Here is a 288358-nt window from a genome sequence, read left to right on the forward strand (position 1 = left end):
ATGAATCACAGACATCCTGAAACCTCCTTTTGGACATTGTGCGCACCTGCTGAAAAGCCAGCTGTCCAAGTTACTGTATGAGTAATGTCTTGTTTGAGAGACAGCGATCTGAAAACGTTTTAGGTTTCTCACAGTGAAGTTAACAACAAGAGACAAGCCTAAATGAATGCGTTCAACGGAGAATCAACAGGGGGAAACTGATTTATCTTCAGCAGTGAACTTCACACAAACATTTTTTGCATGATACGCAGGATGGTATCGCCAATTGGTTAATTGACTGTGCATATTTATGAGCTGTTGGCTTGTGTGTGACCTGCTTCTGTTAGGCACACTGTCTTCTATCGCTTTTGATGTGTCTCTGTGAAGAAAACTGAGAAGAAACGAACACTACTGCGACTACTAAACCTCACTGCTACTACGCTACTATATCAATCATTTTAGTATTTTAGGGCCGAGTGCAAATTGCAAAGTTTGTATGCAGGAACGTTTGGACCTGGACAGAACTGAGTGGAGTAGGATATGTTGATCAACCTTGAGCAGTGGAGATGATATAAGATGTGATAAGGATGGATATCTGGTCTGTGGCACAGCAGGGTTCTCACCTTCCTCCAGGCTGCGTGTTCAGAAGAGAAACCTAAACTATCAGCAGCTGGTGAGCAGGGTCAAGGCCTGCCTTGCATCAGCAGTCACATTGGAGAAACTGTGGTGGTCTGAGGAGCTGCAGCACACCAGCATAATCAAACCACTGCAATGTGTTGGTGTTAGATACAACATGAGTTCCTTAACGGAAAGTGCACTATGTTCATAATTAGGAGTTCTTATAAGCACTTATTCCACTCAGAGTAGAATATGAATAGCATCACATGTGAATTGAATGTATTGGGAGTCAACAAAAACTATATTTTCCATCACATCCCGAACAGAAAAAAAAAAACTTTTCTGAAATTCTGAGTACCAGTACATGCACATGAGCCTTGTGTTTGTAGTACTGTAAATAATATACTGTATGAGCCAGTGGATCAACAGTATCAATGAATGAATCCAGGTGCAATTTGTAATGTTCACTTCATTTAATTTAACATTGCATCTCCAATAAAGCGTACATTAACTACACCATCATCTGGGTCACATGCAAGGCATGTTTTTTTACATACTCCAGAAACTGAGATGTATGATGAAGAAGGACACTTTAAAGGCACTTGTACTGTTCTCGGCATGCATGTGTGGGTGGCTGCATTATAGGAATCACAGCAGCCACTATCTACGTGACATGCAAAAATACAGTGTTTTCAGTGTTTCAGGCATTTCCTAGTGTGGAGTGACTGTTTTCAAAATGTTGCTGTCTGAATGCAAACTTTGCTGAAGCAAAGACACAAAAAACAATATAAACAGATCTAAATTGTACTGATCATAAGAAAAAGTTGGTGGAGCATTTTGCAAGCAGTGAGATTTATTGGCAGCATATCAGAACACAACTGGGCCTGAAAAGAACATTTTAGAATATGTCAAATGTAAGGATGAGCATGAACGTACCAATATGGAAAAACCCACTGCCTGCAATATATAAAAATCTAAACTATTCAGAGATTCTGTAGAAATCTTTGCACAAGGCCAAAGATCAGGACAGGATGTTTGTGATTTGTGAGTCTTCAGGCGATGCTGCAATGAGAAAACATGATTTTGTTATGGAGGCCACACTGTGGGCTCAAGAATACTGACAGAGATCCTTGAAGTTTAATATGTATAATGAATTAAGAAGCACTGTGAACAAATAAAAAAAAAAATACTCCTTTATTTTTTGAGCCAATGCATACGTAAAAGAATATAAAATAAAGTTGTGTGATAACATGAAGAAAGTATTCCTTTTTGAAACCCACAGATGCTGCATACTTGAAGTGTGAAGTGACCATACAGGCTGATACCTGCCCATCATTTAGCTGCATTACTGGAGCTGCATTCATGCTCAAATGGAAAAGAAACTGCCAACACTGGAAAGCATAGCGATTTTTAAAACAACATATAATCCACATCCAGACAATGTCTGCTTCAGGAAAACCTTGAACCTTCAAAACATTTTTTTGCTCTTGGATTGTATCCATCAATTCAGGTTGGCCTCACATTAGTCCTGATTACAGTCCAAATATATCCAGATATATTGTATCATCAAAATTCAAATTAATCTAATATTTTTTCATAAAATAAAATGTTTTCTATGTCGATTGTGAATAAAAATGTATGTTTTATTAGATTGAGAAACTATTTCTTTCTGTTTTTATCTTTATCTTACATATGAAACAAGACTGTTCAGTACGTTCAGATGTACTGATAGAAGACTCACGGCACACAGAGCGATATATTTACAACGTCAATCCAATCCTGAGCACTTAAAAATACACTGAATATTAATAAAGAAAATACTCGTCTCGCCAGTTAAGTATAGCAACGTTGCAAGTACAGGAAGTTATTAAATGAACGTGCCCTTGAAACTGACAAATTAATATTTGCATCATAAAAATATTTAAAATACACGTCATGTCATTAAATAAATCGGCAGGATGGAAATAGTATGTGACAATTTTGCTATTTCAACTGAAAATGTGATTCATTTTGTATCTCTCTTGTGCTGCTTACTATAATTTGAGTGATGAAACCTGGTGAACTGGTTGTGTAACTGTCATGTTGAAACACACTCCTGGTGGCAGCAGTGTCTTTGACATGGGGTGTTTTACAGGATGACTCACAGTCTGATGGACAGCCAGATCGATATTTTGACTTTGGCCACTGGATTTTCTCTTGCAGGAGCGGCGATGGTAATGGAAGACGACTGTAAATAAGTGGAAGGTTCTTGACAAATGAATCCATTAACATTTGCCTGTGTCGCCTGGCGAGCAGATTTGCTGTTTTATGGAGCAGGAAAAAAGAGCTAGTAAATCTGAGGGCGCTGTAAGGGTAGAAGCTGAGAGCAAGCTGGGGAACACATCTCCCATGATGCAGCACTTTATCTCCTTCCCAAATGGCATCTTTATCTGCCTAAATTAAGTTTTGATTCCTTGCCACATACGGAGTCGCAAATCACTTTTAATACTGATATCAAGAGCAGCAGTAAAGTGTGCCCAAAGCGATGGAAAGCAGCTTTATTGTGTGGCACATAACTGCCGTCACCACCATTCACTGGCTCACAGTTGTAAAAAAAAAAAAGAAAGAAAGAAAAAAAGGAAAAAAAGAAGAAGAATCAGCCCCAAACCAATGCATTGTGTGCAAATCATATTATATTTGTCATAATTCAAATTTCCCTCTGTCCTCCAGCTCAGAACAGAGTAACTTTAGCAATCTACCTGTAACTCCGTCTATGAGGAAGGATACCCCCCAAGGTGAGTTAATTTATAGCTGTGATTAATTTCCAATTCCGTTTCCATTCAGTGATGTTTATCTTTAAAATTAGAAAGAAGCAGGGGCTTATTTGTGTGGGGGTCTGGTTTTTAGTTCGAAGAGTGAGTCCCCACATAAAAATTGCATTGCCTCTGCATTAACATCATCCGCCTGCCTGCATATCTCTGTTTGTTTGCCTGCCTGTCTATCAATCTGTCTGTCACTCTCTCTAATTGATCCGTACCCTGCTGGGAGAGACAGAGGTCCTGTGAGCGCTCAGCAGGAGGAAGGGATGTCTGACATACACAGTGCTGAGAATCATGTTCCTCAACAGAGCACGTGTGCCGAAGCTGTGAGTCGTCATGCAATCCCAATCCAACAAATACTGTTTTGTACTGGGAAATGGGAAACTCTGACCCCTTGGTTGCACAACATAGTAGTAAAAGGCTGATCCATAATCCATCCAGCCATCTTCTATATGCCATGTTATCCACGTAAAAGTCAGAAATTAACCTTGAACATTTGAGTTTTTTTTTGTTTTTTTTTAAGTTTTGGAGAGAACAGGTCTACCTGGAGAAAACCCCAAACACAGGGAGAACAAACAAAACACACACAGAAAGGCCCCAAGGCTGGACTCAAACTGGAGACATATTTTCACTGTGAGTCAAGAGTGTTAACCACCACAGCAACCAGGAACACCGAAGGCCAAAAAATAGATCTTGTTCCAAATATGACCTGTTGAAATTTCAGAAGTTGCTATCCAGAGACTGCTGAAATTTTCCAGTCCAGACAAATACACCATCATCATCATTAAGTAGATAAAATAAAGAAGTGGAGGAAGCAAAAAGCATCATCCTTCGAAGAAAAAAATCAATGTGTGTAAGTGATCTTAAATCTTTATGGGGAAAATATTGAATTATTTGTAAACACTCAGGTTTTGTTAAAGAGTGTCACAATGCACTTTTCCCACATTTGTGAATTTATGGGAGTCATTCTAAATAAACTAAATGGTATTTATATGGAACATAGTTGGAAATGGTAAAACTCACAAAATCCACTCTGTATGTCAAAAATTATAGGTAGGATTAGGTTAACATTAACCAGATGGTTTTTAAAGCCTTTATTTGTGTTGCTTCATCTTAATCACCAAATGGTACAAGCATCCTGCAATAAATGTATTTATATGAATAAAGTGCTGGATTCTGTAATTGCTTATAACTTTAAACACATTAAAGTCTGATGACTCCGGGTGAAGGTCTGCTGGATTTTAATGCATTCTGTCCTCTCTTGAAGGTGATACACATCAAAACAAAGAGAAAAAAAACACATTCTACCAATAAACAGCCACATGACCTCTGAACAAGATCTGATGTGCAATGACATCTCCAATCTCTTAAATTTGAAAATCAGATTTGCGCCAGATATTCTTCTCCTGTAGTTGAGCATGTGTCTATTATGTCTCCATACCACCAATACAATGTTTGCATGTACTTTTATCATAAGTTCTCACTTTGCATAAAAACAGCTTTGCATTTCATTTGTCTATGAAACATAAATTTTTGCTGAACTCATAATAAACCTAAAAAAAAAAAGAAGCTTACCGAGTGAAGCGATCAGTGTCTCTATGTTACTAAATGGGCAGTGTTGAAGCATGCGTTTGTGCCAGAAATCTTGGATTCACTTCATTAAAAAGATATTGAAATTGCAAAAAAATCCAATTTACGACTTTTCATGTTGTCTATGTTTCTTTTAAACCAGTTTCCCCTCATATAACAACAAATATTAAAAAAAAACACAGAATGGTGGAGGATTAAGGATACACTGAACATTTCTTCTTGACATATAACAAATCTTAAATGCAAGATTATCACAAATGGGACATTATGGTTGGACACAGTAGAATTACTTAGTAAAGAGGCTTCTACAATTTCATGAGAAACATTGGAGCTGACTACAACCCATCATACACTTGGTGCATGAAGGGGTGGGCTCAAAAATATCCGATCAAGATTGAGTTCCCTCACATCACAGAGTCGTGAATGAAACAGGTGCAGATGAAACACCATGTGGTTAAACGCAGAGGTGAAAATCGCTGAAAATCTTTGCACATTGTTGAAACACATTAATATTTTGCCTGACAGTAATATATTGGGAGAAGATTATAAAAAGATAAAAACGGTTTTGCACTATTGTATATCATGTTGAAAAAATGGTAGAGGAACTCCACTTTGAAAAGGCAAATTCATACCTGAAAGGAAGGACCCGCTATAAACAAGCATCATTGAGGCGATGCGCGAGAAGCTAGTAGCCACTTTTGTTGTCACGTTGTGCGGTTTAAAAACTTTAAACTTTAAATTAAACTAAAGAGATTATTTCTCGTTGTGTGCAGTTAACCTGTCATCATAATAATTACTTCCATTCATTGATTTTAGAAAACAGCTTCAAATTAATGTCCTCAATGTCTGAGAAACTACTGATTTTTGTGAAAATGGCCGCCACAATAACTTACTGTAAAATACCATTATAATGCTGGATCGCACTCTTGCTTGAACAGTTTGGGGAACATCAATGAGCTGAAGAAAATTACATGACAACAGTCACAAAGGTTTAATATTCAATGTTTGAAACCACATGGAGTCCCCTTAATGGGGCACCATCGACTAATTGTGTTTACATGAGAACCACTAAAAACCCCAAAACACATTTTTCACCTCTTCTTGACAAGGTCTTTCATATATGCATCACCATGGAGCAATAATTTATAGCGTGTCACTCTGGGGTTTTTTTTTTTTTTTTTTTGGCTCCCTTTTTTGGAACAATAACAACAGAATAAACACAAGCTGTCTGACAATTTAAGCAAACAGCTGAGTAACTCAAACAGTGAGTCACAAGTAAATAAAGCGTGGTTATAAAACACGCAGGAAGTTCAAGGGTTTGGTGGCTCCGAGACTTGAAACTTAAAGGAGAGAGACGTTTGATTTAGGTCACTTTTAGCTTGCTGTAAATGTTTGCTCCAGACACTCCATTTCTAAAATCTCAGACACGACTATCCTCTTGGGGTTTGTTATGTACCGCAGGGTCAAATTTCCTGCGAGACTGAAACATCCGTCAAGCAGCAGGTCTTGTGGGCAAAAATGGCTCTTTCCAGACAAAGGTGTTTATGTGAGAGGAGATGTTTGCTGAAAGGATCATGTTAACAATCTGGGGGGCATAAACACATAGGTTTCTCTCTGATACCCAAGCTTTTCACTTCTGGCACCTGGAACATATCCTTTCAGCTGTAAAACTCAAGATATTGATCACGTTTGATCACGAACTTTTGCTCACACACACAAAAATGATTGATGAATTGATTAAGCTGATCTTTATTATTTATTCTAATGCAATGTAACAACTTTCTTCCGTCTTGTATAAAATGTGATGACCAAACTATCAAAATATACCTCAGAACCTCATGAGAAAAGTCTGAAGTGAATGTCAAAACTTATTCAAGCTAACGGGCCACAAATAAATGACAGCTCAGTACAACAGCGGTGTGGAGAAGGACATTTCAGAAAGCACACATCATTTAACCTTGAATTGGATGGGCTGCAGCAGCAGAGAGCAGCGGCACTTTCCACTCCAGTCAGCAAAGAAAGGGAAAATAAGGCAATGTGAGCCATCACCAGAACTGGATGAGTGAGAAGTAGAAAAAATAAAGTGCAATCTAAAACTAAAAAAAAAAAAAAAAAAAATCCCAGTTTGTGCTGCGACACAATGGCAGTTGGGAGATTCCCCCCAAGACACACACACACACACACACACACACACACACACACACACACACACACACACACACACACACACACACACACACACACACACACACACACACACACACACACACACACACACACACACACACACACACACACACACACACACACACACACACACACACACACACCCATCCCAAAAAGCCTGACAACATTCCTTTCGCATGCACACATTGCATCAAGATCAGTAAAGAAACACAGCCTTGACCTCAGCTGCCCTGCTATTGTTCATGCATTCTTCATATCTTAACCAGACAGACCACCTATGGGATGATGTGGAATGTGTCGATAGCTGCATGAATATATTACCACGAAGTCAGGATTGACCAACCTTCTCCTGTGGAATATTTACTGCACTTTGCTAAAACCGTGCTTTCATGTGGAAGCATAAACGCTTCCTCCATTCATGCTTTTACGGCTACTTATCCAGAGAAATGGGTTTCTCGTCACATACACATCCCTCCACAAACATTTTCTAACTCCTTCTGGGGGCTCAAAAGGTGTTCCCAAACCCAATTAAATGAAGATTCCCTCCTGGTCTTCCTCCAGGTCACCTACCAGTTGGATGTACCCCAGGATACTTCAACCACAATTGGGACGGTAACCCTGAGGGAACAATTAACCATTGTTCAGCTGAAAGCATTCGCCTCAGACTTAGAGGTGCTGACTCTAATACTAGCCACTTCACACTTGACTGCAAACTGGCCCAGTGTGTGCTGAAGGTCATGGTCTGAAGCCAACAGAAAACACACCGTCTGCAAAAAGCCACGGGCCAGTTCGGAGATCCTCAATATAGACAGTGTGCCCCCTCGACACACACGCTCACACACCACCGCCATCCTGATTGTACCTTGAAATGTTGGCCATGTAAATAACCAGCAAAACTGATGATAAAGAATAACTTTCACATCTGGTAATTTCCTGATTTCCTGGTACCCCCCCCCCCCCCCCATTCAGGCAATTTTAGCACACCCTTTGCGTCCCCTTTCTCAAAGTGCTAGCTATCACCCCAGTCTGCTGGTCCACAGGCACTGTACCCAACCTCTATGCAACAATGAACAAATATGTCAACCGAGACAGCCTGACAATGGTGAAAGCTCTCACAGGGCAAATCTCACCCACACCAGCTGCCTTCTTGCGAGGTGGGAGTCGTGGTTGGGGGCCTCAGCCAGACATCCCCTTTCCACAATCATTGCCGGTTTTAGTTTACCATTTCTCTTCAACAATGCCTTACACTAATCCATCTCACCGCCAGGTGTAGATCAGCTGACAGCTCTATTCCTCTCCACTACTGGTTAATCCCTCTTTTCTCCTCAATCAGTTCCAGGTGATGCAGCTCTGAACACTCTGCTTAGTTAGTACCTTTCAGATGGCCTTGTCTTGGTATTGATATAGTTTTAAAAATGTAATAAGGCCTAGCTGTTCAGTACACCACAGAAACCTCCATCGTAAAATCACCAAGCCCTCTCCACTACATTAAGACTCATCGAGACGCATGATGGATCCTTACCTCATAAAACGCATAGTATGTCCCATATGTATGCAATGACACATATATTACATCCAAAATGCAAGAATCCTTTTCATGTTAGTAGAGTTTGAGTCAAGAATAAAAGCAATTTCCTGCACATACTACCTGAAATTGAAATGCCAGCAAGATGACAGCTGCAGCCTGAAATCACCATGCATTAAAATTAGTGACGGAGGGGAGGAGGATACAAGCTTCTTATATTACATTCATATTTTAAAAGTTTCATTTTGATGCAGCGATACTGTCAAGTTCATTTTTCACATTAATCACAAAGTGTCGGGGGGATTGCGTAGACATCTGTCAAGCATATGTAATTACTCATCAGCCTTCGATCAGAATCAGTGGGAAAGAAATTCTCCCCGCTATGCAAAAGTCGTTTGTACAGTCTGTCTTTGTCCGTGTGTGTGTGTCTTTTCTGTTACAATGAAAGCATCATTGACTATGGTTTCTGACAAGCTATCACTACTTCTAAATAATTAGAGTAACTAGAACAAGGACAAGTGCAGGGTCCGGACAGATGAATTACGTCGTCCTTTGAAAGTGTGCCCAGTGTAAAATCCTGTTTGGAATACAATGAGATAGAATAAAAGACAGATATTATATATTACTTAGTGAAAATTTACTTCTACTTATTTAATAAGATTTATTTCTACTGCTCTCAATCTAAAAGGAAAACTTTGGGCAGAAGAAAAGTTGAATCTATTTTGGGCAGTAGTCATGGTGCAGCGGTCCTTGAGGTGTTTCCATAGAATGGAAGTAGTGCATATCAATTTTGAGGAAGTTGCACAGAAAAATGGCAAAGAAAACAAGCAGCTACAAAACAGCAAATAGGAACAAGCTGCTATTAACAGCAGATGTGACAAATAAAGGTAAGATGTTGCATTAATTTAATGTTATTAATACATGATCAATATAATGGGTATAGCCTGATGTTAATGTTACTGGTTATTGGAGTGGTTCAACAATAAACAAGAGTTACATGAAATTGTAACAGAGCTGTCCTTCAGTAGTGAGAACAGCTCCAGATATTGCTCATTCTAAAGTCAAGTGAACACAACACCAAGATAGAGAGCAGCTCTCTGAAGCAACCAGCCAAATGAGACTGTCAGAAATAATATTCATTCCATTATTGCAAACATTCATTTCCAAATGTAGTGATATTACTTTTTAATGCATTGCTCACAACACTGTTCTTGAGTAAAGACTTTTTTGGGGGAAAAATAACTCTCTTCAGATTAAAAGTTTTATATTATATGGTTGTACTTAAAAACTAACTCTGCATCTTTAATATATTTGTATGTGATCTAATACTTTACCAACTATAGAGAGTTTTTTTTTAAAACATCTACTTTAAACTCAGCTTGGGACTTAAACAGATTTATTTCCATTATTTAGTAACACAAGAAATAATACATTAAAAAAATTATGCAATTAATGAGCTTTTTTTTGTTACACTTCAACACTGAAACATTTTTTCAAAGCAGTTGGAAAAACTTGATTTCAGTTCCCAGCATACAAAACACTACTACAGTGACCCTGTAATGTGCAATCACTCAGTCCTGGTATTCGCTGAAATGTAATGTTGAATGTTATTCATATTATCTGTGCTGGGCCAAGCTCTTGATTTTGTTGAGGAGCTCCAGGGTGATCCGAGCAGAGGTGTTTGAGGGAGCTGGAGTGTAGCGAGAGGTGACTGGAGTGAGAGAATGAGAGCTGGAGAACAAGCTGGGAGTTCGTGGCCAGGCAGTCTGGTCATGTTGTAGCAGCTGATAGGAACCATTTGTTTGCTTTAACGAAGTGGCAGTTTGCAAGCCAATTCCTCGTCCTTCTGTCTGGCATACGTATCCTGGTGGACGCTACAATACGACGCAGCAGACGCACCAGGCAACAAACTCCCAAGTGGTAAGCAGCTAAGAACAGTAGCAGGCTCACAGATGTGATGCACAAAGCAGATGAGAAGGTGTTAATTTGCAAAGTGGAAAGTTTCATTTAAAATAAAAGTGAAGAAAGGATGAGAGCATGGCTGTGTGCAAATATTATTTCATACATCATTGGAGCAATCCAAATCTTTGATATCACTTCCATGATAGAAATAATGTCCAAGCTGAAGTTGACATTGTCAATAGAGGAGTTAAAAAAAAAAAAAAAAAAAAATCCAGAATAAATTAAAAAGAAGTTGTTTTAACAAATCTAAATGTTGCTGGCAGACAAACCACATTCATGTACTGACAATTAATTTGGATTTTTGGGGATCACAGGCCACATATTTCAGTTGAAGTTGAGTTGAACATTTGTCAAACCTACTAAGGTTAAAAAAAAACATTTTGTAGTTCGTTGACCAAATAATTTGTATCAGCAGGCAATGGAAAACACGACCAGAAGTGTGCCAATCGAAAACGTTTACTCCAGAGGTCAGGTACTATGGGTAATTTCTTTTTTGTAGACAATTTCGACCACCATGCTGCACAGAACCAGTCAGAGAAAAGAAAAAAAAAATCTTATTTGAAACTATAATATATCATATTTTAAAATAAGAGTTCAGTGCCAATAATATTATTTTGCAAAACTTGCCACATCTGCCTCCACCACTCACTCCCACAATTAACTCAGTCATTAATTTTTACCCATGCATTTAATTAACCAACAAATTAACCTTGGTAGAAGTGTTACAAAAAACAAATGTAACTGGAAAGATTTAGTTTTTTGTTTATTGATATATTAATTTTAGTAAAAGCAGAGGAAGCTAGCAATGAAACACCAGACGGGTTGCAGCGCTCCAGCAAAGACAAATCTGCATTCAAAAGAAAATATCAAGAAGCCTACAAAAATAGCAGGTTCATTATTGCAACCGATGAGTCACATGCCCCCATTATGTGTAATCCACAATAACTACGGGCTAATGGGGCCATGAAACCCTCAAAACGAATTCACTGGTTAGCAATAGTCCAATGTTTCAAAAGAAGAAGAAAAAAACCGCATTATTGAAGGACAGAAACAAAACGTGTTAAGGTTATATATAAACAACATTTTTTTCTTCAAAACATTACACTTGTACCACTTCCTAGTAATCTATGGAAAATAAAACTGCTCCATGCAGGGAAATGGTTGGTGAAAGCTGTAAAGGCCTGCATCTGCCGCATCTGCCACATCTGACATACTTTAATATGATATCTTTTTAATGAAATAAATATAAACAATGCGAGGGAATGATTTATACCCATACTTTACAAATAGTACCGCACTCAGTTGTTTGTTTTTTATTATTATTATTGTTATTATTATTATTATTATTATTATTTTGGCCACACAGGACTTTTTAGGCTGCTTTTATAGTCATTATTGGCGTCAATGGCTGTCAAGTGGGCTCAGACCCCCACATCACCACCATGATTAACGCATCCGTTCCTCGCAGCTGTCCGGACCGGGTTTTGACGCAGCGCCGCCGCGCGCCGGAGCGGCGGAGCGCCTGGATTGGCTGCGGGAGTGAGGTGGCCCGTGCGGAGGAGACTGCTCCTTCACTGCGCTCGAGGTCCGTCAGTGGAGCGCGAGGCGCGGTGCACGCACACAACGGCTCACACGCTCTCTCTCCCCCCACACCAACCCACCCGCACGCGTGAGGACTTTTGATTTTGCGTGGGAGCATGAATTCACCATTAAGACATCGATCCACACCACCACAGAAACCAAGTCAACCTTTGAGGGAAAAAGCAAACTGGGCGCGATTTTGATGCCACAAGCCTTCTCATTCACTGAAAGCGACGCTCCGAAATCTTTATTCTAAGAACAACTCATCACATGTTTGCAGAAATCACCGCGCTGGATATATATTTCTCCAAAGCCGCTTTTTGGTTTTTGTGCGCGAGGTACTATTTGGACAGCGGAGGACGAGAGTGCGCGTTTGATAAATTAGTCAGTGACTCGGACTTGCCTCAGCGTAGTTTTGACTCCTCGTGATGGGGTGCGACGCACAAACTGACAGAGACGGAGGAAGAGTGTGGAGACTCTGTCCGGAGATGCAGACCTTATCCTGGCTTTTGCTTTTTCTCCTGTTGGATATCGGAGTGGCTCAAGGTAAACCCCACAGTCTATTCTTGACCTGTTCACTTGGCTTCGCTCTCCCTAAAAGTTTTTTAGAAACTCTTGAAAGGTTGTTCCCAGATCTCACAAGAGCTCTCCCACCTTTTGACCAGTGCTGTGTATTAGAAGTTGATGCGTAAACCCACCCGACAGCCTGTATCGTAGCATCACAGTGAGGTCTGACTGGAGCGCCACGAAATAAGATTGAATATTGGGTTGAAAACTCTTCACTTTGCTTGTTTACGCAGAAATATTTTAAAACGTAAACAGTCCTATAATAATTTCTTCCCCTGAATAGTGGCTGCTGGTTTACCTGTCGAACACTTACAAAAAAAATGTGTAAATACAATTTCTGTTTTTGTGATCTGATAAGATACTGAGGTTAAAATACACGCAGACCAACAAAGGCAGCGATAATAAAAACTACACGGAGTTAAATATTCCCAAATTCAAGCACCCATTCATTATTTTTAGAAAGCTGATTCCGTAAAGAAGATTAAATGTTCTTCAGATTTTAGAAGTTAACTTACAAAATGTGATCCCTGCTATTTGAAAATAACATTATCTCACTCGGAGTGTCTCTCACACTCTCTGGATGGCAATAATTGGAATAAATTCCTGACTCCAAGCTCTCAAGATGGGTGTTTTCTCAGGACCAAACAATCTATTTTTCTGAAAATCACGAAGGAGTGAAGTTTGGGAGGCAATTTATATTTTCAAGAGAACATCTCTTCCCAATCAGTTTTAATTTCTCATGGTGCTTAACCTCAATCAGTGAGCACATTTTCAACTTCAGCCCTTCACTTCAGAGTTGAAAAGTGTTTTCAGTAAACTGTAGCTGCACCCAGTTATTGAAAACATTGAGGTACTGCCACACCACCTGAAGCTATTTACTTAATCTTGCTTTTTCTTTTTTTCTTTTTTCTTCCTGAGGGAAATTTACAGTCAAACAAAGACAATCAAGAGAAACCTGTGTGTGTGAGGGTTGACTGTTCAGCGTCTGTTTGTGCATGTATCAAGAATGCCAAGTCTGGTATTAAGGGTGGTCTGGCTCCTCTTTTTGGAATGAAGTATGACTGAATGGCATCATGAAAATTAGAAAATGAACATATTTTTTTTCTTTTTCTTTTGGGTAGCAGAAGACAATTTTCCACCCACTGTAGCCTCCATGAACCGTAAATCCCTGCATACAGTATATATATTTTCTAATATGAGGCTTCAGTGCTCATGCAAGAGCAACACAAGCTTTAAATTGGAGGTCTAAGCACATATCTTGGACAGAGATGAGGGTCTGTGAGCAACCTTATCTAGCTGCTCCAGACCTTCATCTCACTCCTACATAGTTAATGAGCAAAAAGAGGGAGAGGAAGACTGGGAAGAAAAAAAAAAAAACCAGCACAGGTCCTGTTTCTGAAGGGCAGGGTGAGATGACATAATACTCATTCCTAAACCCCAGAGAGCCTCTGTGTCATTGACTAGATGGGAATACGAACACGGTTCCTCTCTGTCCATTAAGAAGTCGATACACCAGGAGAACATTGTTTGAGCCTAATTAATGGCCCTGACTATTTTGGGGGCACTGATGAGCTCTACACATTTCCAAATCGCTGGAGAGCCACTTCTTCAGTGTAAAACTACTAGTGATTAAAGTGGCTCACTTACCCAGCCACTCTTTTTACACCATCTCGCTCCTCGTTTTGAAGTTACTCCAAAATGCTTCCTATAGTGGCACACTGAGAAATGCTTCATAGGGCTGAAGATGTTTTTTTTTTAATTTTTTTAATATATATATATATATATATATATATATTGCTGCTTTCGAGAGGACTTTTAGTTGGAAGCCTGTGAACTCTGGGAAATGAGTGCGCTCATTAACCTGCTGAACTCTTGACAAAAGGAGACGGGTCGAGACAGATTTATGTGAGGAGCTGCCAGAAAGGTAGCTCAGAGCCTTGTGCGAGGAGCCTGATTGGAAACCCATGGTGCCAAAGTACATGTACTTGTGGTATTTCCACAGCAAGCGACAGAGCTGCACAGTGACTATTCGCATCTGTGTGCATGTTTTTTTAAAAGTCGACGGAGGACGTCAAGTTGTTTTGGGAACATGTGAAATACTCTCTCTCATGTGTGCACGTTGTTGCGTCTAATAGTGGGATCTGAAATATTAGCTCTTGCCATTTGGAAACCTCAGTCTGAGAATCATGGGGAAAGCAATGTTTTTTTTTTTTTTCTCCACACATTTCACATCCTAATAAATATGCTCTTTCATGGAAAATGGTCAAAATGAATGATGGTGGATTTAAACAGGATTTTTATACTTAGAGGGATTGAACCACGGATTGATTCTCATAATGATAGTTTTCTGACTTTCATAAATCATAGTAGTACATAAAATATCATTGGAAAATTGCACTGAAATTCATATAATGTATGCCTCAGCTTGGCAGTGGATAGATGGGTGCTTGTTTTCCTGTATGTGATTAGCTCAGTTTTTCCACTGTTGCTCTCATGTCTCACCCTTCCTCTTGCACTGTGAGACTGTTTGCTTTCTCCCTACTTTTTGATGATCTGTCCTTGTAAGATTGTTTATAGTTGGAAAAGCTGCTCTTTGATTTGTATTAATTAAAAAAAATATATAAATAAATAAATATGTATATATATATATATATACTAGTAAAATACAGGTAAATGTATGAATGTTATTTTTCTCATTATTATTCTTAACAAGCTTCCCTTGGGTCTGACAAACTGGCTCCTCGGGGCTGGTAACATTATGACCATTGCGGTCATTGTATAAACAGACCGTACACGCACAATGAGGACATTGTGCGCAAGGAGCCGTACTTATAAATTACGTCCTATGATAGCCCCTTGCCAGGGTCCACAGGCCTGCGAGATGGCATTTTAAAAGTCAGGCAATTTTTACGTAATTGAAAGATTTTTTTTATTATAGCGGAAGGAAATTGAGATTGAGTCACCATACGGTGAAGGAAGAGGGCAAAGCAGAAAGTGTGTACACAGTATGGCTGAGTGGGGTCAGAGTTGCACGCTGGTTCCTCGCTGATCCACAGACGGAGCGTGGTAGCGAGTGATAATTACTGTGTAGAGAGAGGCTGCTGAGTTTGCTTCCCTGCACCACTTGATGTCATATACTATTGTTATAAAAGCAAAAAATATACACTCGGTTGCTATTTTTGGGGATGGGCACAGTTCTGCGCTCATCTGGTGGATGAGGATAACTTATGCTGTGCTGGTGCAAGCAGATATGGTAACTGTCATTGTAAGTCGGCCTGGAGTGAGCATTTTTCATATACGTGGGACCGGAGTCCAAAATGTTCTTTTAGCACAGGCAAGCCAGCCAGCCTCCGAAAGTTTTCACTTTCAAATAAGCCTGTGAGAGGCATTTGAGTATTTTTTTAATTTATGCCTACTGGAAGTAAGACCTTTGAAATAACAACTCTGAACTAATTTTCTTCTTTTAGTTTGCCATTTCAGAGCCATCGACTGTGTCAGTATGAACATTTAACGGAGAACCACTGTTAGATTTAGACTCGAATATAGAGATCAGTACTTAAGTTTCAGCCTGTTAAAATATCACATTATTAAAACCAGCCATTCACACAAACATGATGTCTCATTGTGATAGTCGGGATCCTTACTGTGTTGGTTTCCTTTAAGCTATTTTCTAGTTTATTCACTCCGATGAGCCTGTTGGAAGGATTAATCCTCTCTCTGTAAAGTAAACCTAAACCCATTTTCTCTTCCTAATGAGATTTTTGTCGGACTTGTTCGTTTTCCACTTTTGTTTTGCAGCTCTTTGACCACACAAACCATCTCCAACTGAGGTTTGGCTTTGCTCGTAAACTTGATGAAATGATGATTTCGGTGCGTTAAATGTGTGTTCCTGGAAAGGTGGGCAAGGAAACACAAGACGATAGGTAGAGAAATGAAGGGGATTGCAAGGATGCGAGAGGGGAATAGAGAGGTGAGGAATGGAGAAGAGCGAGAGAGAGAGAGAGAGAGAGAGACGGAGTGAGGACAGGGACGGACAGAGGGGAAAAAGAGAGTGTGTCATTAATCACCCCATGTGACACACTCAACTACAGGGGAGCTCCACAGTGCAACATTCACTTCTATTAGCAGTCCATTAACAGAGCTCGGCTCAAGTAGCAGCCCTTGACAGGTAGGCCTGTGCCAGAATGGCTGACCTGTGTCTCTCAACAATACACATCAAGCCACCTGGATCGTGTGTGTGTGTGTGTGTCTGTGAAGTGTTTTTGTGAGGATGGGGTGAGTCAAAGTGCACCGTGGGGCAAAACTCACTGCGACATATTGTGACAAGTTTAGGTTTTTAGGCTGGTGGAGAGCAAATAATTGTATAAAAGGTCCCACTTCCAATTACACTGCTGGATGAGAAAGGAGATAATGACTATAACGATGATGATGGTGGTGACCTGATTTCCTACCTGTGATGTCCCACATGCCAGAAAATGGCCCTTCAAAGTTGAGATGGCTGATGCATTAGAGCTCCAGTCATTTCTCATTCAAAAGCTTGTTGGCCTCTTAGTGGCCAAGAGCCCTGTGATTACAGGATCCTGGCCAAGGGGGGGACGGGGGTGTGGATCACTGTCCCTGCTCTTGATCTACAGTTCATTTATGATTAGAGATCAGAGTCGACAGTCAGAAAATCAGCGGATGAGGGGGTTAGAGAGGAGGACAGAGCCAAAGGGGAAGAGAGAAGTGATTACGAGTTAAGTGGCCCTTCTCATGCCATTATAAGCAGCAGGGCTGACGGAGCACATCATGAGTGAGTATAAGTACACACTCCACACTTGCCCTCTAATTTGGCATCGTGGTCGCCCCCCTGGTGTTCAACCACTAATGTCCTTGTGCGTTTTTGTGTTCCTAACAGGTAATCAGTGAAGGACATGTTATTACAATAGCAGCTAAATCCGAGTTTGAGTGACTAGCAGGTGGAACAAATATTAATATTTTAATTTGTGTTTTTTTATATTAAATGATCTGTTTATTATGTCTACACAATATTTTGCTTTTCAAATATTTGCTCATCGTAGCCATTTGCATTGTCTAATTATGTGGTGATCGTGCACATTTTTACTTTGATTTAGTATTTAGTGCTGCTGCTCTATGCTGCTTTACGCAAGCAAATTTGATTATGGTGCAAAATAATGTGGGCTACATGGGATTTGAAACGCTACAAGGATGCTCCTGGTACTATTTTGCATTCACATAGACGCTATAAAAAACTCAATGCGCTGACAAGCATTAAAAGGCCAAGAGAATGCTGTTATTTCCCTCATGTCCTTTAACAACGTTCCTTGTGTTCTTGGTTCCCTGGTCCAGGATGGAGCATGGCGCTACCGTGGTAAAACGAATGCACGACAAGCACAGGCCTTACATGGCGCAGGAAGGGGAGAGGGCGCTCCAACATTTGGCCAAAACTTGAGGCTAAATATTCCCAGCTTGAGTATGTAAAATAATTCCAGCTTAACACAGTGGTTGGTTTGGAATCTGCAGAAGGACTGGTCAAGATAAGAGAATTTACCTTTGAATTCCTCCCACAAAAATCTAATAGAAAAAAAAATTCTGATTGCTTATCATGGTTTAGCACAAAGGTGTTTTCAATTGGAGCTGATGCAGATACCAAAATTGAGCCTAAGGAAACTACATATACAGCTTGTAAGTTAAAAGGTAAAATTGCTCAAATGAATACATGAAATAATTAGATAACAACAATACCAATATATAATAAAAACTACTTCTTATTTCCATGTCTGATAGGGTGGCTAACCATGCCCAAGGGCCATTCTGGGGGAATTTTTGTAACTCTTGCAATGGCCAGGGGGTAGGAAGTGTGTTTTTTGTTTCATCCTGCTCTGTGCACTTTCTTGTAATTCTTTATTCATGATTTGAATTGTAATTCTGTGATTGTGATGGTTATTGGAGAAATTGAGATGGATGCTGTGCCCGCTCTATTATAGATCTCTGTTACTTTGTCCATTCGTACATCCTCTGTATCACTTTTGCCAACTCAGGGTTTTGGGTTGGCTGGAGTCGATGGAAGCTTCCAGAACATTGGTCATGTTCCACCTTGAACAAGTTGCCAGTCCATCATAGGGTAAACACAAGACACACATAATCACATTCACTCTCTTTCACACCCATGGTCAATTTAGAGACACTAATTCACCTAATATGCATATATTTCAACTGCGTATCCAGAGTCACACTGTGAGGTGACAGCAGTAACCTTTTCACCACATTACTTGTTTACATGAGCAGAAAAATCTGATAACTGGGGGTAATCAGAAAATTGTAATAATTGGATCTGACACATTTACATGGATGTCAGAAATGTGATAGTGAAAAAAACCTGGATCACATGCGTCCTGTGTGTGTTATCAGTTTTCTTTTGACAAACAAAGAGACATAAAACTCAAACCTTTCATTATTTTGAAAACATATTTTTTTGCATTGTTGAATATGGCGACGCCTGAGGGCTTAACGTTTCTAGTGTTTTTGGTTTTCTTTTCATTTAATGTAAAATTTGTCTCCTCTTCACTTTTGAACTGTAGAAGTAGCTCTTCGTTAATTTCCCACTACTGAACATAATGTTTGGTGTCTTCTGTCTTCTTTGTTACGACTGTTTTCTATGTTTTTCTTTTTAATGAATCATTAAATGCACATTCGCATTTTGAAGAGAATTCTAGGTGTGTTATCTTCCATTATCATAAAGAATATTGTAATATGCTGTTTATATGATCACTTGAATAACGTGATAACTCAAAAAGGTATGTCAGTTTTTTTTACTTGTGTTTTTTTCTTTATTTTCTTTATCATTTTATAATGGCTGTAATTCAGTCCACTGCCTCGTTCCAATCAGGGCAGTGGTGATGTAAAAACCAGGTTACGTATATGTTGCAAAAGGCCAATGTGCCCGTGAGGCAGTAATGAATGAGATGATATCAGCGGTGACTCATAACACCTGAGTCACTCACACGGCACAGAATTACCTGAACTTTTATGTTTTTACAGAAATCCAGCTCCCTCTTCAGAATAAAATTACAGCTGCTATCTCCTTCTCCACTCTGACTCTGAGTGACAAAGCTAAACCCTCTAATCCTGGCTTTGCCCTGTCTTGTGCTCAGAGCCAGAGCCCCTCGCTAGTGGAATGAGACTAAAGCAAATATATTAGAAAAACCCTCTTAAAGAATGCAAACTGTATTCATCTGTAATAAGTCATTTGAAAAGCTGGATGGTGTTTAGTTAAACCATCAAATGGATACAAACCTCAAATTTTATATACCTGCAGGCTTTGCCTCATTTTCCTGAGAGTGTCTCATCTCTGCATTGTGAAGGAGGGTGGTGGTTTCCAGTTGCTGCACTAATGTCTGGCTGAGGAGGGTTGTGGTCTTTATATGTCAGCAGCACAGAGAGGGGAGTAAGGGGAGAGGGGTGGCGGCGGGGGCGGAGGGGACATGGGACCCCTTGTCCCGGCTGAAACATGAGAGCCGGAGACCCACGCTCTCCATTTCCTGTCTCCACTTTATCAGCATCCTGCTCTCTGTTATTTCTGCTCTCTTAAAGCATCTGATGAAAGCCTCGCCACAGATAAATGTTTGTGCCTCCTTGTTTTTTATGGGACTCAAATGAGGTACTTTATTCACCCGTCCTCCCCCTCCTTCATTTGCCTTTTTTTTTCTTTTTCTTTCCTTCATTCCTGTGTCTGCCTTTGAGATGCCACAAGAAAAGTTATAGTCTCTGGTTTATATTATGGTTCCTTAAAGATGGGCTTGGGACGCTTAAAAGGACAATGCTTGTTCTTGTTCTTCTAAAGGAATATGTTTTACAAGACTTCAGGGAACGGGCTTGAAAAAAGAAGGTAGAATGTTTGTGTAAACCACTGGAGCTGACTTTGTAAAATAAATAATTATTCCCATATATAGATTAATTTGGTTCATTGTGTTGAATGAGATGTAATTCTGCTTTGAAGGGTGCTTCCTGCTTATGTCCTGAAAGTCTAGACTTTATCACCTCTTATCACTTCAGAAAATATTTTCATTCTGACTCATAACTCAGCTTGCTTTTTTTTCTGCTTTCTGTATGAATATATAGTTTTGTATGCATCTTGGTGTGCACATATTCTTGTTTGTCTGCATACGGTGCCACAGTGTGTGTGTGTCTTTGCGCCTTTGTGTTTATTCAATAATAACCGAGTCCGAGAAAGTCTGTTTCAGATAAATCTGTGTGAATACCAGACCATTCATCCCCAGGAAATCAATCTTTCTCATAATTCCCCTCATTTTTCTTCCATCTGTTATCTACAGAGCTGCCAAACAGACTTTTAAACAGCGCAGACCATTACCAGAGGGCAGAATTAAATGTGTGTCAGAATGCCAGCCTGGGAAGTTGTTGTTTTTACGGAGTTAAATGAGGTGCTAAATTAAAGCTTCACAATAGTTATGTACTGTTTTATGATTAATCCTCCCAACCCTTTTGTACTTCTTTTGACAAAAGCAAAGGAGTGACAAAAAACGTGAGCCAGAGATGCTTTTAAAACATTACGCTTTTGAAATCAAGCTTCACTGTTGTCTTTTTTTTTTTTTTTTTTGTCTGTAATTACTCCGTGCAAGTCCCAACAAACACTGTGGAATTCATTTCCTACATTGTAGAATATATTTGGTTTCCACCGTGAGGTCGGAACTCACAAAATGGGTTTAAGTAACCACCCATCCTTTCCATTATAATCACAACCACCAAACACCCTACTGCATGACCTCTTTTCTTCGTTTTGGGCTTTGTTACTCGGAGTCCAGTAATAGTTTGCAACTTGAGATTGCTGTTGGGTGTCAGCACTTTCCTGTGTGTGTGTGTGTGTGTGTGTGTGTGTGTGTGTGTGCGTGCGTGCGTGCGTGCGTGCGTGGGTGGGTGGGTGGGTGGGTGTGTGTGTGTGTGTGTGTGTGTGTGTGTGTGTGTGTGTGTGTGCCATATCTCTATGATCTGTCCCCGGTGACTTAAGTACTGGCAGACAGTGTTTAACTGGGGCAAGCTCAATGGGTCTCATTTAAATGGGGCCCAGACAGAAGCCCCACGGTGAAAGGTTATTTTATGACTCCTTACATGTAAAGAATACTGTCGAGGCTGTTACAATTTGTGTGCTTGCCAGTGAAGGCAAAATGTACAGTATTGTTCCTCTTCGGGAATCTGCTCGGGAACCAAACATTAAAAATCTGCCAAATTAGGCAGAGTACAAGTGGTGCTGCAGTCTGCAATTTGTATGCATTCTTCATTTAATGAATGCTACGGAGATGAGGTCGATGATAACAGAAAGCCGTTGCTCAGATCTGAAAGTTCACCGCTGTAAATGTCAGGATTACACGATCTTCGCACAAACCGATTGAAAAATACAAATTATAGCTGGCCTTGCACTGCCAGCAGTACACTATGTCTGTGTCACAGTACACATACAGTATGTATCCATTGGCTTGCAAATAGGTTTACTTTCATACAGAGATGTACAGTACAATGAACGTTGTGTAAGGGATTTAGCTTTTAGCGTCACATTTGCCCCTTTCAGTGAATTAACCAAGCATTCAGTGGAAGGTTAATAATGGATGTTGTTGTGGTGATTGCTTGGAAGTACAGAGAGAGGGAAGAAAAGGCAGTTCTTATCTAAACCAGGTCAAATGTCTGAGGTGGCCCTATTTTGTATACAGATGAGCTTTCTGCCTTGAAATCCGTCCGAGCAACACGGCTCGTGTTTGCTGTCTAACCATCAACTTCTCTCAGACATTTCAGGCTTGAACTCAAAATATTGGTGCAGATATTCTGTGTGTCATGTCTGCTATTATCAGATCGCACTAAGCTGCCTACAGATTAGAGCAGGCCCTCAGTGTTTTCACAACAGGAAAGATCTGTATTTGTGTTCGGAAAAATAGACATCGCAAAGGTGTTCATTTGTTGTTTGTCATGCTGGTTGGGAAAGCAGTTGGGGAGTATTCTAAAATACATCAACAGTCAGCGGATTGGGTTTCGTTCAAGCATCCATATTATTCAGGAGTCATAATGAATTCTGATTTTGCTGACTTCACTTCCAATGTACCCAATAAACCGTCAGGAGTTGTGCCATAAAAAAAAAAAAGCATCTGAGATATATTTGAGGTAGCACAACAGGAGGAGAAAACTTTTCTCAGCTTTCCTTTTTAAAAAAAAATTATACATAAAGGGATTTTTATTTTGTTGAAAATAACATAAATGACATCTCATCACCTGCTTTTTCTTAAAGAGTCATGGTCTGGTTCATAATCAGAACTAATTAGTTTTCAACAACACATTTTGACATCCAACGACTTCTCATTGTCACCTGGTATTTGTATGGATGGCATACATTGAGCATTGAGCTCCCAGAGCTGCTAATATAGTAAACTCTTCGTGTTGGCCAATTCAACATGATTATCTGCCGTGTTCATACAATCATTTTAAAGCATAACTAGATTATTTCATATATTTTTTTCTCACTGACAATAGGAGGGAGGTGTGACGAAGGTCTCAATCTGTCCTTGAACAGTGAATAGTGTCGTTTTTGGCCAACATCTTAACCACTTCACCACAAAAGCGCCTTGGTATCAGGAATTTGCCAACCCACCACCAGTTTAGAACTGCACTCAACACAGTGGAGGGCTTTGTAGGATTACCCCCCCCACCAAGTCAAATTGATGGAGAAATAAGAGCTTGGAAAAAAATCTGGAAAAAAACGATCGAGCTTAGTAGGATGACAGGCTTGTTTCTCTAATTCCAGACATCTATAAACTATGACTACGTACAGTGTACCAGCTGCACTGGAGTCAGCACACTAACTGTAAACTGATACACCGTAATGGCTTGCTGCAGATATGCTGGAGCATGTGCAACGGAAACCGATAATTCTGTGGTGACACAGTATGCATAGGGGTTCCCATGATTTTTAGGCTGACGTGAGGTAAGCTGATCTGTCAGGTAAGAGTGAAAGAGGGGGGGTTGCAACAAAATGGACTAAGAGGGCAATACAGGATAACCTTAGTTCTATAAAGGTGAAATCTTCTGCTAAATTCTCTATGTACAGATAAGTTTTTCTTGGTAGTTTGTTGTTTCTCCCTTATAAAGGTGCACTTTGCATCACATGGCAAGTTTTGCTTTTACAACCCAACATGGACTCACCAGCCACATTCCTTTTTGATTATCGGTGCTTTTCTGTGCAGAATATTTTATTTAGCAGCCCCTTGTCCCACCGTGCGATGCTGCCAACAAAAGCATTGATACAGCTCAAAGAGGAGTGCATGAGAAACAATGAGTACAATATGAGCCAGTGATAGTCGAGCCATTCTTTAGCTGCATGGCTCTTACCCACAGGAGGAATGGGATGCAGGCACATTAACCCACAACTATTCTGGGCTTCTTTGTGTGGGTTTTTTGGTTCATGCAAAGAGACAAAAAAAAACAAATAAAACCCCAACAAAACTGGTAAACAAACACAACAATGTTGCACAGTCCAATGTTTTGTGAGAATTGGGCAGCTTTGAGCATTGTGATCTCATAGGCATATTTTCATTTCCCAACAATTTCTTAGGAAATTTGGCGGCGTAATCTGAACCTAATTGTGTTTCTTCTCTGTGGAATACCAGATACCAACAGAACCTGGTTTTGGTTTTGGCCGCCATTTTTCTTGTTGGCAGTTGCTTCCACATTGATTGAATTTTGGGGCAAGGACATAAGCTTGAGGTTGTTTAAATAGGAATTTGACAGACTGTCTGATGAATTTTGATGAGGCGTGCAAAATCCAAGGAGTGTCAACGGTCACTTTTTAACCACGCTGTTCTGTCTGAAGTCATGGAGTCAAATGGATTGGTCAAAGCAATTCTGACACACAGGGGCTGGCCAAGTACGAGGACAAAAGTGATCAGCTGTTTGATGGATTTGTCACAATGAGGAGATGTAGCTGTCTAACGTCTATCAGTGGATAAAGGTTTTCTCTGCACAGCCTGTCACATCCAACTTTAGTCTTCATTTCTATTCTTCTTTCCCCTTTGGCTGTCTTCACACACTGTTAGAAGAAGCTGGACGTCAAAGGAAAAAAAAACTGCCATTGCTTACAAAGAGAGTTTTTTTGTAAAAGCTTACAGGATTATTTGTTACTGAGTGGCCCTTGTTATATGCAGACAATTGTATGTCCTTTGTGTCCGGGTGGTCTCTTGGGAGTGAAGCAGACATTTTAATTCCATCAGCAGCAGTACTCCCCCCTGCCAAAACTCACTCATCTCACTTCAGTGATACAATTACGAGCGGATCTGCAATGGCCATCTTGTTGCGATTATATATGTTTACATGGGAGGAAGGTGTTTACCATGGAAACTGCAGCCTCTGCCTGGTGCTTCACTTAGTGACCAGAGAAAAGGAGCTTCTGTGAGCTTTGATTTATTTATCATCTGTGAAAGAGAGTTATAATGATTCTCTAACTAGCATTGTGAATGTTCCCCTCTCAGTCTCAGTCCTTTTGAAATAAGGAGATACATCTATACTAAAAAAAAGCCTATACCAAGATTGGTTGTCTTAGTTGCATTGATAGACAGCTAAAGTCAGAGAAATGTAAATTGTTTCACTTACAGATGTCCAAAACAAGAAACTGCAACCAGTTTCAATGGTAAGAAATATTTGATTGAATATTCTAAATGCATACATTTTGCATTGTATGGATGAATAAAGCAGAAGTAGACATGGTAATAGAGAAAACTAGGAAACATACTGAGAAACTCATGTGAGCGGAAGCCAGAATACCTGGAAATAACGCATACATGCACAGGGAGTACATGCAAACCCTCCACACTGAAAGAGTGAGATGCACTACACTACTGTGAGGCTCAGTGTACGAATATCTACAATATTATGTTTCTATGCAGCACAGTGTAAACTTCCAGGGGTAAAATGAAGAATGTAGCTTCAATCAGTCTCTTACATTGCTTGTGACTCTTAAAAAGGGCAAATTGAATAATTTGTTTTCTCCTTCATATTTTTAAGTACTCATCCTCCACTGGCCCTTGTATTGTCCCATTACTGGAGCATTCTAGTGATAACATTGCCCCACTAATCTCACTGATGGTCACATTGCCTTTTCAGGCCCCAGCACTCTGTTTTATTGGTGTAGTATTACGGACAGTGTCTTGACCATTGTTTACTCCGCAGCACGTCACTTGTTATCCTTTGTAGCAAATGTTCATGTCTTTACCAATCTTGTCTGGCCTTTGTCTACTTTTTTTTTTTTCCATGGGATGAGCAGCCATTTAGTGCACGGGTCAGGGCTGTAATTGACAGCCACCACTAAACAAATCTGCCCGGCCTGGCGGTAGACCGACCCCACCTCCCGTCCCCTCCCGCTACTCTAATCTAACTAATGCACCCATGTGTGTGCTGGAAAGTGAATTAAGCATAGAAAACTCAATACCTGATCCATCTGACAAAGCTGCCTGCGTGCACATTAGCAGTTTCTCTGCAGCCTCTGTAATTGTATTACACAAGTTGGCCGCTCTAACGATCAGGCCTTACACACACTTACACACTCATACACACTCTTGCTGTTGTCGTTAATCGCTGCCTTTGCTGGGCCTGGAGGCGTGCAGCAGGCCAAGAACACAGCGATCGTGAGGGAGGATGATGAGGCGAGTAGTTCAGCCCTCCCTCAAGGCTGACATGAAATGAAATCATACTCCTATGTGTATGTGCTTTGAAAGTTGTACATTGTGCAGCATCTTTTTTTTTTGGTTTTGTTTTGTTTTTATGGCTCTTTTGTCAGACTCTTTGTATCTCATGCTTTGCCTTCTAATCAGTGTCTGTGGGCACTCCTGCTGTGTGGCCCTGTTTCTGCTTCTGCTTTTCCCATATCCCCACTGCCAACTATCTGTGTACTGTCAGCAGCCCTGCCCTTTGCTGGAGAACACAGCATGATAAGATGAGCTTACATTCCCCACCTGTCTTCTTCGCTAATCTGTCTTGACCTATGCAGACCTGTGCAAGGTTAGAAAGCTATATCATTATGATTGTGTCATGAAAGAGGTGAAGACTCGGGAGATGCAGGTGTAATATAGTGTATATCCGATCACATCATTGCCATAAATGCACACCTGTAATGACTTTCCTCCTCAAGACTTTACTGGACTTCACCAATGACAGCTCAAAGAGCTGAGGGGGGGGGGGGGGAGAACAAAAGGACGGAGCGGGTGATTAAAGGGGTTGTTGTGTTGATTTGCAATGTGTTGCCATGCAAGCAACCATTTGCTCCGGCCTCTCTAATGGAGACTTCAGTTTCAATCCAAGGAGAAGCTCTTTAAAATTTTATTCCTTCTAAGAGGGTGATTTACAATGATGAGCCCGACTCTTTCCACAGCAGCAGGACATCACAAAGAATCCTGGGAAGCAAGCGCACTATATATAGCACTGCCATGAAGGGACTTGCTGTGGGCAAGAGAAGAACAGATAGGCAATGAAAGATGAGCTGCATCGCCCAGCTTTGGGCTGACAATGTATAGATGGCCAGTGTTGTCCAAAAGACCCCCATGACCTCTGCAGCTCCCAGAGACCGCTGATACCCTACTCACCAGATGACACCCCATGATTTTACGCCTGGGAAGCGGTCTGGCTTGTGTGCATGTGAATGTGCCTGTGTAAAAATCCCTCAGGGAAGACTTTTCATCTACTCGGAGAGTAGGTCATCAGATATGCCCGTGTGTATTCACCTCCATGTCTGTGCGCACTCGCATGCCTTTGTATGTGTGTTTATGTGTGCGTGCACACCAGAGAGAAGTACCAGAGAGCGAGGATGGGCAGCTTTATCATGCTTATCTGAAAGGTCACTCCGTCTTTGTCGGACTGCACTTAAAGAACCTCTCCGTTGTCACCGCAAGGCAAAATGATCCTGGAGAGACAGAAGGAGGAGGAGGAGGGGCCCATAAGATATCACTGATGCCTTGAAGTGTTTCGCCAGTTTGAATGTGAATAAATGTGCATTCCTATTAACTGCGTAGTGGAAATCAACTCTGTTGTTTGTGGCATTTGAATGTTTTCAGATTTTGTCAGTATGCTGATTGAAATATACACTTGTACATTGATAATGCAGTGAATCAAACATCAAAAACAAGTGGATGTAGTTCCCAAACCATTGTCAGTTTTGAACCTTTCAGAAAAGAATAGCTCTTACACACGATTATAGGCGCTCGCCAGTGTAATTTATTTACTAACTGTTGGCATTAATAAAACATATAAAACTTTTATAGAAGGAAAATTTACACTTTGGAAAAACAGATGAAGTTCAGGATGACTGTTTGTATTTTCCTTGTTGCTTTGCATAATAATGTAACAATCGCACCTATGCAATATTCCATTTTTCTTTTCAGCCTCAAAACATGGTGACACCAACCTGTTGTGGAAAATTTGGACCGGGAGAGGAAAGAAGAATCAATAGCATAAATAAGTGAATATGAGACTATGAAGGGGTTAATTTGGCTTGCCAGCACAATTATCATTGGAGTGAAAAAAGGTGTGGAGGAAGAGACTCATCCTTCTGTGTCTCCTGTGCACAAGCCAAATCTCTGAGCAACACTAATCCTGCTGGTTATTCCCCCCCCCACCACCATCACCCCTCAGTAGGTATTTCTTGACTGCCAAAAGTCCTCCTGACATCCATCCCGTCTTTCCTATTCAGCTCACCTTCCACCCCTTCCAACCCAACGCCCCTTCAGCGCTCTGTTTGTTTTCACTCTTGTATCTCGGTGACATTAACCGCAGTAATCCAATTGGAAGCCTCTCAGACCCGGAGACGGGTTCTGTGGGGTTGAGGCGTTTCCATGGGGATCGCATGGATTCCTAATTAAGCTCATTAAAGCCTGTTATTAAAGCTCGTTAAATCTCATCCTGACATGGTAGCACAGCTACTGGTGTCTAACTTTACTAATTCATACGGTAACCTCCCCCAGTCTCCAGCGCTCACACACACACACACACACACACACACACACACGCACACACACATGTTCGTATATGCACACTCGCACATAGTAGTATAATGCGCTTTGTTGCGTGTAATTAAAGCTTTGACAAAACCCAGCGGCTTTCCCCTACGCCTCGGTTTCAACGGAACGGAGAGTGACACGTAAAGATTTTGTGAACAAATTCATTTACATATCCAACCATTACCATTTGTTCAAGGAGAGTTAAAGTATGATTGGTGAAAGAGTGTTTTTTTTTTTCATTTAAAGTTGCTCTTTAAAAAAAAAAAAAGTTTCAATGAATGATGTGTTCATGGCCATGAGAGATATTTTTGACAAATAGTCGGGTGGGGAATAAGGAATGCTTCCCTTCAGTTTTCTTTCACTCACACACGCTCAAATGTGTTACTGTGCGCCCCTTGACCTCACTCTAAATTTACACGTCAACTCCAAATATTGTTCTTTGGCTGCGAGGAAGGAACAGTAAGGCATGATGTCTTTGGGGTCTTTGGGGAACTAAGTGGAGAGCAAGAGAGCAAGAAAGCGAGAGAGAGAGAGAGAACTCCACTCACAACCTGAATCAAGCCTTTGATGCTGACTGGCCTTGACATCAACAATGTGGCCTTTCACAGCCATCACCCACCTCTGAGCAGCTCACCAAGAACACACACGGATACACTCCTTCTCTGTGTGTCACTCTCCCTTTGCTTTTCATTGTTTATTTTTTTTAGGGGGAAGCTTTTTGTGCCATTCACCAGGAAATGCCACTACAGCTGGAAAGAAAAGAGCATATGAAAGAAGAGGAACTTGTTACGGGGACTGAGTAAAAAACAAAGAGTGAGTGAGTGAGAGAGAAAGCATCAGATTCATTGAGGGTTGGCTTTTCTGTCTTTTCCCAACGGAGGTAATGAAGCTCAAAGATCTTGTTAAATCCTTTGCAGAAATTACTTTGTAAACACCAGAGGAATGAAAGGATATTGAGCTGAGCATAGTGAAGAGTGGAATTGGTCAGGACCAGCGGGACATACTGTATGACAGTGGATCTCTTAAGTGCCCCCTCACAGTCCCCCCCCCCCCCCCCCCCACCCATTCTTTAAATAGTTTCTCCTCATTCAGTTGACTTTAAAGGGGGTTTCAGCCCTGTGTCACAATGGCTGTGGTTAATGGTCTATCCTTCATAAATGTTGAAACAGTCCAAGTTTTGTGAAGGGTGGTTCTGAAGTTCAGTCTACTGAGGGACATCCATCATTGACATCACTGCTAATTTTGGTGACATAGTCGGCAAAACATGCCCAGCTGTGTGTGAACGAAATACATGAACTCACTGTTTCCATGTGACTTTTTTCCCCTCCATACTTTTCAACAGCTTACAGAAGTAGGCGGCTGCATCAAACATGTGGTTCTTTAATGTTCGGCGTGTGAATAGTATTGATTGTGAATGGCCTGACAGATGATGTTTTAAGATGTGTGTGCTAAGCCAGCGAAACATAAATTATCTGAATTTAATCTTTGTTTACTTTAGACAGGCTGATGGACTTGTTAGCATTAATTAGCATTAGTTCTCCAGTAATACAGCCTCTTTATGCTGCTTTGGGCAGGGAGACATTTACAGAGGCTGACACAGTTTGACAGAGGTGAAGATCTGTCCCTGAGGCTGTGGCCTTCTGCACGCTGTAATGAGGTAATATGAGTGCAATAATGACACTGATCGTGGAGTCTGTGCATCTCAATGATACACCAGCTCTCTGAACACATAATTGTTTAATTAAGAAGTAAGTATATGCAGCAAATCCTCAAAAAAAGGAGAGACAAGTGCAGTTCAGCTTTTTTTGTGTACTTGAACCACTACCCTGTTGTTGGTTTTGAAGTCATAAGCTCCATCTCCTTGAACACTCTCGACTTAAACACATCCCCCAGAGCATGCTATTTCCTTAGGATGAATACTACTCTGTGATGAGCAGAGCTAAATGCATCCAGTCGTTTCCCCTGGAGCGCGAGGCTGTGTTTAGGTGATGGGACAAGCTAAGGATGTGGGCAGTCAAACTGACTACTTTGGTGCCTTTCTGCCTGCATCTCTGCCACGTGGGCCAATTAAACTGTTGACTTTATTTTTTCAACAGTTCATGGATTGCTGATCGCACTTCAGCTTGAATGACTAACCTGAATGTGACTGGAACCAGATGAAAAGCTGCTTGCATTTACTTTTGGGGAAAAAAATTGCTTTTCTCTTGTTTTCACCCCCTTCATGACCTTGTGGTTTTTCAATTTGAGCTATTCATCCTTAGTCCATTTGTGTCACTGTACTTTCTACCTAATGCTTTTTTTTTTTTTTTTTTAAGAATGATTTTCTGTCCTTTTCATACACTGATTACAGATCAGCATGAGCTCATTAAATACTTCAAAACCTTTACTGAAGGTCATTAAATGTGTTTTTGGTACTTACGTAATTGGTGCTGCTTTGAGTGATTCCGATATTTATAAAAACTCCACGTTGTGCATTTCTTTGTTAGCAGGAACATGACCAGTGCACTTATAAAGGGTTGTTGGAATAGTGTTTATTTTATTTGAGTTTGTGGAGAAAAAAAGCACAACCGACTATTTGGATTTTCCAAAGAATGCATGTATCCAATTAGTGCCTGGGTGATGATTAGGTTAGTTAGAGCCGCTTCCGACTCAGACTGCAGTAATTACAGTCATGGCTACAGTAGACCTGCAATCCTGTTGCCCACCGATGATTTAGGGAATCTTGTTTCCTCAGCCTATAAGCACTAGGTTAAGCCAGCTGCTGTCAAGGAGGCTTTGAGCTTTGCCCCACTGCTGCGTGTCTGCCTGCCTGCATCCACAGCTTCAGTGGTCAGAGGCTCATATTCCAGTCTTTCTGACAGGGGTGGTTTGCTTTGATAGTCAGGCCTGTTTACCGCTCCATGTCCTGGGGGCTAACTGAGCTCAGATCACCCTCAAATGAACTGAGGAGTGTGAAGGAAATATTCAACACAGCTGTGCTTACTCTGAGGGCTGGGGCCATCAGAGACATGCTGCTATGCTTTCAGGTACGGGGGCAGGTCTCGCCTCTGAAGCTGCCTTTCCAGAGCCTGTTTGCATTTATAAAAATGTTTGCTTGGATGTGAAAATAAAGATTTCCCCTGTGGCAAAGGATGGGAACGTAAAGAGAGACAGTGAATTGGATAGAGATAAAAAAGATTTTTTTTTTAATATACAACAGGTAGCAATGCAACTAACCTAGAAGCTGCTTGGGAGAAGCAACTTCTCAGCAAATCAAAGGTAGTCGGAATTTTGAGATTCAAGTGGGCCAGCTATCCTTGAGTCGATCCAGCAAGTCTTTCCCTAGAAGCCGAGATAAAAAAAATGGTGCTGTGACGGTCATTTACTGTACTTTTCTTCTTCTTGGTGTTAGTTTTATGCGAGAGTGCTGTACATTCGCAGTTGAATAACAATCCCTCATCCAGGGCGTCTTCCTTTTTATTCACATTAAGATTCATGTGCATTGGGGAAGCATTTAGCCTCTGCTCTTTCCTCACACTGTCAACATTTTTTTTCTCAGCAGTTTTGTTGCTTTGACCAATTTACTGTTCCTGTTTCTGCGCAACATAACCATGGCTGGCAGCAGCTCTACGAGCGGCACAGAGAGACTGTAGTGTAATGAATAGAGGGCATGGTTAGCTATTTGGCAGGAGTGGATGGGAGGGGGTCACATATGCTGTTAAAGTGGGTTGAGTCACAAATATGGCAGGTAGTACGGAAACAGGGATGGCTCGACAATAATCAGCACTCCTTGTGTTTTCTGAACAGCTCTTGTTTAGGGATAAACGGCCAGCTGTGGAACAGTAATCATTAGTATTTTAAGGAGTGGTCTTAATGAACTGATGCATATTCACGTTTGCACGAGGTTTATCTCCCCTTTTTAGAACTTGAGCATTTTATAACCTTCCCTCATTTCCTGGTGCTGTCTTTCTCATATGCAAGCAGAATGAATATGTGACCATAAATGCAGAAATATAGCACACGCAATTTAATTTATGCACCTACAGATTACACAGAGGGGTTTATATTGAGAGTCAGTGTTTGATTCTCAGTATGGTCCTGATTTATCACTATAATGAATTAAAAGCTTTAATTTAAAGCTGACTAATTAATGCAAAACCCATGGAACACATGCAAATTTGTTTTCTCTGAGCTTTTCAAAAGTTGCCAAGCAAATGTACTGCAGAGTAGAATATGGAACAACTGTTGTCGAGAGAAATGGAAAGTCACAATCAAGCTGTGAGCGAAAACATGTTGTGAGTACATCCATAATGCCCACTGTGCCGCTGGCGTCCAGGCTGGCCTCATGTTTGCCTGTGCATCCTGTACCCCTCTGCTTCCCTGGCTGTCCCTATGTTTCTCCATATTTCCACTACCTCTTTCTGTCCAAGCTTTGCCTGGTGTGAGTTCTGGCATGCTGGTCCTGCCCTGCTCCTCCCCTCCTCTATCCTGCTGCACTTCCTCCCCCTGGCTCGGTGGCCTGGCGGCCCGGCAGGGGCAGCCTGCTCACCTCCGGGGCAGCTGGCATGCCTGATGGCCTCATTCATCAGACCTAAGGGTGAGGTTTGGGGACCCACGTAGAGAAGGAGTGGGGGTGGGACGGGTTTTTCGTTGACTTTATTGGAATAGTTATTAAATAAGCCATGATGACAGGGGAGTTGGAGGAATGCTTTCAACTACCACTGCAGGAGATGTCCTGCACAAACCCTGGAACAGAATGGCTGATGGAAGGAGGGAGGGACAAAAGCAAACAGTAATTTTGTGGGCTCCAAACAAAGAAGGGGGAAGAAAACCAGTCAGAAAGATATATTTGCCAAGACAACGACTTTTAGAAAATGGATTGCGGACTTGAGGAAAAATGGTGCATTAGGGGAAAAAAAAAAAGCTGAGTTTTAAGGGTGAAGGGAAACATTGCAGTTTGTTGTCTTTTTTAAGACAGATGACTTGCCCTGGGCGAGGAGCTGGCGGCCTGCAATGCTGGGGCTGGTAGCTGAATGGCTGATGACTGAATGACAGAACCCCTCCTGAGATTGGCCAGGAACACACACACCACACACATACACACAGTCTATTGAGTTCCCCAGCAGGGAAGAAGACATAGCCTCTGGGCCAGGGGCCAGGGGCCAGCAGAGGGATCCAGAGGGCGGAGAAGGTCTCCCCGCAGTTTCAAATACAGCCAGCAGTTAAGTATTGGCATGGGAAAATCCAGTCCTGCGCCTCCACACCCTCAGCTGCATTCAAGCCTAGCAGTAGCACATCCGTGTGTATATGTGTGTGTGTGTGTGTGTGTGTGTGTGTGTGTGTGAGAGAGAGAGTGAGTGTGAGATTCGCTTGACCCTAACCCTGCTCCACAGCTGTTGAACACGGGAGGAAGAAAGCTGTAGCACAAGAAAGAAAGAGAGGGGCACAGAGAGAATGGACGCCAGAGATGAGAAAGCTTGAATGTAGTCCCTGGGGGCAAAATGAATGACTCACTGACATCCTCTTGGCTAGACTCAGATGTCTAGTTGTTCGGAACAAAGCTTGAAAAACACTTTAGGTCCACAACATTTATTAAAGCGTTTATCATTCAGTTATTTGCGCTCGACTTTTATGCTAATATTGTGAAAATTTTCTTGTACGCATTACTGGAGCTTTACAATAATACCTAGCGGTTTGCTAGGGGCAGTGAGTATGTGGTTTAAAAAAAAAAAAAGAAACATTGCTTATCTTTGAAATACAGGGCACGGTCAAAAAATATAAGTTTGTAAAATCAGCCTAGGGAAGTAGGTATTTTTTTAGTGTGTTGCTATGGAAAATGAAAACATTAAGCACAATTCAGGCTCTTATTATTAATATTATTTTCTTCTTTGGTCAGAAGAGACCTGGCTCTTAACTGTCATTCATAAAAAAGCAGTGCACAGCAAATGAACTGTGACGTACTATAATGATAGGATGCTGGTTGTTAGGTCTCCACCATTAAAACAATAAGGCTCTAATTAACCATTATGCTCCTTTCCTGTCACTGCTGACAGGATTTGGCATGTTTTTTTTCCTCCTAACCGTAACTGCTAGACCGTGCATGAGATCTAAAGATTTGAAAAAAATATAATAACAGAAAATAGAGAAATTGGGGATTTGTAGTCATAGACAAGTCATTGCAAAGTCTAGTTTCACATTATTGTCACACATTGGGAACCCGAGTTTGTCAGTAACATGGTTGTACTGAGTAACTTCCAGATGTGGACTTTGAAAATGTGATGGGATTACTCACTCATTGTACTTTTCTACACCCATAAAATCTAAATAAATCCAGCATTTTGGTTAAATGTTGCACAATACCTTCTCAAGCATGTTCATTCTTTAAATCATTTGCATGCAAATAATGTGACATTTTACACTTTTGAGTTTAGTTTCAGGTGCGTTTTTTTGTCTGACTATGTTCTCTCTATATTTTTATTGAAACTATCCACCAGGCCCAGCTACTGTGTTGGAAACTACTTGGCATGTTTGTGAGGGAAAATGGGAGAAGCTCGGTGGGAGCCAAGTTTCCCGTGAAAAAAAAATTACCCATGTAGTCACTCATTGCAAATAAACAAATACAGCTGCCAGCATAATGAATTGCACTTCAAAACATGTGCACATGTTCAAGAACTCATCGAGCCTTCTGTCTTAAAAATCCACTTACAGGCATGTATGCGCCCCTGTCAGTTCGCATCCCCCGCCTCAATGTTGTAATTATCTTGTCAATTAACCTGGAGGTGGAAGGATAAATGACATGCTTGTCTCCTTCACCATTTCACCATGGCTCCAGTTTCCCTCCGGTTTTAAATTAATGCATGTTGAGCGGATGTATGTTTTGAAAATCAAGGGGTATTTAAATCTGACTTTGCCGATAATTTCAAGGTTGCTCTTTCCCACTGAGCTCTCTGCATTTTCTTTGATTCCTTCATGACGTAAAGATGCAATAAAAAGAAGCAATAAAGGTCTGCTTGTGCTCATCTTGCTTGATTCCAAAACCCCAAATTTTTCACTTTGTAGCGAGGAAATGAAAGCTGAGATTTTACTTTAGCTAAACTAATGGGGTTTTTTTCCCAGTCAAAACTGTTATTTTCAAAGTTTGGGCTTGTATATATGATAAACCAGCATTATACATCAAACGTTACATTTTTTTCCTTGTAATATCTTTCCCCTTTTTTACCTAACTTGTTGCATCTTATAAACCTTTTTGAGTGAACCAAGCTAATTAAAATATTTTTTAATCCTCATTTACAGTATGTTATGCAATGTACCGTGCGAGGTCTGCTCCTCCCAGCATCATAAACTCAACAATGAAGGCTCAGTAAAATGAATCTGCTGGTGCTTCATTGTACACAGTATAATAGGGACGGTCTGCAGTCACATCTGAGCAAACGAACCACGGTGATTGTTGATCCCACACTTGGTTTTCAACTCGGTGCAGTTTTGCTCTGCGGATTTCCAAACCCTAGCAACAATGACAACCGCCTTATTGAAAATCTAAAAATAGTGTGACAAGAGGTGAATATCTGAGCCGCGCTCTTCATTTTAACAACATGCACGTGAAACGAAATGGCATATGGTTTGAGGGCTGTGAAAAACTAAAAAAACAAAAACAAAGTGCGATTTTTTTTTGAATGATGAATGCCACATTTCATCCACCTGCGCTCAACGTGTCAAGAAAATCAGAACTTTGAAAATTTTACAGTCGCACCCCCAAAGACACCCTGAATGCACGATATGTACAAAATTGAAAACGAGGGTTTCATGTGTGTATGTGCGGAGGCATTTTTATGTTCTTTCATAGCTCACGTTTTTGTAGAGAATTCTGTAGAGATAATTTCATGTTTACTGCTTCTAAGATAAGTCTTTGAATAGAAAAGGACAGAAGTGCTAGAACAGTTAGTCAATAAGGGAATATGAGCTGCCTGCTTTTTTCTTCTTCCCCTAAATGACTAACTGACTCATTATTCTGTATTTCATCAAATCTCCGCTGTCAAAACATGTTTGTTTACAGACAAGCCGCTGCTGATAGACGTGAGAGGTATTTAATAACCAATCTAGCAGTCACGTTGACCCATCATGTATAAAGCAAGCAACACGGTAAAGTATTTTACGAGCATGTATGCATGGTGTGTGATACCTTTAATGTTACATCACCGGTTGTTCACATTGTTGAATGGCTTTAATGATGCAGGTATACTATCGAATTGATCACAGCTTTGCTCAAGTGTATAATAATAATAATAATAATAATAATAATAATAATAATAATAATAATAATAATTATTATTATTATTATTATTATTATTATTATTATTATTATTATTATTATTATTATTATTATTATTATTATTATTATTATTATTATTATTATTATTATTGTGATTGAAAAAGACTTGTGATCCCAAATGTTAATATGTACAAACGATAATCTCCATGAAGACAAAGAGTGGACTCTGCCCCTTTTGACACAAGAACAATGGACTGGAAAAGGCAAGGTTTTTTGGTGCTATTGTTTCAGAAATATTTCATGTTCAGACAGCAAGATAACGACTGCCATATACTTGGAAATGCCAGAAAAGCAAAAAAGAAAAAACATTTTAAAAAGGCTGTAATTTTCCCCCCTAGCCACGAGTTGGTGCAATGTTTTCGTAATGCAGCAATGGACATATGCACGCAGACAATGATGAAAATATTCATGCTTGTGTCTTTCTTTGCCGAATCCCCCTCTGCATCTGGTGTATTTAAGAAATTAATTCCTTCGCATAAGTCAATATATGGTACTATTAATATATAGCATTCATATAATCTTTGTTTTTATGACCTAAAGAAAATAGTCTTTTATTTATTAATTTTTTTACTCCAAACCTTTGGGATTCGCATCACAGTGATACACACTAAGAATCCGAGTAATTGGCATTCTTACACTTAGTAATTGGCGTTCTAACACTTCAGAGATGAAGCACCCACACCTTGCCCCCATGACCCTGCATGACTACGCTTACACCTCACACTTCACTAAGCACACATCCCACTTTGAAGCGTGTGTGTGCGTGTGTGTGTGCGCGTGTGTGTGCGTGTGCGTGTAAGAATATATCGAGAATAAAAAGAACCCAGAGAAGGAGATATTATCTGTCTATCAGAAACTGTCCTGTTGGTATGTATCTTCAGCGACTCACTCCACTGAGCAGTCAATCACTGGACATGGTTTGTCTGAATTTTTGTGTCTGACTCTGAGCAAGAGGGTTGAGTGTGTCAATACATGTGTTGCAGAGTTACCCATGTGGAAGCTGATCAACATGCCGAGTGCATTAACACTGGCAGTGTGAGTGTCTTTACGAGTTGTGTGTGTGTGTGTGTGTATGCCCTGTGCTCTTTCCACATCTTCTCCAGGTCATGCCACTTGTGCTTGGAGGGAGGCTTTCGTGCGCTCATGCTTTTAATTTTTCAGAAGCTTGTATGCCTGTTAACTTAACCCCCGCATGACCTCGTTGATGTGAGTCTCCTTGGGCCGCCATGCCCTGCCCCTCTCTTTTTGTTCTTCCTTATTCCCCACCAACCCGCAAAATGTCAGAATGATGAATTCAGCGATTGGAAAAGGACTTGATTACAGAACCAATAAAAAAGGCTTGGGTCGCTGCATAGCATGGGAGTCCAAGCAGGAGAGATTCGTATGATACAGATGATTTCGATAATGAATTATGTTGCATTATATGTTGCATCCTTGTTTGTAGGGACACCTTTCAAGATGTAACATGCTCATAAATATCGAATTTCTTTCATTCAAGCAATATTTCGTCCGCAGTCAATTGCCGTTATGTTATAATGACCACATTTGAAGACCTGCAGAGCCAGCATCATTAGTCAAATTATATTTATTGGATGAATTTTTGACAATTCTCCAAACAGGGAACACATGCTGGTGCAGTGGCCTCTGAATCACGTCTCTGTGGAGAGCTCTCTACAGTGTCCCCCTGAACTCTTCATGTCATACCGGATCAGAGTAAAAAGGGAGAAGGAAGCAGAGGGAACCAAGGAGGAAAGGAAGGGATTGCATTTGACATTCAGCCCCCCTCTTTCCCGCCAGTCATCCATTTAACCCTGCCACTGCGGCTGGTGCAATATTAATGCCCTTAAACGCAGATGAGGTGAAAATGTGTCTGAAGGAGCGGATCCCTGCAGGGAGGGCAGCTGTGTACATGCACAGGGTTATGAACACACACTAATGCCCCTGCACACATACAGACACACAGTGCACGAGCAGAGCTCTGGATATTCCAAAAAACACTGTCCATTTACATTCAGATGGTCTTTTTGGCCAGATGTAGTCTCTCCACTGTACATGATCTGATCTGTTTAGCAGTCTGCCTACACTAAGTGTTTCAGCACACTCCTTTCTTGCTTTTGGAAACTGAAACAGGCTTAGCAGAGATTTAGGGATCAAGGTGTGTTTATATGAAACCCTAAACTAGCCTCGATGGGGGGTTACTCTAATAGCCCTGCATTTTTCCCTGTGTGGCTGGGCCCTTTGCACTCTGTGTTGAATGTTGATCTGAGAGGAAGAGGAGGCAGGTGAGAGGTGAGCGTTGAGGGCAGGAAATCAATTTTGTCACATGTTACCCGAATAATGAATAAGGCACTGTGTCCAGAGGTTGGAGTGCTATATAGGGACATTGTAAGGAGAGACAGAAATATTGTCTTTTTGGGTCTGAAATACTTTTTGGTTGTTTTTAGGTGAAATGTGACCTATAGGTGACCTATGAGTTTTCCGATTTACCATCTTTTCTGCTTTCTTATACCTGTCCATTAAAAGATTAATATTAAGGATTTTTGTGTGAGTAATTATCTTAACATGCTCTTGATGACAATCCAATTATGCTCTGGGGCAGGTATATTTCATAATCAGAGGTCAATAAAATGAATGTTGTGGGAATGTGAAAGCAAAAGTGTGGCAGTGGTTTTACAGTGAATCTCTGTTCGATTCTGGGTTTAGATGTCATTTTGATGTAATTTTGTGGAGTGAATGTTCTTCTTATGCCCGTTTTTTTTTTCTGGGCACTGGGGTCTCTTCACACAGGCTAAAATAGGTATATTAGGTTAACTGGTGAGTTCAAAATTTTCAAAAGACACTCATTCTACCTTCCCATGAACCCACTTACCCCGGATAATGTAGGTATAAAAGATGGATGAATAGAACTGTAGCAATTTCCGTGGGTGCATTCATCCATTGCGTTTTATCGGATCTATCCATTTATATGTTAGAATAGGGTAGAATACAAATACTTTATTAATCCCTGGGGGGAATTCCGGAAATTCTTGTTCATTTCATACATATCCATGTAATGTGAAAATAACAGGACAATTGTGCATAACATTTCATCAAATAAATCTAATAATTTTCTTTAATTGACAGAACCCCCCTAATACAGTTCTTTAGTGAGCGGCAAAGAGCATCTCTTTAATAATGAACCTGACCTCGGAGCACAAGCCTCACTTTAACCTTTAGTTCATTCTTTCTTGGACGACATGAGTAAGAGTCCCACGCTGCACTCGAGCTTGACAAAGTGGCCAAAAACTGCCCTTTGGATGAGCTTTCTGTGTTTTCTAACTATAGTGCAGTTGCTCCACTAACAGTTAGTGCTTTCGCAAATTTTATATTCAGTTTCATTTTCTGAAAACGGGCCTTTGAGGAATCTCAGAGGATGATGGAAGCAGTTGCGCTGGCGAGGGAAGTGCCAAACAAGAGAACAGAGGTCTTTTGGGAAGAGAGCTTAAAACAATTTCATAATGCGCTGCATCCTGAACTGTTGCAGCAGAGAGAGAGTGAGAAGTTGTTCTAAACCTCAAATACCTACCATGAAGTCCTTATGAACCTCTGGGAATGGCATTGTGTCCCATTACCCTTGGCTGGGTTTTCTTGGTTGATCTGCTCTGATGTTTTATTGACAAGTGTGTTTCAAAAGAGCAGCACGTCCATTCGTACGTGTGAAATGTAACAGAATTGAACTTCTGACACTCCGGGGTGTGAACATGGAAAATGCAGGAAATTTCAGAGGGACGGGATCATTATTGTTGGTCACACTACTGGACTGGATAAAGTGAACCCACCGAGCCTTGGTTTCTGCCCACACCGTCATTCCTCCATCGAGCGCTGAAGTCACACAGTACAAGTACTGTCTTTAAAATCCCTCTCCACCCTGACTCTTATGCACAACCCCAAAATGAAGGAGAAGCTTTTGAAGCAATGCCCTGTGAGTGACCTCTCACTTCTCCCAGCTGCTGTACGTACACACACAAGCGCACCCTCACCCAGACCCGCACCCGCATGCGCTTCGCTCGCTATTACTTTTACTTCACAACACACCTCAAAACACATGTGTGACACACAGAAGCTCTCACGAGGATGATTCTTGCACCAGCATCCAGGATAGGGTGAGGAAGGCAGGGTTAATATTGGCTCTTAATATTTGATGTTCTGAAAGGAGCTTGGTGTGTGTTTTTCATCAGGATGATCCTCGCTGTCTCTCCTGCTCTGCCTCTCTTCCTCTGTATCAGGTCAGAGATTGTAAAGAGGCAATAGATTGCTTAAAGGAATAGATGGTGCCGTGTAATCTGCTTATATCATTGATTTATCATGTTATCCAATTGTATTTTCTTTTGTAACCCTACTCCGGGCTATATCTCTTCATAGAAAGATGCTGCACACACTTAAGTGTTTATCGACATTGTCTCGACATATTCAATTAATAGTCACTCGGAATTGTAGAACAGGTTTCCGCATATATTTTATTGCTCTCTGTGTTTGAATGTTCTACTGGGTCTCCCTCTTTTCATGGGAGGTTGTCAAAAAATACCCAAAGATTTGTTTGTTGGAAAGATCCCAGAAGACATAGTATTTTATGTCATTGTTTGTTGTGAGGACGGAGAGCAGTGTGTGCTGTAGCCCAAATAATTGGTGGAAGATTCTCAGCAGGGGAAGGTAAACTGAAAGTGACACCAGGGTGGAAAGCTCGGCATGATGCCGCCTTCTTTTCAGCACTTCAGCTAAATCTACAGACCCTCTACAGTTCCACGGTAACACAAGTGAGAGCTCTCTGACTTGAGGAGCCGAGAACCTTTGGCAGACCCAAACCTTGATTTCTCCCCCTTCGCCTCCTAACATTAATCTTTCATATCCAGGGCTAAATATGAGCCGAGTTGATGTGACGCTGCGTCTGTGTCGGGGGGCAGACTGAGAAGGGGGGAGGTCTGCCGAGGTTAAGTGCTCTGGTGTCTGCGACTCAGGGGACGTACGGAAAAGGAAGAGGGAGGGGGCATTCTGGGGTAAAACTGAGTTCAAGGGAAGAGGAGACGGAAGACGACTGTAAGATCATCACATGAAGAGAGACCTCAAAGCTGGGGTGAGGTTTCATGAGTTTGGCCTCGGTACGACACATGTGCACGCTCATACGAATGCGTGCGCGGACATGCCTACACACAGGTGGAGAACCTGAAACTAAAGCTGGCTTAATCCAGGATGTTCTCAAGTGTCTGAGTTGAATAAAAGATGGGCCTCTCTCAGAAGTAGGTGCCGGCATTATATTCTGGCTTTTGTAATCCAACTGAAGTTTGTAGCCTACATTTTTAAAATGCTCACAGCAGTGGTTTTGATTTCTGGGCTACTGCAGATCTTCATGGGGTGCCGCTACAGTGCTGCATCTTTTTCAAAGTGCTCTATGAATCTATTGTTACAGATATTTGAAAGCAGTGGTGCATACAGTAGCTCTTGCTGTCTCATATTTTGTCTCTTGGTGTGGATGTTTCTCTTACACACACACACACACACACACACACACACACACACACACACACACACACACACACACACACACACACACACACACACACACACACACACACACACACACACACACACACACACACAGGCACTGTTTACAGGCTGTTTGGGGTTCGTTGCATTGACTTGGATTCAAATCAATTTCCTGCAGACTTTTTCAAAACTAAGAACTAACTGTAACTTGTCTCACTCTTCTTGCATTAACTGTAACCAATTGTCAGCCTTTGCCTAACCTTCAATCTTGTATTCAACACACAAAAGAATTGCTAATGTAGAAGAGAGTTTTGTCCAAGTATTCGAGACAGGTGTCTGTAATGTGAATTTGTTAGCAGATTTAGATGGGAAAATGTGTACACACACCTCAGCAAAGCTCCCTGCTGTGACGCTGTATTGTACGCTTCCAGATGCCGACTGATCCTTATGTCTGTCTCCTTGTGTGTAAGAGTGTGCTTTCATGAAGCACAATAAAACAAACCAGAACACACCCCGATCATCATATCAAAACAATAATGAGAAGAAAAGTCAACATTGTTCTCTGCCACGCTCCATTAACAACAGCAGAATCCATAATCATATTCATTTCCAAGCAGCTTTATTTAATAAAGTGGGATAGGCCTGGTACCTCCATTACCATAATGCTACTTAACATTAATCTTGGTCATTAAAGAAGACTCGTACACAATCCCCAGGCATCCAAAGTCATAGGAATTGGGGATGAACTCCGGAAAGAGAAGTGCGTATAACTAATAATGTTGTTGCCCCGGTTTTTCCAAACAGGGGCTTACTAAAAAAAATAAAAATCCAAAGATTTTTTTATGTATCTGGAAGTATTGATGCTGCCAACCATGACTTGGAGGTGAGGTTTTGATCTTCTGCTGTGGATGTAAACAACTCATTAGGAAGAGAGCAGGAAGTCTGCTGACTGGCAGGGACAGCAGGGGTGCTTGGGATAGCTGGGAACATGTTAACTATCTCACTATTACCATCTCTCTTGGTTGCCCTCTCTACTCCACTTTCATCCGCTCATCAACCACCGAAGGCTTACTTTGGAGATGTGGGGGTATAATTGTGTCTTACTCACAATACCCACTTCTACTTTCTCTCTCCCCATTACCTGGTGATTGAGTGTGAACCCACTTTCAACTCCCAGTGTTACTCTTTCTCTTACTGTTTTAGATACCCTTTTATTCCATGCTCTCACCTCTACCTTTCTCAATTGTGGGCCTGTCTCCTCTCACACATTCTTGCTCTCTTAATCAATAACCCCCCCCAGCAGCTTCTCAACATTGTGCATTTCCTCCTGCACTCTGTGTCTCACTCCTCCTTTGAAGAGGAATTTGAACAGACTCTCATATGGAGCCATTTTCATTTGGCCCCATCACTCAAGAGATTTGACCTCTCTACATACTTTCACCCTCCCCTCTTCGCTTCTCCATGTGCATTATCTTTTCACACATTTCCCACCTGTGAATCTTTTTTTGAGTCAGTCCTTCTCCTTAAGATTTAATAGGAAAAGGAAACTGTGTGGCCATGCAGTTCCCTTGCCCACGGACTTATTGTTTAAGGACTTAATTGCTTTTAATAAGAGATGCTGTGAATTTTACATTGTGACGTAATGCTGCAATGAAATTAACCTCTTAACCTGAAAAACATGTTCTTGTCATTATTCTTCTCCTTTCAGTTCTCACAGCATAGGCTACTGGCAAAAAAAAAAAATCCCACAGGTTTGAGGAACACTGTGCAGAGAGGCAGACATACAAATCCATATTTACTGTTGCTGTGATCAATAATTAGTGCTCTCACCAAGCAAAAATAGTTGCCGTCGGTGATACATTGATTAGACATAATAGTTCATGCATGCTAATGAGGCTTCTGCTCCATAAAAAAAAGAGCTTCAAAGTCTTGAGTTTTACAATGAAGATATCAATATGGATGCTGGGTCCAATTTGAGGAGGACATGAGGTACAACTTAAAAATGGATTTTAATGTTTCTTTTTTAAGTTTTTCTTAGAAGTCTGCCTCTATTCTTTAAATTTAAAGTTTGGGGATGCTAAACTTAAAGTGTTAATTAGACACATGGGAGTTAACATTGATTCCTACAGCCCTTTTTTTGAGCTTTGATTTGTTTTCCAGACTATGTGGACCCGGCTTTCATTCAACAGTGTGCTCAGTCAAGTTGTCTCCTGTCCCTGCTACCACCAGACAGTGAACTGAGCAGGGATTAGTGTCTTTTTGTCTCGCTGACTGGCAGCTCATAGTCTGTGACAGACCGGAGAGGCACCGAAGTCCCATCAGATCAGCCACACTAATTAACTTGTTTAAACAAACTGGGAGCGAGAGTCGCAAGAAAAGCTTTCAGTCCCCTTCAAAAAACCATTAAAAGGAAACGAGGAGGGGGACCAAGTGACACAAGTGGAGTGGTGCGCAGTTTTATCGATGGTCTGGAACCTGAGTCTTTTGTGTACGTCTGTGTGTTTATGTGGTGGAGAGAGCAGATTATGGAGCGGTGTGTTTACGGTGCAGGTCAGTCAGGAATGAGGAGTTTTCTGAAGAGTCCCAGACGTGAGCAACTTAACCGTTGACCTCTCTGTACTGAGCCTAATTAGAGATGGCAAACACAGATTTGAGAAGAAAAGGATACAAAGAATAAAGAGAAGGTTAAATAGACAGATAAACATACCTGAGGGAAAGTCCAGGACCACAGCTTCATTATTAACTCCATTTACCTTGGTGATTCACATTCATTCATTCGATGTGAATTAGTGATTTGGTTTCTGATCCCAGTCCATTGGATGAGTTTACCCCCCAAGGCTGTGCACACAGTAATATAATGTAATTGTCACCTACTGAGCTGCTTTTGATGCAGTCCCGGGTTTTTGCAGGAGTGATTATCTCTGTAGTAACCGATAGAAGCTTCTTTATAAGGTCTCGGCCATATTGTCACAGCCACCACTAATGAGCTCGACTTATCACCACTGGAACAAATTCCAGCCTGAAAAACACAGACCTTTCCCCAAGTTGTATATAAGGTACATGTCACCTTTTTCTTCCTACTTTTCTGTGCAAGTGGGTCTATGCGTGCCTGTGATTGCCCGTATTGTAATTAGAAGAAGGGCTATTATCCAGTAAAGATGTTTTTCCTCACAGACCAGCAGAACACTCGCCTTGGGGATTTTGCAGCACTGAGAGTTAATAATAGAAACGTTCAGGCTGAGTTAGAAGCAGCCTTTTCTGTAGGCTTCGCTTAGTAATAAAAAGCCCCCTGTCAGTACGCAGTGGACAATTGTGCTCACAGATTCTGGCACACTCACAGAGACCATCACGTTCGCTGTCAGAAAATGGCTCTGAGTTATATCTTGGGCTTTGGCTGCTTACATTTACAACTAAAATCAACTCCCGTTTATTTACCTAGCAAATTTCCTTTGCTGCAGTCTGCATTATCCACAATAAATAGCCTGGTGGTATTACTACAGCAGAGAAAATAACAAACAGATGCACTGACTGAGGGTTGAGACAAAGCCAGGTTAGACTCGCGGGTATGCCTCAATGTGATGTATGATCTTCATTTCCCCCCCATGGGCGATCTCCAGCTCAGCATCAAGCCATAAGACAGACAGAGGAAATGAACGCTGGGGAATTTATCTCTCATGCTTGCATTGTTTCTGCCCAGTGAGTCCTGAATTAACACATTTATTAAAGTGCTGGGTTCAGACCTTCGTCTAAAGAGTAGAACCGCTGACTAGGGATTGTGCATTATCTGTTTTATAAAAGTGCAAATTGAAATGAAAGCTATGATTAGTTAATTAAAAGGTTGCAAAATTTGAATTAGGAAATCACAACGATCAAAATATTAACCCAGATTTCTACATTTTGCTTATTTGAGGCTAGTTTAAAATGACTCTACACATCCTTTTTTTGGTGTGTCATTGCACTGCTACCCAAGAAGCATTTTCTGTCAAAATGTCACTACATAGAAATGCTCGAAGGAATAGCACAGGTCTTAGCTTGCAGGATTGTGTATGCATGGACTATTTTGTGTCATTGTTTGCATTTTTTGAATGATATTTTCTTTCCTGGCTGGTACATGACTGTATGGGTCAATTTGCGCACACATGCTTGCAAATCTGAATAGAAGAGATTGATTTCAAATTCAACCTGTTTGGGCATGTGAAATATTTGCGTGTAAGAAATTCTCTTGGCAGGTATTTGTTATGGAAGAGTAAATTGTCATAGATATTGTTCATAGGAAACAGGAGCTGAACATCTTCAGTCTGGACAATCGCCCTCTCGGGCTGGTATCGCACTGAAAATGTAATCCTAATTGGTAAATCCGTTCAGCAAATACTTGCCAAACAACCAACAACATTGCTTCTGAGAGTGAGCAGAGCAGGAACATCTCTTGAAATATGAATGGAATGGCTCATGAAGTAAGAGAGCAGGCCGAGTCCTTCAGTGCCGACCCCACTGATTTCTGATCAGACTCAGATGTGCACACTGTGAAACTTTGTAGGACTGCTGTTATGAGACCTGTTCTTGGGCTCCCTCTCATTTCCTGTAGTGTTTCCTGCTCTTTTCTGAGTGACTGTACTGCCTCTGTCTTGGGACTGGAAGGTACAACAGTAGCTTTGATTTGATGCCTGACTCACAGGCCTTGGCTTTGCCCTCCAGCCCCCTTGTCTCCTCTACCTTGGACTGATGTCTAAAGGGGCACCTCATCTCCTGCCTTGCTTGCTCCCTCATCCAGTGTACCCCCAACTCAGCCCTACGGCTGCAGTCAGCCGGCCTAATGGAGCCACTTACTGCCCCTTTAAATCTTAACAGTGCTGGTTAACCCTTTATTGATGTTCCTAGACCCCTCAGCTGCCTGCAGGCTGACCAGACTGTAAATTTACTTCTTGGATCTGATCACCTGCTCACAGGAAGGCTTTGAGTAAAGGCAGGCTTGGTCATTACACACAAAAAACGACAACACCATAACCATTTGTCAGAAACTAAGCAATGATGTGTTTTGCTCGGCAAGCTTTTTGTTTTGATGTAAGACTGTTGCTTTCTGGTGTTTGCAGCCATGAGGAAATGTTCTTGATTCTGCAGTTGAGCCCTTATATCTGTATGTAATTTGTATTAGCTTGGGGCTCTTTTTTCCTATTTTGTGTGAACATGCTTTCAATGACAAGCTGGCAATGATGAGTTGGAGCTAAATTCAATCCTTATGTGTCTCCATCGAATGGATCAGCCTTGGTGGCTACGGGTAATGTGATCAAAACGTTGGGATGTATACACATTAGCTGTAATCTTATGAGGCACATTCAATGCAATGTAAATGAGAGTTAAATGAGGAAAAAAAAATGAGGAGAGGGGAATGTGGGTAAGAGTGTTGCTTGTGAGTGAACAATGACAGGCATCTAGATCATGCGTCCCGGATCATTTCACCTTCCATATTGGAGTTTATGGTTTGTAGATTCTTCTGCAGTAAAGAATTGTTAGCTGCAGATGTTAACTTTTGATTGATTTCTTCTCCATCGAACATCCCGCAGATGCTCACAGATGCTCATTTTGTGTTCCTTGGCTTTTTGCAATACAGAGACATGCTAAAGCGTCAAAACCATCACCAGATCCCTTAAGACGCAAGGAGCTTTACTTTGTCTGGAGAGCTTGTCCAAATTTCTAATAGCCCATTTTTGGTCTTTAGGCTATATCTAACCATCATCCTGCTCATATCTAGTTTCCCCTTGAGGTCACAAATAAAAGGAAGTGTAGTTTCCCATAGGAAAATATGTTTGTCACTTGTAATACTTCCACTGCCACTGGTGCATCTGCGAGTATATCGACACAAAAGGTGGCCTCAACTGTGGGCCAATAAACTACACAAGACTGCCTTTCTTCCTTTAGTCTCCCTCTCCGAAGCCTGCCCTCTGTTCCAAAGGCCAGCCGTATCCTTTTACCTCAGGCGAAGTAGGTCTGATGGTCTGGGACATGTTAGCCAGCTGCCAAATGAAAGGGGATAAATCACACAAATGAAAACAAATAGAGCCAGGTCTGCTTAACTCTAATTAAAGCCGGTTCCCCTTCTCTGGTAAACTCTGTTGTGTTCTACATACTTGACAGTGCTCCCGGAAACATGTGTTCCTCCTGAATTTCTCCATCTCTGAAACAAAGACATGTGTGGCTACACTGAGGGCAGGATATGCATTTCAGGGCCACTTTAGTTCTCTTTTCTTTCTTCAAAGTTTCTGTTGATGTTCAATATTCTAACATCATGTTACCCCACTATATAATTAGGATACCAAAACTTCCGCCAGAGGAAAATAGTGTTTGTATTGTTACTTTGTCTTGTTCTTATGTGCTCTTGTACTAATATGTTTCTCATTTTCTTTCTCTCCCACAATCTGTTTCCCATTGCCCCGTGTCTGGTGATTCTACTGTCCCTAAAGGTAAGCATAGTTTCATGAGCCATCTCTGTTACAATTTGGTTCTTTATAGGTAAAGTTGGGTGAAGTCATCAAAAGCAAGTAAAGTTCACCAGTATGAATTATAGATGCACTGAAAGTCATTGCTTTGGTATTTGAAGTTACATAACGAGAGACACAGACTAATGAGCTTTGGCTGGGTACTAACTTAATGGGCTCAATGGATCATCCCACATGAACCTGCCTCTGCACGGCATGTGTCACTCTGCATCACTCCCGCTTTCTCATTTATATTATAATGTGTGTGTCGGGCACAATTTCATTTGTAATGAGTCTATTCAAGGTGCTGGCAATGTTGGCTGTGACTTGTTTGTGCTTCGACACATCAAATACCACATTTGGAGGTGGAATAGATCCAGGAGTTTTTTTGATTTCCTTATTCACCCGGGCTGAATGGGACATAAATGAACCTATCTGGATCTTCTGATATGAGGATCAGACAGTAGATCAGTCCCTCTAAAACACCTCAGGTAGATAAATGCACGGTCAATAGCACAGCCTTATCTGTAGTCGATTGGTAAGCTAAAAGAAAATATCAGCAGCCTCTGTCTGTAATCCTCATAGCAGTGCTCAGAGATTCTTCTCCAGTTGACTGTAAAGCCCTGGGAGTGTCTCCGTTGTCGTACAGTGGGAGACATGAGAGCACTCCAGAAACAATGATTTCTGCTCTGCTAGAATGTATGTGCACACTGCTGTACAGGGAAAACAGAAAGGCTCACTGACCCATGGACCAGTTCAATTAGCATTCGCCAACGACACCTGCTTGCACCACTCTCCACACTGTGTGTGTGTGTGTGTGTGTGTGTGTGTGTGTGTGTGTGTGTGTGTGTGTGTGTGTGTGTGTGTATGTGTATGTGTATGTGTATGTGTATGTGTATGTGTATGTGTATGTGTGTGTGTGTGTGTGTGTGTGTGTGTGTGTGTGTGTGTGTGTGTGTGTGTGTGTGTGTGTTTTGCTGGTATAACTGCACATCTTCATTAAATATTAAAATATAAGGCTGGGAGTGCACCATGGCAGACCTCTTGTTCCCCTCTCTCATCAAAAATAAAACAGTGGCAAAGAATTTTGGAGATGGAAAAAGAAGCAGGGAGTATGTATTCTGGGGTAACTGGTAAAACATTTGCAAGCAGATTAAAATAAAAGATTAAAGTAATTATTAAGTAAAATATTCTTGACAAATTATAAAAGCAGCAGTATTTTTGTGTTTCACCTTTGGAACTGAGGGCTTTGCAACACCTGCTTCCACACTGGGTCAGCTCGAACCTGAAGAGTCACTGAGAAGAAAAGACAGATAGGCTGTTGTGAAAAGAGGGTCAGAGGTCAGAAAGTGGAGCCACCCAGCTCGTAATGACTTTAACCTCTGACTCTCAGCCATGTCATGAGTCGTCTCCTAATGCAGCATGACTGACAGCAATTCAGCCTGACACATTCTTACATCTGTGTTCCTAGTATGCAGATTAAAAGCTCAAATTTATGCAAATGTCCAATCCAGATTAACGCGAGCAACACTATAAATGGCTATAAAATCCACCAACCTTGAAATTTTAATTTTTGTTAATTGTGAAAGTCGTACAGTCTTCCAAACATGATGTAAAATGTTGAAACTTTATTTGTGTGAAGCCCCTTTCTGTGGCAGTGCATTTTTCCTTCCTGGAACGAACAGTCCCAGCTTTTTCTCTAATGGAACAGAGGACTTCAAACGTGACTAATTGTTATCTATTTGTTTGTTAATGTGCCTCTTGTTTGGCACTGTTGAGAACAGATGTGCCTGATGAGCTTTGTGAAGTGGCAGAGATATGCAGCAGGACGAGCCTAATCAGTAGCACAATAATAAGTTGTGGAGTACATCATCTGCGTGAGCTGAGCAGGAAAATGAAATTGTTGTTGTTTTCCATTTGCTGTACTATGTGCCACGTATTGAGCATGTTCTTTTCACAGTTTCCAAGAAGATGAAGAATAGGAGCTATGTGTCTGATTCAACAGGAGGAAACCTGTATTGAAGCCTGTGTTAAAAAAAAAAAAACTAGCTGGAAAAAAAAATGAAGGTAGCTTATGAAAAATTGCAAATAATCAGTTGTTGCGGGATGAATGATCCTTTGTGGCAGTGCTTGAAGACTGAAGTCAGGAACCTCAGAACTTAGCGTGGCTTTATTTGTGATTCCCCCTTGAATATTGCTGAATATGGGGGAAAAAAGCAGTCAAATGATGTCGTTACAAGTTAGTAGCTCACGAAGTTTAACAGTAAACATGAATTCCCAACATATATATTTTACTTTGTGTGACAAGCATGAACATATATTGTGATTTTTGTTTTCCCTATCCGAACAATAAGTGCATCCTCATGTCCACGTTTGCAACAGATGTGATTAAGCTGTGAGAATCTGCTTGGTGAGCGGGTATACACTTCCACTGTCCAGCAGATCAAACCATTTCCGCTCTGTTTTGTTAATCTGAGCGTGCAGATTTTGACACTCTAAAATCCTGCTTCGGATCCTGAATGGCCACAGAAATGTGCAAGGTCTTCAGGTTACGTGGAAGCTGCAGAGGCCACAACCTTTTGTTTTTATCCCTGCTACACAGCATTTTTTAAAACCTGGATCAGAATAAGAAGACTCATCTTAATTCAATTCATCCGAACTCAGTCTTGTTTGGGGGGAATTGCATTGTCAACACATCATGTGTTACATTGCTCTTTCTCCCCAGGTAGTTTATCTTGCTTACATCTCTTTATGAACAGCCTTAATCATTTGTAGCAAGTGCTCTTTGTTTTTTTGTTGTTGTTTTTTTACAGTAAGTATCTGCCTCTTCTAAAAAAAAATAATTCTTTAGGAACAAACAATCAGGATTTATGGATTTGTTTGTCATTATGTTTCAGATTAACTGCCTAGGTGCAAAGTCTTCACTGATTTTAAGGGATGATTTACACTTAATCTAATGTATCAGCTGCAACACATTTTCCATGCTGTGTGGATAAGAAATTTTATTAGCTTATCTTGGACTTTTCTGTTTTTATTATTCCTTAGTCTTAGTTTTGTCATGTATACTCCCCATATTGCAAATTTCACATGAGACAATGTGATTTCCTTCTTGAGAAATTTCCAAAATCTTTCCTCTTTTAATTAAGTAAGAATTGTGACAGTGCATGCAATAGTAAAGGCTACCCAGAAGTATTAATTATATGTTGGCACTTATAGCAGTGTGACTTTTCTATACAAAGCGGTAATTCTGCCTTGAAATGGTCTGCTTCCCATATGTGGAGGCAGGGCGCGTATTATTTCTCGGAGATACTTGATTAAGATGATGTAAATCTGTGATCCTCACTTCATCAAAGGCTATATTCTGATTCGACGGACTCAAAGCGAATCTCTGCAGACTGTCTTGAAAGGCCACACATCTGAATTGCATTTTTATTGTCCAACACATTGCAGCTGAAGACACTTCACACCGTTTTCCGTATTCTGAATGCAGAGAGGACTTTCTGCGCTCTCTGTGAGGTTTTGATGTTTCTGTGTCATGCATTCATCTCTGTTCCTGTTTGCATATCTATGTTCAAACCCCTGTAGATGATCCATTGTGTGCATGTGTTTTGTTTGCATGCCTGCAAAGTGGGAAAATCTCACGTTGTGGAGTGTGATATGCTGAGTGTGTCCCCATGCAGTAGAAGATAATGGCAGCGGACAGAGGCTAATGCACAGTCCTATAAACAGTAATGGATCCTGGGGGGATGCAGCGCTCATATGAAACTTGTAGACCACTCTCATGCTATATTGCTTTTAATATGGTGCTGTTGACACAGTGCATAGCACATGATAGGCAAGAATGCTTAGAGTAACAGCAGGATTATGGCATCACGATATTAAAAAGATATTTGAAAAATATGACTTTGGTACTGGAAGGGGCTTGGTGCTGAGCGGAGGTCTCATTCCCAGTATGTGAAAGATCATTTCTGAGATGTTTATGGTTGTTTACGAAATAGGATGTGAAATGATCTACTGTGTTTTCTACCAATTTCCACCATAGAAATGTGTTAAAACTCTTTCTGCACATTTTTTATTCCACCTAATTCTAACACAATGATAGATTACTATTGAAATACAATGCTTTGATTCAGTGTCACCTTTTTTTCTGTTTCATTGAGAACACTGAGCCTTGCATAGACTCCGTGAGTATGCTACCCCCCAAAAAAAGTTATGATAATGTTTAGTGTAGTCAGGGACAGTGTAGCTCGCATGGCCAGATACTCCATTAATCATTCTGTCGAGGATGGAGAGAAGTAGGGCTAGAGGGGTGAGACTGAGGGTGACTGGGAGGGGAGTTGGCATTGGGAGCAGTGACAGTTTGGCAAGGTGATGTGAGCTGAACTACTAGCCTGTGGAGAAGTCCCCCCCGCCCTCTCTTCTATCTCCCCCCCCCCCCCCCCCCCCCCCGATATCGCACCATCACTCCCTCAGTAGCTACCACTCTCTTTCTCTCTGTCACCTTCTTCTATCTCACCTTCCATGTTTTCATCCCTCTATTAAGGTGCTGTGTTTACCCCCTGGCATGTATCTCCTGGGTCCGACTGTCACTCAGACAGCTGAGTGTGTTAGACTTCACATATCACACGCAGATAGGAAATATTGAGTTTTGAAGTAAGTGTGTGTGTGTGTGTGTGTGTGTGTGTGTGTGTGTGTGTGTGTGTGTGTGTGTGTGTGTGTGTGTGTGTGTGTGTGTGTGTGTGTGTGTGTGTGTGTGTGTGTGTGTGTGTGTGTGTGTGTGTGGTCCTATATTTCTTACCCTTTTAGGCCCAAAACAATATGAGTGTTCTGCATTAGTAGTGTCCAACCTACATTGTGGGACCCACAATGGAGTGTGTCACACAGATTGACCTATGTTAGATGGTTAGGATGTACTTTAAGGGCTGTGGTTACAATTAAGTTTTTCACCCTGTTGTCATTTTGAAGGGAGGTTTTGGGGTGAGGGGCAACAAAATGGATGTCAAAAGAAAAGGCCCAGTCTGTGCAAGTGCATGTCAGCAAATTTGTGTGGTTTCATTCTTCTGTCCTGGTAAGGAAGGACCCAAAAACTGCTTGCAGAATAACCAATGGTTATTTATATCGCCACGGGCACGAAAACAGAAGCCCCATAAAAGAAATCAAAACAAGTAGTAGTTATGGCTGTTACTAGATGCAACATTCACATAACTAGTCAGAAGATGTTCAAACCTATTCAGATTAACACTGGTAACTAAACAAATTTTAGGACTAGCCATCAAGTAGTGTATATCAGTGGTGTCAAACCCTGGTCCAGAAGGGCTGTATGCATGTCCTGCATGTTTTAGAATCTCCCTGCTTCTATACACTTCAATCTAATGATTATGATTAAAGCCCAAGGGACCAAGTTTGAGCATCTGTGGACTATATTTTAGTCTTGATCCTCATTTGACCATCACACACAACTGGTTATAAATAGTCATTGCTATAACTGTATATTTCTATTGCATATGTTTCTTTGTGTGCATGTCATCATATTTACAGGCATCAAATGTGATCCAGTCGCTGGAACTTCACAGTGTAGTGAGTTTTTGTTCTTTTGTGTCATTACTGACTAATATGATTTGACAGTAAATGTCACTTTCGCAACACTTGGTCATAGCTGTCGGGTTAAAAAAAAATCTTTCATGTTTTAAATTCAGTTTAGGGATTACATGCTCTTTAATCGGATGAGAAATATCTCCTCACCCATGATATGTCAAACCATTTCAAAACTAATTAGATGAACTCAAAAACTCCCTGTCATCGTACTAAAAATGACATAAAAAATTAAACAGTGATGTTGTACATGATGAGGTGTCATGTCAATACTTACACCTTCTGACAAATAAACAATGAGAATTAGTTTAGACAATATGTTTAGCTGTGTTTGAGCTAGTTTTGAATGTCAAGTGCACGGCATGTAGCTGACACAGGTTTAAAAAAAGGAAAAAAAACAGCTCTCTGATCTGTTAAGTCTCAGTATGAACTGGAAACAGTGGTGGTCATTCCTTTAACACAACCGCAGGGATAATTGGGTTGTTTTTTTTAGGAAGCATCCTTTGGAAGATTTTCAAACATTTTTAAAGGTTCATTTCTGAATGTGTCTCTTTGATCTGTCAGCCTGATTTCCTTGAGCAGTTTCTCCCTGCATATTGTGTGCCTGCATTCGTCTGAGCTGTTGAATACACGCTTTTGGGTGGACCTGCAATCGCTTTATATGTGTGTGTGTTGGTGTGTGTGTGTAATCTTGTGTCTGAAGGCCATGTGTGTAGGAGTAGAGCAGTCACATCAAGGACTCACCATAGACTGATACCCCAGGGTGTTGCATCAGACACAGAGCGATCTAATATGATTGTCATGTCTGATTTAACCTCTGAGTTTAGCCCGTTTTTTTCCCCCCCCCAATAAAACCACATGATATGAATGTCTAATATGCAGTAGCGATACTTCTAAAACTACTTGCATTTAAAAAAGGTACTTTTTGTCATGTTTATCTCCTCTCTCTGTGTCTCCCTCCGTCTTTTTCCTGCTTGGGTTTGCTAGTGAGGATTCTTTGTCAGCCGTGTTTTAAACACCTGCTTTGAAAAACAGAGATCAGTCGCGTGGAAAAGCCCAACAGAAGCCTTCAAGGGCTGCGGATCACAGGCAAAGTCAAATATTTGGGTATGGAGCATCTGGGAGGTGCACTGAAGAGATCTTTTTATTCCCCCCCCCCACCAGATGAGGGTTTCTGCAGCTGTCAGAAGGCATCTTTGGGTTTTGGAAGATGAGTCCTGGCAGGTGACAGTGTGAGATACATAACCCAAAGATGAGGAATGATTAGTCTGGCTCTTTTAGGCCAAGTGGATCATCATTATTGTTGCAATGGTAAAAATCTGTGAATTTTAATCCGTGATGATATTCCCCTGGTCTGTTAATGTGTAGTCTAACTAAAGCTTTTCCATACCTTTTCTGACAGTGCCACTGGGATGACAAAGGCATCTGAAATGCAATTTAAGAAAATTAAAAGATGAAGAAATTCATAGGGAACCATCAAGAAATAATTGGGATAGGTAGTTTGTCGATTACCTCACACATACTCATTCTAATAACATTAATCAGTGGAGGTCCAGGTTAAGAAGAAATCTGCCTCTAATGCTCCTTGACCATACGGGTGCTGGTGGAAATTAAGATTGCTGTTGGTGGAAGACTTTTAATTGTCAATGTTCTGCTGTCGTGACTTTGGAAGCAGGCAGCACAAAGATTAAGAAGACTAATAACACCAACTAGATACATGTGAGGTGTCATTACTCTGATACTTAATCTCGGATGGGGCAGAACCCATTTGTAGAATAGAAGAGTTTATAATGCCCACCTCAGGGCATGGCAGTTGATTTTGTCTTCCTAAAATGTTGAAAATAGAGAGTAGAAGCAATTTCCATTAGGAAAATGCAGTGCAATCGCCCTGAGTGTTGACAATTTACAGTGCAGGTGGGAGATGCAAAGGTTATATACTGATAGTGACACTTTAGAGCAATAACAAGGGTATCTTAAGTTTGAAGCGCTATTTTTAATCCAAAAAGGTGAAGTTTATGGCGTCTTATTGATTGGACAGGGCAAAGTGACAAGTATAAGAGTTTGTTGTTGTGAAGAAATTTAAGTCTTGTACATAATCATGAATTTTAGGTGTTTTGAAAGTGCATTACAGACTTGAATAGATGCAATGCAATATGAGGACTTTTTGTTGATCTGACCCTCATTTATGCTTCATAAATCTCACTGAGGTCCTTGACACAGAAATTATTTACACCGAATAAAAATTGTATTCAAACATTATTCATTGGCACAATATCCAAGTTTCCAACAGGCTAAAAGGGTTACATCTTAATTTACATAATCACTTTGTCTCTCTCTCTCTCTTTTTCTTCAGACCTCCTTGAACTTCACAAGACTGAGATCCTGCCAAAAGAGCACTTTGGGGATCTTTTAGAAAAAGCTGCAGAGAGATGCTGGGAACAGAACATTAGACTCGCGAGGAAAAACAGCGAATGTGTCCATTTAGTGCGCATTAGTTTATGTTAAATGCTGACGAATGAAAGGTATGGGATTCAACAGTCTCTACCACTACTCCCATAGAGATGCCTAATTTCAGCTGCTTGTATCTGCAGTGAGGTTTAGAACGAAACCAGAATAATTGGCTGTTTCTTTATGTCAGTTGCCTACTGTCACCCTTCGAAGTTAGTATTTTAGATATCTGCCACTGGGGAGTGTCAAAGAGATGAATACAGTCGAGATGAAAAGAGGCAGTCTCCACTTTTTAGACTGTGGAGCTATCGCTATCTGTGGCTATTTATCTACATATCCCTGTGGCTGACAGGGAATGTGGCTGAGCTCGGCTCTGGCTGAGCTCTGTCCTTGGAAGTGGGTGAAGAGCGGACGGGCTGGGAGTCAGACAGATGCCCTCAGCTTACCACAGATCATTAATGTATGAGGGAGAGGGAGATGGGCAGTATCCTGTTCCACTGGAGAAAAGGTCACAGCCAATGTAGACTGCAGGGGAAAGACAACAGGGAGTTGAGTGTACAAGAAGATGAGATGGAAGACAAGGCAGTTATTACCTGGAATATGAGGGGAAAATGTCTGTTCATATATATAATATATATATATATATATATATATATATATATATATATATATATATATAATCAAAAAAAAAATCAATTTCAGTGACTGCAGATTGACCCTTCGCTCTAGTATTCAACCTCAAACCCTTCACTTTTTGAGGTATTATCCCATTTATGCAAAATGTGCAGAAACACGATGCTTTGAGTAGTTACTTTCAATTCTAAATATGAAAGTGGAGCTTGATGGTGAAGCATGCAGAAAGGTGATCCCAAGGGAAAATGGCATAAACGCACAGGGAGTTTGTACTTGAGAGTGCTCTTAAATGGCATAACAATGGAGGCATGATTTCCCCAAATAGAATTCTTGCATGTTTTTTTCAAGCTGAACTACCCCCAAGACAGCAGATGTCATGCACAATTGAAATGCTTTCAATAATGTCCCAATACTAATATGACAATTCATGTTTGACATATATAATTTTCCAATACAAATTCTTTTCAAGCAAATTTCTGTGATGAAAAAATGACCACAGATTCAATCTAGCAAATGTGAATGTTGATCTCGAGATCGAGCTGAGGCCAGGACATCTGAATTTTCCAAAATGCAACTCGACAACATTTATTTTATCTCTTTGTAAATCTCCAGGCTGGCATATCTTCATGGTGTCACTTATTTTGTCAGACTTGACAAAACTCCCCTGCGGTGCCACAGAAGACAAACAGTGGCAATAGTTCACACTTGCTATAATATTGATTGCCACTTTAATGCTGAAATAATGCAATCGCTTTCAAGACACATGGTGAGCGAGCCTTCAGCTCTCCCTCTCCAGCCCATGCTCGCCGGAAGAGTGACAGTGATGAACCATTTTGTGATTGCAAACAGTTCCACACAATACACACAATATCCATTATTAAATTTTTCCCATTTCCCCCTTCTCATTTAATTTTGCAGAGATGAGCTTTTTAAGCCAATGGTACAAATCCGTCTTCTGAGTGTGCACATTCCATATGAGATGCTGGAATCCGCTCTGTTGAAGCGTGGCTGTGTAAATGACTGTTGTGGCTGGGAGGTCGACGTGTTGTGGCTGTCTCTGCCTTTCTCTCCCCAGCCACCCCCTACATGACCACGGGGGGCCGTCGCTTGGTTTCTTAAGGCCGGATGGCAGAGGTAAAGGGTGGGGGAGTGCACACGGACAGGGAATGGTGGGGGGGTTGGTCATATTTGCTCCTCATTGCCCCTCGATTATATGTGGTTGACCTATTTCAGTAGTGAGCAGCTAAGAGCTGGGAGGGGTACAGGGCAAAATCACAGACTGACAGTTCCCTGGTGAGTGGAGCTGGGGGTGTGATTGCCTAATGGAGTAACCCCCTGCAATCCCACAAAACAAACACAAATCTAGATCTGCCCTCCTCCTAACCAAGTGTCTTTTCCTTTTAACACATCCATTAATGGGTGTGATGTCTATGCAATTTAGTGTACATGCACTGGTGCCGGACAGCTGTGAACCATAGTGCTGGACTGCAAGTACATATGGGAGCCTTGTGGCCGTGTTTGTATTTTGCAAACAGTCGCTTGTGGTACAAACATTGTACCAATATTGTTGTCAAAGTGACTGAAGTGCAAACACGAGTCATGATTTAAGATCGGATGTTTCTGGATGTCGTCTAAAGCGCACAGTTTGGTGCATGGGTCGTATTGGGTGTTTCGATTCTTTCCGTTATGAAAATGTGTTTTTGGCATTACACAATACAATCTCCATTCGCCTGAAGAACTTAAAAAAAAGGAAAAGTAACAAACCTACAAACTCAGGACAGTCTCTTAAGAAAATGTTTCTGTGTGACAGCTCCCCCATCTTAAGTAAAGTAAAGCTTGCAATATTATGTGCTGTCAGCCCATCCTGTCCGCATGTCAGGGAGACGCTGAGGCGTTCAGAAGTGTTCAGCTTTGAAGGTGCACTAGTTATCCTGCTTCAGGTATTCAATAAACTCAGATCGAATAGGCAAATGTAGCTTTTTTATATATTTTTTTTTTAAGTTCCTCTCTGTAACAAGCAAGCTGCATTTCACCAATCTATTTGCACATAGATCCAAACATTTGCTGAGCATCTTTATAAAAAAAAAAAACCTTGCATCATTGACTAATGACCTAGTTTGAGATGGCCAATAAAGCATTCCCTTTCTGTTGCCTCAAGATAGCAATGTGTCACCAATGTGCACGTCTGCACTTAATTTTAATACCATCATGCTCTTGATCTCACACAGGTGTACACAGATTTCTTTTATCAGCATTGCAGGCTGAAAGTTGCAAAAATAGAAGTAGAAGCATCAATCTAAAATGAGACCTCTGAGTTTGATGCCTGGAAAAGGACTTTCCTGAATAGAAGTATTGCGTGCAAAACATACCCAGGACAAGTTCTAACATGATTATGTTCTTATTTAGACTAAGTGAAAAACAACCTATGTTGATCATCCTCATGTTTGCAGTATTCTTGTGGCAAGACAGAGTTTGGCATCAAAACAGATATTTTTTCTTCCCCGAGTGGAAAGTTATTTAATTTTTCCACATTTCGTCTCACTTTTCACATTCGCCATTGTTTTTTCAGACATTCTGAAACCACGATATGTCTCTTGCCACAGAAAATAAAATTATAAGAGACAGGTCAGAAGAATCTGATCTCAAGTAGTCACTCCAGATTTTTTTTCGAGATGCTTTATTTCTCAATTGCGAATTGCTATCTGTCCTAGCCCGGATATAGAAATAGTCCGGGTATGATGCTGTGATACCAGGTATGAACAGGGTCACATTAGCAATACATCAGCTTATGTGTGGTTGTAACCATGGCTTCATATTCCAGCTGTTTCTTTTTTTAACCACATAGAGCAAATACAATTATTGTACATCTACATTTATCAGTATGCCCCCCCATACTGTAAGTGATTAATATTTGTGTTGTCAAGGATACATTTGATCTTTCAAATTGGGTACAGTATACTGTTTCACAGTTAACGTGAACACGATGCCCTTTCTTGTTTGTATACACACCAAATTCTTTGCAAGACAAGATTTCAAGGGAGAGGAACTATTGCGATGGGCTTCGATAGCATTTTTAACCACTGAAACCCGAATATCAATGTTTACATGCACATAACCTGATTTTCCTTAACATATCCATCTGTTTATTTATTTGGACCCAGATCATTAATGCCAAAGGAAAAAAACAAAATACACAGTAGAAACCATGAATATAATGTAGCCTGTGCACAATAGAACCATGTGCTGAACCCAGCTTGCGGTAATTTCCCTAGAATGCTTACAAAGCTCTTTTCATTGGAGGCATAAGCTCAGCAAGCATGCTGGCTACCCTTGAATAAGCATGCAGCAAGGTAGAGTAGTGGTATGAGCATACAAGAGAAACCCTCTAAACCACAGAAAACATTGTGAGGGAGCCAAACAAGTTGCAATTTCTGCTGCGGTCCAGTGCAATCATCTTCACGGAGTGGCTCCAGCATGTAGAAGATATATGGCAAAAGTATGGAGAATTGCATAGCAATGGAAATTTATTTAAATGCACCTAGGCTATGTGAAAGAACAAGTATGTCGCAGTTGCAAGGATGCAAGTCCAATGAGATGAATGTTTACGATTGCGAATGTGAGCTGAATATCAAGTGTTCTCAGAAATGCAGATATGACGAGGAGCTGCATTAATTATTGTTTTAATTCAGGGGGAAATGTCTGCAACTAACTCTGCTCAGCCCACTGAATGTGTGCAAGTTTATACAACGCATATTCCCTACATGCTATTTCCATAGAAACACAAAGAAATGGAAATGAGATGAAGCAACTGCACCTGTTAAAATGAAAGTAAATGCAACAAGCTCAGTTTTCATATTATGAGATGGCAAACATAACTACAAAGAACAAAATCATGATGTCTTTTTGGAATACAATAAAAAAACATTAGTTGGGCATTCACACGAAAAGAGCATCTGATTTGGTAGTGACAGCTGCCAGAATGTGTCGAGCAGTCTGTTGAGAAACTGTCTCATTAGTGATCAGCTGGTCAGGCTTCTTTTGACAAAAAAAAGGCTGTTAGAAGTTGTAGTAACACCACTGTGTCTGGTTTCATCTGTTTTTGCTGCTGTGACTTTGCTGCTGTGACTTTCTCCAGTGGGGTTTTTCAACAGAATGCCTGTAATTTTTTTTTGTCCCATGTAATGCTCTCCACACTGTAAGTAAAGAATTAGCATGTTGTACAAGAGCAAGCTTGTGTAACGGTATTAAGATTTTAACGCATTACAGCCACATCTAACACATGAGCTGTTGGGCTCAAAGCAGCATAATAAATTGCTGGAAAAGCGGATAGAGTTTGTGTTTTGTGTGTATTTGTGTGTCCGCGACAACACGTGCATATGTGTGTACATGTCATAGGCCTCAGGGCTAGATATAGAGTCATGTCTATTCGCTGGCTATTGCGGCCAGGGTCTTGTTTTTATTATCAGCGTCATATCGGTGGTGTGTGTGTGCCCTTTAATACATCACCTCCTGCTACCCCTCCAGTGATCCTGGGGCTAAGATTTATGATTCTGCATTATATCTGCCATGTCACATTAATTCAGCCATCACACACGCATACACATATCTCATCCCCCCCCCCCCCCCCCACACACACACACACACACACACACACACACACACACACACACACACACACACACACACACACACACACACACACACACACATGGCTACATCATGAAAACCTGCATTAACGCATACACCCACATCTGGTGTAATAGAGAGAATGGCAAATCCTGATCTCCCTGCATCCCATTAGCATCAAGGTCTCTAGTAGATGGTTGCAGGTCCCTTTTCAATGCTGAGGAAATGGTCTGGGAACACCTGAAAGGGTGAACCAAGGATGTCATAATGGGAAAAAAAAGAACTTTTTTTTTTAAAGTATAGTATGGCTCTAAATGGTTTCTTATCATTCACTTTGAGTGATGAGATGGTGAGAATGAGATAAAGGAGGGGGATGTGGGTATGGAGGGCGTGTGTGTGTGTGTGTGTGTGTGTGTGTGTGTGTGTGTGTGTGTGTGTGTGTGTGTGTGTGTGTGTGTGTGTGTGTGTGTGTGTGTGTGTGTGTGTGTGTGTGTGTGTGTGTGTTTGTGTGTGTCAGGGGAATAAGGAGGCAGCCACATCCAGTGACAGACATGGAGAATAGACGGTGCTCCGGGGACTGTGTCTCACACATTCTGACATACTTCCAGTCTGTAATGTCCTTCAGATGAAGTGCTGCCAGGGATTTTTGTGTGTGTGTGTGTGTGTGTGTGTGTGTGTGTGTGTGTGTGTGTGTGTGTAGCATTGGACATGTGAGCCCTCCAGGATATATGTGCGAGGTGGGCATGTGTGAAGCGTTTGTACATCTGTGGGGGTGATGCCTACACCTCTGCATAATGTCATTTTTGTCTTGAGAACATATCATGAAGAAAATAATGGGACGATTGCCTCGTCTTTGTTTTTGTATTATCCCTATAAATGTTGATGTGTTGATGTCTTCTCCAACCTTGTTTTTGTTAGAGAAGTGTGTTTCTGCCAGCTCTGGCATCTCTCTATCATCAAGTCAAGGAAATGTACTGACGACCTAAACTATAGCATAATTATCATATCTTTGTCCGGGGAGTGCTTGCCTTGTCAAATGGATGTGTTTAAAATTGAAATATGTCCCTCACATACGGAGAGTGAAGCGCATTTCAGTAAATTCCAACTCAGACCACAAACATGCTTTGCTTCAGTTAAGTAGTTTGTTTGTGCTGTTTCTGCTGGACGTGTTGTAGCCGGTAAGAGGCTTTTGGAACGGTGGTTTATGCAGTGTCTGTGCACATAGTCATGTTGATTTTTACAGCACAGCAATGTTTGTGTGTACGCACATACAGTAGGTACATACACACATCTGCATTGATTAATCTATTTAATTTTTGTATGTAAGTGCTACTTTTTTCAAACAAGAGTTGTGATATGAGGTATTCAAGACAAAGTATTTTCTAGAGGTATACTGTTTGGGATTCCTGCTGCCACATTTACCGTATATGTTATACCAACAGCTAACTGTTTTGTTTTTTGTTTTTGACCAACTTGTATGGTAAATGGATTTCACTTATATAGCACTTCTCCACCACTTGAGCAGTCCCCAAAGCACTTTACATTGTGAATCACATCCACCCATTCACACACGCATTCACACGCCCAGGAAGCTGCTGCCATGCAAGGTGCCAAATTTGTCCATTGGGAGGAGTTTGGGGCTTCAGAGCCGTTAATTGTTTCACCCAATAACAAAAGAGTTTGAAGATGAAATGTTTAGACACTTCTTTGCCTTCACAGTAACTTCTTTTGATTCAGTTTTGTCGATAGTCATGTAGCTCACAGTGATCATAGTTAATGAGATGACCCCATGTTTCTATTGTTATCTTTCTGTATTTTCTGTATTCCGGTCTTTTGGCCTCTTGTCAGTGGCAGAACAGGGCTGCCCGCTGCTACGAACCAATTAGCCAAAGGAGAGGCAATGCATCAAGCTATTGGGCACAGTGAGGGGTCAAAAAGTACAACACGTCTCCCCTGACAAGCACGGCTCCGCTCCATGGACCACTGGTCAGTATGGGGTAGGCCGACAGCAACGTCTGGCTTTGGGCACCCGGGAGTGTGACGGGTGACAAGTGACTGGGCATTCCAGTGTGTGCTGAAAGGACCAGTCGTTATGACAGCAAGTGAAGCCATGCAAGTGTCTTATATATGCAATGGCTGCTTTAAAAAAAATGGTATTAAAGTGCTTGTGCATCAGTGAATACATGCAGTGTGATTGTGGGTGGGTGCGGAGGCACAGAAGCATGACTCATATTTATATTGACACCTGTCATTGAGGACATGAAGCATAAAGACAGAAAACCCCAAACCTGCATGAAGTTAATTGGGGTTCTTAATGTACTGTCTCCATTTGAGGCCCCGCTGTTCCTCTATGGAAGGTTGTAGGATGGACACCCCACTCGGTCCAGGGACCCGTCTCCTCCCTTATCTCTCCAGTGGACTCTGCTCAGAGAGCGATGTATGAGCCGTGCCGCAGCGCACCGTAAATTAGTCCCGGGTGGTGACATGGTGCTTGCTGGGTAATTTGGACAATGGGGCGTTTGACAGCTCAGCCATCACAGCTACAACGCCCCAGGGAGCCACTTCTCCTCCTGAGCTTTTCTCTGTCTCCGTGCGCTCGCCTCCCTCGGTGCTGATGGACCGACTCTCTAAGTAGCAGCATCATTCTCCAATCAACCACCAAAATGACTTTTCATCCATGAGCAAATGGGGGAGAAAGGGGAAGGAAGAAGATGGGGATGTACTGTCAAATGTTTGAAAATCATAACTGTTAGAGAGCAAGCAGAAATGCATATTTAAAAGCAACAGGCGCACCGTTGGGAGGCTACAATCTCAAGATAAAAAAAAGAAAAACCTGCTGTAAATTCATGAAACCCCCAAAACAAGGATCAGTACATAAAATATTTTTATGAGTCATTAGAAAGTGTTCCGTTAATGGCCACTTAAAGATATAAAACAAGTACACAAGCCAATACATTTTCTCACTGCATAAAAGACTAAATTAGAGAAACAGAAAACTGCTAAATGCTTTTCATAATTGCTACTAATAAATACGTGTTGGTGTATGAACGTGATTTATCCATTAGTTTACTGAGAATAAATAGTCCACACTGGAATGTGTCCAAAAACGAAACTTTTTTGGAATAAACACTTTATTTTTGTCCTGCTTTTTCATTGCATGGGGGGGGGGATATACTTGTATTCTGTACTTGTACTCATCTCTCGTAGATCTAATTTCGCGCTATTTTTCCATTTTACAAGTTTTACGCAGACATTTTATTATCACCTAGGTCACTCTCATTGTACTGATTATCTTTATAGGGGTTTAAGAAAACACCTTCTCACCTCTTTATTACAACTATTTATTTATATTAAGAGTTAATAAGCTTCACTGTCATATGAAAATAGAACAAAATTTAGTTTGGCAGCATCTCTTGTAGTAGCTACAATATCACAGTCACAGAAGAATATATTGAAAGGTTAAATCATTATTACATATATTTGTGAGTGTTTTTTTCTCTTCGTGATATGAAATCTGCCATTCTATTTGAAGAAAACTGAACTTTGCAAGAGGAGCAAACCTTGCAGCATTCAATTAAAAAAATGTTTTCAGGGGCCTGTATCCTAAACCTGATGTATTTAAACAGGAACAACGGGTAAACATGGAAATGATGAACCATCATTATCCTGATGCTTTGACCTTGCCTTATTTTGGCACTCTGATATGACTGGACAGGCTGTAACCAAGGCCTAGCATGGCCCTGGCAACCACCAGCTGCCTCCTGCCAGACTCCGGCCACACCAAACCCAGTGAAGGTCAGCGATAAGGATCAGAGAGAACATGTTAACATGCAAAGTCAGAAAGACGGAACCAGGGCTGGCCTCGGAAATTGATCATATTTATAATCACTGCTCATATTTGCATATTGTTTTTATCGAGACATGCCCCTTTATTCTCCCTTCTTGGCAACCTACTGAGACCACAAGGAGAAAAGTAACAGGGGGAGAGGGAAGCATGCTACTGTTTATAGTGTAAATGTACATTTCCTTGCTAATCTGTGCGTGCTTATCTCCAGGTCTGCAGTACTGCAGTCAATTTCTTTTTGGCTGCTCATTTGCATCTCTCCACAACGAGCCAAATACATCTTGAGAAATTAGTTTTCCCTGTCAGACCTCATACTCTAGTGAAGCTAAAAGACTTTATCGGCCCTTTTTTATTATGCTCCACTTTAGGTTTTTGTTGGCTTAAATGTACATGAGCTTTTTTCATAGGGGTGGTGGGGTGGGTAATAAAATGACCATTTGCTGCAGACTAATTGAGGTTAATGTTTAAGCTACCTGACTTTTTGAAAATCTCTGATGGTTTTTTTTCTTGACATCTCCTTTTGTGCTCCATTGTGTGACAGAGGGATTTCCAAGAGTTGAAATATGAGTGTGTTTAGCACGCCCCAGCAGAGAGGCTCAGATAGGACAGGCCCAGGGAGAGGTCACTGGCCCCGAACAGTAATCAATAAATACCTGCTGCAGCCAAGCATTTGACGGGGCCCTGCAGACAGCGTGTGTAGACACATCAGTGTATATAAAGCACTCAGCTGGAAAGAGACATTAGAATAGAAGGGAGTCTGCACTCCCTTTTCCCATGCTCATGGAGCTTCTAAAGGATTTTGCTTTTAAAACAACAGTCATACATATTGATTTAAGCCAGTGGCATCAATGGGCCTTTACTTAATCCAATACTAACAAGTATTGACTCGAGAAAGTCGTTACCATAGATTTATGTTCACTCAATATAATGGGTAGGTGTGCTTAAAGCACATTTATAGGTGGGCCTGATTGACGGTCTATTTATCCTGCTTCAATTGACTTGACAGCTGGGTGGTTTATTATTCTGCTTGACCACTCACATGCAAACTGCCTCCTGTCCTTCGCCATAGTGGCATATCAAAACACTGCCCAGTAAAATTCTCTGTGGTCTAGCTATCTGGCCAACCATTTACCAATCTTCTTCTCAATCTCTAGCAGGATTGTATATATGAACGATGGGGAAAGAAAAGCGCGAGGGAGAAGGCGAGAGCGAGAGGAATGAGGAGAGGGCAAAGAGGACGAATAGGAATAAAACAGGAATGAAGAGCGAGACGATTTATACCACTGTTCAGCCTTGTTCATGCTTGACTCGGCCCTGATGGAAAGGAAACATTGGTCCCACTGATACAGTTCTTTCCTTGGGACAATAAATCTGCTTGAGTACAGATAAACTAGAGACAGCTTATCTTGGAAAGTGATGTCAGAGCCCAGCATTCAAAAGCTGTTATCGCTTGCATTCACATACAATATATGATACAGGAAATACAATCTTGCAAATATTCAGCATAGGTAGCCATTCCAGGAATACAATACTATTTATACCTATAGCAGACAGGCAGTAAATAATAGGTCACGTATTGGTATCGCATGTCGTCTTGCCACTATTAAAGTGTGTAAAGATTAACAGACAGATTTTAATGGTTAAGCCTGTTGCTTATAGGTTTTTACTGCACCTTCAGTGATGCACACACATTAGTAAACCTCACTGAATATAAAAACTTCAATGTTTCTGACACATTGTACATCACAGTGTTCAACAAGTCTACAGATGTGTTCTGAGTCATAAACAATTATTGAGTGATAACACTGAAATGTATACTATCTCGTATCAGCATTTAAAAACTGATAAAGCATTTTTGTATAGTTTATGTTTCAAGTGAGAAAAATCACAGCCTGGATAGTCACTAGTTGTCTAATATACAGAAGATTTGTTGTCTGGAAGTTTCACTGTTCTTATCACAACAGACTTCATTCAATTGTCTAAAGCAAGATTCTGCAACCTGAAGCAGTAGAGCCATGTGTGGCTCCTCAGCCCCTCTGTGGTTGCTCCATGAAACTTTCCCAAAATTCTGCCTAAAAGGATATCGAATTTCTATTTTCTTTGTGCACAGGGCTCGTTTTCCAAATGAGTCTCATCTGCCACCTAAAAAATGATTTTAAAAAGTTCAACAAGGTAAAATGTGTCAAATCACTAAAAGTGGCTTTATTGAGTAAAACTGTTAAACTTGCTAAAACTGGATAAAATGGTGAAAATTACCAGATAAGGCAATAGGGATCTAACAGCCAAAATGGTTAAAATGACAAGAAACAACTTGAAAGGGGAACACAAGCCATGATATCCACCACAATTTCTGTAGCAGCTGAGTAAATACAGCATACTACAAAGGCTAAAAATCTCTAAAACAAAGAATAATCTTAGAATGTGTTAAGAAACTGCATGATTGCAATTTAAGCCATAGGTTTTTTTGTATTGCAAAACTATACATTCAAATGAAACGGCTCCTGTAATGATGAAGGTTGCAGACTCGCGTCTAAATGTTGATCAACAAGTGATACAAGCCTATTGATTGTTTATTGAGGAGTAAAAGTTCTCCTGAAAACTTTTCAAATATAATATGTTTGGACTGTGCTGGATTATTCTTCATACGGCGAGTTGCTGCTCAATTCTTGTGGAAAGTCACGTTGTAAGCCAACCATTATGTTTCTGAGACTCAGAGAAGTGATGGTCACCCAGACAACTTCGAAGACAAACACTGTCAGTTGAAACTTGTAGCTGAAATGAGGAGCTAAGGAAAGTTCGGCTAATTGGACAGGTCATTCTGGGTTTGCCACATAGCAAACAGACTGACGTTCTGGAGGGATCACTGTCTAACCTCATGTGTTTGATTTGAATTTCTCTGCGTTGTGCCTCTGGTGTGGGAGTTTTCACACGTTCTCTATCTATTAGTATATGGATTTATGTAACATGTCTTTATTTTGCTCAAGACTTGCCTCGTTCTGCACGTGTTGTTTCAAAAACTTGGTATGTGTTTTTTCTCAAGGACATTGTTTTAATATGTGCCGTGTTAATAGCCTGGTGTGACTTTAATTCGCTCATGTCCAAATTGTAATCATCACTTAATATTACTCCACTCCCACAGCTTTTGGAGTAGGCTCAAGCCAAGAGGAGCTGTTTGCCAAGACCCTCTCTTACCTCGCCTCACTCCTACGATCTGAGCTCGGAATAATTTGAATATCTCTCCCTTCTTTAAATTGCTTTGTTTTGCCCGATAAGGTCACTGACTATGGGTGATTGAAAATTCGATCCATCCAATAACCTTAGTTTGAGGGCTTATTTTGCTGCTCATTTATCGCCCCAACTTTCTGAAGCTGGTATGTGGAAGTGATAGAAAATTCAACTAATATTCAATTTGAGTCTTAAAATATTCACTCATAAGACTTACAATATAAATTAGGAAAACTCACCCCAATTACACAGCAAAATACAATTTGAATAAAAGTGCTGCAAGGACATATTTCATTAAATTTTAAACACTCAATATGGAGGCAATTTAGAAATTTTCTGATTAAAATCAAGCTACAGAATTATAAATGCTTGGAAAAATACATACTGCATATCAAACAAGTGAAGGCATGCCATATTAATGTTGTTGTTAAAAAGGGAAATGCCACTACAAAAGAGAGACAAATTTCATAATGCATATTTGATCTGTGGAGGTTTGGCAATATGTTCTGCACTTGTTCAGAATTAGGCTTTTGTTTGTACAGTCTGTGGCTGTGAGGATTCACAAAGATTGCATCAACATGGCAATAACTAAGCTATTTCATCGTGAACTGCCTTCTTGTTGCATACAAATGGTGGCAATGGGAGGGAGAGCCACAAAATAAAAGTAGAGTTTCTCTTTGAGCTTCTTGTTGCTCTCAGTATTCTCTTCACCAGGGAGCAAAGAAGGAGGTGCTGGGTGTGTGTGTGTGTGTGTGTGTGTGTGTGTGTGTGTGTGTGCGTGTGCGTGTGCGTGTGCGTGTGCGTGTGCGTGTGCGTGTGTGTGTGTGTGTGTGTGGAGGGGAAGCAGCGTGATTGGTAAGAGTTGGGGTCTTTTCATTTTGCCATGTGGTTTTCTTTTTTCATTTCTGGGCTGATTTTTCACTGGAGGGCTAGTTTCATTCACTTGAATTTATTATTTCTTGCACTGAGGAAGTTGATGAATTCGAATATCTGAGTGAGTTTATGTGTGCCTCTGTGCACATTAATGCTTGTGCAAGTGTGTGTGTGTATGTGTGTGAGAGCAGATGAGACACGCGTCTCCCTGTGTGTTAGGGAGCCATGCTTTCATTGCTGTTTCAGATCTCTCTGCCTCACAGTTCGACAGAGCGACTGAGCCAGGAGGGAAAGAGAGAGAGATGGAGAGAAAGAGAGGGAGAGAGAGAGAGTGATGGAGAGATAATGGGAATGGAGGGTGAAAGAAGGCTAACACAATCTTTAATGAGTTTCCTTGGCTCTCTTTGCCTGTTTCTGGGTCAGGGTCCCCTGGCTGAGGATGTGGGTGGACTGTGGACTATGGAGCAGAAAAGACCAGACTAAGCCAAGGTCTGCTGAGATAGACTTCTACATCAGAGTCATCACCTACATAAATAGGAAGTAGAGGAAAGGCTCGACAATCTCATAAAGTTGTTTCTTGTTTAGACTGCAACCGATGAAAGTTGGTCAAAACAGCCATTGCTCAGGTTCCAACATTTTACTGCTCCCACACAAACTGTAAAGGAGGCGGCGTTTCTGACAAGGTCAGAGGTCACCGAAAGCTTTACTGCCTCCACAGAATTAGCTTTGGATTATGAGAAATGAGAAAGAGAGAAACTATTTGAAATTTAATTTTCTTCAGAACAACAATCGAGGACTCACCGACGTACCACAAAAGCATTCGTCACCATCGTGATAACAGCGCGCTCACAGACCTGCACTCCTGTTGTGGTGATGAAGGCTTTGGTCATTTTCTGATTGGCTCATCCTGCTCTTTCATTTCCCAGCAATCAGCTTCAATCTGTGGCAGGTATGGGGCAAGAGATAACATTAGAGAGACATCGCTGGGAGATATCTGCTCAGCCGAGACATTATTTAGTGCTCCCAAAGCATCTAGGAGGCAACCTCTGTCAGACAACAAGGCTCCAGTGTGTCCACGCAGGACAGAGACGTGACCAGAGAGAACGACATGGAAGAATTACTGATGGGCTGATAAACTCTTCTGTTATCTGAACAGTCTGCCTGCCTGTTTCTGTCCTCTTGTGCTATGTTTCTCCTCGTTCGCCCAACTCTATTTCGATGTCTCAATCTATGTCTGTCTGGCTGAGTTACCCTTACTGTCTCTCTATGCCCCCCCCAATCACCTTCTGTTTCCCCACTGTAGCTCTGTCTCTATTACTCTGCCTTCTTTCTTTCACACTTGTGAATAATTGATGTCTACCGGTTCGATGGTAAGAATAGAACAGTTCTGGAGGTGACAAATGGGGTGGCGAATAGGCTTCATCCTCCCTTCTTCAAAGAGTTGGAAAGTTAGCTGTGCTCGCTTGTGGGCGTGTGGGCCCATATATTTGTGCCAATGCGAGCATTTGTTCATGTTTGTGTGCGCTCGTACACATGCAGTTGTGTGTATGTGATTTAAGACAGTGAGATGAAAGAGAGTTGTAATTACAGGGAAGCGTATCTGTCTACTGCAGAAGTATCCGAGGAATGGCACAAACTGGGCCAAAAGCCTGAGGTCATTAGATGTGCTGCTTGTGTGTGTGTGCGTGTGTGTGTGTGTGTGCTTGTGTGTGTGCGTGTGCGTGTGAGAGAAAGAGTGACGAAGAGAAAGAGAGTGCACAAGAGAAAATGGGAGACACAGCTAGATCAGCTTATAACTTCAGTTCCTCAGAGTCAACCTCTGAACTCTGCTTCTCATTATTGGCTGTGCCTAGCTCATTTCTCAGCAGTAGCTGACTGTGGTTAGAACAGGCAAAGGCCAGTTTCTGTAAATCCATGCAGCCTTATTGCCTGAGAGGAATCCCAGAATTTCCTGCTTTCTAAAATACTCTTGTGTAAACATTCCAAAATATCAAATGATAGGGATTTTGCTGTGTGCTCTGCGAATGGATAATCCCATGCAAAGACTGTGGTTATAATACTGTCTCATTGTCTCTTGTCTGTTTTTTCCTTCTCCAACCCATCCTTTTTCTTTCTTTTTTTCCTCGGGCTTTCTGCCTCTGTTCTCAATTACTTCCTCTCTTTATCTTTCCTTTCGACTGTTTTTCTGTCTCTCCCTCCTTTCATGCCATCTTCCGGCCATTTCTGTCTCTATAGTTGACGATGACTTCATCGGTCTCGGTGAGTTGCCGGAAACCTTCCCTTCGGACCCTCCGGAGCCACTGCCTGTGTTTCTGATGGAGCCAGAGGAGGCCTACATCGTCAAGAACAAGCCAGTCAACCTCTATTGCAAAGCCACACCTGCAACCCAGATCTACTTCAAGTGCAACAGCGAGTGGGTTCACCAGAAGGAACACACTGTGGAGGAGAGGGTGGATGAAAACTCTGGTAAGTACATCTACACACAAACACACTCTTTAAATGAAGTCCACTATTCTATAATATTCTATTATTGGAGACAATAAAACATGCATCCATCCTTTGCACTTCTTCACCCAGTTTCATCCAGCTCGAGATAATGGCAGCTGACTATGTGACTAAGGGCATGATTATCTAAAATATGCTTAAAAACTGATCATGAATGCACCATATTATCTTTTGCATACTTTACATCTACCAGTGCTTCAGGGTGCATGTAACTTTTGTAGTTTAGATTTTTTAATCAGAAAACAAAGATCACTTTACATTTTAGCCTCATCCCTTTCAAAACCAGTAATACTTTATTGTATTATGAGATGGTTCCCTGACACCAATCTACTCTGGTCTCACTGAAACTAGTTGAATAAATTGCAGCTACTTCTACTGAAAAACTGAAGTTACCGTATTGTTTGTAATTTGACCTCTTTACAAAATTGTCCTGCAGGCCAGATTGGATCCCCAGGGGGACTAGTTTTGTCCCGCTGCCTTTATGTTTGGCACATCTGATTTAAAGCGTATTATTTTTGACCTGATAGAAATTTTTTTTATAATTAACGACAAACTTCATTCCAAACCTTCCTTTATCAAATTTATTTGAAATGATTGCGACAATTATTAACTTATGTTTACGGAAATGAAATTGCTTCACACTCATGTCAAATGTTAAGTTTGAATAGAACATTTTTATAAAATAAAAAATGATACAACACTTTCCAACTTGGCATATTTTTGGCTTGTCAGCACAAAGGTGTCAGATTTATAGTATCATCATCCTTTTTGCAACTATCTGTGTAGTCACACATGCTGAGAAACTTTACAAGCCACTTTATTTGATGAAGTAATGGCGTTACCTTATCCACATGAAAGTCTCGACGAACAGGGTTTCAATGAGGACAACTTTCCTTTCATGTGGCACATGCACACTACCATTTCTATGGTCTGTGTGTGTGTGTGTGTGTGTGTGTGTGTGTGTGTGTGTGTGTGTGTGTGTGTGTGTGTGTGTGTGTGTGTGTGTGTGTGTGTGTGTGTGTGTGTGTGTGTGTGTGTGTGTGTGTGTGTGTGTGTGTGTGTGTGTGTGTGTGTGTGTGTGGGTGTGGGTGTACATGTTTGTGGGCATCTCAGGGAAGGGAAGGTAGAGAAGCTCCAGCAGGGTTGTTTTTTACAGAATTCAGCCCCCGAAGGCACCAGAGCCATTACACACAACAGCCCAACACTGATTGGCTACATTCAGTTGCTGTATTGGAAATTGAGTTCTTTCTGTCGCCCACAGGTACCAATCACATCGCATTTACCCTTTTCATTCCACTGTTTTGCCACACACATGTCTGCAGGCTCACTCGGATACACACTGACAGCTGCTCCTTTCCCATAAATGCGAATGTTAGAGCTCAAAAAGACACACACACACACACACACACACACACACACACACACACACACACACACACACACACACACACACACACACACACACACACACACACACACACACACACACATGCCTTACAAGTATCAGAAAGCAAGTTTTACGTGAAGTATTTGATTTGAAAAAAAAAAACAACAACCCAAAAACCCAATGCCCATTGAGTGCTGTTTTGCTGAAGTATATACATAAAATATATAGATGATCACACACACACACACACACACACACACACACACACACACCACACACACACACACACACACACACACACACACACACACACACACACACACACACACACACACACACACACACACACACACACACACACACACACACACACACACACACACACACACACACAGAGTGTTGCACTGGTACAAGACACAAAAGCAGATACACAGATGCAAAAAGTGTTACAGTCAGCACGGATATAAAAGATGCGCTGAGGACCTGAATTCCAACCTGAAATCCTTTCATTTTGACCCGGTGTACTTTAGGAAGAATACACTCATCTGAGCATGTGTTTCATAGTTATGATTATGACAAAGAAAAAGGTTAAGATAGCGTGCCTCTTCGCCTTTATGTCGGGAGGTTTTGTGCTAAAAGCATCAACATGAAAAACAACCCACACATCATACACACACCCACTCTACGTAGTCATATCCACAGGCTATTTACTGCAGAGATATTCATTCATTTATGCTCTTGCTCCCCACACAAACACTCACAACTCCATGAGAGCCCAGTGAATATGTGTAGCCTCTCTCGGCCCACTCCATTGCTCTCTGATTTCCCCAGATTGACAGAAAAGGCACACCGAAAGAAACTCGCCAGCCTGGTCAATACCACTGATAGCGTAGCCCGAAGAAATTGGATCCCTCCCCTTTCTATCTACACTATCCTCCTTTTCTTTTTCTCTTGTTTTCTCTGTGTCTTGCTGTCTTGTTGGCAAGAGCCTATGATCGACTGCAAATAAGACAGAAAGAGAGATTTGTACTGTAGACCATGCAAAAAACAAAACACTAAATTCCAGATATACATTTAGGTATTTGGCAATACTCATCCATCCATCTCCTACAACTTCTTCTCTAATTTAAGCTCAATCCCAGCTGAATCCGGGCTGGGCAGATTCTTTCCAGTTAACCTAAGACAAGAGTACAAAGAGAAAACCCATGCGTACACAGGGATAACGTGTAAGCTTCACACACAAATGCCCCCAACCAGTCATATTTTGTCTTGTATTTTTTATATCCATTTATATTTGTCTTTTCATTGTTATTCAGGTTGTATTCAGCCACTTGGTTCTTTCAAAGAGTTTTGTTTTGAATAAAGATGGATTGGATTGGATGATCTCACTTTGACCTGAGATCACCGTACCACCTGGCAAATCTAGCAACATCTAATGCATCTTTATTTGTTTCACACATTCATAAATCAACGAGTTAGACTGTTCAATTCATGTACACAGGCAGTACGTGTTCATTCTTTTATGCTGATTTTACAGCAACAACCACAGTAAGTTGTTCTAATTTGCACTTTAGACTTGGCTAGCTTTTATACAATTCCTGCAGCAACCGGGATTCAAACCCACATCCCCAATCTCAAGGTCACATGCAGGACTGTCCAAAAAGTTATATGTAGTTCTATCAGGTCAAGAAGACAGCTGATTGACTCCAAAACCATTCTGTGGCAGGAGAGTGGCTCGAGATATACAGAAATGTCTTCAGGTGCTTTATGTCAGTTTTAATATAATCTGATCCCATCCAGGATATTTAGGTTTAATTTAGGTTTTTATTTACTGTAGTTTACAATAATTATTTTTGTGATTTATGTTTGCACTATACATATAGAAATACTGTAGAAGTGTGTGTGTGTGTGTGTGTGTGTGTGTGTGTGTGTGTGTGTGTGTGTGTGTGTGTGTGTGTGTGTGTGTGTGTGTGTGTGTGTGTGTGTGTGTGTGTGTGTGTGTGTGCATACGTGTGTAGAATAATATGGTTTTACCTTGACAGGCTCAAATGTTGTACAATAGCTTTGCCATTACAAAGAAAACTGACTGCAAAGTAAAACAAAACAGCATGTCAAATATAAGTTGCATGTTTGCATCAAAGGGAAAAAAGGAAGCAAGTTCTTTAGAAGTCTAAATGGAAAACACTTGTGCAAAACTGTCAGTGTAAAAGTCCGGGAGCCTCATTTGTGGTTCAATTAAATCAGTCATTTAAAGGAGGGGAAAAAATTGACACATGAGCAAAATCTGTCCTCAATAATGTGTTTACAGTTGCAAAAATGTTGTTGTCTTTGTAAAGAAAGTTAGTTTTCATTCAGTTTACTTTGATTCAATGTTGTACCACCATAAACCATTAACATCTTAAAATGTTGTGAATACTCTTTCAAGGCACAGTATGAACCAAACTACAACAATTTTAGGATTTAAGATGTTTGAATCACGAAAACAACAAACTGTTAAAGGTTCAGTACATGCGTCATCAGTAATTGCAATGCAATCAACAGTATGGGACTCGAATCACTGCAAAATGTTTTTCACGGCATGAAGCAACCCTCCATTAAGCCTGTTGAAAAGATGTTTTACAGGTATATATGTGCTTTTGAAGGTATTTTAATCCTGTGACATGCAGTGAATCATGTGGAGCTGGCAATTTGAAACAAAATACATATGGTACATAAAATGGACTTACACGTACATAAGTGGTTGTCATTGTATTTCATTGTCGGGGGCAGATGATTATTACCTTTGTGCTTTGAACAGTATCCAATTAACACAATCAAATGGCAGGAGCAAAAAAGAACAAAAATAGGCGTTTTATGGATCAAGTGCATAGACTTACAGTATACTGCATAGGTGGATATGTTAGTTTGTTGTTAAAGTTGAATAATAGAGGTTGTATGTAACTGCAAGCTACTCTGATGTGAACCAAGACCTGATTTGAAAGAAAAAATACACCTAATTACTCAAGTTTATTTAGAAGAATAGTCATTCTGGGCATACATGCATCATGATTATTATCTTATTAAAACACACATTTTAAGAATTGTATTTATTGTACGTTGGATCGGGACAAATTATAATAGTCAAGTGATGTGCAATAACTCTAACAGTTACAAGATGCAGACTTTATATGACAACGTTCCAGATATTCCTTTTAAAAGCTTGTGTTTTATTGGATGGCGACAGCCGTTGACAACAATGGATTGTAATGTGAAAAATATAAGGTCGTTCAGCACGGAGATGTGAATAGTGAACAGTAACAAGACCGTTTTAAAGTTGAGTCATATCCGTCACAGTTCTGATTTGATTTTATATTGTTTTCTGCCCATGTCACCTCGCCCCTGTAGCATTTACTTCTCAATGTTGATGACAGGTAAAAGACTCTCGTGAGCACAAAGTGCATTGATCCAAGTAAATGAGTGGCAAATTAATTATAGCCCTGTGCTGCTCATGTAATACACTGGTGACGGCTTGTCACTGTTTCTCAGATATTAGTTCGAAGATGAAACAGAAGTAATCTAAATCTGGCCAGATAATCAGAGCGTTTAGCCTCCTTTTTCCTCCAGCTTTTCTTCAGTGACCAGTGTTCCTTCTGCTGCCTGACTGAGCTAATCAATAATCTCACCCTGTGACAACACCGAGGAACTAGACCAGGGTAATAACCGTATTAATAATGAATCATCTCAAATGAAGCGCTCTACTTCAGCCAGATATTAATGGGACGTATTATAGAATAATTTCAGTGGCTAATAGCCACATCGGCAGGCGTGAAGTTGCCCCTCATCACTGGACCCTGATGTGATTCACAGTTGCTTTTCCCCTCCTGATTGCAAATTGAGGGGTCTGTTTTGTTTTTCTGTCATCATTGTAATGCTATACCACGTACCAGAAGCTGAGCAAACACATGAAGTCACTGGATGAGGTCAGCGTTCTCAGTTTAGAGCTCTGCTCCTTTAGCCGTGATCCGTCTGATGTTTTTGAAGTGTGAATTTAATCCGGGTTCAGGAAAAGCAATGAGGTCACGAATGACTCTTAAAGTCAACTGGCAGCCGTCATCTTTAGTTTGTCTTACACTACCGATACAATCTGGCAATATCAAATAATACACGTCAATGTTTGTATGTGTTTTTCTCTGCAGCAATGAAAGGAGAAAAAGAAAACTGACCGATTCTGTTGCAAATTCCAGACCTTTTGAGAATCACAAGACTCTACTTATTGTTTCCCCTATTGATTTCCCCCATGCTTTTCAGTGCGTGATCTTTTTTTTCCACCAACTTCACATCCATCCTTGACATTTTCAATCTAGCAAAACACCGTTCTCAGGGAAACACATTGGCAGACAGTTCAGAAAACCACAGGAACACCCGCCCCAACTCACACATGCATGTGGAAGCACACACGCATGCAGAAGCAAATGGTGACACAACAGACGCGCGGCTGTTCCCCTGCCTGTCGGCTCACACAGTGTAAATTTTACATGAGGGCTAAGCTGGTGTGTGGGATGTCACTGCGCTTGGTGTGTGTGTGTGTCTGTGTGTGTGTGTACCAGAACAAGGAGGCTGTGTGAATCCAGTGAACCTGAAATAAAAAGGCATGTTAGTTTTTCAAACCTCCATTTCCATTGTCTTCCAGTCAAGCAGAACTTCAGATAGCTGCCATTTAAACATGCTTGAGTCGTTGAGAAGATTATGAATCTTTGCTTTATGCATAGTTGTCTTGAGATGCAGAATAAATATGAATATTCACCCGAGATACTTCCAGTCATGTATACATGATTGGCTTTATTGTGGATCATCTATTAGTACATTTTCAGCCATAAGTAGCAGCAATGATCTTTTTTTTTCTTTTTACCTGATATAAAATGTTTTCAGATGATATTTTTGGTAAAGCTGCATAAGAAAGATAAATACATGAAAAATCAAGTGTTATCACTTTACATCACATGTTCGCCTATGTCATTGGTAGAACTGCTATATCAAGTCATAACAGGTCACACAAGGTGTATCCACTCATATCTGGCAATACTCTCTCGAAATATACTTTATCCAGCACATGCCACTCCCCTTCTAGATTATTAACCAAGATTTAACAATATGCCCCAAATTATCATGTCATCTCTCTTTGTTGAGTTGGCACTGAATCAATCATTAATAGAACGGATTTCAGACAAAGGATAGATAACAGATTGAGCACACATTGGCGCTCAGAGTGAATATGTATGACACAATTTCAAGGCATTACATAATAATAATAATGTTGTCACACTGACAACACACAGCATCTCTGAGGTGAACTTGTGCACACTTGCATATAAAGTTCAAAATTCAAACATTTTCATTTGGATGCTTTGCACATCAGCATCATCATGAAAACACAGCCGCACCTTGTCATTTACAATAATCTGGAAATTTGACGAGAACAATCTGAGCTACAGTCAGTGCTTGCTACTACTACCTACTGAATTCATTTTGCTGTATTTTCTGCTCCGCCCCCAAAACCTGGAAGCTCGCTATTGTTGACCATAAGCTACTTCATTAGAACAACCAGGACTGCTTGAGTTTGGTCAAGATGACTTTGTCCTAAGTTTGCTTGGTGGTTACCTATCAGTGTTTGCACTGGTAGATAACACTACACCTGCTTTTAGACAAGCTCTATTTAGACTAACAGTTTTGGCCTTTTGACAGCACAGCCATTAATCATTAATTCCACAAATGTCCCCTGTTTGAATTAGCATGCACTCTGTTCAGCTCTTTTAATTTGTGTCTCATCAAGAGACACCAGGCTCGCCATTCTTTTGGAATTAGCCGATAATGATGTGTGCTGAGGGAAGGGAAAAAGATGTAGCCAAAAAAAAAAACCCAAACAAACACCCACATAAAGCAACAAAATCTTTATGAAACAAACATGTTTGAAAACTAACCCCAGCAATGTGTAACATGATATTGATAAACACTCACCAGCCGATTCATTCGGTATACCTGTTCAAATGCTCTTTAACCCATGGAGGCAATCAGCCAATCACATGGCACAAGCTCAGTGTGTTCAGGCATGTAGACATGGTCAAGATGACCTGCTGAAGTTCAAACCGAGCACGGAGGAATGCGAAGGTGATTTGAGTGACTTTGAATGTTGTAGTTTGTGCCAGTTGGGCTGGTCTGAGTGTTTTAGAAACCGCCGATCTTCATCGTTGATTGTCAGGCTTAAAGAAATGCAACAGAAACTCAAATAACCACCCGGTACAGTCATGATATGCAGGAGACCATCTCTGACCAAACATGTTGAATCTTGAAGCTGAGGGGCAACAGTAGCAGAAGGCCATGGTGCCACTCTAAAAACATGGATCAATCCTGCCTTCGAGCTGCTGCTGCTGGTGAGGTGGTGGATATTTTCTTGAAAATGTCTAACACTTTGGGGCTATTAATATCAATTGAGAATTGCTTAAATGCCCTTTTTGAACATGACGACAAGTTCAATGAAGTCAAAAAGCCTCCATAGTCAGCAGATTTCTCTCCAGATTTGCTCTTCTGGAAGGTTGAGGCAGATGAGAGTTACTTGTTCAGCTGACAAATCTGTAGACAACATTGGCAAGTCAGTGTAGACCAAAATCTCTGAAGAACATTTTCAGCACAATCAATATCAAAAATGAAGACGGTTCTGATTGTGAAAGAGGGTCAGAGCCTGCTACCACCAAAGAATGTCTATCGAAATAATCATAAGAACATAGTCATAGTTCATGGAAACTTTTGGGTCTCATGTGTGAATGAGTTGCACGTACATAAGGCAAAACAAACCTGGGTATCAATTTGTCTCAACATGAAAAAAATGTTGAAAGTTGACTTCAAGACACTTTACAAACAATTTGTGTTTATACATATTTATATTCTGGTGTGTCCAACTTGGTTATCTTGTTGCTACAAATGTAACAAGCTCCATGTTTTTATCATTCAGGGAGAAAACAGCTATACTTTTGATGCATCACCCAAACTAAGAAAATCAACAGCTGCATGGCACTGTAATTGATAGTTTGTAAAAGTGATGACAGGTTATGGGTTTTTTGGCATTCAAACAACACGGTTGTAATGGCACGGTCTGGGCTCTGGTAACGTAATGGTCCACTGGATGTTTCCCTCGGCACACAAAAGGCCTTTGAGTTGCAACTGGCAGTATTTGAATGTCCATAGTCCACTTGTTGCACATCATTGCTGGCCAGGTACATGAGCACGACAGTTCCAGGAAAATGACATCGACTTGACGTTTTTCCAGTGGGCCACACAACCCCCGTATTATTACCTCCCCCCACCTAATATGGAAGGACTTTATGGATGAGGCTGCATGTGACATTCACAGCAGGGATGTTCTTTTAAAAAATCCAGCACTACTGAATATGTGTTTCCAGTGTGACTCCATTTGAAATTCAGGTATCTGCAGAGGCTCACAGCATCTACCTGCAACTTTATAAATACTACAAAATCAATACATATGTAATCATCCATGGTGCACCTTTGAGTTTAGACACACACGACTTACAGTGATGCAGAATGTGGATGCAATCTGCCTCATAATAGTATTTGCCATTCATTTATTCATATATTCTTTCATTCACCAAATTTCCTTGGGAATATCTCTTCCAGTACAAAAAAGAAAATTAGGTGGATTGAGAGAAAAAGTAAAGGTATTTCACAGGCATGATCCATAACTTCACTGTCACACCATTTAAGACTGATATGTGCATAAACAATGTAGATACTCTCCCACATAAACGTATGCTTCTATGCACAAATATATATATATATATGCACACTCTGTGGTAACAGAATAAGTTTAATCTGCTCTAAAGGGGCTGCTGTGGGTAGAGGCATTTGTTTTGGGGATGATTTGTTTGTTTGGGTCCTGGCACCCAGATGAGCAGTAATCAGAGGAGTTAGCAAACAGGATTGTGTTAGCCATGACGCATAGAATCCTCCCTCCCAGGGCCCAGACCCAAACGGCTCAGTGCTCTGGCTTTCCAATCCGGCCAGCCTGTCACAAATACACACTGTGTGAGGTTAGTGTATGTGATGTCCACTAATCTTTCTCAGCTTCCCTCATTTGCGCTTCTTCTCAATCTGCCTGTTATTTGAAGGTGGAACTGATGCAAGTCTTTGGACTTCACTTTTTTCTAAACAGCTCTTTCTGTAACCCGTCTTTCCTCGCAGGCCTGGTGGTGAGAGAGGCGAGCATCGAGATCACTCGGCAGCAGGTGGAGGAGCTGTTTGGGCCGGAGGACTTTTGGTGTCAGTGTGTGGCCTGGAGCTCCGCTGGGACCACCAAGAGCCGCAAAGCCCATGTTCGAATCGCCTGTGAGTATTCTCCTTTTCTTTCATCCTCCTCTCCGTGGACCATCATTCAGTCGTTATCATCTCTCTCATCTCTGTATCCTTCTCCAAACAAAACCTTGTGGCTGCCAAGAAAATGCATCTCACAGACAGACTTGTGTATCGTCGCAGATTCTGGAGATAGTGGAAGTGAAAAAAAAGAGGTTTTACTAACATGGGACTCAAGTGTCTCTTTGAACTTGAGTTGGGGAAAAAGGCTGTAGAATCTGAAATGGCCTGGTTGTGTACAGTATAAACCTACATAAGAGCCACAGAGGAAGGAAGAGAGCTGCAGCAGTGTATACACAGTTGAGAGCCTATGGTGCATGTTTATGCCAACGTTCCTTTTTTTTTTTTTCCTGCGTAGTCCTCATTTGTTCTCCGCCTATGTTTGTCCTTCTACTGAACAACACAACACAATTGTTTCCAAGTAATGAGAAACACTCTGTGCTGGCTCTAAAGTTTGGTCTCATTTTTAACTGTTCCCCAAAGAGTGTGCCTGTGAAAATCTGAAAAGTAATGAAACCCCCAAAGACATGATGCGGAAAGCGGAATTGTTTAAGTTCTAATGTGTGACATCAAGGCAGCATTTTCACAGAATAACACCTGTTACATAATACAATAGCTCACGTGTTGTTTGTCAAAATTCTACCTGGAGGGACGTTTTTATAGTAGCAAGATTGTTTCACTTCCAACTCCTGTCAGCTCATTTATTGCTGTGACTGACAAGTCCTGCCTAAACTTCACTGTTTACGTTTTGACTTGTGGCACATGGGGAAATTTGGAACACCCACTTGCTATGTGTATACTACACTTTGTCAAACGCATTGTTTTTACTGCTGGAAAGGGCTTTTATTAAATGCCACTCATGTTGTGATGCTCTCTTTTCTGTGGCAGATGGTGCAGTTCATACTCAATATCTACTGTTTTCACTTGACCTACTTTGTTCAAAGAGACCTTCGTAATAATATATTTATCCCTCAGTTATTCACCTTAATTTCTTCTTGCATCTTTATATCTTTAGATCACCCGTATCAAGCCCCCTTCTGACTTTTTCTAACCTCGATTTGCGGCACAATTTTTTTCTTTCCCTGAATTCAGTGTATACCCTTCATTTCAAACACCAGCAGCTCGTCTTATTACTGTTTCTATTCTACTAGCCTCGTGAATCAGAACTATGCCTCTCCGTCTCCCACCGAGCCCACTCCCGCTGCTCCACCTCCTATAATCACCCGTGATGAGCAGCCTGCCAGCACTAACCTATCCCTCAAATCACAATGGACCCCTCTTCCCCTCCCATTAGCTTCTGCTGAATGGATTAGCTCCTCTACTGGGCTTTCTCTCTAGGCAAGCTTCTTGTCAGAGCCAGACTCGATCCCGTTAGGCTAATGGAAGCTGGGGTTGTTTTCCTCCCCTCTCCCATCATCTAAACATATACAGTTTAATCAGCCGATGAGTCACAGCCAGCTCTGACGAGTTAAGAGGTTGCCGTGTTGAAGAAGGAGCTTTCAGACTTGCAAATAAATAAATAAATAAATAAATAAAGAATCTGCTGTGGCTGAAAGTATTGTAAAAGCCTGCTGTGGAGCAAGGGACAATGTGTAAAATCAATTTGACTGCCTTTCCTTCATGTAACCTCCACAAAGCTGTTGTAATTGTCCTCTTTTTCTTTGGAGGGGAGCACTGATTAATTAAAAAAGAGGTTATAAACATGTGTTCACACCATCAAATAAATACATTAATTAAATAGAATTGTCTTTAAGATCTGGTAGAAGGTAATCGCCACAGCGAGAGCTATAAATTGACAGTGGCCTTGTGGTTTTACAATGTGCGCAAACCTTTCATTGTATCACTGGTAACTTTACCAAAAGTTAAAACTCTTACTGTTCATTGTCATTCCTAATCTGAGTTTGCACCAGTAGTTAATTATTTATGAAGCGAGGAGGGTGAGGTCGGCGTAATTTCACATAATAAGCATCCCAGCACGTACACTCAAGGTAATGGTTGTCACATGTGTGTCTTTTCTGCGGGCTTGTGAGGTTGGAAGTGTGAGTGCTTCGGGCAGAGAACGGTGTGACTCCCACAGGAATGTCTACTCAGCTGGTCCCACACCCTTCAGCTCACCGCAGCACCGCTCAGGACTGCCAGAACTGGAGAAAGGAGACGCTCCGGTCAGGAGGCGTATTTTAAACCCGCATCCAAACAATATGAAGTGTAAAATAATCATTGCATGCTTTTACCGTTGTCAACCAGAATAATGCCAAAGGTTGGCAAATGAAGGTGAAATAATAATGTGAACACTGGATGTTACGTTTTAATTTAAAAAGCTGTAGAAGACGCACTCCGAGAAGTATGAGTAATGAAAACATTAATATTTTATATAAACTCACAAACATTAGCCTTTGTTGTAATACTAATAGTGGGATTCAGTCTATTAAGGGGATTTTATGGTCTGTACGATAATGTCCTTTCCTGGTGGTTGTTGTGCAGCTCAGCTGTGGGTTGACATTTAAGATAGAAATGAGAAAAGATGCCTGTGGGTTTTTGACATGAAGGAATAGACAATCTCCCATTTAATTTTAGCCGACAGCCAAACAACTTAAATCTGAATGTACATACAATGCAACACTTCTTTCCTCCATTGTTGTAAAGTATCAAGGAACCAACCCAGAACCGACCCTGACATATGACTTACCCAGTGCTTAGACTACAAAACCACTGAGTCCATTAGCCGAAACACTTTAAATAAATTCTCATAGATATGAACTCGTTAGTTTTTTTTCGCTGGTACTTTTTCCTTGATAAACTCTTTGTTACATCGTGAAACACATTGGGTATTATTTCTAACAAGTGGCTGCGAGGCTTTGTGGTTCTTTTCAGCTTGCTGAAATATATTCTGAGATACTGCACACTGGGAATCTAAACCAATGGAAAAATCAAATTACGTTTATTGAATTTGACTGCAGCACATATGCAGTAAATCAAAAACTGTATCAGAGAGTAAGAGAATGTGTGTGTATGAAAAGCCTCCCCACCTGTCACAGTGTGACTGCATACTCTTTTATCTTTTAGAGGAAATTTGAACAAGGATCTGTCGTTGCATTGTCATTCTGTGATACCATATGATATCAACAGGAGAAGTACGTGGACAGTTTTTAAACAACAGCAACTTCATGCTGGATATTTACTTTCCTTCTGCTTCTTGTTTTGTCTTTTCAGGATTTTTATTTTTTGTCTCATTCACCTTATTTATTATTTTCACACTTTTCAATTCCTTCTCCCCTGTCATTTTTTTCTGTCCTCTCCATCTTTCTGTCTTTGTCTTTTTCTTTTTTATCCTTTCATTTCTTTCCCTCTCACTCTCTCTCTCTCTCTCTCTCTCTCTCTCTCTCTCTCTCTCTCTCTTTCTTTCTTTCTTTCTTTCTTTCTTTCTTTCTTTGTCTCAGCAAAACCAAACACTTGGGATCAACTGCTATAAACCTCAGTTGAAGAATATGCCCCTGCAGTCATTCGTTCCTTTAATTTCATACCAGACTCTTACAGAAATTGCTTTCAATTCAACACTCAGCCTTTCAGATTTTATAATGCACTAAAATTTGTGGAATTATAGCATATTCCCCTGAAGACATGCATACTCTCAGGTTGAAAAAGGACAATGGCTCTTATTGAATTTGTTATTTTAAAGTTAATTTTTTTTCATTTGGAAAAGATAAAAAATAAGGCTTCAGGTATTCAGTAATGCCTCCGGATCTAGCATGATCATACATTTTGTCATAGGAAGATGATTGAGTTTCACCTTTTGAGGATGCAGAGGAATTTAAACATTTGAACATTAATACTGCAAAATGTCTGTATTTCCATATCATGTTTCCTAATATAATAATTATCATGGGGGAAAAGCAAAAGATTAATCTCAAAATCAATTTTGATTGGTTTTAAGCATTTAAATCACTGGTCAAATGCTGTGCTCATGCTATTACACCCATACAGAATTTCCACAGACTGTGAAGAACATTTCTTTACTTTGATATATAAAGAAACAATATCCTGGTACACAGCACACCCAAGAGTCTTTCGGGTCTTGGAGGATTTATATTGAGTTTGCCTTAAAGTCTGAAGTACAAATTCTGATGTACAATCTGTGTCACTGCTCATCTGATGGTCCTTTTCTTATACTCCCATCTCAAACTCAGATTCAAGATCAATATACTATTGTAGAGCTATCTGACATAATAAATCTCTTCTTTATTCCTCGACAAAATGTCAATACTAGTCCATTACTGTTATTCTTAAGAAGAATAGCCTTATCCTTTACACAGGTTGAGACACTAAATGAGGGTCTTCTCTGGGTTTGTTTTCACAAAAAGAAGCTGATATTTGTTTTTTAACCTTTAATATAAACTTTTTGGTTTGCTACTTTTTTCAGTTATTCATGCCTTTGTGAAGAGGCATGCAATGCGCTAAAAGACTATCCATGCAGATCCCAATGGACTATGGGTGAAAGCAGAGTACATTCTGGACAGTCCATCACAGGACAAACAGGAAAAAAATAGAGATGCAGGCACAGTCATATTCACATCTACAGGCAATTTTAAGTCACCGATGGCGAGCCAATTCATGTTTATGTATGTTGGGGGTGGGGTGACTGAAGTATCTGAAGAACTCGACAAACAAAGTCTGGACTGGATTCAAACCAAGGCCATTCTTGCTATAACGCAACATTGGCGGTCAAAAATAACTAACCCTGTATGAATTTCAGTCGTCATCATCATCATCATCATCATCATCATCATCATCATCATCATCATCATCATCATTATCATAATCATCATCATCATGGAAACATTAGTTAATTTAGATATATGTTTAACAACTATGTAATAAAATGGGATTTATGGCATTCGTCATTACCCTTTCTTCACCATGTCTGTAAATGGACTAAAGAGTGTGCATTTATTTTACAAAGGCTCTTGAAATGCGATCACTCGGGTTTGGAGGATTGATTGTGAATTTGACGCTTCACTGGCTCCAAAGTTCCCAAGTAGCGTTCTCCATTCATTTCTCCTCTCCTTTCATTTTTTCCACCTCCTCTTCTTGTTTATTGTGTGCGATGTCCATCACTCTCGTCTGAGTGTGCAGTATGATGTATGTGTAACGGGCGTCAGGTTCCAGTGTAGCATGACACCTTCAGTAATTCTAACCTGTCGGCTTCCTGATCCCTTCCCAGGCTCACTCCATCAGGCCTCTCAACCTGAATAAATGTGTCATTTTCATAAGAGGGCAAATCATTGTATCTCTTCACATTTCTCCTTTAATCTCATTGTAGACATTTTTCAGAGTTTAAGATAACCCATTAACAGGTACTTTTTTATATAGTATTTATTCAGAAAACTGATGACAATTAATGAAATGTTTTTTTGGCTTTAGAATTAGTTTGACAATTTCTTGATTTCTTACTTCAGCAGAGGAGCAAAAGCTATTTTTTATTTCTGTGATTAGAACACCCAAAACTTGTATGGATTATGAGCAGAATTTCACCTTAAACAAGCCTCAGTTCACCTTAAAGCATCAGTAACATATCAAGACTGCATGCATTAATGTGTTACCGTGTTTTGTCTGTTTCCTACAGACTTGAGAAAGACATTTGACCAGGAACCTCTCGGAAAAGAAGTGTCACTGGAACAGGAAGTGTTGCTTCAATGTCGCCCACCTGAAGGCATTCCTGCTGCTGAGGTAAGCAGATTGAAATGCCATACAGGCATTTCACTGAGCCACCACACACTGTTGTTAAAACTGTTTTCTATATATAAATGGTCCAACACCACTGCACAAAAATGAACGCCCACCAAAATAGTTTTGGAAGTGATAAAAACCCTACTTGTACTTAAACATCACATATATGGAAGTCAGTGTGGATCTATATATTTGACTGTGCTTGCTATTGGCCTCAAGGAGAACCTGCAAGTGTGTGCTTCATCCGCTTTTGCACAGGTTTGGCATTTTCTCTTTTATTGTCTGCTTCACATAGTTGAAAAGTATGTGTTGAGTGGAATTTACTTCAGTTTTCTACATTTCTGTTTTAAAAGTTGTAACAAAGAAAATACTTGATAAATTTGGCATGGCACAGTGCACCAAAAACACAATTTTTCACCACAACCTGAACTATTTAAATGTTTTTTGGAGTAGTTCCTGTTCATCTCTAGAATTTCAAAGAAAGAAATGTGCAATCATCTCCTGGAGGGAAAGAAAACAAGAGTGAAAACAGTTGTGTTGCTTAGCTTCTACAACTACTCTGTCGCCTTCCTGCCACAGTATTGGAGCTTCATTTGAAAAGGCTCAGTCGAGATTGCTGGATCATAAATAGAGGATGAAAGTGTGGTTTGATGTGTTGAAGAAGGGTTGTGTTTTGCTTTTTTTGAGGGGAGGGTGTTGGGACTGAACTCTGTAAAGACTTGTGATTGACCTGGAAAAGCTGAGTTAAGTGAGCGGAACTGCACAGCATTTATCCCTCCTGAAAGTGCTGACAGGCTAAATGGAGGAAAGTTTTGGACCGGCACTCTGCAGAATCTCCTCATACAATCCGGGCTTCATTCTGATAGTGTTTCTATAACAGCCGTACGGTATCGGTGATTCTGCAGTCTGTGTCAATCCTGGATAGGCTCAGTACAGCGATTAAAGATTTAGCGGATGTCCAATCACGGCACATTCATGCTTTGTGAGATAAGCCAATGCTTTCACAATCCAGATGTGTGGTTAACAGTTAATGAGATTTTTTGTTTTTGTTAAAAATATTGGCACAAGTTTCATTAAAGAAGCTATCCAACTCCAAATCAATCTTGTACTCAACAAACCGCAAGATTAATTTCTTTAAATATCACTTCATTTGTCAATTATATAAAAAAAAGGTTTTGTTTTCATTTTTTTTAACCATTGTATGTGCTCAAATCCATACTAACAGCTTATTTAATCACTGACGCTTACCTCATGCCTGCTAATAAAAGCAATGGCATCCATTCACCAGATATTTTTCCCTTTTTTTTTTGAAACCCAAATGCAACCTCAGCAGGAAAAAGCACAAACCAAATGCAGCTTCTTTGTCTTTTCTCACACAAGCTCAGTTGAAAAAAGAAAAAAAAAAACCTTGGAAAAAGCAGATGGCCTAAGTCTGTGGTTACATGTGTATCTGCGGAAATATGTACCAGTCGCTCTGCAGGAAAGATCTGTCATATTTCACCCATCCAAGATGCAAAAATACAGAGAGTTTGAGAGAGGCTGAAGGCAGGAGGAGAGGAGCTGTTACGGGTTGTCAGGGCTGGATTCAGTGGGTTGTTGTCAGACCTCCAGTGGGCTGTCAGTTCACTCTGTGGTTCCTTTACAGGCCTTTGCCCAGTGAGCCAGAGGCTGGTAGACTGTGGCTGAGCCATAAAAAAACCATACTCTTACAGCACTTGTGTTTAATCATGTGGACTTTAAGTGATGGACATTGTGCTATGTGGCAAAGATTTTTTTTTTTTCTTTTTCTTTTTTCTTACGGGGGAGAAGTAGGACACATACGTGCTGGCGGCATTGTCACACGACTGCACCCTCGCAAGCGTGTTCAGTCGTACCAGCAATAACATTTGCATGCTTGTGTGCAATAGCCCACATGAACACATGCTGCTAACATGTCAGCAGAATGCATAAAGGCTTTTTATTCATTTAATTTGCTTGAATAACAGGGATTTCAAATACAGGGCCAATGTATCAACACAGGAAATCAACCGAAAATGTTAAATAGAAATAATGGCTGTTCTGAATTTTTTTGCCCGGCATTTCCTCCCTTTAAGCAAACATAACTTAATAATGTGTCCTAAATGAGTCTTGTAAACATTTATCTTTAGAAGTTTATATTTTGAAAGAACTTGATATTCACTCCAAAACAGAAGCAGCATTTGAATAAGTTGTTTTTAAAAAAGTGTTCATGCAATTACTTTGCTGGTCCGGCTCACTCTCCAGTGAATTTTTCTGTTTGTGGCACCTGAAGTAAAATTAGATTAACACCCCTGTGGAACAATGAGGCTGATCAGCTTGTTGAACAATGTTCACAAACGAGTAAACAGGTGGGACGCTTGTTTTCTTCAGAGTTAGTATAAATACATTATATTAAGAAAAAGTGTCTTTTCATCTGGTACAACAAGGTCATCACAGTGATACAAGTGTTTGCACATTGCAAAGTACAAGAAGCGATTACCAACTTCTATTGTTACTATTCAACCACTACAATATTGCTCCTTTTGTTTGTATGACTTTCTAAGTTATAAAAGCAGAATGAACGTGAGCATTGAGCTTATGTGACTTCAAGGTTTCATTAGGTTTTCACATCAGCTGTCATGAAGAAACTCTTTAAAAAGCTGCTATAAAGCCAAAATAATTCAGCTGTTGAAGACTGAGTAGCAAAAGCACATCTCTCATGTGCACATTTGCACAAGAAGCCCACATTGTGCAGAATCAAAGGAAGTCAATAGTAATTGGTTTTGATCTCAGATTACAAAGTGGCATTGTGCTGTTTGATGTGAGCCAGTATCACTCTTGTGTTGCTTCTTTGTCTTCCCACTTTTCAGATGATTTACATTATAAGATGCCATGATGGTTTACCGTCATAATGACATCCTGGGCTTCCATTTAAGTGGTTTTGAGGTTTCTGCCGACTTTCTGCGGGGGCCGTTGCCCTGCAAACTAAACATTATGCTTAATAGTCTGGATTGTTTCTGTGATGATGCAGCAAGATTTTTTTTATTTTTATTTCTTTTATTTTTTTTACAGAAAAACACGTGAAAGAGTTCCCATCAGACTTTGAGGTTTCGATATTTGAAGTTCAAGCGGACGTACCCTCGCCTTCATTAGTGACCAGTTATTGAGAGTTGATACATAAATTTTCTGAGGTGCAGTGACTCGGCTGCGGAACACACACACTAAGAAAACAAGCTGCAGGAGTTTATTTTGGCTCGCCTCGTGACCATTACCAGTGGAACTTTGGCCTCAGAGAACTGAAATGCAGCGAGTGAGGTTTCTGAAATAGCAAAAGGATTCAGTCATCTGGATGTCTTGTATGGTCTGAATAAATTAGATACTCAACAGGCTCCTCTAAAAGCGATTGTTACACGTTTCCATAGCCATGAATATTTGATATATACTTAATCAAGGGCAGAAGGAAAATGTAACAATAGGGGGTTATTCTGGGATCAAGAAAGAGGGAGCAAAGAAATCTCTCTGTGCACTCTTTCGCTGTTTTGTGGTCCACTGGCTGAGTGCTGCCCACGGTTATAGTCATAAATGTAAAGATGGGGTCTTTCCATCAGCTCAGTGCAAACTCGTCCCTTTAAGTACCTCCATGAAGCGTTTCATCAGCATCTAAAAAGCCCTCCACGCAAGCCTCTTCTCATACTCAAGAATATGTGGCAGACTCATAAAATGGTCAGGAAAAAGAATGCAGCTTTATTGTTTCTTTTCTTCTGCAATGCCCTCCATCTCCATTTCAGAGCGCTTGTCACGGCCCTGAGACAAAAAGCAAGAGTTCAGAGGTGATGCAGCACCGTGAGCCGCTGAGCTTGTTTCCATGGAAGCAGGATTTTAATTCAGGCATCTCCTCAGTCAGCCGGGGTCCTGCCGTGTTATCACGGGTAACGAGTCATTGATGCTCGGCAGGGAAGAGGCCCTGCTGCCATGATTAAGTCCATTGGCTTTACTGAGAAGAAAGCCAAGAAACACAAAGATCTTTACTTCACACCTCCTCATCCAGAGAGGTGTGGAAGAGAAGCCGGCAGAATTTAGAGCAGAACGCAAAGCCATATTTTAGATTTTTGCATAAAAATCTTTGAGCCATTCTTGGGAGAGCTGATTTTGGTATCAACCTCAGATTTAGTTCTCACACTAAGTGCACCGATAACGACGCATGTAATAGAACATTATGGGATGGGGGGAAAAAATTATCAAATGCCTTGACTGGCTTCTCATAGAGATCCATCATCTACTTTCTTCACACATTACGTCGTGCAAATGTCAGTGATTGGTGTTGATTTTGGGCCCACTTGCACTTAACAAGCGATTTGAATTTATGAAGTAAGCGTCAGCGCGTCAGGTCACCTTGTCAAAAAATAGCACAGTGCTTCTCTCCAGTCAAAGTGGTGCCGAGTGGAGTTATGAAGGGTGACAGGAATGATAGAAGTAACAACACTTCAGTGCCCAGTCAAACAGGAAGTGCATTTTCATTATGGTTACCCGAGGGAAAAAAGGTGTCAAGAGGCCAAACCATATCCCTCTGGCAACCGACCAAAAATTGTCCTTCAACCACTCAACTGTCAGTCATTAGATTCCCCATGTAAAGCCTGTGATTTACTCTAATAGCCTCACATTTGTGAGCTTGGTAAGTCAATGCCTTCCCTATTGGTAAAGCCAGTGGGTTTAGTTCACATGGTAAAGTCATGCAGAAGTGGATTTTTTGCACATAAAGTTTGCCAGAACTCCTGTGAGTAATATAAAAGAGCTAAATGTTACTTTATATGGCAACTGATATCGGAAAAAAAACACCCAAAGGGACACTGAAGGCCGGATTTACTGAGATCCTGTGTAACGTGCAAAATTGCATGCTCACACCAATGAAATATGTGCTTTCAATTTCTGTGTGTTTTGCTTGTGATCAAATGAGATTAACACCATAAGTGACATTAAGCACATAGAGGATTATTAAAATGAAGGTTTTGCGGGCATTAGATGCTGTTTACACAAGAACGATCTGCTGGAAACTGTATCGTTCAGCTTTCTGTTTGCTTGGTTTGCAATGGAGGGATTCGTTGGAGTGCTGAGCAAATAAATCTGAATTCGACAAAAATAGAAGATGATAGTTGATTACAACAATTCTGAACTTTGATTAAACATAAGGGCAGTAGATACAGTATCCTTTTTCTATACATTATCCTTTTTCTCTCTTACTGTATGAAAGTATCTTAATTTAAATGTGTATAAGGATGTTGGCGATCACTGTTTTTGTCTATATCTGGATGTCATACCCCAATGTTCTAAATAAAACTTTAAAAAAAAAATAAGGGCAGAAGAAGAGATTCAGAAAGTATGAGCACAGAATGCTGCCAAAGTACCACCAACAAACCTCCATTACAATTGTATTTGACTGATATGCTAAATTTCTCTTTCCGTAAAAGCTTTATTTTAGAGTAAAAACTCTTGAGAACAGAGAAACAAGGCAGCATAAACAGTGTCTGACAATCATGTTGAACGACGGAAAAGTGGAGAGCCCTGTCACCATAAGGAAAAGAGAAGGCTAATAATGGTTGACCAAAAGCACAGTGCAAGAGGAGTAAATACACAGACGTGTTTCTCAAACAGCTGCTAATCGAAGCTCATCATTGGTGTAGTTATATTCAACCATAAAATATAAATGCAGCTTATACACTTTATAACCTAGATGTTTTATTTTCCCACTTCATGCAGCATTTTTCTGACAGATGTGACTTATTAATTTAGTGGAGATGTTAAAAATCTAATTTCTCAAGGAAAATGGGAATCACATAACTTACTGTACTCTGGCATATGTGTTTGAAATGGGAAATACATAACAAATTGAGGCATTTTTCATTTTGGGATGAACTATTTCTTTATCACCTAAAATCATTTCTGAGCTGTTTGCAGTGAGCTTTTGAATCTGTTTCAGTTTATCCCCGCTTCTGAGAGTAGAGAGAGTGCGTTCTGACCTCTATCACAGCACTAAAACCCCTCTCCGCTGGTTGAGTTATCATCTAAGCTTTTCTAAAGGCCAGGGGAGACTCAGGGAGACCAAGACTGTGAGCACAGAGTGTATCAAACACTTCTCTAACTTGCAATGCTGGAGCCGGAGTAAAGGTTTGTGATATATTTTTTTCCTCCAATATTTCAAATAGAATAGCATGTGTGTGCCATCCCTCTTCGCAGCCAACTTGCTGTGCGTCCACCCACACGTGAATGCATAAAAAGAAAAAAAGAAAAAAAAATTGCGTTCAAAACAAAATGTACAGCACAATGGCAGAAATCCCATAATCACATAATCATATAATCACGACCAAAGTATTTATTTGAACAGGGATGATTTATTCACTGAATTTAAAGTAATTCTATATTGAAGACTTACCCAAACAAACATACAAAAACAGACTGGTAAAGACATCACTTTCCCCCCAGGCTGATATCGCATACTGTCAGTGGTGAATGGATGTAAGATCATATTTTATGAGGTAAATGAACTGTGCCAAAGAGGACGGAGAAATTTGTGTTGGCTCATCCTTGAAGCCAGCTTAAGAAATGTCGATTCTCCCTCGGTAGACTGTGGAGAGCTGAAGGCAGAGCTGAACTGGAGGAGGTCATTACTCCTGGCTCGCGTCTCAGCGATCCGTCTTCCGTGTGGACACCTCCAGCAGTACCCACTCCAGCTCCACCTCTGTTACCTAACCTCACCTCCCTCCTCCTCTCTAACCCGTCCCGTTCCAGCTCCCCCGCATAAACCCTCGCAAACACACAGGAGCGATATAGGCATACACACACACACACACACACACACACACACACACACACACACACACAGACATACACACACACGCAAACATTTTTCTCATCACATCTCAAGATATCGCACCTTTGTGCATTTCGGCTTGTTAATATTTATACAGCTCACATTTCCATACTTGTCATGCAGGCAGATGCAGAGCATATGGCTTGTTGTCTGGTAGTGAATGATTGAATAATCAGTTTGTAACCTTTTGTGGCTCATTCTCCAGGTGTGTCATTCAAGCCTGGAGCGGATATATACTGTGAAAAAAAGGGGAAATGAATAAATTACATTGGGTAGATAGTTAGGCTTCATGCGGAGAAGCAGGAGAGCTCATAATGACTTCTCTGTAGAGGAGTCTCGCACGTTGCTGTGGAACATTTTTTTCTTCCTCCCCGTTCTTTCATTTCACACCCCTTTCCACCCCCACACTCTGCTGTACACTCTATTTCTGACACAACAGCGATGAGTAATGAATGGTTTTGCCTTGCATTGGTTCTTAACAACTGAGTGGATTGTATACAGTGTTTTCTGTATATTGGGCTAATTAGTGTTGTGCTGGCACACCCTGGCAGGGCACAGGGAAAAAAAAAAAAAAAACACTCAGTGGTTCCTCCTACGTCGCTGCCGCAGCCAGGTCTGCAGCTAACCTTGTTTGCCAGTGGGAGAAAAAGTGACAGTGGAAGGACAGAGAAAACTGTGTTCTAATTTAGGAGCCGGGGTTTTTAAAGGACAATGAACACAATTGTGGGTCATTTGAAACAGTCAAGGAAACAATTGAACCTCACAGAGAACAAAATGTCAACTAAATGTGGGTGCTACTTTTCTTTTGTGGAAAGTATATGTTCATGGGGTGCAGCATTGTATGATTTATTTCATGTGGCAAAGGGGGTAAAAAAGAAAAATACTGTGGGTGTGGGCGGGATATATCCTGGACACGTTGCCAGTCCATCACAGGACAAACACAGAAAGACAGACAATCACACACATTCACTTCAACAAGCATTTTAAACTGACAAATTTGCCTCATACACATTTTTTGCACTATGGGAAGAAATTTGTGTACCTGGAGAAAAGTCATAAATGTCCTTCAACCTTCGCTCGAACTGGGAAAATTCTCTAACTGCTGTATGGCTCTCATCATAGAATACATTTTAAACAAGTAATGCAAAATAAGCTCTTGTCCACTTTTTTTTCACACTCGTCCATACACTGTGCAAAGCATTATGGGTTGCATGCCAGTTGTAAGCTTTACCTAGAAAATTGTAAATAAAGAGGCCTTCAACTATTGTACTTGTTACACTCGGGGTTTTTCACCATGGAGATTATATTTAGTCTTCATCATTCAATTGTACAAATCTGTGCTCTGATCAAACAGATTTCAGTTTTTAAACTCTTCATATTCCTTGGTTGTAATGACTACTTGTAAAAATCGTTACGCCCTCTCCCCCAAAGGAAACATCCTCCTCTGGTTTCCTCTCAAGTTGCCCCTGGATATTAGACATGTAGCTGCAATTAATACTTATAATACATAGAATGGGGTCATCAGTCAGTGACCCGTGGAGCGTATTCTCTTAACAGCGTTCAAGAAGCCGGTCGCTTCTTTCAATTAGTTTTTGGTGTGGCTTATTTTTTGCTCCATTTCTTCTTCACTGCTCTGATAAACATCAGCATGAACACAGTGGAGCTTCTGGGGCTCGGAAAGTCATCGCTAATTGTGAATATTGTGCATGTTGTTTACTGATATTTTCTGCTCACCCTGAGTACAAGCACAGGGTGTTGGTGTTCTCGTGTTTGAAAATGTGCTGAAAAGTGAAACCAAACACTTTCACCCTGACAAAAAAATGTTCATTCCAAGAACAATGTTAATTTTGTGGTGATGACTTTTGGTGACACCATTAGGTATAAATGAAGACACAACCAATATAGTCCTTTGAAACGATAGGAAGTATTTCACTCCATCATCTATCATACTTAAATATTTCACTCAAACTGCCATTTTACAATTGGTTTTATTGATTCTGGTTGTAAAAGGCTCACACTAAGACAGTCTCTTTAAGCAGGATTTGTGTCACAGTAAGGAAGATTCGCGGTTTTATGAGACTTGTAATGCCACACATTATCATGCAGCTTCAGTTTTTATGGAATGATACCAGTGAAGTATACACATGCCTACTTTTTGTATTAGGTCCAGAATGTTTTTGTTTGTTTTCATGGTCAGGTTGTATTTTCTCTTGAATTTAATTTGGACCATTTTGAAATGCATTGAATTCTGTAGAAACTGATTGAACCACCCATGCATTTTTTCCCTTACAAATTGGGTAAAAATATACATTTGTTATTCATTAAATAAAATCTCATTCAGATCAATCACTATCTATTAGGATAAGAATTGAAACGACAGATGACCGTCACATTGAACTGTATCCACATTGAACTGTATCCATATTAAGTCTATGTGATCGACAGGCCTTAGGTCCCTGTATTCCAGTGCTGTACACACACACACACACACACACACACACACACACACACACACACACACACACACACACACACACACACACACACACACACACACACACACACACACACACACACACACACACACACACACACACACATATATATCAGCTAAAGCAACATGTGTGTCTCAGATACATCACAGTAAATGTCACTGATTCTAAACCACTGCTCCCTTTCCTCTGATATGATTTATGTTCTTTGGTCTTCATTTTTTTTAATACCACTCAGTTTTATCTGTGACATGTGCTTCTCTTTCCTCCTCTTACTTGAGGGGTTTCTTTTACCATTCGTTCTGAATATTGACCTCTTCAAGACAAATCCCCTAATTGTAACATTTTTCCTCTATTCCCTCATCTTTATACTTTCTTGTCCATCCTCGCCTCTTACCGATGTAGTATTGTACATATTGGCACACTGGTGACTTCCCTCTGGTATGTGCACCTACTCTCTAATCTGTCTTCTCTACGCCCTCTCTCTCTCTCTCTCTCTCTCTCTCTCTCTCTCTCTCTCTCTCTCTCTCTCTCTCTCTCTCTCTCTCTCTCTCTCTCCTTGTCTGCTTCCTTCTCAGGCTCTCCAGGTCGAAGTTTCCATCTCTCTGTCTTTCTCTCTGTCACTTTGCTGTCTCAGACCAGACAGGCTTCTCTTTATGACAGCTGACATGTGGCAATTTCCTCGAGTTAATGACAAGAAATGTGCCAATTACCTCTTCGGATGTTTCTCTGCCAATCAGACACTAACGAGCTCTGTGTGTGTGTGTGTGTGTGTGTGTGTGTGTGTGTGTGTGTGTGTGTGTGTGTGTGTGTGTGTGTGTGTGTGTGTGTGTGTGTGTGTGTGTGTGTGTGTGTGTGTGTGTGTGTGTGTGTGTGTGTGTGTGTCTCTCCAAGGTTTCAATCTGTTGGCATGAGACTGAGTTGGTCAATGTATTCTCCTGCAGGATTTTAATCATCTGAAATTTTCCCACAAGTGTGGTGAGGAGATCAGTTTACCGTTTCATCTCGGTTATTTTTAATGAGTCCTAATTATAGTCGCTGCTGAATAAATGATTGGTGAACTGTTGCTCACTTTTGCTCTCACGTTCTCACTTCCGACACGAGTTTCCACCACTTCCCACCACAATCCCCTGTCACTCTGTTTCACTCCCACCCCTGCATCTGAACCGAGAAGCTCTTTTGTTCAATTTTTAATTACCTTCCCATATAAATGTGCCGTGATAGGTGTAAAATTGCATAGTCATCTCTTTTTATCAACTGTCAATCTTGATTCTAAGAACAGACTTTTCACTTCCTAATGCCGGGCACTCAGCACACACTGATGCAAGCACTAAAACAGAAAAATATTTATAATGTCAAAAAAAACATAGTTTCTCGTGTTTGCATCATCTTAAGTTTTATTTTTTTCATTCAAGACTGTTATTTTGCTTTTCAGCATGTGAACAAAAGACACAAATGGCAATCATATCACTGTCATATCTTTGTTCACCAAACGCAGGGGTCTTTCTTTCCGCGACTTTTGTATTTTTTTCAGTTTCATTCTGTACTGAAGGGTGACGTTGACACTGCAACACAAATATCCACCCAAAAATGTTCATAAATATACCAATGCCTTCATTAAAGTCACTGTGACCCCTTCATAAACTGCCTTGCATTTCATAAACTGCATATATATATATATATATATTTAAATGGAGGCGGCGTACATCCAGGTCACATTGCCAGTCCGTGACAATTCAAACACAGACACACACAAGCACATTCACACAAATATTCCTATTTATCACCAATTTTAACACCATAATTTCCCCTCAAATATAAGTTTTTTGGGGGCTAATAAACAATACAAAGACCATGCAAACTCTTAGTCTTAGTTTCACCCTAAAACTAAGGATATTCTTAAGATATTGTGGAACATGCCACTACCCCAACTTGCAGACCTTATGTATCTATACAAACCAGTCTCCAATTCCGGTCCTCGAGAGCCCCTGTCCGGCATGTTTTAGTCTCTCCCTGCTTCACCATACCTGAATCTAATGATGATGTCATCACCAAGGATGTGAAAAAGCCCAACAACGAGCCCCTCATTGCAATCAAGTGTGTTACAACTGGGAGACAGCTAAAACATGCAGGACAGGGGCTCTCGAGGACCTTCTACCTCCTCCTGGCCACAATATCATTGAATTGTATTTGACAAAGGTTCGGTGTCCGTCAGTAGACAACTAGTGGTGGAATCATATCTCTCTCAGCTCTATGAAATTGATTTGGCTGATACAGCTTTGTGAAGGAAAACACTCATAAGCACCAAATCAGCAGAGAATATGCATCACGCTCACAGAGGTTTTCCTGTAAAGCTCCGCTTCTATTAAGTTCGCAAGCACTGTTTGCTCAAATGGAAGTTTGTCATTGGGGAGTTTTGATTCGGACGATGGGAAGAGTGAAATAATTGTGTAGTCTTGAAAATATTTTCATCATAGGCCCGCCAGGGTGTTTCCACTGAAGCGGGGACGTGTTGGTTTCTTGCAGAGGTGTGCTACTGATTTTATCTTTGATATCTGTCGCTTGTGAAGCTGGTGATTCACATAACTCACTGCATGTCACAATCACTCATCTTCTCTTTTGAGAAGCCTCCGACAACACTGCTGTTACAACAATGGCCTGTGTGTTGTATATCTCCGCACCACTACATGCTGCTTCTGTGTTGTTTCCTCAGAAATCTAACAACAACAGTGGTGTTTTGTCTCAGTAGGACCCATATCAGGTTATTGCTCCACTTTTTGAGATACTTTATCTCTCATGAGAGAGAGAGAGAGCCTTTATAAACATCCCGCTTATCTTTCCCCGTACTGTTCCTAGGTGTCTTATCTCTTATCAGGCCCTGTTCCTCGTGAGCTATCACAATGCACAGGAAGTTAGCTGCTTGCCAGGCCTCCTCGTCACTGGATAGTTTCTTTGAAGAAAACTAGACAAAAAAAAGAAAATTTTTTTTTAAATCAAAGTGGCTGCAGAGTATCATACCGGACATGTTATTGTTTGGAAAACGCTAAACCTTTACACCTCTTGAAGAGGAAAAAGGATCTTGGTAAATTACAGCCAAATAGGGGCTCCAAATGATCTCCTATTCTGTGATAGTGCCAGGAGTTCAATATCAGTATCATTTAGAGAAATGAAACTCATAAGTAAAGGTCAGAGAGGCTCTCTGCTTTTGGAATTGTGGAGAGTTTTCTTTTCTCTGCTGTCTGACAATGCCCCTGTTACCCTCGTGCTTTGTTCTTGGGGGAGAGTAAAAAGAGCATGATAGCTATTGACTTTTTCCAGCAGGACCTCGGAGACGTAAACAACTGTGCTCTAATACTGGCACTGACTGTTATTTGAGAGGTTGTACCAAAACTAGAAAAACTGTAGCTGTTTAAAAGCTGCATTGCGATTTTTCTTCCAATTTAATGAGGCCAACTGTCTTACATCACGTCCTCTCACGTCCTCAAAAATACACTTTTGTTGTCTTCAATTTTTATGTCCTTCTTTCTTTCTTTCTTAGGTGGAGTGGTTGAAGAACGAGGAAATCATTGATCCTGCAGATGACAGAAACTTTTACATCACCATTGACCACAACCTGATCATCAAACAGGCGCGCCTCTCAGACACGGCCAACTACACTTGTGTGGCGAAGAACATCGTGGCCAAGAGACGCAGCACCACCGCCACAGTCATCGTCTACGGTAACCTTCAACCCCATAGCAAGCAGCACACTCATTGAGATCAACCATCTGATATTGTCTCGCTCAATTCACATTTAATTTGCATCAATCCTTTTGTACTGGTGAGTGCTATCCAGCAGTCTGTACTATTATGTGCAGTGTCAAACAATCTGACCGGAGAACTACTCCTTCTTCTGCCAGTGCAGTGGAAAATTGTTTGTCTAAAAGGTCAAACAAATCTCAAAGTCACTCTGCATAAAGCAAATCTCCCTCCTGCAGAGGGTAACATTCACTTATTTTGTTCCTGCCAGAAGGTGTGCAAGGAATGGAAGATTTGGGATTTTCTGAACTGCGACAGAGGTGCTGATGTGGCTGAGCCGTACTTAAAGAGACCCCCCACTGTGGATTCACACAGACTCACCCACTGTCTCCCTGACATCAACTAACATGACTGTTATTGCGCAGCACGGCTGTGAAGCTAAACTTCCTCGCCTGCTGGAGGCTACTCACGACAGAACAAATGACACATGAAGCAGATGCTCCTTTGAGCCCGAGACGCTGTTTTCGGTGTGAAATGACGACTTTATTGATAGCACATTTAGCTGAGGCCAAAAGAGCTCATCCTGTGCTTGATACAGTTCTCATAGTACTGCAGATTTTCCTCTTGGAATTGAGGGGTTATATATTACAGTATCTACGTTGCAGACACCAAAGAGCACGTACAATTGGTATCCAAACACTCAAAGTGCGATGGAAGATACTGAATAAAAATGTCGTGCCTCACAGCGAAAAACACAGACATGAAGTACAGAAATGATCAAATGCTTAAAATTGATATCATCAATAGGGTGAAATTTCTTCCTGACTATTCTCAATCCTCTCTCTTGCTGCAAGTGTGGTGTTTTTATCATCCTATTGTTTTGGGTTTCCGCTGTTGTGCCAAAGTGAAGTCTGAGAATAATGTGGCCAGCTGGGGATCAATGTAAGGGCGATGTAGAAATATAAGAGCGCACAATTCAGGGACAAGAGTCTCTGCAAAAAGGCTTTCATGTCTCTAACGCAGTCTATTAGGACTAAGTGTCAAAAAAAGTGCTTTGATGTCAGCTCGTCCTTTCCCTCTTCAAAATGGGATACTCACACATTCATATGCAGTTGTGCTGTATGTGAACGCGTACATACTTTCCCACAAAGCAGGATGTGAAAACCCTGAGGATAAAGGAGATTTGCGTCTGATACTAGTGATGAAAAAATGAGGATAGGCAGCAAGGTTTTTTTCTTCTTCTTCTTTTTTTTTTAGCCCAGTGGTTTCCAGCCCAGCCCACCACAAGGACACTGGAAACAAGAGTATAAATTGACAACAGAAAAATAGGCGGTGTGAGAGACAAGGAGTGGAGATGGAGCTTTAATCCACGGAGGAAAGACAGCAGACTGTTAAAAAAAAGAAAAGAAAAAAAACTGGGGGGGGCTTTGGCGGTTTTCCCCTTGACTCCAATATTTTGGGCTTCACTCATAAGCATGTCACATACGAAAGTCCGAGGCTCCAAGGGGCCTAGATTCACCCTCTCAAATGCCACAGACTTGTTCTCAACCACAAGCCCTGGTGTCACTCCACACTGGATTTAGTCGCTGACAGAGATGGATGAGAGAGGGAAGAGAGGCATTAGGAGGAATCAGTGAATGGAAAATGCAGCAATCTGACCAGATTTTACTGTCTGGCTGCACTGGAAAGTAACAACCCAACCTTTCAGGGTGAAAATACAAATATTTTAAAGTAAATACCACATTTCAGAATATTCGTATGACTGCAATAGCAACCGCTCCCTGTGAACAAACCCAGTCCAATGAAGATGTCCTACATTTTTTGGATGTTTTTACAATTGTGGTGACATAGTATTGATTACATTTATTCTTTCTTTCATTAATCTCCTATCTACCGTCTGTCCTGTTTTATCAGACTAAGGGTTGAGGACAGGCCTTGAGACAAACCCAGTTAGCATTAGGCAAGGCAGGGTACAGCATGGACACATTTCCTACTATGCGATGGAGTTCTAACGACTACACCACCATGCAGTTTTTGCATAAATCTTATTCCACCCTTTCCATTCCACCCCATTAAAAGTCACAATTCACTTTTGCACAGTTTTCGGGATTTCATATGAGCTAAAAAAGAAACAATTGTGTTTGTATTCAACATGTTTTATGACCTTCTATTCCAGTGAACGGTGGATGGTCCACGTGGACAGAGTGGTCGGTGTGCAACAGCCGCTGTGGCCGTGGTTACCAGAAACGCACACGCAGCTGCACCAACCCTGCGCCGCTCAACGGCGGAGCCATCTGCGAAGGACAAGGCATCCAGAAGCTGCCGTGTAATCCTCTCTGCCCAGGTAGGGCATAAAGTTACAACACACCCACTTATTAGTGGGTGGAGAGGGTTTAGGTTCAGGAAAAGTGAATGTTAGAAAAAGAGAAAAAAAAAGTTTCAACTCTGTGTTTACATATTTCACTGTGTTTGTGCCTCCTCTCCCACATATCCTCGCCGTCTCTCAACGTACCTGCTCACCCACACATGCGCTCATTTGTCTTCATCTCCTCTGCCATTTGCCATGCCGTTCACTCGTCCCACGTCTGTCCTGTCTGTTGTGTGATAGTGGATGGCCTGTGGACTGAGTGGAGTAAGTGGTCCACGTGTGGGACAGAGTGCACCCACTGGAGGAGGAGAGAATGCAGCGCCCCGGCACCCAAATTCGGGGGAAAGGACTGTGAGGGCATGGTGCTCCTGTCCAAGAACTGCACGGATGGGCTGTGCATGCAGAGTGAGTACCTGACTAATCCTCTGCTACTCTCTCTGACCCGCCAACCAGAGAAATCTCTTCACCCTTTGACCAGAAGTTTCTCTGTTCTCTTTCATCGCCACGCTGTGTTTCACATCCACACATGACGCTCTCGCCCTGTCTTTCACTCAGCCTGTTTCGCCTCACTCATACATAAACAACAAGTTAAAATGTATTCCTTGCATCCAAAATTGAAATTGTTTTCCTTTCATTTTATATGCATAATACACATAGCTGGGGCTACATACTGCCCGATTTGATCTTACGTGGGCCGGACAGGCAAAATGAAAGCCCAATATTCTATAAACAACTGCAACTCCAAATGTTTTCCTTTTCTTTTAGTTTGAAGGCATATGAGTACATAAAGATCTGAGCAAAAACTGTTTTAATTTAGGCTTAATTTCAACATTATGCCATTTTAATGGCAAAGTGAATAGTTTTCCTTTTTAGGGCTGGATCTAGGATTATTTGGAACAGGGTGATGAGTAAGGGGATCCAGCATTATTCTCCTCTGGAAAATGTTCGAATTGAAGATGCATTTTATTGTATAATGTAACATAATGTTATTGTTTGGCATTCAGCATGATGGTCAGTTCCACTACTAAGTACAATAATTCGGTTTAAGGAGCTTAACATCCCACGTAATTGACTTAATTATGAATATATGTATACAGTCTGGAAAACGTGTAAAGCCCACAGCTAAATTCTCACTTGCACTGATTTTGCTATTTAATGGTTTATGTTTGAGTGAAGTCAACCTTTATTTATTTTTTCTATAAACTATCATTCGTCCAAATTAAGGTTTTTATTGTCATTGAGGAGATTTTTATAGACAAAGACAAAAGATCAAAATAGAAAAAAAACATATTTTTGGACCTCAAATTATGCATAAAATAGAGAAAAATTACAACACATGAAAACTGCAAACAAAAAGTAAAATAAATAAATAAATAAATATTTGAAGGAATATCACGTCACTGTATCACGGGAGAGAATGATATGAGCCAGCGGTGTTTCCTCACCTGGTGGGTGTGTTCAAAGATGTGCAGAACAACCAAAAGGGATTAACTCATGTTAGTCAGACAGTCCAGGGAAGAAATGATTGTGTGATGTTTAATCACTTCATGAACACATCGCTACAAAAGTAGAAACGTGTCTGACATCAGCAGTGATATAAATGTGTGTGAAGCCAGGCATGCCTCTGTACATTTGAAAAAGTCTCGTCATTCTCTTTAAGGCACACCGTGCTGTTGTACAAGCTCGAGTGGATTGTAAACGTGCGTTGAAATTGAGCAAATAAAACATGGATTTGCCACTGTCAATTTTTTTTGGAACTAAAAATCTAAGTCACTTGATTGTCCTTTTTTGTGGCTGTCCAAATCTATAAATGATCTCTCTGCCTTAATCTTTCTTCAGCTTAATGTTGGCAGCTTTCAACATTTATGTTTTTCACATATTTCTCTGTGAAATGTGCGAATGGTCCTATTAAATCAATAGTAAAGCTTGATTTTATGACTCCCACTCAATCTGAAAAATGATTTACTTCAGGTTAAAATATGACGTTATGTGTTCTTGGTAGTTTTTTACACTTTTCAAAGTAATCCCACTGGCCAAAATTGAGTCTTTGGCAGACTAAACTGAACTAAACTAAAACAATATCACATTGCACATCTTTTCTGCTGACATCATTGCTGGGAAAAACAGTTTTAAAAATACTTTCTACATGAGAAAACTCCCTCACTTATCATCTTTGTCACAAGCTAAGATTTTGGGAGTTATATTTAAAATAATAATAAGGTATTATATGGTAATTACATAACTGGTGGCAAGCTGCTTTGAATACTACCTTAATTTAAAAACTCTGGATTCCTTAGGTCCAACAAGAGGAAAAACATGGCCACAAGACTAGGCATGGAACAGACTTTCTCTTTTCTTGATCTGGCCAGTCCATGTGCTGGGAATTGAGCGTGTACTGTCCATAATTATTTGGTACTGCAATAACTTCAAAGTATACTAAAAGGCACCAGGATGAGCCAGAGTTCTTCTTTTATTGGTTTTAGTGTTTTGTTGCGAACAAAAATGGGCCGTAGCCAGTTTGTGGTGCATCCAGATATTTTTCTGCAGGCGATGAAATGTTTTTGCCCTTCTCTTTCTTCCGTCGAGTTAAAAACAGCCAGAGTTCAGTTGAGCCAACAATCCTGCTCCCTCTGCCTCATAATGCATTCACAGATTGAAATCATGCTGCAGTTGCTTTGATGCATGTGTGCTTGCGTTTGTGTGTGTGCGTCCTGACTACAGTGTTCAGTTGTTTTTAGTGTAACGAGCTTAATGCCTTTAACTTTGCTTAAATAGTCCTTGACTTCATCTCTGTGCTTTTTATACCCAGAAAGACATAAAAAAAAAAGTGAGGATGTGAGGGAGCGGGCTGCGAACACCACGCAGTAACTGAGTTAAACTTTGTGTCTCGTTTAATAAAATTAATCTCCAGTAAACATCTTTGAAGGTGTTAGACCCACTCACTGTCACAGATGCCTTCATCGTGTGTATAACCCATTACAGATGGCAATTGTGACACTAATGATATAACAGCGGCTCGGCAGCTAGATGTCTTGAATTTGATACAGCTGGCAACCGCTGAGTGCAGCTGATCTAAGCTTTTTGCACCACCACAGCGCTGTAAACCGCTACCTGCCGGATGGTGTTGATGTGATGTTGAATGGGTTATTGTTGACATCACACTGGCCATCAGTTTGCATCTGTAGATCCAGCTTGCTCCCCGGTCCAGCATCCAAAGTAAATACCATACTATATGTACGGAGGATGGGAAACTATGACTTCAGTGCTCTATGATTTCATTTTACGCTAAAAGTTGACCATCCGACAGATGCATTAGCTGATTTTATGGCCAAGCTCATATGTCTAACAGCATATAGAAACATCAGGGGGGAAATCTATGGGGAGGCTGAGACAGACCTGCACTTATTTGTCTTACTCTTCCTGTTTTAGTTCCCTCTGCGGCAAAACATATGTTCGCCCATAACACTTCCCCGACCTTTTTGCACACCCTTTGCAACTCAGCCTACCCCAAAAGCATTAGTTCTTAGTAGATTGATGGCCAGTTTGCTGGAGAAAATAAAGCCATGATAATATAGATTTAGGATCATTTCAGGAATGGATTTTTTTTTGGAAGCTAAGAGGATGAAGCCACTTATGTCAATGCTAATGACCATTTCCACAGGCATTTAGGATCGCGCCCCCCATTATCTGAAAGCTCGCATTATGGCAAATATGATTGGGAATGGAAGTTGTGTGCAATCCGAACTCACCTTGGACCTGATCTGCTCCCTTCAGTGCTGCGCCGCGATCCGAGCAAACACATGTCTCTGGATTCCGTTGCAGTTTGATCTCATTTTCTGTTGTTTGAATTTATTTAAATCTTTTCAGTTGCAGTCCATCACTGAAATCTCGCAAAGGAATTTGATATAACCGGTGCTTGAAATAGAACTTGGTATGCGGCGCCCTGTAGCAACAAAACTGACCCGAGTTGCAAAGGAAGGACTTGTGTTATAATTTGCTTTGTAGATTGTTCATCACATTTAGAGTGTCGGGGAGTTTTTGGAGGTCAGATTTTACAAAGTTAAGCATCTACCAACGGGTCTTGAAATGCTGCACTCATGTTGTTCAGAGAGAACTTTGTAACTCCAACTTGTGGATGTTTTTATAGTTCACTGAGGCTGACCTGTCTAAATCTCAGCTTTGTACTCCCCCTGCGGTCTGTCTTCCTTGATTCTAATGTTGTTTTCCAAGCGTTTGGTAACCCTGCTCACAGACATGACATTTTTCTTGACATATTGATCCAGAGAAAGTAGCTCCAGCAAGGCCAAATGCTATTATTTGTTATCAAACACTAGGCAATCATGAGTCTGAGCTCCACTCAAGCCATCCAAAAACAAAAAGTTGTTCACTGTATCTTTATAAATTGTCATACTGTGTAAAATTATATATGGATATCAGTTTCACTTGACATTAAAAGCTAATTCGTCAGCTGTTGAAATGCTACAAATTATAGATGATGACAATGTATTTCAATATGGTGGGAAATTTGTCATATTCAAAAGAGTAATGGTTGAAACACAGACGATGATTTCCGGTACTGTGATCTCCTTTTCCTCCATAGCTCTGTGATGTCAGTGAAGAATTATCTGTCTGGGGCTCTGAGGTTTTTTTTTTTTTTTTCAGAGCCCACCCACTGAAGCATGCTTTTACTCTGGCTACACTGAAGGTTCAAAATGAATAGAAACTCTCCAGGATGGGTTCAAATGGGCCATCAGTTAGACTGACCCAAACAACCACCCACCCACCCCCAACCCCACCCCTATCCGGCATCCCCGTTGCCTGATTACATGTACACACCAGCCCCATCTATCAAGCAATTGATTTTCCTGTCAGTCCACTTGTCTGCCTGTGGCTCTCTCCCTTTTCAATAAGGACTTCATTGTTTGTATAGTTGTTTATAGATGTCCCAGGGAGACTGAATATTATGTGTGCTTGCGTGCCGTCCCCGGCTGCCATTCTGGCCAGCTTTCCACTTCACTTCAGCGTATAAACCAGCCGCAAAACAAAGCCAACCAAAAAAAGCCCAGAAGGGACCTGGGAAATAGTTTCATGTCTCCAATGTTCCAAATCACTGTCCTTCAGCATTCTTATATGTCCTGCTTCTCTAACATAATCATTGCCTTTATCATGTGTTTCCTGCGCGTGGGTTGTGGGTTCTATTGACTCTGCTGGAGCCCACGTTTTATCAGCTCCTCCATTCCCCCTCACCTGCCAGCATCAGTCCTTCTGCTGCTGAGGCACTAAACCCAGTTGATGGATCGCATCACTCCCTTACAGAACCTCCATGTTCCACTGTGCTTTTCTCATCCATCTCTATCCTCCATACGAACATATGAAGGGGAGGGGCCAAATCAAGAAAGATCGCCCCCCCCCCCAGCGTCATCACTCCTGCTCATGAGTTTGTTGCTGTCTCATTTGTTGAGTTTGTTTTTTTCTTTTCTTTTTTTGTCGGGAATTTGATTTTTATCATCCCTCTTCCTTCATCTTCCCCTCTGCCCTCCCCCTCTCTCACACCCCGGCACCCCCTGCCTGCTCTTTCTCTCCTGTCCATAATCCCTTCTCTCTTCAAGGTTCCTTGTTTCAGAAGTCCTCTGAGGCAAAAGACAAGAGTGATTTGGGAAATTCATGTGAGTTATTGTTTTTTTTTTTATGTTTCATTGTTTATTTACATTATTTCTGCCTTCATTTTTATGTCTGTCTATTTCTACTTTGATTTTGTTGCTGTTTTGTAACTCCAGATTCAGTCCATTTATCAACTATCTGGGAGTTATTTTATCCTTTTTTTGCACACAAACATCTCACAAGAGGTATTTTCACCCTCAAAGCATAGAATAAAAAGACACATGTACAAAATAAGACGGAAGGTATGCATTCTATTATTTCTTACAATTCTGCTTTCCTTAATAAATTGAAGTCTGTCGCCCTGGCTTCCATTCTTTTCTGTCTTTGTATTTTAGTTTTGTTATGTGTTAGTTTATGTGTTTTTGGCCAATTCTCTAACTTTGAGACTTCTCCACTTGCCTTTCTTGTGCTGTTCCTCACATACAGCTGCCGCTTTGTCTCAGCTCGCTCATTGTGTCCAGCAGGCAGTTCTAACTGGCTGTAACTTTCTTGAACACAGTAGTGTGCCGTTAAAGGCAAGAACCAATAATGAATAAAGCATCAACAGGGTTTTTTTGTTTTTTTTAATTCATTAGTTTATTTTTTGTAAAAACAATCAATATATTAAGTGGCCTCGGCGGGTCTCCAGGATAATGTGAAGCTGGTAGGCAGACTCATGATCATCTGGTGGTCTGGTGGTGATCGTAGGGGTGCTGCCTTTGTAGCAGGACTCCTTGTTCTTGAAGTTATTTCTTTCTCACTCGAGCTGCATGTTTAAGGTTGTTGCAATGCTGTTGATTGTATTTGGGATCAGTCCAATCCCTCACTGATGCTATTTCGTTGATGAGTAATGATTTAAATATCAAAGTGACAAACTTTTTCTTTTTTCTTTCTATTTTTTCATTTTGCACAGCGTTGTGCTGAGCTATTCTTGGTCTGTTTCTCACCCTCCGTCTGTAAATCTCTGCATCTTCACAGAAAATGGACTGTTCAATAATCCCTTTCATTTTCATTTCTTGTACTTTTTCCCGTTTTCCGACAACTGCACATGTTCAAAGGGATGTATTAATCTAACTGATACATTTTAATGCGTACACTTAGCAGGTTGCTGCCTTTATCATCAAAGCATGGATAGAAGATTGTTTGACTGAGGAGATATATGTAAAAAAAAAAAACTGCAGGGAAGCTCGACAGAGAACCCAGTGAAATTACATTTTCAGACTTTCATCATTGGCTCTTTGCTTTGTTTTCTGTTTGTGTCTGTGCTACAAGAAGTATTAGGGACCTCATATAGATATATTTAATGTTTTTAGTCAGTCAAGAAAGAAAAGAAAATAGCCAGACTCCACATAGTTTCTCAAGAACAGTAAATTAAAGTCTTTGGGAACACGACACAATTAATACCCTTGCCCTCATAATAATAGCCATTCAGTAAACCTAGCCAGAAAAAACTGTCCACTTTTTTTATTAACTGTTTATAGTGCAGCTGAAAGGGAATGAAGGTCACACTGAATTTCATCTCAGTTGAAATGGCTTAAGAACATGGCATATAATGGTTTTGAACTGAGAGTTGAGTCATGTACGTAATAATAAAATGCATCCCTTGTTTATTAGTAACGTTCAATGTCAAGTTAAAACAAGGCTTTTTAAAAAGAAATGGAAGTGCATTCTAAAACATGACTTAACTCCTGACTTCGACCCGTCACCAAAGCACTGTTGTGTTCATCTCCCTGTAGTCCTTTATCCTCCTTCCTGGGAGTGAACACAAGAGACCCAGACTGAGTGCCATCTGTATCTCTGAGAGGCATGAGGCTAATTTATACAAACACTCAGCCTTCATGCATGTCTTCAAAGTGCAGTGTGCGGCTTTGTGGGTGATACTGCCATCTACTGGAATAGACCCAGTGAATTTGACATCTCTATCAAATATAAACAGGTTATCTTTCTTATCAAAACCCCTTTTCTTTCTTTCAGTGGAGAATAGGAATCCACTTGTTTGCCTTAGCGTTTGCCCTCTGGCGTGTTCAGTCTGCATTCATGTGTTGAACAATACAAGCGCAGTCGCACCCAGACCCCCAACTTGCCTTCTGGCATTTAATTACCACTAAAGAAGACTTTTTTTTTCTCTCTCCATTTATCAGTTTGGTGACAGTATAGGACATTCTTCATCAAACACCACAGAGAGTTCAGACTGTCAGTAGGCATCCATTAAAAGGTCTGATCTGTAATGAGGGCCTGTCTGAATCTGTCCTTCTAACAGCCAACACACAACCATGCCAGGTCCTCTAATCACAGAGGTTTCTCCAGCTGGAAAGTGGACAGAAAGACTCTAGGAGGGAGACGGAGATGAAAAACAATTTGAGAAATGCAAGCTATGCCTAGATGGTATCTGCACCGTGTAGGAACAAAGACAGAGGACAAGGCTCTGAACTCACAGCACAGTCATTTGAAGATGAAAAGCATCAAGATCTTCAGGACTTTTGATGTCGCTTCTAGAGACACACTGTTATCGGGTTGCTTAATTGTGGTGATTCTACAGAGTTTATCATTATTGATCTTTATTCTTTTTATCATTATGTTTTATATAAAAATCTGTTGTTTTCTTTACAAGAAAGGACATTCTGTGTCTTTGTAAAGTCAGTAATTATTATCAATAGTTCCAAAAAGAGGCAGAAATTGAGAAAATATTGTGATTTAAGCATGATTGTGAACCTTTTATATTATAGAAGTGATCAGGTTGTGAACGTTAAAAGTGCAGAAGATCTTATGAGGGTTTGTCAAATTAACTTGTTACTATGTATTATCCAATTTCTTTCTTTCTTTACTCTTGACAATTAAACGTTTCCATGTGATTTATGGATTTCTGAAATTAGTCATCATAAAGTACCATTTAAAAAAATAAATAAATAAACAGACAAGAAATATACTGTGCACATTTATTTCCCAGTAGATGACCCTTAATATCGGCCTCAATTGTAAAACAGGATATTAGCCTGCTGATAATAGCTTCATCAGGACATCAGAGAACATGCTTATGTAAAATGCTGATGTAAACTTATGAGATTTTAAAGGACTGTTTTTGTATCTGTGTTTCTCTCTCTCTCTCTCTCTATCTCTCTCCCCCCTCAGTGGCCCCCAGCACAGATGATGTAGCTCTCTATGTGGGGATTGTCATAGCGGTGATCATGTGCCTGGTTATCTCCCTCGCTGTGGCACTCTTCATCTACAGGAAGAATCACAGAGACTTCAGCTCTGACATCATCGATTCCTCTGCCCTCAACGGAGGTTTCCAGCCTGTCAGCATCAAGACTGCTCGCAAAGGTGGGTCATATGAGGGATATGTGCTTTTTGGACATGTTTAGACAAACGGACCTTCACTTTTCGTTCCATCCATCCATCCATCTTCTATATGGCTTTATCCTGGTAGAGGTTGTGGCAAGGAGTTAGGAAATACCCTGAACAGGTCACATTCATTCCTATGGATGATTTACAATCAGCATTTATCCTCAGATGTTTTTGGACTGTCACAGGAAGAAAACTCACACTTCACCCGTGTTTGCTCGATTTTCTTTAATTATAGTCGAGAAGCATAACAAGGACAAGTAGAGTTTCCGTCTTAAATTCTCTATTGAAGAAAGCAATGTGACATTTTCTGTCAAAAAAAACCCAAACTTAACATAAACTCTTATAATCTACTCAAGCCCCCTTCAGCAGAATAAAACATTTATTTTTATGTTGTTGAAACTCACATTATGATTGAAGAGATTTAATCACTCTGACTTACAGAACATGTTGTAAGATACTTTTATAGAAAAGTGGAGCTAATTATTTCAAAAGCCCTTTTAGTTTATAGTTCATGGAAACTGTTAATTTGCACTCTTCTTTTTTTTAAATTACAGATGTTTTTTCCATGTTATGCAAAGTGTTCTGCACAGTGCCTATTTTTATTGTGGATTCCTTCTTTTTATTATGCCTTATCAGAAATAGTCAGAGACTCTGTGATTAACAAATCCAGAAAATAATGATGGCAATAATTATATGTATATAGGGCTTTCATAAAAATCAGGTACTGTTCACTTTTCAAGTAAATACTTGTATCATAATAATACAAGTCATAGAGAATCATAAAAGCACCTTCCAATTGCAACTTTGTACTTTAATATAAAAAAAACAAAAAAAAACATGTGTAAAGAGTTGGCCTGATTATCTAAACAAGGAAAACATAAATAAATGAAGAATCAGTATGTGTGTAATTCAGGTTGTATGAATGCAATAAAAATCTATTCAAATTCAGATGATGAAGTTGTTTATTTAATACAATGGTCTTGATGAAATCATCTATTAAATGAATATAGTAAAAAAAAGAAAATACATGCAATGTAGCAACTGTCTGAACCAGCCAATCTTCAGAATTTGGCTTGACTAAGGCTCCATAAAAGGAACATAGTACAAACATCATTTTATATGACTAAATTATTTGTGGGAAAATATATGTAATGCACAGCAGCCACTTATTCCCACAGCTTATTCTCACAGCTGTTATAGAATAGTTGTTTTGAGGTTCTCCTACTACAGCACAGCCAACTTAGAAGAAAGTTGTGTGACTTTCATTAACATCTGTATCATTTGTAAACTTGTGGTGTTGAAAACAGAGGGGGTGGTGAATTTGGAGGACTCAGAGCTCCCGCTGCCCTCGCTCCACCCACTCAGCCCAGCTATTGAACATTCATCCTCTTACCTACCGGGTAAACTGAACGTTAGCGATGCCATCTGTTACTCATGAATCACAGCTGCGTGCATAACTTCTCTGACTGAGAAATGTTTCTGGGTGGTGAAGTGGACTACCCTAATGAGTGAAAAACAAACGAGTACAGCCAAGCAGCGGTCTTGCTGATTGCTGCCAACACTTAATTTCCTTGTGGTTATTTTGGTTTTCAAGTGAGTTTCCTCCCACTTACTTCCCCTTTAGCCCTGTTAAGACATTTACTCCGCTTTCCCCTTAACACACTTCTTTCTTTTTCTAGCTGATCTCCTAACAGCACCCCCTGACCTGACCTCTGCGGCTGCCATGTACCGGGGCCCAGTTTACGCTCTCCATGATGTGGCGGACAAAATCCCCATGACCAATTCTCCTCTGCTGGACCCACTTCCAAACTTGAAGATTAAGGTGTACAACTCCTCAGGTTTAGTGACCCCACAGGATGACCTGGGGGGAGAATTATCCTCCAAACTGTCACCCAAGCTCCCTCACTGCCTGCTGGACAACAGCGACAGCACGATGGGCCGTCGCACGCAGACGCAGACGTTACTCCGCAGCAGAGATCCGTCCTGCACCGCTTTGGGATCCTTCAGCTCACAGGGAGGACACCTCATTGTGCCCAACTCAGGTATTGAAACAAGACAATCCATTCATGTTCTATACCACAGTCCCCAACAAAGAGTTGTTGGAGTGAATCCCCGCTAATTGTAGGTGAAGGCTGGATGCACCTTACAGACGTCAACCGTCCATCACAGACACGGAAGGTCACACACATTCAAGCTCGGGACATCACAGAGTGACTAGTTCACTTAAAAATAATTGTTTTTGGACTGTGGGAGGAAATCCTGAGGAAGACTCAGGCATGCACACGGAAAACTTGAAAACTCCACAATGGAAGAGGTTGGAGGGCTTTCAATTAATAGTGCCTACAAGTGTGTGCACTATAAGAAGTAGCCTCATAGGTAGTAATATCGTATGTCTTCAGTTTTTCTCTTTTTCTGTTGAGGGCCCATTTATGTATCACAACGATGCAAAAGAATTCACTTCAAATGTGGTATCTGATTCTGAATATTGTGCTGATGCGTCCACCCAGGCAGGCGTTGGAAGCTCGATGAGCTACAGAAAGCCAATGTATGTAAGAAGGTTATTGCCTGAACCTCAGGCCCCCAATAAAGGTGCAACTTGTCATTTTTAGGCATTGTATTTAGAAAACACTAAGTAAATGTAAGATTTATTAAGGACCATTATTGTTTTCATTACTTCCAATGATACATGATTTGTTTTCGTTCAGATTTAGTGGATATAAATATTCAATTCCATTCAATTCAATTGAAATAACCTTATTCATCCCAGAGGGGCAATTCAAAAGCACACTGAGTAGTTCAATTTAAAGGGCATCAAAACCACATCATAAATATCATCATAAATACCCATCGAGATTTCTCATATAAACTGATGAGTTCAAGTTCACAATCTTCTGTCTGTCTCGGTTCGGTAAAGATTGCATAGCAGTGAAAGTTTAACTACATTGACAATTCATTTTAAGAAAAAAAGGATAATACCAAAAATGAAGGTGCATTTTTCTAGATTACTTTTGTTGTGTTTTAATCATTACATGCATAAAACGAGCTTTACTATTCAAAAACGATTGGGGAAAAAAATACTTCAGCCATTAAAATTGACATGTTCTACAGTTTAAGATCCAACTTAATTGAAAATGTAGTTTTATGTGTTTCTGAGACCAAGGGTTGATCTTTTCAAATAGGGGATAAAAGAGGTGCTTTATGTAGTTTTCTACAGACAGACCTCTGCTACCTCTGCTACCTTTCCTGTTCTACGAGCACCTAAACAGATGTGACTTTGAAGTAGAACGCTGCGCCATATGCAACCCATCAGAGTGCCGACTGCAGCATGACAAGGGTTGATGGATACCTAAGGTGTGCACACTCCACGTACCGGAGTAGAGGTGTACTGTTTCAGGCAGCTTACATTAGCCATGCTGTCCTCACTTCAAACGCATGCGGGCTGTTTGTAACATGCCGCAGATGCATGTCGACAGGCATAGACAAACCAGCAGTGGCATTAAAGGGTACACAGACCTCTCATGTTTCTAAAGTTGCTCTTTCTTCGTTTTGATACCTGTAAAAGGTCCTCAGCTGTTGACTGTTGCTCTGCCGCCTCATCATGTTACATAGGCAGCAAGGAGGAAAGAGCACTTTTGATACTTGATCTGTTTGTGCGTTTGAGTAATGAAATATTTTGTGGCACTGTCAGCGTGGCTGTTTAGTATTTTGCATCTTAAAATGCTTTGCACCCCCCCCCCCCCCCATTTCTTTGAAGCCTCGCTGCGAGGCAGTGTGATGCCGTGCGAGACGTCCCCGTGGCAGAGTTGTGATTGCCTTGCTAGCTAGCTGGAGAAGCTGTCTGTCACCTTTTTGAAAAGTTCAGTACAAGGACATGGGAAATCAATGAGCTATCAGAGAAACCCCCTCCAGAGAGAGAAACTGCGTGTTTGTGTGTGTTTGTGTGTGTGTGTGTGTGTGTGTGTGCGTGTGCGTGTGCGTGTGCGTGTGTGGATTTGCATGTGCGCAATAGTGAATTTGAGGGATAGGTTCCTCAAAAACACATGGGACAGCGCATCATATCAAATCAATCTCGGATGAAAAAAGTGCATCATGCCGGCTGCCGCAATATGGAAATGCTATGAAGAGTGGAGAGATCATTGATTTTAGAAATGAAATGCCACATCATTTCCTGATGCCATAGGAGAAGGCAATAAAGTGCAATAGTGTTTATATGTGGGAGCGGAGGGGCATGGCAATTATTATTCTATTTTCTTGAAGAGAAATAATAATAATCACTTTTCACTGAGGCTTCAGATGCATTTCCCTGATGCCACACTGAACTGAGATGTGCTGCTTACACATAATATGATGTTATGTATAATATTTTACTTCCATATGTAAAAGTAGAGTAATAACAAGAATTTACTTGGTATGGTTGTTGCTGATATGCACTATTTTATATTGCCTCCGTATGGTTCGTCTTACCTTTCTACCTAAAGCTTGTAGGAAGAGCTAGTTATATCACTTTCATATGTTGAAATACAGCTATAAAAATGATTTACTTTGCGTTGTGCGATTTTATATTGCCTCAGTGCCGTTCTCCTTACTCACTGTCTACCTAGCAATCCAGCTTGATACCTAGTTATACACATACCTAGTTATATACGTGCGCACCCAATTTGACACAGACCATCCATTATGACCACCCAGTCTGTTTATTGTGTAGGCTCACTTTTGCGACCTAAGCTGCCCAGATACATTAGGGCAAAAACTCCACTTGATCTCTGAAAGTGTGCTGTGGTATCTGAAACTAAGATGTTTGCTGAAAGTTCTTTGAGAGCTGAAAGTTCATCAAAGTACCTCAGGGAGCCTTGGCTACTTTCTATGGACCATTTTTAACATATACTGACCATTGTAGCCTGGAAACACCCCCCACAGGAGCTACAGCTTTAGAGACCTTGTAGTCATTAGGACAACATCAGAATAATTGTTTTTATTATTAGAACCCTATTTCTAAAAAAATCTACCTTGATGGCAAAATGTTCAGTTGATGCATTTTTTTTCAATTTCACCCACCAACTGGTCCTATTATAAATAATCTGTGTTATTTATTTCCCCTGTCAGAGGTCTGTTAAAACCATCATTGTTGTTCTCGTCATGATTATCATTAAGCGAGATGTTTTTACTACGTTCTGTATCTCACAACTTACAATGTATATCATCCTTTATGTGTCTGTTTGTGTGCAGGAGTCAGTCTGCTAATTCCAGCAGGGGCCATTCCTCAGGGCAGAGTGTATGAGATGTACGTGACGGTTCAGAGGAAGGACAACATGAGGTACGGCGCCACTTGCCACGAACACCCGCGAGCTGTGTTTACCCCTTTCAGCTCCGCAGTGTCACATAGACTGAGATGGCTGTCACGTTGTTACTAAACTGTGTGTGTGTGTGTGTGTGTGTGTGTGTGTGTGTGTGTGTGTGTGTGTGTGTGTGTGTGTGTGTGTGTGTGTGTGTGTGTGTGTGCGTGTGTGTGCGTGTGCGTGTGCGTGTGCGTGTGCATCTGTGTGTGTGTTTCCTGTGCTCCTCCAGGCCCTCTGTGGATGATGGCCAAACGGTGCTGAGCCCTGTAGTGAGTTGTGGGCCCCCCGGTGCTCTGCTGACTCGGCCCCTCATCATCACCATGCACCACTGTGCTGTGTGTGACGGTCAGCAGGACTGGCTGATCCAGCTGAAGAGCCAGTCGCCACAGAACCAGTGGGAGGTGAGATGTGCTATTCACAGCGACACTGTGATCCACTGGACTCTAGTGTTTGTCGTCAAGTTGTGGTCAAGTTGAAAAATAAACTATGAAAGCATGCGTCTGAACTAAGATTCACAGTCGGACTCCATCCATTGAATCATACAGACATTGTGAAAACATCTAAAATTAAGTCAATAAAAGGGATCACATTTTTCCTTGTGTGTTTTATTCAGCTCAGCTCACAGGAAATCTTTTACAGTAGCCACATGCTGAAATCATAACTCTGTTACTAGTTTTTCTGTGAAAACACAGAAAAATCCTCAAACTAAGATGATTGACAGGGTGCGTTTAGTCTCTCTCAGATTCGAGTTTGATTTTAGTTTTACAGACCAGTGACTAGGAGCAACTGTACAGTAGTACAGTGTGAATATACAACCCCACCCCACCACATACTACCATCGAAGTTCTGCCTCTGAGTTTTATTTTTTATATTGTAACAAAAGCTTAGCTCATTTATGTGTTGTGCACATGTATGCAGAATTTCTGGAGCTTTATTCATGCAGACTGCTTCACTACAAGTACTGACGAAAACCGTGGTTGCTGTCGACAGTGGTGTGAAGATTTTATCCTTTCCCTCTGTTTTAAGTCAAAATCCCAAAGGCACATAGACACAGAAACAGCCCAATTACCAAGACATAATTTGGTAAAGAAACTACCCACATTACGAAAGCTCCTTGTCAGGAGTGAGCGAGTAAAAAATGGACCAGTGGTCATCTCAGTTTCCAAAAATACCCCAAAATAACAAAACCTGTTGCGAACAGTCATTGCCGTCATTATTTTTACTCGTCAATAGTACTTTGTTGGTACAGTAGGGTTTCTTGTGAACTCTTAAAAGCTCTGTGTTCGCACCTTTTTAGAAAATATGGAGTGATAAAAACACGAAGCAGTGAGAACAACACTGTACTGGACTTTAATGTTTATTTTCTCAACAGACGACATACAAATCAATAAGAATAACACTTTCAGGAAGAAAAAAGACAACTGTCTACTATCAGCATAGAGTATATTCAAAATAAGATCTGCTGTCAGCTCATCATTGCATAGTGCCTTGAATAACATTATCTTCAGGAAGTCTTTGCACAATCTCTTGTGCTGATTTGATGACATGACTTATGAGCCGAAAAAAGAAAGAAAAAACTGCCCAACTGGCCCCACTTGCCTTTTTGACATTGACAAATTACTCGGGGGCATCCAATAAAGCTCTGTGTGAACTGAGTATTTTTAAGGAAGAAATAAGTGAAATAACTATTGATTACATCTTTGACCTGTCAGGAATGCAGATGGTAATATGGGGGGTTGACGGTGGCTTCCTCTATATGAGTTTCCTTCCCCGCTGAGGCCGACCTCCGTGCTGCATGAGTGAAATATTGTTTTATATGATGTGCTCCGTCAGACTCTGTATTCATCATCGCAGCTGAAACTGGAGAGATGAGCTCCTGTAAAGAAGTAATTCACGGCTAGCTATATTGAGAATAATCATTTCTGTTGGCTTCTGGGATGCTGCGACCCTCCCCCACCGAGGCGCGCATACACAAATTCACACCGTGTCATTGAGGAAACACGTTGTTGTGGTGATGATGAAGACAGCGGGTCATATAATGAGGAACATGTGGGGCTTTCTGCTTCAGTAACTCTCCTACAAAAATCCTTCAGTGCCTCAAAAGGAATTTAAAAAAAATGCATGTGATGAATGCACGCGGTAAATAAATTAGTCTCTGTGTTTGCATGTTTGATTGTTTTTGCATGCACACATATGTAAGAAGCAGAAACCCACTCTTCCACTGTGCATTCCAATTATCCCTCAGTAAGGAGCCCCAGTGCCATCCCACAGGAGCCATTAAAGAGTCAAATGATCTGCCATAATACTGCTGTTAAACGGCCTTGCTCACAATAGAATGCTGTAATTCCTCTGCTGTCTCTCATAATAGGATGAATTAAAACCATTGTGCTCATCATCAGTGTTTGGATTAGAGATGGAGTGATGGAGAGATGGAGAGAAAGCATAGGGAAGATTCAAAGGACAAACAATACAAATAAAGAGAGTCACATAAGCCTCCGCTGACCGGGCAGTTTAAATGCAACAGAAATATGTCCTGGCATGAGTGCTATTACAGGGGTCAGCCACAAATGGCTCGGATACTCACACTTCCATTACCTCATATTCACAATGTCAGAGTGTCAAACATTAGCAGTGCACACACTGAGTGTTATTTATAAGGGACTAAGCTAAGCCATGACCTTATTTGTACGTTATCCATTAGGATTTAATTTACATTCAATTCAATTTCAGTTCGGCTGGACCAAGCATGGAGCTGAGAAGAAAAGCAACATATCGCCAAATTAGATAATAATTTCCAATTAGCGAACAGATTAAGAAAAATATGTGACTTGTTAATCAGTCCATACAGTCATTCATCTTCTTTACATTTATGCGCAGAGAGCGTTGCAGGGCCTGGAGATTATCCAGGCTCACATTGGGCATAAGTCATGGTACAATCTGGAGAGGCTTCCAGTTTATGGAAGAGCAGACTCTGGAAGACAGAAAATTGCCCCAAGACACATGCATAAGTGGGATTGCTAATTAACTTAACATGCATGTTTTTGAACTCTCGGAGGGAAGCAGCAATACCTGAAAAAAAAACAACAACAAAAAAAACATCTAAGCACAGATAGAACATGCAAGCTCTCACAAAACATAAAAATCGGTCTCATTAGTTGATGTTTAGCTAACATTTATTTGTGCCTTGCTCTGGTAGAAACATGCTTCACGCATTTGATTAACAGGCCCTAATTAGGAAAATGGTACTAATTCTACAAGACATTGTCATTATCGTAAAACTAATCTTTCCCATGACAGTGTAACCCACAGCCCTTATTAGTGGGTGAACAATTTATGGTCCTATTACTGAGCATTTCAAACTGGTTCCACTTTCTGTAATATTTAGTATAATGTCCAAAAAGCAGACTTCATTAACTAAAATGACCAAGTAAAATTGCAATCACAAGCAACTAGTCAACATTTTAAAGATATGCCTCATAAAATATTATTTTGGTACCTAATCGAACATTTTTCTAGCATATAGCAAGACAGCATCTTAAAATCACTCATTCCACTACCCGGGGGTGGGGGTGATTTTAATGTGAATCAAGGTTTAGCATGCCTTTTTAGTTTTTACTTTTTCTTTTCCTTTGAGGGCAATTTAGACAACAAATATATGCAACAAGCCAACAATATGGCATATTCTAATTCTGTTATGATTTATACAAATTCTGGCAACTTTGTATAAATCTTGATTGTGTCTTCTATTCAGAAGTGGCAAAGTAAAGAATTTCATGCGGTATTTGCTTATCTTATGACTTTTTATTTTTAGTCCCTACATTTGATCATCTGTACTTTCTACTCCTACGTTCTTTAAGTTAGTTAATTTCTAATTTCAAGCTCTATGAAAGATTATTTGGAGTTACGGTGAAAGGATCAAACAAGCCAACAGTGATCTGTGCCGAAGCTGTAGAGTTGACACATTCAAGAGAGATTAACTTGTATCATTCATGGTTGAATTAATTCATTTCCCTTTTTTTTTCAAATAGAGACATTTTTAATGGAATTCAAGTCAAGTTATTTCCTGTTTTTAGCTTAGATATCATAAGATGATAATTTATTTTGTGATTCAAAGTTTGATCCGTGTGTGCATACATGTTTCTGTATATAACAACCAACCACTATTAGGTTCAGAAAGGGTTCAAGAGTCAAATAAAAACATACTGATAAAGACATTTACATTAATTTAGGTCTACTGTGAAATGCTATTAATCATGGCCCCATTTTTTTCCGCCTTTTCACACTGTTACTGTTGCATAAACATTCATCTTGGGGAATTTTTGCCTATTTTCTCGGCTCATTATCCCTCACACTTTTCTTTGCTGCTGTCCACGCTGTAGGATGTGGTGGTGGTGGGAGAAGAAAACTTCACCACGCCGTGCTATATCCAGATGGATGACGAGGCTTGCCACATCCTGACAGAAACACTGGGTACCTACTGCCTCGTGGGCCAGTCCCTCAGCGCTGCCACCACCAAGCGCCTCAAACTAGCCATCTTCGGGCCTGTCACATGCCCTGCCATGGAGTATCACATCAGAGTTTACTGCCTAGATGACACACAGGATGCACTCAAGGTAAATATTGCAATGATCCGTATGTGTGTGCTTCTTCTTTTGTCTTTTTGCATAAAGCTGTATCACAAAAGTCAAATGCATTTGTAGGCATTAGTGATACTTTTTTACATCATGACGGAATTGTTTGTGTGTAGGCATAGCCAGCAGATGAGATGTGGGAGGCAGAATGAGAAATCTTTGTCTTGGAGTGTCACAATAACAGGAGACAAGCGCTTGCATTTGAATTGCGTTGCCGCTCCTGGAAAGACAGTACGACAGCACCGGCACAGAATAAGCCACCGTTATCCTCTCCTCCACTGTTGTCTCATCACCTCAATTCTGTTTATTACCTGCACGCACCTACATGAAGGAAAGATAAGGAAGGATTATTGTACTGCGGGGGGATATTGAACACGGTTATTAAGCCTGGGATCAGGTAATGAGAAGTGATAGTCATCCTCCTGCAAGGACATTGAAGTTGGTTTGAGACTGTCAGGTTGAGATTGAAGTTCATAAAGCCCAGAGGATGAATGTGCTATAAAAGCAATTTGTAAATTTCAGTTTGAGCAGTGTTGTTGCAGGATGTGCACGTTACTACGAAGTAAAAATAGAGTTGTGCACATTGAGTCAAATTGGTGAAAGTAGATCTACTGATTGAATTTTACTAAAGTAATAAAGAACAAACTCAAAGTACAAAAGGTTCTTTGGTGGATGTTTCCACTGCTGCTCCTCTTCAAACCAACAGCTTGAAACATGTCTTCTGAATGAATCCTAAATGAGGAGGATATTCCTGCTGAGATTACCTATTTAAGGCGTCTATGCTGTATGTTAGAAGACACGTGACATATGTCACATATACTGTATGTTTATTTCAGCATACATTAAAAGGGGGATAGTGATCATGGTGTTGAAACCTTGATCATTTATCTAAAATGTAAACTGGAACTCATGAAACAAAACCCATTTGAAATGCGATTAACAAAACAATGTGTCTGTGCAAACATAAGATATTTCTACTATGTTGTTTCACACCTCTTCCTCTCAAAACAATAAAAACAAATATATGCGTTTAAGCCTGATGTCTTTATCAGTGGTTTCCAAAGTGTGGTTAAAGGAGGCGCAGCAATAGGAAATCTGATTTTGGTGCATCCTCTGTAAAAAGGTTTATCCTGTAATACTTTGAATAACCATGATCTACAGTGACAAAGTGTTGTTTTGTGAATTTAGGAGGTCCTACAGATGGAGAAGCAGATGGGTGGGAAGTTGTTGGATGAACCAAAGACTCTCAGCTTTAAAGACAGCACCCACAACCTGAGACTCTCCATCCACGATGTCCCCCACACATTGTGGAAGAGCAAACTACTTGCCAAGTACCAGGTAGACTTTTAAAGCAACCTTTCTTGAGAAGCCGTAAAGATTACCAAGTGGTTTTGGACCTCTGAATGACTCCTTTGTCCTCATCGCCTCTCTGCAGGAGCTTTCCTTCCAGCAAGTATGGATCGGTTCACAGAGGAACCTCCACTGCTGCTTTACACTGGAACGCTTCTCCACCAGCACGGTGGACCTGGCCTGCAAGATCTGTGTGCGCCAGGTCGAAGGAGAAGGACAGATATTTCAGCTGGACACTACACTGTCAGAGGTGAGGTTTAGTACTTGAATGGTTCTCACCCCCCCCCCCCCCCCAAAAAAAAAGAAAAAAAATCACTGTATTGAAAAGCGTTTTGAAGTCTTTCCACTTTCACTGCAACAATTACCTTCATTCACTTGTTCTCCTCAACTTCCCACGGTGTGAGACACTTTAATGAATTCACCGCCGCTTCGACTTCCTCTCCTCTATTTCTGCAATGTTCACAAAAACTGTCAGTGTGGAAAACGGGGAGTCTCAACCCTGCTGCTCTCATATAGTCTTGCTTATGACAGACCATTGCAGACAAGAGGGGAGCTGAGGGGGGATAATCACCCTGTAGTCATGCTGTACTTGCTTTACAAAGGCCATCTGGCCAGGAGAATAGAGCTTGAAGGATGGAGGGGCACTCTGCATTGTGCTCAATAATGAGATGAATTACAGTACATGCAGTGCAGAGCTGTGTCCCTGCCTGGCCTTGGTTCATTTGTCTCTCGGTCTTGATCTAGTTTCTGTAGCCAGACCTCCAGCACTTAATTCTCCAGATGCAATATGCTTGAAATTCATTCAGCTTGCCTCAGTAAATGGATGGCAATAAAGCGAATGATATTCCCCCTTTTAAGGCACCTGGAAAAGAAACTTTGTGTGCTAAAAATCCATTTGAACTCCATTAGGTTTCATTTTGTAAGGTGGCAAATTATCCACATGGTGCCCTGCAGCCTGTAAAATTTCTAGACTACAGTCTTTTGTCTTTCCCCTTTTAATACCTACCGTTCTTTGTTTCGCAGGATTCCCAGAGCATCGACACATCTCTGCTGGATCCGGCGAGTAACATCACAACACTGGTGGGGCCAAACGCCTTTCGTATCCCTGTTTCCATCCGCCAGAAGTTGTGTGGCAGCCTGGACGCACCGCAGACCAGAGGCAATGACTGGAGAATGTTGGCCCACAAGCTTAACCTTGACAGGTGGGTAGACGAACGGAGCAGCCTGAGAGACGAGATCAGCGAGATGATGACTCACGTTCAGGCCCTCGGTGATCGCCGTCTGGCCGCAGCAACAGGCTGTCTGCAAGCTTTTACTCCTTTTTTTTTTTTTTTCCCAAATGAGTGAATGAAGTCAACAAACACACAAAAAGCAACTGCCAATTATCTACATTAAACATTGACATCAAGACCACAAGGGTAATAAAACTGTTGATAACTAATCTATATTTAATTTGATTGTGATTGTTCTTTGGAAATATGATTCATTTTGATAAGCATCAGCTGAATTGAGATTAATTGTGAGCGAGCTGAGACACGGAGAGGAAGAGAGAGAGATGGAAAGGCACTTCTTGCTTTCAAAACGTCACCCGTGTGTCTTTTGATAGACTTGTGTGTGTGATGGAGGTACGCTTCGCGCCCATTTATAAGGTCCCATCTCAGCAGGGTGGCCTTATCACAGGCAGCAGCTGCAGATTGACGAGACCACTGACGGAGTCTGGCATGAAGGAAGGCGAGTGCAGGCGAGAGGCTTGAATCGACCTCTCACTCACAGCTAACTGCGATGATTCATACAGCACAACAGTCACTATGCAGCTCACCAGTGTTCCTTTTTATTTTGTGAATACAAACAGAAAAAAAAATGGTCCATTTATTTTTTTTAAAAAAGTGGTTTTGAGAGAAAGCATTTATTTTGAGAATATTTTTTGTTCAAAGGAAGATTTTTGTTGTTGTTGTCATCCTGTCAAGATCTTCCATCCTGTGTGGAATTTGCACGTTTTCCACTTTAAATGACATGTACGTGTGAATCTCAATATGTGCGATTGGACTGGCGATTTATCCAGAATATAACCTGCTGGGGTCAACTTCAGCTCCCAGCAACAATAGGTTGGATGAGTCACTTTTGAAGATTGGTGGGGATGTGCTTTCTTGGTTAACTTTAAGGGAAATGCATTTTTTTTTTTTTTTTAAAGGAAGAAAATTATGTGATATCAGTGCCTTTTTTCAGTGGCATCTATACATAATCCTCACTAAGCGGTGCAGTTGTTATCTACAAAGAAATGAAAATGACTGGTGTTTGACTTCAAAGATATCTGTGTAGATTTTCTAATCCAAAATTTGGCATTCCATCACCCATCTCTCCCTGTTCATTACTGTGTGAGTGTGGGTGACTGGATGAATGTGACTACCCGTTGTAAAGCACGTTGAAACTGCTTAAGAACTGAAATGGCTTTAAGTAGTCACCATGATTGCCCTTTAGGTGTACGGGTCATCAACCTGGAATAACAGCACAATTAAGAATGCACGTAGTACATCAATGAGGGTTTTGAGTGTGTGACAGCAAAATGAAGTTTAATAACATGGAGTTGGAACTGTTGGTGGGGTAAGTTAAAAACATCTTAAAGAAAGTAAACATTTCATCAAAGTGATGATTTGTCACAAAGTCAACAGGAGGAAGAACAGCGTAAGAACAATAGAAAAATATCCTCTGATAACACCTCTGCAAATAAAACTGTTGGGAATCTCAGGAAATGCCTCTCAGCACAATAACAACAGTTTCTCTGCCAAAGAGTGAGCTGATTTGTGCCTTCTTTTCAAATGCATTAAATGCAGACACAATCTTAAACAATGCAATTACTTCTGGGCGTTATAAATCTCATTTAGTGTGGTAAATAAATCTATTGGCCTGAAGTCTGACCAGTACTTTGTTCATTCTAGTAGAAACACCTGATCTTGCATTTTCATTAAGACAAACAATAAATGGATAGTGTGTGTTGTTTACAACTCAGTACATCCAGTTAGTAGTTCAGCTTCCATGTGTGTTTACGTGCTATATTATCTTTCAAATCAGCTTCATCTCATTTGTCTTTTAGAACCACTTACCTTCATAATCTGATTCCTGGCGCACTCTGTTTTTCTGCATCTTTCATCCAGGTATCTCAACTACTTCGCCACCAAATCGAGTCCAACAGGAGTCATCCTCGACTTGTGGGAGGCCCAGCATTTTCCCGACGGCAACCTCAGTCGCCTTGCCCAGGTACTGGAGGAGATGGGGCGCCATGACAGCCTTGTTCCTGCTGTGACTGAGCACTGACACCTGCCCACCGGGGAGCGTGACATTCCAGGGAGGAAGAAGACACAACAGGAAAACAGTAGAAAATGGGGGACGCCCCGAAAGCGGGAGAGTCGTTTCTCATCGATGTGACAAATGCACGTATACTCTCACAGGCACTGCCTCAGTGTACACTCAAAGAAGATAGGAACAGCAAGGTCTGCTCAGCCATGACCCAGTTAAACATTGGCAACAAAGGGTGTAAAAACTTGGAGAGTAAACAAAAAGCTCTGCCAGTCATTTCTCTGGCTGTTTCTCACTCTCTCACTTTCTCTCTCTGGTACAACGACTTGATATTTTTGGCTCTCGTTTCCTTGGAAACAGCTCTCCAGTCATTCAGATGGACTCCGTGGATGCGGAAGATGCGTCCTCTCAAATATACAAGTTAGTGGCACGCGATCGGAGGTCACAGGATCCAAACAGGAAGACTTAAGTCAGAGAAAACATCCCTCGCGCTCTAAAATCAGTCTCAAAGCCAACTCCATGGACAAGTACGTGTTCTGTGATAACATAGTATTTAATATTATGCCTATTTATACATATATTTTTTGTTTTCGTATTTTATTCTGCCTGTTATTTGAATGCATTGCAGTGTCCTCTCGTTTTTTTTCTTCTTTTAAATTGTATCATAGCACCACCTGGTGGATGCGGTAAACATTTACCCCAACCGCCACGTTCACAAGCAAATCCATGATGTAATCATTTTACAAATTTAGTGTCGCTATTGTTAACTGTTATTAATATTTTAATCATTTTATGGTTTTGATTTTATATCATGTGTACTTCTTTTACATGATTGTATTTTATTTTTTGATTGAGTTGCATTGATGATGTTTCTTTACTTTGTTGTTGATTTCTAACCAGGCTTCTTACATAAGTGTTTCCCCCAGACAGAGAGACACTGACACAATTTCACACCATCTGATGACTTGTATGTTGCTTGAGATATTATTTACACTACCGATGTCAGGCTGAGAATAGAAGAAAAGCTATTAAAAAAAAAAAAGGGAATCAATCAAGTATATTTTTGTAGGACCAATGCAACTTAAAAACAACTGCTTTTTATCAAAAGGATTGACATACAAATGTTCATTCTACTCCAGAAGGTGATCGTGTAAATGACATCTCATGCGTTCGGAGATGAACATTGAGAGGATGATGGAGATTTCTACTCAGACTTTGATGTTTGTACATTAATGACAGAAGCCATCTATGTTATGATGACACTGAATCTGTGCATAAAAAAATTTGTGATCGCTGTAAATGCAACATTCCTTTGATGCAGCAGCACCTGCAAATGTGCTCTCAGTTGGTTCTTGATAACTTGCAATTATTATTTTTTTGTTTGTTATTGTTAAAAAGAATTTTATTGGCAGTTGTCCCAGTTCGCGTCAAGCCGTCTATGCAAACTTTGCATCGTTTTGAAACAATCTCGACATTCTCCATTGGCTAGCCATTGCATTCCCCAGTTTTTCTTCAGCTTCATGATTATTATTGTGTATAGTGAGAATGTAGCCCGTCTTTTTTTCTGACACTCATGATGTTCCTCGCTACAGCTTGCATTTCATCTGTCAAGTTATTGTACAAAGTGTAAGAAAGAATTTTTAAGACTAATAATAAATTATATTTATATGCAACATTGAAAACATAGCATGGCTCATTGATGATAAAGATCGGTTTCCTCCCTTCAGTGCTTGACAGACTTCACTCAAATAGCACATTTCCCACTTAAAAGCCCTTAGCCCAGAGTGACATAAAATTGTTTTAGCAGATGCATAAATACGTACACAAAGCTTGAAGACATAGTTATTTTAATAGGGAATGTAATCCAGCTCCACTCACACACTGGCATTAATCACATATGTACAGGTTAAATAAGGCACGTAGCATAGTGACAGAGTGGATGGGACATGTTCTGTACACAGATCAAAAACACATTTAACATTCAGCAAGGCAATAATTAATACATTTTATAATAACTTTGTACAAATTAATACAAGTTGACAGAAGAGAAAGGCTTCAGCTGTAGAGCCCTGAAAGACTGTTTTTATCAGAGGTTTTAACTCAATATCAAAAGGAAAAACAACAATCAGCCATAAGATTATAATTAATATTGCCCAGGTCCCACTTTTTCCTACAAGAACTTTCAAGGCCTGGGCTCCACGAGACATCTGAAGGTGTGCTGTGGTATCCGGCACCAAGATCAGCAGATCCTTTAAGTCTTGTAATGAGGTGGGGCCTCCATTAGACCGCATGCATCGATAAGTTTGTCCATCTATGATGATGTTGCCAGTTCCTTGGACCACCTTTGACTTTCGAGTGACCAATGTGGACCGAGGACACCCCACAAGAGTGGCAGTTTGGTGATTCTCTGACTCATTTGTCAAGCCATCACAATCATTACACTTACCAAATCCTTGCAATTACCAAATATTCTATTATTAACAAATCAAATGTGCAATTGCAGCCTTTTATGTCATCTGTACTAACAGGTTATTTATGTCAGCGGTCGTAATGCTATGGCTGATGGTGTATATGCTTTATATCCTGCAAGAATTTTTCCTTTAAAGTAGACCTACTCTGACCTCTTCTGTAGTCATAATAATAATAATAATAATAATAATAATAATAATATAATAACAATAATAATAATAAACAATTGAGGTCACTGGGCATGGATTTTAAACTTATCTGGATGGATGACAATCACCATAAATGGCTTTGACTGTGAACTCTTGATAAGACAGCTTACAGCCAAGTGTGATCCCACAACATGCAGTTTACAAGTGTCAAAAGTAAACAATGAAAACAAAGGCAGCTGTGACAGGACAGAAGCCTGCCCTGCGAATACTGCTACATGGCTTTAGAGGAGCGGAGCGGCAGCGTACGCTGTCTGGAACTGTTCAGAGAGATATCAGTCCTCCGCTCAGACAGCACAACCTGAATCTTTGGTCTGACACGGATGCGGCTCAGACAAGAAAAGCCAGCCGACATAATACGTTTTTCACTTTTTGTCTTTCTGACTTCATGGTGACCATTTGCATTACCCTTCCTGTTTGTTGTTGTTGTTGTTGTTTTTGTTGTTGTTCTGTCTTTCACAGTCTCTTCTTTTTCCCTTTCTTCAATTGGCCAGCACAAATGGCCTGTGCCAGTGGCAATGACAAGTCTCTGGGTGATGAGAGTGTCTCTCCTGACTCTCTCTCGCTCACAGTTTGATATCCTGGGACTCTAACATCTTAGCCAAGGTCTTCTTCACCCTTAGGGCTGTGAGGCGAGAGGCCGGGTTGTGAGCCCAGCACTCTGACATCAGCTTTCCCATCTGCCGTAGACACTGGAAACACACATACACACACACACAACATTTTTTTTTAAAGGAGATAAATGGCCTGCTCAATGAGTCAATTATTAGTTATTAGAAAAAGCTGTCGGTGAAATATTGTAAAGTAAAACACTTTTCATATATTTTTAACACCATGTTAAGTGAATGAACAGAAGATAAATCAGAAATTAGTAGTTAGCATGACCCCCATTTCAACCAAAGTAATGGGATGGGTGTCTATTTCTCAGGGTACTCTAGTTTCCCCTTAAACATGACTGTGAGGTCTGTCGGGGAATTAAAATGATTAGGATTTTCTCTCCTTCTCTGTTCTCCTTGTAATGGACTGGCATCCTGTCCAGTGTGTACGCTGCTTTTGTAAATAATCGGCTTTGTTCAAGCTCCAAAGTGGAGAAAACAACATAGACGATGGATAGAAGATGGTGAATGACATCCCTGTTAGAAACTTCTAGGACTCCTGATTGGCTATTTGATTGGGATTGTTCTCCATTGCTGCAGAGTAACTCTGCAACCAATCAATCTTGATTATATTTAGTTTATATTACATGATCGAACATTAATTTCTTTTTTTTGACACATCTAAAACCTTCTACAGTACCGTAAGCTTATCTATTGTATTCTTAAGTGTTAAAATTTAGTTCTTCCATCCAATAATATGAGTTAAAAGCTGTCTTTTTATCATAGAAAAACTTCTCTGTTGGAAACTGCACCTCATCGCTGCTCCAACGATTAGCAAAGGAAGGCCTTTGTCTCTTAATGCAAACGACTTCTCTCATGTCCTCATACGAAGGATCAGTAGGCACAAGGTCATGGTAAGGCAGCTGATACTCCTCCACGATACCTGTGGGAAAAGTGTGACAATCATGAATAAAACGATGCATTTTATGAGGTTTTTTTTCTGTTTTGTTTGTTTCCCCTGCCTTACCTCCAGAGAGACATCGGCGGGCCATCTCCCAAATTATGAGCCCAAAACTGTACATGTCAGCCATTATAAAAGACTGGAAATAGCTTCTGTTTAGACTCTCATCCAACACTTCAGGTGGCATGTAGCGCTTCGTACCAACTCGTAGGTTAGGAGGGATTTCCACTTCATTGGTGTCACTGAAACAAAAAGGAATACAAGAAATGTTTGCATGATCCACTAAATTTACAAGATTTGTGATAAAATAAGTACTCAAAAAAAAAAAAAACCTTAACGCATGTCATACCTGTTAAACTTGACAGCGAGTCCCAGGTCTGCAATACAACACGAGCCGTTTTTTTTCACCAAGATGTTTTTACTCTTCAAGTCTCTGTGTGCGATGGCTGGTTTGCCCTGTGTGCCGTAGATCTCAGTGTGCAGATGGCAGAGGCCCGATATGGATGAATATGCCAGTTTCAGTAGAGACTTGACGTCGAGCGTGTTGGACTTGAGGTAATCATACAGGGATCCATTTTCATGGTAGTCTGTAATGAGGTAGAGCTGAGTCCACGAGCCTGTTCCTTTAATGTCGGCTGCGATGAATCCTGCGGATGAAGAGAGAAGTGAGAAATGCAGAAGAGGATGGGAAACAGCACGCATGATTCCATTGACATTTTATTGATTTGTGCTCTGTTCTGAAAAGTAATTTTCTATCATTTTACAGCCATCACATCATGGGCCGTTGATTCACGGTGACAAAGGAGATCGGCACTGCACTACATGAAGCTAATCCATTAATTTTTTTCCTCCAATATAAGATCTGCTCATTCCAACACTAGCTACATTCATCCACAAGCATCTAAGCACATATTTAACTGATCTCGAATGTTGATGTGATGGCTTTCATTAAATTATATTTAGATTCCAATCTGGACCGACTCCAAAAAATCAATCTACCTTTCAAAACCAATTTCATCCAATGCTCATTATCAACATCACCATACCATTCCATAAGCTGTTTCAGAAATCCCAAACAGTTTTATTACCCATCGGCAACTCTGCTCCACCTTCAGTATCATCGAGACCAATAATGTAATGATGACAGGGTGGACAGGTGGGATGGTAATTCAATTCCTTGGGAACAGGATGAGCATGCCTCCCTTGTAAAAGTTAATGGATTCAACTCCGGCAGCATACTTAGAGGAAAAATGACTATTGAGAAAATATAACATTTATCTCACCTCAACTATGACTTTCCACTATGTATACTGGGGTCATCATTCTCCAACAATCTGGGTCCGCGGGCCACATGCAGCCCTTTGGCTAATTCTGAAAGCTCAGCATTTATTTTGAAGTTGGCTATTTAGTTTATGCTTGGTGACACACTTCTACCACACATCTACCAATCGGACTCAGCGCTACAACCTTAACACTACATCTTCTTCTTTTTCCAACTAATTTTTTCCCTTAAATAACTCTTATATTTTCTTATAGAAATGTTTGAAACCTGTTTTTTGTTGGTGTTAGAAGTTCCCCATTGTCTATGACATGTTTGGGATCATAAATGATAGAGCAACATCCTCTTCTTGGGAATGGGTTCCACACTTTACCTTCAGAACAACTATAAATATGGTATGATTTCTTCATATCTGACAAAACAGCTCTAATCATAGCAACCCAGGCCTTTTCCTTGAAGTCATCCCCAAGACAGAATTCTCAGTCCAAGTCACTTTATAACACTCCATGTATGTGACCTTACCCAGTATATTATCATGTCTCATCAGGAAGGTCTGATAGATTTCAGTCTCTCTGAACCAGCTCTCCTCTTCAGTGGTGATGAAGACCTTCACAGCGACTCTCTCCCCTCGCCATTTGCCCATCCACACTTCACCATATCGGCCTTTTCCGATCTGCTTCACCATCTGAATCTGCTTGGCGATGGTACGCTGGACCTTACGAATTACATAATATTCAAAGTAAATGAATACTATTACAACTTTTTCAACAATATTATTCACATTGTAAATGGCTTATTAAAATTCATTGTTTGAAACTGAATGTTGCGATTCCAATGGTTAACATGTCATGAATAAATTAATTTAGCACAAAATTAATGTGATTCATTTTTGCTTGTTCTATTAAAGACAATGCTGTATAGTATCACTGATATGTGGACAGGACCTGAGGTGAACATACAGGTGTGTAAAGACTTCCTCCTACCAGCAGAGGGAGTCCTGACCCAGAGCCTGACCCAATGCTTCTGGAGTGCTCTATCAGGTCTTTCAGAGATTCCCCAGGGGGGATGTAGGTCTCCTCCTGCTCCAGATCGATACTATAGCGTGGCCGTGACTCTTGCCTCTTATACCTGGCACAGTTATTCATGTTAAAATCAAATAATGGTGTTTATTTCAAAAAGTGCAAGAGGCAAGCGCCTCACCTGATGCAACAGAAGACGAGGATCACAATAAGGATGATGGTGCAAACTGTGACTGAGATGAAGAGAGCCATGTACTGGATACTGCGGTCCACGTAATCTGAAACAAAAATCAAGCATGCAAGTACAAATTACATGAGTTTTCAACTTGGAGGGACACAGATCTTGGTCTGAAAACGTAAAAGTATATTTAGAGAAGAGGTGGCGACAGTCATTTGTTCACTGTAATCACCTCAAAGATCTATCTAATTTTCATAGGGAGGGATAAGTTATTTTCTCTTCTTTCCTTCACATTCTAGCCTGAACCCAACCCCCTCTTTCTTTTCTTTTCTTGCAGTTTGTTATCGATCACATCCCCTTCCTGAAATCCACATATCAGGTGTCACACTGACATCGCAACAGAAGCCCCAGAGGCCCAACGCAGCTCTGGGGCTCTAGCCTTTCTGCCCTGGACCTGTCAATCAAACACACACACACACACACACACACACACACACACACACACACACACACACACACACACACACACACACACACACACACACACACACACACACACACACACACACACACACACACACACACACACACACACTTGCAATCCAGCAAAACACTATAAGTAATAAGGAATGAAAGAAAATAACATGGAATCAAAATATCTACATTGTGTCACTGTGAAGTTAATGTATGAAGGACTAAAAAAATGTTTTAGGCCGTTGACCATTCCAGATGTATCTATTTAGATGGCAAATCATGAGCGAACACACTGAACACATGTACAAACTTATAACAGTATAATCATGACAACAAAACAGCTTTGAATATAGTTGTTGAGTTTTCTGCTGCACATGGTTTAGATTTTACTGTTTTATATATAAAGATAAAGAGTTGTGAAAATAAAATATGCTCATGTACAACATGATGTATGATGGTGTTTAAAACCGTTTTATCTTTTTCTTTTCAAATTTTGTTGTAGCAATCTGCACATATCACTTCTCACAATAGTGAGCATTTTCTGCTCATAAACCTGTTTGATAATATCTTAAACTCTTTTTGAGGATCCAATTGAAAGAACAACAGTTAAATTTTCTCATTACTCATTAATAGACCTTATAGATTTGTCACCATTTACGTGAAGGTGAAAGTGACATACTTGAGGTTGTGTAAAAGCATAGTTGCGAGTGTGAGAGAATGAGCAAGAGGAGGCAAAAAAAAACCTGTGTGTGTGTGTGTGTGTGTGTGTGTGTGTGTGTGTGTGCGTGCGTGTGCATGTGTTGGTGTGTTGTGGCGTGACAGATGGACAGATATCTCACATCCGTCCTGAGGCAAGAAACTCAAGCAGGCCCTGGGGAGAGGCTGTCCTTTTCATTAGAGGGTGAGAGAACAAGCCAAGTCTGCAGACTGCATTTCACCTGCCTCTCTCTCCCTCTCTCTCCCTCTCTCTCTCTCTCTCTCTCTCCCTCTCTCACTCTCACTCTCTCTGCCTCCCCGGAGCAGCATGTGCCACTCCATTCCAGCACCACACTGTGGTTTGTAACAGTTTAAACTGTCACTACCCATCAGCGACCCAGCGTGGCCTGAATGAGCGTGCTCTAAAAGCCACTCACGCTTCAAAGTGGGGCAGGATTTCATCGTGTGAACAAATGTACGTCTGCATGTCTCACCTGACGTCATGAGCGGAGGGAGAGTGGGATGTAGGTCTCTGTTGCAGAAGTCCTGACCCGTGCAGCACTCGATGGCTCTCCTCAAACGTGCGTTCCCTGTGTCCTATCACAAACATAAATGCAAATGTCTATTTTTCTGTAAAACTAACAAGAACCGCCACAGTCAGTCATGAAGAGATCAAAATGAGTTGCCAGTCTTTAATTTAAGGAATGTATCCAGGCAATTAAATTGTACAAATACACATAATGCAGACTTACTCTGCACTGAAAGTCAGACCCAGCTCGTCCCAAACAGCCTGCAGTCAGTACGGCAAGACCCCCCTCCTCCTCCTTCATCATTGTAAAGCAGAAGCCATCAGTCCTACAGAAATACACAGAAAATACCAAGGTCAGAACCGCTTAAATGAATAATGCTTCTGTAACCAATGAATGCTAAATCTTTTATATATTTGAGAAATATTCAGCTTTGGTGTTATCAAAGAAAGTTACATAACACATATTTGAATGGGTTAAAGAATTTACATGAAACTCCTATATAGTCCAATTTGGTGTTGCTGTATTAAATAGTGACAGTGATATATAATGATAAATCAGTGACAAGTACACATACATTCACTGAATCTGGTGTTGCAACTGCAGACCAACAAAACAGCTTATGGACAATAAAAATGTGATGATCAATCCAGTTATATTGTCTATAGATGACAAATAGTCATGTACAGAAACTGCTGAATGAAAAGATAATTTGCTATATAATTGATATGATTTTTAGATTGTTATATATCATAATAATTATATGTATGTGGAGTGAGTTATGCAGATTTTCCAGGTTTTTTAAAGAAAAAAGAAAGTTATTTTCTAGGCTGCTCAATTTGCATATTTAGGAGCGGTATCTTTGGTATGAAGAGAGAAAAACAACTTCATGTGTCATCAATGTAGAAAATGTTAAGGTGAAGCCATGGTTAACAATTAAAATGAGACTAGGTTTATTCCAAGGGTGGATAAGGCTCCAAAAATATTTTCTTTGAAGTGAATGTGTTCGTGAGTATAGTAGTGAGTGCATTCCACCGTACACGCAAGTGTTGTTGACAGAATCCTCGCGGCAGTGGTTGTAACAATGGCACCAAAGGACATTCTCAGTAGAAACGGTGGTCGGGGTGCTGCTCTCCTCCGTTCTCCGCTCTGATCCCCCCTTCCATCCGTTCTTCAGGAGCATAGTGTCCAACATGTTGGCTGGACAGTGAAGAGAGACAGGAAAAGAGACTGAATGTAGAATCAGATAATAAGACAAAAAAAAAAACACACCAAAAAAGCAAAACACAAACATTTATTTTTACTTCAAATATTACTTTATTTATTTCTAATTTGCTGTGGTAATCTTAGCACTGTAACCATGGCAATGCAGTTCACAGAGAGTGTGAATATGTGTTGAAAGTAACCCCGCTGTTCTGAACTAGACTCAATGTACCTGTATGAAGTCTGGAACCAGAATAGCAGTCCCCCCTGAGAAAGAGACCTTTGTGTGTGTGTGTGTGTGTGTGTGTGTGTGTGTGTGTGTGTGTGTGTGTGTGTGTGTGTGTGTGTGTGTGTGTGTGTGTGTGTGTGTGTGTGTGTGTGTGTGTGTGTGTGTGTGTGTGTGTGTGTGTGTGTGTGTGTGTGTGTGCTTCTGTGCGTGCATGTTTCTGTCTCCTTTGAATAAACGCTTTACGAACAGAATGTATGAAACACACTTTCATGAGGTTATTTCATCAACAACAAAACATGCTGACTGAGAAGAGAAACATGTAATAAACAAAAATGTACAATATATAGCTGTAATGTAGTTATTTACTTAGAGGAATTCAAACAGAACACAATATGTGGTAATCAATGTAAATACAAACTGATTAAAGGAATAAGAACCCAGGTTCCAGTCCGGATTAGGATTAGAGACTTTTCTGTGTAGAGTCTGCATTTTCTCCCTGTGGCCTTTTCTGGGTAACCTAAAATCGTCAGAGAGTTGGAAAACATTCCAGTATTCCAGTTCTATTCTACTTCACCCATTGCTCACTGTTGGATAAAGCTGAATAGAAAATGATGGATGAATATCCACATATCTATATATGGAAGTAAAAAATTTAAAATACTCATGAGTATTAGTATTTAGTTTTAACAGTTTTAAATAATATATAGATAAAATAAACTTTTCATGTATAAAATAATGTGATTATTGTTGGGATAACCCATTATTTATCAGTACATTTAAAGTGCTGACGGTCTCGTGCGGAGACAAATGTTGGTATTTATTCAGGGAAAGCCGAACAGTAAGTCACTATATAAATGTTCATTTCAACCATTAGGCAGTGGTGGCTCTCGTGCTAAAGTAGGTGAGGGTGTACACAGTCGATCAGTGGAAAATGAAACCGGTTCTGACAGCAGCTCATCCCCCAAAGACCTTTGTGGTCAGAGAAGCTGAACGGTGTTGTGCCACACTCGATGGATATCTTCCTCTCAGAGTCTGACTGAGTTTCATTCCCTCTCGTTCTCTCTATCTGCTCTCATTCTTATAAATACAGATTATATCATGCAAATGACTGTAACTGTACAAGTTTGATGAAACCAAGTTTTATTTGTCCACATTGACAACCTCCATTTTGCCAGTCTGCCGAACAGCCACTCCTAACAAAAGTGGTTGTAAATGAAGAGGCAACTTGTAACTCCGTAAACGTGGACTTTGAAGACATCAATGATGCACGTTTACGCAGTAGGCCCACATGTCAATCAAATATAGGAAAGGCTTCCCTGGAAAGGCTGTATTATGCACTGTGTAAGCAGATCTAAGCCATGCAACTGCCCCAAAGCCGGGCGGCCGTTGAAAAAAAAGGGCATCGATAATCCTCCAGAGGACGAAGTGATGAAAAGGCTCTGTAGAGTGTAGTATAAACACGGTGACTGTTCTTCAAGAGGTACTCTATGTTGTTTCAACTTAATCTGGGTTACTGTTTCTCTCAGAGGGGAAGTTTGTGGAGGTGTTCAGATCCTCCCTCACAGTGGCCTTGGATTCTTTATCGCATTTGTTCTGCAAGTGTGCAAAAAAACACAGACAGGAATGTTTCATGAAGTCATCAAGCGCACAAAGACACTGTGTCCAATCGGGCTCTGTTTTCATTCAAACTTTTACATCAGCAGTAAGTGAGCAGTGAAGACAGGTGTAAGTTGCAATGGATAGAAATGTAACCATGCAGCTCATATGAGGGAACCATAAATGCGCGCCGAATTAAAAAAAAAAAAAAAAAAGTCTAAAAAGATGATCTGATATGGTGAAATGTTCACATATTCCAAAAAGAAATCACTATATTTGCATCATAAACGACATTTGAAAATGTAGGAATAGTTTACATTTTGCAAGAGTTTGTATCTTGATTTAGATAGATTTAACTTTTTAGACGATACAAGATGTTATAGCGAGCCTGTATTCAAATAGATTTAAATAGGGTATTTTCTTTACAAGAGATTTTGGATCATCTGAGAATTTCAAACTAACAATCTCTTTCAATGCTGAATTGAGTTCTGGAGTTGGCCATGTATGTTATACGACTAGTTTTACTACAGAGCCACTGCGTGTTGAACAGACTATTAAAGAAGCTATAGGATGCTTTGATGCAGAAGTGTTCTGTGTTGCACTGTGCTCAGTTTTCCTTTCCCAACATATCGATAAATAAAATTGTTTGACAATATTGCTTTATTAAATGCAATACAATTCTCTGTGCATTTTTAATAATAAGTGCATATAAAAATAAAATACTTTTTAAAAATAATATTGCATTTATCGCCTGTCTGACAAGCGCGTATGCCGATAAATAATGTCAAAGACTTCATTTTCTCTTTCACAAAAAAAACACATGCAAATTTGCTGTGTCAGCGACGTGGCACACTCAAGGTCACCCCGAAATGTGATCTGCATCCCCCACACATTCCACAGGCTGGTCGTCAACACACACACACGCACACACATCCTTTCAGCAATTAGACTCACAGTATGGTGAATTACTCCAACTTTTGGTCACAGCTCTACACCACCAGCATCTTTGGGTACTTCCGCCTTGGATTCAGTTTTCAAGATGTGCCTATCTGCATCAATGACGGTGCTCCATCTGCTGTCTTTTTTAATTTTTTTTATTTCAAAGGACTTGTAGTACTATCGGTCTTTTATGACACTTTTTTTCACACTGATAGACACACAGTGTGCCTTTTTGTGTGCCTGTGTATCATTCCTGTAATTGTACTCATGACACTAGAATTGGCATGAAAATCCCCACATTTTCAGTGTTTCATTCAGCTTTGATGGATTTGGGTTTTTTTTATACCTTTGTTGTGACATTTTACACTGGGTAAAGGTTCAGCTCCATCTGCGGGCATTTTTCATGAGAACCTACTTGTTTCTGCTCAAGGCCTAATGTCACGCTTTCCTCCTACTTGCGGTTTTCTGAAATTCCTTTTTGAGAAAAGAGAAAACAATCCTAAACAGACGTGCCTTGACTGATGTGCATTGTTAGTTTATATGTTCCAAACTCATTTTGATGTTTCTCTCACATCAGAGAGAAATGTTGACATGGCAATTTCACATCAAGGAAAGAATCCTATGCAAAAAAAAACAACCCAAAACGGTTCCAATTAACACAATTGTTCCACTACAGCACAACTGGCATTTAATCTGTGAGCTGTGACCTTCACACAGATAGAGGAGGACATGAGAGAACTGGGAGATAAGTTACTCCAGGTGGTTATGATAAATCACCTCCTCAAAGGAGGCATCTTCCTCAGCGTCTCTGAAGTGCACTCTGACCCCGAGGGGGTCACAACCAACCTGCAAAGGGGCCATACATCCTCCATCCAACCAATGCACCCTCAGTCCTCTTAACCCCCGACAGGCTTCAAAGGCCTCTGCCACATGAGACATTGACACATGTGCACATTTTAGGACGCGCACACACAGGAGCATGTCTGCGGAAAACATTCCACACTTGGTCTCCCCCTCCTCTATTGCGGCACCCACTCCGGGTCATCTGTTTCCACCGTGCATCCTCAAGAAACCTGTTCCAGGTTTGCTGGCCGTGACCGTGCAGCCTCCCCAATGGAACGACACGGTCGCCGTGAGGCTCCGCTTCCCACTGAACAAACGCCACCGCAAATTAACGGAAGGAGTTCAGTCCCAGTGACCCCCGCTACATGTTTGTGTCCAATCCTAAAGCTTAGAACCACATCGGTGGCACACAAACAAAAATGTCACACAAGGGTGTGAATACAGCAAAGTCCTGCTATATCCACAAGTGAAAACTATGTACACAAACTGCCTGCTGAATTCACAACAGATGCCGACATCAAAGGGAGACAATATGAAGGATTTTTGAACATACTGATAAATCACAGAAAATGTATTTGTACGTGAAAAGAAATGAAGAAATAATTGAGAGGGGAAATCATCTGAAACAAAGGGTTTTGCTTGTCTTCAAATACAAGACATCACTGATAGTGCTGTAAAAAAGTGAAATATTTTAACCATTTACTGCCAAGAGTAAAAGTAATGTTAAAACAACCTAAACAGTGATGCCTACTATAGTTTTAATCTTTGTATGATTCCAATTGCCTCGAGGAGTGTGTCATCAATATTGTCGAATTACCACATTTCTTCATTTTTTTTTTTATTAGACATGTAGTAATGAAGCAGATAAGATGAGCCCACCATCACATTGTGGAATCCCATACAATCAGGTTCAATGACACAGATTTAGACAGCATCTGTTGCCTTCTCGCTGCATGCTGTCTGTAATATTTTTATATTTTTCAACTATGTCAGTACATAACAAATTTAGTATCTGCTTTACCTCCCTTTACAAGTGAGCGTAAGACAAGGAATACGATGCAGTTCATGTTTTCATGTGTTCTGTGTGCATGTGTTACTAAGTATGAAAATGAGGCTATATATAAGGGCTGAGGCTGTTCATTTCAATTAATAACTTACATATTTAAAAAATTATGTGTTAAAATAGTTTATTCATGTAATTGTGTTTTACTGTTACACTTCATCATGGAACATTGATCGATACACCTGAGAAAGTGTATTTCATTTCCCAAGATACCGATCATACTGAAGTGATCCAATAATGTTCAATGCATTCAGTGTTATATCCTGTTATTACTTTAATTTAAAGTCTGCTTACGTCGCCGGTGCCAAGAAAGCCAAGATTTGTTAGAAGGGCTGAAGTGCAGTGTGTTTGGGAGAGCTGGAGTGTGGCGAGAGGTGAGTAGAGTGAGAGAGCGAGAGCTGGAGAACATGCTGGGACTCAGGGAGCTTGACAGTTTTGTTATGTTCGAGCTCAGTCAGAGCGAACAGTAACTCTTTGTTTACTGTCATAAAGTGGAGTTTTGCAAGCTAATTTCTCATCCCTCTTCCTGGCACATCTTGGCAAATCCCAATGGATCACATGCATCAGACGGAGAAAAAAAAAACCGGTGCATTAAAACCGGCTAAGAACAGGGGCACACTTTAATGTGATGCATGAAACAGATGACAGCATGTTGCTTGGCCTGATGAACTGGAAGCTTCAGTTGAAAACAGTTGGATGGACACATGGCTAAAAATATGGTTATTTGCGTGGATGGTTAAAGTTATTCCCAGTCTGATATTTAAACATCCATTCTTCGACACTGAAAAGTGTTTTCATTAATTATTTTCATTAAAGAAAATCAACATGAACAACAAAATTATGCTTTTTTTTTCAAATCAAACATTGAGATAAGATTAAATAATATAAATGATTGTGATTACTTCAATACAACCAATACGATTATTTTATTTAATCAAGTCCCACCACTACCTGATGTTTCTAAAATAGTCACTGTCCTTCTCTACAGCCTTTCCCATCTGTGTGAACATTTTTCTCCCCTTTTAAATGACTCAGCACAGCTGCAACAAAATCTTATACATGCAATAAGCGTTTTTAGCACACACCAACCTCAGACAGCATAACACCTTTATCAAGTGAAAGAAGCACACATGCTTACAACACGGGATTGTACACAAGTGTGTACTAGAAGTGTGGCCTCATCTTACCATATTACCTGTCTCCACTCAGACCTTCTTTAAAAAAAACAAAAAACAAACACTGTCTACCCACAACCCGTATAAATGTATCTTACTGCTCATCTATCTGTCTATGTGGTCTGGATTTACTGGAAAAAGCCACACTCCACTGAGAAATGCTAGGCTTCATTGCGCACATTTTCAGACACAACCACCATCACGCCACCACAATATGTCACTTTACCCCACAGTTTCACCTCAGCCAAAAATGTGGGCTGATGCTTCTGTTTTTACTCAAGGTTGTTCAAGGTTTCCTCTTGAGCTACAAACACACGGATGGTTAACTTTAATTGTCTTGCTCATAATCCACGTATCGAAGGCACAATAAATGCATAAGTAAATTCCTTCTGGGAATGTAATGTGCTTTAGTGCTGCAGGTTGACATTAAGAGAAGACATATAACTCTTACATTTCGGTTTGGTAAAGATGAGCATGCAGAATTCAGCCAGCGATTGTAAAAATGCTTAAACAGTTTGCATGGCTTTGATCCAAAGTATTAAAATCCACCTGCAACCAGGGACCAGTATTCTTTCAAACTGTTGAAGCAAATACCAATCAATGTTGTGTCAAACGAGGAAAATATTTCTCCAGCTGTTGAACTATATATTCGAATTTCAGTGATGTTAATGTTTATTATACCCCACATGCTTTTAAAATACTTTGCTGCGCATGCTTTGGGGAACCTCATTTTTCAGACGCTTCCATTTAAAAGTTCAGAACCAGGGAATCAGTGGTCCTTTTAGTACTCCCTCTGAACTCCCAAAAAGTAACCCAACGCTTCCAAGTCTCACAAGGCAGGCAGATGCATTAACATGCTGCACATGAACAATTGTTGCACAAACATACAGATTTTTGCTCCCAGGCCTGACTGCTGGAGCAGCACATCTGCCCGGGGATCAAATTCTGTGTAGGGGAACCGTATCCACATCCTGACAGGAAGCAGCACACAGAAGGCTGAAGGAGCCCGGCGCTGCCGAGGACCAACTGCTGCTGTTTTGTGCTACAGGGCCGCTACGGAAAACAACACTCTGACCTTACTCCACAACACTCAGCTGCACACACATCTTGCAAAGGGCTTAATAACACTGCATAATAAGGCCAGTGTGTAAAGAAAGGCCTCATCTGCATGCTGAACAAATATCCAGTATAAGAAACCACAAACTTGGCATACAACACGAATGAAATAACCCCTGCAGACGATTAAAACTGTTCTGTTTTCTCTTCATTGACATTTGATTATCTATATCCTCAAGTGCATGGACTTGAGAAAGAACTAACACTTTGCAAGTGAACATTGAAACTGCTCCTGAGTGACTCCCATTGATGATACATGTTCTCTGAGGACTTCAGGGTGGCTTTTGCTTCTGTGAGGAGAACCAGTCGGTCTGTCACAGACATGTTAGATCTGGATGGTCATCCTGTTAAAGGCAAAGCTAACCCAAAGAGTAAATGAAAAACATGAGCCAAAACAATATTTAAAAATGTGTTCAGTGGCAATGTGTTGATACTGCATTGCTGAATGTGGCTAGGAATCATCTACATTTTTTTCCATGACTCTTACAAGGCTGCAGAAACAGGTGGCAAATTGGCTGTGCTACACAGATTTATGGGCAGCCTCCCACATGTTTAACTCATTTGATTGACCTTCAAAAGATCACAGAGGAAACAAAAAAAATCTATCTCTTCGCTACAGTATTTCATAAAAGAAAAACTGTGACAACAAAACCAAGTTGTGTAAATTCTGTTCCAGAAAGTTCTTGTATGAAACATTTTCAGGTAGCTAAATCTAATCTACTATTTGTTCGGTTCCACTAACAGAAATGCACACGCCCTATTGGAGGACAGAGGATCAGTACTCCTCTTTATATCAGTTTCACTTCATCTCCACACATCTTTTATATTTGTTTGGATACTGATTCTCAAATTCAAGTTAGACTCTTAAACCCTCAGTTCAGTCTGTGCAGAGAAGAGTGAACTATATTCTCCAAAGAAGCATTCATGAGCAGCTGAGGTATTTCATGACCAACTGTGAAAGTTACATTTAGCTCTGAAGCACACAGTCAGTATGGGACTTTACACCTGGTCTGTAGTTTTGACACAGTTTCAGTCAAGCAGAGCTTTGTACCAGGAATGAATTGAAGCTACTTTGTTCTGAAGTTAGGGCGTCCATAAGTACTGTGGCTTTTTGTAAAAGGATCACCTGTTTATTCATATTGCAGATTATCTTGAAAACTTGAACATGCCGTGAAACTATATTAATACATATACTTTATTTCACTAATGTAGTGCAAAATTACACTGACACCAAATATGTTACCAAATAAAAGAAGTAACAGACAATCCATTGTTCAAGAGATAGTATGTAATGCGTTAATGAGTATGAACATAGATGCATACATAGATACTTGCATTATGATCTGGCACTCAATAATATACTTAGAAACTGATAAAAGCTATATTTAGGTTTGGATACAATGATGTAAGCATGTAAGGGAATAGATAAACATCAGTGAAGGATATTTCTATTGAATCGTAGGAGTTGCAAAATTTACTACAATCACATTTCACTGTGCAGCCTATACAACTTATTTTATGTCTCAATAGTACATTTGTCCATAAAATGTTTTATGATGAGATCACATGTTTTACATTTAGTGTGAGTAGCACAATGTTTACCTCATATAAGATACTGTGACTATCAATATCTTGCTGTTGTTAAAGTGAAGTGAATATAGCCATTTCCCCAATGAAGCAGTTAAAACTTGGCACATCATATCAGAATATTGAAAACAACATTTTTCATTTTCTTATTCATTTCTTAAATCACTGTTGAGCACAATGCATGGCAAGAAATATAAAATCTTTCTTGCAGACGATTAATTGATTAAAGGATTTATCATTTCAGCCTTATTAAGAAATGTCTTCTGGTCAACAGAAAGAAACAAAGAACCCTCAAACAATAGTTCATTATAATGATAATCCATCTCTCTCGTCTCCAATCAAAGCAGAACAAATGCACAAGTGTCATCTACTTGAGGGCGGGAGCCTGCCGACCCTCCGAGCCACTCACAACCTTGCGGGGCACCGTGACACTGTTGGCATTCATCGTAAAAGACAACTGGCTGTCCATCTTCAAACAATTCAAAACATGACGGGGGTCTGGGGAGGGGTTGGACAGGGGCAGATAAACTCATGCCTGTTCTCATGGAAGCCTCCTGTGGAGATCATAATAGCCTTTCCTCATCATAAATGCCACAGGGTAAAAAATAGACAGATAATCCTACAGTGAACACAATCATCCTGTCACCCGATGATACTATCAATAAAACGTGTCAAAACAAGCTTCTTACTCATCTTCCACCAGCTTTCGATCTCAAAGGGGAAGTATAGATACCTAATAAAAAGGCTCAGCGTGGCTGATAAAAAAAAGAAAGAAAAAAAGGAAAAGCAGTGCGGCAGTAAAAGCATCAAAGCACACGTTAGTGAGAAGTGAGAAGTCCAGCGCAATACTCACCATCAGACCCACGGCTCAGCGATGCCAGTCCAGTCACCAGGAGAACAGCCTGCCAGACCCACTCTTGAGGCAGCCACACGACCAGCGTCATCATGCCAGCACCAACTCCCTTCAAATAACCGAGGTGCTGCCACAGCGATCACGCCCCCAGCAACAAGGTGGGATAGTGTGTTTTATATCCTTTTTGCGAAAGCGTGCCAGTCTTCTGTACGACAGTTTTATTCTGTGAGTGATTGCCACTCTGCCTCTCTGCACTGTCAGGAGCTTCCCACAGCACACAGTTGCTTTGCAGCCTCCAGCACTACTCCACACTGACGGCCTGGGAGAAACAGACATGGAGAAAGAAGAGGGGGGACAAAGAGGAGGTGGAGGAGGGTGTTACTTACTTGCTCTCTCACTGTGCTTTTTGTCCAGTCCTTTCAATGACCGCTATACTGCAGAGGGAACAGCTGAGTATATCCACAAATGTCTTTGGTTCGCACACGTAAAGAGACACACACACACACACACACACACACACACACACACACACACACACACACACACACACACACACACACACACACACACACACACACACACACACACACACACACACACACACACACACACACACACACACACACCCTTTTGAACAGCAAGGAAAGCAGCACAGGGGGACAGTACAAGGTGATGTGGGGCCACGGACACGAGTGTGGAACGATCGAGGCTTGAACGGCAGCAGTGAAAGTTCTATGAACTATTACCGCAGGCATGCAAACACACAGCATGCCAAGAAGGACACACACACTATAGCAAAAACTAAGGAGTATAAACTTCCAGGGTGCATGTGAATATACTAAGGTAAAGCCACATGGTATCAAATCCTGCAAGTCAGAGAAGACAACTTCTCAGAAATGCTGATCTGCAAAGGCATAACAGTGTTTGTTGGTGTAAATGGGTTTTCAGAGGGTTTCCAGAGCAGCTACACTTTTCCTGACTTGAGATTAATGCAAGTCTGACCCTGTGAACACTAACTATAGGCTTACGACTGTGGTTTGTTTTAACTCTACAAGACACAAATTGTGTTACAGTACTAATACAACTGAATGAATTCTAAGTTGTTGTAATCATTTTGAAAGAGGCATAGTCAATTGACACTGATGATTGCACATTGTCATTTGATTGTTAGGGTTGAGGGATGACAGAACCAATCCCAGCTGACTCTGGGCTATGGCAGGGCGCACCATGCACAAAGCGCCAGTTCATAACAGGACAGATACAGAAAGATACATGCAGATTCATATCTATGGACGACACCAAATAATCTCAAACGCATGTTTTTGGAATGTGAGAGGAAAACATATAAGAATAGCAGGAGAATGTACAAACAGCCCAGATTCAAACTGTGGACTTTCTCAGTGTGAGGACATCTCAACATCACAACTCTTTTAAGGCTACTAAAATGAATAACAAATACAGGCACCTTTCATGAAATGCACTGTGAATTTATCATGAAGCCTGAGAAAAATGGTTCACACTTAATAACAATTTCTATAAAATCAACCTTCACATGATGTGTCTGCACTAATGGCTGCAGTCGCAGGTGTTGTATGAATGGCAAAAAAGCAGGCTTTAATCTGCAACCAAGAGTCTGGCATTAAAGTTCATATGTAGGCTGAATCGTGCTCAGTTGCTGCTCATGTGAGCCTGCGTGTGAAAGGGGTGAAAGCACAATCGCTCACAGAGCTACAGCCGAGATCAGGCCATCACACGTCAGGTGATTAGAGGTGATTAGAGCTCACACCTCCAGGCACCGCCACAACCTTGCAACTTCACAGTAATCCGGCACACATAGGCACAAATGCAAACATACAATGCTGTGGCAAGAACTAACAACAACAATAAGTACGCATACCATGTCGGAAGATTTACGTTTTGCAAGCTAAGGAGATTAACTAAGCTATTAGACAGATTATATTCGCTTTATCACAACACCTACACAAACCGTAAACATCCAAGCACAATGGATGAATTTAAAAAGCACATATATGACCTTGTAAGAGCAAAACTGTTTGGATGAAGCCAGATCAGTGACAGTTCCTTCCAAATGGTTGAAGTTGAGGCAAACAAACGCAAAGTACTAAAGCAGAGCCGCAGAAGGTCAAAACAACAACAGCCAAATGGGCTTCTCCACCCCACACCTGTCCCTTCTTAAAGTCTGACTGGGTGGGAACAGCAGCTCCCAGAAGCCACTTCTCCTCCCTGGTGCTCCACTGGTCCTATAGCTGTCACTGCTGATTTGTGCAGCACTGTGTATTATATGTGATAAGTCAGCCTATTCTGGAGCATGGGTGCATGGGGAGCAATGTGAATGGGTCAGTGCACCTCACACACCCTTCTGCGCTCCATCAAACGCCCAGCGTGGAGCCGCTCCAGACTCTCAGACAGCCCACTCGACCCAAAGGCCAGAGGTGGGGGGTCCGAGGGAGTGAGCAGCTCCATAGGTGGGGGTCACCCCACCACACAAAGGGGTTGAAAGTGGGGCAGACTGGTTGCAAGACCTATTTTCAGTCAAATTAACTCTTGTCTTGCCTTTTCCACACCCTCTCACGGTTACAATCAAACCTGCAAAGCACATCTGTCAATGCACACAGTACCAGGATGATTAATGCTGCAAGAGAAATCATTCTGTCAGTATATCCATCATTCTGTGAAACCGCAATATTTGTTGCAACTAGAATGTGAAATGGGCACTTTAAACATGCAACAACAACAATTCAAAACCAGTTTGAAATGACTAATAAAGTTGGATCACCCTGAGAATTTTGGTACTTAACTTCTAGTATAACTTCTAAAAAACAAAAACAAAACTGCCTCGATGAGATCAACTCAAATTTGCAGCTATGGAAAATGCTGCTGCTGCTGCCTGCTGCTTTAGTTCAGTGTAACCTAAGCTAATATAGCCATTCCCGTCAGTATGAAACTGCCTTGGCAAATAATTAAAACACTTCGTAAGCATGTGGAAAAGGATGTTTTCCATTTCACATGTAGACAGTAACTGTACCAAAGATTTGCAGGCTGGCCTGTTTTAGTAAAGCCACGAAGAGCAGCTTAATGTTGCGAGGTCACATTGGGGTGGAGGCCTCAGTGTGAATGGAGGTCAAATGACACCTACGGCCCCAAAAATAGTTCCTTCTGTACGATACTTAGAACATAACAACTGTGTTCAACTGTGTACATTTTTTTCTAAATGTCATAAACACCCAGAAATGCTGTTTGCGTAAGTAAATGCACTGAATTGTGTTTGTGCTGTTTTTGCTGCATTTTTGGGAGGTCACACAGGTAAAGACTGACTTGAGAACAGACTTTAGGAAACATTTTATTCTCTTGTTTTCCATTAAATCCTCAAAGTTGAACTTTAAAATGAATGGAAACAGTTATATATTATCTAGTTTGACAATAAAACACTGCTAACAGCAAAAAAGACACGAGAAGTAAAAGACAACAAATACAAGAAAATTATTTAAAAAAAAAAGTTTTTACCATATGGCCACAAACAACATCAATAAATCAATATAAAGTTAAATAAATAAATTAGCATTATTCATAAAACTAGGACGATGACTCTTTATGATCAAAAAGGTGATTGATGTATTAAGAAACGTATGTATTATATGTATATTTTAATACATACATATATATATTAATAATATGTATTATATTATAAGAATTATATGCTAGGGTCAGGGGCTGATAGATCAGTGGTTTCAGTTCAGAGTTTTTCATTTTTTTCAATCTACCTCTAACAATATTCCACAGTGACAGTGATTCAAGGTCATTCTGATAAAGTCTTTGAGATCCTCAGGGAAGCTTTCAAACATGAGCACAACAAGGACACAAGATCTTTCATTCACGTTCTAATGTAGTGTGCAGTGTTGGCTCTGGGATTACTTTGGCTACTTTGCTTTGGGAGGGTATGAGAAGGAGGTGTGGGGAGGAGTTCAGTCCTGCATTTATTGTTGAGTTAGTTTTGGAGATTCTGTATCCTTCACATTTCACCCTCTAACAGTAGCTGATCAATTAACACAGCTTGGTTGTTTGTAATAATCTGTCTCCATTTCGCACACTGAGCGTTTTCTTATGAAACAGAAACCAAACATTAATGCTGGAAAAATCCTCAGAAAGAGCCGTGAACATCAGTGACATGTTTCATTTCAAATGAAGGACTTTCAAGGAGCAAATGCACCTTTCATCATAAAGCACGAGCAATAGGATGGATGACTATGAAAAATCACCTGTGAAACAAAAAAGCCATGGCGGAACACAGATGAGGGAATTACTAGGGGCAGAGAAGGAATGCGTATCATGAACGATGTTTCAGCTGGGGCCAAACTGACCCTCAGCTCTGTGAAATTAGCAGGATTTTCAACAGCTCAGTCTTAAAACTGCTGTCACAGACTTCTGGAAAGCAGTTTACGACCGTGGCAGCACAGCTGTCTGCAGCAAACGGTCCTATCAGGGTGCAAATGTCAAAAAACCGTGACACTATCTTCATCATCCAACAAGACAAAGAAGCTCTTCCTCTCACTCCTAAATTATATAAACATTCATTTGCTATATCATGTACCATGAAGCAAAACTTATTCTCATCACTGTATTTAATTTTTTTATTTAAAAAAACACATAAAGACTGCTCATTTCAGTCGACGAGGGCGCCACGTAGAATAGTAACATTTGTTTATAGTTTTTGTCTGATTTACAATTTAAAAAAAATAAAAATTGGCAGTGATAAATACAGAGAAGATAGAAATCAGAGAATCATCTAATATGAAAAGCTCAAATCAGAAAATAGATAGATAGATAGATAAATACTTTAATGATCTCCAAGAGAAATTCACAAAATGTAAGGGTTTTAACTTTTTTTAATATCCCTTTAACTCGAGTTCATTATATGTTTAAGAATCATGCAGTAAAATAGAATCTCATGCTGTTTTATACTTTTTTGAAATGGGAAATTATGGATACATTGAAGGGCAGTATTTCACTTTAAAGCATGTTTCTGTGGTACTGTAGGAAACTGGAGTACTCAGAGAGAACAGGCAAACTCCCCTGAATGTGAACCGTGAATACTCCCACTGTGAGACTACCCACAACACCACTATCTGGCCTTGTTGATTTGCCTAAAAACGTGAGCTCCATATACATCTGATTCCTAATTCCTTTAACCTCCTTAAGTGCAGACAATCAGAGAAAGAGCCATGCATGCACATTTACAGGCCATTTCTGTCACCAATTAACCCAACTCGTGTGTCCCGTGGTTTGTTGGAGGACACCAGATCTTCCAGGAATAGACTCAAAGTAGACACGGGGAGAACACGCAAACTCAGAAATCCTATTATAGTGTAGTACTCAAACCAAATGTTCACATCATATCATAAGAGCAATAGTGTGGACAGCACTTATTCAATAATGTCAATTTATTTAATCTCATAAATTAGTTGAAAAAGCCCTTCAAATCCTTCAGAGACTCATCGAGAAATTGCTATTTATTAAATGATGAACAGTTTGAAGGTTTTGGTCCTTTAGTCAGATCAACACAAGTACAATTTAAAAAGGGGAACGTGTGTAAGATATACCCTGGTTACATGTTACCATTGCATTTGAAGATTAAGGTCAGAGTGCTCCTTCATCAAAATGTAGACATCCATCAGACACTGCTATGTGAATGTGCACGCTATATACATAACTATAACGTGAGATCCAAGTAGATCCCCGGCATTGTCTCAGACGTCAAGTAAAAGAAAGATCCTGATGAATATTCAAGATGCTCACAATAGTAGGGCCAAATCACTCTGTGGAGATTGATGCTTTGAAGTCCTGAAGAATGCTGAGTGGGAAGAAAAACACCATTCATGAGAAGTGAAAAGGCTGTCACAGCAAGATTCTCCCTCCTTCGTCTCACTCCGTCTGTCATGCTGTCTCATTCTGTCTCAGTCCATCTCCCTGTCTCTTCCCAACCCAATGTGACGATGTAATATGGCACAGCAATGGCAGACCATCACCTCTGGTAAATCATTTGTAACACATGACAAAGTTAAAAGCTTCCAGATAACGAACAAAAAGGAGAACATGATGTGTACACATACAAGAATTTGCAGCATTCAGACCTACTTTAATATGCAGGAAGCGTAAGTAATAATTAAGTTTGTTTCGATCACGCAGTTTCTGTGAGGGTGTCAGGCTGTAAATGTCAAAACTTTTCTGTGAAACTCATAAAGATTTCACAGCAAACTGCTTCAAGCCAGTCAGGTGAACTGAACTCGGAGATGGCATGCAAAGTCGTAGTTTGCATATAATATATTTTGCATACAGTACATGCGTGCATGGGTACAACATGAGAATCCTATTTTACAACATGCTTACAACACTGACTTTAAAAGCATTGTGGTTATGTCAGAAAAGATCCGAATGACTCATTGCCTTGTAAATCACTGCCGTAACACTGTGTCTCCCTGTCATGTTATTAGTAGTGTTGCTTGATCTGTAATGTGAAATCCCACAGAGGCTGTTTTGACAAAGATTGTCTTCATCATTATGTTTTGCTCTTTCAATTCATTCTTAATCTTTGCTAAACAAGCAGCTGCTGTTCATTAAAGCAACATACAGGCTGGAATTTCAGGATGACTGTAATAACATGATCACATTTCCACATAAAATGTTTTGGTTTCCCCTACGGATGTACTGTAGCTTTATCAAATCCCTCACGAGAAGCAAATGTTGTAATCGCCTTACATTTTACCACAACAACTGAACCCAACTGTGATTAATATGTGATTACAACAACGTCTAAGGCCCTTTTCTCTGGGCCAGCTGGTGACTGCACCTGAAACACACCTGTGGCTCAGATTTCAACTGTGGGCAGAGGTTTAAAAAAACAGCTATACAACTTTACGGATGGATTTCATGTTAAGGGGAGTCTGTCAGGCTCTGAAGGTGTCACTGAGAAAAAGCACAGTGATTTTATTTCCATGGATGGCAAAGGCAACAACATGCACTGGCCAAGAGTAGCACAATAAAAACATTCCTCTCCACATCGTTTCTTTTTTTCTATGCCCTGCCACTGAAGGTAAGTGGACCACGTCTTGTTGGATGTGCAAAGACTGAGCCTTCTTGTTTTTGTCAGCAGAACTCATTTCCATTGAGCCACACTTCAGTCAAGTCCTTCACAGCTCTGTTCTCGTTCATTTTCTGGCCGCTCCATCACTTTTTCTTGGCGTCTTACTTCACAGTGTGCACTCATGTGGCAGGAATACACTAAACAAAGTCTACATTTTGTTGAAATAACATTGTGTACATCTATAATTAATCATTCTGATCAGAAACAAGGAAAAAAAGGCAACATTTACAGCATTGGCACGCAGACAAATGGCCAGTAGGGATAAATAATTGCAGCCTGTCTGCAAAAAAGTTAGCAGCACTCGGTAGACACACAACTACCCGGTTCTCATGATTCAAAGTGAAAAATAAGGAGTAATTTTCTAAGCTTGCCCTTTGTGCAGCAGGAACAAGGAACCAGGGATCTTCTTGCTAAGTCATCCAGGAGCATTTAATGAAGGGCTTGTTGCTGTGTGTGTGCTGGGCTGCATCGGGCAGACGCTGCAAACCAAAGGGTCTAATTAAGGAGTTCTTCTGACGGTCAGACAAAGCAGACAGCAGGGGTTAAGACGCTGGCCCACAAACTGGCTGTGACCCTCACACCTGCCTGGTTGCATTACACTGCAACATGTCTGCGTGTAGTGGACACGCTCACATAGACACGTCACTGCAGAGCCAGTACCCCACCACACACACACACACACACACACACACACACACACACACACACACACACACACACACACACACACACACACACACACACACACACACACACACACACACAGACTGTGAAAGAAAAGATAATTACAACGAGGTTGTACCGCAATGATAACTGTTAATAAACACAATAATAGGTATCAATTTTTTATAGGGGATAATAACAAAGAAAAACAATGGCTTTGAAAGGCCAACATTACTATAATGAGACGTGAACTATCAATTGAGAGTGAAAATTACACACATTTATTCAGAATTTTCACAGGATACTTGTGAAAATAAGTGTTTTGTTGATGTAACCCACAATGAGCAAAGCCTCACAAATAAGAGGGGGGGGGGGGAGTGTGTCAAAAGTTCACACACCCCTTTCTACTGTTCACCCTGCAAAAACAAAAAGGTTGTGTGAGCTACAGCCCCACCACTGCAGATTACTAAAGAGTGGCTCCACCTGTCTCTCACTACCATTAGTTAGTACAGCAGAGAGGGTCAAAGAAAAAGGGAAAGGTGCAAGCACATCATCGATAACCAATAGATTCCACTCCATCATTATTCTTACCAAAAATGTGTTGAGCCCAAGTGTTGAGCCCTTGACCTTTAACGTCCCAAAAACAATATAAAGCCTGCATGAGGTCCTGTACAAACTGTGTATTTGGATAAGTAAAAAGCCCGCCTGGCATTTATGTTGGAATTTGCACACTGGATCCTTTAAACATGCTCCCCACTACTGGCTGTAGTAATGCGTGAAAGCATGGATACAGCCAGACATTTGGAACAGCTACTGGACCGCGCTTACGTACCTCTCTACGGACTAGTTGACACAGACAGGTGGAGTTTCTATGGCAAATGAACCGCTCTCAGATACCCCCAGAAGGAATGTGTTCATTTAGCCAGGTGCTCTTAGACATTGTGATTAATGCTATTTGGACAATTTGTACTTTTAGTGCTTTATAATTCAGGGGGAATTAATAGCGTGAGCCAGTCCACTGCCTCTGGATGAACTACCTGCTCTGTGTTGTTGGAGTGTGATCGAGAGGGAGCACAGGGTGGGGTGGAGGAGGAGGAGGAGGAGGAAGGAGTCTTCTGTGCATATTTTCCATGTACACCCACACCCCTCCCCAGGCTGTAGTGCTGAAAGCTCTTTTGTGTGTTTGTGAGTGGTGTGAAGACTCCAGTGATACAGTATTCACAGCAGTAGTTTTAACTGAGTGGGTTACTTCCAGCATTTTGATGGCCAATTAGGAGCTGGATTTCAAGTGAATTCGAAAAAACTTTCGTTCGGGTTGTTGGTGTCCGTTTACGCGACGACGGCGCTCAGAGCTACTGAATCTACAACTTTTTGAAAACAGCTTCCACTTTGGAACGATTTGAAATTATTCCAACATTACTTTATTTGAAAGGCTGGTACAGTGCATGCGCACTACGGTCATATTAAATCATTCTGGGTAATGAATTTAATAACACTTCTCCAATGAAGTGCACATCTACTACAACATCATCAGGATCACCCACTAGTGGTCCTACATGAAAACTGCCTCGTTTTTATTGTTTCTTCTATTGCCGGTTTACACGGTTTACATTGCCATTTTCAGAACGTTGCCATCTAAAAGCAGAACTTTTCTGAAACCAAAATGCAAAAACAATGCATTTTCACCAAAAATATTGTCGTGTGAACAGATAGATTAAGACACAAAGTAGCTGAAACATGTAAATCCAACAGATGTGGTTTCCATGCTGAAACAAATCAAGCACAGTGACACAAGGTAAAACATTTTTTGTTCCATTTGAGATGATTCAGACCACGTTTAAAATGTCCCCCTCTACATTTACAAAAAAAATCTTCATTTACACAGACCCACATATACACCTGGTTCAGAGCTGCTGTGAGCATTCAAAGGGGGCAGTGCAACGAGAAGCATGAAGCCTTGCTAGCCAATCAGATTCCTGGAAACTGCACAGCCACAGAGTCATCTCCATTTTTTTTCAGCGCACGGTTCGTTTGTTTGGAAACGCCTTACTTACTAGCTCAAAATCTCCTCCAATACCATGCTTCATCATTAATGCTATTTCTGCATTTCCTCTTCATGACAACGTGTATCTGTTATTGCTAAGCTCTGTTTAAATCAGTTAAAGAGTCAATGTGCATGGGCTTAAATCAAAATTGATGTTTCTGTTGTTCTTGTCACAGAACATTGTAACTAAGCCTCTACTTTTTCCGGATTTCCTCCATTTCAGAGCTCAGCAAAGCGAATCCTGTCCAGGCGAGCTGGATTTGCAGATGCCAACAAAGATATGCACCGTGCTTAAGATTCCACATTCAGCTGTTGCTCTGCACATCTTGGAGCAAATTTTTTTTACGTATTCACAAAATATACAAAATACTTTCTGTTGGCCGTGTCAATCCAATGGAAGTATTGAACTGAAGTTGCTTTTTTTTTCTTTTCTTTCGCTGACGTTTGGCTGAAGCCCAGCCAAATTTAGCGATTTGTGTTCTTGTCCAGAGCACCCGAGTGATACAGTCTTCAACAAGCTCAAATGCAAGTCAGTATTCTTGAGTTGTCTGGAGTCATGTGAGATGGAGTGAAGGTCAAGTCTGAGGTGTAACTCGAGTGCTAAATCACGTCCTTATCCCAAGCACTTAGTGTACAACAGAAATGAACCAAAGTAGTAGAGTGAGTGACTACATGAGGCAATCAATCAATGAAACAATCCACAGTACCATTTCCATGTATTTCTCATCACCCAGCATTCTTACTTCTTTCTTTGCCTACTTATACTCTGGGTGAGGGGTGGGGGGTGGGGTTTATGCCCATGTAGATCCTTCAGCTCAAACAAACAGCAGATGAGACATCCCCTTTTTTTTTTTTAACTCCAGGAAGGTTTGAGTGAGTGTTAAACCATCTGCTAATGTGGCTGATGGGAAATCCAGGGGCCTCTCAGTCTTGGCAGAGAGATCTTCTCTCTGGTTGGACGCCTGACCCACCGCTCATTTGTCAATCAGGCACGATTCCCTTAATTAGGAGAAGCAGTCCTAACAGTTTAGGTTAAACTTGCACAGAAACATGGTGGGAAAAACGAGAAGGTTTACAGCTCCCTGCTTCTTTTGTCTGCACTCGCTGTAATTTATCTTCCTGATCATAACATGCACATGCTGGAAAAATAGAAGGCTGTCTCATTGGCCTGATGACAAATTGGTCTCAGCAGCTTTGAAACAAATGTTTAGCAATAATTATCTCGGCTCTTCTCATGTTGTTTGAACATGTGTAAACTGCACACAAAAAAAAGTGAAACACTTCACAGTCAAGTACCACGGATGAAAATAAATGTGTCTGCAGAAGAATATTTATTATTTTAGTTCATTTGTTTTTGAAGACAAGAGCTGCAAAAAAACTCCCAAGAACCTAATGATGAGGATATAGCGTACAGTGAAATATTTATATTGTCAATATGGGAATAGCAAAAGACGCTTTGATGTGTGTGATGAACTGTCTGCAAATGACTACAGGACCACATGAGAATTACAATAGTTTTGTCCTAATAGTTCACATCTGTGACAAATTACAGAGTACTTTGAATGTAGCTCATATGCAGTGATGTGGAAAAAAAATCATAGTTTATCCATATGTTCCTTTCAAGTCTCAGATGCTGGTGCATCATAGATGCCCATCCTTTTTTAAATTTATAGTTTTAGTCACAGTATATTACTGTATGTCTTCCATCCTGTATTAATCTGAAGCAGAAAAAAAAAAAAAGATCTCTAAATAGATTGTGGAAATAAGGGAACATAACCATAAATACTCCACCAGGTTGTGAACCAGGAATCTGTAATTAATCTTCATTTGTGTGAATGCAACAATTAGATGCACACTTACTGGGCATGTGGCCAAATCAATAGTCTTATTTTCAATAATAATTCTGCCTCCCGTCATATTATGGTTGAAAAAAAAAAGAAAAGAGAAAAAGCAATGAGGCAATGTGTATGTATAAAATATTCTGTAAATGTGTTATGATAAAGTTTTTACACCCATCTAAAAGCAGTTGCCCCCCCCCCCCCCACAGACGTTTATGTTTGCTCTCTTCCAATGATCACACAATGAAAACACAGGAAGCAGCTCTTGGCGCAATGGGCCTGCGATCGATGCCTCTGTGTCCAACCATAAGCAAGGTGATGTCTTAACATCTGCCTTCCTCACTTCTCAACCCTCTCCTTCCCTCCAATAGTCCGTCAAGTCTCCGTCTACCACTAATGTATCTGAATGCAGTGTCATCCAGGGCCGCCTCGCAGCAGTCGATAAATACTGGAAATGCTAGCCGTCTCTGAAACATCACTCCTTCACTTACTGTAAGTGCACATCACCCAGGGCTCTGGCCCCACACTGCTGACAAGGAGGAAGACAACACCAGGCGGCCCCGGCTATGACAGAGCATCATCAGATCCAACCACAGACAGAGTTTTCACTTCTAAAATTGCAGAGCACAGACTGCACGTCTGAATTGAGCTCTCGTTTGTAAAATATGAGCCGGTGTTTTAACATCATTCCAGCAGTAAGGAATACCCCGCAAACAGTCGTATTTATGGCTGGAGTATGAAAATACGTGGTTGTCTTCTCATGGCCTTGTCACATCTCTTGGCAGCAATGTTGGCTTTTATGGCTTATGGACGACTGGCGAATCCATCAGATCCAAACCACCAACAAGGAGGGCTTGTACTAAACAATAGCAGTGTAAGAAACGTTCAAACTTTTTTCTTTTTTTTCACATAAAATCTCAAACAGTTCCTTTGGGATCTTTTAAATTCTTAATGGGGTCATTATGGTCTGGGATGTATAAAAAAAAAAAAAGCACCAACTCCATTTTGCAAGCACATGTGTGGAAGCTGATCCACCAACAAGATGCACTGAGAATCACAGACACAAAAATAACCCACACTGTCCATTTAGCGTGATTGCCTTCATGAACATTGAATATTGGGGTGGTTATACCAGATATCCCAAAATACCGAGAGGAGTATGCTAATGTATTAATGAGAAATTGGATATTAAAAATCAGAAAATGATTACAATGTTTTTAAAAAGGCTGGTTCAAATCACAGAGGCTGATATGATTCTAGTTCGAGGTATTTCCTAAGTTGCTTCTCCGCAACTTTTATTTCCAGTCGTGACTATAAATTATTCTTTGTGGTGTATCCCTTGTTAAGACTGGCAAGATATTCTGAATCTCTTGTGTTGCACCCAGGTGTTCCACAAATTTGACTTTGACATATCATCTATAATTCTTTTTTTTTGTAAAATTTGGTTGTATTTGTTGTAATCAGTCAATATATTTGATAACATCCTTCCCGAACACGCCCAACTCCATGATTGCACATTTCATTTTGTGCTTGGTGTTCATGGTGATTGATGATCTCAGTTAATCATCTGCAAAACGCAAGCAAACCGAAATACGCAGTCTTTTTTCTGCATCTCTTGATCTGTACAACATGATGGAGAAGGCTCATTTAAGGAACAGTATATCTTCAGAACATACGTCAGAGGCAGCTTTTGCTGCTCTCCAATCTGGTGCAATGAGACCAAGTTCTGGCGCTTCTGGTGGAAAAGTGGCTTTTCACAGAGAACTCCCACTTATGTTTCACCACTGGGCTGCAAAGGACCCCCCCCCCCCCCCCGTGTGCTTAATATTAGGAAACTGTTTCACATGGCCTTTGTGTATGTGCGTGTGTCACCAGATGAGAGCAATTCTCCATACTGTAATGTTATCTGGCACAATGTGATGACCTTTCAAATGGTGTGGCCTGCACCTACTTCTACTCAGTCATATGAATGGATTTAATGGAAATAATGTGGAAACTTTAAAAAGAGGTGGCTCTTGCAAAATGCTGCATAAATCAAAAATTTTTTGAGAGGAAAATTTGATATAGTTTCTTTAATGATACACTAATACATAGGCAGATGAATAAAGAGGAAAATCACTTATGGTGAGTGAGTCAATATATTTAACCAGCGTTAATGTTTAATAACTTGATCTAATTTAACACTTTTTTTTTTTTTTTTCAAATCTCTCACCTAAGACCTTTCCTCACAAGAGGTCCCCTGCAGTCAGCACACACAGTACTAAAACTCACACTGGCTTCATGGAAAAGGGCTGATGTTCTGCAAATTATTGCATTTGGTTGTTTTCTGCTCTCTTGACTCTGGCTATTGGCTATGAGGACTGGAAACTTGTTGGCAGAAGCACTTCATTAGACTGTTTCTACTTTCAAAGCCCTCTGCTTTCCGTACTTCTCGCAAGGTGTCCATGCACCTTGTCTTGGTTATCGTGATCGAGGGCTGAGCTCGACAGCAGGAGACTATTATTAACACAAAAGCTCTGCGCAGTATTAATTGGCAGGATAAGATGTGGGGAGTGGAATGAATTTTTTTAAAGCCGAGTCGCTGGAGCTCAGCTGCAAATGTATTATTGTTGGTGTGATTCTGGTCCAGAGTGTTCAAGCTTGGTTTCGAACAAAAATAATAAAACTACACACTGTGAAGCTGAATACACCCAACTGAAACAGTGATGAATGCATTCCTCACTCCAAACGGAACCCCTGAGAGCATTTATTTAGTCCATTTAATTCTAGACATGCAGTGTGTGACAAACTTGGCAGACAGCTGTTCAAAAAGAGACATTGTTGATCACATTTTAGATGTCAAACTCCACACAGATCAGAGCGAACCAAAGGCACAGATAAATGAATAACTTTTTTTTAAGTCCACTGTTTCTTGCAGCTTGCACTAATGCAGAGATCTAATCAGCTAGATGCACTGTATTTAAATTCTCATCACCTTTTTTTCCCCACCGTTTACAACATAAAAAGCTTGAGTTATAATTATATATCCATTTGCACTTCAGTTAAGTGCAACACTTCTTGTATGTGTCAGTTTATTATTAACTCTGACAAATCTCAACACATGCCTCAGATTTGTCAAATACTCTGTAGTTGAATTTAATTTGATCTGACATCTACCAATGGGAACAATAAAAGTGATTTTCCAATAATATTTTGAGTTTGCTGTAGTCTCCACAGTCAGAGTAATTAATGGCGCCACAGGTCCTGTGAGAGCAGGACCAGCTGCATGTTATGTCTTGACACCAGCCCCACTCTTCTTGACACCTTCGGCCACGTTCCTCTCTTCCAATGCCAAGAATACTGGAGGAGTATTGGTCTGAGGACTCTTTGTGCCCACCCTCAGAGAACAAACACTATCAAGACTCAACAACGTGCCCCTCTGCCCATCCCCAGAGTGCAGGCAGTGCCAGCGTCTGTAACCGGAGAACAGAGAGCAAAACAGCTGCTCGCCGTCTATCCTGCATCTGCCACAACTGTGATTTCATGGAACAAAGCGAGAATGCAACCACACGTTCCGACTGTCTGTTCTGTCACACTCCAGCTATTGTCTCTTATTCTGTCCTTTTTTCCGACTATTCCTTTTATTCCTCTGGCACACCGGCACACACCAATAAGCATGACGTGATACTTCTCTAGCATTTAGAATCTATCATCAGTGACTCCTCTGCTTTATTTCTGCCACACTCACACACTTTGTTTGGCTTTACAGACCTGGAATCCCTCACTCGGCCTTTATACATTCATCCTGGAAAGTAGCTGGGCTCCCAGTTGGTCGTCAAAGCCACTGACGGAGTTCTACCAACTGATTGATGGGGATGTTTTGCAAACCGCTGTTCCACAGACAGATGCTTCAGACAGGCGGACTGCACCTACCATTTTAGCTGTGCCTGGTTGGTAGCTATTATCCATTTTAGTCGGACTAAAAGAGTGCTAAAGTGATTTGGGAAAACATATTCATAAATTTAGGGTCTGGTCTTCACATAACCCTTCAACTTAATTGTTTTTACTTGGGGGGGGGGGGGGGGGGGGCTAAACAGATCTCTTCCACACAGTGATTAAAGGTACTTCAACGGAAGACCAGACACATCACATCAAATAGATGTAAGTAAATCAGAGCTGTCAGCTCCCAAGCATTAAGATTAAGACTCGAAACAAAGAGTGGGCAAATTCTGTCCTCACCAGCAATGGGACCAACGATAAGAGGGAACATCTACAACAAGGATTTATCAGAATTGTGGGAGTAATTGTATTCCTTCATTATTAATCAAACTCTATGGATTGAAGATTTTCACCTTGAAATATATTGAGTAATCCAATATTTTTGGGCTCTTTCAATTGATGTCAATCGCAAACATGCTTAAAATGGCCATCATCCTACCATTCTACAGGTGGGGAATAACACATTGCAACTTTCATTATAATGCTCTTGAATTTCATTTTGTAAGCACTACATCATTTATCTTGTTTTAACCAAAACAATTTCAAAATAACTGCAGAAAAACCCATCTAATTTGGGCATTAGAAGTCAACATATATGAATACACATTGAATTTGTGCAGGCTGAAAAATGCATGTGCGAAGTGTGGACATATTTCTCTTATCTGGATGGATTAGTATTTCACTACAACATAGTGATTGTGATGGTCATTTTTTTCTCTGATTTTATTACAGAAACCTCCTGGGCTTTCCGGTTAGCTAATTACCTGTAATTTCCTTATAACATCAGTTTTACTTGGCCACAGTCAACTGACATGGAAAACAAGCAGTGAATCAACTACATTTACGGTATGGCCGTGCAATGATTGAATTTTCTGTCTTTACAGTTTAACTCCTGCCGGCTACAATGACATTTATTTCACTTCGGGCAAACAGTCAAAGCTTATACAGCGTGGATCTCAGGAAATTTACAATCAAACATGTCCACCTGACTCACTCACGTTTTCATTCACAAGTCCTCCAGTGCTCTCTGACACTTCCTCAATGAGGCGCCGACAGCTGCTTTTGACAGCACACCTGAGCACCACTTCATCCAAGGCTGCACCTCTTTACTCCACAGGCATTCATGAGACGCAATCAGTGGCTTGTAAAATACCCTGATGTCAGCGTGTGGCAATATATATCATGCTAAAAAAGAAGCTCTATTTCAACACCCACTTGCAGTAAAAACAATGTCAATAAAAACAAGGCACATGTGAGCAGAAAGCTTCCACTACTCATCCTTAGGCAGGGACAACAGTCTTTATTCACTGGCACTTGTCAATTAATCATAAAGAATGCACATCTATGTTTTAGTGAGAACATATGGACATATGTGTCTCTTGCTGTATTTTCTCTCCTTAACATATAATTACCATTACTGGGCAGTGATAAATTGTCAGGAAACTGACCTTTTGTTGTACAGGGAAGTCATTCATGCATAAATGGTTTGTTCATTTCTGTAAACCTGTTTACATTCTAGCACAAGCCCCCTTAGCAACTCCTCTGAATCTACCAACATGCAGAGAGCAGTTGACAGGTCTCAAAAAGGTCAGCCAATGTGCATTTCAGGTCGTGAATACATTGCAGGTACTGAAGTGGGAGGCTAATGTCAGCTAACACTAAATCAACAACTTTCTTTTCACAGATAAAAGTAACAAGAAATGAGCTCAAAGAACATTAAGTATGATTTAAGTTCACAATAGTGATCAGTAGCTGGTGCCTAAAGCAGTGCAGTTGCAGGAATGCATGTTTATTAAGTTGTCAGTTATTTCCAACACTACATATGAAATATAGGTTTTAGGCACCTTACTATTTTTCTTCCTTAATTATAGGGACTTACAAACTCTGGCTGGTAATGTTTTCTAATGCCGCTGACTCCCTCTAGTGCAGTTTAGTCCAATTGGGAATGCAGTGTGTTAGCCAGCAACGGTGAAGTATCCACAATATACAGGCTTTACATACAACAGGCTAAATAATAGACAGACTGACATTTAAAGTGGAAAACAAAATGGGCAATTCTGATTTTCTCGATCCAACATAATAACTCCACTATGAACCATTAAATCTGCCGCAAATTGGCCTCGGCGTGTATTTGCTGCTATAGTTAGATGTGGTGAGGCATGCAGCCAGTGTGGCTGTGTGCCCTTAGGTACAGCAAAGTGTCAGTCCACCAGACAGCCTGTCTCGGAAGGATCAATACAGGATTATGGACAAACCCCTACCGTCAAACTTTGTATTGAAGCATGTACAATCCTCAAGTGTTAAAAGTTTTCCACTGATGAGGCGAGGCGATTCAAAAACTTTCCAGTTTGGCTCTCAGACGGGCGCAAATACCTGAACTCCCTGCTTCTATCCATCACATTTTAACATAAAACCCCTCAAAAGAAACAAACAAGCAGTTTTAAGTCCTCAAAGTCAGCAATTCCTTGATGAATTAGTTGTGTGTGTGTGTGTGTGTGTGTGTGTGTGTGTGTGTGTGTGTGTGTGTGTGTGTGTGTGTGTGTGTGTGTGTGTGTGTGTGTGTGTGTGTGTGTGTGTGTGTGTGTGTGTGTGTGTGTGTGTGTGTGTGTGTGTGTGTGTGTGTGTGTGTGTGTGTGTGTGTGTGTGTGTGTGTGTGTGTGTGTTTCTGAGCCCAACCAATGACAGCCATCACAGGTGTGTGTCCATGAAGGGAGTGGAAAAGAAAAACAGAGGAAAGCTGGCTCACTGCTGTATGTGGACGGGGTTGACTCTGCTATGAACAACTAAAACAGATGATGGACAAAATTTCATGACAACCAACAATCAATTACACAGTCTGAGAGCAGTTAATGTACTACACAAGAAGTAATTGTTACACGGTAAATCAATTCTTCTTCGATAATAATTTCCAACTGAGGAGGGATGTCAGCGTTGCTGCAGCCAACCTTCGCTGTTTTCGGAGCAGACATGGCAGCAGGTTGCAGCAGTAGGGATTAGAGATGGATGGCAGCTGCCACATTTGATAACAAGGCACTGCCATCAGAGCTCAGGATAGTTGGACCTTTCTGTGTAAACTACAGAGGGAGAAATGACAGAGGAGCCAATGGAGTTAATTGAATGATCAGTTCTTAGTGTGCAGAGAACACAGATCAATGGAGAGCAAAAGTAAGGGGGAGATGAATATGTCATCATTTGGCCTGGAGCAGTTAATTTTTTTTGTATTAGAAAATTACAACAGCAGTTTGCAGTGTAGAAGAAAATTAGGATTCCACACAGACAGGAGCGGAAATACTCCATTTGCACCCTGCTACCATGTATTCGAGAACTCAGATGTTGCCAGGCGGAAACCCTGACAGCACTGTGCACTGTCTGAAAGCCCCAGAAGGAATTGATCGCCAGCAAAGAATCCGTGGCTGAGTGGCTTTTAAAATGTTTTTTTTTAAAAAGAGGGAAACAAATATTTCAAAATCTTCTGAAACTATGAGGTGATTTTTAAAACGTGCACCTCAGAACGCTTTAAATGTGGCTCAGATATTTCATTAATCGCAAAACGAATGCAAACCTTTCATGCAATAATGCAGACAGTATGTCCTCCTCAAAGAACTGCTAACCCTGTCATCAAAACAACCATAAATAGAGGCAGGCCCACACAAATCATCCTTCCTAAAATGCAAACAAAACACCACATTAAAGACAAATAACCAACAAAAGGCTCCTAATTGAGAAAACATACTATTTAACCAGTATACCTTACAGCCAAATTATTGTATTTATTTAGCTAATTCCGAAAGCTTTTCAACTTTGAAAGCAACACTGACAAACTATCTACGAGAAGGGAACACACATCTGCCTCATCTGTCAACACATCCTAACTGAGCCAATAACAAACTCTGAGCTCAGACTGAGGTGGCAGGGAGGTCAGTCCAAGAGGTTGTGTGTGTGTGTGTGTGTGTGTGTGTGTGTGTGTGTGTGTGTGTGTGTGTGTGTGTGTGTGTGTGTGTGTGTGTGTGTGTGTGTGTGTGTGTGTGTGTGTGTGTGTGTGTGTGTGTGTGTGTGTGTGTGTGTGTGAGAGAGGAAGGAGAGAATGAGTGTCTATTCACAACACAGCTCTGCTCTCTAGGTCTACACTCAGGCTCTCCGGACCCCCCTGGGAACTCAAGCCACAGCGGGCAACCTGAAACCCATGAAGTCATTCTCAGAGAGCACGGCTACCAGGACTCAGTGAGAAAGTGTACAAAATCCAAAGTCAACATCACACAATTCATGGGGTTAATTCTATTTACAATTGAACAGCTGTGGCAGATTAAGAAGTTCACCAATAAAGTATTATACTTGCATCTGGATATGCAAAAAAAAAGAAAAAAAGAAACCGTCCTTTACTCAGTTGGGTTTTAAGAGGAATACTGCCTTATCCAAGATTTTACACTTAAATGAAAATTACAACACTGGCCCAAACAGGATTTTCTGTGTTGCGCTGAAAGATGAAATTTTGTGTAATGAGTTCTGGCGCACTTTCCTGCATCTGCAGGATGTTTTAGTCTCTTTTAGTCAGCGAGAAAATCACCAAACATTTCCAGCATGTGAACTAAAACCACCAACCACACTACAGCCATCATGTTGTTAAATACTTTTGGTCATTCGCATTCATGTTCTTTCTCTCGTTGTCACAAGAAAATTGTGAACTAAACAGCCAGTGGGCCAAAGCTGGGCAGCTGGGGGATCCATTAAAGGTGAAAGGCTGCTAAGTGTATAACTTACAAAGATAACAGCTATAACTGTTTCAATAAATGTAGCTTGTTTCTAAATTATTCACTGGGGATCCTAATGCCTTATTAAGATTATGGGACATAACACCACACTGAGATCTGAGCCAAGAGATCAGCGGTGCGGTAGTGAGCGCAGGCTTCCTGGTTTCTCCTGAAGTGCTGTGAGCATCAAAGCCACATGGGGTGAGTTTGTGAAAATATGCACGATAAAGGCTGCGATAATTGCATTACCTAAGAAGTAGCAGACTCTAGCCAATGTCAACCTGAAGAGAAACACGTTCAGATATTATGGCAGATTTGGAAAGGCGATCAAAGCTCAAGGTTCAGTCATTTGTTCCATTTTTGAAAACAACAAAATTCAAAGAGAAAAAAAAAAATACGAGCCAAATGGGGAAACAAGATTTGTAGACAAGTTCCTGTATTTTGCATCCTTACAAATGCAATAATGTTGAAATGCACTTTGTTTTTTTCAGGCTTTATAAAGAGACTGAATTAAATGCGCCTTTTTTTTCATAATGCAACATTTGCACTAAAACAAAATGAACCATTTGGAGTTGTGATCTAACTTATTGTGCTATTATTTTACTTCTTACACTCAACATTAAACTGGTCTGTAAATGCCCCTCAAATAAAACAGTCTGACACTCCTACTCCTACGCCACACCAGTTTCACCAATTTGTTTTGCAACCAGATATCATGTTCTTAAGATTTATGAAACGCTTTCTAGTGAATCCATCAAATTGTTTGCCATTGTGTAGTGTACTATATTTGTACTATATTTGCACATATATAGATCAAGCATCACCTCTTTACTATGCCAAATTACAGACAATATAATTTAATGCAGATCTGTACTCCTTAACAAGCTGCTCAAAGCTGAATCTTAGCTTTTTCCCATGTTATGATTAAAATACAAAACAGAACCATTAATAATACAACTTTCCACTTACTTTGAACGTTTATAACCATAGCATGGTGAAATAATGAATTGTGTTCCAATATTGAATCACAAGGTTTAAAAATCCATTCTGTAAATGTCACATGTCTGTAGATCGCTTGAAAATGTTCTGAGTCCATTTTTTTTTTTAATGAATGGTTTACATCCATTTTGAGACAGTTAACATTGGATCTCATATCATATATTGTACCCGAGCAATATTTTGTACAAGTAGGAGATTTCTCACGGTAAAAAAGGTCAATGTAAAATACAGGTTTCACTTCTTTGTCTCTTCTGAAATGTAATGATAAATGTTAGTAAATGAAGAAACAATGTGACAGGAGGTGAAGCACTGGCATTCAGATCAGCAGAGTACCACAAAGGCAGTATTTTGTGTGTGTCTGTAGAGTGGGAAAGGACACGGGGTCAAACATGTCATCACATGCTGTCCGTGATGGATGGCCACTTCCTCCTTTTCCACGGGCTCTTACAGAAGACCTCTGGACATGTTCAGTTGGTGGCGTGCAAACCTGAGACAAGGCTAAAAGATCACTATTCATCTCAAGTATTTATCAAATGTGGAGGTTAAAAGAAACTGAATCAATGTTACGTTTAAAACTACAGTGTGTTGGTTTTATGAGACTTATTTATCTGTGCCGCTCCGTGCAATAATGTGATTGGGTGGTTTGCAACAAAAGAGCACACAGCAGCCAAACCAAAACTGTGCATCTTTCTTTAAGATTTGTATTAACCTGATGGTGCTCTGTAAATATCCTGGTGAGCAGAAACAGTCTTCTGTTTGTTTATTACAGCTATCATTGGCAGAGCGTGAGGTCATAGCTGCTTTTCCTTCATGTTTAAGAGCATGAAGGTCTGTCCTTTACCACTGGAAGCTATTTTACAGTTGCCTGACAGACAAAGCACATTCACAGTCAACTGTCTAGACAATGAGCTTTGCGCGTTTGTGCCGCACACAGCCCAACCTTCAGTGAGCGTGTCATACTTTCCTCTTCGCACAGCACATTAACCCCGCACCTTCGCTGGATCGGCCGGCGATCAAAGTCGGTTAAATTCTTTGGTGATGATTCCCCTTTCGGGTCCGATGTCAGAATCAGACACTGGAGCTGGGAGACAGTCTGCACCATTAAACAAGGCACATAACATGAATTTGCCTTGCCATATCTCTTGAAAAGGCACACATATGCGAGCACAAAATTGATCAAGACAAGGCATAGAAACAGCTGTCCTGTCAGCCTGTGTCTAATATAGACAGACAGTGGGTGAAGAAACGATTGGACGCAGTGAGCCATCCATTCAAGTCACAGAGGATTGAGAACATCAGACTGATGATGAACTTCGTTTGTTCTGGCTCCACAGAATAAACGCATGTCTGTGAACAAGAGAAATACAGCCCGCTTGGGTTTCTGTAGAAACATATCAAGTGAAATAAGAGAGCCAGAACAAGACGTGTGTCTATGTTCAAAGTCTGCCCATCTTGCCAATTTATGATTTTTACGACAGACCGAGGTTGCATTTACATGTACATCAGAGGGTTAAATTATGACATGACTTAAAAAATATTTCAAGGGTTTTAATAATGATGTTATGAAAGTATCAGGCTGCAGCCTGGAGAGAATTTCTAAGAATAAGACTGGGAAGAAGAAACATGTAGCCTGGTGATCCGGGCAAAACATCATAGCTCATATAGCAAATTTAAATGAGATGAATACTGTTCTTTAGTATGATTTGGTAGGAGGACCAAACGCTAACATATAGCTTCACTATATATGGGATTGGCAAAAGAGTTCCCAAAATATCTGATAACGTTTGCATTTTGAACCATTCAACTTTTTTCGTATACAACATTGTAATGCCTCAGATTCCATTCTGCTTGTCATCTGAAGACAAACTTATAGCTGGATTTGAATCAATTTATTTCATTTATCTAGTTCAACATTTATCGGTTGTCGAGCAGGGCTGCGCAACTGCTGTGCAACTGCTGTGCAAGATGTATGTGCCTCGGTTGGTAATGTCCCTTTGTCTCACAAGAATCTGGAGTATCTATTGTGCAAATGTTTGTGTGACATTCGTGCAAATGGAAAAAACACACACACACACACACACACACACACACACACACACACACACACACACACACACACACACACACACACACACACACACACACACACACACACACACACACACATGCAAAACACAGACTGTGTGATTCTATGTAAATTATTTTGCTAATTGCATTTTTTTTTAATTGCTGCACATTATCAAACCAAATGAGACATAAATATCCATTGACACGAGCAAAACAGTTGACACAATCTGATAGCTCTGTTACAATTCAAGCACGATATTTAAGTGTTTAGTAATTGGAAAATGTAAGCCACGTCCTTCCAATAAGGTGTTATCATTGTAATTACAGCCCTATTTTTAAACTGAATATTTTTCTCCAGATTGCAACAAAACAGTCAATTAATTTATCCGCAGCTTGATAACCTTCACTTTTCTTATATCACTGAAATGTCCACAGGGGATGAAATATTCAGGCCAATGATGGACAAACAACACATTAAATACCCTCTGTGGTGTTTCAACCAGCAGCAAGAAAATCATTGAGGAATATTTTCATTTAAACTGTTCATGTCTGCTTCCTATTGCAGACACACACATAAGCTTCACATGTAACACAACACACACAATGACTGTGTCATTCCAGACATGTTTACACAGACAAAGTTAGATCTCTGTGTAGAAAGCCTGGAGGCTTCGTCTTTAGGATCCCCCCTGCCCTTGACTTCTATCATTACATCCCCATATCCCCCCTTGTCCTTATGACAGAGCCCTGGGGAAGGTTCAGTTTTAGAGACTAAACTCCAGCATGGGCCCTCAAGATTGTCTGTCTCCCTTTGCTCTGTTTTGCTTGCTTTAGACCAATTTACTGCCTGCAGTTATACTCTTACCAGGAGGCTGTCAACCCACCATGAGAATATTCCCACAACACACTCACATAGCTGGTATTCATGATCCGCAGCTTACACCAACTCTGAAACCTAATAAAACAACACCGAGGAGGACCGGCGAGAACACGGGCAACAGGACTTATTGACAAGTGAAGGCCATTAGCCTTTACCCTGTTGTCAGTAGTTTGACGTAACGCTTCATTATTGGCCAGTTCTGAATGCGATCCAATTGAACCTGACTCGGCGAGCAGCAGTTGTCACTGGCCCAACTACACACAGAGGATCAGCCCAAAAACTCTGACTCTTTTTTGTCTGAAGCTGTCAGCGTGACTGAGGCCCACCCGCCTGTGATTGATGACCGGGGTTCAGCAGTTTTCTGAAGCTGACACGTGCTGGCTGCGCTGGCTGGGACTCGTCTCCGTTCTATTTAGTTTACATTATTCTTATTATTCCTCTGACCAACCCAGCTGTTGAGGGCATGCATGGGAGGGGTTTTTCCATACCCTCAGTTGTCCAGGTATGTGTAATGAAATCTTAAGTTCTGTTTTGAAAACCCTGGGAGTTCCAGTCATTTTCACATTTGAGGTTTTTTTTTTCTTTCTCTGAGCTTCCCTCTTCTCCCTTTCCCACTCCTCACCCACTTGCACTCCCCTGGAACTGTCCACCCAAAGGTTACTTACTGCTTAATTTGCAGCACTTACAAAAACTAAAATTAATACAGGTTTAAAAGGTGGGGAACACCCAGCACCCTGGCCCCTGCATGGCAAGAGGAGAAAACAACTCTTAATAGAAGAAAGAGTAGAATGTGTGCATGCATGTGAAGTATTTTTCAGTTTGTAATTTCTTGCGAGTGAAAGTTTTGTGTTCGGAACATGTGCAGCCATTGATTAAACTCCATCTTATTGAAAATTCCAAATGAACCACTGTTGTCTTCTTGTCACAATACATATTGAAGGAAAGCAGCAGGACCTGCTCATCAACACTAACTTTATACAATGTGAGGCAGTGAACATGAACAATGCTTGATAAATAGACATATAAAATAATAATAATATCAAACCTAGGAACAAAATGTTCCTAGATTTTAGTCTACTGTGAATGCATATCTATTCTAAGAAAGTACAGGATCATTATTTAAAGATATTTGATTTATTTTTTTGTTATGGGTTTGCAAAGTGAAGGCGAGTAACATATCACATCCTCTAACCCCACAAATGTTCCCCTTAAAACATATACTGTACTGCCTTAGCGAATCATTATATTTTGTATTTCTGTTTTTTCAATTTCAACACTATTATTACAGGATATTTGGATCTCTAGTCAACAAACACCAGAGCTGTTATAGTTTTGTTTTAAAAAGTATTTCATAAGGTACAATTTTCTCTATCACATCTACAACAAATTCAGTTTTGAAAATGTGTTTCTGTAAAATGTGTAGTATGTCTTAAAGTTTTTGTTCTTCTCAAAATACAAAAAAACCCCAAAAAACTGATGCAGAAAACAAACATCTTTTTGACCTCCACATTATGTCTGCTGAAGCTCTGTGTCTGCCCAAGCCACACTTTGAAAACCATTGTTCTAATTCAATTTAAGTAACAATGAATGTCTAAGTTGCGTCAGCACATGATGGTGCCAGTGGAGTGTGTTGACAAGCGGAAGACGGAGCTGCAGCACAAGTCAGTCCATCAGACGGTGATGAGATCAACCAGAGATGAAGGCGCCAGCCTCTGTCTCTTGCGTTACTTGTATATTTGTCTGATACTAATTAGATGAACATAAAAACACGTTCAAGGAGCTCAAAATGTCCATCTATCTGCTCTGACTGTGGACTTTATCCCAATTCAGGAATACAGCGTAATTAAATACACTAGTTTAGCAGATTTTGAGGTTAATGATACAACAAATTTGTCTCAATGGTACATATCAGGATAACATTTACAGCACTTGCGGGAATAAAACTGACCTAGTCTTCTTTAAATATACAAGTTAAAAAAAACAAAGACATATAGCAGATTCAGTCAGTGGATTGATGGGACCAAAGGCTGTAGTAGCCCCCAAAACTACCCTCTAATTTTCAAATTGTAACCTGTGTGTTCTCGCATGCCAACATGCTAGAGTCTGTGGCCATTCATGTGTGACCGCAGTCCCACATGTGTCGCCACAAAGAGGAAATTAACAGCTGTAACTTCTCCCAAACACCTGCAATAACAATATGGGGTGTAGCAGGTTTGCAAGCAGCTACTCTCTCTCTCTCTCTCTTTTCTTTTGGTTGTAATCTGATCATTCTCCCTTCAATGTAAAGATGTGGGAGCTACAGGGGAGGAAGCCGGTTCCTTCTCAGATGGGCTCGAGCTGTAACTAACACGAACGATTGCTGTAGCCAAATCTTTTTTTTTTTTCCCTGTGAAGTTAATTTGATAAGCAAAACAATACTACGCAAATCACAGTAGCAAATCTATGACAGCAGCCATTTGAGTTGTAGTACAGTACTTTCAGAAATAAGACATTTAAAAATAAAGACAATAGGGTGGTAATCAAATAATTAAAAAAACAACATTGTTTTGAAAACACAAAACGCATAAATAAAGTAGCACCGTTGACTGTTTCCATAGTACTCAGTGGAGTTGTGTCCCACGTGGTCAATTACAGCCAAACCCAACACAACTTTAACCAATTTATTTGAGGAAGCCTGGCAGCTAATCTTTCAGTGACGTCGTCAGCCATCTGTTCCACTAACGAAGTAAGACAAGTAATTTCATGAAATTACTTGATAAACAAAGATAAACACTTTAGCTGAGGCTGAATGCCAGTTAGCCATATTTATAGCTATGGGATATTTTGGCATCATCAGTATCAAGATATTTTAAAAAGTGAAATGAGACACCTAATAAAGCTCCATATGGGACAAATTACTGCAACTGGAAAACTGGATAAAAAAATTATTGGACACGTAACCGGGACAAGGATGGAAAACTCGTTCAAACGATTCCAACAGCTGTCATAAGCTGAAAATAATCACCGCATAGAACAGACATACAGAACAAATAGGGGGCGATAACACCTGCGAACTGAGATGCAGCATACGGTAACATGACTCACCTTTTGTTTTCAATAGTAGTTTGGCTAATCCATTGTTATAGTTGTTCTTAAGAGGTGTTGACATGAGTTTATCACCTTCCACCTGTTATGGCTGCCTCCCTAAGCCTGCAACCAGTGCCAAACACTGTCAAAGACTGTGGTGCAGATCACGTGTGAGAGTGTCTGTGAGAGAGGTTGCGTGTGGTTTTGTTTCCTGATAAAGCAATGTGTCACTGGGAGCCAAACATATAGCCAGCAGAAGCTGGAAATAGAATATTTTGTTATCCCCACACACAGTGAACTCCATTCTGCCGCACACATTACAGGATGAAGGATGAACTTTGTTTTTAATGATTGGATTACTTTTGGGAAAAGATGTAATTTTGAGAGTAGACTCACCTGATATAATCGTCGCAAATCCCAACTTCTCCTGTGCTTTTACTGTGGCGCCCTCCTTGTCTTCAGGGTTTGAACTGTAAAGGCTCTGACGTCAGTGCACGTCCTCACACCCGGCTTCATAGGCACAACTCTAAATGCCCTTTGCCCTCCCCCAAATCTGAAGAATTAAAAAAAAAAAACAAGAGGTTCACATGCAAAAGCCATTTTACAATCTGTCATCATGGGCCAAGAAACAGGAAGACCACGAACAAGACAGAAATTGATTTCATCTGTTTCTCCATCTCCTCTCACAGTCTGAGTGGCACTTGCTGTCACTTGCTATTTGGTGAACAAGCATGAGGTCCAATTTCAGAATCAGATATGGTGCCGGAATAAGGGCTGCAGCAGAACACACATGTGAAAGACTTCAGAACAAAGCTTCTCTTGCTAGTCTGTTGAAAGATCGAACCGTCAAAAAGAAGATCACTGACAATGTGTTTCGAATGAGGAGAAACAGGCAACCACTTCTTCACATAAAGAATCACGACGTTTGCACAAGTCAAAGCAAAGAAAGAAGGAACCATAAAACATATTTCGCTAACCTTGAGACAACACTGTGTCAGCAAAATAACAGACCGAATCACAGCTGGGTGTAGCGTTAGACTAAGAAAGAGGAGTGTTGAATCTTTTCCCTCTCAGCTGAAACAGGTGACTTGTGATGTGTTTCTGGGTGGTCCTGCTGCTGACCTGTCTCTTCTTAATAAAGCATTACGTTATAATTATGAGCTGACATCCTGTCTGCCGGTCTGTGTGTGTGTGTATGTATGTATGTATGTATGTATGTATGTGTGTGTGTGTGTGTGTGTGTGTGTGTGTGTGTGTGTGTGTAGGCCAAATGAAACGCCACAGATTATATTTGCATAATCGTAACTTTTTTTAAATTTTCGTACAATATTTTTCTCTTTCCACGTAAAGGCACACATGGTTTCTAACACAAACACACACACGCACTCACGCACGCACGCACGCACGCACGCACGCACGCACGCGCGCGCGCGCACACACACACACACACACACACACACACACACACACACACACACACACTCAGACGAACACAGCTGTCTTTTATTTGCTAGGATCCAGCCGCAGATGGTGATACAGTGTGAACTTTAACTCACAGATTCTTGACATTCTTTACGGGTGTGAGTTACCCTCCGACCCAAACCAGCGCTTGGCTTTGCCACTCTTTGCTTTCTGGCCGGCAGGTCACTGTCACAGAAGTCTGAGTGAGCCCCCCCAAACGCATACAGGCTACTATTGTCCTCTCTGCAGACAGTAACTCCCGTTTTTCACAGCAATGCATGGCTCGAACTCCACACAGGTTACACGTCGGAGCTGTGTCAGCATATTTTCCCATTTTATGATGAGTCTTGTAGTGGCAAGTTCATTGCTCTATGTCAAAGGAATGCTAATTAAACAATGCAGCACGCCAACTCACTGCTGAAATCAAGAGTGTAAAATATACATGTGCATCAAAGACTAGGAATGATCCTTTGTGCTGCAATGTGCAGTATGTGTTCATTTTATTTAAATCAAAGCTGCACATAACAATACGTAACATAACAAGGGCAATTTAAAAGCTGTTTAGCATTAGTAAAGAAGATTTTGAAGTTTTTCCTGCGTGCAAGTCACATAAACCACTCCTCCTCCTCCGAAGGCTATAGCGAGACAAGACGACTGCTTCTGCTCGAGAACACAGTTGATCAATGTACAGTCACAATTAACTAGGGTTGCATACAGGCAAGAGACAGAATTGTGCAATTTTCTCATGATATGAATATGTTGTGTTGATATTGGCTGCACAGTGGTGCAGAAGAGTGAGAAGTTGTGCAGTTGAGGTTAATTGGTGTAAACGTGGGTGTTTCTCTCTCTGTTTGGCCTGTGAGAGCTTAGTGACCCGCGCAGGTTGATGACCCTGCCTTGATGCATGGGCATTGGATAAAGCCATCACATGAACACTTTACAGTCCTAGGCATCTACGGTACTCAGTTTGTGATTTCATTCATTCCTGGAAGTCTGGTCAGTATCGTTGGTCTGAGTCCAGCATGACACTTCAGTCGAAAAGACAGTGTGGTTTATTTTACATCGCCTATCAGTGTGAACAGCAGAAAGTCAATTAGCTCGCCACTTTGGAGGGAAATCGCTGCAGAGACAGAATCACAATCTCAAAACACAAACATACACACAACACAAACTCTGCCAAATAGTACCTCTACTGCAAGAAAACCAACACTCAGCCAGCACTGATCAATACAGCTTTTAGCTTTAGATTACAATTCTTCGCTATATCATCAGCTTGTCGCATTGAGTGAATCCACTCAACTTTACTATTGTGAGTTTATCAATGAAACTCAGTTTTACGATCACAAATGTTCAGATAAACATGATACATATCATTCAATCTATAACAAGTATTCTCAGTGGGAGAGATGAGGCTCACCATCCAAACAGGGGCTCCTGCAAGCATCCTGTCACTGAGTCCAGCCAGAGCTCCAGCACTTGTCTTTTTCTGGAAGAAAGAAAGTGGAATTGTTAGAAGGATCTTATGATCTTATGCCAAAGACCATGTTTCAAACTAAAGTAATTTCACGACTTTAACGCAATCATGTAGCAACCCCTCTCCTTGTCCGCTCTTCCATCTTCAATCATCCTTTGACCATCCTGTACCTCATTCTCCCTTTTCTCTAATAACAGGATGTCGGCTTTCGTTCACAGAGTGGCTGAACCTTCCAGCTCGCAGCTTTAATCCCTGTTGCCCATGTTTGTCTCCAATCAGTGGCCATGGATCATGAAACTGTGAGCGGGGCATTAATTGTCAAAGCCAGAGAGGCGTACAGGTAAGACGATGATTGTTCTTGAGTGGAACAAGACCAAGAGACTTATTTCTGTACTCACTAGTTCATAAGAGCTTGAGGACGTACAGAGACAAAACAAACAAACATAATGGCACAACAACAATGTAGTCATTAAATATGAGCCATTAAATAAAGTAACTGATTCAATGAAGCAAACACAGAGAGGCGCCCCTGGGACTATCTGCGCTAACGGGGCTTCAGTTTGAAAAAAATTCAACTATTTGTGAGTTTTAGTCTGGAGTGAATTTGCAGAAAAATAACTGAATTAATAAATAACAGATGGAAAATCCATATCTGCAGTGATCCTTGATGTGAGATGCTTTGCAATCAGTATGCACACAGAAGGGAGGAAACGACAGGAAATGAATTTAAAAAAAAAATAATAATACAATGCCCTCACAGCTGGAAAAGACATTGAGAAAAGTGTGTCTGGAATTCAATCTCTGACTGCCTGTATCTCGATATACTTCAACTTCACCATTTCCTTGGCCGACCATCACCGCCGCTCATATTACATGAGTGTGAATTGATAAACTCAAATCTTTCATGTTCCTTATCGTCTCCTCTGCAGCATCGGCAAACCGACATGAACCTCGGCTTTTAATATCTCCCAGAATATCCTGTTAAAACTTCTCTCTCCGTTCACATATTTGGACATTACCTGTCTGCTCTACAAATACTGCTACCACTGGGCTAGTTAATATGCAGCAGGACTCTCAGTCTGGATTGGCTGGACTTGCTTCCTGTAATTATAAGGAAGGAAACTGAAGGTGAAGGGTCACAGCTTGCTAAGTTTAGCAAAAAATGACAAACTCTGCCCTGACTCTGGAGGAACTCAGAGTCGAAGATCATGGGTGTATTTTTTATATAAAAATTAACTGGAAGCTCATTTGACCGGATTGAACCTCGCAACCAGTTAAGGTATGTTACTGGAATATTTGTAACTCCAGATTAATAGAAACAGCAAATCATATTTGCATTGTTTTGAAATAAAACTGAATTTGTATCTTTATTTTCCTAAAACATCTAAATAAAAATGCAATGACATCATATTTTATCATTGTTTTATTATTTTGATGTCAAAAGAGATATCTGTTATATATAACATATAGTATATGACACTACGAACTTTACATACAACTAAATAAATGATATAATGTCTTATTACATGAACTATAATAGCACATGAGAAATGTTAAGCTGCCAGAAAGGAAAAATGTATATATTTACAAGTAAAAATGTTAGTTAAAATTGTTATTTTCATCCAGTTGTTTTCAGTGAGTTTAAAAAATACATTTCAAAAGAAATGCAAGAAAAACTATTTGACTTTTTTTTTTTTTATTGAAAAGGCAGCAACCAGCAGTCCAAGAGCTTTAATTTAGGTGAATGGTGACAATTATACAGTGGCTCATACAAAAACCTACAGCGCTGATTTTAGTGCATCTCCAGCTAAATTTTCACCAAGCTTGAATATTCGAAAATGTCTCATCATTCCTCACTTGACTATTTGGGAAAGTTTTGGCAAACCACAAATAGAAAACCATTATCTGCTCTTCTAGTTCACATGCACTGAGCGTGGACCCCGAGGACCACTTAGGCTCACATTTAATAGATTTCGGGATTAGCAAGCATTATACTTCATATCAAGGTTTATTAGTACACAATTTCACAAGGCTGCCTTCATGCCTTTAACATAACAGGTCTAACAAGATAGACATATGCACATGCAGTCAGTGTCAGCCATCAGTGCCAGAGAGGCAAACACAGTGAAACACTTGAGGCAGAAGTCTGCGGTAGACCACAAAGAGCCTCTTTGCCAAGCACCCTCACTTGACATGCCACCTTCTAACATGTAAGCCAAAGGACAGGCCCGGGTAGAGCCAGGGCAAGTGCTGGTGTGGTGGGTGGTGGTGGTGGTTTGAGCACTCTCTCCATGTTCAATATTACTCCCAAACACTCACTCAGCTGTGGCTCAATGGGCTTCTCTGTCTTGTAAGGAGTTCAAGAGCTGTCCAAGTATTCCAGAACTGGACCTCAGACTTGAGCGAGGTGCATCTGGTATTGGAGATGCCCATGCAAACATGAGCTTTCATCAGCTTTGGTTCACCAATGCACAGTGAGGAGCACAAAGAGGCTTTGTGTCTCGCGTTCAACAATCAAGTGTTGTTATTGACCCATTGCCACTATGTACCAACTGGTAATTGTGTCTTTAGCTCACTGCCAGGCATTAACACACACAGGCAGTGTAAAAATTGTGCATCTCACTGTTACACATTTTCCCAAATGTACTTAACTCTGCTCTGCAGTGATGAGCATTATCTGAATCTGAACTGGCAAGTGAGCACAGCAGTCATGAAATTAAATCAATCACAGAGGGCTGACTACAGTTTCCATTTAGTGGCTTGCGATCATATCACAGGATCTTTATCAGCAGATGGAGTTGGCACAGGTTGTCATTCGATCGATCGGTGATTTCACTTTTAGATTAACAGAGGACGAGAAGTCCTTAAAGTGCAAAAAAATTGAATCTACAAGTCAAGTAAGGTACCTGCAAATCTGGAGATGAAGGTAATTTGTGTGAAATTGGTAGAGGTGGATCTACGTTCTCTTCTGTTTTTTAACGCAGAGGAAAAACTAAATATTTTGCTATGATGGAAGGAACTTCATTAGTCGAGGAGAGAAATCGTAGCAAACACATCAGGATTTCTTGAAAGGAATTACAAGCAATAAAACATTCTGGGAAAATAAACACCACAACCCATCGACCCCACCCTTCTAGCCCTGACACACCTTGCAGTGTTGTGTTCCAAAACTTTACATCAACTCCATGAACTTAAATGTGAAGCTGTTTAATCAACCATCTAGAAAGGTTTCACTGTCATAACTGATACTGAAGATATTGTGATTTTTTTTTAAAGTAAAAAGCTGCAGTATTGATATAAAATGATATTTAAAAAAAATATACACAAAAATACAAGCATCATCTTCATAGGAATGGCACTTCAAAGTTTTCACTTTCAACAAGCTCAATGCACAAAAACGTTTTTGTTTTGTTTTTTTCCTTCGAGATCACACCATGATGCAGCTATAAACGAACAATTGATAAACATCACCATCAGCAGCATCACTGTTATCATAATCATCGTCATCATCGTCGTCAGACTCCTCCAACAACATTGTGTGGTCCCGATGATCGCGCGCAGCTGCTGCGTGCGTCAAACCCGCAGAGCAGGCAGCGCAACAATCACTGGAGTCATAAACAAAAATGAAGTTCGAAAACAAATAAAGGGAAAATGCTCTAGTTTCAGACAGACGGAAGCTTGATCATCCAGCCTGAAACTATTTACTCCAACTGCGCTCCGACAGAGACGAGGCGCGTTTCTTTTCCCTCCTCCGGAGTGTCCTTACCGTCTCCTTCCTTCCGCCACTGCGGCTCAAAGATCCGAGTCTGCGTCGATTCAGGCTCCCGCGAAGTGTCTTTTATTTTCAAGTGAGGCTTGTGGCAGACTTTTTCCCCCAAGTGCGTGCTGCCCACCGCGGGTTATCTGTGGCTTGGCTGAGTGTGGCGTCGCTCCGCGCGCAATGCGCGCACAGCTCCCACCTCCGACGTCTTGAAGAAGTGCACATCCATGAAAAAGAGCGCACATGTTGGTCACACGTAGCTTTCTCCGATACTCACAAATCAAAACTGTATCAGCACTGTGGAATTACAAATAAATGGCTTTAATTAAGTGAAACTATAATTTGTGGTACTTGTTGCTGCTATTATAAAGAGGCGATTTCCTATTCAAGTACAATTTACACCATGTAATCAAAAGTCACTGCTGAGTACTCCCACGAATACAATCAACTTTAATCCTGTTATTGACACAGCGGTTATGAAAAGACAATGAAGTTCTAAGTTTCAAAGCTGATTAAAAATACTATTTTTGGTCATGTTTGTAATAAAATCAGTAATCAGTAATAAAAACACTTCTCTTGGAATATACAGCTAATAAATAAAATGTCATGCCATGTGCTTGTTTTTTTCCAAAATAAACAGACAAATAAACCACATTATGTCTTCATTTTTATACGATCTCAGTGCTCCTCGTCAAATATTATGTTATGAATTTTAAAAGTTTCAATATATTAAAGCAAGCGTGGGATGCTTCAATCAAAGCAATCCGATATTGAGAAGTTTGACGAAGAAGTGGTGGAAATCTGAAACATTCACAACACCCAAGTTACACCACAGTGTATAGCAGAACTATTTCATCATGTATTTTGTGAGTTATTAACTTAGTTCGGAGGAAATGTGAAGACTTAAAAATGTAACACTTCAATCCTAGCGTGCCATTCAAAGATATTTCAAGACTTTACAATGTAAAATACACAGCCATATTTGCCATTTATATTCAAGGAAATCTCAGTGGACACATTGATTTCTGTGAAAAAATAATGGCTACACATTGTTGTGTAAACCACTGTTCTTCTGTATAATGTAGTTTCTAAAAGCCTAAATATGATCATACAACTATAGAGCATACATTTCAAAGTGGACATTCTTTCAACTTATTTCTATATTCTTGTATTTCCATGTCAAAAATGGTCACTTACCTCAATTATTTTTCCCCTGCACCTTCATTACCAATGTGTTTATTTTTGCCACAGAGAATATAACTTTATATTTACATTTGTTACAATACAAAATTGTTTGTCATTGAAACTCGAAATACCTCCTATTGACATTGCAAATAAATGTGGTTTTAAAAGTAATTAACACTTTTCATACAATTTGAAAACTAGGCTTTGTACTTCAACTTCAGTGTTTTTTTTGTTAATTCAAGCAATGCATTTTATTTCCAAGTTTCATCAGTCTTTCCACCTCTCACCCGACTCTGTGGTGCTTGTCAAATAGTTGTAGATTATTTAGAAGACAAGAGCAGGTACATGGATGGATTCCTCCTTTCCGTGTTAGTTCAGGAGACACGTCGAGGTAGTAGGAGCCCGCCTGCCTGCCTCTTAAACTCCTCTAAGTAATTATTGTCAGAACAATAGATTTATTGCACACATAAGAGGCCATCACACACCACGAGTTTGCTGCTGAAGCTTTCCAGGTATTGATAAACACATAAAACGGTCAAATGAGCCGACTTCTGTTTAATGACTCGATCCAGTACAGTGGTATTCTAAGTGTGTTGCTGGCCTTTCATGGGGGCGCCAGAGAGTTTCTGACAGGGCCAGCAAGCAGCAGGGTGAATTTGGAGGTCATGGGGATGCTGTCTCCACAGGATTACAATTATTTTTTTTTGTTTTTTTAATCTTTCAGCTGCAGTTCCAGACCATCAATAAATGACTTTCCATATTTCAAATTGAAAACAATGAGTCAGCACAAAAGAGTTGTGCTTTTTATTGCCCATTAATTTCAGCAGTCTTTAATATTATTGTGTAATGTGAAAGTTGTAAGACAGAGCATGCAAGTTGGGAGCCTGACGAGATTATGGGTGTTCATTCTCATATTCGATTTGCATGCAGATAAACTACAAGGTCAAGAAAAAGTGACATCAGAACTCATCTTTTGGAAGTATATATTATAATTCTGTCCTGTTAATTGAACAAAAAAAAAAAGGAAATAATACAACATTAAGAAGTCTTGATGAGGCACAGAGAGTTCAACTCCTCGGAGTTTGCAGGTTTTTACACTAAATCTAAAAAAATACTTTTTTTTTATGGCAGGAGCCAGATGCATACGCATCGACGTTGCTATCAAGTGGAAGTGCCATCATTACTCAGTTTGCTCTTGAAATAAAGACATTACAAAATAAACACAAATACCAGAACATCACTTCATGAACTGTTTCGTCGATATCAAGCCTATTTGAAAAAGTCTATGTTGCATTAAACAATGACCCAAAACATGCACATTGTTTTCTCACCACTACTTGCATTGCTCACAGGTGCATTTACACAGTGGGAGTGATTAAGTATCATGTAGATTTAAAAAAAAAAAAAAAAAGTAATAAAATTTCCCATTTTCTTGCAAGAGCACATTGACCGAGTACAAATAAATATTATTGCCCTTAGTTAAATAAACCTCCTTCCTCAATCTAGAGCTAGATGGAAAAAAAAACAAACATGGCATGTCAATTTTTATATACCTGTGACTTCTGTAGGTCACTGCAGTAAACTCTCCTATACAGAAATGCCCATCGAGAGCTCAGCACAGCTTTGACAAAAAGCCCAGTACAAACATGGGTATTATGAACCTACTTGCACAAGTGCTGAACTGGAAAATAAGATTAACAGTGCATTGAAACAGTGATGTGAAATTATTGAGAATAGCATTAACTCAAAATGAGAGAGAAAAATGAAGCTTTCAGCAGAATCTTTAAACCACGTGTGAAGACACAAAACTGCCACACAGATCATTTGTAACCTAACATCTGATTGAACTATAAATTCTTGCCCTGTCTGTTTTGTATTCCAGGGATCAGCTCAGACGTTGACAGTGTGGGCATGTTTCTTGCACAAAGGCTTGTCTTTCTTGGAGAAGTACGGCTGACCTTCCAGATTAGTGGAGCAGACCTGTGGACAGCGAGAAACATGTTCATTTTCCATGCATCATTTACTGTAGTAAACAGTATTATATCTCCATGATGACCCTTTTTGCCAAGAGAAACTACCGTCTGGACCCACCGTGCAAACGAAGCAGGTGTCATGCCAGGTGTATCCCACAGCGTCCAGGTACTTGTCCCCCGCCTCGATTGGGAAGTCGCAGCCATGGCAGTTGGTGCCAAACAGCTTGTAGTAATCTGAAAAGAATAGTTCATGGATTAAAACTTCGATTTCTTTGCAAGGTAAGATATATATAACATTTTGCTAAATGTTTGTGGATTTCTACTCTACCCATTTCACAGTAGGGCTGTCCATCTTCCATGTGGAACATGTTGCCTGTGATTGGCTTTTGGCAGGCGACGCAGACGAAACAAGACACGTGCCAGGTCTGTTTCAGGGCGTTCATGACTTCCTAGAGAAAAATAATTATAAATGAAAGAAACGTTAAAGACATTTTTATGGCAATGTCACAGGAACTTTACATACTATATTTGTGGGTATTTTTTTTAAGTCTTTATAGTGGAGGATAATGAGAGTTCTGGATATACAAGTGGAAAGCCGTGTTGTCACAAACCCCGAGAATCTTCTGGTTGCAGCGAGCGCAGGCGGGAGCAAAGAACTGCTCGTAGCAACGCTCACAGTACACATGGTCCTTCTCTTCCACAAATCCATGTTCTGCCAGGGAAGAGTGGCAGTGGTCACAGTTGAACTCCTCAGGATGCCATGACTTGCCCATGGCCACGAGGAATGGACCCCTGGCGAGCAAAAACAACAGGACGAGAGCTCACTCACAGCTTCGGTCCAAAATCTGCACAAAATGACCTCAGTGAGGCGTTTCATCACTCAAAAACTTGAGGTGGTTTGAGATTTGTTTTATGATTGTACCTGATGACATTGTTGCACTTGCCGCACATCGGGGTGCGGGTACCAGCTGGGATGTGCTCGGCTCGCTGCACCAGAGAGTTGAGGTCCTGGGGATGAGGCTGAGGAGTGGGGCGGTCGGGACCTCTGGGAGCAGGAGAGGAAACTTTGCCAAATGAGGGAAGTGCTCCAACCTTAGAGAGACCTTAACGGAAAAAAAAGACTGGATTACTGTCTGAATGGGAAAAGAAAAAAAAAGTATGGCAAAGCAAAAACCAATGAGAAGTGATTTCAGTTAAAAGTATCCAAGCAAACTACCAATGAAATAACGTAGGCAAGTTGTTTTCCCACCGATCCACAACCATGTGATGTTGAATAATGACTAGAAAGAGTGTCTGATAAGATTGGAATGATTTGATGACCTTGGAGACCGAAAACATGAGAAAGCAGTGCTGGACACAACTACCCCTCCTTGTTCAGACAAAAGGATGATTTTTCCCACTGAAAGAAACAACATGATCCAGGACACCTGGAAAAATAATGCCTCTCCTCTCATCTTTCAGCCCCAGAGGCTCTGCTCGACAATACAAGTGGGATACAGCTACAATATTGGAAGAGAGCACTAAAATACATTTTAAAATGTATCAAATAAATGTCCATAGTCAGACATCTTGCATTTACATGAGAAGATACATTTTAATTTGCAATCCTTACAATACAAAACCAGAACAGTCATGAGTTTTCAATGCACAGATTTTTGGATCATTTCCTTGTGTAATTTTGTTGCTTTGAACGGTGCTTACTTATGTAAAGCCAAGAGTATTTGCTCTGTGTAAACAAGTCTTAAGATTTTATAGTACATTCCACACACTCTGCCCTTTTCCACATGGCTACTGTGAGATGCCTGTTTACTTGAACTCGAGTACGTGTTAATCTGAAAAATGACAGAGACAACAGAGAGCTAACTGTGTCCTCTCCCTGTGGCACCTTTCAGCGGTTGTTTCTTAAGAAGCGTTGTGGGAATTACCTTCGAGCCCACAGTGCATCCGTTCATGTGTGAGAGCATACTTGTGTCTTACTGTGGTTTTTGCCAATAATGACCCTTGACTGATGCCTTTCAGCAAATATTTACCTTGACCCACTCGAGGTCCCATGGCAAGCACTGCTGCATTTAAAGAGTGGCTTTCACACAAAATAAAATCCATAACTCTCAATTTCAGCATCTATTTGACTGAAGGGATCTTGGGAAAAGCCAATAATGTGAGCTCATTAACTGAATGCCTCTGGTTTTTATGGGTCTCATAATTTCAGATGGCTTAGTGTCAAGTATAAAACCTGCCATAAATGAACAGATGGTAGCAAGTTTCGAAGACTGAGGCTGCCCTCTGCAGGCCCCACACACAAACTACATAAATTAAATATCCTTCAAGTGTCAGAAACTGAATGAGAACCATTTCAGTGCCAAGGAATAAAAGAAATAAGATCATGACAGCATTACAGGTCAATTTGTGTTACTCTACCTGGTAGACCTCCAGGCTGGAAGGAGGCTTTGTTTTGGGATGCAGGGCTCTTAAATGTGGACCCAGGGACAATGTTCCCATTCCTGGGTGCAGCTGGAGACTTGGAAAATGTTTTTGCTGCAGGCGATGTGTGCACAGAGGGTGTGGTGTTGTCAACGGCCTCACTAGGAAACAGACGATATAAATCATGACACATTGCAAAAGACAATTTGCATGTGTACATGAAACATGATCAACCAGCAAAAAACGTCACTATTTGTTTCAATAGACATGAAAAACATTGTGTGTGTGTGTGTGTGTGTGTGTGTGTGTGTGTGTGTGTGTGTGTGTGTGCGTGTGAAATGATTTTTAAGCCACAAAACAGAATCATTCTTCTCATATTTTTGCAGTCAAAAACCTCAATACTACACAAATGAACAAATGAACCATTTGTCGAGGGACAGTGAACTCTCCCTCTACAAATTGTGATCTTCAATTAAAATGATTCAACTTAAATTTCTGTCTTGTCTTCCCAATGTACTTATATACAAAAATAAGTACATTTGTCTCTGGTTTGATTTGTTTCTTTCTTGTGACATTTCTTCTTGGTAATTGACTTTAAACCACTGAAAAATCTGACTATGCCCCTGTGCATCCGCAGGATGAGCAGCGATGGATTCACAATGAGTTGGATCAAACCTGCCAACACATAGGCATTATTGTAATTACACATAAGGATATGCACCAACTGAACAACAGTTACTGAGGCATGGCACCAGCTATGTCGTGAAACCACTGTGGACATAACTCCCATTTCAATACATTTCTACTTACATTTTTCACTGCGTCAAAAAGCAAACAGCATGTTATGTCTGCTTTTTAAATATATATAATTTTTTCCCCCCTAAACCTGGAGTGATGGAAACACTTTGAAGACCAATTTATGAATATGTCACATAACTATAATAAATAACCAAACCACTCTCAAAATATAGGGGGAATGAGTGTTTAGTATATTTTTCTTTGTTCCTTCAATGTTCCTTGGCTGTAAATCTTATATCATTGCAAACCCTGAATAGTTACATTCAAAGCCTGAACTGTTCACTTAATTAATCTGTCATCAGAATTAATCAGAATGTCAAACAGCTTTCCTCTGTGGTCGTCTCGTTTTTTGTGAATTCTATGAGACCTCACAGCAGTGTTTGTTCTTTATAACCCGTGTGTCTTATTTTATTTTCCATTTTTGAGCAAAACTTTTATCATCCCACCGTCTCTCATTGACAAGTCAAGCTTTCTGTAGCCATAACAGAAGGAAAGAAGGAATAAAAGGAGAAAAGCAGCAAGGAAAACAGTTTATTGAGATAGAGACATCAAAAAGGTGACAGACTATAACTACTTTGGTTAGCGTAGAAAAAATAAGACAAGCAGGAAAATTAGGAAAATAAAAGTGGAGATTACAGAGGAAAGTGATGCTTCAGACACAATTACAGTACACTATCAAATCAAGTTAGATTGTATTTCTAATCGCATAAATATATATATACCTCAATCAATCCATGCAATTAATTTACATTTACAAATATTATTTATAATCTCATAAAATGCAACTTAAAACCATTTCTGCAACAGTTTTTTTGCAAAATGTAGGTCATGATTTATATTCAAGTTGAAATTTAGATAAAACAGAAATAAATATTAAACAAAACCATGTTCACTAGACATTTAGCACTCGTGCTGAAACGCCGTGATGCCAGTCTCTCAGCTTGTTGTACTTGTGTCCTATAACTTCAGGGTCCAACTTGTTCACTCTGATTTCCCGGTCAAGATGGGATTAAAGAGGAAAAGAGGAGAGAAAACAGTCAGAAAGTTGAGTTATAAGAAACAAAGGTAAAAGAGGAAGGAGTGGGATAAATTAAGGAAATGCAGAAAATGATTACAGAGTATTTCTTTACAAAGACAGATAAGTGGTATTTTATTTTTTCTTGAGGAAAGGAACACTAAATAAATCTCACTAAAAAGAAAGAGAGCAATACTCTCCTCCTGGCAGGGCTGCTATTACCCACAATACCACCTAATTACCCACAGCTTCCAGTGAGTGACACACTGATTGGTTGGGGATCTGGTACAGAGGGCAGACTGTGTTTACTGCAGATTAAATCAACTTCAAACTGAGAACGGCAGCTGCAACCGCAGCCTGGGCTTAGTCTATGGCTGTATCCACTCAGACATCTTCCTCTGGAAGTTCTCGGTGCGGTTTCTCCAAATAAAGCCTTAAATTAAGCATGATACCGTTGGAGCACAGGCTCAGGAAATGAGGCTTTAGCTCTAAAACCTAAGCTCCTAGATTTGATTACTGAGTATTTTGGAGGCCTGTCCCGAATTTGACAGTTCTGTGATCAATAAATAATTTTAGCAGTCATCATTGCTAAAACATGTGTATTGCTTTTTCCACAATGACTGAAAAATGAGTTTGCAGATGGTACAAAAGAGAGACAGAGAAATAGGACTGACCAATGCACACCAATTTTTAATTATAGTGGAAAAAAGAAACAACAACCACTTACTTCTTTCCACCGTTGTCTGGGTTTTGCTCTGCAACACAAAAGAAAAAATTATCAGCAAAATACTATTAGTTATAGAATAAATGGCTGTCAGTCTGGTTTTTCAAAGCTATGCCACCATAATGTGCAGTGTTGCATATGCTCCAACTCATCACATTATAACATTGTAACAACCGATTGAACACATGTAACTCCTGCAAACCAGTTCCTGATAGGCTACCATGAAATCATTCAGTCTGACTGTAATAAGCAGATTGGATATGCATCAACATATTCAAGCACATGGCATTTTTCCCTCCAGTCAGGAAAAAAAATCATCTGATGAAGTGATTGAGGACACAGACTTTTCATCTCACTTCATTTAAGCAATGTCATTTTTTATCCTCTGAACAGACCCACATGCAAACCTCTTAAGAGGTGGAGGGAGGCCCAAAACCACAGCCTGCTCATGTAACTGTCAAATGCCATTTACAGCCAAAATAGTAATATAAAAAACCATCATTCAGTAATGAAGGGTTGCCCCCCCCCCCATTAAAGGGTTCTAAATTACTATGTACACAAATTAAACAATTTAACAGAAAATGGTATTGTCAAGTAAGGAAAACATACCGTAAAAAATGGTAATTTCTCTAATAAAATGGTTAAAAAAAGCTAACACGAATTGACAGTAAAACTAAATCAACTCCCCAAATCCTGAAATAACACCCGAGTTCTGTCACTTTCAAGAACTGAGGGAACATCTGCATATCATGATCTTTCCTGAATATACAGTGCAAGCACATTCAGTTTGATGCATACCGTTCTCTGTGCCAGTCAGCTGGGCCAGGATACGGAAAGAGCGGGACTGCGAGGTGCCGGTTCGCGGGTGCCAATCCTCTGTGTCTTCAATCAGACGCTTTTTGCTGGCATCGCTGAGTGGAGACGCACCGTTATCAGCCTCGACAACAGTTTTCCTGTTTACCCAGACCGAAACAAGAAGAACAAACAAAGATTAACTGACATGTAAAATGTAATTGCAAGCCTCAATAAAGTGATCATTGCTCAACACAGATGAATAAGTTGTTAAAAGTAAACTTCACCACAACTTTCAGTTTAGACACAAATAAAATTCAAAAACCAGTGTTGCTACTCACTACCAGACAACGAAAAAAGACACAATATACACATAAACCAAATATATGTGTATGTTGTCGGGTGCTGCACTCAATCAAAATCAATCCAAGGTGCTGCATTGTGGGTACAAGTTTCACAATGTGGCCTAACAGCTAGTAGATTTAACATTTACCTCCGAGGTTTAACTGGAGGTGGAGTTCTGCAGGGCGAGCAATAACAGAGTAGATAAAAGAAAAATGCAAAGAGAAGGAAATGATCCAAACTTTAAAGTCACAGATATTATTGAGTATAAAGTAGAACACTGAGCTGTTGGCATTGAAAAGGCATTATACTGCTCTGACCTATACTTACTTAAGAATTCCTTTTGGCTCACTATTAGAGAGGAATATCACATGTTAAAGTCAGCCATCAATTCAAGACATAAAAATTGTTCCTAAAAATGCAAACTTATCTTAAGTTTAAGAATGATTTGTCAATAGTTGTGTGAATTAGAAGTTTCAGACGAAAGTGACAGTGACAACATATCACCACACGATGGGAGTAACGTGCCTTTAAAGTGAACACTTTTTTTTTTTCCTGTCAAAAAATGTTGATGGTGCTCAAGGAAGCAATAATATTTATCACGAGCGTTTACATGCAGTTTAGTGTCGAAGTGCCGGGCCAAACGGTTTGTCAATTCACTGTCAACATCCCAAGTGTAGGATTTCTTGTTTCAGTGCGTTTGTGTTCAGGCGTGTGCATTATGTGGCTGTCCAGTGAGAGTGGCTGAAGCATGATCAAAGAAAGCACAAGTCAAGCTATTTCGAGCACACTGGCGGTGATTGTATTGGCCTCGAATGAACAAACTGACACTAGTAGCAGATGAAGCCAGACAGTTGCAAAGCTGGGTGAAGCCATGTGTGCTGACAAGCCTGGATGCACCGGGTGTAAACACAGAATTAACCAACACAAAGCCTGGTGCCAGCATGAGCATATATGAACTGTACAAACTGGCCCCCGATTCGTGTCCTATGGTGGTATATCTACAGAGTTGCAAATTTTCTTTGGACCTAAAAAATTAGTTCCTTAAGTTGACAAGCAAGAATGTGATGTTGGTGAGCATGCCTTCGTTAATTGTAAACCAGGGTGATGTGGAGACAATAATCACATTCCACAAGTTCAGAAAGCTACAACAGCAGCTTCACTCTTAACTGCACTAACTTGGTATCTGTCTCTTCTTCATCCTGTGGGTGAATAACAGAGAAATGGGAATAGAATGAAGCGAAGACAAGGAGCAAGGAAAACATGTCGAAAATAACCCTTTTGAGAGAACGTGCACAAAGAAAACCTCCGAAACCACAAATGGAATGCATGCGGGTAACTGCACAACACACATGCTGCAGCTAATGCGCTTCATCTGTATTGGCTGAAGGAGCAAAGTTTCAGAAAGAGACATGCACTTGAAGTATGAGAACTAAAGATATAATTTTACATGAAGTGTCAGGTACATTGGGTTGTATTCCATTAAATCTCCACAGAACAGAAATAGAAATTTTTTTGTTATCAGTTTGAAACTGTCTAATATTATCAAAATAGTAACACTTACAAAAAATAAGTGAAACGTGAACCTCTCTTGATGTATCTATGAGAAATTAAGTACGATATGTCCTAAGTAGACTATTAATTCGCTGATTAGAAAACAATCGGGTAAATGAAGGGTTTCACAGATGTGTTTAGCTACTAAAGAGCCTAATAAGCTACATTCATGCCTTAATGCTCATGAAAACAGAGCTGTGACCCATTTTTTTGCAGGTGACAGAAGAAAAAAAAAAAGAATGAATGGCAAAGCACTTAAACGTAGCTCCGCCTAGTGTAACCTAACCATAGAGCTTAAAGCTTGTGGATGAAACACAGTCCACACAATCACTGCTCTGTCCTTGGTCTCCAGGAGCAGAGAGCTGTCAGGATATGGGCCAACAGGCCAGCGGTGCCTATTGGGCAGAGTCTGTGTTCAGCCACAGTCCGTAAGAGATAGTTAGGAAGTGGCATCAAGAAATGTGCCGTCGACACTTGATTACCTTTCCAGCAGATGTGGAAATTTTAACCAAGAATGCATTTTTCATACAGTGGTTTGAACTCTTGCCGAATAGTGAGAACGCCGCCTGGTGTCCGAGTTGGGCATGAGGGCTTTTCTGTGCATAGTTTGCATGTTCTCCCTGTTTGTGCAAGTGGGTTTCCTCTGGGGACTCCAGTTTCCTCCCACAGTCCAAACACATGGATCGGAAGATATAGTGGTATTAGAAGATGGATTGATTTTTATTTTTACAGAGGGTCGCCATTATATATTTCACTAAAAACCTTTCTATTTCTGCAAAGTAAAACACAGGGGTCATCCAGTTCCCTGAGCAGACTCTAGTAACTGATAGACAACATCAACAATGTGTGATTTGCATATCTGTAAAAAAAAAAAAAAGATTCATATAAGAAAAAGTTCAAATGCTTTTGGGGTTTGTTAACTGATACCTACCCATTGATATGCTCTGTCAGCCCCTGGCTGTCGAAAAGACCTCGCCTTTGTCCCATAACCACCTCACAAGCATTGACATTGGAGTACAAGTTGATAGGTGTGTTATAGACGGAGGGCTGCGGGACATTAGGATGGGAGGGGGGAGCGGTCACTCTGGCTGGAGAGGAGGAGTTAGATGAGGAGGAAGAGGCAGACGGGGAGGTGAAGGCAGAGCGACCGGGGCTGGGTTTGAAACCCGACGTGGCTGGTGAGGAGTCTGAGGCAGCCAGGCTGGACCTGAGTGGAAACGGAGGCTGCGGTGGTTGGGAGGGAGCAGCCGGTGTGAAAGCAGATGATTCAGAGGGAATTGAAGCGACTCTGGATGAAGCCGAGACCCCACCTCCGTCACCCCCGAACGGCCGAGCTGTCTTGTTGTACGCAGGGTTGGGCTCAGTTATTGGTTTGGTGTATGTGTTGCCTGGAGCAGCGTGAGTGATTGGGACGGGCTTAATGATTTCCTGAGGTTCATCCTGAATGAGGGTGAAGACAAACACCATGCAAGAGCAGTTCCACAACAAACAAAAAAAAACTAAACAAAAAAAATCATGCATTTAAATCAGCATTACCAACAGAACAGCCAAATCAAAATCACACTGCTACATGGATGAAAGCTAAAACTGTGCCATACATTCTGAACAGGTGCTACAAAGTGCAATCCAAAGTGATCTCTGTTGGTTAAAAGCTGATCTGAGACCGAAAGAGCACTTTTAAATACAACTGTAATATAAAAAAAATAAACAAAAAACAAATGGAGCTCAGATCAGCTTCTGCTACTTTACAGCTCTTGAAAGAATATTTTACTCCATACCTTTTGTACTCCATCATTGGGAGATCTGTGAAGACAGAAACAGATCACAAAGTCACAAATCATATTAATTTATATCATCCACACGATATACTGCTGGATAGGATTTAACTGCTTTGGAGCTCAAACTGTGGATCAAGTAAGGCGCAGTCTAGCATTTTCTGGGTTTGTTTTATTTTTCATCACCTATAAGATTTTTATAAGCTATATATTTTGAAATAGGTTTGACACATAACTTGTAATGGAGGTGCCAGAACATGCAGAATCAGCAGTCTATGCAAACACACTCCAGCCGTGTGTACATGTGCAACCTGGTGTTGAAGCGTGGCATATGTCTGATTTACACTCATGACTGAAACAGCTGCCACAGTTCTTCTCTTTTGGGACACGCGGGTGGTCTGTTCATCTCCATTTGTTCTGGAACGTGACAAACATCTAATAAAACCCCAGTCCTATTATTGGGTTGTTTTCTGAAGCAATGTTGCATTGTAAACTTTTGTGTTGTTCACATGTCACGTTGTCATGTTGTTATATGATTTTTTTTCCTTGTATCTGATCTGAATGATCATGAATGTTATAACAGAGGACTGATCCTGGCTTGTGTGTTCTCTCATCCTGTCTTCCTGGTGGTGGCAGCACCAGGCCTGCTTCTGTTGTATTGATGCCTGTTATTTCATATTATGATGGGTCTGGTAGTCGTGCTCTGTTCCTGTCTGTTAATGGTTTACTTTGTCTTTCATGTTTGGTTAAAGGGAGAGGGGTAGCATCATGTTTGCTCATTGGTGTGGCTTCTTATTTTATTTATTTATACAAGTCCAAGGCCGCACGATGGTGTGAGAATGTCATGGGTTGAAATACGGGACAAGCCTTTCTGTGTGTGTGTGTGTGTGTGTGTGTGTGTGTGTGTGTGTGTGTGTGTGTGTGTGTGTGTGTGTGTGTGTGTGTGTGTGTGTGTGTGTGTGTGTGTGTGTGTGTGTGTGTGTGTGTGTGTGTGTGTGTGTGTGTGTGTGTGTGTGTGTGTGTGTGTGTGTGTGTGTGTGTGTGTGTGTGTGTGTGTGTGTGTGTGTGTGTGTGTGTGTGTGTGTGTGTGTTTTCTGTGGGTTGCTTGCTCAGTCCAAAAAAATGCGGGTGAGGTTTGTTGTTGACCCTAAATTGCCCCGAGGTGTGAATGTGAGTGTGTATGGTTGCCTATCTCTGTGTTTGCCCTGTGATATACTGGTGACCTCTCCAGGGCGTATCCTGCCCTCACCCACAGTTGGCTGGAATCGGCTCCAGCCCCCTCAAACCCTGAACAGGATCACGGTATACAAAATAGAAGGATGGATAGATTTAGCAGCACTTCTTTATTTATATGACTCATTGCCTGCATTTTGGATTGAATTTCGATTGCTTATTAAATTGGATGGTCTCCAGGTTGACTCCTCACTCCGTGTTTTTGACCTCCTATCAACTGCAAAGAGCTTTCTCTGCTTTACAAGATTAAATATTAACGTGTACATTCACTTCATATTTCATAGTGTCATACGAGTTTTTAATTCAACTAAACCACAAAATGCATCTTTGGTAGAATATTTCTTTGTTATAACAATGCTTTAGGAAATACAACTTAAATGCATGTCCTCGATATATGACCAGATTTATAGAACAAGTTGTGGGACAAGCACCTGAATATGTGGGCTACACCCATGAAACAGTTGTGAAATCTTCTCTCCCACAGCCAAACAGCTTTTCCCTGTTAACGTTTTATTTGGTATTCTTTAGTGAATCGAATGATAGATGTCTAAAGAAACAAGACATATTAGAAACACTTCCAAGAGCTAATAAAAGTAAGCAATGACTTCAAAACTGTGTTTTTGGGGGGGGAATAATTAAAGCACAAAGGCTTACAGATGATGCCCGAATCATCATCAACAGTGATTCAGATATTTAGTCTGAACTTCCAGCAATGTATTCCTCATTTCCCACTAAAAAACAGAAAAAACAAAAAACAAAACCTAAATAAAAAAGAAGAAGACAATGAGTCAGCAAAGCTTGTTCCGGTCCAGAAGCTCTGGTATGTCCCCTGGCTCCCTTCCTTTCTCTGCCCGATACCATATTAGGAAAACAGTCAACAATTGCATGTATTTCCTTTCTGATGAGGCTTAGACACAATAACTGATCATGAAACCAGCTTATTAAAAAGCCCCACCCTTCAACTTGACGTCACCTGAGCCCTTACATACATTTACATTTTTCCACTTTAGAGTTAAAATGCATCACCTCTACTTTCCAATGTGGTATTCGAATGTTTTGCCTTCTCATACAGAAACCACATTGTGCTAAGGAGGGAAAAAAAATGAAGTTCATTACAAACAGAGCCCAGTTTATAGTAGAGTTTATGTGTCTGCCATCACTGTCCCACAGAAAAGCGGCTGGGTGGATTCACTCTCGGTCTGTCTTTTCCCAGAGCAAACTGAACAAACACTTGCTGGGGTGGTCCAGTGAACATCTGCTCCACTAAGCCCCACTGGTGTCCTGCTCCCCACCTAGCAGGAACAACTTTTGTTCTGCTATGACACAGAAATAAAACAGCGAGTGAGATTATGGGTCTACATGCAAGTACTTGATTTGTCGTGCCCAAGTGAGTTGTACATGCTGTTTCATGTCAGCTTATCTGGATATTGCTGCAATACCGCCTGATGCATAACTCTTAAAAAAGGGTGTTAACCTCACTATTCATCCACTTTTTATTGCCATCACTTAAAATGTTATTTCAATGGAAACTTGCATGCTGTTTTAATTGTGTTATCTGGAAACAATAATCACATCCATGGCCACATTTTCACAAATCACTGCAACAGACACAAAATGTCATTCTGGCAAATATGTGCACACAAAAGGTATCATACGTTATATTTCACTACATTCGAGATTGACAATAGTAGTGGAATAATGGATAGCCTTCTCTCCTCACAGGAAGAAGACTACGGTTCAAGCTGACCTTTCTTTAAGGAGTTTGTTTTTTCCTGTTTCTCCATCTTTTTTCCCCCCAATGTTCTCTGCTGCCCATAGATATGCATGTTCATTTACAACTTAAAATTTCCCATGGGTGTGGAATGGTCTTTCCCCTTTTAGCTTGACTTTAATTGACTTGTGAATTTTCTCCCAGCTTCAGGTCACTGCAGCCCTAAATTTGTTAAAGTGGACGTAGAAGTTCAGCGGATGGATTCAATTTTGATAAAGTACAAAACAATTCCTAATGAGGAACAATTGTCAAAAATATAAGTCTTTATTAGTGCATAATCATTCATGTTATTCTTTCTTCTTGAATCAATTGTAAATTCCCTGTACTGTCATGTGCATTACAATTGCGTTTTCGCTGTTGGTGAATGCTATGCATGCATAAAGTGCAAGGCTGATTAATAGAGGAAGGCCTGCAAAAACACTATTTCCAAAGTTTTTTGGACTATGTTTCAGTGAATTTTCATGAGGGCACAACAGCAGGTCTCTCTCATAACAGCATTTATATTCCATACTGTTCCTGCATGTGTCCACTGACTCAGATGAAAACACAGACAGCATTTATGAGAGAAAGTTGTGAAATATGCCTCACCTTTTTAGAACGTTTAATTCCTGTAAAACCCAAGTTTATTAATGCTCCATGTTGTAAGAGTCTGAATCTAAAATAAATGAATTCAAATTTTAAAAAATGGACACATATTTAGATTTACATAAACATCAGAACAGCCCGGAAGCACAAGACTTTTTTTGGAAGCTGTTGAGTGTGGTTTTCATTGACACCAATTTCTGTGTGCCCACTTTGTGTCACATATACAGCTCCAGAATAAGGGAATGAGGACGAATAAGCCTTAGGGCAGAGCAGAATGACGCACTTCCACCCTGCCCGTGTCTCTTTGAGAGCCAAGAGAAACAGTCTGGCATATGGCATTTGACTGAGTGATGGAGAGGCTAACAGACACAGCTTTCTCAACTCAGACACAAGTCATAACAGCTTCAAGGCTCACGTGTCAATTTTTTTATTTTTTTAGCTTAAAAAGAAAAAAATGTGTTTCGAAAGTGTTGAATCTGTGTCATTAAAGTGTCTGCCTCCATATTTCCTGATCAGACTTTGATTAATTCTCATTGTACCGAAACAGACAGTGGATGGGGCAGATAGACGTCGCAGGACACGTTAGAAGATTCGGCTGAAAACAGTTCCAGAATGTGCTGAACGTCACACACAAGTTGCACTATTTCAATGCCAGATCTGAACTCTCGTGTTTAACTTGTGTGATCAATGCTGAAACTCGGTGGGAAACCTGGCAAATGCAATCTGTTTTCACAGATTGAACTCCGCATGAAAATTTAAACAAAAACATGGAAAAGAAGAAAAACTAAAGGGAAAGAATGTAATGGAAAATAAAAACTCCCACGGTGAGTTGTGGAATTAGTGGGTGTGGGGGGGAAAAAAAAAACGCCTTTCTATATGTTTAATACTTGTTTTTGTTTTTTTTCCTCAATGCAGCCAACCTATCCAGTCAATCGCAAAACACAGAGCGGGACTCTGGCACAATGCCTCCCCTGCCACCTCTCCTCACTCTCTCTCTGTTCTCTCACATTTTACCAATCATAAGCATCTCTGGAGATGGAATGGTGAGAAGAAGTGGAGCTCATGAGGCCATTTTTTTTGGAAAGAGTTTAAAAAGAAATTTTTGAAACATGGACAGGGACAGACAGAATATCCACAGTGGAAGTGTACAACTGCCCTGCCTTTTGCTGTCAGGTGATTTAGTGAATAAACAGCAGTTACCCGATTTGTGTGCATGTGTGTGTGTACACGTGTCATGGCAAAACGTGCACTTCACCATATCAGCAGTCACATGCATTACATTGATGGAGGGCATTCAGACCATTTATTTTGATGTGCCTCTCTCTAAATAGTACAGCTCTCATAGTGAGAGTGACAAGTCATGAGTCATGTGTTCGTTTTGGCAGACGAACAGCAGAATGAAAAGTTTACTACAGATCAAAGACAAAATACACATCGAAAACAGATTAGCATTTGTTCAACAACTTGACTTGCATGAATACAAGATGAACTGAGAGAAAGCAAAGGAAAAACAGGAGTTTCCCCTTGTGGAGTAATCACAGTAACCGCTATAGAGAAAACTACTACACTAATGGATCATTTGAAATCGGCTTCAAGCAAAAATTAAGCCCCATCCATTCTTACTTTCTTTCTGACCACTACACACATCTGGCTGAGGCAGCCAGGAATCAATGGGGGCTCCTTCACCCTGTTAACCATAGCATAAGGCTTATTGGGTCTAGTAGTTATAAAGACATTGTCTACATATCAACTCCAGAACAGCCCTGCAGCTGATTAGTGCTGAGCATATTTAAAAAAAAAAAAAAAACATATTTTTGATGTAAAGTAGCTCTAACACTGTTGATATGGGGACAGTACAGCAAGTATATTTAGAAATAAAGCAATTTTAGCAAATATCGTCGGTGAAAAAGGACATTATGGAATCAAAAAGAGCACAGTGAATGTATCTAAAGTTTAGCTGCATGCAATTTCTCACTATACATTATTAAACAACTCATAATGTCAGCAGCAGTCCTTTACATGAGATATAGATCAGCAGTAACACACTCAGCCCATTCTAGGAGTTATTCCCCATCCTCTACCCACAGACACACCATGTGCTCCATGGACAAAAATTTATAAACACACACTCAAGTGGAAAATGCACAAACTCTGAAGCACCCTTGTGCTGCGGGAGCTGACATGAATCCATGTGTAAAAAAAAAATTCAAGAAATCTGCCAGGATCATAGAGCGAGCTGTGTTGATCTGCATTATCTCTGAGGTTTTGGAACCAGGTGCACCCAGCCACAACTTCTAAGGAGTGGTGTTGCATTGCACTGCCTTGCATATTTCACTGACAATAAATAAACATCAATTATCGTACTTTCCTACGGCTGCTTCCCACAGACGCCTGGTGGCTGTTCGCTGCTCACCAACAGCATTTTCACATTGGAGAGAAAACCAAGTATAGAATTCACAAAAAGCTATACAAATGAACCAATCAAAGGAAATAAATCTTGCAGTTCGTAAAACCTGCTTTATTCATTTAAGGGAGCCCTTGCTGCCGTCTGTACAGATGCGAAGCCTGCACCAAAACGTAGCCAGACTAAACAAGATTACTTTTAATCTTCCCGTCTCCTAACGAGCACAAGGCCACACCACCAAGTACCTCTTCTCTGGTAAAGACATTCTGTTGACTCGCAAACAAACAGCGTTCAAATATCTCTTCCTGAAACTGCAATGTTTGAAAAGAAAACCCGTTTTCTCCCTCTGACACGAACCACTCACAAACTCATCTGGTCATCTGTTATGATTTACTGGAGAGTGGAACGGCAGGAAAAGGAGGGTACTTCCAAAGTCCATTTCCTCTCTGATGAAAATATGTTTGCTCTCACCTAGCAACAGGAAGGTGGCTGATATCTATTGGCCTGAGTGCATTTATAGCTGGACAGTATATAAAGAGTGCATGACATGCAAGAGTGATGTGGTTTCTCTCAAGGCACAATATAGAATCAAATTAAACATCTGTGAGAGCACGTAGTAGAGATTTCAAAACTATTTCCAGGGCATGCCAAGTAAAGTACACCTGTATGGGAGGTATTATTGTATTGTTCTTCCCCAAACAGCTCGTCGAGCTGGAGGTAAAGCGAGATATACCCAGGGTGCACAGGTTGCTTTTTGTTGGGGGGGGTGGGAGTCATCAGGATGATATATTCATTGTTGCTCTTATTAACTGTTAAATTGAAACAGACTTACTATATTACTGAAAATTGTATGTGATAAATTCAGTGATGCAACACAAAAAAAAAATACACAAGACCATTACAATTTTAAATGTGCAGCGGTTGCTGAAATCTCCTATGTTTAAAATTAATAGCTTCTAACTAGCACCGCTCAACAAAAAAAAGCCATTCACTGTTTATAAATGAGCTATTGATAACAATGTGAAAACGCATGAAAACCCACATTTTAATGTGAGTGGTGACAACTGTGCTTTACCAAAATTACTTTAATTCAAAATAATAAACTATACTTATTGGATGCATTTTGTGCAGTTTGTTGATGAAGAAGCGTCTCTCACTAAAAGGGTGGTAAACTTTCATCCCTGCCTTCCATCGGCGAATCACACCCTGTACATGTAGTACATGAGCCTTTTAACCATTATATGTTTCACTGTGGGTAAGTAGAAAATATCACATTTCTTTACAGTGGGACTCATGCACAAGGACAGTTTTCTTCAGCTGTGAAAGGAGCTGCTTGAAGAATGTGAACTATGACAAAGTGACATAATGGGACATGTTTGTCGTCACATTCATCATCTTCTCGCACGCTTGGGATTTTATTGGGACCCAGACAGTCTTATCAGTGATCAGAACCATAAATCACAGCAGAGGTCATGGATGGCGAAAGCAGTGCTTGGCAGAAGGAATTCCTTCAGGTTTGTACTTGTTTGACTTTCTCTCGACTTAGTTTTGTGTGTTTTATGTCCCCTTGGGAATAAGCTGATGATTTAAATCCCCCCTTCCCTTTAAAAAAAAAAACAAAAAACAATAAACCAGTGTCCATACAAAAAACATCTGTCAAACAAGCATCAGATAACACAAAAATACCCACATTATAAATACTATGTTTATAATACTCACAAAATAGGATATATGATACAAATGTTCCAAAACCGTCTCCAAATGCAGCCGAAACGAAATACACCACAGTCATGGAATATTTGCAAACAAAAGAGGTTTTGCTGTGTGATGGGCCATTTTATTTGTAGTTTACATGTACTGCCAGGCTGAAATGTTTGATGTTTCATTGTGCATCAATTACCCCAACACGAGATTACATACAGCTGTGGAACGGGGCTATTTTCAGACCGTTTTCCCACGATTAAAGCACAGAGGCTCCTCTCTCCTTTGATGTGGTGACAGAATGACAGGACATGCAAACCAGGCTTTGAGTTTTTCTGTCAACATGTTTTATAGCTCGGAAGAGTGCGTGCTTTGGTTCCATTTGTTTGTGTCTGACACTCGAGCTACTCCTCTTTACACTCGGCCACAGAGAACGTCCTGCATCTGGCTGAAGTGGTGATCGTGAATGCGACTACAGTCAACAAGCGAGTTCAGTCACACTTGAATCCAAGATCTCAATCAAATTAAATGAATCATCTAAAAGTTGACTTTTGATGTTACAAATATGTACCTCTTAAATATTTTAGGGGAAAACTAGATATATACTCATCAGATGAAACAGACATTAACTTATGGGTACAGTTTCAATTTAACATAACAACATTCTATCTAAATGATGTATTTTGGTCAAATACAACGTTGAAGAGTAATTTCAATTACTGAAATCTAATTTAGTTGAAGTTATTTTCTAAACAATATTAAACACACTTTTGAAACAGTAAGTACTGCTAATAGTACGGTTGACAAATGCAATGAGAAACCGATATTGTCACTACGCCACAAAATTAACACAATAACTGATGTGACTGAGCAAGAAACCTGATCAATCTCAATCAAGTCTACTGAACTTTTTTCAAGCCCGAAAGTATCTCCGGGGCATCTGGTGTTGAGGAGACGCGGATGTTTTAGATTAGCACAACAAGAGTCCATTAGTTTCAAATCTGTACAAGCCAATTTAATTTGGCACAAATAAAACAAGCACGGTATTTAAGTGTCTTGTAGCGCCTTTGAATTCTTTAGTCTGCAAGTGATCAATTCAGCAAAAGGGGGTGCAGAGAACTTTTTTTTTTCATTGTTGTGTGTGTGTGCGTGTGTGCAAACCTGTTACCTCTGCAGAGTGAGACTGAGATTGCCCGTGCAGGCTTTAATCTTGTTCTGGGCCTCCAGGTGGTTCATGCTGTCTGTGGAAACGCCATTAATAGACAAAATAATGTCTCCAACATCCATCTTGGCTTTGGCTGCCTTGCCACCATCAGTCAGCTGCAACGATACAGAAAACAAAAAGGGAAAAGATATTCATCTTGCAGATAGGTGCACTCAAAGAAGACACAGGTTTTAGGAATGCCAGCTCCATTTCTTTGGTTTTCCTTGTTTGTATTTTGACATTAAGAGTTTCAAAAAAATGTGCTGCATGCATGCGGTGTTGATTTTTTTTTTTTTTGTAATCACCAAGCACTGTGATCTCTTTTCCGTTTCCCCTCTTATATAAGCTTCGTCAGATAAGATTGGCCTCTTATTATCTGCTCAGTGTCAACGCCACAGCATCAATGTGACAAGAGTAAGGCCACTATAACAATCTTTTTTTTTTTTAAATGAACAATAGTGCATAGATGACTCCCATAGCCAAATTGCAAATGACCACGAATCAAAACCGCATGGGTTGGAAGTCTGAATGTCAGCCATGAGAAAAAAAAGAAAAAAAAGCAGCTCTTGACTGGTCTGTTAAGGTAATTCAGAAATTTGTCCCGAGGCCACTACTGATTGCTCTTCACCTTTTGGTTACACCATTATTATTCAGTTGAAAGGTGCTGCTGCAGATTATTTGCACTGAACAAGACTTTCCTACAGTGTTTTAAACATTTGGTTCAACTCCGGGCCTGACCCAGCCTGATGGAGCAGTGTTTGTCTTCAACAGGTATTTTATGGATTTGTTTTTTTAAACTGCCCTGTAAATGGCAGGATGATGACTGATTAGGTTTTATATTTTCCAGAGCAAATAAGTGAGTAAAAAAAAAAGCATAAACTTCATAATGGGGGCTGCCTTCACCATGTTGCATGTGATGAAACGTGGTGAAGAAAAAGTCAATGACAGTGGCCAAACCTGGAGCAGAATGCAGATTCAATGCTTCATTGATCGCTTGTCCTGAAATCCCATAAGTGTGCAACAGTTCATTAAAGTAGTGACTTAAATAGAAATTGCTTCTGGAAATGTTATTGCTATTCATGTTGTCATGGAAACAAGACACTATGTTGACATGTCCAGTTGTCACGGAAGCAAGACACTCTCCATGTCGTCATACTCAGTTGTCATGGAAACGTGACACTCCCCACGTTGACGTGTCAGTGTTTGGTTGTCATGGGAACATGAAGCTTTACCCGTAAATACTGTAAAGCAGCATAGATGATGGATCTCTACCCGTAATTTCGTCTTTTTTCTCATAACCATCAAGTGTATATTTCAGATCATTCTATATTTGTGTATTTATTTCACTTTCAACTTTATCAAATTCATATTTTATCTCAATATTTTAAAGATTTTGAATTGTTTTATCTGTTTTAACATTAGTTTGACCTTTTTAAAAACTTAATCAAAAATAAATCTTGTTTTTTTTTCTTAAATTTATTTTGATATATTTTCAATCTTCCTCTCTAGATCAGTTTTATTATTGACTTTTATGCTACCTTTTAAATTAGTCTTTTCTGGGGTTTTTTTGTATTCTTCGTCTCCTTTGTTCACGTGGAGGATTTTGAATTGTACTAACCAGAAACTGCTATACAAATAAAGTTAGAATAAAAACTTGATTGATTGATGTTCACCAAGATTACGACTAAAAAGCTTGTCCAACTAATTCAGTTGACGTTTGTCAAGTTTGTTTGATTTTGTCATCTTTTTCTACCACATGGAGACTTTAACAGAGTGCAGCTGGCAGGAAAATAATAAAACCATGACCATGTGATGACTCTCCTACCAGGTGTGGTGACTGACCAGAGGCCGAGCGCAAAACGGTGAACAACTCATCAATCATGCAGCATAATCTTAACATACTCTATGCCTATGTAGCGACACTGACTACGATCATGTAGGTATATGATACATTAGGACATCACTCAACTGGGGGGGAAAGAACAAAACCCACAAAGTTGCAGCAGAGCTGAATGAAAGGGGGATGATGTTCAGAGGGTGAAGAGTGATTTCACTTTGCATTCACTTCACAACATTTAGTTATTTTCACTCACGCATGCTTGAGTGAAGCCCTGATTTACACGGATCGACACAAAACAAGATGCTTCCTTTTCCCACTGCTGAAGAATGCATTCAGGTTAGCTAACTCTTAAGGAAGCCAATTGAACGCAAAGAATGTCCCATTGTGTGAACCCTCATAATAACAAAATGGGGGGGGGGGGGGGGGAAGAGTGTGAAGGAGGGAGCGAGGAAGTACCAGCGGTGGCAGAAAGCTGACACTTCTTTTTTTCAGAATCTGGTCTTTCTTTTTGTCATTTTACAGCTAGGTCAGTGGCAGGAAGTGTAGAACGCATAGTTGAAGTTGATGCATGCATACCAATGTCTGGGAACCCTATGGTCCAGTCACATGCTGAGTGCGACTCACAAAAGGCAAAGTGCTCACTACACGGGCATGAGCACAAATTCCAACTGACTCATTTGCTCAATCAATGTACTACACAGAGACACCTGCCACCTTTTACTGCGTCGGTCCTGACTCATTTACTTTCAGTAAAGCAACTCACTGCTCATCAGTGCAATAAAGAGGGTGTAAGCACTCTTCAACACCAGACCAAGTCATACAGCTACACCAGTCAAAAGCAGAACGCAGCTAATGAAAGGCTGTCGAGTATGCACGTCCCTGGAACTTGCTCCTTTATATCTCACCCGCCTTCTCTATACATGCTTTTTGTATAGCTGTGCGAGGCGAGAGAGGAAGAGAGAGATTGAAGTGCAGATTGGAAGTTCTCTCCTTGTAAGGGTGTGATAAAAGATAAAGACTATGTAGCTCTATATTTGGCACTCCCTCAAACATTTACAACAAAAGACATTATGAGTGGAGAGGAACTAACGTTATCTCAAAAATATGTGTGTTCATATGTGCAGTTTAATGCTTTACTCTGCGGTGACCAGAGGGAATTTTATAAATCTCAACTTCTTTCACCCAAGCACCGCCTTTCTCGTGTGGATACAAAACAAATAGATGCTACAGTAAGAATTCCTGGCATGCACAGTCTATAAATATAAATCAAGAGAGGTCCGAGACACTCGTGACAGAGAGCAGATAAGCATAGGAACTTTGGCTGTGCTACTCCAGCTCTCTCAAGAGAGCAGGATGTTTCAACAGCATGTTTTACTTAATCCCACTAGCCCATGTCACATCATACAATCAGCATGATCAAAATTTTATGCTATTTTGAAGGTCAAAAATGGTCTCAAAGGAACATTTTACACTTTGATTTTGTATACATTTACCAGACGCAAAAGAAGCTGTTGGATGAAAGAGGGATATTTCCAACTGTGTTTACATGTATGGATTTCTTCAACATAATGGTGTGGCTGCTGTGGTTCTCTCCACACTGGTGGTTTTAACTGCTGTGGAGTCACTGATAATGAGCGGCTGTCCAAAACTTGTACTAAGCATGTAATGCGTCCTCTGCTCAAAGCCTGAATGCATTACATTGCACAATTTTTGGCTGGTGTTTTTGTTGCATTATGAAATCATGTATGATTGGAGATTATGACATAATTTACAAAAGAAGAAAATAAAAGGACAACCTTGGTGTGTGCATAAAGAAAAGCAAGTTGAGCCAAACTTTTCAAAAAGAAGAAGTGGAACAGAAGCCTAGAAAACGTTAACAGTCCATTACTTCCATATGTCCACAATTCATCTTTTCGTCAGCCTTTGCCAAATACAGGCAGAAGAAGAAAATATCCATTATTCAAAAAGCTGTTTAGATTTCAATGTTTAGTCAGTAAACTATTTATTCTTAATAAGGAAACACATGCACCAAGAACAATAAAGGACACTTAAAGATGTATCAGTGGTGGAAACAACATGGAGGGTCTGTTTAAAAAGAAAGCAGATCTGTTAAACTGTTGATGTGAACAGATTTATGACACTGTCTGTTCATGAGGTGGACAGCTTCAAAATACTTCACTGAAGAGGCCAATTCCACTTTTTTTTAAATCAATAATTTATTGCTGCACTTCAGAAGACGCGCTTTTTAAACGACACACCCCACTTGAATCAAGAACTGATCTATAAATCGGATACTTTTACAGCCGACTCAAAATATTTAGGGTCATACTTCACAAATAAGAGGTCAGCAATCATTACATAGCTGCACAGCGTGCGACTTCCTGCATTTACCGAAATTATGGAGTAAGGAAGAGGGTTGTGGTCATTTCATAATAGAGAATTCATGTTACAGGAAACACGTTGCGTTGAGAGCTGGAAGGTCTGTGAGATGCATTTCATGTCTGTGTAGGATAGTGTTAGGCACAGGGCCTTATATGGAAAAGGCTTAAGCCCAACATTGTGTCATCACACTCATACACAAGGCTACAGGAGGCTGGTCCACTCTTACTATGTAATTATGAAGTTGCTAGAATATGAACCTGCATAGAGGTTTGCAACATTACTTTGAGGGTCCAATAAATTCTGCCTGAAAATATGATTCACGACCTCAAAATGCTTCGTCAGTTTCCACGTCACACATGTTTCTCAATCTGTAAAGCTCATCAAATAAAGTAAAAGTTGATTCAACAGAATTTCTTTTACGAGAACAAAACATTTGACGATGCAGCCATCCTGCTGTGTGGGAACAAAGTGAAGCCATTAAGTGAAGTTTTTGCTCTAAAGTTGAAGTCTTACTACTTGTAGACTTGCACATCTGCAGCACCTTGCACAAACTATTCAAACTGGGAGGAGGTAGAAGGATGAGAAGTAGATTTTAATGGGTGTCGCAGTTGGGTGGGGACCAAATGGTAAGCGCTCTTTTCTTCCAAACCAAACATCCCAATTAAGGGTACTTGAACTGAGGTAGACAAACGGTTGTCATGGTTTGACCCCAGTCGCTTACATCAATCCGGCTGCCAGAAAAACACGAGATGCCAGGCAGACCTACAAGGAGCGCATAGTCAAATCGCCATGACAACGCAAACAAAACACACAAAGCGGTACCAAGCCTTTGCTGAACACTGAATGCTCTTTAGTCAGGTCAGAAACAAACCCGGCTGCTGAGCAAGATGATATGAAAAGGCTCTTAGACGAGCTTGAGTCAAGTGACCACCGACCAGTAACTGTTTTCTACCTCTTGGTAGTGGTTTATGCGACTTTTATGCATGGTTTATATTGAGCATTTCCATTCACTTCCTACCTAATTGGCTAAATAATTATGCATAAGACGCTCAACAGAGAGTGCTCACCACTGATGGTGGCAGTTGTAACTGTGGGGTACCATTGAAACAGTTATTATGACAACAGATCATGGGCAGTTGTCCAAGACCACAGAGAGACTGTAACTACATTGTCGTTAGCGTATTTTACCATTTTTCAGCAGTCTCAACATGCTTTCACCAACTCACACACAAACGGTAACTGCTGCCATGCAATGCGCTCAGACAACATTTGGAGATGGTCGGGCCTTCGTGTTTTACCAAAGAACATTTTGGCACATGTACAGGACAAGTTGGGTTTGTTCGATGGTCTGCTCTAACAACTGAAGCCAACCTTATTTAAAACGACACATGTAAACTTGGATTTTTACACAGAAAAAAAAGTGTAAGTGAAGGAAACAGTGACATTTTCAAAGTATAAGAGATGCAAATAGATATTCTTTGTTGTTCTGCCATACAGCAGTGAGGACACTGGAAGCAGATGCCCCTGAGACAGACACAAAGGAGATCACACTGGGATCAAACACATACTGAACATAGCAGATTCTACTAAATCCATATGTACCTTGACTCCGCCACAGATTCATAGACTATTTAAATAGTACCTGTAAAGTATCTGGCATGCTACATACTCACATAGTTGAGATGAAATTGACTGGTTTCTATTACATTTTAATTTCCGTGTAAAAACAGGATAGGGAGATTTTAATACAAGACATGTAAAAAGAAAGAGTCAAACTGTTTGGCAGCTATGCAACACTATGACTGGCTATCTGCTTTAACGGTTTCTAAATTTAAAATAAAGGCCAAAGGAGGTTTTTACAGCTCGCTTTGATTTTTCTCAAGCTGATCTTTAACTAGCTATGGTTCAATGCCAGACAGACAGACAGACTATCATTCCTCTAAAATTGTTAAAACAAAGACAAATGTATTTGGATGTTGTTTTTAGATCAGTGACTATATTATCCTTCATACTACCACATTTGCATATCTGTTGAGCTTCTGAGGTATACTATTGCCATTAGATAATACAGATGTGCCACATAGTATGTTTTTAACGTGTGATATCTGGGTGTTTCTTTTTATTGTAAATAATCTAAAGTTTTAATTCAAACCTTTAGTGGATATTTTCCTTGAAACTTAAAATGCACTTGCAAAAACTTTTATTGGTAGGTATTTATAGCATTTTTTGAGGGTGAGTCCCGTACACAAACCGTAAAATAAAAACCACAAATTAGGCCTTTAAAGTTCTGGATTTAATCAGAATGGCTGGAGAGTGAAGTGACGGACAAGTTCAAAGTCAGAATAAAGAGTACAAAAAACCCCAATTAAATTCACAACACATGAAACAATATTTCCAGTTTCTAACTTCAACTTAAGCCTCATAAATGTTCCGCCACTAGTTCATCGCATTTTTTTTGATCATTTCATCATTTGAAAAGTTGAACGAAGCCTCATTGATAAAGTTGATACGTTCTCAAAATTGCCAATATAAGGAGAACATACAAACTCCACAAAGAAAGAGAGCCAAATACTCAATCCGGGGATATTTTCACTGCTTCGGCAAGAACGATAACCACCACACGACTGTGAGGTCTGCCAAGACACACAGCAGGATGACATGACTTGTAGAAAGTGGTTTTACTTCATCAAAAATGGTAATCGTCCTTGAAACACAGAACCTCTGAAGGTAGTGCAAACACAGAGCTAAATTTAGCTCGTCTTTTTGACCATGCTCTCTCTTTGACCATGCTCTCTCTCGACCACTAAAACAACAAATAAAATGAACACCAAGGACAAGCAGGAAATGAGGAGAGTGAGGAGAAAACAATACTTGTGAAAGATTTTACTACGCTGTCCCTCAGCTGACTTAAGAAACTGGTAAATACAAATATGTAAAGAATATCAATGTTAATGATTTTTAAACCATTTAAACAAAGGCATCCATGTCGTGTCATTCTGTAATTCAGTTGCCACATTTCATATTCTAGCTATCAGTCACACAAAACCTATACATGAAATGAAAATATATGGGTATACAATTTAGAGCAGAAGCTTAAAAATACCCCGAGTTTCAAAGATATAAAAAAGACCAACATGTAATTATTGAGCCCTTAGTTTTGTTTTTTATTTTGATATAGCAGCCTGCTATAAAATGCCTCAGTTGAAAACTAAGAACCACAGACACAATGGAAATAGTTTAAATGGAACAAGAACCCTACTTCATGAATACATATTGATTGGGCCGTGGTTTAACAATTGGTTGCAAAACTAATAGTTATATTCCATCAGTCTAGTTGTTTTTAACTGATATTTTTAGAGTGTGTTTCTGTCTGCATATTTCAGAAATAAATGTATGATGTTTCATGCTCCACATCACACAGTTTTATCACAACACTGAAAGCCACAAAATCCAAAACAAGGAATCAGGTTTTTAGACTGTGAATGGTCAAATATTTTGTGCATAATCCCTGAATCCGTTACATATGGAAAGCATATGTAAACTCATTACATCATTATTCCATGACGAGTCCATCCATCCAGGCAAAAATAAATATAAGCAATAATGTGCTATCTACAGATGTATATTCTCTGTGGCAAAGATGGTCTATTTAACTTTGTGGGCATCCAGTGAACCTTGAAATAGCCCCGAGGTCAAAACGTTTTTTTCCTCAGTCAAATAATGAAGGAACTGGAGTAATGGGCAAACTGTTGGCAGATGTTTCCACAGACGCACCATCGACTAACGAAACCTTTCCTTTGGAACTCAGATTACTTAAATGTAGTATTGATTGACTTGATTATATAATCAAATCCAATACATGTTTCTATGCAATAATATATATGTACACTTTAAACTCCATTAAGAGTCAGTGAGAACTCGTGCAACATGTCTGACCATTTGTGACCTTAAGATTCCTTCTAACTAAGATAAATAGACAAAAGGGTTGGACTTATTCCTGGCGCCTGGACAATAACAAGAAATTGGAGCCATGCACTGGTCATGTGCTGGGACAGAAATATGTCGCAGTAATGACACAAACCAATAATGAGATGGAACAGAAAGCTCAGCAGCACTAAGGCATGCCCTGTGCCGCAACTGACTCAACACAGGACGGCTGGTGGACACAGGAGGTATTCAACACTTCCACAGCCCAATAGCGAAGCCGGCTACAACACATGCACTGAAAAGTTTCCCAGACTAACAGGTTCAAGGGATATTTCATGGCTCACCTATCTTGTTTTGTTTTATGCTGTTATGGCCTTACACGTGTCGGACAGCAATTGTGAATTACATACAGCTCAGGATGAACGCTGCATCCAAAGTTATGGCTGATAAAGGATTTTATTGAAGCTTCATGCTTCAAGAAGATAAGTGAACAGTGAAGCAACACATCAGTGTCATAATGAATATAAACGTAATATATGAGCAGTACATAAGGCAAAGTGATCAAACTGTAGGAGTTTTTGCTAGCCAATGTATATGTTCTTGTGTTTGTATTGCAGAATAGCTAAAAATAAAAAAAATACAACAAACAAAAAAACAAACGTACACGAACCATGGTGCTCGGGTGACACGTGTTGAGATTTCATGTGGTGCTTTGAAAATATCGTGACAGGAGTTCTACTGACAACATAATGTCCTGCATGCCGCTATTATCATAGTAGCCAAATGTAAAAATAGTCTGGTAAGCCATGCTGGCCTTTTGTTACTCTTACAGTCACTATGTCCTAACACAGATGGACATATTTTCACACGCAAAAAGCAATTTCTCACCACACGTGTCAGTAGAAATTCTGTAAGTGATGCTTCCAACAACACATACACCGAGTGACTGACCTTGGTCACGACTTTGTGATAACCGTTTCAAAAACAGGATGTAGAAGGAACGGAATGATACTGCTCCTTCTGCACAAACCATTGTTGTGGTCAGAGCACAGAGAGTACTGCTGGAAAACCAGCTCCTATTTTATTATCCTGTTTAAAGAAATTGTACCCATCTATGCGGAAAGAGGAAGGCATCCTTCTCATTTTTTGCAAGAAACTTGTGGCCCGTTTTATAACCAGGCTATTCATAAAGCACTGCAAGGCTCATAAGAACCTGATCAGTCCCTGTTTGAAAAGCTGTCACAATCTGAATTTTCAGTCATCTGGGTATTAAGGGAAGGTTCACATTTTTTTTTTTTCACAGGACAAGTACAGGACAAGTTCAGAACACATGACCATGATCTAAAACTCTAAAATGATAATAAAACCATCAATTATCGGTACTATCTTGTAAACACATACTGAACAGGCCATTAGAGAGATTCAAGTAAGGTTTTCAAATTGACAGATTGTGTGTTGTGGTCAAAATAGTGTTATGTAACAATATTTTGACAGGCTCGACGGGAGGTAGGGAAAAGGCCAAAGGGTGCTTAGTGACAAGACCGTGAATTGTTGGAGGTGTCTAAATCTGGCTGTTAGTGTCACGCAGGTCACAATCAGCACATGTGCTTTCATCACAGGCCAGGCGAATGGCATAATGAGCGTGAGCAGCATTCCTCTGAGGCGACGGTCTTGAGGTGAAGGGCACATGTTGTGGTGTGTGTGTGGGTTTTCACTCACCCGGGAGATGGTGAGGGGCATACAGAAGTCCTTGCCCCCTTGCAGCCTGAAGCCCCAGGGGGCAGGGCCAGCCAGAGAGACACTGTAGTTGCTGCTCATAGTGTAATAATGCACCTGGAAACACACAAATCTTTATTTTACATGTTGTCATACACATGTCCATTTTAATAGAGAAAAACATCACAGCTGAAAGAAAATTTGCAACAACATGCTCTGTAAGAGAAACATAGTTCTGACGCACATCATCTGCTGGTCATTTCAAGCATAGTTTCTGATTTGCTACAAGTTAAAACTGATAAGATTGGAAATAGTTCTATAATGTCCATAACATTATGTTCAGCGTAAAATCTCTGCTTAGCAATATGAATCTGTCATCTCAAAGTTGTTTTATTAGACTAACAGACAAATGTCCTTTTAAAAGTTGACGTACAGGATGTGCTGGTCTATTTTAGACAAATAGAAGCACTTATGAGCTTATATAATTGGGCCTATTAATCAAAGTGAGAGCACCTCAGTTGAAATCAGCGAGTCAAAGCCCCACATCTGGCTCTGCCATGTGATTCTCTGGGTTTTCACCAAGCTTGCTTCGTTAGAAAAAAAGAAGGGTTGCTTCTTTCACTATTTAGGATTTGTGATAACATGCCGGACAGCGCCCAGCCATTCATAGGTAATTGAGTGCCTGTTCTATTTATTAGGGAGAGAAACTAGTCAACAACGTAGTTAATCTTTTCACTAGAGCCTGTGTATGTTCACTGTGATGGACTGCCAACTCGTCCTGGGTGTACACTACATTCAGCCCGATTTGGCTCTGCTCCAGCACCTTGCAACCTCAAGTTGGATAAAGTGGGTATAGAAGATATGTGGATAACAAGGCTCAAAGCACAAAGAGTCCAGAAATGACCACGGGCAACATTGCATTCCTACATCGACGTTCACTTTTTATTTCCTTCCATGCAGTGGGTCTGCAAACCAGACAGAAAATAATCATACTTCACTAACACTTGTGAGAAAAATGTGAAGCATGTTTCGAAAAAAAAAAAAAAAGAAAATAGGCAGTGCAAAGCAGAAAAGTTCTCAATAGACCTTTTTTTTTTTTTGCTATCAATTTTCCCAGCGAGACATGGTCTACTGCACAGCTCATTCCTGGGGTTTAGAGCTGGTAATTAAGATATGTGATATCAAACGTTAGGCACGCATTCATACAAAAAAAAAAAAAAAAAGTGGGCCTTCCTCTTTCCTGAGACAAGTTTGGTGCTGCTGGTCTGGCAGACTGATTGAAGAAAGAAAAGACACACCCTGATAGCCAGAGACTTGATAGAGGTCAGCTTCAGGTCTGGTCATTTCTCTCAACAGCTCAAGGAAACGCCACTTCCATGATTTTATTCACAGACATCCTGATTATGCGCATATCTGTGGAAATTAAACGAATGGCGAGCAAAGAGACACTCAGCACGGATTATTTGGTGCAGGAAAATATTTCATGCACTATTGAGTTTCAATGGTTAAAGCCCTGTTTGTCATGCATTCCTTTTCCACTAAAAGTCTGAAACTACAAGCCATTTAGTCGAAGTCAGACTGATGTGAAGTGCGGCGACACGTTACTTACGGGAACATTTGGAATTTATGAGGAAGATAATTGAATAAATCAGTGCAACATATTTGAAAATTATACTTCACTTGTGAGTGTGTGGGATAGAGTACTGTATGTACAGTAGTTCTCTCTGTGCCTGTCAGCCCATATGAACAACCTGAATTAACTACACGTCATGTGGAAATATATCCAACACAAAGTGTGAATGTTGATATGAAAATATTGCATCAAAGGCTCAGCCACGAGCATCAAATGTCAAGACAGAAAGTTTCAACGTCTTGAAGGGAAAATGGAGAAGTAAATCTTGGAATGACTTTGAACAGATTTTTTGATTTCATTATTTACTATAGAGATGTAATCTGATCGAGTTAACGATCAGTGAAAGAGGGTAATTTAGTCACTATCTTGTCTGGTCATAGCCTCTGACTAGAAATAATTCACAAATATAACTTCTCTAGTTATGTCATAGTTCAATGTCCCTTTTGTTCTGGGAACTATTTAACATACTCTCCCAATGAGTGTTTTCTGAATAATAATGCCTTGTCATTTTAGAGGCTGTAAGTCATGCCGCCATCCGAGAAAATCCCTGAGGGACGGAGCAGCACCTCCTGCAGCCAGTCACCTGGTTGGTTCCCGACACACAGCGCCATCCCCACGCCTGGAGGAGAGGGAGTTCTTTAAAGAAAGGTTGTGGAGAGGAGGATGCAAATCTTGTATGAAAGTAAGCCTGAAGAACTGGGAACAATAGCTTTTTTTCAGGATTTAGGTCAGATATATCAAAAGACCCTAGTAATGTTGACTTTTTGACCTTAATATGCTTCAACTGCCCTCCAAGACTGACATACATTGACAGAAATGTAGAAATGTATGTTTTTGGCTGTGTTTTTTTTAGTGAAAGGCAAACTGGTGGGCAGTTTAAGTCGTCACAGCTCCTCAAGAGATATCAGGACCAGAAAATAGTGTGCAACTACCCCAATTTGGCTCATGTACTGTATGCACCGGCTAATCCATGGACTTGCCAGAGGAAGTGCATAGGCATAGCGAAAAGGAGGTGGCAGCTAATGTAGAATTTCATCTGAAGTTCTAGGGAAAATAAATGCAACAATAACTGAAGCATTAAATTAAGTCCTGTGTTGAGCTTCCAGACTGCCAATTCAGTATGCTAAGGGGCTTCGTCTCAAAGTGAGCTGAAGCTTGAGACATCGCCATGCGTCTATAAGAAGTTGTAATCGTCCATAAGCTTTTCCCCACTTGTTAGCCTTTCCTGCTTTGGCCTTGAGATGATGGTCAGGACACACAAGGGACACTTTTATCTCTCCACAACTGAAGCTCCTTTTACTGTATTCAGCAAACATAATACCAGACTGGGTTTTTTAACACTCAATAGCAGCTCAATTTAACGTCATATATAAAATGGTTGATCTTATTGAGCTTTGAATCTTAAAAAATTTCAATTTTTTCCCCCCGACTGTGACTGAACTTAAATAAACTAAACGTACGGCTACAAACTAATTTGAAACTCCAGAATAGATTGGTCTGTATTAAAAAGCCGACCAACTGAAGACGGTTTTACAAAGTGCCATCAGACTGAGTTGACCCCGAAGGACAACCCTTCTATTCTTAATCATAAAAGCTGCTTTGTTATTTTTAAGAATGTGTAATAAGCAGTGCTTTCAATTACTATGTACGAAGCAGTCTTTTTGCACCGTTACAATGGTGCAAAAGACCCAGACATGCTTTACAAGCAAGGACCCTGAAAGCCAGCGATGTTCTGACCTATACACAGTTCCAAAGGAAGGTGCTTTAAATCATGTTGACATGGTTTCATTTCACTTGAGGTTAGACATGTGAGCTGCCAGTGCACACAAACACCAGAGTTTCAAAAGTGCCACAGGCCTCAACAAACATACATAGCTGTATCGCGGAGTCAAATAAGAAACCGTACAGATTCCCACCATTTAAATACTGTCCCTAAGGAATAAGAGGCATTAAATGACTCAGTTATGCAGCGCATTCTGTCAGTATCAGCTTTCACAGTCATCTGGGACAAAAGCACTCTTAGTTGAAAAGTGGATTTCAAACATTTGGATCACACTGGCTCAGGTCTAGCAGGACTAACAGATCAGTCACTTTCCCTAATATGGTGAGAACAAACAGACTCATCTCATGTCACTGCTTGTTTTCCATTCCCCAATGATATCATACATAGACAAGAGCAGACACACCTCTTAATGTTCTCACACAGAGGGAAACAACTCACTTTCAGTCTGTGTAAAAGAAAAAAGAAAACACTTACATAAAAGTTTCACAGAGAGATACTCGGAGCACAACACTGGTGTTCAGCATTGATCTTTTCTTTCACATTTCTATCAGAATGTGACTTTGGTCAGGTAATTATTTTAGCAATTTGACATAGATAAGTTTTACATTTAAATAATCATGGAGAAATATTTGGATTTACTTGAATGATCTAGATAGGAGGCACATGCAGAATGTAAAAATCACTAATTTTACTGTTATTGCAATCATACCCTCACAAAACAATGCTAGTACAAAGGGCATAACAACGGTGAAACATTTGAAAACACCAGCAGGCTGCTGCTGTTCACAATAACAAGCCAACGAACAACAGCAAACATCTGCCACACTTCTGAGGCTTATCATTTCTTGTTACACAAGAGCTTGGTTCAAAAACTAAGTTCAGACAGGTGCATTAAACTTTGTAGTTGCAGACAAATAATCAAAATGTTCCCTGGAAAAACTGCCACCTTTAATAGTAGGAAGGAATCCAACACTATGATGTCACCTGCATTGATTATAGCCTTGGCGCTTATCACCACCCTGACCCCCACGCCCTTTCCAACAGGTATGTCACTGCAGCTACGTCAAACCCTTTTGCCTCATCACAAAGAAAAAAATATGCCTCCGAGTCTTGGTGAGAGTCGCAAGCATGATATGCATTTTTAAAGTTTGAGATATCCTCATCTCACAGTACTTCAAGCTGCATGCTGATGTCATTGCGAGATTAGTTGACTCATGCGCTTTGCCTTGACTTGTTTCCTGTTCACAAAACATATTTCTGTTCAATATGCTTCATATTAACAGGTTGGATCTGATGTTTCAATATTGATAATAAAACTTACAGCAGAAAAACAAAACTGTTTAAAAGTTATGTGTGTTGTTCAATACACTCATCTAACCTCTTCAATGGAACAACCTGTTCCAATTTGACTTCATGCGATTCATTACTACTTTTGATCTTTTTATACAACTTGTTAACATTTTACATGTCAAACTTCTTTATAAGAACAAGCATAGGAGCATGTTGGATGACAATCCCCCACCATGTGGTTGTAGTCTGTGCACTGCCTGTTGACTCTGGATGAGGAACAGTAGAAATAAAGCTGAACCTCATCCGTTTGTGGGTGTGACACTAAACACATGTCGAACACTATTTGAACATTTTCACAACATTTTTTTTGCCGCCTCGTAAAAGCTGAGCTGTGACCACAAGTGTCCACAAACAACAGCTGATCGTTTATTCTCAATCAAGTAAGTTAAACTAATAATAGTTTGACGGCTGATTTCCGATTTGTTTAAAATTTGCAGCTTTTGTAAAAGAGACACGCGAGGGAGAAATAGGGAGTTGTAGTTTCTCCCCTCCATTCAGGTGTGGAGGAGCTCCAGGACTCACCTTGTGAACTGAAGCCGGGTTTGTGTTGAGAGAGAGAGAGAAGGAGAGAAGCGTGACTTTCCTCCGTCGGTTCTCAGGTTGGAAGAATGACTGTGAACTGAGCGGAACTCAGACTTCCGCATATAAGCCTGCCCATCGCCCAGCCGGGAGGAGGGCTCACAGCGGCCGTGTGAAGCCGCTCGGGGAGGGAGAGGGGGGGGGGGGTGTCAACCAGCTCATCGCGCCGCCGGGAGGAGGTTCTCACAGCGGCCGCAGGAAGCCGCTCAGCCGGGGCCACACGGCGGCAGGCTCGGACCTGTCCCACCGGAGCGCCGAGCTGCCATGAGTCATGACACTGAAAATAATCCCAGTGTGGTCTGACTTTCAATATAAACACTAAATCATTCATCTTGACTAGTGCTTATTCAGAAAAAAATATGTCATATTTCTTATCTATTTCTCCTTATAACCTTTGGGAAGAAAATACATTCTTTCTATCTCTATCTCACTGACTTTTAAAGCCATTGTATTATTATTTTAGGAATAATGAAGCATGTTGAGTCACCTCTGAGATTCATCCATCCATCCATCTTTGTTACTCCTTTATCCAGGTCAGGGTCACCAATACCAGCTGACCTCTGGCCAACAGCAGGATACACCCTGGTTAGAAACTCACATTCACACCAATGGTCATTCTAGGGCAGTGATATCAAACACATTTTAGTTGTCAGAAAAAATCTTCCCTAAGAGCTGTTGCATTATGCATGATTTTACAACCCCACCCTGACAGCATGGCTTTCATGGCAGCATCACGGATATCTCAGCTGGGGTTTCAGTGTTATGTTGTATCTCCTACTCGTGAGAAATTTGTCTGGAAATAGATGTTTTTTTGCAAAATGTTTACAGTTTCCTTGCTGGTTTAGGAGGCTAGGTTGTTGCCTTATGCAGGCCTGATTTGGCTTGTTTGACACCCCCGTTCTAGGGTCACCAATGAACCTCACCTCTATATATAAAGGTATGAATGTCTTTCGTCCATGGGAAGAAGCTGGAGTACCCAGAGAAAAACGAACTCACTCAGAACATGCAAACATCACACAGAAAGGCCCAGAATTGAACACAAGATACTTGCTATAAGACAAGGTCGCTGGCTACAGCTCTGCCAGATACCTGTCCAAATGTGTTTCTTTAAGTACAGGGATATCACTTTGTCATACAGCATAAGGTAATTTTCTACATATAAGATGCATACTTTAAAAATATAAGGAAAGTTTGAGTGAACTTAAATTATTTCAAGGCCAAATGTCTTCTTTATGAAATATGGTAATCCTCGCTTGATTGAAGAAAAATGAAAAGAGAACTGAAAATGTGTACCCCATCACAGTTGCTGTAACACAATTTCCTTTGCACTCAATGACAGATAAAATTACAGTTCTTAGCATTTTAAAGGGAACTTTACAAGGGCAACTGCATATTTAATCATTTCTGACTTCACATTTTCTAGAATACATCCTACACAGTTAGAGTCCTGAATTATAATTCGATATCTCGATCTGGGGTCTTTGTTTCTCATCAGGAGTGCACTAAGATAAGTAAAGAAGGATTTTCTTCTTTTTGGGGTGGAAGGAGGGGGGTGTTGACATATGGTGTTTTGCCTTACAAAGACACAAATTGTTTTACTTAAAGGGTTTAACATCCCAAAGACCCTGTATTGGGCCGAGGAGTCCATTTGAACTCAGAGTCTTGTTTAGAGCCACACTTTGAGATGAGTCGAGCTTTATGGAATGATGTGGTGTGCTGAAGTATTCTCCCATAAATTGGAAGATTGTTGTCATGCAAGGGCGGAGATGGTCCACAACAATATTTGGCTGTTGTGTTAAAAATGAATTTCAGCCGCTACGAAAGCGCCAAAACCATGTCATATAATTTCCCCCCAGAGCCTCACAGTACCAGCAGCAGCCTGGAATGATGATGCAAGGAACGAGGAATCAGTGCTGCCTTTATTTGAGATATCAAATAGCATTGCATCTAAATGACAGCAGTAAATGGAACACATTCAACATGATTTTCAGTCATCAATGATAGAATCGTGCTGTGTTTGTATACGCTAGATGCTTCAGTGTCCTGTTCTTCGCTGACAAGATGTACACCAGGTGTCGCTCACTGCTTTACAGTTCATCATGTTATGTGTTCAGAGATGTTTGGACACTTTCATTGCAAAAAATGATGATCTCATCTACTGTGGATCTTGTCCATATGCCTGATTGTGTTTGATTGCTTCCATGAAATAGCTTGATTGGTCTCATGTTAGACGTAATTTGTGGTATGAAAAAAAGTAAAATAAAAAATGATTTGTTGACCAACAGTTTTATATAGTGAATGTGTTTTGCAAAGTTTTATATTGTAATTACAATACATTATGGTACTTTTTTTTGTGTTTTCTAAGGGTCAAGCCCATAAAAGTGCAATGTACAGCAAAAACTGAAAAGGTGTTATTTAAAACTGTGGTTTATTTCCTTGTCACACAGCTTTACTTCACATAAAACAAGACTAATAAAGAATAAATGTGCATATTATGAGACTTGTTATAAAGATTCATTGATGCCATAACATCACAAAAAGTTCTTAATGATCCTTTTGAGGAAAATAATCTATGTGTTTACACTGAACCAGCAAGCTGTCTGCGGTCACCTGAATTTAGATGGGTGATACTATGATGTCAGAGGAGAAGTATTTGAACACCTGCCAGGTCATCAGTTACTATTTCTACATCAGCCAAATGTGACGTAAGGCATTCTACTAAGTATGTCCAGTTTTCAGGTCTGACGTGAAGCATGTCACCCTGCAGGAAAAATTCAACTGTTGATATTAGCATGAAATCAAGTGCACTTGACACTGTATGTTATTTACTTAAACAATGATGTTTAAGGTTGGTAGATAAATTAACCAATTAACTTCACATGCATTTTCATGGTCTGGAATCCAAGCAGAAGGAAAACATAAAAAATATAGACAGCCTACTTGTGCTTTAAAGCAAGAGCACTAACAACCAATGTAGAAATACACCTTCACGAGTGCAACTCAAGAGTACAACAATAAGACAAGGACAATTTCTTCTGATGTCAGTGACTAATCATTCATATCAATTGTGTAAATCTAGTTAAGTGCTCACTGGCAGTTAAATGATTTTGGGGAACTCTGTGTTTTCAGGAGCCACCTGGTGGTGCTCTCATTTTCTATAGGGGAGGGTGGAGGTTTCAGTCCAGCTTAGGCCTTTTAGTGTGGAGCTTGCATGTTTGTTTGTTTTTTTCCAGTGCGTGTTTGTATTTTCTCTGGACAAAGTAGATTCCAGCCACAGTCCAAAAACATGCATGTGAGGTTGTGATTCCATCTTAATGATTGTAATTTGGGATTATCTAATTGATGACATGGAGTTCAACTGTTCATGTCATTCAGGCTCCTGTTGCATCAACGTGTGTAATAGAGCTGCTCTGCCATCTTGTGGTCTGAAAAGAAATGGCATGCTTCATAGTTCTTCGCACAACAGAGAAAGCGATACACGCCCTTTCAGAACCACAGTCATCACAACTGACGCCTTTATCAACCTGTTGAAGTGAGTGCAGTTAAAACAGTAAGGGAGGAGAACCCACTGAGGCAGTTGAATAAAGGTCAAGACTTTCAAATGCTGCAGTGGCTTTTATCACAAACTTTAAATAATGCAGTCCTGAAGCCATCATTAACAGGCTGTTGGAGAAGATATAGGACGAGGTCAAGAGTTTAAATGTAAACATCGAATCAAAAAGGACTTGTCAAGGACATTTTTATTGGCTTGTGTAAAGAGATGGGTGGTGCTGAGCAGGGCCTTGCGTCAATGTGCCATCCATCCATCTTCTAATGATCTAATGACTCAAATGTCATGCGTTTGAGTCCAGGCTGGCCTATTTGTGTAAAGTTTGTCAACAGTTACTGTAAAAAAAACCCAAACATAAATAAACAAGTTTGAAATTGAAAGTTGTCCAGTAGAATCTGAAATTTCCATTGAAGGTACTCAATGTACAAGTAACTTAAAATTCAACTTCAGTAATGTTTTTTTTTTAGTACATGTTTTTATTTACTTTTCACCATTTGTTAAACATGTGCAAAATGTTTAACAAAATGTAAAACAAGCTCTCTTTGGACTATATTGCAGCCTGTATAAGGTGCAAACAATTACATGTTGCAGTAGGATCCAGGACGCAGTGTGATGTCCTGAAATGAAAATGAACCCCGGCGATGAAGTGGGGAAAAAAATATAACAACAGTTAGGGTTTCTTTCTTTCTTTCTTTTTTTTTTTTTTTATCAATTTACAAAATTCACAGTTTCACTGTGCTTTCTAGTTTATTTTCAGGGTTTTAGCTGAAACTTCTCTTAATCATTAGTCCCAGTAGCTCACTGCACCTAAAGTAAACCAATATTATCTGCTTCTTTTTTTTTTTTTTTAATTTGCAAGTTGCTGTTCTTTCAGCATTCATGTGCCAGTGCTTCACTGCTGTTGCTGAGGTACTACTTCACATAGGATTATTCTATTCATTAACAAATATTCCATGATGAAATTGACTTTAACTCAGTTTATCAATTACAAAGACTATATGCTATAGAGTTTATGTTCCCAGGACTATGGTGCATGCAATGATAGGCTGATTCACCCTGGATTATATATATAACTAATTAATTCTTATAGATGGAAAATGCATACATTGTATTCTCTTATTTGACAACTTGAATTGCAGCATCATTACCATAACGCTGTATCTAATATTTTGGATGATAAGCACATATCAAAATGCATCACCACCTGTATAGTATACCATAACTAGTAAAACTACACTATCAGATGTTTGCATACTACGGTGAAGGTCAGCTGTTTATTCTTAGAGTTACATGTACGCCAAGTCAATATTTGCTTGCGAGTTGATCTTGACCAGAAACCCAACAGCAAAATCCCTTCACGCAAAGCTGTCGAACAACTGACGCGTATCACTTCTTTATGTAATGTTGTGTTACATGCCTTTAGGTAATATGTCTCTTAATGCAGCTTGCAACATTCCGACATTACAGTTCAAAGACAGTTCAGAAAGGAAAAAGATCCATAACATTAATACACATTTAGTCATAGTGGTTGTCCATATGAGAAAGCTGCCATGCTTTTTAATCTATAATAGGATATCTGTTGGAAGAAGTATCTCTCTCTTTCTCTATGACCATATTTCTTTAGTTCCACTCATTTGCGCTAATGACTCATAAACGGTGACAGCTGAAAAGAAAGTATAATGTTTTTTCTGCTAAATATGTTGTATTTATTTGCTTCTTGACAGCACCTCTGAATGAATAAACAAGTGATCCTTCTGTCATGTGATTATTCTTCTGCAAGCGTTTACCTGTAATAAGTAATGATTGATGTCGGTGGAGAGCATTTTGACAATGAAAGTGCTCAGTATACATATAAAACATGTAGGATTCTATTAAAATGATGGCATCCACGTATTATCTCGTGAAAATTCATTTAGGTCAAAATTTATTCATGTCAGTTGTTTATTAAAACACTTCAAAATATGAACCTGTGAAAACCTGCTTTGATTTTATAATAACATTTACGGGGATGCTCTATCAAGTGGGAAATTTAAACAAGATTATGCATTAGTTTGGCTTTTTTTTTTCTTTCAAGAAAGCCAAAATGATGGATGATGAAAACCGTTTCCAAGAACTTTATGCAAACACAGCAAAAACACATTTTAAAAAAATCAAATAAGGAAAATAAGCAGTGTGTTAGACATTGTTACTGTTGCAGTAACATAAAAAAAAAACCAAAACCCCCAAAACAAAACAAAAACACATAGTACAGAAAAGTAAGTGTATATGCTGGTACTGTGGTTCTCTGGAACAAACGGTGATATCAATGTCGAGTATCACATTGAATTCCCAGCATGATGCCTCCACATTGAGTAGCAAAACAATGTTTTATATCAAAAATATAAATCACCTTTCTCAAAACAGTTATGAATGAAAGCGAGGTGTTTTACAAAAAGCATTTTGAATCTGACAACACTTGAAACAATGTTTATTTCAAAGCTATTGTGAGTTGTGGTTTTGGAATAAGTGTTGAGACGTCACTGTCTCCTCCGTCTGGGGCCGATTATCACATCACTAAAGTGCCTGAAGTCATGATACAGCACATAATGTTGATCAATTACAAAACATAATGAAACAATGTTTAACAATGTCAAATACATTATAATCCTACAATCCTACAGTCCTACAATCACTGAGACCCACCAAAAGCCTATAGAACATGTTACTCTAATAGTGCATCACAGATGGGACATTTACATGAAATATAGCAGTGACCATATTTCATCATTGCTCATTGATTGAGCAGAGCTGATAGCGAGTCTTTGTAAAAAGTAAACAAATGAATAATCAAGAAACATTCGGAAAAAAAGACTACTTTGGTCTCTTTACAACAAAGTGAATCTGACCACACAATGGACCGTGTGTGTGTGTGTGTGTGTGTGTGTGTGTGTGTGTGTGTGTGTGTGTGTGTGTGTGTGTGTGTGTGTGTGTGTGTGTGTGTGTGTGTGTGTGTGTGTGTGTGTGTGTGTGTGTGTGTGAGTGTGTGTGTGTGTGTGTGTGTGGGTGGTATAATATTGGCATTTTATCTTCACTTTTAGCCTGAACTGGAGATTTGTAGATCATCATCCATCCAACCATCCATCCATCCTTTATTGTTATTGAACTGTGTGTGAGGAAATTAGAGGGTCTGGGGTAAAGAAATACCCCACATGTACAGGGAGAACATGAAAACTCCACAGACACGCCCTCCAACCCAGCATCGATCTGGGGATCTCTGTGAGTGCAAAATGCTAAAACCTACACAGCTGTGTGGCCAGGAACCAGAATTCTGAGGTGAATGTTAATGACTTTTGCTATTGCAAAATGCGACAGAAACTACTGAAAGAGTTGCGCTCTGTATTCTTGGACACAGAGGTCAATTTGTTTACCCTGCTTGGTTTGAGTGATGCTTGGCCACAGCTGTTAAACATAAATGTAACCTCTGGCTTCCTGGTATTGGAGAGAAAAACTAATTGTGTGCACAGACTATAAGAGCTGAGTAGAACAGTCCAGTGGCTGCTAATTCATCAACAGTTCCCTCTTTTTGCTTTGTGCACTTTGCTTTTTCCTCACAATAGCCACGGTCGAATTGGCCTCGCTTTGAAGCCATTCTGACAATGACATGGTGTACATACACAACTGTCCACTGAGCCTGGCTGGCTGAGGACGTGTGACTTATTCCTCTCTGTCTGCTTCTGCACTTGGTTTTCTTCAGTCTCTTCACATTCAACCTCTTTCTCGTGATCATATTCTTCTTTGTGCTGTTGATTGCAGTTTTCTGCATGACCCTTCTCTCTCCTCATGCGGGCCAAGGACATTTCTCTGTCAGACTCAGGCAACAGATTATGTTCACAGATGCTCAGTGGACCTTGCTCTGGGTTGGCAATCTACAACAGAATTCAAATAAAATAAAAGTGTAATCAGCATGTTTTTCGTTTTGAAAACAGGACATGCCAATATATATTGTTTAATCTTCTGGCTTCAAAGTAGTATGACTGTAAAATTAACTACTATAATTACAAACACCTACCTTACCTGTTCCTGGCTTTGGATTCCTTTTTCTTTGTTATGTTTGGTCAATAATTCACACTCTTTGTCGCGCAGAGCTCCGAGGGAATAACTGGACTTCAAACAATTACCCTGGTCGATGGGATCCAACTCCACATCACTCCAGACCTGCTGCAGGGGAATATGCACATTATTTTAATGAAAAAAGGTATTAATTATATAACATAACGTTTTTGCCTTCAAATCCTGGCAAAGCTACATAATGACACGACTGCAAGTACTTGACTCTTTACTGTAGATTTTGTTGCGTTTCAAAGAAAAGATGCTTTATGCAAGAAATGGTTTATTGATTCCCAGGTAAAGACGCCTCCTACAAACCCAGCAATACATATTTTTCAAGGTGCTGTAAAGAGAATAACCTTGGCACAACTGTATGTTCTCTTATGAATGACAAAGATGCAGCATGAAACCTCCTTTTCATTACAAAGCAGCATGAATGGCAGCTTAGTTCAATATATTTGTATAGTTCTTATAACAAAACAATGTTAGAAAAAAACACACTTTTGATGGTGTTGTTTGAACTCTTCAGAGCCTGGTGCTGCACACTTACTGTGTCTGTTGTAGACATGGAGGCAACTCTGTGGAACTTGGTTTTGGAGACTGATGACTGCCTGCTCAGCATAGAGTCCCTGAAGGAGGACTCGCTGTGCGACACTGATATGCAAATCCTCCTGGGGGGCTGGCCAAGGAAGTGCAGGCAGGGGATTTTTTCTGCTAAGATGTCTCTGTTGGGAAAATATTGCTCTCTTAATGAGATGCTCACTGCCCCCCACCCCACCCCCCCCACCCCCCAAAGCCCCCATTTCAAACTTAGCTTCATGGTTGAGTGGCTGACTGTGCTCACCTGTATTTGGAATGAATGATGGCGTAGATGAAAGGGTTGTAAATGGCCGATGCCTTGGCTATAACAGCAGGGACAGCTTTGGAATAGGGATTGAGGATATTTCCATATCTGAAAGAGGACAGATTTGAGAAGGACACGTGTCTAGAATGTGCTATGGTACTGGTTCTATAGCCTGAACCTATTGTATAGCATTTCATCAAGTTATACGAGACTATATACTTTCAAAGGTGGAATATGGCTCATGATTCAGGGCTGGAATGAATTACACAATGTAAGCTAGGGTCTGACAAATTGTGTATGCCCAAGTAATGCTGTCATTTCATCATAAAGAACCCAGCTCATCATACTGTATATTTACCCAGCCCAGGCGATGAGGGTGACACATGCATAGGGCGACCAGGAAAGCACAAACACGATAATGACCACAAAGGCTATCTTGGCCAGTTTCCATTCAGTCTTGATGGACTGCTGCTGGATCAGGGTTGACTTCCTCACCTGAGACCCCAGCTTCTCCACATCTCTGTTAGGACACACACAAAAAAGTGACACACTCGTTTTATATTAGAAACAGTCTCATCTTATAAACATTAGTATTTTGTGAGTGCTTAGGCAATACCAAATGCCAATGATATCAACATTGTATACATTTAAAGCACCTCACATTCTTTACCATACAGACCTTACAAAGTTTCAGCATTCATGGAACTTACTTCTATATGGTCTACATAAGTGCAACTAGAATCAAGATTGTGGATCATTCCTCATACAATGATGGTGTTGAATAATGCTGCCTTCAGGCATCACTTCAAGTCAGCGCGTGATGCTGAAACCCGGGGTTTACTGTAAAGTAATTTTTCCACTGTCTTAAATGCAATAGTTGCATGCCTGAGAGAGAACCGGGTGACGAGGACGGGTCATCAGGTAATGATGAGTTTCAGTTGCCAAGATGCTTGTGATTCTGTGCTGTTTAGCAGTGTTGAGGAGAGATTCCCAATCCCAAATATCTGGAATATAAAGTCAGGACAAAATTGAGAACCCAAACTTCAGGTTTGAACATGGATGTATGGACGCTAACATGAAACATGTTTTATATATCACCACGATTTATTCTTTCTTTGATTTGACCGTGATTTTTGTCCCAATGTTGCCTGTGTGTATGTATTTACGTGGATAAAATACAACTGAATATTTGGATTCATATCTAAAATAAGTGTTTCAACTATTTCCTTATGTGCAATTTTGTGATCAACTGGGACAACTGTCATGTCATTCTGATTTATGAGTTGGTAGCTCACTTTTTACTTTGCTACATTATGTTTGGTAACAATTTAATAAGCATTTATATTGAGTTTGTATAATCGTTTAACTGTGTTGCTAAACTATGGGAACAAGTGACTGTCTTCTTGTCTGTATGAGGCCTGACCCTACATGAGAGGCTGACTCTCAATCCATTGTGGGATGCTCAGTTTTCAAGATTAATCCTGAAACAGGGAGTGGCTGCAGTCAGCTCAAGGGTAAATTTGCAAAGGAAGCTACAAAGGAAGGACACTAAAGCATATGAGTAGAAAGTGACAGGATCTGAGAACAAGCAGAACATATGTGACACAAAGAATCAAAGTATTAGAGGGTGCATTTGCATTTACCTGCTTGCATGGCGAATTGCCAGGAACATGCACAGATAACAGTAGGATATGATTCCCAGAGGAATGAAGAAAACGAAGCAGCACAGCATCAAAGTGTAACTTTTATTGGCTGGAGTCGATGTCACATAGTCCCAAGTGCACGAGGTCATCAAGCCCTCTGGTATATATGAACCTTTAGAAACAAATAAACACATCAGATTAAACAGGGTCATGAATATTAGATGACATGCCTGAAAAGGGCAAGACATTAAATCTCTTACTCCACCCCAAAAGTGGTGCGAGGCTCCAGGACAGTGAATAAAGCCAGACAAGGGCGATGATGAGACAAGTGCGTCTCATGGAGGTCCACTGTATGGCCTGCAGGGGCTTGGTGATAACAATGTAGCGGTCCACAGAGATGGCCAGCAGGTTTATCATTGAGGTGATTCCAAATAAAGCTCCGCAGAAGGCATATATTTTACAGCCTGCAAGGCACAAGGAAAACGCTTCACGCTTTTATGATAACAAACATGAAAATGCTACATTTTAGAAATAGAGTTACAGTTTCTATAAAAACTCAAACAAATAAGTTGAGTTGAAATTGTAACAGTATCAGGAACTACAGTATATTACACACCATTCAATATCTATTCACATAATACCACACTATGAGTGATAAACACATAGCACGTCATAATTATTGTATTGAATACCTGTTTCGCCAAAAATCCAACCCTTATAAAGAGAATTAACAAAGAAGATGGGCGACTGTGTGATTGCCATGAGGAAATCACTGACAGCCAAATTCATGATGAAAAAGTTGGGGGGTGTCCTCAGTTTCTTGTCACTGAAACACATGATGAAGTAAAACATTAAACACAGTAAACACTTAACAGGATTATGCAGACGTGCCTGACTACAGCGAGCATATATACACTCTACATGAGAGCCAGCAAGCAACTGCAACTTATTAATATTTATTTTTATTGTGACTTTATTTCCCCTAGAAATTAAAAAAAAGAAGAAGCCTGGCAGGGGAAGAAACATTCCTCTGACAACCTAGTTTTTTTTTTTGTTCTACTTTGACACAACTTCCTGGAGCTCTCAGTCAAGCCCTATAGGAAGCTCACACCACACTGTGAAAACCACAGGGCTGAGATCAAGCACATCTTTAGTCTAGACACTACTTTTTATTCTGCAACTGCCCTCTTGATTCAACATCTGATTGAAGCTGAACTGAAAAACAAAACCAAAGTGTATAGTGCTCAACAAGGCAATCACACGATAACAAAAGAACAGAGTAATACGTGTAATTCACTGCAGACACGTCAATGTTTTTCTCTGATGGACTCCCTCATGGTTTCATTGTGCCAAACAAAACCTTTTAGTCTGCAGTTCAGAAGTCATCTGAGACGGTGACAGCCAGCTCTGCGGTCACTGCATCTGCAGTCAGTAAACACTGGCTGTTTATCTCAAGAGGTCAACGATTCAATTAGGAATGATCTTCAAATTACGAGGCATTGTGAGAAACCATCCCTATTTGAGCTTCTGCTGCTTTCAACAGTATACAGTGTGAAAACAAATCAGTGTGTTACCGACAAACCTCTAACCTTGCAATCTTAGGAAGTGAAGCAAATGTGCTAAAACAACAAGACATCTTTATTTTTGTGATTCAAATTGAACCTATAATAATTGTAAGATACTAATTGAATAGACACATTTGAACATACATTTCTTAATATTCTGTCATCGTCGTGATCATTGCTACACTGCCTCTCTCTGCATTAAAAGAAAAATTAACCAGATGATATGACATGTCACAGACCTGGATCGTAGCAGAAGCAGCAATGCATGATCTTTTTTTTCTTTCTGTTATTTAATGACGTTTGTAAAAAGTTGCTGTCAGAATCTTGCAACACACGCTGACATGTACACCCTTCATTAGAAATAATGAGAGTGAAACCAAAGATTATGTTAATGCCCGCAAGAGATATTTGAACACTATTTTCTGAGGGTGGGAGGGAGGACAGATGGTCACATTGTAATGCATGATAATGGTGTTTACTCAGTATCTCGCTTAGCATGTCGCAGCTCACAGCCGCCCTTTGAAAGCAGTCTGATAACACTTTGTAAACCAGGGCGAGATCACAGGTGTCATGTGGGGATTTTCTCGAGTGAAATGCCAATAAAAGCCCAAATATAATTGATAACCATTCATCAGAACCTTTGATGTGTTTCACCTTTGAGGTATCAGTGTGGTAATCATTAGCAATAAGATAGTCCTTGTTTTGCTATATCAATAGAGATGCATGTGTAGGAATTTGAGCTGAATTGACTGATTGGTGCAGCAATTTAGATTTGTGTCAATACAGAACACCCATCACTTATCACTGTTATCACTGGAAGCCTCTGGGGATGGTCCTCCCGCACACTTTCCATTAAAAGATGAACACTGACTATTCACCGACTTCCCTGGCTGATAAGTTGGAGTGTGTTTGTGTGTTCTCAACAAGTGTGAGCAGAGAAGAGATTGAGTGGTGCGGCGTTTCAGATAGCTGTGCATAACAGATGCTGGACCTTAATGCAAAAAGCATGTCAGACCTGGAGGTCTTATCTGCCTCTTTGCCCTCCATTGTATTCAGTTGAAAGAAATATTCCCAGGAGTTGCTGTAGTGTATGCTACATGTTTCATAAACATTCTATACGACATCAACTTACAGATCATTCCAGCTGTTGCGTCTGTAATTGGAAAGATTTAATGGCTTTTAGAGGTTTTTTGATTTTGAAAACGTATGAATGTTTGAATACAAAGTTGTTGTTTTTTTAATTTGCTTTGATTGAAACAACTAAATAAAAAAGAAAACTAGGTTTCCAATTTGTTCGATAATATATTATAGTCTGTTTTTTCTACTGAGATCTAATCAAGTATAAGTAATAGAAAGATTGTGTTTCATTAACAAATCTTATTGAATTTATATTTTCAAAATTACACTCTGGGTGTATGAATGTTTTTGTTTTTGTTTTGTTTTTTATAAAGTTTTGTTTACTGCACTGAATCATGTGATGTCCACTCAGTCATTCAGACATGAATCTTAAGCGCTGGCCCACAGCAATGTCAAAGATCCGAGTCAGATCCGGTATCATCGTGAGAGTCAGCCAGCTCTTGTCCTCAGAACTTAACACCAAGTGATTCCTGTCATGAGTTGCTCTTTGGAATGGAAATAATTAGGCAGTGTAGGACGATTATAAGGCTACATCATAAGGCATGTCACCACTACTTATAAGGTTTAAAAAGTAGGATTTCCATCTTTGAGAGCAAACTATTTGTTGACCTACAACCAGGTTTTTCTTGAGGTCACCCTGAGAAATCCAACATTGGCAGATGGCGTGCCACATGTTTACTGATTGCATGACCTTAAACTGCACCACTGTATTTGAAACCTGTTTGCAGACTTTATGTGGTCTAGGTGGGTCAGCATTTACTCTGTGTGAATAAAGGAGAAACTAACTTAATGATTGAATTCATGCATTGATTTATCCACTACGGTCAGAAAATCACTGAGCTGTTTCCTGGTATTGAATGCCTGCAGGCTGCTGCGAAGACCTTTTTGCATGCGCTTGTAACAGCTATGCTTTCTATTGCAAGAATAAACTGAAACATTGTGCTGTAAAGCATTAAAGCTTTATCACATGGCCCAACTGAAGCAAAGATTTTGTTAATATATCTTTTAAAAGTACACCCTACATAAGGGTCACTTTATGTTTGCTTTTATGTACAGTATACTGTGTTAAGGTGTACGGTAGAATCCATTATGTTATTGCATACTGACATCTCAGATGTGCCATCTGATAATGTAATGTGCCACAAAAATGCTTGATTATTGCGTGCTGTTTAACAAAACAGTCCTCAGGCAAACAGCTTATATCAACTGACTGGTTTTGTTCAAACAGTGACGCTCTGTCGCCCAACAAACTGTGCTCTACAGCCCAGCTCCCTCGAGTTGGATATTAGGACACTGGAAATGTTACTGACTTTCAGTGGAACTCATTGCTTCATTTAACTACTATAACTTGTGATTTACTGCCATTAGACTTGCTGCTTCATTCTAATCGAGGCGCAGAGAGTTGGAACACATCGCATTCAATATGTGGTGAAAGACATGGTCTATGGGCAATGTTCAAATGCAAGACCTTAACAAACATGTCTTTATATTATGATGTCAGGTTCTGGTCAGGACTTTATGTTAAGTTTTTAGCTATTTAATTTCTGTCTATCTTGGTCACACCAGAAGTATTAGATTTGAACACTTCTGGTGTTCTTAGGTTACTAAGCCAAGGCATCAACCAGAATGTGTTTCTCGCCTGCATTGTTCAGTCTATTCTGTTTATGTGCTGGGTTTTATCATATTTTTTGAGTTTTGATCTCCTTGTCTTGTCTTGTCACATATTGCCCTGAATATTGTTTAAATGTTATCTGTCTCTTTATCTCCTGTCTCTAGTGGTGAGCCGCCTCTCTTTTCAGGTTTTGTGTTGCTCCACTCCTTGTATGTCTCCTGTGTTGTTTTCCAGCTATTCTCTTCCTGATCTACTTGCCATTATAACATATTCGATTTTGCCGCCTTCACACAATTAACTCAAGTTTTATTTGCATACATATTGGAACGTGTGACTGACATGAATGGTCATGTTATTATATATTTTTAAAAAAGCGATCATTTGAACTTGGTGTGTGTTTTTGAATTATGAATCCGTGCAGAATCAAATCAATCCAATCTGGAAGGGAAAAAAAACCAAAAACCAAATGCCATTTTATTTCAGATCCATTCTGAGTAATAACCATCTGTCCTTACAAACCACTTCATCTAACTGGGTTGGTGGGAATGGAAATGATTCTAACCTACATGCAGCGAAAGGCAGAATACACCAGGGAGAGACCATCATGCAATCACAGCACAAACATCAAGAGATGGACAGACAAAAAAAAAAAAAAAACATGCAGACCCTCTCATTTAGACCTCTGACACATTTAGAAACACATATCCAATACGCATGTCTGTAGACCGTGAGATAATTACATTTTTTTTTCACCTAAATCTTTTTTCCAAACCTGCCACAGAGAATCTAGCAATAAACAGTTCAAAATTTAACAACAAGAGATAAACTCATCATTCAGCAACACTGGAAATGTTGCTCACCAGAGAAAGGCGTACATGACCAAGGCATTCCCAGTGACTCCGACTGTCCCAATCACCAACACAAAGAAGGCAACGATGTAATGAGCGTGGGCCTGGACGTCCACTTGTCGATAGAATCCATGTTCCACGTCCATTTCCGTTCCTGCAACCACACACATTTGGGAATCAGAGGCTTTCTTTTATTGCACAGCAGTGAGATTCATACAAACTCAATCCGTGGCCCTCTGACCCACTAGACACTCCTGCATTATGTAAAAGTACTTGTCATGATTAACAATTTAAATATCTGGAGGGGGAAATATAGAGAGATGTGATTGTGTACAGCATCTAACACTGCGTTTTTCTTTAAGCACCCTCCTTCTTATTTTATTCAGTTGAGTCGCTTAACTCACTGTCATGTGAATTTAGGTGTTCGTTCTCAGTGCTTTAAAGCTTAGAGTGAGCTCAGCAAGAACTTTGACTATGCTAGCTATTTAAAAATATATCATTTCCAGATATTTTTCCTGATTACATTATCACAAAGTTCTGTCAATATTTAGGTAAATAATTTTTTTCTCTGCATGCATCCCTGCATCAAAGTGCCCAAGTCTACTTATTCCCAGGAATGTTTCCAGAAATATATAGTGTGTCTGTTTGGTTAGCAGAACACTGGATTTCAGTCTAAGTGTGTCATAAAAAGTCATGATTTTACACAACAGAGGGTGTGGTTGACATGAAATAAGGAACTGACAAGAAAACTAATTTCACAACAATTACTTCTTTTAAATGAATATGCTTGACCACTAAAATTCCTGCTTGTTTGCACCAAGGCTCCCTTTCAAACTAAAATGCCTGTTACAGGATTGCCATGATGGTGAAAATATATGTTTTCCAGTAATGTTCATGTTTGCGCATATCTATGCCTCCATTGTTATATACTTCCAGTCTTACATGAACACTGGGGACAAGGTGTAAAGCTGTGGTGTAAAAACATGGAGTGAGGAAAATATCTTCCTGTGCATCCAAACCAAATGTATGCAAGTTTCTACAAAACCATAAGTGTGAAATCACTGAATGAGGATAAAATAATGGCAATAAATATTTAGCTCTCAACTAAAGAATTCGGACTATTTTATAAACAACTATCTGCTCCCAGGTTTTGATATACCTTTTCTGCTTTGGCAGCTACAATATGTTTAGATTTTTACTTTTTTTATGTTCACATCACAGTATCTTGGATTATGGCTGATATGGTGTGAAATTTGTTTTTTGTTTTTTTTGGCCAAGCCTGACTTTTGGAGAGTCTGTTCATGCTCCATCAGCTTAAAACTTTCTTCAGAGTTCACTTTTCTGGACTCAAATAGCCCAAAACTCTTCCACTTTATCTTATATGAAGAAAAGACATGACAGTTTAAAAGTGCGAGCACATTGTCAGCTGGGTTTTTTTGTTTTTTTTAAATGAGCGCATCATGGCTTATCAAGTGGGAAGGATTATGACAGTCAGAGCAATTTAATATCAATTATTAATGCTTGCAGTCTGCAAAATCGGTTGTATAAGTTTTTATCACAATTAAAGTTGAGAAGTATAGACACAAAAGCCAATCTGGCGAGTGAGAAGAGATTCAAAGGCACTATTTTTAATCTGAGGTGTACAAATTGTTTTTGATTGAGCTCATCATTTTCAGGAAGGAAAATTGATTCTCATTAAAAAAAAAACAATGAAAAGATTTAAAAAACAAAAAATGGCTGTAAGTGTAGGAGTCAAGTTTTATAGTAGCTTAACAGTATGTATTTAACCTGTCACAAATACCTCGTGATTGCCAGTGATTAAAGAAATATTTATAAAACAGGAGATTAATCAAAGAACTTTAAATAATGAAAATGGCAGAGTGGACATGGCTGTTTCATTGATCCCCTCTGGCCATGATTGTAAGAGGATTTCTATGTTTTGTTAATGTGATGAAATCAAAGTGCACACGCAATATTAACTATGTTATATTCTGTGCAAATCCACTTCCTGTCTGCCTCTCACTGCCATTGTAGAAAAGAGTGGGGTGCCGGGTTGCTGGCTCTGCTGTGCCAGAATATGCTGTAAAACATGATATTCATTAATAATTGGTTTGTTTGAGAAGAAGTACATGGTTTAAATCATGTTTGCAGCTCACTCACTGTGCCCTGATCCTAAAGTAAGTTGAGTGATGGCCCTCCACTTTATCCACCGGGGTATAGTGGCAAATCTAACATAATGCAAGAATACAATTCTTTGTATATTTGTATATATTTTTACGCTCTATATATTTTATTTTATTTTATTACTGGCTTACCGGGACCTGAGTCCAAATTTCGTATCATTTCTTCTTTTGATATGACAATAAAGAATCCTTGAATCCTTGAACAAACATGACAAGGAGTCGCTGTGCTTCGCTTGTGGACGGCTTCTGTTGCATAAAAATGTTATTAAATGCAGCAACTCTTCACAGTATTTACTGTTACATCACTGTAAATTATGAAAAAATGTGTGCTTTTGCACAGTACACTTTCTCCCTGAAAAGGAAAACATCAGCAAAAGCATGTATATTGCAGCACAGTGGGGGCAGCACACATGGACATGCAGTGTGTCGGGTCTGAGCTCTTGCTGTGCTCAGTGAAGCCTCGTGCGTCAGAGGAACTCTCAATCACCTCTTACTTCCCCACATTAGGCCTCAAAGCATTGTTTCATGTCAAAGCCACATAAACCAAATGAATAGCTTGATTCTCTGTCTGTGTTGTTGTTGAGAAGCTAAATGCACCCTCTGCTGTATTTTATGAAGGTTTCATGGCCTCGACAGGTGTATGGAATGTGTTCATGTTCATTCAGAAATTGCTAATACGAAGCTCATGTTCATGGAAAGCAAATGGGTCGATGGGAGTGAATAAGCTTTTACCAGAGAGTGCATGCCATGTCTGCAGCATGTACACTGTCAAATAGATTTAAAAAAAAAATTATCTACTTAGGGGAATATAAAATACATTTTTGAGGCTTGACAAATATGCATCATGGATCTGCAGATGGTTATTCCTCTTTCAGATGTATCAGTGAGCACACAGAGATTAATTCAAAACAAAGCTCTTCACTAGAAATTGTGATCATGAATTCATGTTTTTAATTGTGATTATCCTCATAAGCTAATGACCATCGAATATTAAAGATGTTGCATTGGTGAAGGAAAGACAAAGCCAGCCTACTTTAAATATTGTGCATTTGCAGAATGAGTTAAAAGTGAGCCGTTGCCACAACATAGTGTCGTGACAGTGATGTATAGGGATAAACAAGTTATCCTCTGACTAAAGAAGATATTTAAAAGGTTTATAAATTATTGACTGTATTGAAAATGAGCATTCTCTGATGCAAAATATAAACCAGTAAAATAGCAAAATAGAAATAAACATGCACATATATTTCAGTGAAAGAAGTTCAGTCACATATCACAAAGTGATCAAAACAAAAACATACTTTCAACTGTTTTGGGGGGTTAGTTTTCATAAGTTTACACAAAAAAAATAGGTTGCAAATGTATTTACTCATACATAAACACAAAAATTGTCATCACAAACTAACTATGATTGACAAGATAGTTATTTACCTTACCCAGGAAATTAAGCTTCCTCTTCCTCCTCAGGGCGACCCTTTGATGCAGAGTGGTGGGAGAGCACCGGGGATGCTCTACAGCATGCAACGCTTCAAAATCCTGCAGGTTCAAATGGATAAGGCTGATGACTTCCCCTCTCTAATCCCCAAGTTAGATGGTGATCGTGGGCTGCCGTCGCTGGTGCTGCTCTCTGTGCTTGAGAGAAGACGAGAATACACTGAAAGACAGAAAGCGAGCAGCAGCACACTAACCCATCCCCCTGCACGCTACCCATCTCAGCTCTCCTGTGGCACAACGCATCGATCCAGTCAGTGTGTGGCTCATGTGTGTGTGTGTGTGTGTGTGTGTGTGTGTGTGTGTGTAGGAAACAATGAATATTTTTCAATAGGAAATATATATATATATAAATTATATAACATCATATTTACATGAACTAGTGCTCTGTGATTAGTTCCTCCACACACTCATACTGTATCTAACCTAACTAATATCCATGGCACATCTGTGTGCCTGCGCCAGATGTGAAGCTGTCTACACCAGGTGCTCTGAGATGTGCTATGAGGAGTCTTGTGGTTTTTGGTAAGCAGCAGACCTTTTACAAAGTATCATACTTGTTCGCGACTCATCCTTGTGTGAGGAGAATCCGGAGCACTCAGATAAAAGCCTCCCAATGTTTATCATCTCATGCACAACTGAGCAGGCAGCTGCAGCGCCTCCTCATGCCCTTAATACTTCCCTTTTCCACTCCGATCCTCCTCGGTGAAGATTCAGTCTTGGATGCCGTGGAGCAATAGAAGGATAAGCCTGTGAACTTCTGGGTCACTGCACCTCAATGGGAAACAAGACCTATTGATATACACAAGTTTCCAGCCACTTAGCTTCACTTTAGTAAACCTTGACATAGAATGCAGATGTTTTGGGGATTTCTTTTTATTGATTTGTGTGCGTGCGTGTGTGTGTGTGTGTGTGTGTGTGTGTGTGTGTGTGTGTGTGTGTGTGTGTGTGTGTGTGTGTGTGTGTGTGTGTGTGTGTGTGTGTGTGTGTGTTTGGGTGGGGGGTTGTTTTGTTTTTTCATTTGTTTTTTTGTTTATTCCACCATTTACTGGGTCGCGCAGCATAGTTGTGATTACCAGCTGATTTGCTAGGAGGATGTCAAGCAACATGGGCACAAAGCCCAACTGTATTCCGTATGAAGCTCAAACAAAGGGAGCTTTCAGTGATCCTCATGAGTAAGAAAGACCTGATATGTTTTTACTTGAGTCAGTAAATGAGTTCAAGAAATAGCCCAATTCTTCTCGGGTCATGGTTTTCCTTCTTTCGTTTATTCACATGGTTGATTTTCAGACTTCGAGAGGCTAGCATATTTTAAATGCCCCACTGTCCACCCTGTAGCTGAACTTGATCTTTCTTAACCCCCTTGTGGACCGGCATCTTGATCGTCAAAACGACATCCACTCATCTTCTATAGCACTTCATCCAACAAACGGTTGTGGGACATTATACATTATTCCAGTTAACTAAGACTGGCTCCACCCGGGTTTTCTAGATCAACAAAATATGCAAGCAAAAATCAATACATCAACTTTCTGATTAACACTTGTCATTGCAACCATACAAGGGCTGTTTGTAGGAGGGAGGTAATACAGCACACCTGAGTCTCATCAGGGACGAATTCTTCCCTTCCCACACTCCACATTAGCGTGTGGGATTCAAAGGAGCCGAGCAGACTTGTTGGGTATTATTATTATTATTATTATTATTATTATTATTATTATTGTTATTATTATTATGTGAGCTACAATGAATTGGCTTTTGGGGACCTGAACAACTTTGGCAGTTGGGCCTGCGGTAAATTTACGTATTTCATTGATTTCGCTCAGGCGCTGCAAAAGAGCTTCACGGCGCCACCTAGGTATGTTAAAGAATTCATGAAAAATCAGTGGCATGACCTAGTACGATGAAATTTGGGCGGCATGTAGACCATGCCAAGCCAAGCAGATTTGCAGTGGGCATTATTATGTCAGAGTGACAGGAAAGCACCTATTTCGAGATGAATTTTCAGAATACGTCAAAATATGGTCATGCCAGGCACTGGAGTTTAATCAAGTCCTCATAGGGATTTGATCCAATCGACTTGAACATTCATTTGAAGATTGCAGTGTAAGTTACATTAACGTGTACTATCGTGTTGACCTGATCCAGAAAACTTCTGCTCCTCTGTCATCTGCAGCCAATGTGAAGAAGCCAGAAGCCACTACATCTTCATTCTAAAGCTAAAAATGTAACCTCATTGAATTACAATATTTTAAATGGTCCTGGCAGATTTATATTTGTTGAACAAAACAGATTATTTAAGACTTAAAAAAAAAACAGCTGAGCATGATGTCTAGGACTGAGGTCTGGGTGCTTCAGTTAAAAATGGGACGATCTTTGAAATTGCTTCCTTGAACATGAATGTGTTATACTTGAGTAGCCAAAGGATTCAATCTCAGAAATGATGCTGTTTCAAGAACAGATTTGGGAGCCACTTTGTCTGGCTTTTTTTCCATCGCACATATGAAGTCTGGGTATGTACGGAAAGAAGAATGTGTGAACCACTAAAATTGTGAATGGATGGTCATGAAAATGTCACCAGTCAACATATTGCATCACAGATAATTAGTTTACACAGGCCAGGCCGATGTTTCCTTTGAAGCTGACATGGCCTGAACCGAGGTATACTGATGTCAGTTGAGTTTGTCATGCTTGCAGAGTAGATGAGGGTGCTGTTTGATTTCTTTTGCTCGAGGTGACCCCAACACAACACTCGACCCTCCAATTACTGTCAGAACGAATTGCCACTCCTGTCACTCCTCCTGAAGTGTGAAAAGGACAAAAGGATTGTGAAAACTACACTTTCATAAAAAAAAAAAACAACAACAACTTTAAAATTAATCTGGCTGAGGTACAGAAACAGAGGTCAACAGAATGAAATTAGCCAATCCAGAGGAAAAGGAAAGTCCTTTTTTTAGTAACTGGAAGTACAGTCATTCTTATAGGATTCATTATTTAGGTATTGATTGATTTTTTTTTTCCTTCCTTTGGTTGTGTTCATTTTGTGAATGAAGAGGTGACAATTCTGTGCAGCAAAACAGTCCTGGGAGTTTTCTTCCGTAACTATGTGATTTTTCTGCTCTTATATCAGCGTAAGAGTTAGAGGTTGTGCAACCTCTGAGGAAATAAAAATATTTCACCAGTTTAGTTGCACAAACTATAGTTTGACTTTTTTTTTTTTTTTGCTTTTATGCTTCTGATTCCTGACTTATTGTTGAATTAACAAACTAAACTATAATCTATGTCTACGCAAGCCTTTAAAAAAAAATAAAAAAATAAAAAATTACAAAGCTACAGTAATGCCAGTTACTTAACATGAGACTAAAATACATACACCCATCTTCTTGCACAGCGTACATCCTGGACATTTCACCAGTGCATTACACTCATTAAGGACAATTTAGAAACACTTTTGAACAATGAAAGGAAATGGAAGTACTATCCATCCATCAAATAAGCCCCAAACCCAACCCAGACCGTAATGTTAGACTTGCTATATGGAAACCAATGTCAGGGTGAATTTATGTAAACTTGCACTAATAATGTGCTCCAAGAAGTGACAGACCAACAGTGGTGTGAAGAAAAACATTGTGACAAAGATGATCTCTCAGTAGATGGTGTGAATGAATAATGGTCTCCGTATGCGCTTTGATCAGCTTCAAAAAAGCACTATATAAATCCAAGCTATTATTATTATAATTACATTTACCGAATGAAGCACAAAGTCAAGTCTACAGCTATCAAATGAAGGACATTGCTTTATATGTTTCACTGCATTTCACAACGGAATGGGGAAAAAATGGTTTTATTTTTCTGGAACAATTACCACACAACTTGTTCAGATTTTGTAATAAAGGTATTTAATGATTTGTAAACTTTCTGGTTATTTACTTCATTGCACTAAACTACAAGTTTGTAAAGGTTATTATGAACTATTGTATTGGTCCAGCACCTTCGCTGAAGTAAAATCACTTTGACACTCCCGTTCTATTTGATAAATATATTTCCCAACATTAAGTGGTATTTCATTGTAGTTTGTACTCGTTCATTTACTTTTATTATCAGGAGGTGATGACAGATGGCAGCAAGGAGGATCATAGTATTTCAATAATTCTGACAGCTTGAGGAAAGAAGTTCTCGAGTCTCTTTTAGTGGCATTTATGCAAACGTTATTTCTTCTCTTGCCAGGTGGCGCCATGCAGATTAGACTGCGTGAAGGGGCAGATATGTCGTCTGCAATCACAGAGAATGTATTGATGTACACCGATTTCAAACATGGAGGGAGAGGAAATCAGCCCCCAAGAAGAGCTTTTTTCACATCTGGCAGCCCTTTTGAAAAATTTCCTATTTTGTGGAAATTGGCTGCAAAAAGTTGTCCAGCACACATTTCACTGGACTGCAATAAAGTGCAACTAGTTAGAGGCACAAAAATGCAAAACAAAAATGCAAATTAGGGTCAATTCTTGCTTCAAATTACACTGAACTGGCACTTTGTGTGTGATTCATCAGTATTGAAAGAATGTTGCACAAACCTCAGGAAAGATTTGGATGAAAAATCATCAGCTGTTTGTATGTTGCATGACACTTACTCAAAACGTGCAACAGACATGCAATTATTGTGTGACAGTTGAGAATTCTTGACCATCAAATACTGGGTTTTTCCACAATCACAGAATCATTTTGTAATTAGGACTATAACCTGGAGAGAGACCAGATTAATCTATTCTCAACTAAAATGAGAAGTAATTCAGGATCACAATAAGACCATTTAAAAAAGCACCATGTTTGTGATTCCTCGTGACTCATTTAGTGAAATTGTTCACAAATGTTTGAAGGTATTTCTTAATATGCCTTTGCAGATTCTGTTCACTAATTCCCGCATCTCAAGATTACATAGTGTTGAAGTGCGCTTATCACGAACTGCATTTGAAAACAAAACCAATGTTTAAGCAACCACAAGTTATTGATGAAAACAGCCAGACGCCATGGCAACAAGAGCCTAACTTCATGCACACAAACATCTCCGATTAATTGCCATGCAGCGTGTCACATGTGACAAGCAGTGCATAAATTACTCGTCACCTTCACTGAATGCCACTGTTCATTTCAGTGTCCTCTATATTGATTATTTTTCCACATCACTCAGGCATTTCTGCATCAGTATTATCTAATGGCACAGGGGATAAACTACTCATTTATATTAAGGGCTTTTGCAAGCCTTTCTATATGGATTACTGCAGATTTGGTTATAGCGAGGGGCTCAGCAGCTCACAAAAATGAGAGATTATCAATGAAGTGAGTAACAAAGTAAAAAGTCACTGAGACATAAAAAAAAAAAAACATAACTACTGGATACTCAATTGCCTTTAGAATGTGGACAATATTGCTCATGAAAGTAGCAAGAGACCTATGAAATGTGACGTATCGCAGCATGGCAAGCTAATTCTTGATGTAGTCATGACTCAAAAACTGTACATACAAGAGAGCATGATGACAAATTATGTGTACACATGAGAACGTTTGCTATTGTGACACAAAACAACAGTGAGTGCAGAAACTTTTAATTCCATTGTGTCTCTTTACTTCCCTTTAATCACACACCAACTGATCACTTTATTAAAAGACTATTTAATTTTGATTGACAGCAACATTACGCTATTAAAACTAACACTAAGATATTTGTGGTGCTGTCTAAAAGGCTCAACACTCATCAATCGAAGGCGATATGTGAAGAGAGACTGTGAGGCGATGACGGCACATCAAATGTTACTCAAGTAATCAATCAAGACACAAAAGATTCTTTCAAGCGCACACATTTGCAGGTCATCCAATCCTTCCTCATACTCTGAGTATTCTGGCACACCTTCATGCTTCCTCTCTCTGATGTATATGCCGTATGTCCTCTTGCTCTTCCTGCTGTTGTATTGTTTCATGCACATTTGTTTGCGCCAAGGACACCACCCAGTGATCCCACCTGTCTGCAGGGTTTGATTGGTCGTGGTGGTCACACAGTGACCCTCCCGTGCCCCTCGTCTGCTGTAGCCTTCAGTACAAATACTCCATAGCTTCATAACATATATCTTCAAATTGTTGTTTCACTTTTCTAATGTACTTAGAAAAACAAACAAACAAACAAATACCCGGACAGGAGGTGAAATGAGGACACACTGTCACAAATAGAGAGTTGCCCACTCTTGAGGAATTCACGCACTCAGCTCTGAGCTCACACTCTCACGCCACATATGACATCTTCTCACGCTAAGCTGAAGTCTTTAGCGCAATGTGATGAAAAATGATTTAATTATCATGACGATCCACATCCAGTGTCGCATCCAGTCCAAATACTATCAAGGTTCATGTCTCACTCTGGCATTACACGAGTTTTAGCTCTGCTTTTCCTGGAAAGTAGTTTGGAGAGGCGAGCTGTAAATCTCTGCTCCTTTCATTTTCTTATTAACTGTATTTTACTGACACAAAAAGGATCCATGGTGAGTTTTATCTATATCTAGCTATCCAGAACTGACAGGACGATATACATGTATATTGTATTGGCAGGAAATAAAGGGAGATCGTCTCCAAAGAGAAGCCTGTTTGTCACATCATTGACACAATGCAGAGCTCAACTTAAACTGGTTTCATATGCACTGAAAGCTGGAGTAAATCATTCTGCTCTTACCCCATACAAATCTAAAATTTAAGTGATTCCCCTTAGGGCATCCTATACCTCTCCTTCCTTTCTGCCACTTTGTCCAACTGGAGCCAATTCAAGGGAAACACACAAATGCTGACAATTTACAGCGAACAATAAACCGGTGTTTGGTCTGTACAAACTTTACACAACACGGTGGTGAATGTGGCAGAACAACAATGGATTAGCAGGAAGGATTTTTTTTTTCAATGTTGGTACTTATCCAGGAAGATATTGATTTATCTGCACATTTTCACATTTTAAGACAGAAATTGCAGTTGCATGTTGTCGCCACCAGAGAGCAACATTATAAGCTTTTATCCTTGTGAGAGAAAGAATAAATATCGAAACAACCTTCTGTTCTGTTTTTAATCAAACCATGCAGTTGGTATTTTGGGAGATTTATGTTTTGGGGTTTTTTTTTTTGTTTGTTCATGTGGCTCTTTTGCTAAAATAATTCATTTTAACAGAATTATTTGGGGGGGAAAGGAGAACAAAATAAATTACTGGTATTGAGACTATATCCATGAATACATAATTGACTTAAAGAAACATTTAGTTCCTTAAATCTAATTCTACATAAACATTTCAATACATTTTATATTATATCATGACTGTATGAATTTCACTTGGACATCGCTTTGTTTTCAAATGTTTAAAGTTGTGTTCTCGTCATCCTGTAACAAATAACAACTATCGACTGTTCAGCTTTATTTGAAAATACAGTACAATGTTTATGGCCTTCACTTTGTCTCTTAAATATGATACATTTTTATATGTGGCGGATATAAAGAATTTTCTTCATCTTGCAACATTACATTTAAGCCATAAGTTTTTGTGCAAGACGAACATACTTTTGCAGCAGAATTTACATATTGCATATTTTTCATCTATGATGTAGCAACAACACATAAGCAGCAAATGTGTGTGGAAAAACCCACCCCGTCATTGTTGGAGTATAAATAAATTGTATGTAATCCAGTCTGCCTGCGGCTGCAGCTTGTATCTAATTCACAGCATGTCTTTTCACCAAACTAGGAATTGCAGGACTTGGTGGAGCGTAATTGTGTCTGATCACTGGATCCAGATCGAGGATCAAAAGATATTCAAGGCGCTGTAATGAGAGATGACGCCCTCATGCTGCATATACTGTTTAGTTCTATTTTAATTATTTGCATAATAAATTTAGCAAGTGTGCCTCATTGCGCCGAGACAACCAGTATGCATTCCGATACTGTTAGCCATACTCCAGCTCTGACCTAAACTTCTTTGCAACCTTGAACAGGAGCCCAGAGGTTATGGAGACTGTTTCAAGTTAAGGCCACAGTTATGCATCCACACATGCATAGACACTTATGCATTTGAAGCTGCGCCTGTGTGGTTTCATATCCACGGGTAAATCACTGTCTGCATAATCCTCTTTTCTGACTATAAAGTGAAGGATCAGACATCAGTCATGCCACAGTGATGGTAGGAAGCAGCAGTTCCAGGATGTCGCCAGGGAGAGATGCTCAGCATGGACCTTTCCTACCACCTAGTGGATCCTGAGGCGCAGAGCATGCAGCTGATATACTGTATCATGTTGGAGCAGCATTTGTAGGTGGTCTGATGCGGGCCTCTCCAGTTGTAAATACTGTTCTGACACGTGTGTGACCACTTCGACGTCTGTGACCTCTCACCCCTAAAAGCTTAGCTTTACCACCTGGGGGTAGACTGTTCTTGATCTTGCAGCACCTCCAGCGTGCTGGTACACAGATCTCAATCCTCCAGTTTCCCTGTAAAGAACCTCAAGGTCCACTTTATCACATGCATGCCAATACCTGCGTGCATGTGTGTGTGCTTTTTAAAAAAAAACCCAAAACAAAACAAAACAAAATTCCCATTACAAAGGTATTTCGTGTGGAGGTCTTTGGGATGTCTCAGCTCCAAGTGGCCTTATTGTGTTACATTATTACAGACTTTATTTATATTAAAAACTCACCACTCAAAGTCAAAGCATATGCAGCCCTTTGAAAATTTGCTGTATTATGGTTTTAATTTTTCTGCTGTGTATCTGATCAGCTGTGTTGTGTTTCACTCCCCTTGTTTGATCTGTTTAATTCGGAGGATGAGTATTTTCAACAGTGCAAGCGAGAGCTTGTCTTTACATCAGTGTAAATAGGATTCAGCGCTGTAAAACTGGCTCGAGCGATTGCTTATTTTGAGCTTAAGCACATCTGGGGTGTGTTATGACTAAGGCTCTCTCTTCTCCTCTGATCGTCACACAGACTCACTCTTCTTCTGTCTTTTTTTTTTTTGCCTGCTTTGTATGAAAGCAAATCAAAACTTAGCATGAAAAGACACAAAATGTCTTCATGTCCCACTTTACAAATGAGAGATTTTGTGTGCAGCTTCTCTGAATGAAACAGATGGTGACAGATATTAAATGATCATTTGGAAAAAAAAAAAGAAAAAAAGAGAAAACTGCAGGTGCGTTATTCATTGAGCCGTCTTCAGGTGTGCCTTTTCAAGAGCTACATGATGAAGTATAGTATTGCTGTTTATAGATTACCGCAGCATCATCCTGTCCTCCTACGTGCCACCTCAGTCCTCTCAATGTCTTCATTCGCTCCTCCAAAGCCACCAGAGCAATCATATACGCCCCCTTTGATCAGCTTTATCCCTCACTTTAGCAGGGTTAAAAAAATTTTTTACATCACAGACAATAGGCTCAAACGTGTCTCACTCCCACTGCCTGGCCTCCTCTCTTTTTCATTATCTATTCTCTTTTATTCCCTTGTCCACATGCAGTGCAGAACAATGCCGTGCAGGCGGACAGGGTGGAGGCTCGTGACAGGACTGGTAACACGATGACACACCAAAGGCAAGGTGAGTAGAAATCCCCCTCCACAGTGGGACATGTGTCACAGTCCAGCCGTGTCTCCAACCTTTTTTGTGGTCTCCTGTCTCTCTTCTCTGGCTCTCTGCCCCCGCGGCCACAACGATAAAGCTCCCATCTGCCGTGGGGACCCGGCTCGCTCTCTCTATGAACTGATCCCTCGCAGAAGTCTCCTCTTTGTCAGATATGCCGATCGTGTTTCAGTTTTGACACCTCTCTGTTTTACACATGCAGCAGGTACCAAAGTTCTTCTGTTCTCTGAAGAAATGTATTGGAAATGTGATAGTTGTCTCTTTCCAAAGCTTTGCCCTTTGCACCTTTGTGCCCTTGGTGAAAACAGTATTTTTTTTTGAAGAGCAGAAAAACTGTTATAAAGGAATGCATGAGTGTGTTGATCCTGACAAAGAGTAGGATAATTGACCTTTTGAGTGACCGGTAATCTAACAGCAAAAAAAAAAAAACTTGCAACAAAGAATTTGCAGCATCTTTAAATTACTCTTTTTAACACTAATAATCAGAGAAATTTGTGGTAGAATATAATTATTCATCCAAAAACATGTTTCCACCGATATACTCGACTTATCTAGCACAAATGTGGCTCTCAATGTGGCTCTCGCTGTGGTTCAGCCATATGTTTACATCCATTCATGTCATATCCATTCATGAGAGTGTCATTCATCTGTAGTGTTCTCAGCTGTTTCTGTGCGTCAGCGGAGTTGCTGGCGATTCTTTCGCCCAAACTCGCACATGCCAATTGTTAGTAACATGAACCGAGTCAGCATCCTAACCTGCAGTGAGATCACCTGTCACAGGTCAAAAAGACAGCTGTAGTGCTTTGAGACGCTGGCTTTAACTGATAGAGTGTCTTGGTATGGGAGCAATGTGCGATATGAGGCCATATTATCTTGTTACGTTCATGATTAAGTTCATATGCTTTTGTATAAAACAATGATGTTTAATGTGCACACACAACCTCACTTGTTTTTTTACAGCGATACTTTAAATATTGGAATTATATTAAGTTATTTTAATGCAGACCAGTATTGTTTGTTTTTTTCTCTTTGAGGCTAGACAAAAGTATGCCCAAAGCATTTTAACATCTGACACCTAAACCTTGACCTATGAACCCAGGCATATGTCTGTAGCTACTTCAGCTATCAGGTAGACTCCAAAGCAACTAATGGAAAGAGTTTGAACATTTTTCCCTGGGCCCTGAATGACTCACTGCTTATATGGCACAAATAATTCTTGGCCTTGAAGCTGAACCGGTGATAATAACAAACACGACCTCGATTTTCTGATAATGATGATAACGTACATGATCTTTCCAGCATCCTGTATTTGTATATCAGCATTTCACACTCTGCAGTGTTACTGATAATCCCTGTCAGCTCAGACACACCTACACTGATCCACCACTCCATTAAAATGCATCCCGATTTATATGAAGTTCATTAAAAAACCTATTTTTCTCCAATCCAAGCTTGGCTGAGTTTAGCTCATTTTAATTAGACAACACATCTATCAAGGTTATACTAATGCTTGGTATCTGATATTACAATACAGCTGGTTTATTCTCAGATCCAAGGATTGAACTATACAGTCAGAAGCTATCACTCATTTATCTGCCCCTGGGTCTAAATTAACACTGCATGTCTGCTTTGCCATAACGTCTAATTCCAAGTGGTCTGATTAGATTATTGTGGTTTTACATCCAATTGTCTCTTTGTAAGCTCCAATCCGTTTGTTATTATAAGCCTCTTGTTATGAACTATTCATATAACAAGGTTCAAGGTTGCTGCCACATTTGACTCACCTTTCTCTTCATTACAAGAGGAACTGAGCTGTGTTTGTTTAGCGGTTTGACCGGGTAACAATACGCGCTCACACTCCCCACAGAGGATCTGTAAAGTGTTAAAGTGGTAATGTAATTCAGTCGGGGAAAACAGGGAAATGCCACATCCTGTTTAGAAAAATTATAAGTCGCCGGAAAAGTTCACCTCTCTTTTCCTCCATATGTGCCATGAATGGATCTAAAGTGACTGGCAGCATCAGGTAGTTTATAGATTTTAACATGGGTGGCCTCATTTCAAGTCTGAACTTGTAACCTTCACAGTGAGAGGGTCTCGTTTTCCTCTAGTACATGCATCATGTGGGTTTTTTTTAATAGTTTTTATTGAGGTTTGTGAAAAAATATTAAAGGTTCTAAACTTTGTAAGTTTACACCTCTTGAGCAAAATACAAGTAGAACATGTGCAGGAGCATAAAAGTTCCAAAATTCAGTTGAACTTTGTCAAGAGTGCTCATCCAAAGTGATAAAAGTGACCCTGACTCCAGCCCCTGTCGAAAGATAACACTATCTCTCACAAGATCAAGCCAAACCCAGCCAAGTCATGATCATGTGACCTTAACACGATAGTTTAAAAAAAAATCGTTCTTTTCTTAAAAAATAAAATTTTTATCACTCATCCTATAAAAGTATAAAGGCCCTCTTCGAAGCTAATAAAAGCCACCAGTGATACATCACCAGAATGACTGAGATTATTCGTCCAGTTTTCCTTCCATCCAACCATTCATCCATCAAATGCCCAGCAACTGTTGGTTGTCGGGAGAATCTTACCTGATTATGGTTGAAGGCAGGCGACATAATATATTACTACTATATAATATGTGACTGCTATGAATCGGCAAATTCACAGAGTAATTAATAAAGAAAGGAAGCAAATGTTCTGCGATCAAGAACCAAGAATAATCGCAACATTCCTATCTTGTACTTAAAATTCAAGCAAATTTGAAGGTGACTGCTCAGAGTGATCAACATCAAAGTGACCATGTGGTCATGCTGCTGTGATCAACTGTCCAGTCTGCCGAGAGAGACATAATATCCTTGAGGTATTACTGACGGGGTGCATGATATGGGCGTGTGTGCCTCTGCGTGTGCGTCTGCATTGGACTGTATGTCACTGTGAGCGTGCACACTTGTGTATCAGTGTGAATGTGTATGTGTGACTTCAGTGTATTTATGTAAGCGGCAGACATAAATACATCAAGGGGAACACACAGCTGTCTAGTGCCATGTTTCTTAGGGGGTTAGTACCTGGAATGGACTGTGAGACTGTGTGTTTGTCTCAAATCGCTTTGTTTTTTTTTTTTATGGTTGTTTTTTTTTTTTTTTTTTAATGTTTCTGTTTAATATCTAACCGAACTCGGTTTCCACAGCAAGCCTGTGCCACACTGTCATCAAATACTTTCGCCGACAAATGTGCAGCAGTAGAGGAAATACAGAGTTAGCAGGTCCCAGTGCACAGCCACCGGATGGTTGCAGTGAAAGGAACCTGCTCTGATCTCAACACATACCAGGCTGGATTAGAACGGGGAACGAGAGCAGAAACAGGATCTGACCCTCTCTGCTATCATTCTCTAACTCCGCCGCCCCTTCTCAAAGACATCCTCAACACTTCCTTCTCCAATTAGTGTGACCTTGTTACTTTGTGGCAGGGTCTGTGGGTCTTGAGAAAGTCAAGACCCGGCCTCGTGCACCAACACTTTTAGCAGAGCCGCTGGGCGGAGCAGACATGAAGGCCTGAGGTGATAAACAAAATAACTCAGTTCAAATCTGTAAACTGACACGGATACATTAAACAAATGGACAACAAGCAACGTAATGGTGTTCCTTCCCCGGGGAGCTTTTCATCTTCTCTCGGTGGTCGTGATCAGCACTCAGCCGGCCTTGTTTATTTAGTAACATGGTAGGAGGAGGCCCTTGCGGACACTCTTTGAATGCTGAAAACCGTAAAGCCAGCACAGAGTCTGAGGCTGTGCCACCTGGGGGAGCAGCGCAAGTGTCCCACATGTCCAGCTCTTCGGAGAGGGGCGCCACTGACAGCTGCCGAAAGTTAGAGGGTCAAAGTCATGCCAGGTAAAAATCAGTGGTCAGGATTTCGGACTGTAGCAATCAGGCAATGAAGGATGAGAGAGCATTGATATTAAAGACTCTATTGGTCTAAACAGACATAGCCTGTAATAGTGTTGTGCATACACATTATATGATATATTACACAAATACATTCCTGCTCAAATTCCTTTCTTCGCTTCATCATTTTTAATGCAAACAGAAGAACACACACACACACACACACACACACACACACACACACACACACACACACACACACACACACACACACACACACACACACACACACACACACACACTCCTGTAGAACGTCAAAGTTTGCTAAGAGTGCATCTCGGAGAGTTAGCTGTCCAGCATTGACCCTAGAGAAAAAATATAAATAGTAGTTGGAAATTAAAGGTATGCAAGCATTGTTAATTCAAATTCTTGCACACTGGTTACTTTCACTGCTCGTGAAGGACCTGGTTGTTTCAATCGTGACCCAATAAAGTCTCTAGTCCATGGGAAAGAGCTTAACGGATCCTCATTTGCTCATGGAGTGATAATTTACCCATGACCAATAATAAGCTGTTCACACACCATCATGCATGTGCACCAATTATATGCAGGACCTTTATGTTGCACTGATCCTAAAAATGCTAAATGTTAATAAAATGAATAAAACACTGGCCTGCTGTGGCTAACCCTGTCCTGTAATCTCAATGCACGGCTGCAGAATGTCACAAAAACACATAGTTCGAATGTGCATAAGTCTAGAAGGACATGCAGGCTTTTAAATGGCTCCCCTCTCCTCATTTAGTATCTGTGTCTCAGAGATTTAACCTTCCTTACTTCCTCTCTTCTATTTATAACAGTGTCATAGTCCTGCTTGCACTTTGATAGTACCAAGTGATCTCATTTGCACACACTTGCACTCACTCACTCACTCACTCACTCACTCACACAGTTCCTCTCACTCACACAGTGAGACATACACACAAACTTGCATAAACACACACACACACACACACACACACACACACACACACACACACACACACACACACACACACACACACACACACACACACACACACACCCTCGTACACTCATGCATATTTTTGCACGCACACAATCTATGCACCAACGGTGCCAACAAATACTCATAAAATGTTTGAGCAGTGACTGAAACAGATGGAAATACGGCACCGAGTGCCACAATGGATGGGCATCTGGCAGGAGGCCATATCGGAATTGTAGCATGTCCTAATGGATCAGCTGAAAGCTATGTGAATCCTCCAGTATCTCCTCTGACTACCTGCTCTCTGTCTCTGCGCCCCTGTGCCAACGGTGATCCGTGGCCCGGTGGCCGCCAACAGCTGAGCTCACTGTGGCTGACAACTGGCACTATTGCACACAATACAAAATAAAGAATGAGAAGCCACAGTCCCGATCAACATTACAGCGGGCGCACTGGTAATATTACAAAAATAAACAAGTGATTGGAACTCCAGCATCGAGAATGGCACTTATGCAACAGCAGATACACAAAACAATGCAACAAAATAAAACAAAACTGTACTTGTTGAAGTTTTTTTTTTTTTTTTCTCTCCTCTTCTGATTTAGTTCAAACGAGCAAATGCTTTTATACATTCGAGTGGTTAAAATTATAATGCATTATTTTCACAGAGGAGAAGGGAAATCCACTTGTCCACTCAGAACCAGGCTGGAGCTCACCAAGTAATCATATAATGTAACTTTTGCATTTGTTCTTTCTGTTAAATTTGATAATTTGTTCATATGTTTTGATATATGCTTCAATGTGTGGAAAACACTTGATTCAAAGATATTTTAACGAGAAATGAAGTAGAATGGGTCATCAAGGGTCACTATTACATTTTGTTTCATCCGCGTTCTAATTGTTTCACTGTGACATATTTCAAACTGATTTGTTGTTCATTTGTAAGGTATGTGTGAGCACGCTACTCTCCGACATGCCTCCTTTTGCAGCATCCTGCAGTGTGGCGTGGCGGCGATTAGTCTGCAGCACTGCCAAGGTGTTGCGGAAGCGCCGTGTTGCTTTAAAAGTGGCCTCCAGCTGCTCATCTCTAATGGGGGTCATCTGCCTTTCAACTATAATCCAGAGGTTCTCTGTAGAGTTCAGGTCAACCGACTCAGTAAAGTCATGGTCACCAAACCTGATCTGGGTACTGTGAGGCTGTGGGAGTCGGAAAGCCCTTTATAAGGTAATGAGCCTGTCGACTCTGCGTGTCTTGAAAAAACACGGAGGACCATCAGCAGCATGTGTGTGATGTAACAGCATCACATTTTTCTCATATTTTCAGATGATTTTTCTGTTTTTTTTGCTTTAAGCTTGACAAATTATTCAAAATTTAATTACATTATTTAGCTCACATAATCTAAAATAACTTTTTTACTCTCCAATAAATCAGAAACTATTTCACTTTCACGTGACCATCTAATCATTCAGACTCTCAGAAGTCATTTTCAAGTGTAAGAAGCAAAGTGTGAATATACATATTATAAGAAAAGTAAAATCTACAGTTGTGGAGTAACAAAGTGAAATATATTGATCTGAAATATAAAGTATTCATGATAATAACGCAGAATTTGTACAGTTTTTTAAAAGGCACTATAACCCATGATCATATCGTATCAGTCGACTACTGACAGCACATTTTTAGGTAGATGATTGTGTTTCTACTCACCTCTTACTGGATTTTGATTAAACAAACGAAATGTAATCTTGTTCCATTTCAGCTTTCATAAAGGGCAAAAATAAAGGGCAAAAATATCATAATTCAAACATGTGATCAACATACTACAACAGAAGCAAGTGGGATATAAATTGGTATGGTGTCCTTGCTTGTATGTGATCAAAATATACAATACATACATCTTTAAATTAAGTATCATTTCATTTCAACTTCTCAGGTTTGCTCTGTGCATTGTGGTGAAGGAGTTCATTGTGAAAGACATGAAGTTGTGATATAATGATCAATCCTGACAGGATGGCTGTGATGAACACATGAAGTGGATGAATTAGATCCTCTCCTCGTCATCGCAATTGTTAGTTGGCCAGACAAATCAGGCCACAAGTGAACATTTTGTCCTCAACGTTGATGTTTTGGAAACTGAAGAATGTGCAACTATGAAGATTTGAACAACTTTGCTGAGGTCCAAATTCTGAAGCTAAAATGATGACTGGGTAATAGCATCCCCAAATTTGGCCTATCAATAAATATGAAAATTGATTGTAGAAAGGAAAAGTTGATCCAACAGAAGAGTCACTGTAGCTCAAACTGCTGCACCAATTATATTATTAAACACCATGACTGAATCAAAACAAGTCATTACTAGCACAACACTTTTGAAAAGGCAACACCTGAAGAAATGTGGGGAAAGTGAAGTGTTGGCCATGTGTTTCAGATGTTGTTTTTTTATACTGTTTGGAGTTAAACTGAACCAGATGCGGCGATCTGGATTGTTTGTGTGAGTTTTGTTACACGTTCGTATAAACCCTGTGGGGAGTCGGCACTATTTCTATCCGAGGGACTGTCAACACTCTGTGGAGGCTTGACATCAAAAATTGAGGCGCTTGTCCCATCAGCGGCACAAATAATGAAAGAAGGCTTTTCTGTGTGAGTGACGCGTCTCTTCCTCACACCCCATGTGGTGGTGATTCGTTCAGCTTACTCATGTTTCTCCTCCTCGCAAATTAATATTTATTATAGTCACTCAAGCATTCAGCTCAGGAGACTTATGACACCCTCAGACAGCGCAGCGCTCTCACATAAAGGCGCTCTCTAAGATGCGTCTATTTTGGGTGACCATTATCTTCACAACTCCATCTGTGTGAGACAGAGGAGAGTCACAGAGGACTCCTCGGTGACACGGCTGCACATATCAATAAACAATACGGCCTCTGTGTGTCCTGTCTCTGAGTAGGCTGCCTGCGACTGAGATGTCACACGCGCCGACGTGTAAGAATATCTCCTGGTTAAGATCTGCTCCAGTTTCCCAGTCATCGATAAAGTGCACAATATGTCACAGTGATGCAGAAGTGCGTGCGATTAGTGCATCAATTAAACATTTTGGAACAAATCTCTTGGAAAGCTTTCTAATGTACTTATGTGCGTAGTCAAATGTTGCGTGTGGCTCAAAAGATACTACTTCGGATAATAATTGTCCATTTGTCTTCTATACCTAAAGTGATCCCAGCTGACGACGAGCAAAGGCAGGATACACCCTGCACACAGAAAGACAAGCAGTCATGCACGCATTCATAAGAATGGGGGATTTAGAAACCTCACTAAAACTCAAATGCATGTTTCTGCCATATCTGGGAAAAAAATAAGAAAGGCCCCCAAATGTGTGTGAGGCGAGAGTGTGAGCTGCGACACCACAACATAAAAAAAAATACAACCGCATACACATCATTTTCAAATTATTAGAAAAGAAAACAATATTACAGATTCTACGTGTCCACCTTGAGACCTCCACATGACTCAATTTGTATGATCAATAATAAGAAAGTTATACTTTTGGTGAAATAAATGTTTAAATCAATGTTGTAAATTGTTATAGTAAATAAATTATTTAAGTTGTTATTCCAATCCTATTTTTCTTGTTAATAATAATAATAACAATAATAATAATAATAATAATAATAATAATAATAATAATAATAAGAAGAAGAAGAAGAAGAAGAAGAAGAAGAAGAAGAAGAAGATGAAGATGAAGAAGAAGAAGAAGAAAAAGAAGAACATCTATTGTTGTTGTTGTTGTTGTTGTTGTTGTTGTTGTTGTTGTTGTTGTTGTTGTTGCTGTTGTTGTTGTTGTTGTTTTAAATATGTTTAAATGGTACATGCAATCGATGATGGATATGTGAGAAATCCTTGAAAAAAAACATTTGGTAATTTTTCAACTGTATGTAGCTCCTTACCATTATTAGCTGTCATTTTTAAAAGTTACTTATCCAAGTGTAAGTCATAGTGATGCCAGACATAGTCAAAAGCAGTTGGTTCTCAATACTTAAGTTGGATTTCCTCCGCTTTTCCTTCATTGAAATGCTGCGGACAACCTTTAGATAACCTCAAAGGGCCAAACAGTCCTGACAACTCTGCTCTCAAATGACTCATTCTTTCAGTATTGTCTACTGGAACACCTGTTCACGTTACATTCATGCATTTGAGCTTGTTTATTTAAGTACAGAATTTCTTTCATTCATTCTCTTCACTCACTTGTTCCGGTTTGGGACAGTGGAGCCTTCATATGAACTACTTGTTAAACAGGTGAAGACAAATTCTTTATTTTAACTTTATTTTTAAATGTAAGAACAGGTAAAGTGATGTGCACAGGGAGAGTATACAAAACCCCAACAGCCTCACAAGGTCAAAGGAACTGACTCAATCGTCGTCCAGCTGTGAGGTGAGAGTGCAAACCATCGCACCACCATGCAGCCTACAAACAGAAACAAGTGAACTCAAGCAATTTCTAAGATGGCAAATCTATTTAAACATTCAACAACATCACACACATCACTCCAGCAATGTCAACGTCCAGTTACAATAGCAATGAGGAGAAAATGCAGAGGTTTCTATGTCAGCTGAAATTTGCTTTTACATAAGTAACTTCAAAATAACAAAGACGTGAAAAACCATTAAGATTAGTGAAATGAGCCGCAGAAATAAGTAGTCATAAAGCTTTAAAGGAAAAAAACCTAATCCTTTTAATTTAGAGGATATTCTCATGACATGTGGACCATTAGTAGCTGTCACTTTGTACAATGAGCCCATGTGAGGACTTGACAGAGAGGAATCCATACAATTAGGACTTGGCACAGTACCATGCAGACACTAAAGAAATGGGCAGGGCACTGGGAAACGCTTGAAAGAAAACATGTATCAACAAGAAGTTGCGGATCACGAGCAAACAAATGTTGAGTCTTCAAGCAACAGATAAGGCAGCGATTGGGATTTCAAGATTTTCCTATTATTATTATTAAACAGCCAGCAGTCTGTGTGTTTAAATTAAAACCAGAATGCTTCTTGGAAATGTAAGTGTGCAGTTCGAGTTGGAGCTGCTCTCCTCTGGCACATGAACACAACATGACTGGGTTACTTGTGGAATTCAGTTTTGTGGGAGATGAAAGGCAGGCGTAGCTTGTAAATCATTGGAGGGAGATGGAAAGAGTTTCTCAGGTGCCACATCTCAGCCAGTGCCGGGTCCTCCTTTCTTTTGTGGAGTGCGTTGCGGTGTTGCCCTGGGCTCACCTTGACAAGAATTGAATGATCAGATGCTCCAAGGTGGGGGTGACTTACATCAAACGTATCACACATTTGGCCCACAAAATTAGGTTAAGACTCCCCAAACGCGTCTCTCGCGTATTGACAGAAATGCTCTAGTAAATAGCAAGTGAAGTGCGACTCCCTCCATCTGAGATGTGTGTAGCCATGAGACGGAACTTGACACCGAGGCGCACAGAGCGCGAGAGATCAGGTTAGAAACATGCATCGCAACAGAACATCTCCAAATCGCATTCCGCATACTGAAATCTAATCCCGAGGACATCAGGATGTGTGACATAATCCCTAAGACATCTGAAAACTGCGCTCCTCCAAACAGGGCTCCAGGGGTGGTTTTGGAGAGATATGCGGACCTCTGTTACTCACTGTTTGCTCTTGCGAGGATCTATAAAAGAGGGGCGGACACCAACTGCCCCCAAACGTCAGAGCGTACTTCACTATAAATCTCTCCAAACTGCCCTCTGCGCGCGGTGCGGTGTTATGCGCAGACATCTGTCCTGCTTCAGTCCAATATGAGGACAGCGCGTGTGGAAACCCAGAGCTCCACAGACAACATTTGACCTAGAGGAAAATGGAGGATAAAATCTCGCATCTGTTTTGTTTATCATGACGATATTCAAAGTGAGTGTGATTCTGGATGTAAGAGTGTTTTAAGTGCTTTTTTTTTTTTTTCTTTATCGCGAGGGAGAGACGTTTTTGCGCCCTGGGAAACAAATATTGGACACCTTATGTGCTTGGAGACGCTGATGTCTTCATCGGTTCTCCCTTCAGTCGGAGATGGTGGATCTCTCTCGGATTCCCAACGTGGAAACGTAGCATCCAATTAATCAGCGACTGCAACTGTACCCCGCGAGGCGCAGTGGCACTTGGTCCGCTCTCCTCAACACCCACCTTTGGACTCCCAAGTGTGGAGAGACGCATGGTTTGGCGTGTGCGCCGGATCGGAATATGAGAAACATACCTGGCGCAGCATTTCAGCGTTTCTTTCGGCCTGGACACAAACTGAATTTAAACTCGTTTTGAGGAAATTATTTCATGTTGGAGTCGTTAAAGTGATTCACGCAGCTGAATCAGCTGGGGACACTAAATGAGTTGCGTTTTCTGTTTGGATTGTACCACCGGCAGCCGAGCGGATTTCAGGTCTGCATGGGCCATATTTAAGGTAAGTAAATCTTGATAGTTTTTAATTATTCCCTGTCGTGAAATACAACATTCGCGTCGTATTTATTCGGGTTGTCTGTGCGCAAAGAAGATCCATGCCTCACTTTTGTCAGTTAAATCAAACTGGGGGGAAAAATGCACCTTAAGCAATTCCAAAGACAGTTGTTAGGACTTTGCATGGTATGTTTCAGGGCCAGTATTTATCCATGCATGGCTGTTTAGATTTGCTGCAGACTCAACGTGCCAGTAGACAGAGTCACGTAAGCTTTGGGGATCGCCATCTGGCCAACCCACACCATTATTTAGGCTGTCGTTGCCAAAACGCTTTGGTGCGTGCTTTAACCAATGCATTTCTGTGCGTGGCGCACCCGACGCGCCTCATCCCAAGCAGAGAGAGAGTGCTCGGCTCCAGCCAATCTTATAATCCTAATAGGTTTGACCGTCAGTGCAGAATAAATGACTGTGCTTCTGGTTAGTCACAAATGCTGCTTTCTGTGACGTTAAACTTTTACGCGCACTTTTACGCACCCATCTGGAGTGCATTCCTCAATTTATTTGAATATTTTTTTGCGAGTATTTTGAAAATATGAAGTAGAATATAAGCCATTTTGAATTGTTCTCATTAGAATAACCTTGATTGACATGTTTACAGCAGACACGAGACAGAGAGAGAGAGGAGTGAGGATAAAAGCATCTTGACATGATGACACGGTTATTAATACAGAATGAGTCAGGGTAGATCTGGCCACAACACTGTTTCAAACACTTTGGTGACTTCATTACAAACTACAGTAGGCCAAGAGTCTGTCCCCATGTACATTGTCTATGGTTTATTTTTTTCCAATTAGAATTTTAATTTGATTTCAAATAAATTCTCCCCTCTTATTTTTTGCAGCTTTCTTCATAGGAACTGAGTCTAAGATGAAGTTATGGGATGTTTTGGCCACGTGTTTGTTGCTCCTGAGCTCTGTTGCTACACGGCCTCTCTATCACAACTCTCAGCCAGCCAAGAGGACTTACTTCCCCGGCAGCAACAGTGATTCTGCGTCCCGTTCTTTGGAGGACGACGAGCCATCGTTCCAGCGTGAAGACCACAACCTGCAGGAGATCTCCATGGAGGATCAGTGTAAGGAAGCCTGCATGCTTTCACAAGACCTTGCCATGTGCATCTGAATGGCCGTGAATTGCCTTGTATGAATGCCACATTATAAACATGCGCTGCTTCTGCAAAGAAGAAGAAAAAAGGCAACTCATCACAATTGGATTCAACAATGAATGGTTGAGTAAGTTTGCCTGTTTTGACAAAGGACACTTGAGATTTGGCTCATAAAAAGCTGAGTCCACACAGTGAAGAATCCTACCCTGATAAGGCTATCAGATGAAAGATCTTAATTTGTGTTTTATTGCCACCTCGAGTTGCATCATGCACATGTCAAAACAAAGCAGCAGCATGAATAAGAGCATGAACAGCTCCAGGAGGTCACTGGCAACATTTCCCCTTTGCTCCTTTGTTTATATTCACCTCTGCTTCCACACGACTTGACCTTTACCCATCTGCCAAAAACCCAGAAATCATAGTTTCATGGTTGAGAGAGCCCTCTGCAAACCCTGTCAGAGGATTTTTTTTTCTTCCTTCAGGCGAGAGGCTGGACAACACCGGAAAGTTTGAAGCACCCAGCGAGAGTTCTGTGTTTATGTTCATTTTAACAGCGACAGTGGGCAGGAATTTATTTTGTTTGGATCAATGTGACATTGTATCATCTTCACACAGAAGCAAACGCAGCCAAGAACTAGATAAGGAATGGAACATTTGGACAAGTGTTTGTCTCTGCCACCTCATATTCTGTTTGGACCATGGTGAGATCATTGATCTGCTATATAACCCGAGACCATAGTTTCAATTGAGGAAGGGTCGTTTAGTTTTTATTTTTCTGTCATATATTCCAAGATGAGACTCACACATTTTTCCGTCTAAAAATCAGTTAAAAATTTATCTTTTTTCATTTTTTTCTCTACTAGTATCACTTTAAATATAGAGCATAATTTGCACCATGAATTGCTCCCTTGGCTGCTACAGGTCGAGTCTGTCAGCAGGTGTAGACTGTGGCCAGCCCGCCTGTCAGTTGACACACAATGGAAGGTGTCTAAATCAAAGGGTAGGTGTGTCTAAACAGATTGGCCCAAGCTCAACCTGATACACAAGTAGCGTTGGCCAATCAGCTGTGGAGCGCAGACGGATCAGGTGTCCTGTGCTTTGCCAGGGGAGCAGGTAAAAGAAGAGAGATAGGTGACACTGCGGTGCAAAGGCGGCGTTAACCACAATGCCACCTGCCAGGCCTCGCACTCCGCTGCCCCTGAGCGCTCGATACGCACGCAGAATGACAGCACCCATCCATCACATGCAACCACACAGACTCGCACAGGTAATCCAATCAGAATTTAACAAATTGAGTCATTTAAGAACAAATATGTCTTGGTGATCTTCACGTGTATAGTCCACTGGTGCCGAACCTGCAGGCGCTCAAGTAGGAGACACGTTACTCTATAATTGAATCAACATGTAACACAGGAGGGTCCAAGACATTCAGTCAGTCCTCATCGCTCCTTGCAGCAGATGGTGAAGAGCTGTGCTGGTGCATATTTCCAGTTTCCAGCAGATTGCAGTCTGCTTCTTCTAAATGACTCCAAGCATATGATTTGCTTTTATTAGCCCTTTGAAGTATCCGCATTCCAAAACGACATCCATCAACTATTTGAATGCATCTTCGCATGAGGTGTAATTGGTCTGCGCCTACAGTGTCAATACTGGCAGTTCCTGTGTGAACAATCGCCGGAGTTAACCTTTAAAAGAGCTCTATTATGGGGTTTCATACACATGCTTTTTTTAAAATATTATTCAAGACTCCCCTGCAAAAAATGACATTGATTTTATTGCTCGATCATTCAGTTTAATTGTTCACAATGAAAAAATAAACCTTTCTGTTCTTTAAGTAGAATGAATTATCCACTCAAGTTTTTTTTTTTTTTTTTTATCTGCACCACAGAAAGCCCCAAAGCATGACTGAAGTATTTTCCCATCCAGCTCCTTCTGGTAATGGTGTTGACATTTGGCGAATTAACCCAGAACGTGGAGGTATTTACTTATTGCATTGAGTGGAAATTCCACAAACCATCACTTTTACTTACCGTTACTTTACCGTCACAAGACTGGAGACTCCATCCTAGTTGATGAGGTAAAAAGCAGGACAGGTTATTATCAGTCTATTATCAAGGTAAAACAAAAAGAAAGCATGTGCAACAACATGACCACTGCACCATTCTGTATACAGCGCATAGGATTTCACAGCAGACTCAATAGGTTGTTCCAGAGCAGTGTCTGTGGTGACCGGACATCTTTTTATGCAAACCTGGTTTCAACCGAGTGTTCACAGCAGACTGTAGGTTCAGCTTTAACTTCAAAAGAGTCACCTCAGTATACACTTAATCTCAACATTAAACACCCAACACTAAAATGGTACAAGTGAGACAGAAAATACAGGAAAGGTGCACAATGTGTTCTCTTTGATCAAATCCAGAAGTCAATGACTGCAATGTGATCTATCCGAAATCGTGTCTGCTGTTACGTTTTGAGCCTCTCTACTTCTTTTCTGACTAAAACAAATATCAAAAGTGAATTGACAACACCCTCTGACCTTCAGCCTCCAACTCATCCCCTAACAACCGTCTTGGAAGGAGTTAAAGCAGGACACCTGCATATGTACGACTCCGCATTCCTCCTGTTGGGACTAATTTGTCCCGTTTTTGATCTGCAAGGTTTCTAGTATTTATGGAGATAGTGTGTATTTGTGTCAGTGCATGTTTTTCCAAGGCCAGCTATGCAAACTGACATCAGTAACAATGCATGTCTCGCTTTTCTGCACAAATGACACCTCAGTCTATGTTTAGATGTTTAGTTGAGCTCTTCCTTCTTCTGTGTATTTATAGTTTGACATTTTAGGGGAAACAAGTTATTTGTCTTTGCTGCAGAGAATATGATGTAAATTTGATGCATACGTATGCACAAAAAGACAAAAAATGAATAAATTCCACACAAACTCTAGCTCAAGTTAATTTCGTAAAAAGACAAATATTGAATTTTATTCTGACATATAAGATAAATCCTGATATTTACACATCTTTTGAGGTGCGAGTAAGCAACATTTCGATTGTGCCGTTTCACCCTGACAGGATGAGCTTTCTGCTCATGATTGTGTTCAAATGTATTGTTCTAACTGTGCAAAGTTTTCACACCCATCCTGTACCCCTGCTATGCTTGATTTGCTTCAATTCCCACGAGGACATTTACATTTTTTTATCCTGTCTGCTCATGCGGCCGTTCAAAACGGTAAATAATTAAATACATTGTTGTCAATGTCTGTACTGGTGACAAATCTGCATTTCACTGGCTTTAGCCTTCATGCCAAGATGATCATCTTAAATTGAGCTTGAAAACTAAATCTGTTGCATGTGTGTGTGTGTGTGTGTTCTCTTCCAGATGACATCGCAGGTCCCTATCCAGAGCAGTTTGATGATGTCATGGATTTTATCGAGGCGACCATCGGCAGACTCCGGAGATCATCAGAACCCAGCGGGGGCTCGAGGGGAAGGAGGCAGCAGAAACAGAGAGGAGCAGCAGACACAGGAGGTGCGAGAGGCGAGGGCAGAGGACACAGCGACAGGAGGCGGGGCCGGGGCCGAGGGGGGAGCCGTGGCGGCAAAGGGGGCCGAGGTGAGAGGGGGAAGGAGAGGATATCGGTTCAGAGTCGAGGCTGTTTGCTGAAGGAGGTCCATCTCAACGTGACGGATTTGGGGCTGGGCTACCAGACTAAAGAGGAGCTCATCTTTCGGTACTGCAGCGGCCCCTGCGTCGAGGCGGAGACCAACTATGACAAGATCCTGAACAACCTCACGCACAACAAAAAGCTGGACAAAGACACGCCCTCTCGCACCTGCTGTCGACCCATCGCATTCGACGATGACTTGTCTTTTTTGGACGACAATGTGGTGTACCACACGCTGAAGAAACACTCGGCTAAGAAGTGTGGCTGCGTCTGAGGGAAGTCACATAAATGGTGGAAAAATCAAGTCCCGGCCAGCGTCAGCGGACTAAGGATAAACTGTACGAGTGGTGCTGCAAAGTGAGGGATTACTGTTGGACTTTTTTGTTGTTGTTGTTTTTGGTTTTTTGTCGATAGTTATCGGAGGAGCTACAGGTGAGTAGAGTAACACCACCTGAAAGACACTGGAACAGCCGTCCAAACGCAAACTGTACATTTACCCTCGACAGTCCGACTTGCAGATCCTCCGACGAGCATCCGATCGGCTGTTTAGACACTTGCAAAAATGTATCAGGTTTGCAAAAGATTACATACTGTTACACTTCCAGATGTGCTGACTGTACGGTCGAAAAAGTTGAGTGTTTAAAAAAAAAAAAAAAAAAAACCCCAAACAAAAATCCTAACTTGGCTCTAAAATAATTAATTTCCAAGGAGCACCCTTTTTTTTTTTTTTTTTTTTTAAATTTGCTGGCGTTTAAGACTGCAGAAAAATCGAGAGGTTTCAGTAGCTTTTCCAGTTGCAGTTTAAATGATTTCCACTGCATAAGCTGGTTGTCGACATTTATGTTCAGAGCAAAGGAACCACATTGAAGTTCTGCAAAGTCTATATTTAGTGCATCTGAGTAAAATCTGATCCAACATATACAGACATATATATATATATATAAATATAGATATATATATGTATATATATAAGCGTGTGTAAGAAGAATATTTATTGAAATTGAATTAAGTTATTGTTATTTATTTCTATCCATTTTATGAAAAAAGTTTTTCTTTTTTTTTCTCTCTTTTTTTTCTTATTTATTTAAAAGCTTTGTTTGTCTTGGATGGTGCCAAAGTGCGGACGACTTTTCTCATACAAAAAGGTCGCAGGACAGGTAAACTGCCCCACACATGCTTGTTTTGCTTATTAATGTCACCGAGGCTGTGTTCACACAAACCGTGTGGTTACCAGGTCTGGACCAAAAAGCGATGAAAAAGACGGCTACATTTCATAGTTCTCATGCTGAATTCAGCCCGATTTTATTTTTTAAACATGCTAACAAGTGACACATGACACTTTTAATACATGAAATAACTTGATTAATTTCCATAATTAATTTAATGTGCAGATTTATATGTATTTCTGATTCTTTTCAAATATTATTTGGCCCTCTTTTGTGAATACTGCATTCATACATGGGTCAAAACCCACCAGGGCTCATTTGGAATTACACCATGGTCTTTTTGTTTGGCAGTATTCAACACTTCCATAAATAAACTGCATTAACAAACAAACCATACCACATTATGCTTCAATCCAACCAAACTAGCCAAGTGTGGACACAGCCTGAGACACCAGGGTTTCTCATTTCATGTCCAAACGATCATCATTCGCTATTACATTGAGGTTGGACGGACAGACAGATGGAGGAGGGGACCAATAGAAGACTTTTGATAGGATTGAACTCTTGCTTTCAAGTGCTTTGAGGGACAGCGGGATAAGTGCACATCATTTTCACCAACGTGACCACATTACCAACTTCAGCTTGCTCCTCAGTGCGCCTCCAATTCACAAACATCCCTTCGTTATGCTTTACGATGAAGCAAATTACAGCTGCTGTGTAGTTTTTAGGCAGGTTTCAAGCTATCAATCCGAGACAGATGTAGAGGCACGCCAGCCAGAAGCCACGACACCATTTAATTAAAATCCGAAAATCAACTTGTGTGTGGTGGCCCCGTAAGGATCCGCTAGTGCCTTTGAGGATCCATTCTTGAAGTCACCGTACAGGCACTGCTAGAATGCCCGCCTATCAGGCTGCGTTATCTGAAACCTCACTCTGGCCCTCCACCAAGTCTGAGCAAAGGCTTTGCAGCGGTTACTGTCCCAATAGGCTTTAAAGTTCACGGGACTGCCTGTGTTTCTGTCTGAGCTGACAGACAGGTCTTATTCCCTCAAAGGGGATTTGAAAGTGATCCTCTGACATGAGTCTTAACCAAATATCCCCGCTGGCAAAGGCAATTTAAGGAAGATCGAGCTACTGTTAGTGGCTGTTGTCGTGCAACTGATGTAAAATATCTTGAGAGTAGACATTTCGACAAAAGGCCGTGTTTTGGAGTTACTGAATGAAGATGGCGGGCTTGGCTCAAAAAAAGAAAAAAAAGCTTTCAACGTGCAATAACCTGTTCAACCGAATTCATCCTCAAAGTACAGCAGAAATATACATCCAGGAAAAAAGAAAAAGCAGGGGGCTGTTTAAAAGCATGTTTCTGTGCACGGTGAGGGGGTCGTTTTAAGTGGAACAAAGAGAGCCCTCGTGTAGGTCTTGATGTTAGCACGGATTAGGGACCAAGGTATCTGTGCCCACCCAGCAGCAAGCAAGCCAGCTTTACGGTGTAATCCCCCCGCACAGAACAAATCCACTGCATCAAGCTGAATTTAGGCCAAACACTACACAGAGAGGATGAAGAAAAAAAAAAAAACAACAACTAGCCTTTATCACAGCATACTTCATCAATTGGATCATCTTCCCCTTTAACAACTGATTCGTGCATAAGCTTTTCCAGATGAGAATGTGCAGTTAGGAGACTTCCCAGAAGTCTGGGAGCAGCGCGCTACTCGTCGATACCATACATTAAAGTGTGTAAACTGTGACCACTCGCCCTCTCGTCTTCACGACCGTTTGCTCAACAGTTCATTGGTTCTCTAGATTTCATGCAAAGAAGAAGGAAAAAAAAAAATAAAATACCCCCTCAGTGTTAATATTGGGAGAAAGGAATGCAAATGCTGTCACTCCGTTAACATCTTTGTGAAAAAACAAACTGTCATGTCATGTTTTGTGTTACAGAACCAAAGCTCTCGGCAAACTTTATTTTTGTACAATATTCATTTTATAACTTTTTACAGAATTAAACTTGTTTCTATTAAATGAATGTGTCTCCTGGTATTGTGCGGTGTACAGCTGTCCAACAAAGGGCAGATGGTGCTAATTTGCTGGGACGTGTTTACACGACTATCATCTAAAATTGAAGATGAAAATTGGCATTGAATGGAGAAAGTTGAGGACATTGGAGAGGCTGGCCTCTCCGCTGAGATATATCGCCTTCTATTCTGCCTTGTTGAACGAGAGCCCAAGGTCATACAGTAAACAAAAGCGAGCAGTAAAGAGCCACCAAGTTGTAAATCAGGGCACTCAGGAATGTTTCCACTAGAGTGAAGAAGATGTAAATGCTGATGAGAAAATGGCAGAGGTACACCCTCTCGAAGCAGAAACGATGGTATAGCTGAGGTTCACGATGAAGTTCACGATGTTTTCTTTTGTCTGAATCAAATCTGACATGTTTGAAAGCAAATCTCAAGTTTTGTGTGAAAATGAATAGTCAAATCTTCTAATCAAGCTAAGTTAGATATATTGAACCAGAGGAGTGCACATGCTTCTCATGGTTTAACTTCTAAACGTTCTTCACATGAGAGTAAATGTGAGCTCAATTGACAAACAACTCTTTACTTGTGAATCAAATGTCTTTAAATTACCACATTGGGTCGCCTAACGACATTTATTACTTTGCACTAAAGCTTACTTTCTATTTCTACTCTCTATTACTGTGCTTTGAAAATGCAACCCTATGATCATGACAATTATCTTTTTTTTCCTCACAATTGGAGGTTCATGGCAAAACTTTATAACCAGAGCAACAATTTAAAATCTCTCATTCTCCTATTTTGAGTCTAAAAAATGTGAATCAAGTAGCTGCAACATGTTGCATCATCACAACGAACATTGTTTCTATCTGAGTAACAACTAACGTCTGGCTTTCAGACATGGATGCCACAAGTTGGATAATAGTCATTTATTTTGGCCAACAACTTAATTTGTTTATGTCATTTAAATCTCTACCTACAGGCCATAGTTTTAGCTCCATCAAGAGATTCACTTTTCCTACTACTGTTTCACAACTTGGTGGAAAGACCCACTGAATCAAAGTGGAGTCACTGCTCGCCTCCCGCTGCTGCCTGGGAATTGTTCTCCTGAGGAGCGTGACGTCAGCTTCGCCCCACGAAGCCCATCTCTACTTACTTATGCTCTTAAATCCATCCTTCATTGTTTGGGTCCTTCCATATTTCTTGTTCTGGTATGTCTTTGTCTCATATTTTACGGCCACAGGATGTTTGCCAGCACACATTTAATTGTCTTCTCGTAATTTTGGTTGGGTTAAAAAAAAAAAGATTGCTCCTACGGTTTCACCCTTTGAAAGACAGCGAGGAGAAACACAAGCTATATGACACATGTGGCGTTTAAGACTGAGACCTATCGTGTACTTGAAACACAATATCGGAGGATAACATATGGGGTGAAAATGGCACATTTATGGGTCAAATCCTGGCTGTTGTAATGATGGGACATTTTTAGATTTCTTTAGCGGAACGCAACTTCTCGTTTCACTTGAAAAACAACGAGCGCTCAAATCAAGCGTGCTGTTGTGATCAGAAGTTACATTCCAGAGAGAGATACAGAAAAGCAGCATGGCTTTCATTAAAACTTTATATTGAGGTTTCTTTCTGTCAGTTTAAGTGTTTTTGACAGTGCACAAGTCGTTGGAGAGATTCACGACACGAGATGTTTTTTTTGTTTTTATTGATATTTCTAAGACGCATATGTAAAAGTGTAAAAGTAAAGGTGCCTCAGTAAGCTTGATGATATTTAGAATTGGATTTTGACCAATAAACTAAACCAGCTTCCTTCAGAGGAAATTAAATGCATCCATTAAGGGAAAAAAAACCAAACAAAAAAAACTCCAGTTCACTGACCTTAAAATGCGGGTGAATAACACAAGATCAAGAATTCAATTTAAAACAAAACCATGACTCATCACTGAATGTCTTTAATAGCTGTGGTAAATGTAGCCTGTATGAAGCGGTGAGTCACAGCAGCCGGCGACTGATGCCGGGTGTCCAGGTTTGACTTACTGCCTCACAGAAAAGGTATTAAAACCGAAGTATTCCTTTGATCAACTGGTAAAACACATGTCAGTCTACTCCACTCTGGGTAAAACACATCACAGTTTCACAATAAGAGCAGAAATCCCTTTATTCACGGGGTTGAGCTGGAAAACAGGGCGCACACAAATAACTAGAATACCTGTGAGTGTTTGATGAATCACAACTAAAAAATGTCCATCTTAAAAGCTGTCAAAGTTTAAGAAACACTCCATCTTTTTTGTACTGCTTGGCTATTTCTGTTCTAGTAACTTTCAAACTGCTCTTTATTGTGATAAACAACTCCAGACCGCGAAATCTGGAGCCGATTTATGAGGCATTAGCAAACTCTGGAGATGTGGGGTGAGAGGACAATGGAAATGATGAAAATAAAAGTCCTTATAATCAAAACAGACTTAAATAGCCAAGTTCTTCCAGTGGCTTGTGAATTACAACGCAGACAGGATATTCCTGTAAAAACATTTTATTTCCACAGTTTGAACAAAAAAAAAGAAAGAGAGAGAGAGAAGTCTACTGTGTATATGAGCTTCGCTTCAACACTGAAGCAGGCGAACAAAGATTCTGTAAATATACGCTCAGTGATATTACCACAAGGAGGACAAATTAGGAACCTAACTGATGCTCCTATGCACATTTTCTTACAGCCCATGTTCTGTTATTGACTGCTCACCCCGTCTGCTATCCTATGACGGCTGTCAGATTTTGCGTTTTTTCCACTCTGGTTCTTTCTCGGCTTCTTCATCCTCCTCTGATTCCTCCGCAAACATTGGCTCTGGCTGGGTTCTGCGGGGATTAGGGAGAACGAGAAATGGTTTAACTGTTTGCTTTTTTCTGACTGCTTCACAGCAACACTGTGGAGTGTGTTCAGAGGAAAATAAAGGCGGACAACAGTTATGAAGCGAGACATTGAGCTTGACATTATCGTGTTCGTGCTTCAGACTAATTTCTGATACACAAAACAGACGAGGCTTCATCGAGATCACGCTGCAGATAACGCGGTAGAATTCAAGGCAGCTCAGTTAATGCTGTGTGCTGCTTTGAAAGTTCATTCTGTCTGCTATATGGTGTTATGCACTCAAAAGGTCCAACTTAAGGACTGTGCAATCGATCCTATACATAGAAGAAAACAAATCTAGCTCTGCTCAGCATGTGTTTTTAATTTACAGCCAACAGAAAGATTTAACACACAGGAATTGCAGCTAAAGGCTGCCGACCTGTTTGTAGAGGCTCGCCACTTTGTTTCAAGTTAACGTAGATGTGAGACTCTGACAGCAATCTGAAACTGTCTGATACTCTCCCTTTCTGTACTTTCAGGTGTCTACCTGTATTTATGTCACAGCAGTACAACAAAAAAAGCCAAAATAACATCTCAATGCCACGAGTAGTTTCTAGCAGCGTCAGCTAATGAGGTCAAAAATGACAGTGGGAGGCTGAGTGAAGAAAGAGACCGTCAGATGGTTGCAATTTTGGTTATAAATGTTTCTTTTTCCTCTCTTACTGTTTGTATGCCGGCGCAACCCAGTATGGGTTCTCCTGTGCGTCCTTGGCGTGGCGTAGGATGGCCTCTCGAGGGTTGCTGTCATCTGTTTTATCTAAAGCAATGTTCTTCACGATGAACGAGGACAAAGTGCCACCGTGAGCCGCCACTCTTCCTCCTCGGCCTGTCGGGACACATCATCACTGCGTTAGACGCCGTTCAACTTCACGGTGACGGGGGGGGGAAAAAAACACAAGACGTTTCTGGAAGTGTGGCTCTTCTTGTTCACAACTGGAGGATTTAATACACGAGTTCACAAATTCCAACATAAGCCTGACCTTGACCGATCAAGAGCAACTTGACCTATCGCTCCGCTGTTGGGATTTAATGTTGTGCAACATCATCTATTATCTCCTATAATCTGCTGCATTACAGTGACATGACCTGACGTTAAAGATGGATGAGCAGCAGAGCAGTGGTTGGCACTGTAGAGAGAAGGTCCCCCGTTTCGAGGCCGGGGTGACCTTTGGCGGGGGGGGGGGGTTTGCATGATCTCCCATTGTATGGCTTTTCTCTAGTATTGCAGTTTTCTTCGACAGACCAACGTGTGGTTGAGGTTAAATGGTGATTCGAAATAGCCAGTTGAATGTGAGCACGTGAGTGTCCTGTGAAGGACCGGTGACTTGTCCAAGATGTGTGTTGCCCTTGATAAATCATCTGCCGTGATCTCCGAAAGAAAAGTAAGTTGTATGAAGTGGTACTGAAGATTTAGTTTAGATATTTCTGATGATCCATGAAGATTGGATGATGGAAATACTTGACGTGGGACTCGGGCACATGCATGGTCTATAAACCTGAAAATGTGTGTTAAAACCATTCGATTTTTCTGGACAATGTATGCTTTTCTTTTTTTTTTTTTTTAATTAACTTAAATTTCAGACCATTTGATATTTTCTGAACCAATTGCGTCATTGTTCAACTGTGAGAGAAGCATTATCTTATTCATCAAACACAGAAATAAAATTAAATGATTTTGTTTTTACACAATTACATTTCTTATAATAGTCCATTATGTCGTACATAAAATGTTTCCATCATTTTAAAGCACAGTGGGATATACAGAAAAATGCTGTCAGCACTTTTCTTGAATTATCAGATTACAAGCTTTTTATTACTTTTGGTTCTGAACACAGTCACTGTAGCCGCTTAGGAAACATGAAAAAAACTAAACAACAAAACATTAAAGCTTCACTCTTTGTTGTAGTTATGGTGCGTCTACGCCGTTGCCAGATTTGACTACACTTATGGAACTGCTGGGGGAAACAAAACTTCCGGCTTACCAAAGGGGACATCTTAAAAGGATCAGGGATGGGATATGCACACATGCGCACATAGTTGGAGCGTGCAGGGACTTCCTGTTGTAGCCGGGCTGTGAGCTTGTTTGGGGATTTCGAAGCAACTCTTTCCATTGCTTGTAAGCATCGAGTCAACCACTGAACGTTACCTTGCACTTATGAGAGGTGGCTTCACTCACAGGATAAACAAGGCCAGGACAGTCTGTAATCCCACAAAAGCCACTGAGATGCTAGACCTGTTTTCATGAAATGGACCAAACATTTTCATTTGCAGACTATTCAATTTACTTTTGCACCATGCTTTTGGCCTATGTGACAGTACGTGTTTGTATACTTTGATACAAGCCCACGCAGAAGAACCGACTGCAACAACGCAAAGTATTTTAATGACTAACAATTTCACTGTGAGTAATCCGGGTGAGATTGTGTTTATTACCTGATTTTTATTACTGCTGCAATTAAGCCAAATACCCTTCCTTTGAAAGAAGCAATGTATGAATTTTGGTTCTGTTACAGCTAAAGAGAGAATGCAACTCGGCTGCTCCATCTCAAAGTCGCCCCGAAATTATGTGATCCTCATGTTTGACTTGGCTCAGTTTTACGCTGGATGCTCTTCCTGAAACAACCTGGGTATTTGGAGGTTGAGGGTTTTGCTCAGGGACCAACAGCAGTGGTCTCTCAGGAGGATTTAAACCAGGTCAACTTGTTATTACAAACTGTCTTCCCTAACATCTTCACCAGAACTGCTCCGAACTATTTTGTTAAATAGATAATTCAATAAATATTGCCTTAAATGACAAACCAAAGGTGTTATTGGATATTTAAACTTTCTTACCTTGAAACTTTTGAATGTCAGCATTGATAAACAAGGTGAAATACCTTATTGTATACAAGAAAATGTTGGACAATGTCCAGCTTTACGGTGTAAAGCGTAAGAGTTGGGGGTGAAAAAAGTTGTATCAAAACAGTAAATGGGACTAATTCCTCACAAACTTTCTGAAAAACATGGTTTCCAACCTTAATTTTCCCGGAGCCACTCAGATTACCTCCTCTCACATCTCTGATTTGTCAAAATATTTTTGCAAGTCTGTTCTAGATTCTAAAAAGTGGCTTCTTATGGTTTTCTGTGACGTGCAAATCCAATTTCAACAGCCTCAGAGCAGCCGGTGCTTTAACCCAATGCAGTGATTTCAGCATCATAAGTTGGAAACCACTACTACACCCTACCGATTACAAATGTACTCCAAAAAATAAGTAGGTTACTCTAAACAGGACTTGCTGGAAGCCTCGGGGCAGTTATGAGAAATAGTGTATCATCTCAATCACGAGTTTTATGTGTCAAGTCTATATGATTATGTATGTGCCGCCACTTAATTTTTCAAATAAAGAACATCAACCAGATGTTCTGAATGAAAGTTCGAACAAGTTCAAAATCCTCCACATGCAACAACTATTTCTATTATCATGTATTCTGTTACTGTCATTAACTCAATATAATTGGTTTTAAAGAAACGGAAGAAACATGGAAGTTACTGCATAGACTCATTTTTTCAGGCTAAAAGATGTTTTTTAAATCTGACCAAAAAAGTAACATCCCCGTGGAGCCATGACATTGTTGCAAGTGCACAGTGCCAAAAGAGTAAGTGGGAGAGAAAAAAAATCCAGAGAGAGAGAAAAAAAAAAAAAAAAAAAAACTTGTAGCAATGAGCCAGCTGGAATTAAAAAAAAAAGAAAGGCAGTAGAAATTGTCCAGTATCTTGAATTAGGGCTTTGTATAGGTTTGGTATTCACGATCGTGTGTATTTTAGTAAAAAAATATAAACACTTCAAACGTGGATTACAATAAGAGCTCACAATGTTGCATTATATCTCAGCTGTTCAAAGATGTGAGGCAGCAGCAGACGGCAGTGGATACTCCAGTGGCCAATTGGGAGCTTCAACATCAGCTGGATTGCATAACACAGCACAAAACAATCGTCGATTTGCACATGTGCTTCAAAAGTTATGGTCTGGACTCATAAAGGACTTCAAAAACAGCTGCAGAACTGCAGCAATATCTAATTAGTCTCCTCTTGTTTGAATGACTGGATTTGTGTGGGTTTTTGTTGTTCTTGTGGTTTTTGAATGCTCATTAGTTGTTTCCCGGGTACTTAGACTCCAGACACTAAAAATCACATTCATACTTTTTGTGTCTCATTGAATGTCATTTTTTGCTTATAGAAGCTCAACAAACACATCAACAAAACTCGATACTATATACAGTATTTAAAAAAAAGGGGGGGAGGGGCATGTTACCTGGTCCGGACACAGGGGGCTCAGGTTTGTGGGATTTTCTCGGGTCCAGTCGATCCTTCTCCAGCTGTTTGCGCGTACTCCTCTGTCGGGCCTCTCTGAACATGGGCAAGGCGTGAGCTGGAGACACACGGAGTAAACAGGGATAATCGAGTTGCTTAGGTAACAAAGATCAAATGACACCAACACACAAATAAGCCGTCGGGGCACCTGGCGAAGTGCCCCGTGTCTGCAGCCTGAATCTAACTAACACATTCAAACCTGCTACCACACATTGCAGAAGACATAAAGCATTGTGGAAAAATCTAACACACTATCTGCTGAGTGTGCACAAACTACAGATAACCCCTTGAACCACTTTCCAGAAAGGTTATGACTATGCTCAGAAAACACTATTTGTTTCAAAAGAAACTACTTGTTTTTAAAACGCTGGTCAAAATCAAAACTCTTGCATCTGCGACTTACTATCATTCCATGACTAAATTATTAAGCACACAACCACAGGGCTTTAAGCAGGTGGCAGGTTTTCCAAGGTTTGGCTGACCTTTACAGGATTGTGACTTCCTCGCATACAAACCCCTTCTCCTGACATTTATTTAACTTCATTAGAAATGGGAAAAATGGGGTGTTAGCAGATTTCTAACAGAAACTTAGAAGAATGTGAATAATGCCGCACTTTAACGCACAACATTGCTTTAGTCGGTACACCAGACTCAATATTGACAACGTGTATACGTTTAATCTTTAATATGTTATATGTTATTAGAAGAGTCATCAATCATGATCAATCTGGCGCTTTAAAATTTGATAAACAAGACCCCGGTTGACCTCAGGCAGAATCACTCTCCTCGTCTACTCTTTCTGCAGTAATGCACACCAGCATATTCATTACATGTTTAGATTTAGAAGATCACTCCGCCACCTTTCACACTTTCGTGAACACCATCACAATAAAAGGCCCCTAGCACTTAAAACCACAAGTGCAAGAGGGAACGGTTGCATGATAAAGTGCAAACGAGTGGCCTCAAATGTGTGCGGCGGAGACAGAGCGTGTGTGAGCAGCGGTGTCAAAGAGTGTGTGCTGCTCTTATCCTCAGGGGTTAGAAAAAGACGCTTTAGTAAAGCACGGGATAAAGTGATTTTCCATTCAGGAGCCCTGTCCCTGTTCAGAGGTAATTCTTTCTCCTCCATGCTACATTAAGCAAAAAGGTTACTGTTAACAGATTCCCTCGCTTTTCTCAATGGGCCATCACATGCTTCCTGTCCCTTCTAATTTTCCAGTGCCAGGGCATCAAGTGCGTCACTCGCCACTTGTTGCAGTCAAATGCCTGCCTACTTTACACCTTGTTGGCATGGCGATCAAATCACATGATGCCTCTGAAAAGGCTGCACTCGTCGAAACAAATAAATTGCCTCTGAATTGGGTCTCGGGAGCCAATCAGGTGGAGCCGTGCCGGGAGCCGCTCCATTCCTGGAGGTTCATGACTTCAGTCCGGGGGCAGGAGGATGTGTGAGACACGCACAAAAGAGATGATGGCCTCGTGTGTTGGAGATATGATGGGATGACAGGTAGGGTGGTGTGTGTGTGTGTGTGTGTGTGTGTGTGTGTGTGTGTGTGTGTGTGTGTGTGTGTGTGTGTGTGTGTGTGTGTGTGTGTGTGTGTGTGTGTGTGTGTGTGTGTGTGTGTGTGTGTGTGTGTGTGTGTGTGTGTGTGTGTGTGTGTGTGTCTGGTTAGACGAGCAGCTGATCACGCCGGCAAGAGGTGGGAGAGGAGCCTGTCCCCGGCGTGATACCGGCATGATGGGGGGGCCCACATGGCTGTCGCGTGGCATAGTGCCCTACAGCGGTCGATAAGATCATCCCATTAATGGGCCGGTCATTCCTTGCAAAGCTACTGAACAATAAGTGGCTCTGACGATTTGTGTTGCATGAAAAGAAAAGTAAGTTACAGATAGAAGGTGAGCTTAAACGGGTATTCTTTTGATATTCAAAGCATGCTTCACAGGATTTCTTATAACGTCGACCCTCCTAATCCTTTCAGTGGGATTCAACCAATATGTGAAATTATTTGCTTTGCATGCCAGTGTGAGGAAGCAGGGAATTTGGTTCGGAGTTAAATGGCAAACACATTATTCTCCGAGTGACACAGAGTATGAGCATATTTTGCATGTGTGGAACGCACGCATGGAAGAACTTACGCGTGATGATGTAATCCTGTGTGAGCGTCTCTGCATGCTTTTGTTTGCGCTGGCTCTTCACTACGCACAGCTTGGCCCCCCTGGTTTTAGAAAAGAAAATAGAAAAACTGTTAGAAATTCTGGTCAGCCCATCAGATGAAAGACAGATGCCAGAACTAGAACAGTTGCTGATGAAACACGGTGGTGAAAATTCGTAATGGGAATGCATTTCATCAAGATTTTTTTAAAACACTTGCAGTTGACGTTTGTCAATACGAAAAAAAGTGCAACACTACTTTCATTTACATTTTATTCAACAAACCAGTTGATTCAAAGTTGCAGAGAAAAAAGGGTTTGACTGATGACTGTTTGCATGATTATGACTCATTTGAATGAGAACACATAAACCAACAATGAGTTTATCATTGGGAGACTTGTTTGTTGCTACAGGCTTCATTTCTTCACACAACCATTTATAATATATCTGATGTTGTCCATTAAACATTTAAGACTTAGAAAAGCCAGAAGAGCCTGCTGCACTGAGCTGCACTTTTGATCACGTGATTGATACGCATGGCAAAAAAAAAAAAACAGAACAAAGAAAAAAATTAAACCATGAAAGAATCGCGAAATCATAAAAGCCGACAGTGTTCAGGTGCACATTCACTTCTTCTTATAATTTATATCTAAAGTGGTGGAACTTAAACTTATTTTAGATTTACTACAAACAAACTTAACCATTTCAAGTTTTGTTTTTAATCACTTAGAATAATGTGTGAATAGTGATAGTATCAGTGTACTCTGGGTTTGGGTTGTAGCAATAATGTTTGGTTCAATAGGAACAAAAAGCGATTATGAACTTAGATCTTTCTAGTTCACGTACATTGTCGTATATTTTTATGAAAACACAACTTTCCAATCTTCCTCCTGACCATTATCTTAGAACCTTCTTAGCAAAACTCTGGCCACAACTAAAAATACATTGCCCCCTTGTTGGGTTTTTCTCTGTAAAAATGTTGTGAGATGATTGTGTTGTATTTGGCGAGATATAAATACAATTGCATTGCTGTTTGATTTATTCTCTTTTGGGCTAGTATTATTGGGAGCAAAAGGTAAAACAACATCAGAAGTCTTGACTGCAACAAATATACCTGTGGCTTTTAACTGGGTCGTAGTACACCTTGGCCAATCCGTTCGAAGTTCCCGCCATTATCTGGTTAAGTTTAGGATGCCACAAGCAGCGGACGACACTCTGCGAAACACAAAAAGAAAGACAGAAATGACATGTGACCGTTATTGCTTTGTTTTTATCATGCTACAAAAGTTATAGGCCGTACTTACAAGAAGTTCACACGTTAAAAAAAAAAAAAAAAAAAAAAAAATCAACAGCAGGTTAAATAACTTTCTTTATAGTTATTTGAGGCCATATTTGAGCTTCCCAGCCTACAAAAGATAGCAATCACATATTATTGTGAGAGTGTGTGACCTAGGCTGTGGTACGGTAGGGATCAGTCCCAGTGCGCTCGGCTACTCCAGTTGACTATATTTGGTTGTTGGGATGAGGGTTGGATCCCTCAGTCTGTGTGTGACAGATGGCCGAGTGCCAATAGGCAAATGTGACCACATTTATCCAGAGGTGTGGGTGTGTGTAAGAGAGAGAACAAGAGGCAGGGAGAGACAGATACAAACATAGTTGTTGGACGGTGATAAAGATTCCTCTGTTATGTCTGTGATTTGTGAGCAACAGTAGAAAGCTAGTCGTAGTTGTAGTAGTAGTAGTAGTAGTGCCTCTTTTGTCCAGACACTGTTAAACCTTAACTTACTTCTGTACTGAATTGCGGGTGAGCCACATGTATTTTTGCATATTGCTGTGACTGCCGGTGTTGTAGCTGAACTGGTGAATTCAACAGAGTGTACTTTTAACACGTATCAATGTGGAACAGAGAAAGGAGTATAATGGGGGTGTAGGACAGTAATGTGGGATGGGGGGTGGGTAGGACGATGACTGAGACGTCCAGATTCTGTGACAGTGAAAGCTGCTTAACGCCCAGCTGTTCAGCTTCCCACCAGGATACCAGAGAAAGAAGTCTCAATCGCACACACGCACACCAGAGGACAGACACGCGGACGTACACCGACAGAGATACACACACGCATGCCGAGTTACATTTTCTCCCCGCAAATGATACAACATTTTAACTTATCATGGACTTAAAAACACGTGTCATTCCTTGAGTTTATTTTTGCCAACATTTGAACATGACTTTTACTTTGCACATGTTGGCGGGGGGAAATAACACAGTCCGCTAAAATATAACTCAAAACTAACTTACACACAACTACATTCTGCTGTCAGCAGCTCAGTGGCGTGTTGCTCATCGGATAGATGAGGGTTAATCTGCTCAAATGAGCGTGCAGTAATTGACAGAAAGATTTGGAAAACGCTTTAAACGGGATGTACTTAACGTGAGCATCACAGATTCAATGTCATATACTGGTTGACAGATGATGGCATAAATAATTAAGTTCAATGATCATCATAATAAGCCCAAAGGTAAATATGTTCACATTACACACACTATATACGCACTCCACTTCTGTAAATTGAGGCATCATGCAGGTTAAAACAATACGTTTAAACTAAAGGAATCTCCTTATAGACAATGCTTAACCATAGTAAGGGTAAATCATATCAACACGTTATAGTATCAGGAACATCTGCAAACTATGTGTTTTGGTGTGAATGTGCAATGCCTCATGTGCGACATTGAGACATTGCTTGGTCATTACCAACACATGCCCAATAGCCCACAAACAGGCGGGAAAACCAAAAGACAAACACGCCCAGATGACTGTGGTCTAGTCAAGTTCAGCAAATTGCTTCTTCAGACCCAAACAAATCACTCTGTCAACAGTGGTGCAAGTCTAACCGGGAGAGAAGCGCAGTCTGAAACAGCCCCGCTGAATGGGGCCCACCTAAACTGCATCCACTCACAAGTCCGCAGCCAAACACAGCTCAGTCCAGACCAACCGTACGACTGCCTTCCAGATATTCAGAGGAGCGTGTTTATACTCCAGGAAATGCTGTTTACACTTCATGTCCAGAAAATTACATCACATCAAGAGGGAGGAAACTTTAATCAGTCGGTTCTTCAGTAGCAGCCTTCTATGTCCCATCAGATTAAAATATCAAAGACTGACTATTGATGAAGAGGAGAACACACTCAAGATGTATACTGATTATAAAATAAAGCTATGGATCGCTGATGCAACACAACAGTCAGCTGAGCTTCTTGTTCAGCCTCTGGTGAGTGGATCCAAATGTGCACGGATTCTACAAACTGAGCAACGCAGGCCAAGGGAATAAAGTTTTGGGAAAGGAGAACAGCACTTTAAGTACTTCAGCCACACACGCATGCACACGCAGGTATACTGTCCAAGAAATCTGTAATTAGAAAGAGCTACCACACTGATACAATGGGCCTTTGCATCTTGTAAGATTTGCTTGGTAAGACGCATAAAAAGAACTGAGTTCGGGCCTCTTTTCTACTCTCCCCACCCATGGCTGCATTTAATGAAAGACCACCCTCGTTTTTATCAAAGGCCCAACCTAAAAAGCCTGAAGCCTGGCTCAAGGACGGTTTACTGTTAAAGAGCTACCATGCAAGAAGTACTGGGTAAAACATGAGCAATAACACATTTTATTCCCTCATAACAAATTTAAAAAAAATACATCAGATTTGGCTCAATATTGAATACCTTGTCTTCTAATATGGATATTTTTCCAAGTGCCCAAAACACTATATCATTGGAAAGCTATATGTGTTTCTGATACATGTGTGTGGGTGTAATGACATTTGTGCACTCCTACAATGAGCTGTAAATATGTCTGTCTTCACCTCCACCTCAGGTGAGCCTCTCGGTCTGCTGGAGTTTTTTACAAGTGGATTTTGCTCTCCTGCCAACACAGAGATTTGTTCTGAACTCAAAGTATTCCTCAACTTCCATACCCTTGTGAAAATCCTCTCGGGTAAAGAGAGCCAACTGGGAGGCTTGTCTGAGGTGGATGTGAAGAAAAGAGACATTCGAGATGCACAAAATATATTCCACACATACGCAAATTGGAAAACACCTGCAGAGTTCTAACTATGCACATAAATGTCGAAGTACAGACAAACAAATATTAACACGCATATACCAATTAAGATACACGCAAAAAAGTTCACCAAAAGTATGCATGAGTAATTTTGTTACTATAATAGCCCCATAAAGGCACACAAGGGCAATTTAAATTTCCAAGTAGAAAAATTCAGAAGTCAGTGTACTAACAAAAAAAAAACACACACTTTTCCAGAGACTGCATGAAGCCTGCAGCTCAAATTGAGCCAAAAATGTAATGCTTTGCTCGCAGGCAGGATCTCACCTGGCTCCTGCCCCCTCTGATGGGTGAGGATAAGCTTAAGCGTGTCTGAAATATTTACCAAACAGGCCTGAATCAGCCTCTGCTCCCAAACGCATCCCAGAATCCAGGTCTGGGGTTATGTAGACTGTTTAGGTAGAAATGATTGGTGGCCCTTCCTTTCACCCGGCTGCCTGGTACGACACTTTATAAAGACTGCACTTAAATTCTTGGGCCATCCGAGAGGCAGACGGCAGATGTAAACACAGTAAATAGCACATTCATCAGGTTCACTGAGTGCACGTCAACCAGAAATAACTGATCTGCTCCACAAAGTTACATTTTACTGCGTCAAAATCATTTGACAATATGAGGTTAAGTCACCACAGTGTGAGGTTCAATAACAATCAACTGTCACAGAGTCGTTTTTTTCTCTAATTGTACGGGTAGTGTGTAAAATAACACAGACTGCATTAAAATGAACAAACTAACTAATCAAAACATTTCTCCAAAAAGAGCTGGTTATCAAAAGTTTATTTTTACATGCTAATTTAAATAATAATAATAATATCTTGGAAAAAGATAAATAGTAATATACATTTTAAAGAATGAAATGAAGATGTAGATAAACTAAAACAAAACAAACTCTATTTAGATTTATCATGTGCATAAATACCTTTAACGGCATCATTCTTGAAAATTTGCTTCTTGAAAATCTTTCTCCTCTTGTGATAAAGTCAGGTTGAATATCTTAAGAGTTTTATTTGAAAGGGAAAAGCGTAACTAAAATACGTCACGATATAGAAATCAAATAGCAAAGCAACAGGTGGTCTTTACCACGGTTTTTTTTCCCCTGCAGAACTGTGCTGCAATTTTGAGAGAAATCTTCTGAACAGCACAAAGTGTGAAGAGCGAGGAAGAGGGTTTTTGCTGCGTTTCCAGCGAAGCTGAGCTGAAGCTTTCAGGGGGTTTCTCACAATGGCAGATGGTGGAACAAGGGAAAGGCCAATGGAAAAATCACTTACAAATGTTTACCCTCTTCAGTAAAGTGAAAGAGAAGACACACAGAGTGATGCAAGGGGAGGAAGGTTGTTAAGTTCTAAACAGACTCTTTGACCCAAAGTGTCTGGGGGTCTTCTGTTTGATGCTGCCTACAGTCAAAGAGGGTGCAAATGTTACAGACGACTATTTAAAAGCGTTCGTGGAGGCTCAGTCAAGGTTTGGAATCCTACAAAGAAAACTATTAACTTCTCAAATCAAACAACCAACAACCACCCTTGTGACCATTATATTGCTTGCAAATGAATAATGCCACCTACCGTTTCTGAGTGACACCATTATTATCAAACACTAAAAAGTCAAGAGGGCTTAAATGGAGCAGTGTTTAGCTCTGTCAGGTTGGTGGACTGTCACACTTTAATTACCAGCAGAAAAAAGAAGCTCTGGCAATCTACAGAGGAGACAACTGCAAAGACAAGAAATAAAAGTGGAAGACATTAAGACAAAACAGATTCGTTTTTTTCAAAAGTATTATTTTGTAGTATGTAGACATAGACCATTGATTTGTTTTGGGTTTTTTTTTTTTTTTCAAATCAACTGACAGTGAAATGTTAGGTTAATATGGAGAAAGCTATATCTAGCACATATTTCAGATATCTTTGAAACAATCAACGCTGAAGTGTCTTTCAATTGTAAACTCGACTGCCCAGATGGAAAGTGAGTACATGTGTTAATACCTTTCCTTTAATTTCCAGTGTTTTAAATTCTGAAGGGAAGTGTCAAACTTTAACAACTGGCTGTCCTCCCTTACTCTCAGCTCGTACAACTGTGTGGTGTGTGGGGCACACTTAGTGTGGAAGCTGTGCCAAGGTTTGCAAGATAACAGCAGCTGGCTGGCAGTGGAGGAGGAGCACTGACACACACAAACCCATCTTTTGTCCAGTCCCCCCCCCCCCCCGACTCCAAAACATATTCATTCACTGGCTTGTGTGAAAGTCCCGCGCCTGAGCCAGGGAGACCAACTCCGAAGGCATTAGTCTGTCAGAACTCAATGTTATGACTATGGACAGGCACTGCTAACTCTGCTGAAAAGGGCTCGAAGAAGCAGAGACAGAAGAGGAGATGGAGCAGGAATCAACAAAAAAAAGCGTTTCTCCTGTCGACAGTACCTCTGCCTTTCATTTCAGCACCTATGGCTGGTTGCCTTCACTAAATGGATTTCTGAGAAAGCGGGATTTGTGCAAAGCACATAGCATGCTAATGTGTGTGCCTATGAATGGAATATGCGGATTGTGTCCATAGATAATTTGATTTCATATATAACTAAAAGGCGCGCGTATAAAAGCATCAATAGCCATTCTGCCAACACTTTGAGGGAATGAATCGCAGTAAAAAAAAAAGGTCACATTACGGGACGTTCTCCTCGGGCTGACATGAAGCCTTTTTATAAACTTTCCTCTTTTACTTTCATTTCCCTCAATAAATCCACTCATCGCTTTTGATATTGAATCCTCTTGTAGTGTTAAACGAGGCAATATACACAGATCGACCGTTATCGCCACTGACGCGTCAAGTGATTATTCCTCATTACCTCCATATGTTAGTGTGTAGAGCAGTAAGTGAACATTATGTCGCCAAAGTTGATGTGATAGAAGTGGAAGAGTCAGGATCTGCGGTGTTACTGCAACAGAGTCATGTGCTGCAAAGGCTCATTAATACGAGTAGGGACCAATTGAAGTAAATGTTTATTGTGGTTCTGATAGAAATGTGTCAAAACACAGATTGCAGCACTGTTTGTTGAATAAGGGGCTACCGCAGTCCAATCAGCTCAGGATGACACCTGTCCACCTCTAAAAGCACCAACCATGGAACCCGACAATCAGAGCTGAGCCTCAGTGCAGTAGCAGGAGTTTATGAATCCCGTGTTCTTTGGATGACTGGGCAACATGTCAGTCACTTACCTGGGGAACACATAGAGCACTAACATGCGGGGGTGCTGTGAAATGCTTTGGACGATGTTCAGCTGGAAAACCATTGATCCTGCCATCTATTTGACGTGTACCTCCTCTTAAGCACTGTTGCAAACCACATAATGAAAACCATCCTTCAGGAGGGTGAAGCACATGAGTGAATTGAAACAGGTCATGAATGGTTCGAAGTAACAGTGTTGACTTGGTCTCAACACTCCTCAGATCTTGACCTAATTGAGCATTTGTGGGATGTGCTGGACAAACAAGTCAAATCCATGGAGGACTGTGCTGTTGGGCAAGTGGTCATGATGTTATGGCTGATAGTTGCACGTTCTACTAAAATGTTTCAGACAGAGAATGAAGGAGCCAAAGGTGCGTCGTTTCCAGTTGAGCCTGCTACAGGGCAAACCCAGACAAAAAGAACAGTTCCTATTTTTCTAAGAAAATTGATTCATCAGTGAACATTTTAGGTAATTTTTCAAAACTTGTGTTTCAAGCATCATTACTTATTTATACAGTGTAACCCAGTTTTTGCAGCATCCACATAGTTGCATAATCTGTAATAAGTAATACACATTTAAATAAACATTTGTGGGAAAGGTATTACACAATCTGTGTAGGTTTTAATTGGAAGTTAAATGAATCTCAAAACCAGGGCTTCACTTCTTGAAATGGGGTTTTGTCTGCTGCTTGTGTTTTCAAGAAGCAAAACCAAATAAAAACATTTCAAGCCTGCAGTTTTGTTGGAGCCCAAACCACTTACGTGAAGAACAAATACCCGGCACACTGGTCTCATTATGTGCTATTATGGATTCATTATGTTCTTTTTTTTCCCCATTGTTGATCATATAAGGAGCCTTCTTTTTGTCCGTAACCCACATATCATATCAACCAGTTAAAAAACATGCAGTAATGAGAGCAGCTGTGAGGATTAAGTCAGCACTTACTGCATTGGTGACTTCGATATCGTAGACCCTCTGAAAAGAAACTCGGTCAAAGAAAACCAACTTCCCGTTTCCCTCATCCTTCTTCACTGATGTCCCCGTTACGAGGAGCTTGTCGTCCGGGCTGAAACAGCAGTCGGTCCTGAGAGGGAAAATTACACAACATCAGCTCATAATCCTCACATGGGGACTCGTATGTGGAGCAGCAAACAGGCAGATTTTCATTACGATGACAGTTGAGAAAACTCACATGGAAAAGTAGTTGGTAAGTCCTGTGGCTACATGGACAGGCTTCCTAAAGTTCCGTATATCCCATGTCTTCAGCGTGTCATCACCTAAAGAAGAATTGTTGGAGGGCAACAGGAAAAATTGTAAATTACAAGTTTTCCGTTATGAAAAGTCACCGCAGTGCCACCTTTGTCTGAGCAGACAGAGGTCCTCTCAGATTTATTTTATATTTACGCAACAGAATTATGCTGGGTGAAGGACTCTTATGCAGAGTTATTCCTGTTTATGTCTGAGATAAAAACCTCTGGACTAGATTTAATACCTCGAAGAAACTGATGTTATTCTGTGTATATTTCTTTGGAGTCATCTGTATTTGGTTTGAGATGGCCTCTGTTCATTTGAAAAGTCAGGAAGAGAATGGACATTTCTTTGCATCCAGATTATAGATTTTAAATGTGGGTCTGAAATTGTTATATATATATATGTATATATATATATATATAGTTTTATAGTTATATATATAGTTATATAGATAAATAGGAAAAGTCAGATGTGTCTGTCCATATTGCGAGTAAAATTTTTCTGGATTTATTTGCATAGCGACCTTGCCTGACCTTATCATATTTTCGTAAACTAAACATAAAAAAATTTTTTTATTCACGGGTCATATTTGTCAACCTGAACTAAAATATCAGGGGCTGTTTGAAGGAATGTGTGCGGTTCGGCAGTATCAAAAATCAAATTGGCTATTCTTTCTGATGTGGACTGCATGTGCAACAGCTGAGTGTAAGATGAGGCTATAGTCTGTTGCTCACCCCCACGTGACGCGAGAGTGGTACCATCGTAGGAGAAGGCGAGGCAAGAAGTGTCTGATCCCGGTGTGTGGGCTTGTCGACAGTGGAACTTTGTGTGAACCTGCAAGGAAAATGAGAATATTATGCAAAACCACGTTGATTTATAAAGACCCTGCCGTTTCAATAAAAACGTTTAGCCATGGGAATTATTGACTATTAATATCAGAAAAGAGGTTTTGTAAAGTTCTGCTGTACAAAACAGCTCACACTTGGCTTCAGCAGTCTGGTCTGTGGCTGCAGAAACAAAAAGTCCTTTTTATTCTCTCGCTTGAAAACTACACAAGGTTTCCATTTCGGCCGTATAATATATTTGACTACGAAGCCCACGAGAACTCATGAAATACTAGCAACTTAACACAAGGTACCCGCCGCACTCTTTAGCAAGACTAAAACACAGACATTTACCTTGGCACTCGGCTCGGTGCCTGATTGACAGATGGCTTTTTTAGATTTTTCCTACCTGGAAAAAAAAAAACCAACCCAGTATTATAATATTCCTTCTGTGCCCAGTTTACCAGCCAAGAACACATAAAACAGCCAAGTCTATCAGCAGCCACGAGCTCGCACCACCCGTTTTGATTCCTTGATCAGATAAGTCCAGCTTAAGAGCTACTGACAACCACCAGGTTTAATCAGAACAATATGGCAATTTTGGATGATAAACGGCATCGATAGCAATAACTGGGTGGAAAAAAAGGTGAACTGAAATGGAAGCCCAGAAGGTTGGTATGTTCGATTCTGAAGACAAGACTGTATCATCAAGTTAATCCTCTTTGGTTAAGAAACAATAGGAAGCGCGATATAAAAGCAGATATAGCACACACAGGACTGAGGTAGTGCTTTAACCAAATCATGTGTATAATTCTGCCCTTGTGACCGTTTAGCCGCAATGTTTCTATATACAGTATGAGAATGTGATCTTACTCAGCCTGTCTGTGATGATCAGCATGCATCACTGAAAACCAAGTAGGCTAAGTGACATTTCATCTGAGGTCGTTGTATAGAGGTGAGGAAAGACTGATTACAAAAGCCAGAGCAGATATTATCTCGTCTTCACAGAGTGCAGACAGATACATCTCAAATAACTGGATAAAGGAAATTTAATATTTCTAAATATGCCTAATAATTAGCCCCAGTCAATTGGAGCCATCTACAGTAACCTCTCATCTCAACAGCTGTTTCCAAGATGTTCTGTTCTCCCATGTGTCTCTTCAGTACTCACCAAATAAACTCTGTACTACTATAATGCACAAAGTGTGTGCCAAGTCTGCAGCTTGAGACTGGAAACAATCCAGCTGTACAGCAACTTACTGTAGATACACTAAACTCTGTCAGGACACCAAGCAATAAGATGGTTTCACATCCTCTTAATTACTTTACTTTTATAAACCAGGTATATATATTAAATACATTGTTGATTAATCAAGAACTGAACCATTTAAAGACATCTGCATTTATTTAGGCCATATTCATTTATATTTGGAAGCATTAACTTCAAGAAAGGCTCCAGTATCTAATTTTATCAAAACATTACAGTGAAGCCAAACAATGTAGGCCACACCCACAGGCTTAGAAACATACAAGGAACATTCATGTTGGCTTCTTAAGGCTTCCTCACACAGCACAAATATAGCAGTTTTCTAAGTTTCGTACTTGACACACTGTGTAAAACATGTTTCACAGACTATTTCTGCAAAGAATGGGATGCTCACCTTTCCTCATCACTAAATATTCCGCAATAGTGGTACTATAACAAAGTGGAAGCGATTGGGAACAACAGTAAGTCAGCCATAAAGTGGTAGGCCACGAAAAACAACGGAGCGGGGTCAGCGGATGCTGAGGCACATAGTGAGCAACTTTTTGTCAATAGCTACAAACCTCCAAACATCACATGATCTTCAGATTAGCTCAGGAGCTTCATGGAGGGTTACCATGGCCAAGCAGCTGCATCCAAGTCTTACATCACCAATCGCAATGCAAAGTGTCGGATGCAGTGATCTAAATTACACCACCACTGGACTCCAGGGTAGTAGAGACATGCTCTTTGGAGCGACCGATCACGCTTCTCCATCTGGTTAGGCTCGGCCCCTTAAATTCCAGTGGAAGGAACTCTGAAAACTTCAGCATACCAATACATTTTAAACAATTTCATGCTCCAAACTTTGTAATTTGTAATTTCTAGCCCCTTCCTGTTCCAACACGACTGAGCACCATTGCACAAAGCAAAGTCTATAAAGACATGGATGAGCCAGTTTGGTGTTGAAGAACTTGACTGCCCAACGCGTAGAGTCCTGACCTCAACCCATTAAAACACTTTTGAGATGAATTCAAGCAGAGGCTGTGAGTCAGGTCTTCTCATCCCACATCAGTGTCTGACCTTAAAAATGCCTTTCTGGAAAAATGCTAAAAAAAATTCACGTAAACACACTTCAAATCCTTGTGGAAAACCACCTGGGAAAAGTTGAAGCTGTTGTACCAACGTCATATCAAATCTTAGGGTTCAGTAATGGGATGTCACTCAGGTGTTTGAAAGCAGACAAGCCTGTTAATACTTTTGGAAATATAGTGTACATCCATTTATAAGAACAGTCACAAAAGTTGTAGACTATATTTAAGGACTTCCCACATTTTTGAATTATTATGGATTTTGTAGTCTATGGTTCCTAACAAATAGCCCTAAAGGCATTGATTTACAAATTTAAAGATACCGATCACCACATTTCAGCAAATGTTTGTCATTTCTACCTCAGAAAATGAATCATTCATTAATAATCTCATAAGATGTGTAGGTATTAAGTGTTAGTCACCCAATATTTTATTTTCAGCATCGACAGAAATGCCTTGCTGCGTTGAAATTTCTCAGCTTCCTCCCACGTACAATTCCCAGCGCCTTCGTATTCACCTGACCCGAGTACACAGATTGATCATTACTTGATGCTGGTGAAGCAAGAGTCTGAGAAGTAGGCTTTCGAACTCTCAAACAAACATAACCTCGGCTTATACGGCTACATTTTCATTAATTCTCAACGGAATGCAAATAAATCAGTGAAAAGAGAATTGCTGCAACGCTGGCGTTTCACCAAAGAAAGGTGGATGAGGAATTTGAAGTGAGCACAGTGTGGAAGACAGATAAGATAAAGAAATATAGAGAAAAGCTGGCAAAAATTGCAGGAGAGAGTGGAGCGTGAGGTGAATGAGTGATGTGCTCTGGTGATAACAGAAGGGAAACGAGGCCATACTTCACTTCCAAAGTAAGTGGAGGGAAGCTATTAACTTGCACGAGACAGATAACACTGTTACCTTGGACTGGAGATAACAGGGATTACACTTTTTCAGGTCTTGGCCATTTAGTCTGCCTGGCCTCTGTGGGATAATTTTATGCTCCCCTTCATCACTTTACTCACAGATTACGTCTGACTCAAGTCCATCCTTCATTTGTTATCTTTGAATATCGTCCTATTCTTTTATTTGCGGCTTTTAAATAGAAAAAAAATAAAAGTGAACAGGTCAAATTAACACGGGCACATTTTTAATCTTTACAGCATGTTAATTCCAGCCTAATCAGCAGCAGGTAAAGTATAATGTGTGACACTTTACTCATGCATACACACTGACCTCTGTCACTTCCATATTTGGTGCCAATTCAGTGAGGATGCATGACAGACAAAAAGGTTGAGTGGATTCAACAGACTATAAACAGGAGGTTGTACAAATTAACATAATTATGTAATTATCTTTTGCATATCGCATTCTCCATCCGATGTATTAAAAAAAAGAATTGCAGGGTGTGAAACTACAACACTAAATCTGACTATCGATGCCGTGCAACAGGCAGGTGATGAAATCTGTCCTTGCATAACATCAGTGAGCTCTGGAGACGTTCTTCCGTCTCTCCAAATCAACCTGTCCCATGACCCTCACTTGCATATTTCACACCACGCACAACAGTTTGAGTCGACTAATAAACTCAGTTATGTGTTCTTGTCTGACATGTGAATCATTCCACAAAGTTTCCACCCTCACCTTCTCATCTGACATCTTCTTTTAAGATTAACACCATATGCCGTGAACACATGGTGGGTTTTGACCATCTCTAGGGTCTCCTTTCTTTAAGCTCAAGAGAATTGTTCCTTTTTATGATAAAAAAATATGTTGTTGCCATACTGCTGCACAAACAGATGATGCAAAACACTGCTCAACTCTGGAATACATTATGAGAGGGAAAACAGAATAACAATGCAAAACATTAACCTTCAAACATGTATAAATACAACGCACACGGTTACAGGAAATAACACATTTATACTAAACAGCAAACTGAAAAGTTCACATTTTATAGTCAT

The 288358-nt window shown here is 40.4% G+C and overlaps 6 protein-coding genes across 13 annotated transcripts in view; 2 read left to right on the forward strand and 4 right to left on the reverse strand.

The window, feature by feature from the left end:
• The first annotated feature begins 12280 nt into the window (after window positions 1-12280).
• unc5cb (unc-5 netrin receptor Cb) lies at window positions 12281-127604 on the forward strand. 2 transcript variants are annotated; one of them, XM_080510673.1, is made up of 17 exons: window positions 12281-12786; window positions 72625-72855; window positions 82514-82657; window positions 88302-88405; window positions 101298-101478; window positions 103674-103841; window positions 104106-104270; window positions 109475-109531; window positions 112635-112826; window positions 114530-114892; window positions 118077-118164; window positions 118416-118587; window positions 122566-122799; window positions 124006-124155; window positions 124253-124417; window positions 125191-125369; window positions 127320-127604. In XM_080510673.1, the coding sequence occupies exons 1-17, from the start codon at window positions 12669-12671 to the stop codon at window positions 127477-127479; spliced, it is 2871 nt and encodes a 956-aa protein (XP_080366799.1). In that variant the 5' UTR covers window positions 12281-12668; the 3' UTR covers window positions 127480-127604. The 2 variants fall into 2 exon arrangements, with proteins under 2 accessions (XP_080366799.1, XP_080366800.1); XM_080510674.1 differs by lacking the exon at window positions 109475-109531.
• A 1697-nt stretch (window positions 127605-129301) lies between these two features.
• bmpr1bb (bone morphogenetic protein receptor, type IBb) lies at window positions 129302-180744 on the reverse strand. Of its 2 annotated transcripts, XM_080510557.1 has the most exons (14): window positions 180614-180744; window positions 176791-176859; window positions 174309-174465; window positions 146471-146789; window positions 136907-137066; window positions 136092-136194; window positions 135834-135936; window positions 134173-134269; window positions 133956-134100; window positions 133495-133687; window positions 132043-132340; window positions 131760-131935; window positions 131545-131675; window positions 129302-130828 (listed from the first exon to the last, which is right to left on the reverse strand). In XM_080510557.1, exons 4-14 carry the CDS (start codon window positions 146562-146564, stop codon window positions 130703-130705), a joined length of 1626 nt encoding a protein of 541 aa, XP_080366683.1. In that variant the 5' UTR covers window positions 146565-146789; window positions 174309-174465; window positions 176791-176859; window positions 180614-180744; the 3' UTR covers window positions 129302-130702. The 2 variants fall into 2 exon arrangements, with proteins under 2 accessions (XP_080366683.1, XP_080366682.1); XM_080510556.1 differs by having other exon boundaries at window positions 131545-131935.
• Window positions 180745-182758: 2014 nt separating this feature from the next.
• Window positions 182759-217369, reverse strand: pdlim5b (PDZ and LIM domain 5b). 5 transcript variants are annotated; one of them, XM_080510264.1, is made up of 15 exons: window positions 217238-217369; window positions 211953-212066; window positions 202049-202200; window positions 193190-193214; window positions 191037-191059; window positions 190188-190208; window positions 190009-190035; window positions 189522-189676; window positions 188727-188754; window positions 186184-186347; window positions 184688-184868; window positions 184377-184557; window positions 184094-184214; window positions 183884-183999; window positions 182759-183772 (listed from the first exon to the last, which is right to left on the reverse strand). In XM_080510264.1, exons 2-15 carry the CDS (start codon window positions 212049-212051, stop codon window positions 183683-183685), a joined length of 1383 nt encoding a protein of 460 aa, XP_080366390.1. In that variant the 5' UTR covers window positions 212052-212066; window positions 217238-217369; the 3' UTR covers window positions 182759-183682. The 5 variants fall into 5 exon arrangements, with proteins under 5 accessions (XP_080366390.1, XP_080366389.1, XP_080366388.1 ...); XM_080510263.1 differs by having other exon boundaries at window positions 191028-191059; XM_080510262.1 differs by lacking the exons at window positions 190009-190035; window positions 190188-190208; window positions 191037-191059; window positions 217238-217369 and adding exons at window positions 192343-192851; window positions 213248-213362; window positions 214166-214201.
• opn4xa (opsin 4xa) lies at window positions 217311-232725 on the reverse strand (the record flags this gene model as incomplete). The annotated part of the gene is made up of 10 exons (XM_080509897.1): window positions 217311-217553; window positions 224498-224749; window positions 224898-225041; window positions 225481-225655; window positions 225775-225882; window positions 226133-226294; window positions 227418-227589; window positions 227678-227881; window positions 228110-228243; window positions 232592-232725. 10 exons carry the CDS (start codon window positions 232723-232725, stop codon window positions 217311-217313), a joined length of 1728 nt encoding a protein of 575 aa, XP_080366023.1.
• A 24169-nt stretch (window positions 232726-256894) lies between these two features.
• gdnfa (glial cell derived neurotrophic factor a) lies at window positions 256895-262615 on the forward strand. Its single transcript, XM_080509709.1, has 3 exons — window positions 256895-257244; window positions 258139-258369; window positions 261778-262615. The coding sequence occupies exons 2-3, from the start codon at window positions 258165-258167 to the stop codon at window positions 262335-262337; spliced, it is 765 nt and encodes a 254-aa protein (XP_080365835.1). The 5' UTR covers window positions 256895-257244; window positions 258139-258164; the 3' UTR covers window positions 262338-262615.
• Window positions 262616-267096: 4481 nt separating this feature from the next.
• wdr70 (WD repeat domain 70) overlaps window positions 267097-288358 on the reverse strand; it is a 41457-nt gene continuing 20195 nt past the window's right edge. Inside the window, exons 11-18 of one of the 2 annotated variants that reach the window (XR_013936950.1) lie at window positions 283977-284076; window positions 283184-283268; window positions 282937-283075; window positions 275773-275873; window positions 274643-274722; window positions 272448-272542; window positions 268819-268981; window positions 267097-268103 (exon numbers count right to left, since the gene is read on the reverse strand). Coding sequence is in view for 1 of the 2 variants with exons in the window: in XM_080510284.1 (XP_080366410.1) it covers window positions 268016-268103; window positions 268819-268981; window positions 272448-272564; window positions 274643-274722; window positions 275773-275873; window positions 282937-283075; window positions 283184-283268; window positions 283977-284076 (873 nt within the window). In the remaining variant the exon portion in view is untranslated. Of the gene's footprint in view, window positions 268104-268818; window positions 268982-272447; window positions 272565-274642; window positions 274723-275772; window positions 275874-282936; window positions 283076-283183; window positions 283269-283976; window positions 284077-288358 lie in introns of both variants that reach the window. The other variant, XM_080510284.1, reaches the window with a different exon arrangement.

The sequence above is a fragment of the Blennius ocellaris genome, assembly GCF_963422515.1.
Source record: "Blennius ocellaris genome assembly, chromosome: 15".
Lineage (NCBI taxonomy): Eukaryota > Metazoa > Chordata > Actinopteri > Blenniiformes > Blenniidae > Blennius > Blennius ocellaris.

Bases quoted from the DNA above. Each gene is read 5' to 3' on its own strand.
- unc5cb (XM_080510673.1), top strand. From the start codon at position 12,669: ATGGGGTGCGACGCACAAACTGACAGAGACGGAGGAAGAGTGTGGAGA. The intron at 101,479-103,673 runs GTAACCTTCAAC...CTTCTATTCCAG, and splicing joins CGCCACAGTCATCGTCTACG to TGAACGGTGGATGGTCCACG. The intron at 114,893-118,076 runs GTATTGAAACAA...GTTTGTGTGCAG, and splicing joins CCTCATTGTGCCCAACTCAG to GAGTCAGTCTGCTAATTCCA.
- bmpr1bb (XM_080510556.1), bottom strand. From the start codon at position 146,564: ATGATGACGCTGGTCGTGTGGCTGCCTCAAGAGTGGGTCTGGCAGGCT. The intron at 135,937-136,091 runs GTAAGTCTGCAT...TGTTTGTGATAG, and splicing joins GGTCTGACTTTCAGTGCAGA to GACACAGGGAACGCACGTTT. The intron at 133,688-133,955 runs GTAGGAGGAAGT...GTAATTCGTAAG, and splicing joins GGTCAGGACTCCCTCTGCTG to GTCCAGCGTACCATCGCCAA.
- pdlim5b (XM_080510261.1), bottom strand. From the start codon at position 212,051: ATGAGCAGCAACTACAGTGTCTCTCTGGCTGGCCCTGCCCCCTGGGGC. The intron at 184,869-186,183 runs GTAGAGTAACAC...TTTTCCGTTAAG, and splicing joins CCAGCCTGGAGGTCTACCAG to GTCTCTCTAAGGTTGGAGCA. The intron at 184,558-184,687 runs GTACAATCATAA...TTTGCTCGCCAG, and splicing joins AAGTGCAACAATGTCATCAG to GGGTCCATTCCTCGTGGCCA.
- gdnfa (XM_080509709.1), top strand. From the start codon at position 258,165: ATGAAGTTATGGGATGTTTTGGCCACGTGTTTGTTGCTCCTGAGCTCT. The intron at 258,370-261,777 runs GTAAGGAAGCCT...GTTCTCTTCCAG, and splicing joins GATCTCCATGGAGGATCAGT to ATGACATCGCAGGTCCCTAT.